At 45.2% G+C, this 288358-nt stretch overlaps 4 protein-coding genes across 13 annotated transcripts; 1 reads left to right on the top strand and 3 right to left on the bottom strand.

Annotated features, from left to right (window-relative positions):
* Positions 1-18825: 18825 nt before the first annotated feature.
* Positions 18826-39281, bottom strand: vrtn (vertebrae development associated). 2 transcript variants are annotated; one of them, XM_072568215.1, is made up of 3 exons: positions 39142-39281; positions 26501-26591; positions 18826-22526 (listed from the first exon to the last, which is right to left on the bottom strand). In XM_072568215.1, exon 3 carries the CDS (start codon positions 22522-22524, stop codon positions 20500-20502), a length of 2025 nt encoding a protein of 674 aa, XP_072424316.1. In that variant the 5' UTR covers positions 22525-22526; positions 26501-26591; positions 39142-39281; the 3' UTR covers positions 18826-20499. The 2 variants fall into 2 exon arrangements, with proteins under 2 accessions (XP_072424316.1, XP_072424315.1); XM_072568214.1 differs by lacking the exon at positions 26501-26591.
* Positions 39282-67214: 27933 nt separating this feature from the next.
* Positions 67215-117655, top strand: abcd4 (ATP-binding cassette, sub-family D (ALD), member 4). 5 transcript variants are annotated; one of them, XM_072568211.1, is made up of 19 exons: positions 67215-67335; positions 69884-70002; positions 72951-73078; positions 76684-76823; positions 77806-77922; positions 78152-78277; positions 79361-79411; positions 82573-82667; positions 83847-83968; positions 91428-91519; positions 92131-92223; positions 95670-95890; positions 97563-97654; positions 98631-98667; positions 98761-98810; positions 100996-101048; positions 102749-102825; positions 105084-105199; positions 117213-117655. In XM_072568211.1, exons 1-19 carry the CDS (start codon positions 67286-67288, stop codon positions 117273-117275), a joined length of 1842 nt encoding a protein of 613 aa, XP_072424312.1. In that variant the 5' UTR covers positions 67215-67285; the 3' UTR covers positions 117276-117655. The 5 variants fall into 5 exon arrangements, 3 of the variants coding, with proteins under 3 accessions (XP_072424312.1, XP_072424313.1, XP_072424314.1); XR_011960412.1 differs by lacking the exon at positions 100996-101048 and having other exon boundaries at positions 117213-117229; XR_011960413.1 differs by lacking the exon at positions 117213-117655 and having other exon boundaries at positions 100943-101048; positions 105084-105157.
* LOC140476113 (acetyl-coenzyme A synthetase 2-like, mitochondrial) lies at positions 67615-195849 on the bottom strand. Of its 4 annotated transcripts, none has more exons than XR_011960411.1 (15): positions 195307-195849; positions 180694-180790; positions 177900-178099; positions 173794-173969; positions 171690-171842; positions 159049-159196; positions 145072-145209; positions 141325-141417; positions 136632-136744; positions 135740-135866; positions 129095-129222; positions 127706-127769; positions 127268-127389; positions 92681-92758; positions 67615-67823 (listed from the first exon to the last, which is right to left on the bottom strand). XR_011960411.1 is itself a non-coding variant. In XM_072568208.1 (15 exons), exons 2-15 carry the CDS (start codon positions 195503-195505, stop codon positions 122096-122098), a joined length of 1935 nt encoding a protein of 644 aa, XP_072424309.1. In that variant the 5' UTR covers positions 195506-195580; positions 195749-195800; the 3' UTR covers positions 117751-122095. The 4 variants fall into 4 exon arrangements, 3 of the variants coding, with proteins under 3 accessions (XP_072424310.1, XP_072424309.1, XP_072424308.1); XM_072568208.1 differs by lacking the exons at positions 67615-67823; positions 92681-92758 and adding an exon at positions 117751-122272 and having other exon boundaries at positions 195307-195580; positions 195749-195800; XM_072568209.1 differs by lacking the exon at positions 92681-92758.
* Positions 195850-203392: 7543 nt separating this feature from the next.
* On the bottom strand, positions 203393-286816 carry vsx2 (visual system homeobox 2). 2 transcript variants are annotated; one of them, XM_072568205.1, is made up of 5 exons: positions 286298-286816; positions 259744-259828; positions 256277-256400; positions 217530-217710; positions 203393-212317 (listed from the first exon to the last, which is right to left on the bottom strand). In XM_072568205.1, the coding sequence occupies exons 1-5, from the start codon at positions 286713-286715 to the stop codon at positions 211941-211943; spliced, it is 1185 nt and encodes a 394-aa protein (XP_072424306.1). In that variant the 5' UTR covers positions 286716-286816; the 3' UTR covers positions 203393-211940. The 2 variants fall into 2 exon arrangements, with proteins under 2 accessions (XP_072424306.1, XP_072424307.1); XM_072568206.1 differs by having other exon boundaries at positions 203393-212254.
* Positions 286817-288358: the final 1542 nt, after the last annotated feature.

Raw genomic sequence — 288358 nt, 5'->3', positions numbered from 1 at the left:
GACATTGCATTACAAGAGACTGGAAATGCCTGCGATTGTGGCCACTGATCCACATGACCCCTTCATTAGGTATATCAATCTGCTTCCCATCGTTCCTGAAAAGAATTCCTGGTGTTGGATTGCATCAGGGAACTTCGCTGACATTGTCCCCTACCTTAGCTCTAGTCTCACCCCCTTCAGCTCTAAAAGGTCACAAACACAGGCCAGGAAAATCCAGGCCAGGAAAATACAGGCCAGGAAATACAGGTCAGGAAAATCTAGGCCAGGAAAATACAGGCCAGCAAAATCCAGGCCAGGAAAATCCAGGCCAGGAAACCTCATGAAATACTCGTTCTTACTTTCCTCTTTCTTTCTCTCTCTCACTCCATGCAGAATGCTGCCTGACCTACTAAATTTTTCCTGGCATCTAAAGATTTTATTTTAGATCTCTCCCATCTTCATTGTTCTGACTTTGCTGTCTGTAATCCATCACTGAAAATACAGTCTTTGTTTTTATCCAGTGAGGTGCCCAGGTCGAACCAGAATCTGGATTAACCTCCGATTCAGAACGGGGTCATTGGGAACGTCTGATGTCAATAATGTCAGAATGGGCTCTGCAGCGACAACCACTTCAGTAAAGCTCTCCACAATTTTTTTTATTAATTCACGGGATGTAGCCATTGCTGGTGAGGCGAGCACTGACTTGTCCGAATTACCCTTGAGCTGAGCTGCCTGCCAGAGCCATTTCAAGGGCCCATTAAGAGTCAGTCACATTGCTGTGTGTCTGGGGTCACGCATAGGCCAGACTGGGGGGAAATGGGAAAGTGTTCAGCAAGTGTTGTCGAAAACCCTCCTAGTCATCTGATGCGATATTCGGGTTTAGGTTCCACAGCATCAGCAGAATTGTATTTGCAGTTCTCAGTCTATGAGCAAATTTTTTTTAATGTCAATAATATACTTTATTCGTAAATATTATCTATCATTTCACACAAATGTTTGAAATTAGTCTGGACCAACTTTGTAAAGAAAAATAAAATCAACAAGACATTGGAATTCGACATTTCTTAGTGCTTCTGTACAGTTGCAAAAAGGCAAAGGCATTTTCTATTTCTGCAGGAAACTACGTTCATTGTGAGGCACCAAAAGAGTCTGAAAACTGAACAAACCCTCGTTATACTTTAGCAGCAATCCTACCGGTGTAAATCCAGTGACTTGGTGTAAATCCAGTGATTTGGTGTAAATCCAGTGACTTGGTCTAAGATGCAACACTGTTCAATCCCAATCTCTATTCTTCATCACACTAGCATGTTAATGGTTTGGACTGCTCTCTCAGCCTCTCCGATAGTGATGAGGAGCTGTGCTTGACACCATAGCCTTGCGGAAATTTTTCTTGAGGTATTTCTGTGTGAAGCATGGACTATTGCCCAAGACAATGTCTTCCCATAACCCTGCACATTCTTCCTTTCCAAACTGCTGTCTAATTCCCTTTTGAATGCTTCAATTCACAGAGCCTCCATCACATTCTCAGGCAGCATGCCCCAAGTGTTAACTGCTGGAAAACCATTGGTTGAAGAGACATTCTTTTCATTCTCTTATCACACTTCCACCTCTTGTAATGTGCAGTCAGGTAGCTTCTAACCACATGAATAATGATCCTCTGGGATCAAAAATCTAGAGTCAAAATGGAATATTATTAAAGTAGAGAAAGACTGCTGAAAGCCACGACAAAGAGGGATTTGAGAGAACGCGTTCGTGAATCACAAAAAGCTAGCATCTGAGTACAGCAGGCAACAGGGAAGTTAAATGGACTTTATTTCAAAGGGAATGGAAAATAATTGTTGGGAGGTTTTGTTAAAACAATCCCAGGCACTGGTCAGAGCACAGCTGGAAGACAGTGAACAGTTTTGGTCCCTATGTCTAAGGAATGATGTACTGGTATTGGTGGGAGTCCAAAGGACCGGCACTACATCGATACCAGATATGGAGGGACCTTCTTATCGAGAGAGGTTTCTGCAAAATTTCATCATTTACACTTCTCTCCAATTAACATTTTAAAAGGCATCTGGATGGGTAAATAAATAGGAACGGTTTAGCGGGATATGGGCCAAGTGCTGGCAAATGGGACTAGATTAATTTAGGATATCTGGTCGGCATGGATGAGTTGGACCGAAGAGCCTGTTTTCATGCTGGGTAACTCTATGACTCTATAACTTTCTATCTCTCTCTGGTACAGACCGCTCCTTTCTTTGCAATCTCTACGACATGACTGCAAACTTTGCTGTTACACCATAAATTCCCTACAATGCAGAAAGAGGCCATTTCGCCCATTGAGTCTGCACCCACCCTCCAAAGAGCATCTCACCCAGATCCTTACCCTAGTCCTGTAACCCCACATTTCCCAAGGCTAATCCACCTAGCCTGCACATCCATGGATACCACAGACAATTTAGCATAGCCAATCCACTTGCACCATGGGAGGAAACCCATGTAGGCATGGGGCGAACATGCAAACTCCATTTGGACAGTCACCTGAGGATGGAATCAAACCTGGGTCCCTGATGCTGTGAGGCAGCAGTGCCAACCACTGAGCCACTGTGCTGCCTCACCCATCATGCCCATCACTGCATCATTGCTCCACAAACCATCACAAAAGCACAGATTATCGAAATTCAAACCAAAATCACTATCAAGTTGCTGCTTCTGACCATGAATTGGCTGATGCTACTTTACAACAGCGACTATAGATCTAAAACAGAAGTAAAGTGCCTAGGAAAGTCCTGAGATTGTCATAGGCACTATAGGAATGTGCATCTTCCTTATTTTAACTATAGGCAGTGACAGGCTTGGACATGAGAGACAAAATTGCACAGACAACCATGCCGATCGAAAATCTGTTCCATTAAAAAGGGTCACTGCCGAATTTTCTCAGGACATCTACACCCAGTCGTGGTAAGTCTGATTCCCACGTATTCTAGGAGAAAGTGAAGGACTGCAGATGTTGGAGATCAAAGTCGAACACGTGGTGCTTGAAAGACACAGCAGGTCAGGCAGCTTCCGAGGAGCAGAAGAATCGATGTTTCGGGCACAAGCCCTTCATCAAGAATCCTCCTACTCCTAGGATGCATCTCTCCGACTTCGCATTAATTCTCCCTGGTGATGGCCCCTGGATGGGCCCTTCATCCAGCGCCTGTTTCTTCTGCCTTCCACCCGTGCCTCCCCCTCAGCCAACATTGCCCCACACACCGGGTCATCGGCACCAACTTCACAAGAGTGGTTCCGGGGATGGGAAGCTTCATTAAGGAAGAGAGACCAGAGAAGTCGGGAGAATTTTCTTGGGGAACGGAAGGCTGGCCATTTACTAGATCTGTCTGGAATCATGAGTAGAAGAGTAAGGAGGGAGAAACCGTTTCCCACCAGGGAAAGATTGAGAGGGCACAGACATAATGTAATTGGAAAATGAGGCAAAAACCTGAAATGAGGAAAGCCCCTTCTAAGCAGCAGGTGGTATAAGGCCTGGGGTGCACCGTGTGGTGGGGGCTCTGTGAACTGAAGTATCCAAAAGGGAATTTGACAGTTACCTGATAAGGAAGAATGCACAGAGTTATAGAGTCATAGAGATGTACAGCACGGAAACAGACCCTTTGGTCCAATCCGTCCATGCTGACCAGAATTCCCAACCCAATCTAGTCCCACCTGCCAGCGCCCGGCCTATATCCCTCCAAACCCTTCCTATTCATATACCCATCCAAATGCCTCTTAAATGTTGCAATTGTACCCACCTCCACCACTTCCTCTGTCAGCTCATTCCATACACGTACCACCCTCTGTGAGAAAAATTTGCCCCTTAGGTCTCTTTTATATCTTTCCCCTCTCACCCTAAATCTATGCCCTCTAGTTCTGGACTCCCTGACCCCAGGGAAAAGACTTTGCCTATTTACCCTATTCATGCGCCTCATAATTTTGTAAACCTCTATAAGGTCACCCCTCAGCCTTCACCGCTCCAGGGAAAACAGCCCCAGCCTGTTCAGCCTCTCCCTGTAGCTCAGATCCTCCAACCCTGGCAACATCCTTGTAAATCTTTTCTGAACCCTTTCAAGTTTCACAACATCTTTCCGATAGGAAGGAGACCAGAATTGCACGCAGTATTCCAATAGTGGCCTAACCAATGTCCTGTACAGCCGCAACATGACCTCCCAACTCCTGTATTCAATAATCTGACCAATAAAGGAAAGCATACCAAACACCTTCTTCACTATCCTATCTACCTGTGACTCCACTTTCAAGAAGCTATGAACCTGCACCTACATGGGGAGTAGACAGGACAGGACAGTGGCACAAAATGAATTGATTGCTTGAAGAGCTAGCACAGTGACAATGAGCTGGATGACCTACTGCTGTGCTGTAACAATTTTGAGAGTACAGCTAGTACCGACATGATGAGACAGTCCCTTTCTTTTGAGATCTTACGTTATAAGGAAATCGTGCAATAGCCATACCCTTTAAACTAATGGGGCTGGAATTACATTATAGCCAATACAGGTAAGGAAGGTTCCCGTTCTGCAAATAATGAGCTCAATTCTTCAATCGCGTTAAAGCTGATTCACATCGAAGAAACACGCGTTACAGCAGAACTGACTTTACGTGAACCCAGTGATAGTCACTTGGAGCATGTTCTCACTGGATATGGACAGACACTGAGAAGGGGAACAGGGGGTGAGTCGGGAGCATGATGGGCTAGAACGTGAGCGGCTGAAATTGAGAGTGAGGTAATTATGAATTGCAACCCACGGAGCTGAGAAACTGCACTGGAATCTCCACAGCTGAGCACATGAACCTTGTAGAAATCCTTGCTCTCCACTCCCTCCCCCTGCTGCCATTGCTACTCTCCATCCAGAGCAGAATTCTCACCAAAGATATAATTCCCAGCTCTCTGAAGGGAATCAGTTAGCAAACAGTGAACACAAAATTATTTAAGGGTTCAGGGGGATAATTAGTGTTTCAGCCCTTAGTCCTTTTAATTTTCAGTGTGTGGGAAGCAGGGGCTGGCCAGTGTTATTGCTCATCCCTAATTGCCCCATTGTTGTCTACCCAGAGTCATTTGGGACTGGGAGATAGTGAGGGTCTCAGAGGGTCAATGCTGGGACTGAGGGACATTGAGAGGCTTGGAGGGTCAGTGCTAGGACTGTGGGACAGTGAGGGGTCAGAGGGTCAGTGCTCGGACTGAGGGACAGTGCGGGGCTCGGAGGGTCAGTGCTGGGACTGAGGGATAGTGAGGAGGTTGGAGGGTCAGTGCTGGGGCTGAGGGACAGTGAGGGGCTCGGAGGGTCAGTGCTGGGACTGAGGGATAGTGAGGGGCTCGGAGGATCAGTGCAGGAACTGAGGGATAGTGAGGAGGTCGGAGGGTCAGTGCTGGGACCGAGGGACAGTGAGGGGTCAGAGGGTTAGTGCTGGGACTGAGGGACAGTGATGGGTCAGAGGGTCAGTGCTGGGACTGAGGGACAGTGAGGGGTCAGAGGGTTAGTGCTAGGACTGAGGGACAGTGAGGGGTCAGAGGGTCAATGCTGACCCTGAGGGACAGTGAGGGGTCAGAGGGTCAGTGCAGGGACTGAGGGACAGTGAGGGGTCAGAGGGTCAGTGCTGCGGCTGAAGGACAGTGAGAGGTCAGAGGGTCAGTGCTGAGCCTGAGGGACAGTGAGGGGTCAGAGGTTCAGTGCTGGGGCTGAGGGATAGTGAAGGGTCGGAGGTCAATGCTGGGATTGAGGAACAGAGGGGGTTCAGAGGGTCAGTGCTGGGGCTGTGGGATAGTGAGGGGTCAGAGGTCAGTGCAGGGACTGAGGGACAGTGAATGGTCAGAGGGTCAGTGTTGGGACTGAGGGACTGTGAGGGGCCAGAAGGTCAGTGCTGGGACTGAGGGACAGTGATCGGTCAGAGGGTCAGTGCTGGGACTGAGGGACAGTGAGAGGTCAAAGTGTCAGTGCTGGGGCTGCGGGACAGTGAGGCGCTCAGAGGGTCGGTGCTGGGACTGAGGGACAGTGAGAGGTCAAAGTGTCAGTGCTGGTACTGAGGGACAGTGAGAGGTCAGAGGGTCAGTGCTGGGACTGAGGGATAGTGAGGGGTCAGAGGGTCAGTGTTGGGGCTGTGGGATACTGAGGGGTCAGAAGGTCAGTGCTGGGACTGAGGGACAGTGAGGGGCTCGGCGGGTTAGTGCTGGGACTGAGGGACAGTGAGGAGTCAGAGGGTCAGTGCTGGGGCTGAGGGATAGTGAGGGCTCAGAGGGTCAGTGCTGGGACTGAGGGACAGTGAGGGGTCAGAGGGTCAGTGCTGGGGCTGAGGGATAGTGAGAGGCTCAGAGGATCAGCGCTGCGGCTGAGGGACAGTGAGGGGTCAGAGGGTTTGTGCTGAGACTGAGGGACAGTGAGGGGTCAAAGGGTCAGTGCTAGGCAACAGCAGGAGTGGACGGGGCAGAAGGGAGGTGTCGGTGTAGACAGGGCGGGGGCCGGTGTTGGGTGCAGACGGGGCGGGGGAGGCGCGGGGTCAGAGCGGAAGAGCCGGGGGTGGGAGGGGTGTGTGCGGACAGGGCGGAGGTATCATGGGGGTTGGGGTCGCGGCAGCTCCTGTACTGCGTGCTGCTGCCTAGTCTCCTGAACAGGGAGCTGACTTCACCGAAAACTCCGAGCCCCAGAGGAAATCAATTTACCAAATAATCAATTATCTGGACAAAATAGTTTGGATAATCCAGGTTCCTCTGCACTGGCAATGGAGGTGAAATAACTCAGCAGAAGCCAGTATTCTGTCATCAAAGCCACCCTTTATTTACACGTGAAGAGACGTTCCAGTTCCGGTTGGCCTGAGTGAAAACCTCACTTTGATATGCTTTGGTGATTTTCTGCCTTCATGTATAGTTGAAGATCTGAACATAGTGTGGGGCAGGATATATACATCCAGGCAGTGACAAAGTCTCTTCTCCTGATGCTGCTGTTAAAGGCAAACCTGTTATTTGTAAGATGTGGAAATGCTGCCATCCAGTGAATGAAAGGAGAGAGGCAGCCTAGTGCCAAAGGGAAACAAAGTTAGAACTTGCTGATTTTGCAGGGTCATGGTACAGCAACTACTCTTCCCAAGACTGAAAGAAACAACAGTGAGCTAGGGACCCAGCCCAGTACATTACACAGACCAACTACAGAGAGAGCTAGGGAACCAGCCCAGTCCATCGCACAGACCAACTACAGAGAGAGCTAGGGACTCAGACCAGTCCATCGCACAGACCAACTACAGAGAGAGCTAGGGACCCAGCCCAGTCCATCGCACAGACCAACTACAGAGAGAGCTAGAGACCCAGCCCAATCCATCGCACAGACCAACTACAGAGAGAGCTAGGGACTCAGACCAGTCCATCGCACAGACCAACTACAGAGAGAGCTAGGGACCCAGCCCAGTCCATCGCACAGACCAACTACAGAGAGCTAGGGACCCAGCCCAGTCCATCGCACAGACCAACTACAGAGAGCTAGGGACCCAGCCCAGTCCATCGCACAGACCAACTACAGAGAGAGCTAAGGACCCAGCCCAGTCCATCGCACAGACCAACTACAGAGAGCTAGGGACCCAGCCCAGTCCATCGCACAGACCAACTACAGAGAGAGCTAGGGACCCAGCCCAGTCCATCGCACAGACCAACTACTGAGAGAGCTAGGGACCCAGCCCAGTCCATCGCACAGACCAACTACAGAGAGAGCTAGGGACCCAGCCCAGTCCATCGCACAGACCAACTACAGAGAGAGCTAGGGACCCAGCCCAGTCCATCGCACAGACCAACAACAGAGAGAGCTAGGGACCCAGCCCAGTCCATCGCACAGACCAACTACAGAGAGAGCTAGGGACCCAGCCCAGTCCATCGCACAGACCAACCACAGAGAGCTGGGGACCCAGCCCAGTCCATCGCACAGACCAACTACAGAGAGAGCTAGGGACCCAGCCCAGTCCATCGCACAGACCAACAACAGAGAGAGCTAGGGACCCAGCCCAGTCCATTGCACAGACCAACTACAGAGAGAGCTAGGGACCCAGCCCAGTCCATCGCACAGACCAACTACAGAGAGAGCTAGGGACCCAGCCCAGTCCATCGCACAGACCAACTACAGAGAGAGCTAGGGACCCAGCCCAGTCCATCGCACAGACCAACTACAGAGAGAGCTAGGGACCCAGCCCAGTCCATCGCACAGACCAACAACAGAGAGAGCGAGGGACTCAGCCCAGTCCATCGCACAGACCAACTACAGAGAGAGCTAGGGACCCAGCCCAGTCCATCGCACAGACCAACTACAGAGAGAGCTAGGGACCCAGCCCAGTCCATCGCACAGACCAACTACAGAGAGAGCTAAGGACCCAGCCCAGTCCATCGCACAGACCAACAACAGAGAGCTAGGGACCCAGCCCAGTCCATCGCACAGACCAACTACAGAGAGCTAGGGACCCAGCCCAGTCCATCGCACAGACCAACTACAGAGAGAGCTAGGGACTCAGACCAGTCCATCGCACAGACCAACTACAGAGAGCTAGGGACCCAGCCCAGTCCATCGCACAGACCAACAACAGAGAGAGCTAGGGACCCAGCCCAGTCCATCACACAGACCAACTACAGAGAGAGCTAGGGACTCAGACCAGTCCATCACACAGACCAACTACAGAGAGCTAGGGACCCAGCCCAGTCCATCACACAGACCAACTACAGAGAGAGCTAAGGACCCAGCCCAGTCCATCGCACAGACCAACAACAGAGAGCTAGGGACCCAGCCCAGTCCATCGCACAGACCAACTACAGAGAGAGCTAGGGACCCAGCCCAGTCCATCACACAGACCAACTACAGAGAGAGCTAGGGACCCAGCCCAGTCCATCGCACAGACCAACTACAGAGAGAGCTAGGGACCCAGCCCAGTCCATCGCACAGACCAACAACAGAGAGCTAGGGACCCAGCCCAGTCCATCGCACAGACCAACTACAGAGAGCTAGGGACCCAGCCCAGTCCATCGCACAGACCAACTACAGAGAGAGCTAGGGACCCAGCCCAGTCCATCGCACAGACCAACTACAGAGAGAGCTAGGGACCCAGCCCAGTCCATCGCACAGACCAACTACAGAGAGAGCTAGGGACCCAGCCCAGTCCATCGCACAGACCAACTACAGAGAGAGCTAAGGACCCAGCCCAGTCCATCGCACAGACCAACAACAGAGAGCTAGGGACCCAGCCCAGTCCATCGCACAGACCAACTACAGAGAGAGCTAGGGACCCAGCCCAGTCCATCGCACAGACCAACTACAGAGAGAGCTAGGGACCCAGCCCAGTCCATCGCACAGACCAACTACAGAGAGAGCTAGGGACCCAGCCCAGTCCATCGCACAGACCAACAACAGAGAGAGATAGGGACCCAGCCCAGTCCATCGCACAGACCAACAACAGAGAGAGATAGGGACCCAGCCCAGTCCATCGCACTGACCAACTATAGAGAGCTAGGGACCCAGCCCAGTCCATCACACAGACCAACTACAGAGAGCTAGGGACCCAGCCCAGTCCATCGCACAGACCAACTACAGAGAGAGCTAGGGACCCAGCCCAGTCCATCACACAGACCAACTACAGAGAGAGCTAGGGACCCAGCCCAGTCCATCGCACAGACCAACTACAGAGAGAGCTAGGGACCCAGCCCAGTCCATCGCACAGACCAACTACAGAGAGCTAGGGACCCAGCCCAGTCCATCGCACAGACCAACTACAGAGAGAGCTAGGGACCCAGCCCAGTCCATCGCACAGACCAACAACAGAGAGAGATAGGGACCCAGCCCAGTCCATCGCACAGACCAACAACAGAGAGAGATAGGGACCCAGCCCAGTCCATCGCACTGACCAACTATAGAGAGGTAGGGACCCAGCCCAGTCCATCACACAGACCAACTACAGAGAGCTAGGGACCCAGCCCAGTCCATCGCACAGACCAACTACAGAGAGAGCTAGGGACCCAGCCCAGTCCATCACACAGACCAACTACAGAGAGAGCTAGGGACCCAGCCCAGTCCATCGCACAGACCAACTACAGAGAGAGCTAGGGACCCAGCCCAGTCCATCGCACAGGCCAAACTTCCATCCACTGACTCCACCTGTACTTCCCCCTGCCTCAGGAAAGCAACCAACATAATCAAAGACCCCTCATACCCCAGATATACCCCTCTTCCATTGGACAGAAGATAAAGAGGTTTGTACACAGGCACAAATAAATTGAAGCAAAGCTTCTTCACCACTGATCTTTGAATGAACGTCTTTAATGTTAATGTTGATCTCTCTCTGCACCTTCTCTGTGGCTGTGGAACCCTGTATCCTGCACTCTGTTCTGTTACCCTGATGCAGTTCTATAGTACAATCTGCCTGGAAAACACCTAAGGCAACCCTTTTCACTGTACCTCAGTATACGTGACAGTAAGGAATCAAATCAAAGACACGGAAGAAGGTGCTCAGGCCCCAAAATTATTGAACTCGATATTAAGTCCTCAAGGCTCTCGGGTCCCCAAGCGGAAAGTGAGGTGCTGTAGTAAGCTTGTAGTAAGCTTCGGTGTAGCACTGCAGCAAGCCCAAGACACAGATGTTGGCCGGGGAACACAGCCATCTGTCGAAGTGGCAGGCAGCTGGAAGCTCAGGATCTTTTCTGCACTCAGAACATAGGTATTCTGCAATGTGATCATCCAGTCTGCACTTCGAGATTAGATTTTTTTTATATTAGATTAGATTCCATTCAGTGTGGAAACAGGCCCTTCGGCTGAACAAGTCCACATCAACCCTTCGAAGAGCAACCCACCCATACCCATTCCCCTACATTTACCCCTGACTAATGCACCTAACACTACGGGCAATTTAGCATGGCCAATTCACCTAACCTGCACATCTTTGGACTGTGGGAAGAAACCGGAGCACCCGGAGGAAACCTACGCAGACACGGGGAGAATGTGCAAACTCTGCACAGACAGTTGCCTGAGGCGGGAACTGAACCCAGGCCCTTGGTGCTGTGAGGCAGCAGTGCTAACCACTGAGCCACCATGCCACCCTAAACGTACAGGAGCCCATACCGTGAGCAGCGAATACAGTAGACGAGATTGAGTGAAGTGCAGGTAAATCGCTGCTTTACCTGAAAGGTGTGTCTGAGGCCTTAGATAGTGAGGAGGGAGGAAGTGAGTGGGCAGGTGTTAGATCTTCTGTGATTGCAGGGGAATTGTGGGACTGCTGGGGGGGGGTGGGGTGGTTTGTGTTGTTGGAGTGAAGGGGGCATGGACCAGGGAGTCCCTTAAAGAACGCTCCCTGCAGAAGGCTAACAAGGGAGGGAGGGAAGAGACTATGTGTCTGGTGGTGGCGTCACGCAGGAGGTGTTGGAAATGGTAGCTCTCATCATCATTATCAAAAGATCTGCATTTTTCTAGCAATTTCTAATTTTGCTTGATTTCCAGCAGCTGCAGTTTTTTTTTATTAATTCATCCAAACAGAGCAGCCCTGGGCAGCAGCCTCTCTCTCTCACCAAGGGTAGCCCCAGATCAACTCATACCTCACTTAATAGTGAAAGAGATAGGGCTGTTCTCATCCACAATGTTGCACAGAGAGCAGGAAAGGAAATGAAACCAAAACAGAAAACTGCTGGAAAAGCTCAGCAGCATCTGTGAAGAGAAATCAAGAGTTATCTCATTGGGTCCGGAGACCCTTCCTCAGAACACGGTGTCACCGGACCTGAAATGTTACTGCTGCGATTTCTCTGCACAGACGTGCTGAGCTTTTATAACAATTTCTGCTTTGTTTCTAGAACATAGAACAATACAGCACAGAACAGGCCCTTCGGCCCACGATGTTGTGCCGAACTTCTATCCTAGATTAAGCACCCATCCATGTACCTATCCAAATGCCGCTTAAAGGTCGCCAATGAATCTGACTCTACCACTCCCACGGGCAGCGCATTCCATGCCCCCACCACTCTCTGGGTAAAGAACCCACCCCTGACATCTCCCCTATACCTTCCACCCTTCACCTTAAATTTATGTCCCCTTGTAACACTCTGTTGTACCCGGGGAAAAAGCTTCTGACTGTCTACTCTATCTATTCCTCTGATCATCTTATAAACCTCTATCAAGTCACCCCTCATCCTTCGCCGTTCCAACGAGAAAAGGCCGAGAACTCTCAACCTATCCTCGTACGACCTACTCTCCATTCCAGGCAACATCCTGGTAAATCTTCTCTGCACCCTCTCCAAAGCTTCCACATCTTTCCTAAAGTGAGGCGACCAGAACTGCACACAGTACTCCAAATGTGGCCTAACCAAAGTCCTGTACAGCTGCAACATCACCTCACGACTCTTGAATTCAATCCCTCTGCTAATGAACGATAATACTCCATAGGCCTTCTTACAAACTCTATCCACCTGAGTGGCAACCTTCAAAGATCTATGTACATAGACCCCAAGATCCCTCTGTTCCTCCACCTGACCAAGAACCCTACCATTAACCCTGTATTCCGCATTCTTATTTGTCCTTCCAAAATGGACAACCTCACACTTGGCAGGGTTGAACTCCATCTGCCACTCCTCAGCCCAGCTCTGCATCATATCTAAGTCCCTCTGCAGCCGATAACAGCCCTCCTCACTGTCCACAACTCCACCTATCTTTGTATCATCTGCAAATTTACTGACCCACCCTTCGACTCCCTCATCTAAGTCATTAATAAAAATTACAAACAGCAGAGGACCCAGAACTGATCCCTGCGGAACTCCACTTGTAACTGGACTCCATGCTGAATATTTACCATCTACCACCACTCTCTGACTTCGACCGGTTAGCCAGTTTTCTATCCAATTGGCCAAATTTCCCTCTATCCCATGCCTCCTGACTTTCCGCATAAGCCTACCATGGGGAACCTTATCAAATGCCTTACTAAAATCCATGTACACTACATCCACTGCTCTACCCTCATCCACATGCTTGGTCACCTCCTCGAAGAATTCAATAAGACTTGTAAGGCAAGACCTACCCTTCACAAATCCGTGCTGGCTGTCCCTAATCAAGCAGTGTCTTTCCAGATACTCGTAAATCCTATCCCTCAGTACCCTTTCCATTACTTTGCCTACCACAGAAGTAAGACTAACTGGCCTGTAATTCCCGGGGTTATCCCTATTCCCTTTTTTGAACAGGGGCACAATATTCGCTACTCTCCAGTCCCCTGGTACCACCCCAGTTGCCAGTGAAGACGAGAAGATCATTGCCAACGGTACTGCAATTTCCCCTCTTGCTTCCCACATAATCCTAGGATATATCCCGTCAGGCCCGGGGGACTTGTCTATCTTCAAGTTGTTCAAAATGTCCAACACATCTTCCTTCCTAACAGGTATCTCTTCTAGCTTATCAGTCCGTTTCACACTCTCCTCTTCAACAATACGGTCCCTCTCGTTCGTAAATACTGAAGAGAAGTACTTGTTCAAGACCTCTCCTATCTCTTCCGACTCAATACACAGTCTCCCACCACTGTCCTTGATCGGACCTACCCTCGTTCTCGTCATTCTCAGGTTTCTCACAGGTTTCTGATTTATAGCATCCACAATTCCTCTGGTTTTTATAGAGTTAGGAGTCATAGTGGAACAGAAGGAGTCAAAGTCTACTGTAATGAGTTAGACGCCAAGGTATTGTATGTGGGTGGGAACAGGAAGATATTGGATTCAGTAAGTGGTCATATTGTGAGTTTAATGTAGGGAAAGCTAAGGGCAACTAGTTTGAATAAAAAAAACTGTTGAATTTTTTTTTCAATGTTGGGATGTAGGCGTTGTAGGCATAGATCTTGATGCTAATGTAGTGGGCCTCTGAGGTAGTGGCATTGTGACCTTGGTGGTCACATGTTAGTGATCGGCTCTGACATTGGAATCCGTACAGCTCGATGGTCTGGATGTCACAATGAATATAGTTCAACTGTTACTAAAGAAGTCTGGACTGAGTTTCTATGATCACCCTCAATAACCCAATTTCAAACAGGTGTCATTGGCTTGGTCAGCACTTGCTGGTCAGAACTCATTGTCTTGGAGAGTGTGAGGTGAGCTGCCTTCTTGCAATCCCTTTAGGTACACTCACATTGCTGTTAGTGAGGGAGCTGCAGGAATCAGATCCAGAGATACGGAAGGAATGGCGATGTATTTCCAATTCAGGATGGTGAGTGGGTTGAATGGAGACCTGCAGATAGTGATGCTCCCATGTATCTGCTGCCCTTATTGTTCTCAGTGGTAGACATCACTGGTTTGAAAAGTCCCTTTTAAGGATATCTAGATTGCGGCTTCCATGACCACCAGGTGTTTCAAAGGGGAGACTTAATAGAGACGTACAAGATAATACATGGCTTGGAAAGGGTGGATGCTAGGAAATTGTTTCCGTTAGGTGAGGAGACTAGGACTCGTGGACACAGCCTTAGAATTAGAGGGGGTAAATTCAGAACAGAAATGCGGAGACATTTCTTCAGCCAGAGAGTGGTGGGTCTGTGGAATTCATTGCCGCAGAGTGCAGTGGAGGCCGGGACGCTAAATGTCTTCAAGGCAGAGATTGATAGATTCTTGTTGTCTCGGGGAATTAAGGGCTACGGGGAGAATGCGGGTAAGTGGAGTTGAAGTGCCCAGCAGCCATGATCGAATGGCGGAGTGGACTCGATGGGCCGAATGGCCTTACTTCCACTCCTATGTCTTATGGTCTTATGTCTTATGGAAATGATGTGGAAGTGCCAGTGTTGGACTAGAATGGACAAAGTCAAAAATCACAACAGGTTTATTTGAAACCAAGGCTTTCGGAGCCCTGCTCCTTCCTCAGGCAGCTAGTGAGAGAGTTGGAAGGCTGAGCTAAACAGATTTTTAATGAGTAATTGAACCAAGCGTTATGGAGAAAAGGCAGGAAAGTGGCATTGAGGATCACCTGACTCGCCTTGACCTCATTGCCCAGTGGAGCAGACTCAATGGGCTGAATGGCCTCTTTCTAGTCTTGTGTCTTAGTTGCAGTTTAAGAACCATAGCTGCCAATTTTGCACTCAGCCACAAAGATTAATGTGGAAATAACCAGATTATCTATTCTTGTGACATCAATTAAAGGATAAATATTAGCTGGGCTACCATTTACCTTTCCAAGTGTGCCATGGGATCTTTCTCTTCCCACTCCTCACCCTCACCCAGGCAGACAGATGGGTCTCAATCTTACTTCTCGTCCAAAAGACTGCATCCTCCAAACAGTGGGCCAGCCTTGAATTCTGCCCTCATCCCCTGCAGTCTGAATTGGACACAGAAACTGCAAATGGGAAGCACAACTAACAGGTCCATAACTGGAAGCTCAGTGAAGCTTTAAAAACCAGGGTTAGTATATTTTTATTGGGACAGGGCATCAGGTAATACACAACAAAGGTGGGAAGTTAAGGGAAAGATCAGTCATTATCTAACTGAACAGGGATAGGCTTGAAGAGCTGAATAGCCTATTCATGACTCCCTAATTGGGATCACTCATAGGACCACACTGTAGTTCAACAGTTGGCAAATTAACTGTATGATCCTCTGGCAGTCAAGCCTTTAAAAAGGATTTGAATTATTTTTTGATTCTAACGTCATGTTCAAAGAAACCTTTAATCCACTGTGCAGAGTAATTTTACACATTGTTAAATGATTTTGAAATGAGAATTCAATGTGTACTGGAATCTATTACTCTACTTTGACGTAATTTAAATAGTGTGTAATTACAACTTGTAACAGCTATTAGAATCATTCAAAGCCATGAATTACCACTGAAAGAGAAGTGACTTTAATCAGCAAACAGTCCTCATCATCCAAGGGGAGACAAATGCATGCACTAAGTGAGGCAGCCCCTCTTCCCTGGGGATGGACTGGCCCCTCTTCCCTGGGAATACGCTGTCAGTGGAGACACCATCTCATTGCTCAGTCAGGAGGTTGAGGATGTCAATGGAGGTATATTGAGCTGAGTGGCCTCTTGCTGCTCCATACCAATTCTGAGTTTCCTGCTCTATCTGTAATCCATCCAAGAATGTGAAACATAGGAGCAGACCATCTAGCACATCAAGCCTGGATCACCATTCAATACGGTCATGACTGACTGATAGTGTTGACTCTTATTTTCCCAATCAATCCCCATTTTCCTTCATTCCCTGACAAAACAGAACTCAATCCATGGATTAGAGTGGTGCTGGAAAAGCACAGTAGGTCAGGCAGCATCCAAGGAGCAGGAAAATCGACGTTTCGGGCAAAAGCCTTTCGCTAGGATGCTGCCTGACCTGCTGCGCTTTTCCAGCACCACTCTAATCCAGACTCTGATCTCCAGCATCTGCAGTCCTCACTTTCACCTAAAACTCAATCCATCGCAAGTATAAAATATGTTCAAGGATGGAGCATTCTCAATCCCCTGGGCAGAGAATTCTTTGAGTGAAAAAGTTTCCCTTTATCCCAATCCTAAATGATTGGCTTCTTATCCTGATGTTGTCCCCCTGCCTTTGGATTTGCTGACCATCAGAAACAATTTCTCAGTGTCTATCCCATCAGATCCCTTTAGGATCTTGTCTATTTCAATGAGATCACCTTTCATTCATCTAAACTCCAAGAAACAGAACTCTAATGTACTTAGTTCTGCTGAGGGAGGGCCTCAGTATCTGTGGTGATGTCTATTGGAGAAGACATTAAACAAATGCCTGCTTAAGGGGTTGGCACCTTCTCAAAAAGTTGGTGATTTCTCCCCTATATTTTGCCCCTCAACCAATATCTCTGTCTAGACACCACACACTGAAAAGAGCTTTGGCAACCGAGGACTTCTGTGCCAGTCTGTGGGAAGGTACAACATTGACTTGCCATTTGTTGGAGAAAGTGAGGACTGCAGATCAGAGCTGAAAATGTGTTGCTGGAAAAGCGCAGCAGGTCAGGCAGCATCCAAGGAACAGGAGAATCGATGTTTCGGGCATGAGCCCTTCTTCAGGAATGAGGAAAGTGTGTCCAGCAGGCTAAGATAAAAGGTAGGGATTTGTTGACCGGGGAGTCCCTTCCATTCTTGTGCTGGCCATTGGAAAGCATTGGATGCGTTTACAGCTTGATGCTTGGCCTGTTGTCCTGAGGCACCTTCCTTTGTCCATCAAGTCCTTTAATGGGACTTGAACCCAGTATTTCTAGCTCAGAGGAAAGAACACTACTTACTTCACTGAAAACTGCTCAACCAACATCATTATGAAAGGTAATGATTATGAAGTCCTTCATCTCACTGTTGCCTGTGGGAACATCCTGTGCACAGAATGATTGCTATATTTCCCATTGTCATGTTTCCTGCATAATCCTTACAAATAGAATTGGAAAGGTGTTGCTTGTTGACATTTGATGTGAACATGACAAGTGAGGCACTAAGTAATGGGGAACTGCTACAAAGTTCTCCAGGGAACTCAGGGCCCTCAACTGCTTATGTTAATTCTGCTGCATGTGTGCACAATGTTTCCTCAGTAAATTTGAGCTCATCCAAACCTCCTCTGCCTGTACAAAACAAGCAACAGGCTTCAGCTATTCACAATCGAGTTCAATGACTTGTGAATGTACAGCTACTACATTTGGTGATGATGCAAATATAGGTAGGAAAATAAATTGTGAAGAAGATCTAAAGGATATTTATTGGTTAAGTGAGTGGGTAAAGACTTGGCAAATGTGGGAAAATGTGAAATCATCCACTTTGCCAGGATTAATAACAAAGCAGCTTATTATTTAAACAGAAGGGGACTCCAAAATACTGCAATACAGAGGGATCTGGGAGTCCCAATATGAGACACATAACTCTAGTACAAAGGTAGGGCAAGTTACCAGGAAGGCAAATGGGAATGTTTCCTTGGAAAGGGAATGAAATATAAAAGTAGGGAATTTTCACTACAGTTGTTTGATGAGAGTTTATTTAAGAAAGCACATAATTATATTAGAAACAGTTGAGGGACTTGATATAGGATGAAGGAGTTTAATTATGAAGACAATTTTGACAGTGTTCACCAGGGTTTAGGATCACTGGAGGCAAGCATGTTGAAAGATTACATCCTGAGGGATCTCGACAGGGTGGAGAAGATGTTTTCCCTTGAGGATCAGGCTGGAACTAGGGAAGAGTTTAAAAATAAGGGAGTTTGTTTTTAAACCAGAGATGTGAATGTTTATCTCTCAGAGGGTGACTAATCTGTACAATTTGCTTTCCCCAGAATGTAGTAGATGCAGGATCATTGAAGATTCTTCAGACAGAGCTCAATAAGATTCTTGAGTGGGGTAGACAACAAAGTGGAGTTGAGGCAACTATCAGCTGTGATCGTATTCAGTGGAAAAGCAGGCTGAAGGGCTCTCCTTGTATGATGATGTGTGTAGTTTCACAGTAATTGCTACCTTTGTTTAAAAGTGACAGGTTAACCAGGACACACAAGTGAATCTGGAGCAGATCGCTGCAGAGCAGCTGCTTTCCTATAGGTGTCGCTGCTCAGCTAGTCTAACCCTCAAAGTTCAGTACCACCACCAGCAGAAGTTTTGAGGTTTTAGCAGACATATTACATTCATTGGAAATAAAATCAGAAAACATGTAAACCTTTGGCAAGCCTTCCAGCATCTGTCCTCGTCCTTATTAAAGCCATTAGGTTCTCTGGCAATCTAATTGTTGTTTCGGTCCTGCAAGTTCAAGAGAAGCAACTTGAACTTCTCCCTCTTCACTTGCCCCCTTTCAGATACTGACGAAGATTTTGATCGTCCTACAATGTATCTCCTCAAGTGGTTCAGTGCCAACTTTATTTCGTAATGCCTGTGTAACATCGTGCAATTTTATGACTTGCAAAGAAATGTATAAATTGTTTTTTTTGATGTTGTGGAAGCAGAATAATTCACAGCCAACATTACAATCAGTGTGCAATAATTACAATCACTCTTCAATTGGTTAATCAGACCGAGAGGATAAAGTTAGAATTAAATAACATGAGGTAGCAACACTAAAGAATTCTGAAGTTTTCAGTACAATAAAATCTAAGGTATTTTAGAAAATAACAGAGTACCGTTAAAGTATTTCAATTACTCTCTCTGTAGCACAAGAGAAATGGGCAACATCACATAGTCCCATCCTCTCATTACAGAGAGATGGCTAATAGAGTGTTTAACCTGAGGGTCACCATCACCTTTGTCTGACAGAGGAACTGAACCTGCTCTACCTGCATCACTAACCAGATAACTGAACTACCTGCAAGGGCAGAAGACAAGATGAATGGCTGTTGCAGTGAGCCAGTATTGGCATAATGGGCTGTTGTAACCATTCTATGCTAACCAGGATAATTCTACAAGTAGTGTTTGTGTGAACCCATGACTGGGCTACAAGTGTCCTGGTACCCTGAGTTATAAAAGCACTGATAAACTGCTAAACCTGAGATGGAACTGCAATTCCTGGACCAAACATAATCTTGACTTTCTCAGTAATGCTGTATGACCAGCTGTAAATTACAACTGCTGGTCATTGAGAAGTAAGTGGAAAGCTCTTGTTGAAGTGTTTAAAGCTGGAAATACTCTGCAAGTCAGACAGCAACTGTCGAGAGTCACAAAGTTCACAGTTTCGGGAGGGCAACGGTAATGCCATGGGGTTTGTAATCCAGAACCCTAGGCTAATATTTCTGTGGGGCATTCCACAATGGTGACATTGGAATTCCAACAAAAATCTGGAGGTGAAAGACATCTTCATTGTGACTATGTAAACCATCGTTGTAAAAACACATCTAGTTCACTCCTTTAGGGAAAGAAATCTGCCATCCTTACCCAGTCTGGCCTCCATGTGACTCCAATATTATTGCTCGCTTTCCCCTTCAATGAGAGATTTGCAATAAATGCTGGCCTAGGGAGCAATACCCAGAACTCATGGGAAAAGGTCAGTGACCTTTCACCAGAACTGGCCAATGATCTGAAACAGTTTAAAGTTACAGGTGCTGCCGAAAGGAGCTGTGCTTTTGAATTCATTCTCATTCCAAATCAGCACTATTCTGTTTCAATGTTGTTTCCAATGTGATGTGAACAATGTGATCTTTAATAGATTTGATCTCCAGATGCAGGTGAACCTGGCTAGACAGCATTTATTACCCATCCCTTGTAGCCCCCTGCTGTCACGATATGTGTAGGACTGGAGGTCAAATATAATGGCCAGATTCACATCACTCAATCCGCTATCTCCCATTCAAATCATCCAGCCATTGAATCTTTAGGGTTGGCATCATAATTCCTCAGCACTTAACCAAAATATCTCATGTCATTTAGCACAGTGTCCTGCAAGGACTTCAGGAATTCCGTGGAAATACCGCAGATGTTATTTGTCTCAAATTGGCAGTTCAAACAGAAAGATTCCTTGGGATTTTGATAGCTCTCCAGTGTTGTGGTGAATGGTATGTGAATGGGACCATTGCCCCCTTGGCATCAGTGGTCAACCGCTCCCCATTGACCTTTAGATCTCAGCAATCCATCAGCATCATCCCATTACTCAGCGCTCGCTTCCACATGTAATACGTTGAGCGGGGCGTCAGGGGGAAGTAGCTGCTGAACTCCCGGAATGTCGGGAAGTTCTTCGACACATAGCGGCGCTGAAGGAAGAGCTTGGCCTTGGCTTTGGAGGCTGCCCCGTGTAAGGTGCCCACGACCAGCGGGTGCTTGACCTGCTCCCGCGGTATCGCACAGTCCGAGACCGTCACGCCACCGGGACTCAGGACTCCCTCCTCCGATTGCGACTGTGCCCGCTCCAAACCCTCGTTGGTTTCGACCGAGATCCCTTCCTTCTGCGGGTGGCTGACCTTCAGCTTGGTCCTCCTGAACGCGGACGAGCTACGCCACCACAGGAAGGTCAGGGCGGATATGGATGGGTACCTCACCCGGAACGTGGACAGGGGGATCTGCCACATCTGCGCCCGCTTCTTGGCTTCCACTGGCCTCACCTTCTGCCAGTAGGAGGCCTTGCCAGCAGCCATCACCCCAGCATGGAGCGAGCTAATTCCGACCCTGCCACTGCGTTCCACCTCACCCCTGACACCGGGCACTAGACCAGACGCACCGATTTCACGACGCTGGGCGGGCAGTGCCCACTGCAGACCCGAATGGGGTAGGGGGCTGCGAGTGTCCAGGTGGCTCATTGCCTCCCTCCTCCAGTTGTAATAGCTGGACCTGGAGACCCAGGGGTAGGTCTTCTTGAAGCTTTTGTAAGGGGGGCACATGTTGAGGAGGACGCACTCCCTGAGGAAACGTTTGGCCAGCTGCTTCGAAGGTGACCGCTGGCCGTTAAAGGGGGCGAGGCCGCTGCCGCAGGCCGCTTTGGAGAGGTCCACGCTCTCACTCTGCAAGGCCTTGGGTGGCAGGGGCTTGCTGTCACCCCGCCCGAGCCCACTGCCCTGGTCAAATCCCCGCTCCCGCCCTGGCCGATGCCCCCCTCCTGGCCCAGTGCCCGCCGTCAGCATCTCGTGCTTCCAGGCATAGTAGGTGGAGCGGGAGATTTCCGGGAAGTGGCTTCGGAACTGCTGCAGGGGTAGGAAGTTGCCTCCACTGAAGGACTCCTGCAGGTAGTGCTTGGCTTCGTAGCGCGTGGCGGCTTTCCGTCGCCGCTCGCGGGATTGCTTCTTCCAGCGGTAGAAGGTACTCTTGGTGATGCTGTATTTCTCCCGGAGCATGGAGTAGGAGATGTCCGGCTCTGCGTTGAGAAGCTCCAGGGTCTTCAGGGGTAGGAGGGTCTCGCCGGCCTCTTGGCCCCTCAGCTCCTGGGCGGGGACCACTGGCGCAAAATACTGGGGCTTGAAGACTGCCTGGGAGAGTGGCTCCCCCGCCCACATGATGTGCAACGTCCGCAGCTCTGACCCAGGGGCCCGGCTCCGGGGACGGATCAGGCGGTTGAAGTAGGGGCGGATCTTCAGGTTGCTCATGGGATAGATGGAGTAAACGTCGCTCTGCAGGACCGACGCCAGGGCGTAGACGTGCCACATGTTGGCGAAGGTGCCCGGGAAGCAGGTCGCCTTGACATCAGCATCAAAGATGGCCTCCAGGATGTCCATGGGCAGGTTCATCTTCTCAGCCGACTCCTCGGTGCACAGTGAGTACCTGGCAGCCTGCAGCATCACCTTGGAATCGATCATGCCCTTCAGGTAGTACTGCTTGTGGAGGACCATCTCCACCATCGTCCTCAGCTGCAGCTCCGTGCTCAGGCTGGTGTCCCCTTTCAGCAGCATGCTGGCTGCCTCAAACAGATGGTTCCCCTCACCCACACAGGCCAACGGCACCATGCCCGCTGGGGCATCCTCAGGGTAGAGAGCTCTCGCCTTGGTGTCCAGCTCAGTTTCTGGGGGCAGCGTTCTCCTGGACAGCAGGGGCACAGGCAAGCTCGATAGCAGCTTATCCACATCCACGGTCACAGCTCGGAGGAAATCAAACTCTGCACATTCGGTGGCTTCCTGCAGTTTACAATGTAAGGCTTCTATCAATTCACTCCTTTGAGGCATTCCTGTGGAAATAAAGCAGAACTCTCACTGCAATGCTCAGTGAAACCACTAGGAGGTGATAACACAGTGGTAATGCCACTCGACCAGCAACACAGAGCCTCAGGCTTGTACTCTGAAAAATAAAGACAAAAATTGCTGGAAAAACTCGGCAGGTCTGACAGCACTGGTGGACAGAAATGTTTCGGGTCCAATGACCCTTCTTCATAACTGGACCTGAAACATTAACTCGCTTGCTACAGATGTCACCTGACCTTTAGATTAGATATGATTAGATTAGATTCCCTACAGTGTACAAACAGGCCCTTCGGCCCAACAAGTCCACACCGACCCGCCGAAGAGTATCCCACCGCAACCCCCATGACTAAAGCACCTAACAACTATGGACAATTTAGCATTGCCAATTCACCTGACCTGCTGAGCTTTTCCAGCAATTATTGCTGTGGTTCTTTACTTCTGGCATCTGCAGTTCTTTGGGGTTTTTTTTCATTTAGTACTCTTAAGAACTTGGGTTCAAATCCTGCCATAGAGATGGTGAAATTTGAGTTTGACATTTAGAAAAATACAAAAACCTGAAATTAAAAAGATAGTTTAATTGCAACCACTGTCAATTGTTGTAAAATCAACTCATCTAGTTTATTAATGTCCCTTAAGGGATGAAATCTGCCATCCTTACCTGGTCAGGCCTGTATGTGACTCCAGACCCACAGCAACGGTGACTGACTCTGAACTGTCCGCTGGGGCAAGTAGAAAATGGCAATAAATGCTGGCTAAGCCAGCGATGCCCATATTCCATGAACGAATTTTAAAAAAGGTAAAAGTTCCTGTTCACTCATTTGGTCTTCAATATATCTGGGCGGGAGAATGGATCAATAAAGAACAAAGAACAAAGAAAATTTACAGCCAGGAACAGGCTCTTTGGCCCTCCAAGCCTGAGCCGATCAAAATGTACTGTCTAAACCTGTCGGTCAATTCCTAAACATCTGTATCCCTCTGCTCCCCACCTACTCAATCATCTATCCAGACTCATCTTAATTGAATCTACCGTGCCTGCCTCTACCTCCTCTGCTGGCAACACGTTCCAAACGCCCACCATCCTCTGTGTAAAGTACTTGCCATGTGTATCCCCCCCTTAAACTTTCCACCTCTCACCTTGAAAGCATGACCTCTCGTTATTGATTCCTTCACCCTGGGGAAAAGCTTGTCTCTATCCATCCTGTCTATACCCTTCATGATTTTGTAAACCTCAATCAGGTCCCCCCTCAATCTCCCTTTTTCTAATGAAAATAAACCTACTCAACCTCTCTTCATAACTAGCACTTTCCATACCAGGCAACATCCTAGCAAACCTTCTCTGCACCCTCTCCAAAGCGTCCACATCCTTTTGGTAATGTGGTGACCAGAACTGTACACTGTAAATGCGGCCAAACCAATGTCTTGTACAATTTTAACATGACTTGCCCAGCTCTTATACACAATACCCTGTCCAATGAAGGCAAGTATACTGTATTGTGTAAACCTGAGTTCGCAGCTGGAGTCCTTCCAGTTGAATAAATGGATTTTAAGTGACTCGTTCCCTCTTAAAACTCTCCCCTAGATTTCTCACCATGATGTTCACATCTCACTAAGAGGTAGCAGCAGCAGGAGGAAAATCAGTCTCTTGAAACTACTCTTTCATTGCATGAGATCATTGCTGACCTGACTGTGGTGTCCCGGATTCATTCATCCCAGTGACCAACCAGCTCATACCCTCTATTTGTCTTTACTTATCCCCCATTCACCACCCTGCCCCCCCACCTCCCCCTTTATCTGCAGCTCCCCCTACACCCACCCTGGTGCTGAAGAAGAGTTACACTGGATACATCAACTTCTCCACCTCCTGATGCTGCCTGGCTTGTGTATTCTTCCAGCCTCCAGCCTGTCCACTTTGGATTCCAGCATTTGCAGTTTTTTCTGGTCTCTGACTGTGGCATCAGCTAACATTCCCCTCATAGAACATAGAAAGGTACAGCACAGAACAGGCCCTCAGGCCCACGATGTTGTGCCAAGATTTAATCCTAATGTCAAATATAGTAACTTACCCTACGTACCCCTCAACTCACTACTATCCATGTGCATGCCCAGCAGTCACTTAAATGTCCCCAATGACTCTGCTTCCACCACCACCGCTGGCAACGCATTCCATGCATTCACTACTCTCTGCATAAAGAACCTACCTCTGACATCTCCTTTATACCTTCCTCCCAATATCTTCAAACTATGACTTCTCGTACCAGTCAATCCTGCCCTGACTCTACCTATTCCTCTCATTATTTTGTACACCTCGATCAGGTCTCCTCTCTTCCTCCTTCTCTCCAGAGAGAAAAGTCCAAGTTTATTCAACCTTTCTTCATACGGCAAGCCCTCCAGTCCAGGCAGCATCCTGGTAAACCTTCTTTGCACCCTCTCCAAAGCCTCTGTATGTTTCCTATAGTAGGGTGACCAGAACTGGACACAATATTCCAAGTGTGGCCTCACCAAGGACTTGTAGAGCTGCAGCAAAACCTCACGGTTCTTAAACTCGATCCCACTATTGATGAAAGCCAAAACACCATATATGTGCTTTCTTAACAACCCGATCCACTTGGGTGGCAACTTTGAGGGGTCTATGTACTTGCACACCCAGATCCCTCTGTTCCTCCACACTGCCAAGAATCCTGTCATTAATCCTATATTCAGCATTCAAATTCAACCTTCCAAAATGCATCACTTCACATTTATCCAGGTTGAACTCCATCTGCCATTTCTCAGCCCTGCTCTGCATCCTGTCTATGTCGCGCTGCAGCCTGCAATAGCCCTCTATACTATCGACGACTTCTCCAACCTTTGTGTCAACTGCAAATTTACTAACCCACCCCTCAACCTCCTCATCCAAGTCATTTATAAAAACTACAAAGAGCAGAGGCCCAAGAACAGAGCCCTGCAGGACCCCACTCAACACTAACCTCCAGGCAGAATACTTTCCATCTACAACCACTCTCTGCCTTCTGTCAGCCAGCCAGTTCTGAATCCAGATAGCCAAATCTCCCTGTATCCCATACTTCCTGACTTTATGAATGAGCCTACCATGGGGAACCCTATCAAATGCCTTGCTAAAATCCATATACACACATCCACTGCTCGACCTTCGTCAACCTGTCTTGACACCTCCTCAAAGAACTCAATAAGATTTGTGAGGCATGGGGGATCTAAGATGGCGGTGATCTGAGAAGATCACACTGCAGAGCTTCGCATTCGCAGCAGGAGCAGGACGGTCTTTTAACCCACCCAACCCAGGTCATCAGGATTTCTTGGGGCGTTGGAAAGATTGTGGAGCCCCAAGAAACATTTAAAAATTGACTTACCTGTATTTTCCGCTGTCCAGAAATGCCTAAAAAGGGAGGAGGAGCATCTGAGGCCAGGCCTGCAACTCAGCCTGCAGCAGCCTCAGAGCCGATTACTCTCCAGGACCTGGTGAACCAGCTCTCAAAATCTCATGAGATGTTGGGGTATTTATTCCCTTTTTTTAATAAAAGAATTTTTAAAATTCATATTCATATTCTATGGGGTGTTTATTCTTTTTAGCTTGTGCTTGCGATGCGGCTCTAGCTGGGAGAAGTGAAGGTGGTTGAGATGGTTAGATGCCTATTTATGGGCAGTTCAGGATGGGTAGTTGCCCCCTCCGGGCAGGGGGTGAGTTCCCCTACTCAGTGCTATTGGCGCTTTATATGTTGGTTTGTTTTCTGGTTTTTGTTGTTTTTAATTTTTAATAATTTTGTATGTTTGCTAAATGTAGTGATTTTAGTTTATGTAGTTTTTATATTTGGTGGACCATGTGACACTAAGGCTCAGCAATTTGTGGTTCGGGTCCTCCTCTCTGGAATTTAAGTGTAATTGCAGAAGATTATGGCTAATGATTTGATTAAATGATGTACCTGGAATATCAAGGGAAGTCACTCACCAATTAAGAGGAAGAGGTGCTCTTGAGTCTTGGAAAGGAGAAGGTGGATATTGCTTTGTTACAGGAGACACATTTGGATGACAAGGACCACCTGAAATTACAGCAGAATGGCTTTGACTGAGTTTATTTTTCATCATTTAATACCAGAAGTAGGGGAGTGGCTATATTGGTTAGGAAAAATCTCTCATTTAAGTTGTTGGAATGTGTTAAAGACACATATGGGAGGTTTGTAATTCTTAAAGCCTTGATACATGGGGAAGAATATGGCATTTTAAATGTTTATTGTCCCCCAGCTCATCCTCTTAAATTCTTGGTGGATGATTTTTCTAAACTGATAAGTCTCAAGTCTCGGCACATCATTATTGGGGGAGATTTTAACTGCCTTATGGACGCCACAGTAGACAGGTTGCCTAAAGGTCCCTCAATACCCTCTGCACAAACTAAACAGTTATTGAGTTTGTGTGGGGAATTAGGATTGGTGGACGTCTGGAGGAGTCTCCACCCTACAGGTAGGGGTTTCACGTTTTTTTCCAATCCGCATAGATGTCACATGAGGATTGATGTTTTTCTGACCCCTGCGGTAACCCTGGATCTGGTGGCATCCTGTACGATTGGGAATATTGCCATCTCTGATCATGCTCCAGTGTACCTCATGGTTAAAATTAAGGATCTTACAGTGGATTCAAGGTACTGGCGAATGGACCCCTTTATTCTCATGGACAGCAAGTTTGTGGAGTATTTCTCTAGGGAATTTCGGGCATTCCTAGACATCAACATAGGCTCGGTTGATAGCTCATCTGTTCTCTGGGAAACTGTCAAAGCTTATGCCAGAGGGTTAGTTATTTCATATTCCACAAGTAGGAAGCAGTAGAAGGGTGACCAGCAACGTCTCCTTGAAGCACGGTTGAAGGCAGCCGAGAAGGCCTATTTTGACAGACCCTCGTTGGTCAAACTACAGAGGATTATGGCACTGTGGTCTGCACTAAATTCTCTGCTCACGCAGACAGCAAAGAAGGAGCTGGCTTTTACAAAGCAAAGGTTATACGAGCATGGTGACAAGGCAGGCAAATACTTAGCATACCTTGCCAGAAAGAGAAGTGCCCCACAAACCATTACAGCGATTAGGGAAGGGTCTGGGAACCTAACATGTGATTCTAAAAAGATTAATGTGGTGTTTCAGAGATTCTACTCTAAATTACATCAGTCCTGAGAATTGTGAGGAGGGGCAGACCAAAATGGAATCCTTTTTTAGAGATCTGAAGCTCCCAGGTGTGACTCCCGAACAACAGTCCTTTCTCAATGCCCCATTATCAGAGCAAGAAGTGCAGGAAGCTGTGAGGCAGCTTCAGAGTGGAAAGTCGCCCGGTCCTGATGGACTTCCCAGTGAATTCTATAAGGAATTTATAAGTATACTGTCAGGCCCGATCCTGAATATGTTTAATGATTCATACAGTTATGTTTGTCTCCCACCATCTCAGAGAGGCCAATATTTCACTTATCCTTAAAAAAGGGAGTGATCCAGAAGACTGTGCTTCATACAGGCCCATCTCGCTCTTAAATGTGGACTTTAAGATCCTCTCTAAGGCTCTTGCGTTAAGGCTGGAGACTGTGTTACCTTCTATTATTAAAGAGGATCAGACAGGCTTCATAAAGGGTTGCAGATCCTCCAATAACGTTAGGAGGCTGCTTAACATAATTCAAGCATGCCAACACCAGTCAATACAGGGATTGGTGATTTCTTTAGATGCAGAGAAGGCATTTGACCGAGTTGAGTGGCCGTACCTTTTCTATACTCTAGACCGGTTTGGTCTGGGCGAAGTTTACATAAGATGGGTAAAGGTTCTCTACAGTGTACCTCTCGCTGTGGTCATTACCAACGGGATACGATAAAGCAATTTTAGTATATCTAGGGGCAGCCAGCAGAGCTGTCTCCTTTCACCATTACTTTTTACGTTGGTGATTGAACTGTTGGCAAAGGCCATTCATGGGGATCTCAATATATCAGCTCCAGAAGTGGGGTCAAAATTACATAAGATCTCGCTGTATGCAGATGATGTTCTAATTTTCTTGACAAATCCAGCAGCTTCAGTGCCTTGCCTGATACAATGCATTCACGCGTTTGGCGCTTTTTCAGGGTATAAGATTAATTTTGCTAAATCAGAAGCTAAAAGCCAATTTTACTCAATTATTTGAAAAATTAAACAAGATCTCCAAAGATGGGAGGCACTTCCAGTCTCATTGTTGGGTCGGATAGCGTTTATTAAGATGAATATTCTCCCTCGTTTGCTATACCCTATACGGATGCTCCCCCTGATTTTCAATAAACAAACACTCAGGAGACTGAACAATTGGTTCAGCTCCTTTATCTGGCACCATAAACGGCCCCTCATTAAATTAGCCAAACTGCAGTTGCCTCACAGATTGGGGTGAGTGGATCTTCCTGACATTAAAAATGACCAATTAAGCTCGCTTTTGACCTATGTGAGTGATTGGGTTTGTGGGGACCCTCTTTCAATATGGCGAGATATCGAAGTCTCCCATGCAAGGTGCCCCCTTACCAGTTTGCTGTTTTTGGACAAGGTGAGGACAGTTAGGGAATATTGCCATAACCCAATAGTCATCAATACTGTTAAAGCATGGAGGGCAATTCAGCAGAGGAAAGGTAATATTGGCAAAACATCTTTGTTTACACCTTTAGTGGGTATGCCGAGTTTTCAACCAGGTATGATAGATTCAGGATTTAAATGTTGGGCAGCTAGGGGTATATCTTGCATGGGTGGTTTATTTGAGGGAGATGTAATGATGTCCTTCGATCAGTTGGTACGGAAGTACGAGTTACCTAATAGAGACCTCTTTCGTTTTTTTTCAAGTTAGGGATTTTATTCAAAAAAAGACCACACTTTTGACTGATCCCTACAAATCCGACATAGAAAGAGGGGTACTAAGGGCCAAGAGTACACTCTCTGTCAGTACTCTATATCACCAATTGGAGGTGCCACCTCAGATGAGTCTGATCAACTCTGCAAGATGTGGGAAAGAGAGCTGGGTGTTGAATTTTCTTCAGAGGCATGGGAGGATATTTGAGAGAATGCAAGGAAGATATCAATTTGCAATAGGACCCATGCTTTACAGTTGAAGATTCTCCACAGGGTCCACTTAGCCCCAGACCGTTTGTCAAAATTTAAACCAGGGGTATCTTCAGCATGTCCCAAGTGCAAGGTCTGTACGGGTACTCTTACCCATTGTCTTTGGTCTTGTGACAGGCTTCAAACATATTGGAGCGCTGTGGTGGGTGCAATGGAGAGGATTTTAGGTGTAGGGGTGGAGAAGGACCCTATTTCGCTCCTTTTGGGCCTACCCATTGTATTTCCTGCAGACCCGCAGAAGGCAAAACTTTTCAATATTCTTACATTCTGTGCAAGGAAGAATATCTTGCTAGGTTGGATATCAGAAAACCCCCCCCAGGCCTGTCGGGTTGGCGGAAGATTGTTATGGAGCATATTCCCCTGGATTTTCTCATAAATATGGTACACCACAAAACTGGGAATTTTGACAAGACATGGCAACCCTTTTTGAAATACCTGGACACAGATTTATCTGCCACACTAACAAGGGCTTTTATATAGCCGTAACGACTGTGTTTCGTGAGTCCAATATCCAGGGAGGAGGAACTGTGAATGTATGAGTGTTTTGTTTGGCTGGGCTGAGTTATTACAATTTATTTGTTTGTTATTAGGTATTTATTTAGTTAGTTAAATAGCTAGTTTAGGTTTTTTTTATTTTAGACTTCTCTATATATGTTTATACATTCGTATAGGAGGGTGGGCTGGGGAAATTTTTTTATTATTTGGGTTTAGTTTTGTACTATTTTTGTACTGTTTTGAATTGCATTGTTTTGTATTTGTTGTAATATTTAAAAATCCATTTGTTCTTAATAAAAATATATTATAAAAAAAAGATTTGTGAGGCATGACCTGCCCCTCACAAAGCCATGCTGACTACCTTTAATCACACTATGCTTTGCCAAATAGTCATAAATCCTATCCCTCAGAATTCTTTCCACAACTTTGCTGACCACAGACATAAAACTGACTGGTCTGTAATTGCCAGGGATTCCCCTATTCCTTGTTTCATGAGACAGTCTCAGACCAGAGGGTTGTCTCAGAATAAATGGATGCCAATTTAAAACTGACATGAGGAGGAATTTCTTCTCTCATAGAGGGCAGTTGGGGCAGAGTATCTGTGTGTATTTAAGACTGAGATAGATGGATTCTTGATCAGTAGGGGAATCATGTGTTACAGGGAAAGGATAGGAAAATGGACGTGAGGAACCTCAGACCAGCCACTAAACGGCAGAGCTGGCTCAAGGAGCCAAATGGCCTTCTCGTGTTCCTATTTCCTAAGTAAAACTGTAGACAGTGCTCCAGATATGGCCTTATCAATGAATCCCAAGTTTTATACACTCCATTCCCCTTGTAATAAACAACATTCCACTTGACTTCATAAGTCAATGCGCTTGCAAATTAATTTCTCTTGAATGAGCTGCCAGAGCAAGTGGTGGAGGCTGGTACAATTGCAACATTTGGATGGGTATATGAATAGGAAGGGTTTGGAGAGATATGGGCCGGGTGCTGGCAGGTGGAACTAGATTGGGTTGGGATATCTGGTCGGCATGGACGGGTTGGACCGAAGGGTCTGTTTCCGTGCTGTACATCTCTATGACTCTATGACTCTAAGTCACATACCAGGGAAATCAGATTACTCTGTACCTTAAGTTCTGCAGCTTTCTCCATTTCATAAGGGCCACCATGGTGAATTGAATTGAATTGATTTTGTGTATTGGTAATGTCACTTTACTAGCCATCTAGAGGTCTAGGCTGAAATATTTGGGACGTGAATTCAAATCTTGTGGGATTTTAGTTCAATTATCAAACCTGGATTTGAAAACTGTCTCAATAATGATCTCAGTGAACAGTTGTGACAAGTCATCTGGCTCATTAATATCCTTAGGGGAGGAAATCTGCCCTCCTCACTTATCTGGCCTATACGTGACTCCAAACCCACAGCAATGTGCCCACAAGTCAGTGATGTTTCACTGCCCTGTGAAATGTTCAAGCAAGCCAATCAGTTCAAGGGCAATTAGGGTTGTATTGCCAGTGCTGGTCTTGACAGCAGCACCCACATCCCATGAAAGAATAAAAGTGAGTAAGTTGCTGATTTTCTGTTGTTCCTGCCAAAGTTTAACTTAGATAAATGTGAGGTACTGCATTTTAGAAAGGCAAATCAAGGCAGGACGTTTACACTTAATGGCAAGATCCTGGGAAATGTTGAACAAAGAGACCTTGCAGTGCAGGTTCATAGCTCCTTGAAAGTGGAGTCTAAGGTAGACGGGATAGTGAAGAAGGTGGTTAGTATGCTTTCCTTTATTGGTTAGAGCATTGAGTACAGGAGTTGGGAGGTCATATTGCAGCTGTACAGGACATTGGTTAGGCCACTTTTGGAATACCACATGCAATTCTGGTGTCCGTGCCGTAGGAGGGATATTGTGAAACTTGAAAGGGTTCAGAAAGGATTTACAAGGATGTTGCCAGGATTGGAGGGTTTGTCCTATAGGGAGAGGCTAAATAGGTTGAGGCTGTTTTCCCTGGAGTGTTGGAGGCTGAGTGGTGACCTTATAGAGGTTTATAAAATCATGAGGGGCATGGGTAGGGTAAATAGACAAGGTCCTTTCCAAAACTAGAAGGCATAGGTTTTAGGTGAAAGGGGAAAGATTTAAAAGGGGAAACTTCTTTCTCACAGAGGGTGGTGTGTGTATGGAATGAGCAGCCAGAGGAAGTGGTGGAGACTGGTACAATTACAACATTTTTAAAAGGCACCTGGATGGGTATATGAATAGCAAGGTTTCGAGCGATATGGGCCAAATGCTGGCAAATGGGACGAGACTTATTTAGAAAAATATCTGGCTGGTATGGAAGAGTTGGATTCTGGATTAGTGGTGCTGGAAGAGCACAGCAGTTCAGGCAGCATCCGAGGAGCAGTAAAATCGATGTTTCGGGCAAAAGCCCTTCATCAGGAATACAGGCAGAGAGCCTGAAGGGTGGAGAGACAAGTGAGAGGAGGGTGGGGTGGGGAGAAAGTAGCAAGGATGCCTGCCTTGAAGAAGTTTTCCTCCTCTCACTACAAGAGGTTATCCTCCTCTCTCTACAAGAATCTCTATGCTACTTTCTCCCCACCCCACCCTCCTCTCACTTGTCTCTCCACCCTTCAGGCTCTCTGCCTGTATTCCTGATGAAGGGCTTTTGCCCGAAACATCGATTTTACTGCTCCTCGGATGCTGCCTGAACTGCTGTGCTCTTCCAGCACCACTAATCCAGAATCTGGTTTCCAGCATTTGCAGTCATTGTTTTTACCATGGAAGAGTTGGACCAAAGGGTCTGTTTCCATGCTGTACATCTCTATGACTCTATAAGTGAACAAGTTTGATATCTTCCCAGATTAGACTACACGAGGTAGCTCAGTGGTTAGCACTGCTGCCTCACGGAACCAGGGACCCAGGTTTGATTCCTGCCTTGGGTGACTGCGTGGAGTTTGCATATTCTCCTTGTGCCGATATCGGTTTCTGCAGGTGCTCTGGTTTCCTCCACAAGGCAAAGATGCAAAGTTAAATTGCCCATAGTGTCCAGGGATATGTAGGCTAGGTGGATTAGCCATGGGAAGTGCAGGGTTATAGGGGTAGGGTGGGTCTGAGTGGGATGCTCTTCACAGGGTCCATATGGACTTGATGGGCTGAATGGCTTAATTCCATGCTGTAGGGATTCGATGATCTGTCGCGTTCCCTGTGTCTCTCCACTTGTTGTAGCTTCCCAGCCAAAACAAGGCTATGCCTGAGCTCTGCTCCCAGTTAGCTAACCAATCCTCCCTCCATAATGATATGGTACCCTCCGCACTGTGAGCTCTTATTTTGTGTCGTAACCTTTGAGGTGGTACCTTGTCAAACACCTTTTGGAAATCCAAGTACACCATATACAGTATGTACATTTCCTTTAAACTATGCTAGTGTTACTTCCTCAAAGTAACTTTCGTCAACCTGTGCAATAATGGATTCCAACATTTTCCCAATCATAGATGTTAAAATAACTGGACTGTAATTTCCTGAAGGAAGAAGGATTTTACCTTCAGTGAGTGGCAATGACCTGAAAGATGCTGTCTACCATGGAGCTGGAATGGCAGATGATCAAAGATTTCACAAGGAAATTGGATTGGCACGTGGGAGAATAAAAGACATCGAGTCATAGAGATGTACAGCACGGAAACAGACCCTTTGGTCCAACTCATTAATGCCAACCAGATATTCCAACCCAATCTAGTCCCATTTGCCAGCACTTGGCCCGTATCCCTTTAAACCCTTCCTATTCATATCACCATCCTTTTTAAAAGATGCCTTTTAAATGCTACAATTGTACCAGCCTCCACCACTTCCTCTGGCTGCTCATTCCATACACACACCACCCTTTGCGTGAAAAAATTGCCCCTTAGGTCCCTTTTATGCCCACTAGTTCTGGACTCACCCACCCCAGGGAAAAGACCATGTCTATTTCGGCTCTTCAAACCTGCCCTATCATTCTATATGATAATGATTGATCATCCAACTTAGTACCCAATTCTTGCTTTCTCCCCATACCCTTTGAGCCCTTTCTCCTTAAGAACCATATCTAATTCCTTCTGAAAAACATCCAATGTTTTGGCCTTGACTGCTTTCTGTGCCAGAGAATTCCATAACTAGGAGAAAGTGACGACTGCAGATGCTGGAATGTCAGAGCCGAAAAGTGTGGTGCTGGAAAAAGCATAGCAGGTCAGGCATCATCCAAGGAACAGGAAAGTTAACATTTCGGAAAGGTGGAGATGGGAAGGGGTTAAGAGATAAATAGGGGTGTGGTAGTGGGGGGAAGATAGGTGGGAGGTAATTATGATAGGTCAGTGGGGAGGGTGGAGCGGATAGATGGAAGGAAAATGGACAGGTAGGACAGGCCAAGAGGATGGTGACGAGTTGGAGGGTTGGATCTGGGATGAAATTGGGGTGGGGGGAGAGTTGGAAACTGGTGAAGTCAAGTTGATGCCGTGTGGTTGTAGGGTCCTGAGGCGGAAGATGAGGCGTTCTTACTCCAAGGTCAACGGGTGGCTTTGATTTGATGGTAGAGGTGGTCCAGGATTTGCATGTCCTTGGGGGACTGGGAGGGGAAGTTGAAGTGGTTGGCCACAGGGCAGTGGGGTTGGTTGGTGCGTGCAGACCAGAGATGTTTCCAGAATCGCTCTGTGAGTTGGTGTCCTGTCTTCCAGACGTAGAGGAGACCACATTGAGAACAGTCAATGAGGTGGGAGGGTGTGCAGGAAAATCTCACCCCGCCCTGGGTGAAGAAATTTCTCATCTCAGTCCTACGCGAGACTCCTCCATCAAGAACATCCTTCCTGCATTTACTCTGTCTATAATCCTGTTAGAATTTTATAAGTTTCTATGAATTATAGAATTGTAGAATCACTACAGTATGGAAGCAGGCCATTCGGCCCACACAGATCCTGCAAAGAGCATCCCACTCAGACCCACCCCCTTATCCTGAAACTCTGCATTTCCCATGGCTAATCCACATAGGCTGCACTACCTTGGACACCATGTGCAATTTAGCATGGCCATTCCACCTAACCAGCACATCTTTGTAAATCTCCTCATTTGTCCTAATTCTTTCCCTAATAGTGAGCATGCAGGTCACTCACAGAAATTGGCAGAGGAGCTATGGGCTCTCTTTTGAGGTTAGTTTGCTCTGAAAATTGCATATTTATTACATTAAACAAAAGTTTGTGATGTGCATTAACTTTTTTAAAAACTGATTAGCATTTGCATTTATTTGAAAAAAAAGTGTCAAAATTAAGAGGTGAAATGGCTACAAAGAAGAAAATAAGTGAAAATGAGATTCAGGAAGGTCAAAAAGAGGTTGATTTGTTCATATTCATCCCATACATCCAGCCTGCCATGTGTTGTATATGGCATGAAAACTTTGCCAACATGAAAACATTAAATCTTGAAATGCTTTTGATGAAAAAACGTATTATCTTTGCCAAAGTTTATATCTGTTTAAATGTTTCCACACTGTAAGTAATCTAATCTAATCTAAAGAAGAAGTTGCTGGAAAAGCTCAGCAGGTCTGGCAGTACCTCTATGGAGGAAACAGAGTTTCGGGTTGAGTGACCCTTCCTCAGAACAGACCCGAAACGTTAACTCTGATTTCTCCCCAGTGGTGCTGCCAGACCTGCCGAGCTTTTCCAGCAATTTCTGTTTTTCTTTCTGATTTGCAGCACCTGCAGTTCTTTTGGTTTTTATTACATCTGTTTATTTTTCTTACTGACATGGGTATTTCCGTAACAGCACTGCGGTGTTTCAGATTTTGCTCTTATGACTGACTATTTTTTAAAACTCATTCTTATTGAGGTTGCTGACTCTTGTGTTATACTGAGACCCCCACCTTGTCAGTTCTGATGGTTCCACAGTCCCATTCTGAATCACTATCTATTCCAGACTTTCACACTTCAACTGCAGAATGCCAGCTGATAGACGTTGGGAGATAAGATCAGTGGCTGTGGAGATATTCCCCTGTACAGTCTGCTTATTCAAGCTCCTTTTTATATTAACATTCAGCAGTATGGCCAATATACAACTCCTGTACAGCCACTGACAAAATATAAGAAAACATATTTGACAGCTTCCATTGGACAGGATGACACTCCAGAGAAGTAAAAGCATCTTCTCAATGTCTACGGTTATACTTGAAGACAGGATATTTGGGTGAGGTGTTAAGGCATGCAGTTGAGCACTAATGCAATGTACATCATCACCTTCAGGAGTGGGAGGGAGAGGGAAACATCTTTCTTTACATGTATAGAAATTAAAGCTGGATTTTAAAAAAATCTGTCTTGTCTGGGTGCTGCAGCTGCTCAGTATATTATTCATTTAACCTCTGCAACTGGAGTAACAGCTCAAGCTTATCTTCCATTCCGTATAAGGTACCCCCGCTATAAAAAAAGGTACCCACTATTTAAGCCTGAATCTAATTTAAGTCCCAGTGCTAATATAGGTGGTGGCTTCTACTGGTTTTGACAAAATTCAGTGCTTGGTTACAGGGAAATCATGTAGAAACGGAGCATTTAAAATTTGTAATTCTGTTCACATACATCCTTTCAGCCCTGAACTAACTAACCAGCAGTTCCTGGGCCCTGCTACATTCCAGACTGTTTTCCCTGTAGCATCGGCGGCTGAGGGGTGACCTTATAGAGGTTTATAAAATCATAAGGAGCATGGACAGGATAAATAGAGAAAGTCTTTTCCCTGGAGTGGGCAAGTCCAGAACTAGTGGGCAGCACGGTGGCTCGGTGGTTAGCAGTGCTGCCTCACAGCACCATAGACCCGGGTTCAATTCCCGCCTCGGGCAACTGACTATGTGGAGTTTGGACATTCTCCCCGTGTCTGCGTGGGTTTACTCCGGGTGCTCTGGTTTCCTCCCACAGTCCAAAGATGTGCAGGTTAGGGGAATTGGCTAGGTTAAGTGTTAGGTGGATTAGTCAGGGGTAAATAAATGGGGTGGGTTTCTCTTTGGAGGGTTGGTGTGGAATTGTTGGGCCAAAGGGCCTGTTTCCACACTGTAGGTATCCAATCTAATCTAGTGGGCATAGGTTTAGGGTGAGGGGGAAAGATATAAAAGAGACCTAAAGGACAACTTTTTCATGTAGAGGCTTGTGTGTGTATGGAATGAGCTGCCAGAGGAAGTGGTAGAGGCTAGTACAATTACAAAATTTAAAAGGTATCTGGATGGGTTTATGAATAGGAAGGATTTATGTAGAGGGATCTGGGGCAAATACTGGCAAATGGGACTAGATTAACTGAGGATATCTGGCTGGCATGGATGAGTTGGAACGAAGGGTCTGTTTCCATTGACTCTACAACTCAACAACTCAGCTCCCTGCCACCTACATGCTCTAAGCCCAAACCACCATCACCCTGACCATATCTCAAACAACAGTATAATCCCAAAGTGGAAAGTAATCAAGACCAAAATATAAAGAGAATGGGACTCTCAAGCTTGGTTAGAGGAAGGGTTTTGAAGGGAAAAGAGAGCTGGAGATGCTGAGATTTTTAGGAAAGGCATTGTAGGTTGAAGCTTGACCATTCGTAGAGTCATAGAGATGTACTCAGGGGTGAGGTGACTGAAATAGAGGGAGTGCAAAGAGATCAGAGGGTCCTTGAAGGGTTGTGGGGACACAGAGATGGGGAAGGGACAAGGCAGTAAAGACAGTTGAATTAATTGGTGAGAATTTTGAAAACAGGACCTTGATGGAAGCAGACACTCTGCTGGGCCCCACATCATTCAAGGAGTTTTCAAGGACTTCTCTCCCTAAAGTTTGTCTCCCCATGTTTAGATCGCTTTCCCCAATTGCTGATTGTTTGAAGTTCTATCTGCTCTCTCCACCACAGAGCTTTCATAGTGGCTCAATGGTTAGTACTGCTGCCTCACAGCGCTGGGACCCAAGTTCGATCCCACCCTCAGGCGACTGTGTGGAGTTTGCACATTCTCCCCGTGTCTGCATGGGTTTCCTCCTACAGGCAAGGTGGACTGGCCATGCTAAATTGCCCATAGTGTGCAGGGATGTGTAGGTTGGTTGTGGGAAATGTAAGATTATAGGGATAGGGTGGGATGCACTTTGGAGGGTCGGTGTCGACTCGATGGGCCGAATGACCTGCTTCCACGCTGTAGGGATTCGCTGTTAGGGGTGTTATAACCTGCCTCTGGATTTAATTCCTTCGAGGAGCTGACGTAAAACACAAGATTCGCGTTTCCATTTTTATTTCCAAGCCATGGAAGATTTATAAAAATTCGTGGCAGCGTGTTGATACTAACGTGGGATGAGCTGCACAGTCCCCACAAGCTGGTCTCCCCTTCCCTCCCTGTTTTTGTTTTCTCTTCCAGCCTCAAGATTCCGGAAACGTAAGAAAGGGTTAAACCAGAAACACAAATGCAACTGCAAGTTACATTCTGCGATTCGTTAGAATCCCAGTGGCGGAACAAATCTGAATGTCGTTTACTTGTAAACTCCAGAGATGGAATGAATCAGTGAAACAGTTCATTTTGTTTTCAAATATGAAGTGGATTTATGCAATTACTTTTTCTTTGCCCCAAAACTCAAACACCGAAGCTGGGGATTGGCAGTATTACAAACCCACTCTGGGGGAAATAAATACAAATACTGCAGTCGATGAATGAAAAGGATCGGCTCCAGTTCCCCAGACACATGCACAGTGCAGTGGCTGATGTGTCTGTTTTAGACACAACCCTATTCTTAAATTAAAACATTCCAAAGCCACAGAAACCTCTCTTCTGAGATTCCGGAAAACAAGGGAACCGTATATAATGTTTGAAACAAAAAAACAACTTCGCAGGCAAGTGTTTACCAAACACTCCCACATTTTCCTCCCTTTTGTTCAGTTTAAACCAATGTTGAAACTCTCCAGGCGTTTTTCCCATCACACCACAACACTTTACCATTGTTGTTTCTCGTAGTCTTCAACAACAACAAAAAAAGTAAATAATGATGCTCACCTCAGATGAATCAACTCCCAGATAAACTTTAAACTGGATTTGGTTCCCAAAGTCCTGTGCTGTCTCTTTCTGGCTGGTTTTAAGTTTATTTGTTGACCCCCGTCAGTGCCAAATTGAGACTGAAGTGAGGAGTCCCAATTCTGGAGGCTGCCAGTTTAATGAGGGGATGAGAAAGAGATCAGAGCTGTGTCAAACCCCACCCCCTCAAGGATGTAGTCGCTCTCCCCCCCCCAACCCCTCCCCGTCCTTGGGATGAAAGGATTCCTCAGTCTGATGATAGGTCAATTCCAATGGTAGGTGATAATGAGGATTGTCACTGATGCACTAGTCAGCCAGAGACCCAAGTGCTTTCGACTGGCCCTGCTCCAGTATCCTGCAAGGACTCTTCATTAGCCTAAAGAAGGGCTGTTGGTGCCTGCATCATACCACTCAAGAAAAAGCACAGAGGATACTGCCAGACCTCACTGGCATGTTAGGAAAGAGGGCATACTGTATGTGTCTGTCTGTCAGTGGCAGGAGCAGTCAGATTGTGAGATCCATCAGTCATTTTGAGTGTCTGTTATATTTGTTTTTGGGATGTGGGTGTTGCTGCTTGGGCCAGCATTTATTACCCACCCTGAATTGCCCCTTGATCTGAGTGTCTTGATAGGGGCATCTCAGATGACAGTTAGCAATCAATTACATTGCTATGCACCTGAACCATAGAATCATTACAGAAGTGGCCATTCGACCCATCGAGTCTGCAGCGACCCTCCGCACAACATCCCTTCCATACCCATACCCCTACCCATCCCCTGCATTTGCCATGGCTAATCCACCTCACCTGCACATCCACTGGACTCTACAGGGCAATGGTCAATCCACCCTAACCTGCACATCTTTGGACAGTGGGAGGAACTGGAGCACTTGGAGGAAACCCACACAGATACGGGGAGAATGTGCAAGCTCCACACAGTCACCTGAATTGAATTGAATTGAATTGAATTTATTGTCACGTGTACCGAGGCACAGTGAAAAGCTTTGTCTTGTGAGCAATACAGGCAGATCAGAGCAATACAGAGTTAAGTAACATAGATAGTAAATAATAGGTAAACAGCGGCAAAACAAAAACACAGGTACAGGTGAATGTTAAGAGTTCATTCAGTATTCTAACAACAGTAGGGTAGAAACTGTTTCGAAACAGGTTGGTGCGTATGTTCAGGCTTCTCCCCGACGGTAGAGGTTGTAGAAAAACATTGCCAGAGTGGGATGGATCTTTGAGAATGCTGGTGGCCTTTCCTTGACAATGGGCCTGGTAGATAGACTCTATAGATGGGAGATTGGCCTTTGTGATTGTCCGGGCCGAGTACACCACTCTCTGTAACCGTCTCCGATCTTGAATGGTACAGTTACCATACCAGGTAGTGATACATTCAGACAGAATGCTCTCGATGGCGCACCTATAAAAATTGGCAAGGGTATTCGCTGTCATGCCAAATTTCCTCAGCTGCCTGAGGAAGAAGAGACATTGTTGGGCCTTTTATAATCAGTGCATCCTCATGAAAAGTCTCAGAAAGCTTGTTGTGGATGACCACTCCAAGGAGCTTGACACTCTCCACTCATTACACCTCTGTGTTGTTAATGTGTAGGGAGGCATGAGTAACATCCTGCCGAAAGTCAATAATGACTTCCTTCGTTTTGCTGGCATTGAGAGCTAGTTTTCTCAGTGCACCATTTTTCCAGGTCTTCCACCTCCCATCTGTAGTCTGCTTTGTCACCATCTGAGATTTGACCAACTATGGTGGTGTCATCAGTGAACTTGTAAATGGCATTAGTCTGGTATTTGACAACACAGTCATGGGTATACAGTGAGTACAGTAGGGGGCTGAGTACACACCCCTGGGGAGGGGGCTCCAGTGTTGAGTGTTAGTGAGGATGAAATATTGTCCCCAATCTTCACTGATTATGGCCTGTGGGTCAGGAACCTGAGGATCCAGTTGCAGAGAGTGGGGCTTAGTCTGAGATCACTAAGTTTTGTAATCAGTCTCGAGGGGATAATAGTTCTGAAGGCTGAACAGTAGTCAATGAGTAGGATTCTTAGTAGCTGTTCTTCATGTCAAGATGCTCTAGGGAGGAGTGAAGGGCAAGTCATATGGTATCTGACATGGATCTGTTGGTCTGATAGGCAAATTGGAGTGGGTCAAGAGTAGCGGGGAGGCTGGAGTTGGTTAATGCCAAGCCCGAGGTAGGAATCAAATCCGAGTGCCTCATGCTGTGAGGTAGCAGTGCTAACCATTGTGCCACCCTTCTGAGGAACTTAGCCACCCTTGATTTGGACTACATGTAGGCCAGATCAGGTCAGCACGCCAGATTTCCTTCCCTAAAGGACATTAGTGAACCTGATGATTGGGGGTTCTAGGACAATTGACAATGGGTACATGGTTGCTAACACATTGATCAGAGGACCAAAGGGCTTACTTCTGCTCCTATTTTCCATTATCTTTTCATTCTGGATTTTTATTGGAGCCAAATCTCATAATCTTCCATTAGTGGGATCAAACACATAGCTCTGAAACCTCAACCATCCAGCTCCCCTGAACACCTGTGTAATTCACTCAGATCAGCATAGCAAACACCACCTGCCCCGTGACAGTGATAGGGAGCTGTAATTCAGGCCTGTTTAGGCCCATTCAGGCCCACCAACCCTTCCATACATGTCATTTCCTGTTACTGACTCCATTAAAATCTTCATCTGAGCACCTTCCACCCCCACCTGGAGCAAAGCATGCCTGGAACCTTGGCCCTCTGCAGAATTGGCACAAGAACCATCCACTATCCATCGCAAGTCAGGCTGCATTAGAGGGGGTCATTTCAGAACGGAAATGCGGAGACATTTCTTCAGCCAGAGAGTGGTGGGCCTGTGGAATTCATTGCCATGGAGTGCAGTGGAAGCCGGGACGCTAAATGTCTTCAAGGCCGAGATTGATAGGTTCTTGTTGTCTAGAGGAATTAAGGGCTACGGGGAGAGTGCTGGCAAGTGGAGCTGAAAAGCGCATCAGCCAAGATTGAATGGCGGAGTGGACTCGATGGGCCGAATGGCCTTACTTCCACTCCTATGTCTTATGGTCTTATGGTCTGCAGCCTACCGGATTGACCATGTGTTAATCCCAAACAAAATCAGCCTCCAAAGTCAGTGCAGTACCAGTATCCGACCTGGTGGCTGCAAGTATCTTGCTTGGCAGTGATACTGATTCTCCTGCTCCTTAGACGCTGCCTGACCTGCTATATTTTTCCAGCGCCACACTTTTTTGACACTGCTCTCTGTCTTCCTCCTAGGGTTCCTGGGCTGCTGGGCAGACAGTTCTTAACTATCTGAGAGCAGAAAAGCAAGAATGAAGGATTGGGGTGATGGAGAGTGTAAGTAAAAGGTCCATGGTTACATCATGTGCAGCTTGCCATCTATCCGAAGCAGCAGGAGGTGGGATTGGAGGAGAGCATTCTCAGTGTCCACAGCAATACCCAATGCTGTGATCTGTGTTGCAGGCAGAACGATGATAGAACCATATTCTCCAGAGGGCTCAGGAGATGCAGGAAATCCTCTGCTCAGTCACACTGTTGTCCTGCTGTTGTCTACCTTACACTGCAGAAAGAGAGTGAGTGAGGAATGTCAGTGAGCATGTAGCATTGTGATTGGGTGATGTATGGTTAACTAGAGGTGGGTGTGAGGGTGTTACCACTGGAATGCGATTGAGATTGGCATTGAGCATCTGAATGCTTGTCCGCAGTCCAGAGTGTCAGGTGGTTGAGTGATGAGAGGTGTGGGGCATAGAGCAGCCTGGTGGATGTAAAGAAATATCCTTTAAAGATTCATTCATTGACCTTGATCACCCACATGGGTTCACTGAGCTCTTTCCAACTCTGTTGCCAGCCCTTCAATGACCTCCTGGATCTATTTGCTTTGGTAGGAATTAGGTAATGGTGGCCCTCATACGTAAATGTGCCCTTTCTCATCCTGACCTCGTTCAGGACCATGCTGATTACGTCCTCAGATACGAAAGCACTTCAAGTTCAAATGCAACAAGACCTGGACAATAAAAGCCAAAAGAATTGCAGATGCTGTAAATCAAAAACAGAAGTTTCTGGAAAAGCTCAGCAAAGCTGGCAGCATCTGTGAAGAGAAATCAGAGTCAAGGTTTCGGGTCCAGTGACTCTTCCTCCGTTCCAGACCAAAACTTTATTTTCTCTTCACAGATGCTGCCAGACCTGCTGAACTTTTCCAGCAAGATCTGGCCAATGCTGTCTTGGGCTGACAAGTAGGCAAAAGTGAGGACTGCAGATGCTGGAGATCAGAGTCTAGATTAGAGTGGTGCTGGAAAAGCACAGCCCGTCAGGCAGCATCCAAGGAGCAGGAAAACTGACGTTTTGGGCAAAAGCCCTTCTTGATGAAGAGCTTTTGCCCGAAATGTCGACTCTCCTGCTCCTCAGATGCTGCCTGACCTGTTGTACTTTTCAGCACCACTCTAATCTAGTCTCTTAGGCTGACAAGTGGCAAGTTATGTTCATGCCACATAAATGCCAGGCAATGACCATCTCCAGTAAGAGACAATCTAACCCCCCACCCCTTGACATTCAATGGCACTACCCCCAACTCCACTATTAATATCCCAGGTTTATCACTGACCAGAAACTCAACTGGACTTACCATATAAATCCAATGGCTACAGGAGCAGGTCAGAGTCTAGGAACACTATGGTGAGTAAATCACCTCGTGACTCCCCAGAGCCTGTCCAACATCTATAAGGCACAAGTCAGGAGTGTGATGAAACCCCACTTGCCTGGATGGGTGTAATTCCAGTAACATTCATGAACCTTGACGCTATCCAGGACAAAGCAGCCCACTTCATCGACATCACATCGATAAAGATCCACTCCCTCAACGCTCAGTAGTAGCAGTATGTACTATCTACGAGATGCACTGCAGAAATTCACCAAAGATTCTAAGACAGCACCTTGCAAACCCATGACCACTTCCATTTCAAAGGACAAGGGCAGCATATACATGGAAACACCACCACTACCTTCTCAAGAAATAGGAATTAAATGCTGACTAGCCAGCAATGCCCACGTTCCACAAATGAATTAAATAAAGTAGGTTATTTCTGTCCATACACACTAGGTAGAATATTATCATCCATATACACTTCTAGGTGAGTTCCTACTGTCTAAATACATCTCTAGGTGGGACATTACTGTCTATATACACTGCCAAGTGGGTTGTTACTCTTCATATACTCCTGCAGGTCAACCGCATCTGTCTCTTTCACTTGCATCAGGATGTTACTATCCATATTTATCTCTAGGTGGGATACTGTTATCTATGAACACGCCCAGGTAAGCTGTCATATTAATCTCCAGGTGAGAAAGCTTCTGGTGCGCTAACACCTCAGGCCTCTTGAATAACAAGCCTCCAGGCAGGTACCGTACAATGAACAGGGAGTTCATGCTTCCTATTACTTTTGTGTTTTAAGCCTCAAAGAAATGTAAAAGTGACACCAGTTTCTGTGTCTAGGCAGATGTTTTATTTAAAGTGCTTAGGTCGCTGCTAAATCCTGCAAGTAAACCCCAAAATCCATCAATTCCACTGTATCGATGGATTTCCCAGCAAAGAAAAAAACAATGCCATAGTTGATAAATTTAATCTACTCTCTATCTCATTACCAATTATCACTTTTAATGTATCGGAGCTATTTTTCATTTGTTCAAGGGATCTGGCTTCACCAGCATTTACTGCCCATCTCCAATTGGCCTGGAGAAGGTCACAGAGTCATAGTACGGAAACAGATCCTTTGGTCCAACTCATCCATGCCGACCAGATATCCTAACCTAGTCTAGTCCCATTCGCCTGCACTTGGCCCATATCCCTCTAAATCCTTCATATTCATATACCCATCCAGATGCCTTGTAAATGCTGTAGTTGTACTAGTCTCCAACACTTCCTATGGCAGCTAATTCCAAACACGCACAACTCTCTCTGTGAAAAAGCTGCCCCTTAGGTCCCTTTTATATCTTTCCCCTTTTACCATAAACCTATCCCCTCTAGTTCTGGACTCCCCCCCCCACTCCAGGGAAAAGACTTTGTATGTTTATCCTATCCATGTCCCTCATGATTTTGTAAACCTCTATAAGGTCACCACTCAGCCTCTGAAGCTCCAGGAAAAACAGCTCCAGTCTATTCAGCCTCTCGCTCTAGCTCAAATCCTCCAACCTTGGCAACATCCTTGTAAATCTTTTATGAATACTTCCAAGTTTCACAACATCTTTCCGATAAGAAGGAGACCAGAATTGCACACAACACTCCAAAAGTGGCCTAACCAATGTCCTGTACAGCCGCAACATGACCGCCCAACTCCTACACTCAATACTCTGACCAATAAAGAAAAGCAGACCAAATGCCTTCTTCACTATCCTATCTACCTGCGGCTCTACTTTTAAGGAACTATGGTCTCTTTGTTCAGTAACACTCCTCAGGACCTTACCATTATAAGTCCTGCTCTGATTTCCTTTCCCAAAATGCACCACCTTGCATTTATCTAAATGAAACTCCATTTGCCACTTTTTTCACTGTCCACTGCACCTCCAATTTTGGTGTCATCTGCAATCTTACTAACTATACCTCTTATGCTCATATATAAATAATTTATATAAATAACACAAAGTAATGGACCCAGCACCGATCCTTGTGGCTCACCGCTGGTCACAGGCCTCCAGTCTGAAAAACAACCCTCCACCACCATTTTCTGTCTTCTACCTTTGAGCCAGTTCTGTATCCAAATGGCTAGTTCTCCCTGTATTCGATTAGATCAAACCTTGCTAACCAGTCTCCCATGAGGAACCTTGTTGAACACCTTACTGAAGTCTGTATAGATCACAACTACTGCTCTGCCCTCATCAATTCTCTTTGTTACTTATGCAAAAAAATCAACCAAGTTCGTGAGACATGATTTCACAGGAACAAAGCCATGCTGACTATCCCTAATCAGTCCTTGCCTTTCCAAATGCATGCAAATCCTATCCCACAGGATTCCCTCCAACAACCTGCCCACCACTAATGTCAATGATACAGGTGGTGACTCCGGCCAGAATGACCGGCCTGGATGTAGCCAGTAACAGTGGAAACTGCTGCAGGATGGCCAACCGCTCACTCTTTCCTGCTGGGGCATACACACTAATTAGTCTCAGGGAAGCGTTTTTGTACATAACGTCTGTGACAAGGAGGCACCTGTCCACTACGTCCTTAACCTCGGAGATGGTGAAGTTGCCTCGTCACAGCAGGATACCCAGGCCGGAGGAATGGTTATCGTTGCCCCCTAACCAAACTGATGGCCCTTGGGCTTACAAGCGTGACAATCTCCTGTCGCTGCTGAGGTGCAGTACCCCATACTCCTACAGAAATAGTACATTTGCTTTAATGTTGGCTAGGAAAGCCAAAGTGGTGATGCATCACACAGAAGATTTATTGCTACACACGTTAATGCTAGCAATTTTAACTCCCAATGGTTACCAATGTCCATTCACCAACAGTCCTGTCACTGGGGCGGCTGTCTGCATCCCTGTGGTGTGGACGAACTATTGGACCCTGGCAGGGCTGTCCAGTTCCACACTGCAGCCACTTCCCTGGTCTGGTGGCATCGGGCACCAACAAGGTCAGCAGAGTCCAGTTCTGCATCTGATAGAGGGGCCGACAAAGGATTGCGGCTCTCAGTTACCTGGAGCAATGTGCAGTGGGTAGCCCTGGTTCTCACCAAGTGGGGTTGGGCTTGATCAGTCCCCTTGGATGGTCCGTTGTTTCCTGTTCGAGGGGTACTGCTCTCCACTGCCCCTGTGGTGCTCTCCCTCTTTTTCTTATGATGGCCATCTTTCTGTCCCTCTTCACCATCAGAGGAGCTGCTTGTGTCATCCTCATGTAGCTGTCTCTTGCCATCTTGCTGTGAGGCTTTAGGAGGCTGACGTGTTTTACTTTTCTTGTTGTATTTCACCGGTATCCATTGCCCAACCTCCTTAGTTTCCTTCTCTTCCATTGACTCCTTCCGTCCAGCTGGAGGTTGGGTCGGTTCTGTGCCTCCATGCTGGTTGCCATCTGTTCCACTCCAGCCTGTCCTTCTCTCTGGGTGCCTCTTGACTCAGTGCCCTTGCTCAATGGTGGTGTCTTGCTGGTCTTCGGGGGTCTACGGCTCACATTGCCACCTCCAGCCATCTGAGCATACATGGTGCTCCCCCTGTCTTGGGCAGGCCTTGTGCATGTGGCCTGCTTCTCTGCACAGGTTACAGCTTTTGCAACTATTATTATATGTATCAATCAAATCACATCATCCTTCTAAATTCTTAAGATATAAGCTCAGTCTGTTCAACACCTCCTCATAAGAAAACCAGGAATTAATCAGGTAAAACCGACTCCAATACAGTTGTATCCTTGCTTAAATAAGGTGACCTATACTGTACACTGTACTCCAGATTCAGTATCAGAAGTGCCCTGTACGATTGAAGCATAACCTTCTCAATTATGTATTTCTGATGAAGGGCTTTTGCCTGAAACGTCGATTTTCCTGCTCCATGAATGCTGGCTGACCTGCTGTGCTTTTCCAGCACCACTTTGATCTAAACTGTATTCAACTCTGCCTACTGATTGGTCACGTAAAAGTAAATGCAATACAGATATACTGCTGCGAAAAGTTTTATCTTGTGTGCTTCAGCTGCTGAGAGTCTCCCACACTATTTTTCCCTCTCTCACTGACAGTGCATTCTTGAGTTGTTGAGCTAAGTGTGAGCTGGAGATGAGAGCAAATTATCACATGGCCTGGAGCCAAAGCACAGGTTTAAGAGACTTGAGAAGGCCTAGCTGGCTGTGATGGAGGTAAAAACAATGACTGCAGATGCTGGAAACCAGATTCTGGATTAGTGGTGCTGGAAGAGCACAGCAGTTCAGGCAGCATCCAAGGAGCTTCGAAATCGACGTTTCGGGCAAAAGCCCTTCATCAGGAATAAAGGCAGTGAGCCTGAAGCGTGGAGAGATAAGCTAGAAGAGGGTGGGGGTGGGGAGAAAGTAGCATAGAGTACAATAGGTGAGTGAGGGAGGGGGTGAAGGTGATAGGTCAGGGAGGAGAGGGTGGAGTGGATAGGTGGAAAAGAAGATAGGCAGGTAGGACAAGTCCGGACAAGTCATGGGGACAGTTACTGAGTTGGAAGTTTGGAACTAGGGTGAGGTGGGGAAAGGGGAAATGAGGAAACTATTGAAGTCCACATTGATGCCCTGGGGTTGAAGTGTTCTGAGGCGGAAGATGAGGTGTTCTTCCTCCAGGGAGCAGCGGTGAAGGAGGCCCAGGATCTCCATCTCCTCCACAGAGTGGGAGGGGGAGTTGAAATGTTGGGCCATGGGGCGGTGTGGTTGATTGGTGCGGGTGTCCCGGAGATGTTACCTAAAGCGCTCTGCTAGGAGGCGCCCAGTCTCCCCAATGTAGAGGAGACTGCATCGGGAGCAAAGGATACAATAAATGATATTAGTGGATGTGCAAGTAAAACTTTGATGGATGTGGAAGGCTCCTTTAGGGCCATGGATAGAGGTGAGGGAGGAGGTGTGGGTGCAGGTTTTACAGTTCCTGCGGCGGCAGGGGAAAGTGCCAGGATGGGAGGGTGGGTTGTAGGGGGGCGTGGACCTGACCAGGTAGTCACGGAGGGAACGATCTTTGCGGAAGGCGGAAAGGGGTGGGGAGGGAAATATAATCCTAGTGGTGGGGTCTGTTTGGAGGTGGCGGAAATGTCAGCGGATGATTTGGTTTATGCGAAGGTTGGTAGGGTGGAAGGTGAGCATCGGGGCGTTCTGTCCTTGTTACGGTTGGAGGGGTGGGGTCTGAGGGCGGAGGTGCGGGATGTAGATGAGATGCGTTGGAGGGCATCTTTAACCACTTGGGAAGGGAAATTGTGGTCTCTGAAGAAGGAGGGCCATCTGGTGTGTTCTGTGGTGGAACTTGTCCTCCTGGGAGCAGATCCGGCGGAGGCGGAGGAATTGGGAATACGGGATGGCATTTTTGCAAGAGGTAGGGTAGGAAGAAGTGTAATCCAGGTAGCTGTGGGAGTCGGTGGGTTTGTAAAAAATGTCAGTGTCAAGTTGGACCCTTGTAGGAGCAAATTACTGCAGATGCTTGAATCTGTACTGAAAACAAGGAATGTTGGAGATCACAGCAGGTCAGGCAGCAAGTGATGGACCCTTTCTGTCTTCCTCTCTCTTCTACACTTTCTTCAAAATCACATTCTCTTTTTCTTTCTTCCCAGATCCTCCCCTGATGGCATTGAGTCTTTGTACTGTTTCAATTTATCAAATCCAGCCCGATAGCTATTCTTTGTTTTGTGAACTTGACGTATGTTGACAGGATTCATGACCACTGGAGGTATCACAGACAGATCCGCTAGCTGCACTATGGGCAATTTACAGAAGGAGCCAGTGAGTAACAATCAATGTTGGGAAGTCTGACTAATTCCTGCCCGGTAAACATAAGTAAAACATCATTCCTTTCAACAATTTGTGCTGTAGTGATTAGCTGATTTGAATCAGTATCCTGCCTGTTTCATCAAAATCCCAACCAAATTTTCATCCAACTTGCATTGAAACCTTAGTCTGATGGTGATCATTTGAAATTAGTTCAGAGAGAGCTGGAGTTGCCTTCACTGTTACTGTGACATCCATAAATTGAATAGTAACCAACCTATTGTCAAGCAATGCAAAGTTAGCCCCGTAGAATGCAGCTTTGGAACCAGTTGCAACATTCTTTAGCAGATTAGTGGTAGCATCAGGAAGACCATTAGAAATGTGCATAACAAAGAGTTTTTTTTTATTTGACCTTGCGCAACAGTGCACACTTCAGACAAAAAGTCCAGGCCAGAGGGTGTGGAGGAGGTTTGTTCATTCCTGAAATGTGGGCATCGCTGGCTAGACCAGCATTTATTGCCTGTGCCTAATTACCCCAGGAAAGTGGGAGTCAGCTGCCATCTCAAATAGAGGTCAAACAATTTGTGCAAACTCCCACAAAATGCAACAAATCAGGTAGCCCACTTTTGTGAATATTTTAATTCGCTGGTCAGGCCAGCATTTATTGCCCATCCCTAATTGCCCACTAAGTTGTTGAGAGTCAACCGCGTTCCTAGAATACTATATTCTGCATTAACACTACATTCTGCCGTCTGTTCTAATACCCTGATTTATTATGTAAGGTCTGATTTGTCTCGTTAACACACAAAAAAAATTGCGCTGTTTCTCAGTACGTGACAATAATAAATCAAATTGCCGTGGGATTGGAGTCACATGTAGGCCAGACCAAATAAGGATTCAGATGTCGGAGCAAATTACTGCAGATGTTGGAATCTGTATTGAAAACAAAAAATGCTGAAGATCACAGTGGGTCAGGCAGTATCCATGGAGAGAGAGCAAGCTAACATTTCATGCCAAAATGACTCTTCATCAAAATTCAGATGCCCTTCCCTAAAAGAGGTTAGTGATATTGATGAAGGGATTTTTATTGGACAGGTTGGGGAGAGTACTCCACTGTTCTATTATCACATTGGGGTGTTTTGCATGCACCTGAGTGTACAGACTGGGCATCAGTTCAATGTCACACCTGAGAAACAGTGCATTCACCACTGTAGTACTCCCATAGTGTAGTGGTGGACTGTCAGCCAAGACTTTTGGCTCAAGTATTGAAACAGGCTTTGTATCCAACATCTTATGATTGATCTTAGAGTGCAAACCAGAGACAGGGTTGGCTGACACCAAGGAAGTGAACCAGACCAAATCACTAGGCAGATCTACTCTGGTGGTGGCGAGCTGGGAGTGGGAAAGGGAATATTTTAGGGAGGGTGTTGGAAAATCCAAACACCTCAGCCTTCTTGTTTCCCATGGAATTACATTCTGTGCAGGAAGCCCCATGGTCACCTTTTCTGAGGTCCATAATTGACTGTCAAACAGCCTTGGACAGCAGCCACAGGATTATCCCAGCTACAAATAAGCCTATTGCCATGCGTCATTCCCAACAGCCGTTAACTTGTGGACACCCACCAAAATTGGAGATGTAGTGGACAGCGAAGAGGGTTACCTCAGATTACAACGGGATCTTGATCAGATGGGCCAATGGGCTAAGAGGTGCCAGATGGAGTTTAATTCAGATAAATGCGAGGTGCTGCATTTTGGGAAAGCAAATCACAGCAGGAATTATACACTTAATGTAAGGTCCTAGGGAGTTTTGCTGAACAAAGAGACCTTGGAGTACAGGTTCATAGCTTCTTGAAAGTGGAGTCGCAGGTAGATAGGATAGTGAAGAAGGCGTTTGGTATGCTTTCCTTTATTGGCCAGAGTACTGAGTGCAGGAGTTGGGAGGTCATGTTGCGGCTGTACAGGACATTGGTTAGGCCACTTTTGGAATATTGCATGCAATTCTGGTCTCCTTCTTATGAGAAAGATGTTGTGAAACTTGAAAGGGTTCGGAAAAGATTTACAAGGATGTTGTGAGGGTTGGATTATTTGAGCTATAGGGAGAGATTGAATAGGCTATGGCTGTATTCCTTGGAGCGTCGAAGGCTGAGGGGTGACCTTATAGAGCTTTATAAAATCATGAGGGGCATGGATAGAATAAACAGACAATGTATTTTCCCTGGGGTGGGGGAGCCCACAACTAGATGACATAGGTTTAGGGCGAGAGGGGAAAGATATAAAAGAGACCTAAGGGGCAACATTTTCATGCAGAGGGTGGTATGTGTATGGAACGAGCTGCCAGAGGAAGTGGTGCAGGCTGGTACAATTGCAACAGTTAAAAGGCATCTGGGTGCGTATATGAATAGGAAGGATTTGGTGGGATATGGGCCGGTGCTGGCAGGTGGGACTAGATTGGGTTGGGATATCTGGTTGGCGTGGATGAGTTAGACCCAAGGGTCTGTTTCCATGCTGTATACATCTATATGACAGCTTGTCACCTTGGAGCTGGGAAAGGCGTAAGAGGACATCATGGAGGGGGCTAGATGGCAACTTCCTTTGCTTCCTTCTGAACCTTCCTTTCCCATGACCTGAAACCAGAGAACCCTCTCTTCCTCTTCGCCCCAACTCCCAATCACGTATCTTTGATCTGCAACATCTGTGATCCTTGGAATCTGGGGGTGACCCTTCCCTCCTCTATGGCATTGCTGAACAATGGTCTCTGTTTGGCCAGCAGCTCTCAGCAGTCAGGGCTTGAGTCTCCAGTGGTTCGAAGAAGGGCTTATGCCCAAAACGTCAATTCTCCTGTTCCTTTGATGCTGCCTGACCTGCTGCGCTTTTCTAGCAACACATTTTTAGTCTCCAGTGTTTCCACAGGAAGGCTCCCCAGTGGCCTGACCACTGTCCGATTGGAATGAGATTCCATAATCCTTCCCTGGAAAAGGTCTCTCACCAGCTCTCCAGACACCTCACCATGATTCCACTTGGAAACATTTACAGCATAGAAGGATATCATTCAGTTCTGTGTCAGCTGGACAAATCCCACTCTTCCGCCTTCTGGACTTTAGACCTGTGGGCTCCAGCTTCTGAGTGTATTTCCAAGTGTTTATTTAGGTTTCTGCAGAATGCCATCCTTTTGTGCAGGAATTTCCACACCCTCGAGTTGAAAAATCAACACCTCAGCTCTCTTGTCATCCTTCCACCAGTGACTTTAAATTCGTTTTCTGCCTGATTATTAACACTCGCTTACAGGAAATAGGTACTTCATTTCATTCTGCGAAGACCTCTCATAATTAGGATCATCTCATTTGATGATCCAAATGCAAACTGCTGTGGATGCTGGAAATCTGAAATGAAGACAATGTTGAGAAAAACCTCAACAGGTCTGACAGCACCTGAGCAGACAGACAGGAACAGAGTTAATATTTTATTTTGCTGAACTTCAGCACTGATGAGCTATGTGTTATTGCATCATATTCCCCACCATTCCTCCAGGTCTTTATAAGAAAAAAACTCTCTTTTGTGTCTCCCAGTGCCCCTTGATTCCGATTCCACGAATGATGCTTCACAACATTGAGTTGGGAAGAGGGGAAAAACTGCTCCCATTCATGAAAAGATGAAGAATGAGATGGCATAAGCTTAAAGTAATTGGCAAAAAAAGCAAATGTGATATCAGCAAAAACATTTTTCACCCAGCAAGTGGTTAGGTTCTGGAAGCACTGACCGACAATGTGCTGGAGGCAGTATCCATTGAAACACCAAAAGGGAATTATTTTTTTATTTGAAAAGGAAGAATATGCAGGATTCAGGGAGAATGTAGGAGAATGGGACTAAGTCATAATTCTCATTTGAAGCTCCAGTTCAGTGGGAGGCTGTCTGGCCTCCCACTGCTTTATTACAATTCTATGATTCTTTGAACAAAAACTATGCAGCAATGTGTTGATAGTATTCTGACAGAACTTGCCAGGAGCAGCTTCAGGCGTATCAAAAAATGAGGTCCCAACCTGATGAAGCTGCAAGTACTTGCGCACAAACGAGTAGTACAGATTATTTATGAGGCAAACAGCAGAAACAGCAAGCATGACAGGGCTAGATCAGTAGTGCTGCCACATCCAGTAGTCAATGGCAGTACACAATTAAAACAGATTTAGATTAAATTTATTGTCATGTGTGTATAAACATACAGTGAAAAGTACAAAGTGTGGCCACGCTCCGGCATCATCTTGAATCAATGAATAAATTGCAAGGTATAGCTGGTCTCTTGTAACGAAATGCTGTCACCAGCCATCGGGCACTGGGGTCCACCACAGAACCCTCCACCAACACTGCCACTTCTTCTGGCACACCGGGCCTAGCTGCGGACCTGGAGCCTCAGCTCAGCCTGCGGGTCCAGGCCAACGGAATCAGTTTGGGGTCTGCTCCTCGCTCACTGGGAAACCCTTGGTCAGGATGGAGCTATGTCCACCTCGTCCTGGCTTTGCTGCCTCCTCCTTCAACTTTCACTCAGCCGCCGTCACTCGCTGGACTTGTACAGCTCATTAGAAGAGGAGGCTCCACAAATATCCCTGTCCACAATGATGGAAGAGCCCAACACATCAGTCCAAAAGTTAAGACTGAAGCATTCACAACAATCTTCAGCCAGAACAGCCATGTAGGTGATCCATCTTGACCTCCTCCCGAGGGACCCTGCATCACCAATGCCAGTCTTCTGCCAACTCAATTCACTCCACGTGATATCAAAAATTGGCTGAAGACAATGGATACAATTGAAGAGATTGGGCCCTGGCAACAGACTGGCAAAAGTACTAAGGATATGTACTCCACAACTTATCACAGCTTTAGCCATGCTCTTCTAATACAGCTACACTGGCATCTACTCAACAATGTGGAAAATTGCTTTGATAAGTCTTGTATACAATAAGCTGCATCGACTTCGAAATGACCAGCTCACTGATGTTCAGTTTGGGTTCCACCCTGGACACATTGACCGCACTGGTTCAAAAATGGACAAAAGAGCTGAAATCCTGAGATTCAAGAACTAAGGGGCAAATTCTGAGAATTAGGGTCAGATTGTTCAGGAGAGATGTTAGGAAGCACTTCTTCACATAAACAGTGGCAGACGTTTGGAACTCTCTTCCACAAATAGCAGCGGATGCAGGAATAGTTGAAAGTATTAAATCTGAAATTGATAATTGTTGTGAAACCAAGGTATTAAGGTTTTGGGCCAAAAGCGGGTGTATACAGTTAGTTCACAGATCAGGCATGATCTCATTGAATGGTGAAACTGTCTTGAGGGACCGAATAGCCTACTCTTGTTCTTATGTTCCTAATGGAGGTGAGAATGACTGACTTTGATATCAAGGCTGCATTTGATCAAGTGTGTCAGTGAGGTGCCGGAGCAAACCTGGAATCAATAAGAATGAGGGAAATTCTCTGCTTGTTGGAGCAATACCTGCACAAAGGGAGATAGTTGTGGTTGTAGGAAGTCACTCATCTCAGCTCCAGGACATTCTGCAGGAGTTCCTTAAGGTGGTTCTCAAGGCCCAACCACATTCAACTGCTTCATCAATGACCATCCACCACCAGAAGGTCAGATGTCCATGCATGATTGCACAATGTTCTGTACCATTCACAGGTACTCAGATATTGAAGCAGTCTATATTTAAGTGCACCAAGGCCTGGATAATATCAAGGTTTGGGAAGAGAAGCAGCAAGTAATAGGCAAAAGTGAGGACTGCAAACGCTGGAGATTAGACTCGAGAGTGGGGTGCTGGAAAAGCACAGTAGATCAGGCAGCATCTGAGAAGGAGAATTGATGTTTCAGGCAAAAGCCCTTCATCAAGAATGAGGCTATGAGCTGAGATGTTGGTGAGATAAATGGGAAGGGGGTGGGGCTGGGGGGAAGGTAGCTGAGAGTGCAATAGATAGATGTAGGTGGGGGTAATGGCAGTAGGTGGGAGAGGAGGGTGGAGCGCCTAAGTGGAAGATGGACAGATAGGACAGGTCATGAAGGTGGTGCCAAGTTGGAAGGTTAGAACTGGGACAAGGTGGGGGGAGGGGAAATGAGGAAACTGGTGAAATCCACATTGATGCCATGTGGTTGGACGGTCCCGAGGCAGAAGATGAGGCATTTTTCCTCCAGGGGTTGGATGGTTAGGGAGTGGCGATGGAGGACCTGCATGTTCATGGCAGAGTGGGAGGGGGAGTTGAAGTGTTCGGCCACGGGGCGGTGGGGTTGGTTGGTGTGGGTGTTCTGGAGATGTTCTCTGAAGCACTATGCAAGTAGGCGTCCTGTCTTCACAATGTAGAGGAGACCGTATTAGAAGCAAGTGGCAAGTAATAATTGTACCACACAAGAGCCAAGCAATGACCACCTTTAACAAGTGAGAATCCAACCATTGTGCAATGGCATTATTATGACAAAATCCCTGCTATCAATAGGGTTTACTGCTGGCCAGAAACTGAACTGGACAAGTTAAAGATAAGTGAAAATGCAAATTTGATAATGACTTTCAAAAGAAGATTGAATAAATTCCTGAAGAGGAAATTTATGGATAATGAGTAACACGATTGAAATTATTAGATTGTTCTATCAGGCACATGGGCCAAATGCCTTCCTTCTGTACAACATAATTCTACAATTCTATGACTAAAGCTATAGCTATGATCCGAGATCATCTTTGTGAATCTCCATTGTACATTCCTAAGTAGAACAACCAATTCCAGCTTAACTTATGTCTGACGAAGTCCTGATAAAGGATCCTGCCTGAAACACAACTCTCCTACTCCTCGGATGCTGCCTGACTGCTATGCTTTTGCTAGCGCCACACTTCTGACTCTCCAGCATCTGCAGTCCTCACTATCTTCTCAATAACGACTGGTGTGGATTTAATATTACTCTCATTATCAGTCCTGAGGCACTTGGTACTCGACACAGAATCATAGAATTGTACAGCACAGAAATAGACCCTTCAGCCCAACTCATCCATGTCAACCAGAAAAGCATAAATTAATCCAGTATCATTTGCCAGCACTTTTCCCATATCCCTCTAAACCCTCCTTATTCATGTACTCATCTAGTTGTCCTTTAAATATTATAATTGTACCAGCCTCTACTACTTCCTCATTCCGTACATGCACCACTCTATGAGTTCCTTCTTGGGCTCCCTTTTAAATCTCTCCCCTCTCACCTTAAACCTATGCCCTCTAGTTTTGGACTCGCATATCCTGGGGAAAAGACTTGGCTATTCAAAGTTAAAAATCACACAACACCAGGTTATAGTCCAACAGGTTTAATTGGAAGCACACTAGCTTTCGGAGCGACGCTCCTTCATCAGGTGGTAGTGTGCTTCCAATTAAACCTGTTGGACTATAACCTGGTGTTGTGTGATTTTTAATTTTGTACAACCCAGTCCAACACCGGCATCTCCAAATCTTGGCTACTCAACAAATCCATGCCCCTCATGATTTTATAAACCTCTATAAAGTTACCCCTCAGCCTCCAATGGACCGGGGAAAAATACCCTATACAGCTTATTCAGCCTTTTCCGATAGCTCAAACCCTCCAACCTCAGCAATATCCTTGCAAATCTTTTCTGCACCCCTTCAGGTTTAACAACATCTTTCCTACAGCAGGGAGACCAGAATTGAATGCAGTACTCCAAAAGTGGCCTAACCATCTCAAAATTATTTGTGGCATCATGTGCCCAGTCCATGTGTTTTCTTTAAACAATTTTTATTTTAGCTGATTCATTAAATACATTTTTGGCCGTTGAAAGTTCTTGTGAAAAATTCTTGCACATAGGTAACCGAGGCTTGACACTGAATGTACACTTTGGATATTCCAGAGAACAGATTTACAAAGAAGCAATGATTTTTATATAGACCTTGTCCTGGACGTGGGGAAACCGCATAGACAGTTCTGCACAGCCAGTGGATTAAACTCAGCAAGTATGAAAACGACTCACAACTGAGCTGTTAGTTCCTCGGCTGAAAGGAAATTGCAGGGCAGCCTCAGTGCCTTGAATTGATATTGCATTTCTGGAGTTGGGTCATCAATCACCTCTGGAGTGAGAGGAGAACAAAACATGCTTGAGGGGTTCAGTGGCCTAATCTATGTCTGAAAAAGAATTTAAGACTGACCGTCAGCTTTCCAAATTTTGTTCAGAACAACAAGTTTTGATTTAAAGAAAATCTTCAGTGCATTTCTGCTTGCTTTTTGTTGGTATTGTTCACATTTGCACACACACACAATCACACATTCCTCATTAATCCCTGAATCAAAGCTGTTTGGATTTTATCAGGAATTTGGGCAATTCAGCCCTTATCAAGGTTTACACCTTGGCCCCGAGTCTTCTCAATGCAGAGTCAAGATCAAAGATTTCCTGTCCTTGCATTGTCACCTAGGCATTAAATACACCGCCCCCTTCCTCATCCCTCCCCTCCTCCATCTGCAGTACACAGGACTTGGACACAAGGAGATCATTTCTGATGTGAGAGGAGGACGGGTTATAAAAGATGCAGATTGCTGGCAGGTCGGACCGGCTCCGGGAGTCTGGCTCATGGAGTGCTTCAAAGAGTAGAGGCAGGGGTTTAGAATTGAGAAAAGATCCCGGCCCCAGTGTGTTGATATGCAGCTTTGTTCATGATCTTGGCAGTGTGAGGCCTCCCTGGACAAACAGGGAGCTATTATACACTTGATGGATTTTCACAGCAGGTGTTTGCTTTTTACTTGCGCAAAAATGTTCCTTTTGTCTCTCATTACAATAGCCATTGCATCCTCCAGAAATAAAATAAGCAAAAATGTATCATTCATAGGCCCCCAACTGCTGCAGGGTGGGGTCAGGTTAGTGCCAGGGAAGGGGAATTAAGGGGGAAACTGGAATGAAGTGTTGGGAGGAGGTGGTGGTGGGGGGGAGGGATAGAAATGTTGAGGGGAAAGGAGAAAGATGAAATTTAAAGAGTGCAGAATAAGATTGAGCCTAGCCTGTTATGTCACCATTTGAAGTGCTTCCATATTGTACACACCTTAACTCACAACTCTTAAACTTTGGTTCCCAGTGCAGTAATAACTCCATTATATTGTTTCCATACAATAAAACAAAGAACTGCACATGCTGAAGACCTGAAACAAAACAGAAATAGCTGTGAAAAGTGCTTGCGAGTAAAGAAGGGTCAGTGGACAGGAAATGTTAACTTGGCTTTCTCTCCACAGATGCTGCCAGTCCTGCTGCGTTTCTCCAGCAATTTACAGTCATAGAGATGTACAGCACAGAAACAGACCCTTTGGTCCACATTTCTGTTTTTATATAAAATTTCCGTCCCTCCCTGAACTCTTTTTGTCTCTATCTGTATAACTTGCTCCAAACCCTCCCAGATCTCTGGCAGTTCTGGTCTCCTGATTTTAATCGGTCATTTGTCTGGGTTCTAAACTCAGGAATTCCCTCCCTTACCATTGCCAGCTTTTGTTCATCTGCCCTAATATCGCTTTATGTGGCTCTGTGTCGAATGGCTTTTGCTAATGTCCCTGTCAGCTCTACATAAATGCAAGTTGTTGTTGTTGTCACGAAATGTCATGCCACAGCTCCTGATACTCATGCCCTTGACCCTGCAGTATTGCCAAAGTAAACTTGGTATACAGCAATTAGGACCACCATTTACCAGACCTTAATGAATCTGTAAGGTGCATATAGTGATCACCAGCCATGCACCATAAAGACTCACACAGGAGACCTCATGAGGAAAAATAGATCCTGTCTCAGACATCTAGAAACCTTTTCTTGCCACCACCCTTATCTCCCTGTTTATTCATTCCTTCTAAATGTGGCTTCTAATTGGGTACAAATGTTCTACGCATTTCTACGGCTCAGTTGATAACATGGTCGAGAGTGTGGTGCTGGAAAAGCACAGCAGGTCAGGCAACATCCGAGGAGCAGGAAAATTGATGTTTCAGGCATAAGTCCTTCATCAGGATGCCCTCATATGCAGTCCTCACTTTCTCCTCAGTTGGTAACATACCTGCCTCTCCAGCAGCAAATTATTGTTATAATCCTATTCTAAAGACTTGAGTTCAAAGTCTAGACTGATACAGTCAAGTGTTGCACTGTCGGGAATGATATTTTTATTTGTTATATGTTAAAATGAGATCACATCAGAGTCATCTCAGGTAAACATAAATGATCCTATCCCACTGTTGTGAACAGCCAGTGTACTGGTTACTGGTTGAAACAGATTATCTAATAAAATATTATTGAGGATTGTTGGCTCTTTGTACAGTGTGCAAATTGACAATTACATTTCCTATCATTCAACAGTGATTGCACTATCATTGGGGCATCGTGGTTATCAAAGGCACCATCGACACCATTTCCCAGTCTCCTTCACTCAAACTCACAATCCTCTTTCCTCAATTCATATAAAATACATTATTCTGTTCTACTGATCTCAATTCCCACCCCTCCCATCTCTTTATCCTTCCTGACTCCCAAGCCCAATTCTCCCTGACCCATTCCCTACTTTGCTAAAATACAGCAGCTAGGAGCTTGGCCTGTTCAATCTTTCATCAAAAGTTATCCCATTCATTTCAGGAAACCTACCTGAACTGCTTCCAATGCATTTACATCCTTTCTTGAATAACACAGAAACATTGAAGATAGGAGCAGGAGGAGGCCCTTCGAGCCTGCCCCGCCTTTCATCACAATCATGGCTGATCATCCAACCCAATAGCCTAATCCTGCTTTCTCCCAATACCCTTTGATCTCATTCACCCCAAGTGCTATATCCAGCTGCTTCTTGAATACATTCAATGTTTTGGCATCAACTACTTCATGTGGTAATGAATTCCACAGGCTCACCACTCTGGGTGAAGAAATATCTCATCTCCGTCCTAAATCGTCCACTCTGAATCCTCAGGCTGTGACCCTTGATTTGGACCTGTCATCGGAAACATACTCCTTGTAACTATTTTCTCTAGTTCTGTTGCAATTTTATAAGTCTCGATGAGATCCCCCCCCCCCCCACTTGCCTGAACTCCAGTGAAAACAATCCTAACCCAGTCAATCTCTCCTCATACGTCAGTCCCACCATCCCTGGAATCAGGCTGGGAAACCCTCGCTGCACTCTCTCAAGAGCATCTTTCCTCAGAAAAGGAGACCAAAACTACACACAATATTCTCGGTGTGGCATCACCAAGGCCCAGTATAACTGCAACAACACATCCTGCTCCTGTACTCGAAACCTCAAGCAACGAAGGCCAACATACCATTTGCCTTCTTTACCACCTGCTGCGCCTGCACAAGGTGATCAGTACTGTATCCTGTTCTCCAGATGTGGTCCCATCAGTGCCTTATATAAGCACAGCAAAACCATCCTACTTTTGCATACAATTCCCCTTACAAAAAAATGACATCACTCCCAAATTCCTAGCTTTCCTAATTTCTTGCTGTACCTGCATACTAACGTTTTGTAATTCATATACTGGGAAACTCAGCTTCCTTTGCATCTCAAAGCTAGTACAGTTCAGTTTTTTTCATTCTTCCTCCCAAAATGAAGGATTACACATTGGGTTATAGACAATGTAAATAGGGAGAAACTGTCGTGGCAGTGACAGACCATGATATAGGAGTAAAATTCTGAGTCTAGATTAGAGTGGTGCTGGAAAAGCACAGCAGGTCAGGCAGCATCCGAGGAGCAGGAAAATCAATGTTTCGGGCAAAAGCCCTTCATCAGGAATGAGGCTGGGAGCCTCTGGGGTGGAGAGATAAATGGGAGGGAGGTGGGGCTGGGAAGAAAGTAGCCAAGTGTACAATAGGGAGACAGAGGTGGGGATGAAGGTAATAGGTCAGAGACGGGGGGGGGGGGGGCAGTAGGTGGGAAGATAGATTGGCAGATAGGACAGGTCATGAGGATGGTGTTGAGCAGGCAGGTTGGAACTGGGGTAAGGTGGGGGGAAGGGAAATGTGGAAACTGGTGAAGTCCACATTGATCCCCTGGGGTTGAAGTGTTGAAGGCGGAAGGTGAAGCGTTCTTCCTCCAGGCGTCAGGTGGTGAGGGAGTGGCGATGGAGGCGGCCCAGGACCTGCATGTCCTCGGCAGAGTGGGAGGGGGAGTTGAGATGTTCAGTCAAGGGGCGGTGGGGTTGATTGGTGCAGGTGTCCCGGAGAATTCCCTAAAGTGCTCTGCGAAAAGGCGTCCAGTCTCCCCAATGTAGAGGAGACTGCATCGGGAGCAACGGATACAATAAATGACATTGGTGGATGTGCAGGTGAAACTTTGATGGATGTGGAAGGCTCCTTTGGGGCCTTGGATGGAAGTGAGGGGGGAGGTGTGGGCGCAGGTTTTGCAATTCCTGCGGTGGCAGGGGAAAGTGCCAGGACGGGAGGGTGGGTTGTTGGGGGCATGGACCTGACTAGGTAGTCATGGAGGGAACGGTCTTTGTGGAAAGCAGAAAGGGGTGGGAAGGGAAATATATCTCTGGTGGTGGGGATCCATTTGGAAGTGGCGAAAGTGTCGGCGGATGATGCGGTTTATGCAAAGGTTGTTAGGGTGGAAGGCAAGGATCGGGGGGTTCTGTCCTTGTTGGGTTGGAGGGGTGGGGTTTGAGGGTGTTGGAGAGGGACGTGGATGAGATGCCTTGGAGGGCATCTTCAACCACATGGGAAGAGAAATTATGGTGTTTAAAGAAGGAGGCCATCTGGTGTGTTCTGTGGTGGAACTGGTACTCCTGGGAGCAGATACGGCAGAAGCGGAGGAATTGGGAATATGGATAGCATTTTTGCAGGAGGTAGGGTGGGAAGAGGTGTAATGCAGGTAGCTGTGGGAGTTAGTGGGTTTGTAAAGTCTGTCGTCATTGTTGGAGATGGAGAGGTCCAGGAAGGGGAGGGAGTTGTCAGAGATGGTCCAGGTGAATTTGAGATTGGGTTGGAATATGTTGGTTGAGTTGATGAACTGCTTAACCTCCTCGCGGGAGCACGAGGTGATGCCAATTCAGTCATCAATGTAGCGGAGGAAGAGGTGGGGAGTGGTGCTGGTGTAACTACGGAAGATGGACTGTTCTACGTAGCCGACAAAGCGACAGGCATAGCTGGGGCCCATATGGGTGCCCATGGCTACCCCTTTGGTCTGGAGGAAGTGGGAGGATTCGAAGGAGAAATTGTTAAGGGTGAGGACCAGTTCAGCCAAACAAATGAGTGTGTCAGTGGAAGAGTATTGGTGGGGGTGTCGGGAGAGGAAGAAACGGAAGGTTTGGAGGCCCTGGTCATGGCGGATGGAGGTGTAGAGGGATTGGATATCCATGATGAAGATGAGGCATTGGGGGCCGGGGAAACTGAAGTCTTGGAGGTGGTGGAGGGCGTGGGTGGTGTCTCAAACGTATGTGGAGAGTTTCTGGACTGGGGGGGGAATAGAACAGTATCGAGGTAGGTAGAGATGAGTTCAGTAGGGCAGGAGCAGGCTGAGACAATGGGTCGGCCAGGGTGGTCAGGCTTGTGGATCTTGGGAACGGGGTAGAAGCGGGCAGTGCAGGGTTCCCAGACTATGAAGTTAGAAGCTGTGGGTGGGAAATTTCCTGATGTGATGAGGTTGTGTATGGTCTGGGAGATGATGGTTTGGTGAGGTGATGAGGTTGTGTATGGTCTGGGAGGTGATGGTGTGGGGAGGTGATGTGGTTGTGCATTGTCTGGGATATAATGGTCCCAGGACATCAATGTGGACTTCACCAGATTCTTAATTTCCCCTCCCCCACCCTACTCCAGTTCCAACCTGCCAGCTCAGCACCATCCTCATGACCTGCGCCACCTGCCAATCTTCCTTGCCATCTATCCGCTTCACCCTCTTCTCCAACTTATCACCTCCATCCATCTATTGCACTCTCAGCTACCTTCTCCCCAACCCCACCGTCCTCCCATTTATCTCTCCACCCCATTCCTGATGAAGGACTTCTGCCCAAAACATTGATTTTCCTGCTCCTCGGATGCTGCCTGACCTGCTGTGCTTTTACAGCACCACTCTAAGCGAGACTCTGATCTCCAGCATCTGCAGTCCTCCCTTTTGCCAAGTGAAATTCTAAGTCTGTTCCACCATTTGATCATGGATATGTTTCTTAAAACCACTCTCCTGCCTCCTCCCCATAACCTTTGATTCCCTTACTAATCATAAACGTATCCATAGTCTTACATAATCTCCATGACCTAACGCCAATTCAGGGACCAGCCAACCTCAGAGCTATGGCCTCAACAGCTGCCCGCAGCCCTGGGCAGGGGGTTCGAAACACAGTCAGGGTGACTGTGAAGAAGATTGAGGATCATACACTGCTCGACCGCACCCTGTTTATTAAGAAGATACTGTCGGGATGCTGTGGGTTTTCTGCAGCGGACGTGTACTGCCTGCAGGATTTTCCTGGGGCAGGCTACTTTGATGTGACCTTCAGAAGCATTAAGCAGTGCAAACAGCTCCTGAAGGTCTTCAAGGAGAAGGAAGGGGAGCCGCTGTTTTCCATCTTGTCGGCGACCCCATTGTGTGTGCTTCCTGCACAGAGGAACCGGGTTGTTACAATCCATATGTACAACCCTTATGGTCCAGCGGCTGATGTCCTGACCTTCCTGGGAAGGTACGTCCAAGTTGAGGGAGAAGCCACTGATGTGATCGACCCCTTTGGGATCTGGACCAGTAAGCGGCAGGTCAGGGTAACTCTGAGGGCCGATGATAGTGGGAACATCCTCCACCCACCCTCGAGCTTCGCAATTGGAGGGAGCAGAGGCTACCTGACATATGCAGGGCAGCCGAAAGTGTGCCGAACCTGCGGGAAGTCGGGACACGTGGCGGCGGATTGCAAAGTGATCATCTGCAGGAACTGCAAACAGGAGGGTCACTTGACTAAGGACTGTCAGGAGGAAAAGAGCTGCAACCTGTGCAGAGAGGCGGGCCACATGTATAAGACCTGCCCAAGACGGGGGGGCCCCACTTACGCACAGATGGCTGGAGGTGGCAATGTGAGCCGTGGACCCCCAAAGACCAGTAAGGTCCACCCGGACAGCAGGGAAACGGAGTCTGGTGACACCCAGAAAGAAGAACAGGCTGGAGTGGAGGAGGCGGCAGCCAGCGGAGAGACACAGCAGCTAATCCTAGCTCTAGCCGGGCAGATGGAAGAAATGGAGGAGGAGGTAATCAATCAGGCAGAGGAGTGGATACCTGTTAAAAACAGGAAGAGGAAATCTTGCCAGGCCCCCAAAGCCTCCCAGCAAAAGGGGAAAAGACAGCTACACGAGGGCGGGACGGCCAGCTCTTCGGATGGGGAAGATGGACGCAAAGAAGGCCATCACCACCAGAAGAAGAGACAGAGTGCCGTTGGTAAAGAGGAGGGCATTTCCTCCCAACCAGGAAACAACGGACCCCCCGAAGTCCACCCTCCACCCAGTGAGAACCAGGGGGTACCCACTGCCCCACAACTACAGGCAACCGAAAGCTGTGATCCTCTGACAGTCCCATTGTCAGACACAGAACTGGACAGTGAGGACCCTTGCCTTGGCTCAATGACACCAGAGCGGGTAAATGACCCCATTGAGGAGCTGGATAGCTACCTCAGCCCAGCGAAGGTCCAGCAGTTCTTGCTTACCATGGGGATGTAGACAGCTACCCCAGAGACAGGACAGTCAAATGGACAATGGTAACCCCATAAACTGGGGGTTAAAGAAGTTTCATTTGCTTTCATATAACAGGGCACCCACTCAGTAGGTGGGTTCCGCTGAAGCCACAGCCAAATACCAAGAGACTGGATAGTTAATAAGGATAACTATAAATTTGATTGATTCAATCTGTGCTTTGTAATGTTAAGACATGCAATGTATATAACTATGAACGACATGGAAAATTGTACAAGTACCAAAGATTTATTTATATGAATAAAGTATATTTTGAAATATAAAAAAAGTGAAACATGGAAATTACTTTTTCAACAGCAAGTGGTTTGGATTTGGAACGCAATGCCGTAGAGTTAGTGTACTCGACAGATTGGATCATAGCTTTCAAAATGATCATTATCAAAAGAAAATAGCAGGCTGACAGGAAAAAAGGCAGTGCATTGGACCAATCGGCTGCTCTTACTGAGAGATGGCACTGAAAAGAGAAAAATCATACAATAACAGGTTATAGTCCAACAGGTCTATTTGGAAGCACAGCTTTCAGAGTTCTGCTCCTTCCTCAGATAGCTAGTGGGGTAGTTGACAAAGGAGCAGCGCTTTGAAAGCATGTACTTCCAATAAACCTGTCGGACTATAACCTCGTGTGGTGTGATTTTTAACTTTGTCCACCCCAATCCTGCAACAGCTCCTCCACATCACTGAAGAGAGAAGCTGAACAACCTCCTTCTGTGCTGTAACTACATAGTGCTGTACAGACTGTGAGTGAAAGTGGAAGGGGATGGAGGCCTCAGACCTTCCCTGGCAGATCCCAAGAGAGAGCAGAGTTAGTGGCCCCATAACATTAACTCTGCTTTCTCTCTCCTCTGATGTGGCCAGATCTGCTAAGTTTCTATAGCCATTTGTGTTTTTGTTTCAGATCTCCAGCATCTGCAGTTGTTTGTTTTATTTGATGAGGGAGATGGGGGGTTTGAATTCACAATTCAGTGATTGACCAGAGGGCAGTTGAGAGTCAACCACATTGCAGTGGGTCTGGAAGTTGCATGTAGATCGGACCGTGTAAGGAGGTTAGTGAACCAGACAGGTTGTTCCGACAACCAACAATGGATTCACAGTCATCAATAAAGGCCATTCTATTTTTTTTCTCTCATGGGAAGGAAACACTCAAGTGGCCAGTCACAACTCCAGGGTGTTATAAAGGCCATTCTATTCATCATTAGACCCTTAATTCCAGATTTTTAAAATTAAATTCAAATTCCACCATGCTGTGGAATGATTCAAAACAGGGTCCTAGCACATACCAGCAGGTCTTTGCCTAGCAAAGAATGGTAGGAATACGAAATGCAATGCCTGAGAAGGTGGTGGGGGCAGGTGTATTTAAGAACAGCACTTAGTGCCAATAGGCTACAGACCGAGTGCAGGCAATTGGGGGATTAGTGCAATTTGATGTTTGTTGCCATGATTTGCAGAGTCATGATGGGTCGAAGGGCCTGTTTCTATGCTGTATTGAACATTTACACCAGCTGTGAGCAAAGCGCTGTTCTCCCTCTCCCCTCCACTGAAGATGTCAGACCTGCTGTGTCTCTCGGATTTCCCACATCCGCGGTGTTGCTGCTCTCTTCGCCTCCGACGGTGGGCTTATTTGCCCGGGAAGCTCCGCGGTCGAATGTGGACAGGAGGAAGTGGAGAAGACCGTCAAGCTAACGAGGGGGCTCAGGCCCGAGGGAGGAAAGCGGGGCCTGAACCCACAGACGAGAAGAAGGGGGAGGCGGGGGGGGCTGCAGTCACGTGGCCGGCGCACAAGACGTCATCACGTTGCGGGGTTGGTCACTGCGCGACGTCATCGCGCCGCGCGGGGCGGGTGCCCGATGTCATGGCGCCCAGCGGGGAGCCCAGTGCGTGACGTCACCGCGAACCCAGGGCGTGGTGACGTCACCGCGAACCCAGGGCGTGGTGACGTCATCGCGCCCCCTCCTGACCTTGCCCAGTCTCCTGACTCCCAGCTGGTGCTGACGGCGCGATGTCAGGGTCCAGGCGGCAGGGCCGGCCCCCGGAGCCGAGAGGCAGCAGGTAGAGCCCGGGGAACCCGCAGCAAGCGAAAGGGGCGGAGTGATTAAAACCCCGCTGGCTAAAGCTGAGGTGGAGGGGAGGGGCGGGGCGCTGACATGTGCAGCCTGTGTAGATTGGCCAATAGAGGGAGCAGGGTGGGATGTTCGTCAGAGGGTTGGCACATACTTGATGGGCCGAATGGCCTGTTGCTGTACTCCAGACATTCTGTGACTTATGCAGGCTCTGCCAGTACGCCCCCACTCCCATGCTGAGGTGTACCCACACCCTCACCCTCACCCACCCATACTTTACCTGACCACCTTCCAACTGTTTTCATTTCCAACCGTGCCTTCTCCATCGCTGGCATCCCTTCACCACCCTCATGTGCCAGGGTGAAGTCCCTGGGCACCAGCGGACCGAGGGGAGGCATTGTTCCTTCGTTCTTGGATCCAGAGTGTGGTTGGGCTATTCAGCTGTGGAAGTCGTCATGGCTCAGCACCAAGGCGGTTCTGAAGCAAACAAAAGAAGCAAGGAAAGCATAGAGTTGTGCTGCACCGAAACAGGCCCTTTATCTCATCCATGCCAACTAGGTTTCCCAATTAAACTAGTCCCATTTGCCTGAGTTTGGCCCACAACCCTCTAAAGCATGCTGTACTCCTGTTTAGCCACTTGCATTACCCATTTCAGTGAGTTGTGGACTTGCATCCCAAGATCTCTCTCTCTGTATTTCAGTGCTCCGAAGGATCCTGATATTTACTGAACTCCTTTTGTACTTTACCTCCCAAAATGTCTCATCTCTCACTTGTCCAAATTAAACTCCATCTGCCTTTCTTCCACTCAGCTTTCCAACTGATCTACATCTTGCTGTATCCTTTGATGACCTTCCTCACCTTTCGCACCTCCTCCAGTTTTCATGTCATCTGCAAACCTACTAATCAGACCACGTACATTTTTATCCAAATCATTTCTAAATATTACAAAGGCCTGTTCCTTGCGGAACATCACTGTTTTCAAACCCGTGACAGGTACCATCTAGAAAGACAGATATCACCACATGCAAGTTCACCCACCATCCTGACATGGAAACATGTTGCCATTCTTTCAGTGTCACTGGATCAACATCCCTAACAACATTGAAAGTCAACTATGGCAGTTCAAGAAATCTGTTCACCATTAATTTAGACCATAAGATGAGAATTAGGCCATTCACACCCTTGAGTCTGCTCCACCATTCAATGAGATTGCAGCTGATCTGATAATCCTCAACTCTACTTTTCTGCCTTTTTCCCCAGAGCTCCTCTAATTCCTTACGAATCAAAAATATGTCAACCTCAACCCCGAATACGTTCAAAGATCCAGCAGTCCTCTGTGGTAAGACAGAAATTGCTGAAGAAACTCAGCAGGTCGAACAGCATTTGAAGAGGGAAAGCAGAGTTAACATTTCTGAAGCAACATCACTAGACTTGAACTGATAGCAGCTGGGAAAAGTTGGTATTATGGCTCCAACTGGCTAGCATATACATTAATGACTGGCAATAAGTGCCATTTTCAGTCAGGCTCAGCAGATTTGCACACGTCATTAGTCAAGTGCATTAAAAGGATTCAGGGGTCCATGGTCCCTCCCCAGCCAAGCACAATTCAGTGAGCCCTCAGCAGCCCACCACAATGTGTAGTTAAACTCTTGCCTCCTAGAAAAATGTCAACATTGGTATAAATTGATTTTTTTTTCCTGAAAAGAATATTCATTTTTGTTCCCTAAGTGATTTAGATAATCAGTCACATCTAACAGAATGCTGACAAGATGATGAAATGGTGCAAGAACAGAAATTGCTGGAAAATCTCAGCAAGTCTGGCAGCATCTGTGGAGAGAAATCAGAATTAACTTTTCGATTCCCGTGACCCTTCCACAGAAAGAAATTTAGATTACTTACAGTGTGGAAACAGGCCCTTCAGCCCAACAAGTCCACACTGATCCTCTGAAGAGCAACCCACCCAGACCCATTCCCCTAACATTTATCCCTTCACCTAACACTATAGGCAATTTAGCATAGCCAATTCACCTAACCTGCACATTTTTGGATTGTGGGAGGAAACCCACGCAGACACTGGGAGAATGTGCAAACTCCACACAGTCAGTCACCTGAGGCTGGAATTGAATCTGGGTCTCTGGTGCTGTGAGGCAGCAGTGCTAACCACTGTGCCACCGTGCCACCTAATTTCTGTCCACAGATTCTGTCAGACTTGCTGAGATTTATCAGCAATTTCTGTTTTTGTTTCAGTATTCTCAGTGCTTTCGGGTGTATTTTTTTTTGTCATGGTGATTTGGTGCTCCTCGTAACCAATTAATAGAGTTAAGTTGGTCACCTCCCATTCCCTTCCCTACCTCAGCTGTGTTGCTATGGGAAGAAAGCTGCATTAAGACCACATATCCCAGGCCAACATGTCTCCTCCCAACAAAAAAAATGGCTGCCTTGAGTGATGTTGGTCTGCAAGCTACTTCCCTCCCAGATAAAAGGAGAAAACCATATCAGTTTTGCATGACTATATGCTCATTGTTTTATACTTCCAGACCAAAGCTGGACCTTCTGTTTGTCAGACGATTCTGCCATATCCAGGCAATCCTCTTCCCATCTTGGACATCGCAGAGTGTTCTGATGTTTGCTACACTGCTGTTTGTTGTCCTCCTCGGTGAGTCTGATGTCCAGTTGCATTAAGATAGTAGCAATGAACTAACTTCCGTTTACCCTATCAGTTCGATGCAAGTGGTCAAATTGGGGGATGCATTTTGTTCTGGTTACATCCACAGATTAGGGTGATTGATGGTATAACTTTTGAAATAAAAACCTCTTTGCTTCTGTAATCCTGTTCGCAGCTGTTTTCTGCAAACTTTCCATTTAATGGTAATTCTGCAATTTTTTTCTCTCTCCTCCATGCAGTTATAGTCTCCAGTAGCTCATACTTCAATTCATGCTTGAGTTTCGATCATGAAAAATTACCTCCTTTGGTGTACGCATACTCATGCAATTCTTCTCTCTCACTTCTCATGAGTAATGATAAGGTGCAAGGATAGCTCAGCACAGTACAGGCCCTTCAGCCCTTGATGCTGTGACAGCCTTCTATTATACTCTAAGATCAGACTTAACCTACATGACCTTTATTGTGCTAACTTCCATATGCTTTCCATCCAAGAATCATTTAAATGTCCCTAATGTATCCGACTCTACTCCCACTGCTGGCAGTGCATTCCACTCACCCACCACTCTCTGTGTAAAGAACTTACCTCGGACATCTCCCAAGGCAACCAGAGCTCAACACAATATTCCAAGTGTGGGCTAACTCAGGACTGTGTAGAGCTGCAGCATAACCTTGTGCCTCTTAAACTCAATCCCCGTGCTAATGAAAGCCAACACACCATACACTTTCTTAACAACTCTATCAACCTGAGTGGCAATTTTGAGGGATCTATGGATAAGGACCCCAAGATCCCTCTGTTCCTCCACTCTGCCAAGAATCCTGCCTTTAATACTGTATTCTGTATTTAAAGTCGACCTTCCAAAATGAAGCACTTCATACTTTTCCAGGTTGAACTCCATCTGCCACTTATCAGCCCAGTTCTGCATCCAGTCAATGTCTCTTGCAACCTACAATGGTTCTCTACACTATCCACATTTCCATCAATCTTTGTGTCATTGGCAAACATACTAACCCACACTTGCACTTCCTTATCCAAGTCATTTATAAAAAACCCAAACAGCAAAGGTTCCAGAGCCAATTCCTGTGGAACAGCACTGTCATCGAGCTCCAGGTTGAATACTTTCCATCTACTACCACCCTCTGTCTTCTATGGATCAAACAATTCTATATCTAGACAGCGACATTTCCCTGTATTCCATGCCTCCTTACTTTCTGAATGATCCTACCATAGGGAAACTTATCTAACATCTTACCTAAATCCATGTACACCACATCCGCTGCTGTACCTTCATCAATATGTTTTGTCACATCCTCAAAGGATTCAAGAAGGTTTGTGAGGCATGACCTACCTCTCACAAAGCCGTGCTGACTATCACTAATCAAACTATGGATTTCCAAATAATCATAAATCCCGTCTCTCAGAATCCTCCCCAGTACTTTGCATACCACAAACATAAGACTGACTGGTCTGGAATTTCCCAGGATTATCCCAATTCCCTTTTTTGAATAAGGGAATAACATGTGCCACCTCCAATCATCAGTGGACAGTGAGGATGCAAAGATCATCACTAAAGGCGCAGCAAACCCTTCCCTTGCTACCTGTGGAAATCTAGGGTATATCCCGTCTGGCGCAGTTCAGCACATCCTCCTTCCTAACATCAACCTGTTCTAGCGTATCAGTCCATTTCACCCTGTCCTCTCAAACGCCAAGGTCCCCCTCAGTAGTGAATATTCAAGCAAAGTATTCATCAAGGACCTCTCTGAGTCCAGGCACAAGTTCCCTCCACTATCCCCGATTGGTCCTAACCTCACTCTGGCCATCCACATTTTCCTCACATAAGTATAAAACGCCTTAGGGTTTTCCTTAATCCTAACTGCTAAAGCTTTTTCATGCCCTCTTCAACCTCTCCTAACTCCATTCTTCAGTTCCTTCCTGGCTACCTTGTAACCCTCTAAAGCCCTGTCTGATCCTTTCTTCCTCAACCTTAAGTAAGCTTTTGTTTTCCTCTTGACTAGATGTACTGAGTTAAAAATCACACAACACCAAGCTATAGTCCAACAGGTTTATTTGGAAGCGCTAGCTTTCAGAGTGGTGCTCCTTCACATTTCTGATGAAGGGCTATTTCCTGAAACGTTGATTCTCCTGCTCCTTGGAATATGCCTGACCTGCTATGCTTTTCCAGCATCTCATTATCGAACCAAATCCAATATGGCCTCCCCTCTAATTGACCTATCTACATATTGCATCAGGAACCCTTCCTGGACACACCTGACAAAAACTGCTTCACCCAAACTATTTGAACTAAGTAGATTCCAATCAATATTAGGAAAGTTAAAATAAACCATGACAACAACCCTGTTACTTCTGCACCTTTCCAAAATCTACCTCCCAATTTGCTCCTCCGTGTCTCTGTTGCTCTTGGGCCTGTAGAAAACTCTCAATAAAGTGACTGCTCATTCCTGTTTCTGACCTGCACTCATACTGACTCTGTAGACAAACCCTCCTCGATAATCTCTATTTGTGCAGCTGTGATACTATCCCTGATTAGTAATGCCACTCCACCACCTCATTTACATGATGTTGTAGTCAGGAGCTATAAATATTTCCTAAGAATAGGAATAACTAAGAATATTTCCCACTGTCACATTGTGTGGTTTGGAAGAAGTGCAGATTGATAATCATGGATGTACCTTCCTTGAGTAAGGAATGTGGACTCATGGGTCCATGTGATCCTTCTCTTAATTACCTCTGTATGTACCACAAGATGTCTCAGGAGAGCCCTTGTGGTGCACTGCCGGTGTCCCTACCTCTGGGTCCAGAAACCTGATTCAAGTCCCGCCTCCTCCTGAATTGTGTCATAACATCCCAGATCTTGATTAAATATACCTGTACCCACCTATGTAATGTGATCATGTGTGACTGTGCTGGTTTCTTTTAACAGAGCAGCTGATAATCTATCAGGTAGGAATTATTCCAAGCCACTTCTTCAAGGTTCTGGGTGAGAAAGATGTTGTTGGCTTCAGACAAATCACTATTGTGGCCATCTGCCTCATTGTGGCCAACTCCCTGGTAAGTAATCAAGTTAGTACTCAATGAAAGAGAGAAATAAATGCATATACTGATATTGTGGACTCTTCCTCTTGCCTCACTGTCTAATATACATCTGTCATGAGATGGGACAGTGCAGTGCAGAAAGACCCCACATATATTACTTAAGAAACAAGGGTTAAAGATACTGAAGAGTGAGGGAACTAGGAGAGAATTTACACAGATCACGCCAAATAACAACACTGGTTAATAAAGTCATAAAAGATAAAGACAAATGCCCCAACACTTGAAGCTAATTTCAGAAGGAATAGAATTGAAAAGTTTCCTGACTTAGAAATACATTGCTATTCCTTCACTGTTGATGGGTCATAATCCTGGAAGTCCATACAGTGATTGTGAACAGCAGCAGTTCAGGAAGGCTGCTCACTACCAGGGCTTCTCCAGGGCTATTAGGAATGAGCATAAATTGGTCAGCAATCCCATGAATGAATTTAAAAATATATTGTATCTTGCTTAGATCAGTACTATGTACACTTGTGGTCTCCATGGTATTGAGTGAATGCGAGATACTAGAGAAGGTTCAAGAACATAAAAGATAGGATTTATGGACATTTAGGAGGCAAAAATTGATTAGGGCTAGTCAGCATGGTTTTGTGCAAGGAAAACAATCTGATTGAAGTCTTCAAGATATTAACAGGAAAAGACGGTAGAAAAATGTAAAGTATTTCCATTGGTTGGAGATTGCAGATCTAGGGGGCATAGTCTAAAAACTGGAGTATTCAGGACAGATGTTAGAAGTATTTCTACACACAATGGGTGTTAAATGTTTTGAACACTCCAACAAATGGCATTTTATGTTAGGTCAGTTGTCATTTTTAAATCTGAGATATTTTTGTTCAGTAAAAATATGGAGTTAGACCACAGATCATTTGAATGGCAGCACTGGCTCAAAGGGCTGAATAGCCTACTGTTCGATACAAAGTCGTGGTGAGCTGCCTTGAATACATCTCAATGTCTTGATTAAGCTGTGTTGCACAGCAGTTGAGTTGTGTGTGGCACGGTGCCTCAGTGGTTAGCACTGCTGTCTCACAGCACCAGGGTCCCAGGTTCAATTCCAGCCTTGGGTGACTGTCTGTGTGAAGTTTGCACATTCTCCCCGTCTCTGCATGGGTTTCTCCGGATGCTTCGGTTTCCTCCAACAGTCCAAAGATGTGCAAGTCAGGTAAATGGGCTATTCTAAATTGCCCATGGTGTGAGGTGCATTAGTCAGAGGGAAATGGGTTCGGGTGGGTTACTCTTCGGAGGGTCGGTGTGGATTTGTTGGGCCAAATGGCCTGTTTCCACACTGTAGAGAATCTAATCTTAAAAAAAACTTGATTGAGTTTTTTTGAGGAAATTAACAAAAAGGTTGATGTGGGCAGAACAGTAGACGTTGTTTACTTGGACTTTAGTAAAGCCTTTGACAAGGATCCACTTGGTAGACTAATTAATAAAGTTAGATCACATGGGATTCAGGATGAGTTTGCCATTGGATATATAATTGGATTAATGGCAGGAGACAGTGAGTGATGGTGGAGGGTTGCTTCTTGGACTGTCACCAGTGATATTCCACAGGGATTGTCTCTGGGTCCTCTTTTGTTTGTCATTTATACAAATGATTGGGATGAGAATATAGAAGACATGGTTAGTAAGTTTGCAGACAATATCAAAATTGGTGGTGTAATGGACAGTGAAGAAAGTTTTCTAAGATTACAAAGGAATCTTGATCAAATGGGTCAGTGGGCTGAAAAATGGCAGATGGAGTTCAATCTGGATAACTACGAGGTATTGTATTTTGATACAACAAACAAGAGTAGGATTTATACAATTAATGGTAGCCGTGATGTGGAGGTGCCAATGTTGGACTGGGCTGGATAAGGTCAAAAGTCACACGACACCAGGTTATAATCCGAACAGGGCTTGAAGCGCTTATGCCTGAAACGTCGAGTCTCCTGCTCCTCATATGCTGCCTGACCTGCTGTGCTTTTCGAGCATCACACTTTTTGACTATAGTCCTACAGGTTTATTTGAAATCCCAAGCTCTCGGAGCACTGCTCCTTCATCAGGTGAAGTGAAGAGACAACCCAGGCATAGACTTTATCATCAGAGAGATCAAAAGATCATACGTATTTATGGTGTCAGTGGAGTGTCAACAGGCCGAATAATAGGTCTCTGCAGGTGATCAAGAGTGTCAGACAGAGTGAGTAAAGTGTCAACAGCTGAATAATAAGTGAAGGGATGACTATAATCTGAAATGGTAGGGTCTAGGATAGTTTAGTAGAACAGAGGGACCTAGGGGTTCAGGTACATTGTTCTTTGAAGTTTACATCACATATAGACAGGATGGTTAAAAAGGCATTTGGCACGGTTGCCTTCATTGCTCAGTCCTTTGATTTAGAAGTTGGGAAGTCATGTTGAGGTTGTCCAGGTCATTGGTGAGGCTTCTTATGGAATACTGTGTCCAGTTCTGGCCGCCTTGTTATAGGAAGGATATTATTAAGCTGGAGAGGGTTCAGAAGAACTTTACCAGGATGTTGCCGGGCATGGAAGGTTTGAGTTATAAAGAAAAGCTGGAACCTTTTTCACTGGAACCTGGGAAGTTGAGAGGTGATCTTCTAGAAGTTTATAAAAGAATGAGAGGTATTGATAGATGGTAGTTGTCTTTTCCTTAGGATGGGGGATTTTGAAGACATGGGGGGACATCTTTAAGGTGAGAGAAGAAAGATTTTAAAAAAGACGCAAGGGGCAAATCTTTTATGCAGAGGGTGGTTCATGTATAGAATGAACCTCCTGAGGAAGTGGTGGACGCAGGTACAATTACAATATTTCAAAGATATTTGGATAAGTACATGAAAGGTTTGGAGGGATATGGGCTAGGTGCAGGCCCATAGTGGAGGTTTGGAGGGATATGGGCTAGGTGCAGGCCATAGGTGGGACTAGTTCAGTTTGGGATTATGTTCAGCATGGACTGGTTGGACCAAAGAATCTCTTTCTGTGCTGTACAACTCTGTAGCATTCATAAGGATAATGCAAGAAATGCAAGGCCAATACATGAGAGAGAAGGAGAAGCACACAGAAAGGCTGCAGATTGACTTAATCGAACTGTTACCTTCTCTATCAAAACCTTAAAAAAAAGTGTAAGAATGAAAGTGTTTCCTCTTGTGGGGAAGAGCAAACCAAGAGACCATCAATATAAAATAGTCAGCAAGTGATCTAGTTGAGAATTCAAAAGAAACTTCTTGACCTAAAGAATGGTGTGAATGTGGAACAAGGGTGCACTTGAAACAAGTAGTGTCGGGGAAACGAGACAAGCCAATACGGCAAAGGGGAATAGTGGGTCCCTATGTTAGATTTAAGTGAATAAAGGTGGGAGGAGGCTCTGTAGAACACGGACAGCAGCATAGACCTATTGGGTCCTGCTTCAGTTCCTTTTGTTTTGAGGGAAAACTCAAGAGTGGACAGCAACCTTGGGAGGAAAAGGAAGTTGTGAGGATAATGATTCCTTGACTACACATCATGTGGTGACACAGTGAACGCTGCCAGTCTGTTTTGTTTTCTTACCCCGTGCGTTGGGTTTTCTCTTTCAGTTGAAAAGTTTCGACCAGTTCATCTCAAGTTTGATGTATGTACATTGGAGACAGACTCTGACCATGGACCTCCACAAGGCCTACTTCAAGAAGAAAGTCTACTACACCCTTAACGTACTCCATGCTGAGTTGGATAATCCGTACGTGGAGACTGAGTGGGACTTGTTTTTCCCAATTTATAAAAAAAATCATAAAATGGAAGGAGGGCAGTGAGTGAGAAATGGGGCTCTCCAATTGGATAAAGCAGTGAGTAACTAAGCAGTGCAAACCAGGAATATTCTAGAATCAACCAGCAACAAAATGGAGTTATTGCCGTGGCAAATCCAGTAGTAGCTGAGATGGGAAGAGGATTACTTTCCCTGGTTTCTCACTTTCGAGCAACCTTGCCGGAAAGCTGAGGACAGGATCAGGTTTGACTGTTGTTCCTCCCTTGAGCAAGTAGTTGGTCTGCAGACCTTAGGAAGGGCATGGAGTAAAAAGAGCAAGGAGAAGATGCTAACCTTGTATAAGGCACTGGTTAGACTTCAGCTGGAGTGTAAAGTTCTGGGTTCCAAATTTTAGAATGGATGTGAACTCATTGAGAGACCTTCTCCCAGAGATGAGAAACCTCAATTATGAGGACAAATTGGAAAAGTTGAGGCTTTGTCTTGAAGAGAAATCTAAGAGGAGATTTGGTAGAAGTTTTTCAAATGATGAGAGGTCTGTTTCGGGAGATGGGGAGAAACTGTTCCTGCTCATAAGAAGATCAAAAACTAGAGGGTGCAGACTCAGTTTATAGAAGAAACAAATGTAACATGAGAATTAACTTTTTTTCCACAGTGAAATGCCTGAAATTTGGAGGGAACAGGTAAAGCAAGGCATCTAGAAGGACAGTACATGATTATTTAAATAGAGACATGTGCAGGGAAAAGGGTAGGAGATGGCACTAAGTCATAATACCCATTCAGAGACCCAGTACAGGCACAATGGGTCAAAGGGCCTCCTTCTGATCTGTAATTCTGTGGTACAAACTGGAATGTAATCAAGGTGCTTGTGACCTGTGGGTTTGAGCACGCCTCTGAACTTGAGTGCTGGATTATAAACTGAGCCGGCAGACTCTCAAACTATCTGTGTATTTTACAGGGACCAGCGTATCAGCCAAGATGTGGAGAGGTTTTGCAAAGGGATGAGCAAAATGGCCAGCAACCTCATCATCTCCCCATTCACCCTGGTTTATTACACCTACCAATGCTTTTACAGGTAATGCAGAAAGAGAGATTGGAGGGGTGGGGCAGGGTCAGTGATGGTGCTGAATGATGGAGTCAAATCTTGACCCTTGCCGGATGCAGCTTACAAACCAATCTCCCTCTAAGGGAAGAAGCCTTAAATGATTTTTTTTCACCCACTGTGTGCTATTTGTGGATGGAGTGTCAGATCCTATTGATAAAGTAGTTTCACTATCATTACCCAAAATTTCATTTGTTTTCAGTACAGGCTGGCTGGGTCCAATCAGCATCTTCATTTACTTCTTCATCGGTTCAGTGGCCAATAAAATTCTAATGGAGCCAATTGTCTCAACCCTGGTCCAGCAGGAGAAGCTGGAGGGAGACTTCAGGTGAGAATGGTTCCTTTTTTTTTCATGCTTCATCCGGGTTCTTACACCCTACTCAACTCCCCCCTAACTCCAAACACTGGACCCCCATTGCCCCGACTTCATTATCCCCGAATCCCACCCTCCTACCCTCACCCCACCCCCCCATGACTCACATCCCAAATCCCAGGCCATTCAGCCCAACTACTCGGTGTTGGTCATTAGAAACTATCCGAGCCTCTTCCTAATTGATCTACTTGATCTCAGCCCTTCAATTCCCTTTTCCCTCAGTTTGTCATCTAGTTTATTTCTGAAAGCATCTAATCATTTTGCCTCAACCATGTACAGTAGCAACAAATTCACCACCTCTATTAAGTAAAGACATGAGTCCTTAAGGATGTGAGTTCGATCACTGAGCTGGAAGGTTTGTTGTCAGACTTTTTGTCACCATTCTAGATGACATCATCAGTGAGCCTCTGGAGCTCACTGATGATGTTACTTAGTATGGTGACGAAATGTCTGAAAATGAACTTTCCAGCTCAATGAGCAAAACTTACATCCAGAACCTCAACCTGAGCTACAAATCTTCTCAAAACACGCTAATGTGTCCTTATATTCTAATTGGATTTATTTCATAACTACCTTAGACTTAGGATTCCTAATTCTGGATCCCTTCCAGAGCTCTTCCTAGCCAACCCCATCATACAGTAATTCCTCTAGCTTTAATCTGTCAGTTCTGACACCGTCCTTGTTTATATATAAGAAAATTTGACTGCTATAGTGTACAGACTATGTGCAACTATGTACTTTTAAATGCAACCTGACCAGGGTCCTCTGTAAATGTATTATAGCATCACTAACACAGAATGTTCTCTGACTTTATGGGGGCAGTTGACAGAATGTTCATGCCCTTAAACATTCCTCCAAGACGGGCAGGAACCGGGGAGCTAACCCACCCATCATTCTACTTGTAAGAGGTCATGGCAAACAAAACATGTTTTTTTTCCTCATTTACCTGTTCGATGTCTCTATTTGAGGTGGGGTTGGGGGGAATGTTGCCTCTGGGCACCAATGGAGAATTAACCCCTTGCTTCCCCTCTTGAGCAGGTTCAAGCACATGCAGATCCGTGTTAATGCCGAGTCAGCTGCATTCTACAGGTAACTAGTGAACCAGCGAGTTTCTGTCAGTCCATGTACAATAATCATCAGTAAAAGGACATTATCATTTCTGCTTGCCGAGCTGTTGAGTTTTTTGATGTTGCTTTGAAAACACAAACTGTTAGAACTATTTGCATTTGTGTAGCACCTCAGGAATCCAGAAGTACTTTACAGCCAATGAAGTGACAATTTGTACACAATGAGATCCTACAAGTCACAACTGAGAATAGAATGAAAGTGGGATTAATATAGATAGGTGACAGGTTTTGGTTTTGGTCGCTGCATACCCAGTAGGTTGAAGAGCCTCTTCTGGAGTGCACAATTTAGGACCACATAATTTGGATTCAATGACATTGGGTGAGGTCCAGGTCACCAGGAACAACTCTGCACTTCCAGTTGGTGCTACAGAATATTTGCCATATATCTGAACGACTATTAAGGGCTTCTGTTTAATGACTCCAATGTGATGAAGCTGCAGGCTGAAAAACCCCTGGATCCTGATGGACATCATCCAAGGGTCTTAAAAAAGGTTCCTAATCAGCTAATATATACAATGGTGTTAATTTTCTAAAATTTGCTGGGTTCAGGAAAGGTTCTATCAGACTGGAAAGTTGCAGATATAACCCCTGTAGGGAGGGAAGAGGAGAATGATAGTGAGGAAGGTGTTACAATCAATCGTTCAGGAGGCTAGTACTGGACACTGAGAAAAACGACATCATCAGGATGAGGCAGCATGTGAAATAAAAGATGTTTGGCCAAATGATTGGACTTGCTTCAAGGGATGAGATGCAGTGTGGATGAAGGGGAACCTGTAGACTTATTGTACTTGGATTTTCAGAAGGCATTTGACAAGGTCTCACATAAAAGGTTATTGTGGGAAATAGCTCATGGTTTAGGGGCTAAGGTATTGGCATGGATTGGCTGGCTTAAAAACAAGTCTACTTAGATGGGTCTTTTTCTGTCTGGCATGATAATGGAGTCCTGAAGGGGGTGTGTGCTGCACCTTTGGTTTCTTGCGATTCATGTCAATGACTTAGGTGGGGAGAGCAGAAGCATGGGAACTAAATTTGCAGATGACTAAGCTTGGTAAGAGTAGTTTGTCTAAAGGATATATGGAGGTTTCAAACAGTTAGAGATGGGCAAAAATCTGGCAGATGGTGTGTAATGTGGGAAATTGTGAAGTTGTTCACTTTGGCAGGAAGAATGGAAAAGCAACATAGGTTAATGATTTTGGAGATGGAGACCAAATGTAATATTTCCGAATTTGCACATGATACAAAACTAAGTGGGAATGTGTATCAGGACAAAAATGTAAAGCCTATTCCGGAGGATTGGGCCAGGCTTAATGATTAGGCAAGAACACGGCAGATGGAATATGATGTGGAAAATATGAAATCCAATTTGATAAGAGAAACAAATATACAGAGTATTTCTTAAATGATAAGCGCTGCAAAGTGTAGAAAGTGTCCAAAGGGACCTAAACCTCCTTGTTCAGAAGTCACTGAAGGCTAACATTGCAGGTCCAGTAAGCTACTTGGAAGGTTTATTTGTCCTGACAGGTGGACGTAGAAAATCCCATGATAGTATTTGTAAGCAGAGCAGGAGGGTTATCCCTGAAGCTGTGGCTAATATTGATCCCTCAAAAAAAAACTCCAAGAAAGAGGCAGCACAATGGCTCAGTGGTTATCAATGCTGCCTCACAGCACCAGGGACTCTTTCCCGATGAAGGGCTTTTGCCTGAAACGTCGATTTTCCCGCTCCTCGGATGCTGCCTGAACTGCTGTGCTTTTCCAGCACCACTCTAATCCAGAATCTGGTTTCCAGCATCTGCAGTCATTGTTTTTACCTTTACTCTGGTTCAATTCCAGCCTTGGGCATTGGCCTGCATGGAATTTGCACATTCTCCCTGTGTCTGCGTGGGTTTCCTCCCATAGTCCAAAGATATGCAGGTTAAGGGAACTGGCCGTGCTAAATTGCCCACAGTGTCCAAGAATGTGTAGGTGAAGTGGGTTAGCCAGGGAACTTCAGGGTTACAGGGAATAGGGTGTGATGCTCCTCGGAGAGTCGCTGCAGATGCACTGGATCTTATGGTCTCTTTTAAAAATTCTCTGATTCTGTGAAATGAATTACTTGGTCATGATCACATTGCTGTTTGGTGAGAGATTGTGTTTCTTATGTGGAAAGAAAGGACATTATTGGCTCGGAAATGCATTTGGGGTGGGGGGGGCGGTCGCGATCCTGAGGTCATTGAAAGACTCTGCTGTGTCTTCAGGTTTCCCTTCTTTGCATTGGTCAGCATGAAACTGAGGCGACACATCGGGAAAATGAGACTTTGTGCCTGGTCAAGTTTGTTGGGGTTTTCTGAATTCGTGCTCTAACTTGACCCAGTTCTATCCTGAGATTCCAGGGTTTCAATGGAATATTTTCCATATGGGAGTTGACAGGGAGTTATGGCAGATCTGACCAGGAGCATTGGTGTCGGATCTGACCAATTCCTTCTGTCAGGTAGATGCTGCAGCCGCCCCTACAATATCCAGTCCCCATTCTCATCCAGCGATTCGAGAGCATTTGTCTCAGGATATGAAAGCCAGGAAACTTAACCCCTGCCTCAAAAGTTATGAATACTAGGTCAATCGATATTCTCGAGGCTGATTTTTGACGGGTTAGACTAACTCGAGGAGCAAAGGAGGAGACATGGTGCTGAGGTGTGATCTGCTTGATTGGATGACGAGATTCGGGGAGGTGCATAGTCCCCTCGTGTTCCAATGTCTGTGCCCTCAGCAGGGAGGTCGGCTGGCAGTACTGCCTGATCAGGACAGGAGCTTTCACGGCCTGAAAGCCTCGATGCTACACACTGACTGTCCTATTGACTCTGGGGAGCAGGGATTCTGCTCCTTTTCTCCTGGTGAGTACGTAACGACAGAGGGTGACCAAGGGCAGGGGTAACTGCAGCTGGAAGCATTTATCCTGGAGGAATCATGAGGAAAAAGTTGATGGGACAAGGGGTAACAGGGCATGTCAGAGCACAGTATAGGAGGGATGGTCGGGGGGGCAGTGTGCAAGACGGTAATGAGATGGGAGACCTGAAGCTTGATTGCAAACTCTGTCCATGTGAGAGGGCTCCTTAATGTGAACTGAATTATTTTGATGCTGGATTACAGAGCAGGAAGAGTGGAGCACATGAGGACAAACTGGAAACTGCAGGACCTACTGCAAACACAGAGAGAGCTGATGAAGAGGGAGCTGTGGCTGTACAGTGAGTACGTGGGGACAGCGATTAGCCAGGAGCAGTGAGTTAATGTAGACTGCATGTGAGGAGAGTAGGTGGGAACAGTGTATGTACTGAGTGTATAGATGTATATCAGCAAATGTGTGAGCAATGGGTCTGTGGGGATTGTGTGTGTACAGAATTTACAGGGGGAATGTGTGCATACATAAAACATGTGGAGACGACCCATTGAGTGTTTGGGGAGGTGACGGTTTACAATGAATGCTGTACCACTATTGAACTGTCTCATCATTGTTACTTTCCAAACAGCAAGTGGGTTTGGGCAATAGACAGGGCATAGAACAGGGTAAAAACAATGACTGCAGATGCTGAAAACCAAATACTGGATTAGTGGTGCTGGAAGAGCACAGCAGTTCAGGCAGCATCCAACGAGCAGCGAAATCAACGTTTCGGGCAAAAGCCCTTCATCAGGAGGTACAGCACAGGAAAAGGCCGTTTGGCACACAGTGTTGTGCTGACCATGACCCCATGTTAAACTAATCCTTTCTGTCTGTCCATGGTCCATATTGCTCCATTCCTTGCTTATTTATGTGCTTATCTAAAAGCTCCTTAATGCCCCAGTTTTTTTTTGCCTCCACCACCACCCCTGGCAGTGTGTTCCAGACTCCTGCCATTCTCTGTGTAAAAGAAACTTGCCCCTCACATCATCTTTGACCTTTCCCCCTCTCACCTTAAAAGCATGCCCCCTAGTATTAGACTTTTCAACTCTGGGAAAAACGATTCTGACTGTCGACCCCATCTATGCATTTCATAATTTTACAAACTTCTATTCAGTCTCCCCTTGGCCTCCTTCACTCCAGAGAAAGCAACCCTAGTTTGTCTAGCCTCATACCCTCTAATCCAGGCAGCATTCTGGTAAACCTCATCTGCACCCTGTCCAAAGCCTTCACATCCTTCCTGTAATGTGGCGACCAGTATTGAATGCAATATTCCAATGTAGCCTAACCAAACTTTTATAAAGCTGCAGCATTACTTCCTGATGTGGGTTGTATGACTCAGTTGGGCTGAATGGCCTGTTTCTGTTCCGTGAGCCATGTATAATCTAATCTGTAACATGCCAGGAATAAGCAAGTTCACAACTAATGACCTGATTCCCTTTCGACTGTAGGTTAATGTGTTTCTCTCTCTTGCTTTCTCTTCCATCAGTCGGTGTGAACATTTTTGATTACCTGGGCAGTATCATCAGTTACATCATCATAGCTATCCCCATTTTTAGTGGACGGTACAATGGTCTTGCTCCTGCAGCCCTTATCGAGCTGGTCAGTAAGGTATGGTCCGGGACTTTGTCTCAAAGTTCACTTGACAATCTTTGGATGTCTCTGTAATTTATATGTGGATCACTCTCCCTAACTTTACCACGTTCTTGCTCATGACCTACAAAGCTCCAGCACTTGTGAGAGCGATAGCTGACTGGGAGATGTCTTGCTTTTTGATCTAATCCCTGCCGCATTTCTGATCCTGTACCTTAAGCCTTTGGCACTTTTTGTTTCCTTCTTTCTCTGATTACTCCTCCACCTATTCATAGAAGCACCCCCCACCCCCGCGTATAGCAATGAGTGCTACATCATAGAGTATGTGTTAATTAAAGATAGTCAATTAACTTCTGTGCATTGTTGTTAATCTATGTGAATCAGATAGAAAAGCAGAATTAGACCATTCGGCCCATCGAGTGTGCTCTGCCATTCGACCATGATTGATATGTTTCTTAAACCCCATTATCCTGCCTTCTCCCTGTAACTTTTGATCCTCTGATAATCAAGAACCCATCAATTTGTGTCTTAAATACACTTAATGACTTGGACTCCACAGCTTTTTGTAGCAACACGTTCCACAGATTCACCACCCTCTGGCTGAAGAATATCCCATACCATACCAGCTGAATGGTCAATCAAAGATAGTTATAACATGTTAATTCTACTTTATAGAATCATAAAAGATCCATGGCACAGAAAAAGGCCCTTCAGCCTATCGGGCCTGCACCAGTCATAGTCATAGAGATGTGCAGCACAGAACCAGACCCTTTGGTCCAACCCATCCATGCTGACCAGATATCCTAAATTAACCTAGTCCCATTTGCCAGCACTTAGCCCTTATCCCTCTGTGAAAAGATCGCCCCCTTAGGTCCCTTTTAAAGTTTAGCCCTCTCACCCTAAATCTATGCCCTCTAGTCCCCCCCCAGGGAAAACACCATGTTTATTTATCCTATCTATGCCCCTCATGATTTTGTCAACCTCTATAAGGTCACCCTTCAAACTCTGACGCTCCAGAGAAAACAGCCCCAACTTATTCACCTTCTCCCTGTGTCTCAAACCCTCCAACCCTGGCAACATTCTTGTAAATCTTTTCTGAACCCTTTCACGTTTCACAACATCCTTCCGAGAGGAGGGAGACCAGAATTGCACGCAGTATTCCAAAAGTGGCCGAACCAATGTCCTATCCAGCCAAAACAAGACCTCCCAACTCCTGTACTCAATGCACTAACCAATAAAGGAAAGCATACCAAACACCACCGTCGCTATCCTATCTACCTGCAGCTCCACTTTAAAGGAACTATGAACCTGCACTCCAAGGCCTCTTTGTTCAGCAACACTCCTCAGGACCTTACCATTAAGTGTATAAATCCTACACTGATTTGCCTTTCCAAAATGTAGCACCTCACATTTATCTAAATTAATCTCCCTGTAGCCACGCAGGAACAGGATAGGGAGCCACACCTCACCCCATCTGATCAAGATTCCATTGTACTCTGAGGTAACCTTCGTCGCTGTCCACTACACCTCCAATTTTGGTGTCAATTGCAAACTTACTAACTATACCTCCCTTAATCACATCCATATCATTTATATAAATGACGAAAAGCAGTGGACCCAGCACCAGTCCTTGTGGTATACTGCTGGTAACAAGTGTCAAGACTGAAAAGCAACCCTTCACCACCACCCTCTGTCTTCAATCTTTCAAGCCAATTCTGTACCCAACTGGCAAGTTCTCCCTGTATTCATGTGATTTAACCTATTAAACAGTCCACCTTGAAGAACCTTATCGAATACCTTACTGAGGTCAAAAACAATAATGGTTCTATTCTAATCCCATTTTCCAGCACATTTAAATACATCTTCAATATGATGAGGGTCTCTGGCTGTACCTTACAGGCAGTGCGCTCCAGATTCCCACTACCCTCTGGGTGAGAAAGCTTTTCCTCTAACCCTCCTGCCCTAATTTTAAACCTTTGCCCTCTGGTCATTGATCCCTCCATCAAAGGGCAACATTCCTTCCTGTCTACTCTGTCTATACTCTTCATAATTTTATGCATCTCAATCATTTCCCTTCTGCTTTAAGGAAAAAAAAATTAGTCTATCCGATCTCTCTTCATAGCTAAAGCTCACGGGCGGCACGGTGGCACAGTGGTTAGCACTGCTGCCTCACAGCGCCAGAGATCCGGGTTCAATTCCCGCCTCAGGCGACTGACTGTGTGGAGTTTGCACGTTCTCCCTGTGTCTGCGTGGGTTTCCTCTGGGTGCTCCGGTTTCCTCCCACAATCCAAAGATGTGCAGGTCAGGTGAATTGGCCATGCTAAATTGCCCGTAGTGTTAGGTAAGGGTATGGGTGGGTTGCGCTTCGGCGGAGCGGTGTGGACTTGTTGGGCCGAAGGGCCTGTTTCCACACTGTAAGTAATCTAATCTCACATAGGATCCGTACAGTGTGGAAAAAGACCATTCAGCCAATCGAATGTGCACCGACACCCCCAAAGAACATCCCACTGACATCTAGCCCCCTATCCTGTTCCTGCGTGGCTAACCCCAGCACATGATGGGGCAATTTAGCATGGCCAGTCCACCTAACTTGCACATCTTTGCACTATGGGAGGAAACTGTTGCACCCGGAGTAAACCGGCAGGGAGAACATGCAAACTCCACACAGACAACGACCCAAGGCTGGAATTGAACCCGGGTCTCTGGCGCTGTGAGGCAGCAGTGCTAACCACTGAGCCACCTCTCCAGCCAAGACAATGCCCTGATAAATCTCTCCTGCACCCTCTCCTGTGTAATCACATCCCTTCCAAAATGTGGATTCTAGAGCTGTACACAGCACTCCAGCTGTGGCCTAACTAACGTTTTATACAGTTGCAGCACAACCTCTTGCTCTTAAATACTCTCCACAACTTTCAAGTCTATCTTAAAAAAAATGAATGTTCAAACAAAACCTTATCAAGCAGATTAGAAGCTCAGTCCAGTGTAATTTCTTTACGAGGCTGAGGCCTCTTTGACTCAATCTTGCTTTAAGATAGAGGAAACCTTTTTGCCGATCTCATCAGTTCTCTGTGTACTGCAGCTGTCCTGAAATGTGTGTATACTAATTGTATTTCATTCTGAGAAATGTACCCTTGTCTCTGTTGTCCCACAATAAGGCTGTTGTTTTTTTACTGTTAAATCATATGAAGGACAGACAGTGGAGGATTCAGTGATGATAAGGCTATCAAAAGGAGATGGTTAGATTGTCTCTTATTGCAATGGTCATTGCCTGGCAATTGGTGTGTCTTAAAAAAGCACATCCCATCCCAAATCTCCAAATTGATCAGCAATTAGTGTTAGATTTAAATCAGAATCTAAGCAATATGAGAATCTGAAAGTTTGCCAGGAGCAGGCATTGCGCACAGTGGGGGATGTGAATAACCTTGCACCTATCAACAACCTGGAGGTTACCATTGACCAGAAACTCAACTGGACTATACAGTGGCCACACCAGCAGATCAGATGCTGGCAATTCTACAGCAAGTAACTGACCCTCTGACTCCTCAAAGCCTGTCAACCATCGACAAGGCAAAGTGTGATCGGATGCTCCCCAACTGCCTGGATGAGTACAATTATCAACACTGACAAGCCTTAACATCATCCAAGTTGAATCAATCTGTTTGACTGGCACCACATGAAAATCCACCAGCTTGAACATTTAATCCCTGCACTACTGTCACAGTGTGTACCATCTACAAGATGCACTGCGGCAGCTTACCAGGCAATTCAACAGCACTTCCCTTACTCCCAACACCTAGAAGGACAGGCCAGCAGAAACATGGGAACACCATCACATCCAAGTTCCCCTCCACGTCACACACTATTCCTGACTTGGAATTATATCTCTGCTCCTTCACAGTTACTGGGTCGGAATTCTTGAACTCGCTCCCCAATAAGCACTGTGGATGCAGCTACAGTCCATAGACTCCAGTAGTTGAAGAAGACAGCTCACAACCACCACCTTCTCCAGAACAATACAGATGGATCATATATGTTGTCCTTATCAGTGACATTGCAATCTGTGGAAAACTAAAACAAAAGCTGAAAAAAGGAAAGCAACTCAAATAAGGCCACAGCAGAAGCAGCAATTGACCATTTGGATCGATACGTGATCAGATGGAAGGGTCTTATTAGATTCCCTACAGTGTGGATACAGGTCCTTTGGCCCAACAAGTCTATATCGACCCTCCGAAGAGTAACCCACCCAGATCCATTTCCCTCTGACTAATGCATCTAACACTATTGGCATGGCCAATTCACCTGGCCTGCACATCTTTGGATTGTGGGAGGAAACCAGAACAAACCCATACAGACACCGGGAGAATATGCAAACTCGACACATTCACCCGAGGCTGCAATTGAACCTGGATCCCTGGTGCTGTGAGGCAGCAGTGCTTACCACTGAGCCACCATACCATCAGTCTTGTGGTATAATGTGGTCTGTATTCAGGTTGTGAGCTGACATGTGCAGAGTATACCACTGGGTGGCAGTGCAAGACACAGTTATGCTGAATCCTGATTGATCCCAAGCCCTGCACTCTGTGGATCATTTAAACCTGTAATATAATCCTATTTGCTGGGAAGTTAAGGGCCCAGATCATTCACGTTTTTTTTTCAAAAATGTTTTGCCATTTCTTTTCCGTTATCCAGGCAAACAAATTTTCAGTGGGGGCAGATTAATCAGACTAGGGTTCCCACCTCCATTTGGACATTTTCCTGGAGATTTTACCATCGGATTTCCCACCTGGGGAAACTAGGTGATTTTCTCATCTGTTCTCCAACATGCATATAACGTACAGATGGCTTTAGAACAGATGAGGAGAATTTCTTCAGCCAGAAGGTGGTGACTCTGTGGAACTCATTATCACAGAGGGCTTTGGAAGCCAGGCCATAGAGATGTACAGCACCGAAGCAGACCCTTCAGTCCAACTTGTCCATGACGACCAGATCTGCTAACCTAAGTTAGTCCCATTTGCCAGCACCTGGCCCATATCCCGCTAAACCCTTCCTATTCATATACCCATCCAGATACCTTTTAAATGTTGTAATTGTACCAGCCTCCACCACTTCTTCTGGCAGCTCATTCCATACACGTACCACCCTCTGTGTGTGAAAAAGTTGCCCCTTAGGTCCCTTTTAAGTTTTTACCCCCTCACCCTAAACCTATAATCTTTAGTTCTGGAGACCCCCCACCCCAGGAATAGACCTTGCCTGTTTACCCTTTTCCATGCCCCTCACAATTTTATAAACCTCTATAAGGTCACCTCTCAGCCTCCGACGCTCCAGGGAAAACAGCCCCATTCTATTCAGCCTCTTCCTATAGCTCAAACCTTCCAACCCTGGCAATCTCCTTGTAAATATTTTATGAATGCTTTCAAGTTTCACAACTTCCTTCCAATAGGAGGGAGACCAGAATTGCATACAATATGCCAAAAGTGGCCTAACTAATGTCTTGTACTCAATACTCTGACCAGTAAAGGAAAGCATACCAAACGCCTTCTTCACTATCCTATCTATCTGAAAGTCCACTTTCAAGGAATTATGAACCTGTACTCCAAGGTATCTTTGTTCAGCAACACTCCCTAGGACCTTACCATTAAGTGTATAAATCCTACCCTGATTTGCCTTTACAAAATGCAGCACCTCACATTTATCTAAATTAAACATCATCCTCCACTTCTCAGCCCATTGGCCCATCTGATCAAGATCCTGTTGTAATCTGAGATAACCTTCATAGCTGTCCACCACACCTCCAATTTTGGTGCCATCTGCAAACTTACTAACTATACCTCCTATGTTTACATCCAAATCATTTATGTACATAATGAAAAGCAATGGACCCCACACCAATCCTTGTGGCACTCCACTGGTCACAGGCCTCCAGTCTGAAAGGAAACCCTCCACCACCACCCTGTATTCTACCTTCGAGCCAGTTCTGTATCCAAATGGCTAGTTCTCTCTGTATTCCATGAGCTCTAACCTTGCTAATCAGTCTCCTGTGAGGAACCTTGTCTTACGCCTTACTGAAGTCCATATAGATCATGATCCCACTCTTCCCTCATCAATCCTCTTTGTTACTCCTTCAAAAAAAACTCAATCAAGTTTGTGAGACATGATTTTCCATGCATAAAGCCATGCTGACTCTCTCTAATCAGTCCTTGCCTTTCCAAATACATGTAAGTCTTGTCCCTCGGGATTCACTGCAACAACTTGCCCACCACCGAGGTCAGGCTCACCGGTCTATAGTTCCCTGGCTTGTCCTTACCACCCTTCTTAAACAGTGGCACCACATTAGCCAACCTCCAGTCTTCCGGCACCTCACCTGTGACTATCGATGATACAAATCTCTCAGCAAGAGGCCCAGCAGTCACTTCCCTAACTTCCCACAGAGTTCTAGGCTACACCTGATCTGGTCTTGGGGATCTGCCCACCATTATGCGTTTTAAGACATCTAGCACCTTCTTCTCTGTAATATGGACATTTTTCAAGATGTCACCATCTATTTCCCTACATTCTATATCTTCCATGTCCTTCTCCACAGTAAACACTGATGCAAGATACTAGTATCTCTTCCATCTCCTGCGGTTCCACACATAGACTGCCTTGCTGATTTTGAGGGGCCCTATTCTCTCCCTAGTTACCCTTTTGTCCGTAGTGTATTTATAGAATCTCTTTCGATTCTCCTTAACCATATTTGCCATAGCTATCTCATGTCTCCTTTTTGTCCTCCTGATTTCCCTCTTAAGTATACTCCTACCTTCTTTATACTCTTCTAAGGATTCAATCGATCTCTGCTGTCTATACCTGACATATGCTTCCTTCTTTTTCTTCACTAAAACCTCAACTTCTCTAGTCATCCAGCATTCCCTACACTGACCAGCCTTACCTTTCTCCCTAACAGGAATATACTGTTTCTGGGCTCACGTTATCTCATTTTTGAAGGCTTCCCACTTTCCAGCTGTCCGTTTACCTGCGAACATCCACCTTCAACCAACCTCATTGAGTGTATTTACGACAGAAATAGATAGCTTCCTGGTTAGTGAAGGGACCAAGGGTTACGGGGAGAAAACAGGAGAATGGGATTGACAAACACATCGGCCATGATCGAATGGTGGAATCAGTGGGCTGAATGACCTTATTCTACTTGTATATTTTATAGCCAAAAGTGAAGAGAAACTTGCCAGTTACCAGACAATAAAGGTTTAATTCCTGAGATCTCCAGAGTAATGCTGGAAAGTTCAGAACTTTTTTCCTCTCTCTCTTTCTCTTCCACATCCCCCCCCCCCCCCTCCCCCCCCCCGCCCCCACTCCCAAGTCATGGTTCAGTTCGGAGAGTTCAATTGCAGGAACCATTCTCATTCCGGGATGTCCAAAACGAGGTCTGTCCATTTTCGATTTGTGACCTTTGCACTGCACACTGCTTTTTATTTTTTTGCAGAATGCCTTTGTGTCCATGTATCTGATACACTGCTTCAGCCAACTCATTGACCTCTCGACAACTGTGTCTGACCTTGCAGGCTACACACACAGGTTGGAAAGGCTGAGCGAGGGAGGGTGGGCAAGGAGCGGTAGCTGTGGGATGGGGTGGAGGGGGAGAGGACGGGGTGTAAGTGGGGGAGTGGGGGGAGGGGGAGATGGATAGAATGGCGGGAGAAAAGCTGTGGGATGGGGGGTAGAAGCCCTATGCTGTGAAAACAAGCCATTTGGCTCATTGAGTCCACACCGGACCTCATAGGCAGTGAGCCAGAGTCTGTCTAGACAGAAGGCAATGGAGTCAGACCATGGTCTGCCTGCAGCGGCTGCTGAAGTAAACTGGGGCCTTGAGTTGTCCTCCTATCCATTGCTCCTGGATACACGCACCACTGGATAAGGAATCCAGACCCAGAGTGTCTGTATATGCTGTGACTCGTCCTTAGCCCTGTAATAAAGGGCGACTTGATGACTCATTTTGGTGTGAGATTTTTACAGTGATGGCTCGTGATGTCGATTAGCAACGATCTGGCTCACTGCTGCTGCTGCACAGAGAGGATGTTAAGCCTCGGGAGCAAACGTAAACCATCGGCTGGTTTAATCTGCTCCTCCATTCACCAAGATCATGGCTGACATTCAGTGGCTGTTTCTCTGTTCTCTATCACTGACAGAATTGGAGAGCTGCAAGAGATGGTCCTCAAACTCTGCAAATCACATCGTAAGAGCAGACAGCCATCATGCAAGGAATTGTCAGGTTTTGACAAGTAAGTTTTACTGAGGATGCGTGGTAGTAACCCTTTCTCATTGTCACCTAAAGCACCAATTAACTTTAACCACAGAATGTGCCAGATTCCTGTTGGTTTTCCTCCGATCTGATTCACCATCAGAGATTGATGTTTCCTTCCAATGAAAGGTTTCTCATTGCTTCTCTTTCCAGCGTCACCACTCATTCAGTCATATGTTGTAAATGCACCAAGGTCTAGAATTCTCTCCTGAAACACCCGTCTCTTCCTTTATGATTCTTCTTTAAACTTACCTTTTTTCCCAAGCTGTCGATCTCACTAAATCTTTCCCTGACTCCCCACCAAACCCAGCCCTGTCTCAACCCCTTACCTTTCTCTGGTTTCTCCCCAAACTTTCTGCGTGTCTTCTCCACATTTTACCATCTCCTGTTTCCTTAACTCTGTTCCCACTAAATTGCTGAACGCCCAGTCTCCCTACCTGCTTTCCACGTTGGCTAGTACTGATGGTTCTCTGTCTTCAGATTCTCCTTCAAATCTGCTACTTTGTGCACTTCTCCTGAAAAGAAAAAGCGACCATTTACTCGACCATCCTTGCAGACTCCCATTTCCTGCCATGCCATTCCTCTCCAACTCCCAAATCCCAGCTTATCTTTCCCAGAGCTCCACGTTTGAGACCATGCGCTCGGGTTTCTGCCTCTGCTGTAGGACCAAACGGTTCCTGTCCAAGTCAGAAATGGCGACGTGCGTGACTGTGACAGGGGAGAACTCTCCTTTCTCATCCTTCTCGAATGGCCCACAGCCCCATCCTCCTCCAACACCTCTCCACCGCTGTCTAGTCAGGTGAGACTGCTCTCACCTGGATCCATTCCTAGAAGAATGAGGGGGGAGTCTCATAGAAAGGTGTAAAATCCCGATGGGCTGGGTCAGGCTAGATGCAGGAAAAATGTTCCCAATGTTGGGGAAGTCCAGAACTAGGGGTCACAGTCGAAGAATAAGGGGGTAAGCCATTCAGGACTGAGATGAGGAAAGATTTCTTCACTCAGAGAACCGGTGGAATCCTCTACCACTGTTGGGGCCAGTTGGTTAGATATATTCAAGGGGGAGCTGGACGTGGCCCTTAACGGCTAAAGGGATCAAAGGGTATGGGGAGAAAGCGGGAATGGGATACTGAGATTGCATGACCCACCATGATTGTATTGAATGGTAGTGCAGGATCGAAGGGTCAAATGGCCTACTCCTGCACCTATTTTCTGTTTACCTATGGAATCATATTGAGCGTATCACTTGCAATGCCCCCTGTTCCTGGCTCCCACACCATTGCCTGTTGTCCCCTGTCCTCCTGGTCCCTGATATATCTAAAAGCTGCCCCTTGGTGACAAGAGCCAACCTAAGGCATCAGTTTCCCTACAAATGTGAGTGACATCTAGTGTTACCTCATCACCATCTCTCTCAGTCCCCTCCACTGTCCCAAACTATCTTTTGATCTTTTCACGGGACGTGGGGTATCATTGGCTGGGCAGCGTGTAGTGCTCACTCCTAACTGCCCTGTGGTAAATGGCAGTGAGCTGTCTCCCATTCCGTTTGGTGTAGGTACACTCCCAGTGCTGTTGGGAAGGATTTTGACCCAGTGACAGGAAAGGAACAGTGATATAGTTCCGATTCACCTCTTAAGTAAAATGGAGCACCGACAGAAAATCAACCCCTTAGGGGAAAATAGGAAAATAAATTAGAATTAGAATCCTGGCCCAATCTCCTAGTGGAGAAAGTGATGACTGCAGATTCTGGAGAGCAGAGATGAGAGTGTGGAGCTGGAAAAGCACAGCAGGTCAGGCAGCATCCGAGGAGCAGGAGAAACGAGGTTCTGGGCATAAGCCCTTCATTAGGAATCCTCTCCTCTGTCCCAGCAATAAGGAAAGGGCTGTATCCATCCTGTGTAAGATGATTAAGGACTATTGTATCATAGACAGTCTGAAATGATACCCTGTTTAACACCGCTCATGGGAATATGTGAAATTGGCTGCTTTATGTTGAAAACCTTTGCAGCAACCTCAAACTTAACCTGTCACATGATCCTGATGACAAAGAGCACTGGAGGCTTTCAGTCAAGCTGTGCCAACCAGACACTGAGACCACATGATATAGGAGCAGAATTAGGCAATTTTCTATTCACTCAGGAGTCTCTGGCTAGGCCAGCATATATTGTCCATCCCTAATTGCCTGGAGAGCAGTTAAGATTCAGCCACATTGCTCTGTGTCTGGTGTTACATGTGGGCCAGAACAGGTAAGGATGACAGATTTCCTTTCCTGAAGGACATTAGTGAACCAGATGGGATTTTCCAACAATTGACAATGATTTCACGATCATCGTTAGACCCTTAATTCTGGATTCTTTCTTGAATTAAAATTCAGCCATCTGCCATGGTAGGATTTGAACGCAGGTTCCCAGAACATTAGCTGAGTTTCTGGATTATTAGTCAAGCGATAATACCACTAGATCATTCAGGGTAAAAACAATGACTGCAGATGCTAGATCATTCAGCCTATCAAGTCTGCTCCTCTGCTTGATCATGGCTGATATGTTTCTCAACCCCATTCTCCTGTCTTCTCCCAATATCCTTTGATCCCCTTACTAATCAAGAACCTATCTATCATTGTCTTAAGTGACAGCCTCCACAGCTTCCTGTGGAAATGAGTTCCACAGTTTTACCACCCTCTGTCTGAAGAAATGTCTCCTCATCTCAGTTCTGAGGGGTCACCCCTTCACTTTGAGGCAGTGCCCTCAGATCTTAGTCTCTCCTACTCATGGAAACATCTTCTCCACATCCACTATATCCACTTTTATTTCTGTAACTTCTTTCAGATCTCAAAGCACTTCCCAGCTGTCAATGTATAGTCACAATTGGAATGTAAAATATGTGGCGGACAGTTTGCCCATAGTAAGCTCCCACAAACAGTAATATGATAAACTGTTCATAATATTATTCAAAGGGTAAATATTAGCCAGGACGTTGTGAAGATTTTGTTCACTTCTAATTACAATATTACCAACCACCCGGGGGGGCCAAACAAGACCTTTGTGTAACGTCTTGAGTAAAAGGTGGCATTCTCCGACCTGGTGCTACAGTGGAATCACAGATGAGTTTTTGTGTTTAAGTCTCTGGAGTGGGACTTGAACTCACAGCACTGAGCCAAGGCTAACACCTGTAAGTGAGATGCTGTTGGCTGCTATTAAGCAATATATTTCACCCCCCCCAAATAATATATCCCTAACCAGGTGCACTCTCACAAACGCATACACACTCTCATTCTCCGTGTCCCCCACACTCTCTCTCTCTCTCTCGCTTTTACTCACTCACAATGTCTCTCAATGTCTACTGCATGCTGTTTGTAGACCCATTACGCAGTGTTGGAGGCTATCAGCGTCACAAAGTACAATAGGCTCACACTGTCATTATGGTGTTCTCCAGGGACAGTTTAGATTCAGAAGAGGAGGACGAGGAAGAGTCTGGTGATGTGGCCTTTATCCTGGAGCAGGTCTCCTTTACTGCACTGTCCTCCAAGGAGGTGCTAGTGAAAAACCTAACCCTGACCGTCATCGCGGGGCACAACCTCTTGGTAACGGGCAACACTGGCTCTGGAAAGACCACTCTGTTACGGGTCCTGAATAGACTATGGGAGACAGCTCACGGTAAGATTTGACCAATGTTGTGAAACCATTCCAACCAGGCAATCCCATGATCCTCTGTGCTATTGCTCTTCTCTCACTGGGCATTAATCGCCAACTCTGCAGTACAGAGGGATCTGGGTGTCCTGGTATATAGATCACAAGATGTTAGTCAGTTGGTACTGCATGTAATTAGGAAGGTGAATAGAATGTTATCATTCATTGCAAGATTGAATGGAGTATTATAATGGAAATGTTTGTTAGAGTTGAAGAGGCCATTGGTGAATGAACACCGAGAGTCTGTGTGTAATTTTGGTCACCTTTATTGAGAAAGGACATAATTGCAGATGAGAGTGTTGGGTTCTCATATGAGGAAAGGTTGGACTTGTATCCATTAGTAAAGCAGACTCATGGCAGTGGTGATGTTGAGTTTGGGCCAGTGTGGTGCATGGTGGTATCTGTGGTGTCTGCATTGGCGAGGTCCAATGAGGACTCATAGTGGCAAGGGGGTTTGTGGAGGCGAGATAGCGCTGATGTGTGGTAAAGGGCAGGGTATTTAAGGAGAAGGGCTGTAAAGTTGGGCACTCTCTCTTGCTTTCATTTTTCTGCCTTTACATTCTACATTTTGGTTTATTTTTAAGATGGCACCAAAGAGTGGCAACACTGTCCAACACTTTACACTGTATTTTGTAACGATATACCCATGACAATAAATCAAACCAAATCATTGAAATTTAGAGGCATGAGAACATCCTAAAGGGACTTAATATGCAGCAGCAATGAAAGAATGTTTCCCGTTGTGTGAAAGTCAAGAGCTAGGGAACGTCGTGTAAAAATAAAAAGTCTCCTATTTAGAAAAGAGATGAGAAAATTTTTTTCTCTCAAATGGTCTTCGGTCTGTGGTACTCTGTTTCCCCAGAGAGCAGTAGAGGTTGGCTGATTGAATACTTTTGGGGCAGAGGTAGACAGATTCTTGATTGATAAGGAGTCAAAGGCTATTGAGAAAAAACAGAGGAAGATGGATTTAGGGCCACAGTCACATAGGCCACGATCCTGTTGAGTGACTGAGCACGGTCAAGGGTCCGATGGCCTACTCCTGCTCTTAATACACGTGCTCGCGTTGTTACTGTTAACTCAGATTCTCTCTCCACAGCTGCTTCCTGACCTGCTGAACGTTTCCAGCATCATCTTGATTTTGTTTCGGGGCTGAGTGTCTGAGAAACCACAGTGAGGAAGAGGTCAGAATCCTTAGCTCTCTGTGGAGTACACTTGTGTTTCACAGTGTGAGAGCGTCATCCATGGGCAGAGTGAGGAGAGGAGCCACATCCCCATTTCCCACCCCCCTGCCCGCCCCCCCCCCCCCCCCCCCCCCCAAACACCTCGGTTTGGTTGATGGCTGTAATAGCTGTGCCGGAGAATGATGTCACTGATTCCTCCAAGGCTTGACTTTCTCTGCTGTACCCCCCCCCACCTCCCAATCACGCACAGTCACACACGCGCACACTGACACACGCACACACACACACTTCCACAGAGGCAAAGAGATGTAGTATAGCTGAACCCAATCAGCAGGTCATTTTTTTGGCCTTGCAGCTACATTTTTAGAACGTTATTCAAGTCATTGTTTCTTGAATTACGTGCATCATAATTGAATTGAAAAGGCGAGTTGTTGAAAGGCTGTACTCTTTACTTGCAGGGTCTGTCCACATGCTGACTTCCTTTGGGCCCCGTGGAGTTATGTTTTTTCCCCAGAAGCCATACTTCACTGATGGAACACTGCGAGAACAGGTAAAAACAATGGGTTTGATTCATCCACATGGATGCCACTTATGCATTTATTGCCCATCCCTAATTGCCCCAGAGAAGGTAGTTCCTCTTGAATTGTCGCAGTCCTTGGTGTTCAGGGACACCCACAGTGCTGTTCAGAAGAGAATCTGGATTTTGACCCAGTGACAATGGAGGAAAGCTAGGCTAGGCTGGTGTGTGGCTGGTGTGTGGCATGGAGGAGAACTTGCAGATGATTGTGTTGCCATACATCTATTACCTTGTAGATGGTAGAGGTCAGGGGTTTGGAATGTGCTTCTGGAGGAGCCTTGTTGAGTTACAGCAGTGCATCTAGTACTTGGTGCACAGTACTGTCACGGTGTCAGGGGGGGTGCCAGTCATGCCAGGCTCTTTGTCTTGAATGAATGTCAGGTGTTAGGGCAGCAGGAAGTTGGAAGGGAGGAAATTGGAGTTGGAGGTTTAAGAAACTCGGTGGACGTGTCAGAGCTGGAGCCTCAGGGTGGAAAAGGCCTCTTGCATGCAGGCTGCCTATAGGAATATCCTAATCACTGTCACCGGCCTCTTTTGTTTTACTTCCACCCCTGCTTACTTCCGTGAACTTCACAGACTGCATACACAGTGATGTTACAGAGAGGAAACAGGCCATTCGGCCCAACTGGTCTGTATTGGTATTCACCATTCTCAGCTCAAAGTCCTCCTTAGCCTTAAATCACTCCCATATGTTCATTGAGCTATCTAATCAGAAAGGTGGGAGAGTCCTTGGACAGGGAGAGTACGGGGACCATGAAAGAGGAAATTCGAGCTCTCGGGAAGGAAGGGCAGAGTTGTGGAATGAAAGAATTCCGGGGAGAAAATGGAAAGAGCTAGACACTGTAATGTTCTCAAGGCAGAGTGATTGGGAGGGCTGTGTTTAAATGAGCTGCTTGAAAACCAATTTATAAAAATGTTTCCGATTTTGTCTGTCTTTTTTTGAAAACAGGTAATTTATCCATTGAAGGAAATCTACCCAGTTACAGGTATACAGCATCATGTGCCAAGCCAACTATTCACAGCAGCAGTTTGTTGACTGAAGTACAGAGGTGACTCTTTTGATGCGTTATTTCCCTCAGGTTTACCAGATGACGAGAGAATCATCCGCTTCTTAACATTGACCGGATTGGTGAGTCATTGATAACTCATTCCTTTTACCGGCACCAGGGCAGAGTTTACACGGTTCAGCGTTTACAACACACGCACTTCACACACTTAATGCAAGAATAGCTAAACTTGATTGAACGTGTGTAAGAGTTGCCCTCAGCCCCACACATCTCCCACTCATCCCTCTAGTCTTACTCATCTGCCATTGCCCATTGGCCTACATGTGCCTCACATTTAGAAATCCCCACTTGCTCAGATCCCTGCACAGCGCTGCCTCCTCCATCTCTGTGCTTCAATGTTTGTATTGTTCTGGTGTTAATACCATCTGCTGTTCGGGGCTGGTTCGCAATCCAGAGGAGCGCCAACAGTACAGGTTCAGTTTCTGCTTCAGCTGAGGTTACCATGAAGGGCTCTCCTCTTCAACTTCTCCCCTCATCGAGGCATGGTGACCTTCAGGTTCAACCAAGACCAGTCATTTCTCTCGAGTGAGTGAGCATTCCTACTTTTTACCATTTGCTCTATTTTCAATGTGTTCATTGTAGGAATGAAATTAGGTGACCAAGAACTCTTTTAAAAAAAAAAATAAAATTTTTGTCTGAATTGCACACACTCCAGGGCAATTAGGGATGCGCAGTAAATGCTGACCTACAGAGTGGCATCCACGTGGATGAATCAAACCCATTGTTTTTACCTGTTCTCGCAGGGTTTCATCAGTGAAGTACATTTTCTGGGGAAAAAACATAACTCCATGGGACTCAAAGAAAATCAGCATGTGGACAGACCCTACAGTGCATTGCACACATGATGCAGGAGAGTCGGGCTTTGATACTGAAGGACAGGCAGAATAGAATTAACTGCAGGAAGGGATATGGGATATACAGAGAAAATTATTTCTGAAATGGATGCAGTTATGAGGGACCTGGATTAATAGTTAACAAAACAGTTCAGTACGAGGAAGGGCAGCTTGTGGTTGTTGTTTAAACTTTAGATCTTAATGGTGTCTTCTGGTAAAGTGTGTTTCAGTATCTACAACAAGCAGTATTCTTCCACAGGTAACAGGAGTGAAGATTGAAGTGTGACTCTCTCTGAGTACCTATTTAAACTCCTTTCATCCTGAGCAGTTTTAGGAGGGGTTCAGATGGTTTAAATATAAAGTAATGGATACTCAGGAGTGATTACAGATGGAATCGGTAAGGGCCTCAAATGTTTTAGCTATGGAATGATGGATACTTGAGAATAATTTACAGATTAGAATACATGCAAAAGATTCAGTTTGCTTCAAATATATGAAAAGGATAGCCGACAGTGAGTTACAAACTGCAGTCTAATTGTAGGACTCCAGTGGTTCATATAAGGGCTAATGGACACCTGCCTCATGTATGGTTTAATGGATACCTGGTTTAAATTTTAGAATAATTTATACCTTGTTTATGTGTAAGGCACCAAACCTCTGGCTATTACATATGGAATAATGAGTACCTGGTTTATGCATTGGATAACAGGTACCTGGTTTTTGCATAAGCTAATGGATAATAATTAGCTATAGGATAATGAGTACAAGTTGTAATGATGGATAATAAATATGGGGTCTATTAATTATAGAATAAGAGATACCTGGAAGTGACTGGCTGGAACCAAATCAAGGTGATTGGATGGCATATTAAACTGTATGTTGGGTTGATGTTTCAACTGGTTTTCTAACTGTGTATTTACATGTGTTATACCCTAGTGTCAAGTGATGTGTTGAAATTTCTTTCTTGTTAGTTAACGGAGTGTACTTTCTGTGTGTTCTCTGCCTTTAAAGAATGGTGCAGCAAATAAGGTGGCTATTTGGCCCATTGTATCTTGCTGACTCCTAAATATCCAATTCATCCCCTATTCCTTCCACGTACAGGCCAGCTCATAAATATACATGTAAAACACAAGCTACTTGACTCCATGAGAGATGCAGTGCTAATATTTCATGTTGAAGACTCCACTGATGCTGCGTGATGTGCTGAGTATTTCCAGTAGCTTCTGTCTTTGGCTCCCTTATGAAGCTGGAAGATAATTGGCTCTCCCGGCTGGTACTAAGAGGCAGATTCTGAGCTCGATCTGATCAAGCAACTCCGCAAGGCTGATATAGACTCTAATCCTTATCTCCTTGGTCAACAGCTTGGAACCGCAGAGAGTTACAGTCTAACTGATTTAGCTATTCTTGCATTAAGGGGTCACTCCTGAAGAGGACTGATGGTCTGGATGAGAGAGTGGATTGGAACTGGTGAGACTGACTTTTATTTAGACTTTACATCTGAGTTTCTGACTTTCAAACTTGACACATTTTTGTGCAGATTTTCACTCTTATTGACAACAGACACTGTTCCCATTGTGTCTGAAATTAAGAAGCAAACTGTGCACGATTTTAGTCACTGAAGTCTCAGTGGCTAGTGGATTGTTTAAACTAACTCTGATCACAGGATGAGTCAGCACTCCTTTTTAAAGACTGAATTGGCAAACCATTCCTCTACGTATTAGATAACTGACAGTAGTGAACATTGTCACCTGGGATGACAGGTCATTTGTACCTTGATGATGTCTTCTGGTATTGGATATTCTTCAGTATTATTTCTCTCTGTCTGAACTTCTTTTGATATTTTCAGATTCCTTACAGAATTATTTTGTCAGCCAACCACAGATTTTACACACGCAGATCATTTTTCTCTGTAGCAGTCCTCTTTTAGAAAAAAAAAAGTGTTTTCGAATTGAGGGCTAAAAACACACATAGTATTTTAGGGTTCAAACTCATTGTCATAACAATTACATCGCGATGCAGATCAGTACAGGATTGCAAAATCTGCCCCAGTTGTTCCAGATTTGGAGGTGCCGGTGTTGGACTGGGGTACACAAAGTTATAAATCACACAACACCAAATTATAGTCCAAAATGTTTATTTGGAAGCACTACCTTACGGAGCACTGCTCCTTCATCAGGTGGACTATAACCTGGTCTTGTGTGATTTTTAACTTTATCCAGTTGTTCAAGTTGACTATGGGGAATCCACTTAAAAGAATTAGATTTATTGTCACTTGGAGGGCACACAGCCCCTTGTCAGGGTAAGTGCCAGTTAGCCAGGCATTGTCCAGTGCCATATAACCATTATTAATGTATTAGATTAGGTTCCTGACAGTATGGAAACAGGCCTTTCGGCCTAACAAATCCACACCGACCATCCGAAGAGTAATCCATCCAGACCCATTCCCCATCCCTATATTTGCCCCTGACTAATGCAGGCAATTTAACATGGCCAGTTCACCTGACCTGCATATCTTTGAATTGTGAGAGGAAACTGGAGCACCTGGAGGAAATCTATGCAGATACAGGGAGAACATGCAAACTCGCCTGGGTTCCTGGTGCTGTCAGGCAGTAATGCTAACCACTGAGCCACCGTGCCGCTGACATGACATTCTGTTACAATGAGTGTCAGCAAGCATGCAGCCAGTGAGTTTCACACTGTCACCTTCACAGCACCCAGTGGATATTGTCCCAGGATCCTGAGGTTAATTATAGCAGCCCCACAATCAACTAACTCAGCATGAAGCAAGGGCTTTGGTTTGCTCTCTCATTCAGTGGGAAAGATGTGTAGTGACTTCGTAACAGTGGTGACATTTTGGGAAGTAATATATCCCATGTAATGCTGCTGATTAGAGTTGAATTGTGGCATTTGTGTAATTTGAGGGGTGTGGTGGATTGGTTTTGCTCAATTACTTTGCAAAAGCACAAAGACATTTCAGAAAGATTTCCCCACCTTGGGTGATTTGCTGTGGATCATTGGCTGTTTGAGAAGGGATTAGGTCAGTTTCTCAGTGGGTTAAATGGAATCGTGGAACAGTTTGGTTCAGAGATCTGTTCTATTCATGCTTTCTTCTCTGACATGTCATGAAGGAGTGTTCAAGATCTGATTGGCCTCTTGTTGCTCACCAGGTACGATGTGCTGTCTCCTGGAGAAATGCAGAGACTGTGCTTTGCTCGACTCTTCTATCACCAGCCCAAATATGCAGGTTAGTGTTGATCAGCCCTAAGCCACACCACAGGCCAGCCTAGCTTGGCAGGCTGGTTAACGCTGGTTGGGTCTCAGGGAACATCCTCATCAGCTGGTTAAGGCAAAGGGAACAGAGTTGAAGAGTTGAGGCCAATGGAGCTAGTTCCTGTTTTGAGCTATATTATAAGGGAAACACATTGGGTGAAGGCTGCTCTGAAAAAGTTGTCTCAGGCCCGCCCAAGCTGGGCAGGTCATTACAGTCTGTCCCCCATGTGGTGCAGCATGAAGATGAATGAATATGAGGACCAACTGATGACCTGTTTTATAGCCCATTGGAGTTTCCCTGGACTGTACTGCTCCCAAGATAACACACTGACCAAGCCATTTACTGTGTATTATCCGCTGGATGGTCTGAGAGATGGGTCTTTCTGCTTGTGAATCTTCAAGGTGTTTTATTTCTTAGACCTCATTAAAGAAGGGCCATGGAGTCAAAAGTTACCTCTGTTTTCTCTTCACATTTTTTTGTTGATTCTCTGTGGTATGTCGGTGTCCCTGGCTGGGCAGCATTTATTGACCGCCCCTAGTTGCCCTTGGCAAATCCATGTGCTGGAGGTAGACAGTTAGGGAGGGAATTCTAGAATTTTGACCCAGCGACAGTGAAAGAACGGCGATATATTTCCGAGTCTGGATGGTGAGTGGCTTGGCGGGGAACTTGCAAGTGATGGTGTGCCCATGTGCCTGCTAAACCTTAACCTTCCAAATGGAAGTGGTCATGGGTTTGGAAGGTGCTGTCTAAGGATCTTTGGTGAATTTCTGCAGGGCATTCTGTAGATAGTACACACTGCTGTTACTGAGTGTCGCTGACTGAGGGAGTGGATGTTTGTGGGTGAGATGCCAAACAAGTGGGCTAATTTGTTCTGGATGGTGTCGAGCTTCTTGAGTATTGTTGGAGTTGCACCCATGGAAGCAAGTAAGGAGTTTCCATCACACTCCTGACTTGTGCCTTGTAAATAGTGGAGAGACCAGGAGAGTCAAGAGGTGAGGTACACATGCTTGATTCCTAGCCTCTGACATGGTCTTGTTGCCATTGTGTTTATGTGGCAAGTCCAGTTGAGTTTCTGATCAATGGTACCCCTTAGGATGTTAATGGTGGGATATTCAGTGATGGTAACGCCATTGAATGTCAAGAAGTGGTGGATACATTGTCTTTTATTGGAGATGGTCATTGCCTGACTTGTGTGGGCCTCAAACTATCTGACAGCCCAAACTATGGTCCATATCTTGGTGCATTTGAAGGTGGACTGCTTCAGTATCTGAGGAGTCGTGAACTGTGCTGAACGTTGTGTAACAATCTGTGAATGTCCCCTCTTCCGACCTTCTGATGGAGAGAAGATCTGCTGAATTTCTCCAGCAATATCTTTTTTTTTTGTATTTTATTCCTAATTTGTTTCTGTCATATTGATAATAACGCTGTGAAATTTGGATAATGTATTGGATCAGGACAGTACATCTCCATTTTTTTAAAAAAGAACTTGGCTTAATTTCATCCCAGTGTAATGGCATGAATATCACGTGTTGTAAGGGTGATACCTGGTCAGTGCTGAAAATGTGTTGCTGGAAAAGCGCAGCAGGTCAGGCAGCATCCAAGGAGCAGGAGAATCGCTGTTTCGGGCCTGAGCCCTTCTTCAGGATCTCCAGCATCTGCAGTCCTCACTTTCTCCTCGAAGATGATACCTGGACAGTCCCAAACCTGTTCACCAGTGAATGTAACATGAATGCCAGTTATCACGTGGACTAGACAAGGCAGAGCTTGCTTACCACATGGAGTCATGGAGGTGAATAGTGTAGGTGCCTTTAACAGGGAAAATTACATGGCGGAGAAAGGGATGGAGGATTATATCAAACACATTTGGCTTTGAGGGGGTTCATGTAGAGCTACAGTACTGGCATCGAACTATCAGCTGAGAATTCACAGCCTCAGGATTAGATTCACAGCCCTATTGGTTCAAAATGTCTCCCAATATCAGTCAAACATGGCCAGCCCTTTATCTTGAGGTTCTGACTCCTGCCCAACCCTTGACAAGTTCTTGGATCTGCAACCAGAGGAAAAGCTCCATTCCTACCCCGACAAGCCCTTGAAGGATTTTATACATTCCAAAGGGATCAACCCCTTGTTCTTTCGAGCACCATCCAGCCCAACCTTGTCCTTCCAGGTATCCCACTTTGACTGGAATTTGCAAGCTTCTGATTCTTAAGCAGTCCTCCTTCTCTTCCCAGTGTTAGATGAAGCTACAAGTGCACTGACAGAGGAGACAGAAGGAGAGCTGTACCACACCTGCAAGCAGCTGGGCATGACTGTCATCAGTGTGGGTCACCGCAGCAGCTTGGAGAAGGTAGGAGACCATTAACTCGACCTCAGGGAGAAACTTCTAACCCTTTCACTGAGTGTCAGTGGATGCAAAGGCTACACAGTGCAGGGCTTCACAGGCTGTAGGTTGTGAGGCTGGTGGAGTTTAGATTTAGATTAGATTAGATTCCCTACAGTGTGGAAACAGGCCCTTCGGCTGAACAAGTCCACATCGGCTCTCCAAAGAGTAACCCACCCAGTCCCATTTCCCTCTGACTGATGCATCTAACACTATGGGCAATTTTCCATGGCCAATTCACCTGACCGGCACATCTTTGGACTGTGGGAGGAAACCGGAGCACCCGGAGGAAACCCACGCAGACACAGGGAGAATGTGCAAACTCCACACAAACAGTGGAATCGAACCTGGGACCCTGATGCTGTGAGGCAGCAGTGCTAACCACTGAGCCACCATGCTCCAGTACAGAGTCTTCTAAATGTTTTAATAGTGACATAGCCTTCCTGCTTGCTTTTGCATTAAATAAATCACAAACGGTATGGTTGGTACATTTTAATTTAAAAATCTTGAGGATTAGAAAGCTTTACAGTCCTCTGCCCTCCCCGACATCCTGCTCTTTCCCTCATTTCTTTCCTGACTATCTCGGTTGTTCCTCTCCTCTCTCCGTCGTTCCTCTCCTCGCTCTCTCCGTCGTTCCTCTCCTCGCTCTCTCCGTCGTTCCTCTCCTCGCTCTCTCCGTCGTTCCTTTCCTCTCTCCGTCGTTCCTCTCCTCGCTCTCTCCGTCGTTCCTCTCCTCGCTCTCTCCGTCGTTCCTCTCCTCGCTCTCTCCGTCGTTCCTTTCCTCTCTCCGTCGTTCCTCTCCTCGCTCTCTCCGTCGTTCCTCTCCTCGCTCTCTCCGTCGTTCCTCTCCTCGCTCTCTCCGTCGTTCCTCTCCTCGCTCTCTCCGTCGTTCCTCTCCTCTCTCTCTCCGTCGTTCCTCCCCTCTCTCTGTCGTTCCTCTCCTCGCTCTCTCTGTCGTTCCTCTCCTCGCTCTCTCCGTCGTTCCTCTCCTCTCTCTCTCCGTCGTTCCTCTCCTCTCTCTCTCCGTCGTTCCTCTCCTCGCTCTCTCCGTCGTTCCTCTCATTGCTCTCTCCGTCGTTCCTCTCCTCGCTCTCTCCGTCGTTCCTCTCCTCGCTCTCTCCGTCGTTCCTCTCCTCGCTCTCTCCGTCGTTCCTCTCCTCGCTCTCTCCGTCGTTCCTCTCCTCTCTCTCTCCGTCGTTCCTCTCCTCTCTCTCTCCGTCGTTCCTCTCCTCTGCTCGCTCCGTCGTTCCTCTCCTCGCTCTCTCCGTCGTTCCTCTCCTCGCTCTCTCCGTCGTTCCTCTCCTCTCTCTCTCCGTCGTTCCTCTCCTCGCTCGCTCCGTCGTTCCTCTCCTCTCTCCGTCATTCCTCTCCTCTCTCTCTCCGTCGTTCCTCTCCTCGCTCTCTCCGTCGTTCCTCTCCTCTCTCTCTCCGTCGTTCCTCTCCTCGCTCTCTCCGTCGTTCCTCTCCTCGCTCTCTCCGTCGTTCCTCTCCTCGCTCTCTCCGTCATTCCTCTCCTCGCTCTCTCCGTCGTTCCGCTCCTCTCTCTCTCCGTCGTTCCTCTCCTCGCTCTCTCCGTCGTTCCTCTCCTCGCTCTCTCCGTCGTTCCTCTCCTCGCTCTCTCCGTCGTTCCTCTCCTCGCTCTCTCCTTCATTCCTCTCCTCTCTCCGTCGTTCCTCTCCTCGCTCTCTCCGTCGTTCCTCTCCTCGCTCTCTCCGTCCTTCCTCTCCTCGCTCTCTCCTTCATTCCTCTCCTCTCTCCGTCGTTCCTCTCCTCTCTCTCTCCGTCGTTCCTCTCCTCGCTCTCTCTATCGTTCCTCTCCTCGCTCGCTCCGTCGTTCCTCTCCTCTCTCCGTCGTTCCTCTCCTCGCTCTCTCCGTCGTTCCTCTCCTCGCTCTCTCCGTCGTTCCTCTCCTCGCTCTCTCCGTCGTTCCTCTCCTCGCTCTCTCCGTCGTTCCTCTCCTCGCTCTCTCCGTCGTTCCTCTCCTCGCTCTCTCCGTCGTTCCTCTCCTCGCTCTCTCCGTCGTTCCTCTCCTCGCTCTCTCCGTCGTTCCTCTCCTCTCCTCTCTCCGTCGTTCCTCTCCTCTCCTCTCTCCGTCGTTCCTCTCCTCTCTCCGTCGTTCCTCTCCTCGCTCTCTCCGTCGTTCCTCTCCTCTCCTCTCTCCGTCGTTCCTCTCCTCTCTCTCTCCGTCATTCCTCTCCTCGCTCTCTCCGTCGTTCCTCCGCTCTCTCCGTCGTTCCTCTCCTCTCTCCGTCGTTCCTCTCCTCGCTCTCTCCGTCGTTCCTCTCCTCTCTCCGTCGTTCCTCTCCTCGCTCTCTCCGTCGTTCCTCTCCTCGCTCTCTCCGTCGTTCCTTTCCTCTCTCCGTCGTTCCTCTCCTCGCTCTCTCTGTCGTTCCTCTCCTCTCTCTCTCCGTCGTTCCTCTCCTCGCTCTCTCCGTCGTTCCTCTCCTCTCCTCTCTCCGTCGTTCCTCTCCTCTGCTCGCTCCGTCGTTCCTCTCCTCTCTCTCTCCGTCGTTCCTCTCCTCTCTCTCTCCGTCGTTCCTCTCCTCGCTCGCTCCGTCGTTCCTCTCCTCTCTCCGTCGTTCCTCTCCTCTCTCTCTCCGTCGTTCCTCTCCTCGCTCTCTCCGTCGTTCCTCTCCTCGCTCTCTCCGTCGTTCCTCTCCTCTCCTCTCTCCGTCGTTCCTCTCCTCTCCTCTCTCCGTCGTTCCTCTCCTCTCTCTCTCCGTCGTTCCTCTCCTCGCTCTCTCCGTCGTTCCTCCCCTCGCTCTCTCCGTCGTTCCTCTCCTCTCCTCTATCCGTCGTTCCTCTCCTCTCTCCGTCGTTCCTCTCCTCGCTCTCTCCGTCGTTCCTCTCCTCTCCTCTCTCCGTCGTTCCTCTCCTCTCTCTCTCCGTCATTCCTCTCCTCGCTCTCTCCGTCGTTCCTCTCCTCTCTCCGTCGTTCCTCTCCTCTCTCCGTCGTTCCTCTCCTCGCTCTCTCCGTCGTTCCTCTCCTCTCTCCGTCGTTCCTCTCCTCGCTCTCTCCGTCGTGCCTCTCCTCGCTCTCTCCGTCGTTCCTTTCCTCTCTCCGTCGTTCGTCTCCTCGCTCTCTCTGTCGATCCTCTCCTCTCTCTCTCCGTCGTTCCTCTCCTCGCTCTCTCCGTCGTTCCTCTCCTCTCCTCTCTCCGTCGTTCCTCTCCTCTCCTCTCTCCGTCGTTCCTCTCCTCTCTCTCTCTGTCGTTCCTCTCCTCTCCTCTCTCCGTCGTTCCTCTCCTCTCTCTCTCCGTCGTTCCTCTCCTCGCTCTCTCCGTCGTTCCTCTCCTCGCTCTCTCCGTCGTTCCTCTCCTCGCTCTCTCCGTCGTTCCTCTCCTCTCCTCTCTCCGTCGTTCCTCTCCTCTCTCTCTCCGTCGTTCCTCTCCTCGCTCTCTCCGTCGTTCCTCTCCTCGCTCTCTCCGTCGTTCCTCTCCTCTCCTCTATCCGTCGTTCCTCTCCTCTCTCCGTCGTTCCTCTCCTCGCTCTCTCCGTCGTTCCTCTCCTCTCCTCTCTCCGTCGTTCCTCTCCTCGCTCTCTCCGTCGTTCCTCTCCTCTCTCCGTCGTTCCTCTCCTCTCTCCGTCGTTCCTCTCCTCTCTCCGTCGTTCCTCTCCTCTCTCCGTCGTTCCTCTCCTCGCTCTCTCCGTCGTTCCTCTCCTCTCTCCGTCGTTCCTCTCCTCGCTCTCTCCGTCGTTCCTCTCCTCGCTCTCTCCGTCGTTCCTTTCCTCTCTCCGTCGTTCCTCTCCTCGCTCTCTCTGTCGATCCTCTCCTCTCTCTCTCCGTCGTTCCTCTCCTCGCTCTCTCCGTCGTTCCTCTCCTCTCCTCTCTCCGTCGTTCCTCTCCTCTCCTCTCTCCGTCGTTCCTCTCCTCTCCTCTCTCCGTCGTTCCTCTCCTCTCCTCTCTCCGTCGTTCCTCTCCTCTCTCTCTCCGTCGTTCCTCTCCTCTCCTCTCTCCGTCGTTCCTCTCCTCTCTCTCTCCGTCGTTCCTCTCCTCTCTCTCTCCGTCGTTCCTCTCCTCGCTCGCTCCGTCGTTCCTCTCCTCTCTCCGTCGTTCCTCTCCTCGCTCTCTCCGTCGTTCCTCTCCTCGCTCTCTCCGTCGTTCCTCTCCTCGCTCTCTCCGTCGTTCCTCTCCTCTCCTCTCTCCGTCGTTCCTCTCCTCTCTCTCTCCGTCGTTCCTCTCCTCGCTCTCTCCGTCGTTCCTCTCCTCTCTCTCTCCGTCGTTCCTCTCCTCGCTCGCTCCGTCGTTCCTCTCCTCTCTCCGTCGTTCCTCTCCTCTCTCTCTCCGTCGTTCCTCTCCTCGCTCTCTCCGTCGTTCCTCTCCTCGCTCTCTCCGTCGTTCCTCTCCTCGCTCTCTCCGTCGTTCCTCTCCTCGCTCGCTCCGTCGTTCCTCTCCTCTCTCCGTCGTTCCTCTCCTCTCTCCGTCGTTCCTCTCCTCTCTCCGTCGTTCCTCTCCTCGCTCTCTCCGTCGTTCCTCTCCTCTCCTCTGTCCGTCGTTCCTCTCCTCGCTCTCTCCGTCGTTCCTCTCCTCGCTCTCTCCGTCGTTCCTCTCCTCGCTCTCTCCGTCGTTCCTTTCCTCTCTCCGTCGTTTCTCTCCTCGCTCTCTCTGTCGTTCCTCTCCTCTCTCTCTCTCCGTCGTTCCTCTCCTCGCTCTCTCCGTCGTTCCTCTCCTCTCCTCTCTCCGTCGTTCCTCTCCTCTCCTCTCTCCGTCGTTCCTCTCCTCTCTCTCTCCGTCGTTCCTCTCCTCTCCTCTCTCCGTCGTTCCTCTCCTCTTTCTCTCCGTCGTTCCTCTCCTCTTTCTCTCCGTCGTTCCTCTCCTCTTTCTCTCCGTCGTTCCTCTCCTCTTTCTCTCCGTCGTTCCTCTCCTCTCTCTCTCCGTCGTTCCTCTCCTCTCTCTCTCCGTCGTTCCTCTCCTCGCTCTCTCCGTCGTTCCTCTCCTCGCTCTCTCCGTCGTTCCTCTCCTCGCTCTCTCCGTCGTTCCTCTCCTCTCTCTCTCCGTCGTTCCTCTCCTCTCTCGCTCCGTCGTTCCTCTCCTCTCTCCGTCGTTCCTCTCCTCTCTCTCTCCGTCGTTCCTCTCCTCGCTCTCTCCGTCGTTCCTCTCCTCGCTCTCTCCGTCGTTCCTCTCCTCGCTCTCTCCGTCGTTCCTCTCCTCGCTCGCTCCGTCGTTCCTCTCCTCGCTCGCTCCGTCGTTCCTCTCCTCTCTCCGTCGTTCCTCTCCTCGCTCTCTCCGTCGTTCCTCTCCTCGCTCGCTCCGTCGTTCCTCTCCTCGCTCGCTCCGTCGTTCCTCTCCTCTCTCCGTCGTTCCTCTCCTCGCTCTCTCCGTCGTTCCTCTCCTCGCTCGCTCCGTCGTTCCTCTCCTCTCTCCGTCGTTCCTCTCCTCTCTCTCTCTGTCGTTCCTCTCCTCTCTCCGTCGTTCCTCTCCTCGCTCTCTCCGTCGTTCCTCTCCTCTCTCTCTCCGTCGTTCCTCTCCTCGCTCTCACCGGCGTTCCTCTCCTCGCTCTCTCCGCCGTTCTTCTCCTCGCTCTCTCCGTCGTTCTTCTCCTCGCTCTCTCCGTCGTTCTTCTCCTCGCTCTCTCCGTCGTTCCTCTCCTCGCTCTCTCCGTCGTTCCTCTCCTCTCTCTCTCCGTCGTTCCTCTCCTCTCCTCTCTCCGTCGTTCCTCTCCTCTCTCTCTCCATCGTTCCTCTCCTCTCTCTCTCCGTCGTTCCTCTCCTCTCTCTCTCCGTCGTTCCTCTCCTCGCTCTCTCCGTCGTTCCTCTCCTCTCTCTCTCCGTCGTTCCTCTCCTCTCTCTCCGTCGTTCCTCTCCTCGCTCTCTCCGTCGTTCCTCTCCTCGCTCTCTCCGTCGTTCCTCTCCTCGCTCTCTCCGTCGTTCCTCTCCTCGCTCTCTCCGTCGTTCCTCTCCTCTCTCTCTCCGTCGTTCCTCTCCTCGCTCGCTCCGTCGTTCCTCTCCTCTCTCTCTCCGTCGTTCCTCTCCTCGCTCGCTCCGTCGTTCCTCTCCTCTCTCCGTCGTTCCTCTCCTCGCTCTCTCCGTCGTTCCTCTCCTCGCTCTCTCCGTCGTTCCTCTCCTCGCTCGCTCCGTCGTTCCTCTCCTCGCTCTCTCCGTCGTTCCTCTCCTCGCTCTCTCCGTCGTTCCTCTCCTCTCTCTCTCCGTCGTTCCTCTCCTCTCCTCTCTCCGTCGTTCCTCTCCTCGCTCTCTCCGTCGTTCCTCTCCTCGCTCTCTCCGTCGATCCTCTCCTCTCTCTCTCCGTCGTTCCTCTCCTCGCTCTCTCCGTCGTTCCTCTCCTCGCTCTCTCCGTCGTTCCTCTCCTCGCTCGCTCCGTCGTTCCTCTCCTCTCTCCGTCGTTCCTCTCCTCTCTCTCTCTGTCGTTCCTCTCCTCTCCTCTCTCCGTCGTTCCTCTCCTCTCCTCTCTCCGTCGTTCCTCTCCTCGCTCTCTCCGTCGTTCCTCTCCTCTCTCTCTCCGTCGTTCCTCTCCTCGCTCTCTCCGTCGTTCCTCTCCTCGCTCTCTCCTTCGTTCCTCTCCTCGCTCTCTCTGTCGTTCCTCTCCTCTCTCGCTCCGTCGTTCCTCTCCTCTCTCTCTCCGTCGTTCCTCTCCTCTCCTCTCTCCGTCGTTCCTCTCCTCTCCTCTCTCCGTCGTTCCTCTCCTCTCTCTCTCCGTCGTTCCTCTCCTCTCTCTCTCCGTCGTTCCTCTCCTCTCTCTCTCCGTCGTTCCTCTCCTCGCTCGCTCCGTCGTTCCTCTCCTCTCTCCGTCGTTCCTCTCCTCGCTCTCTCCGTCGTTCCTCTCCTCGCTCTCTCCGTCGTTCCTCTCCTCTCCTCTCTCCGTCGTTCCTCTCCTCTCTCTCTCTGTCGTTCCTCTCCTCGCTCTCTCCGTCGTTCCTCTCCTCTCTCTCTCCGTCGTTCCTCTCCTCGCTCGCTCCGTCGTTCCTCTCCTCTCTCCGTCGTTCCTCTCCTCTCTCTCTCCGTCGTTCCTCTCCTCGCTCTCTCCGTCGTTCCTCTCCTCGCTCTCTCCGTCGTTCCTCTCCTCGCTCTCTCCGTCGTTCCTCTCCTCGCTCGCTCCGTCGTTCCTCTCCTCTCTCCGTCGTTCCTCTCCTCTCTCCGTCGTTCCTCTCCTCTCTCCGTCGTTCCTCTCCTCGCTCTCTCCGTCGTTCCTCTCCTCGCTCTCTCCGTCGTTCCTCTCCTCTCCTCTGTCCGTCGTTCCTCTCCTCGCTCTCTCCGTCGTTCCTCTCCTCGCTCTCTCCGTCGTTCCTTTCCTCTCTCCGTCGTTTCTCTCCTCGCTCTCTCTGTCGTTCCTCTCCTCTCTCTCTCTCCGTCGTTCCTCTCCTCGCTCTCTCCGTCGTTCCTCTCCTCTCCTCTCTCCGTCGTTCCTCTCCTCGCTCGCTCCGTCGTTCCGCTCCTCGCTCTCTCCGTCGTTCCTCTCCTCTCTCTCTCCGTCGTTCCTCTCCTCTCCTCTCTCCGTCGTTCCTCTCCTCTTTCTCTCCGTCGTTCCTCTCCTCTCTCTCTCCGTCGTTCCTCTCCTCTCTCTCTCCGTCGTTCCTCTCCTCTCTCTCTCCGTCGTTCCTCTCCTCTCTCTCTCCGTCGTTCCTCTCCTCTCTCTCTCCGTCGTTCCTCTCCTCGCTCGCTCCGTCGTTCCTCTCCTCGTTCTCTCCGTCGTTCCTCTCCTCTCTCTCTCCGTCGTTCCTCTCCTCTCTCGCTCCGTCGTTCCTCTCCTCTCTCCGTCGTTCCTCTCCTCTCTCTCTCCATCGTTCCTCTCCTCTCTCTCTCCGTCGTTCCTCTACTCGCTCTCTCCGTCGTTCCTCTCCTCGCTCTCTCCGTCGTTCCTCTCCTCGCTCTCTCCGTCGTTCCTCTCCTCGCTCTCTCCGTCGTTCCTCTCCTCTCTCTCTCCGTCGTTCCTCTCCTCGCTCGCTCCGTCGTTCCTCTCCTCTCTCCGTCGTTCCTCTCCTCGCTCTCTCCGTCGTTCCTCTCCTCTCTCGCTCCGTCGTTCCTCTCCTCGCTCGCTCCGTCGTTCCTCTCCTCGCTCTCTCCGTCGTTCCTCTCCTCGCTCGCTCCGTCGTTCCTCTCCTCTCTCCGTCGTTCCTCTCCTCTCTCTCTCTGTCGTTCCTCTCCTCTCTCCGTCGTTCCTCTCCTCGCTCTCTCCGTCGTTCCTCTCCTCTCTCTCTCCGTCGTTCCTCTCCTCGCTCTCACCGTCGTTCCTCTCCTCGCTCTCTCCGCCGTTCTTCTCCTCGCTCTCTCCGTCGTTCCTCTCCTCGCTCTCTCCGTCGTTCCTCTCCTCTCTCTCTCCGTCGTTCCTCTCCTCTCCTCTCTCCGTCGTTCCTCTCCTCTCCTCTCTCCGTCGTTCCTCTCCTCTCTCTCTCCATCGTTCCTCTCCTCTCTCTCTCCGTCGTTCCTCTCCTCTCTCTCTCCGTCGTTCCTCTCCTCTCTCTCTCCGTCGTTCCTCTCCTCGCTCTCTCCGTCGTTCCTCTCCTCTCTCTCTCCGTCGTTCCTCTCCTGTCTCTCCGTCGTTCCTCTCCTCTCTCTCTCCGTCGTTCCTCTCCTCGCTCTCTCCGTCGTTCCTCTCCTCGCTCTCTCCGTCGTTCCTCTCCTCGCTCTCTCCGTCGTTCCTCTCCTCGCTCTCTCCGTCGTTCCTCTCCTCGCTCTCTCCGTCGTTCCTCTCCTCGCTCTCTCCGTCGTTCCTCTCCTCGCTCGCTCCGTCGTTCCTCTCCTCTCTCGGTCGTTCCTCTCCTCTCTCTCTCTGTCGTTCCTCTCCTCTCCTCTCTCCGTCGTTCCTCTCCTCGCTCTCTCCGTCGTTCCTCTCCTCTCTCTCTCCGTCGTTCCTCTCCTCGCTCTCTCCGTCGTTCCTCTCCTCGCTCTCTCCGTCGTTCCTCTCCTCGCTCTCTCCGTCGTTCCTCCCCTCGCTCTCTCCGTCGTTCCTCTCCTCGCTCTCTCCGTCGTTCCTCTCCTCGCTCGCTCCGTCGTTCCTCTCCTCTCTCCGTCGTTCCTCTCCTCGCTCTCTCCGTCGTTCCTCTCCTCGCTCGCTCCGTCGTTCCTCTCCTCTCTCCGTCGTTCCTCTCCTCTCTCTCTCTCTGTCGTTCCTCTCCTCTCCTCTCTCCGTCGTTCCTCTCCTCGCTCTCTCCGTCGTTCCTCTCCTCTCTCTCTCCGTCGTTCCTCTCCTCGCTCTCTCCGTCGTTCCTCTCCTCGCTCTCTCCGTCGTTCCTCTCCTCGCTCTCTCCGTCGTTCCTCTCCTCGCTCTCTCCGTCGTTCCTCTCCTCTCTCTCTCCGTCGTTCCTCTCCTCTCTCTCTCCGTCGTTCCTCTCCTCTCTCTCTCCGTCGTTCCTCTCCTCTCTCTCTCCGTCGTTCCTCTCCTCGCTCTCTCCGTCGTTCCTCTCCTCTCTCTCTCCGTCGTTCCTCTCCTCTCCTCTCTCCGTCGTTCCTCTCCTCTCCTCTCTCCGTCGTTCCTCTCCTCTCTCTCTCCGTCGTTCCTCTCCTCTCTCTCTCCGTCGTTCCTCTCCTCTCTCTCTCCGTCGTTCCTCTCCTCTCTCTCTCCGTCGTTCCTCTCCTCGCTCTCTCCGTCGTTCCTCTCCTCGCTCTCTCCGTCGTTCCTCTCCTCGCTCTCTCCGTCGTTCCTCTCCTCGCTCTCTCCGTCGTTCCTCTCCTCGCTCTCTCCGTCGTTCCTCTCCTCGCTCTCTCCGTCGTTCCTCTCCTCGCTCTCTCCGTCGTTCCTCTCCTCGCTCTCTCCGTCGTTCCTCTCTTTGTGCTCTCTCCGTCGTTCCTCTCCTCGCTCTCTCTGTCGTTCCTCTCCTCTCTCTCTCCGTCGTTCCTCTCCTCGCTCTCTCTGTCGTTCCTCTCTTTGTGCTCTCTCCGTCGTTCCTCTCCTCTCTCCGTCGTTCCTCTCCTCGCTCTCTCCGTCATTCCTCTCCTCGCTCTCTCCGTCGTTCCTCTCTTTGTGCTCTCTCCGTCGTTCCTCTCTTTGTGCTCTCTCCGTCGTTCCTCTCCTCGCTCTCTCCGTCGTTCCTCTCCTCGCTCTCTCTGTCGTTCCTCTCCTCTCTCTCTCCGTCGTTCCTCTCCTCGCTCTCTCTGTCGTTCCTCTGTTTGTGCTCTCTCCGTCGTTCCTCTCCTCTCTCCGTCGTTCCTCTCCTCGCTCTCTCCGTCGTTCCTCTCCTCGCTCTCTCCGTCGTTCCTCTCCTCGCTCTGTCCGTCGTTCCTCTCCTCGCTCTCTCCGTCGTTCCTCTCCTCGCTCTCTCCGTCGTTCCTCTCCTCGCTCTCTCTGTCGTTCCTCTCCTCTCTCTCTCCGTCGTTCCTCTCCTCGCTCTCTCTGTCGTTCCTCTCTTTGTGCTCTCTCCGTCGTTCCTCTCCTCTCTCCGTCGTTCCTCTCCTCTCTCCGTCGTTCCTCTCCTCTCTCCGTCGTTCCTCTCCTCTCTCCGTCGTTCCTCTCCTCGCTCTCTCCGTCGTTCCTCTCCTCGCTCTCTCCGTCGTTCCTCTCCTCGCTCTCTCCGTCGTTCCTCTCCTCGCTCTCTCCGTCGTTCCTCTCCTCGCTCTCTCTGTCGTTCCTCTCCTCGCTCTCTCCGTCGTTCCTCTCCTCGCTCTCTCTGTCGTTCCTCTCCTTGCTCTCTCCGTCGTTCCTCTCCTCGCTCTCTCTGTTGTTCCTCTCCTCGCTCTCTCCCTCGTTCCTCTCCTCGCTCTCTCCCTCGTTCCTCTCCTCGCTCTCTCCGTCGTTCCTCTCCCCGCTCTCTCCCTCGTTCCTCTCCCCACTCTCATATGTCTGGGGTCTTCCCAGCAGCAAAATGAGGGTCACAATGTAAAAATGTTTGGGAAGCCCTGCTATTGTAGTTCTGCGTCTCAATCAAAGCTATTGGGGAGAAGTTACTGTGGCTTTATGTTAAAGATATCCAGCAAGACAAGGCAGGAAGGGTTACCATGGTCCCTCAGTGGTTGGCACAAGTTCCTCACCGTGCCAAGGACCTAAGTTCGATTCCAGCCTTGGGTAATTGTGAGTTTACACATTCTCCCCGTCTCTGCATGCCCCCTCTCCCCCCTCTCTCCCCCACCCCAGCAGTCCAAAGATATGCAGGTTAGGTAAATTGGCCATGCTGTATCGCCCCATAATGTCCAGGGATGCTTAGGCTGGGTTACTATGGGATTACGGGGATAGGATGGGAAGTTGGGTCTGGAGAGTTGGTGCAGACTTGATAGGTGAAATGCCATCTTCCTGCACTGTGGGGATTCAGTGATTCTCAGGATGGATGTTCCAGACATGAGCATGTTTAATTCAGACCTAGCTCAGGGTCCTGCTCAGGAAATCCTCTTTAGCAATCCTCCTTCTTCCCAACTCTCTTTGATGTTTAAACTTCTCACACTAAAATGTTCTCCGACCCCTCCAGGGAAAAAACAGGGAGTGACTGGTTCAGGAGAGAGTGTTCAGTCTCTCGGGTTCACTGGTAGGTCCCGAGTTTAGACCAGTCGTGAGTACGCTACAGTTAGTGTCAGCCCTACCATTCTGTGCTGGTGGGGAGTATTGACTAAATTGCGGTGCTTAGCTTGTGGTATCCCACTGGAAACAGGCTAATAAATGGCCCAGATTAGAGTGGTGCTGGAAAAGCACAGCAGTTTAGGCAGCATCCGAGGAGCAGTAAAATCGACGTTTCGGGCAAAAGCCCTTCATGAGGAATAGAGGCAGAGAGCCTGAAGGGTGGAGAGATAAATGAGAGGAGGGTGGGGGTGGGGAGAAAGTATAAATAGCCCAGCCATTTTTCTGATTTTGAATACACTGGTGAAGTGGGGGTGAGTTGGTGTCTCCTGAGTCACCTGTTGTACGTCAACAGTTTGAGGAGTCAGGGTGGAGTGGGGAAATTGCTGGGAGGTAGAGGAATGATTTTAATTAACAAGAATCATTCTTTAATTTTCCATTTCCTGGCAGTGCACATTCTGAGAGCAAGGAAATGATCCACTTAAGTTTCAATGTATCAATCAATGTTTATTTCTCTGCCCCTCTCTCTCTCTCTCTGGGCAGCACCATGACTCCATGTTATTCCTGTTTGGAGATGGGAAATGGGAGCTGACTAAAATCCACTAAACACGGGTGAAAGATAACAAGGCCGTGCTGACACTGATTCCAGCTGCTGTTCGTATGTCCCCAAGCTGGGCCAAGAAGACAAGCAAGTGTCCGCAGCGTGGCTGGACTCTTCAACTCTACCTCATGTTTCCCTCTCCTCATGTTTTCCTGGAGGAAGCTTTTTAATAATTGTGTCGTTTTGATAATTTTAGAGCCAAAGCAATGTATGAGTATCTACAGAAGAGTGAGTGCACCTTTGGGATGGGACTCCACAACATTCCCCAAGCCGAGGGTTGTGTAGCTTGAGTTTACGGTTGATAGTACGTCCACAGATAATGATTCTATCCCAGCTGCTCAAGACCGAAGAATGCTATTTAAAAATAAAAACCGTAACCACTCCATATTTTTCAATACAAATCTTTACAAACTGCTGGAAAATTTTTTTTTTGTTTTAAAACTGGTGACCTATCTCTCTCGCTGTGCGATCTCAATTAGGATCAGCCAGACTAAGTAATCAAACCGGGGACTTCTGGCTTGTGTCATTGTCTTTCTCCAACTAGGCAAGTGGGCAGGAGGGTGGACACTACTTCGTAGTCTGTCGCTGAGTCATTGTAGAAGATACAAACACCTGAACCCTGGTGCTCTAAACTTCATTAGCTTTCTTCAAAATGAATTTTCTCTCAAATGCAGCCAGCTGCAGTATCAACCCAATATAATGGAGCTACTGGCATGTAGTCAGCAAGATGGAGCATCCAGTACAACTGAGCATCAGAATCTTCTCCAGATGCTGGTTTTTCTGCCACTGTATTCTCTGTACTCCAAGCTTTAATGCTGTCTGTTGGACTGGTTCTCTTGGGGGTGGCTCCAAGGATTAGATAACCAGGCACTGGCTTTGGCAAAACACAGCACCATTTGAGAGATCAGTCTGTAGTTTGGACAAGGGTAGGTGACATGCTTAATCCATGGTTTTGGATATGGGGAAATATTCTATCAACCCACGAGGCCCTAATGTGAGGCCTACTGAATTACACTAAGTATAGAGGGAATGGGTCTGTGAGGGAACACTGGAGAAAGCTGAGCACCACATTCCATGATGCAGAGGTGCTGGTGTTGGATTGAGGAGACAAAACGCCAGATTATATTCCAACAGGTCTATTTGAAATCACAAGCTTTCATAGCACTGCTTCTTCGTCAGGTGAAGATTCAATATCAGGATCTCCTGATCTTCCATCCTTCACATGATGAAGGATCAGCGCTTGTGATTTCAAATAAACCTGTTGGACTATAACCTGGTGCCATGTGACTTCTGACTACTTCCACAGACATTCAATGGGACCTCAATGAAGCAGAGAATCTTAATGGGTGCAGATAAGGTGATCCTGAAATATTACCCTTTGTTAGACTAGAAGGATCAGAAGGCATTAGTTTAAAGTAAATCTAAAACACAGTTTAGTAAAGATGTCTTCACTGGCTGAATCATTATCTTTCAGAACATAGTAAAGATTAAATATTCAGGGCCATTTAAAGCAAAGCACGGTGCTCGAGGGACTCATACATGTGGGAGCAATAGGCCTCCCTAATCCCTGTAACAGTTTCACACTGGACTCAAAACGTAAACTCTGTTTCTCTCTACAGATGCTACTAGATCTGCTAGATCAAACATGTCCCATTTCTTCAGCACTTCCAGTTTTTATTTCAGATTTCCGGTAACTGCAGTATTGTACTTTTATAACCTAATCCTTGACCTGTGTGAATGCTGGGGACAGAGAAATGAGAAGCAGTTCTAAAAGCAGCTGGAAATTGAGAGCAGAGTAATTATTGGAATATAATATTTAGAGTAGTGTCATCTATTCTAATTCTTTAATGTTCTAATGAATCAGAGCATCCGCAATTTTGCTGAGCATCTGAATTTCTCAAGATGAGACATGTCTTTGTTTGATAATGAAATACCTTTACTACTTTCCCTTCCCTGGGACACTGATTAAATGTCAAGTAAAGGTCCCTATGCTCAGCCAATAATGTGCATTAATTACCTCCCACAGTCAGAACAATATAAAACTGAAAGTGTTGGACAAACTCAGCAGGTCCAGCAGCATTTGGGGAAAGAAAAACAGTTAACATTTTGAAGAAGAGTTATGGACATCAAAACATTTTCTGTTCCTCTCTCGCTCTCTCTCTTTCTCTCTCGACAGAAGGTGCCAGACCTGCTGAGTTCCTCTGGCAGTTTGTTTTTCTTTACAGATCTCCAACATCCACAGTATTTTGCGTTTGTCAGAATGACATAGCCTGCTCGGTCATGAATATTGACATATCTCAATGACTGTGTTCAATGTCTAATTTAGTGAAGGTTCTTCTAAAGTGTAACTCTGATTTTGTGAGTTTATTGAGTATTGGATGTGTGCCACAAAAGAGGGTCTCTTATGCACAGTGAATATCCTCTGAAGTTCTGGGTTCGTGTCCCAGACAGAACTCAGTGTCCAAGGGTGGTATATTTACAATACAACTGTGCTGGCTAAGTATCGACTTGCAAATCCTTCCCAACATCCATTGTTAAGATCAGGAGTGATTCCTGATCACCAGTATGGAGGAAGGGACATTGGATCTACCACTCCAGCCAACAACATACATGTCAATGTCTATGTTGCCCAAGCAACTTGCACTCCCAGTGAATTCTAACATATGATGGTGATATGTGTCACAAACAACTGAGAGGCAGTAGGTCGGAGGAGCAGTTTGTGAGTTAGCCCACTGCCTCAGTGGGTGGTGTGATCACCAATGCAGAAGAGCACGACCTCATTATGAGCTTGGAACTTTGCAAAGGTAGCCTGACCTCAGCTCAGGCTGAGCCTGCGATTGGACACAGCATCTAGCCAGGTTTTCCTGTCCAGCCATCATTAGTCTCCTGACCCTCTCCAGTGACCAGTGCTGTAAAATGCACTACTCTTTCTCCAATGAGGAATGATTTATGTATATCTGTTGACATTCACAGTGCAGACTCATTGCTAGTCAGTGATAACCAAGGGTGAACCTTTTTGAGTCTCTGTCTTCAGAGGAAGAGATTGGATAGGAAGATATGAGATGAAGAAAGTAGAGGTTGCCAGCATTCCAGTTTTGACAACAGTGTTAGAGTATATAATATGACGTCTTCTGTCTGTCACTGTGCTTGATACTGAATCCCCTAATCATGTTATAAGCTTTAAATAATTAATAAAATACACAAATATTAGCCTTGTTCTGCATATCTTTGAAAAATTTTTTATGCATTTACAAAAGATTCACTTTTTAAAAAGACAATTAATTCAAAGCAAGGGAATCCTGGTTAAGTTGATTTCAGATGTAGGAAAATCCTGGGGGAGGGGGGAGAGAAAAGGAACATAGCATTTGGAAGTAAAAGTAGGCCATTTGGCCCTTCAAGCTCATTCTGCCATACATTAAGCTCATGGTTCATCCGATTATAGTTTAAACCCCACTTGCCTGAGTCACCTTTTCCCCTGCCCCTTGACTCCTTGTGAAGCTCACATTTAGTACACTCCCATTCAAGGGAGATGGGAGCAGCTACCCCAGTCTGCAACAGTCCAACCGAGGTGAGAGCACATTGGAAAGGAAAGTCTGGGCATGACCCTCCATTAACAACAAATCCCAGAGGCAGCATGTATAATCAGCTGCTGGAAACAGGAACATTTGTACTTGCCTGGGCTACAGTGACCCCATTCTGGATTAGTGCTGCTGGAACAGCACAGCAGTTCAGGCAGCATCCAAGTGACCCTATTCCCCCAGCCTCAATTACTATAGTTTGCTCCAGAGGACGCTTTGTCAATGAAGCTGAAAACAAACATCCAAAAGAAAAGTCAGTTTAAGTGAACCATGTTTCTCAGTTCGCAGATATTCAAGGTTAGGTTTGAGATTTATTTCCAGTAAAAATGGTGTATTGGATCAATCATGTTGGCCACTATTCAAGGAGTTGCGTGTTTAATAAGTCCAGAGGTCACTGAGGCAACCATGGCAACATTCAGCTTGCAAATTTCCATTGGTGCTAATCATTACATTGGACATTTAATGATGATCTGCTTTTAAAAATCAAAGTTCCTGCAGTCTTGTATTTTCTACGTAACGAGCTAACCAAGAGAACCTGAACTATTGAGGTTGAAGTTGTTCTCTGCCTTCTGTCAGTGAAGCGTACCTGAGTTTTAATCACGGCATGCAGCTCTTGTATTCAAAAACAAACAAGCAGGTTTGAAAAATAAATAATGCTTTGGCAAGGATCATGTTGTGACTGTAGAGGAGCACTGAAGTCACTTTTTTTCTCTCTCTCATTCTTTCTCTCGAAATCCACAAGAGTTGGCGAGAGGGACCACCTCAAAAATCTGGCCTTCTGATCCTCCCAATATTTTCCAGAGATGAAGCAGTTTATCTGCAGTTTTGACAGAAATACTTAGCAGATACTGTCAGAATGGTCAGACTGGATCATCGTACTGCTCCTTACCTGGGCACAGTGTATTGTCAATGTTAAATGTGAACCTCGGCTATTCACAGTCCCAAAGCATCAGCCATTGCACATTTCCCCCAGTTTGTTCCACACTTTCTCTCCTGTAGTTGTTGGATAGCCACAGTTCCTGCCATAGAGTGGTTGCCCTGTGAACTGTGATGGAGAGAGCACTGCTGGGTAATTCAAATACAGGGGCATTATAATAAAGAAACAGAGTTCCATTCCAGATTACACATCTCCACAATGAGGGCTGTCAGGAGTTAGGTCATTTTGGTCGTAATATGTTGCATTGAATATAATCTTATAAAAATAAAACCGGTGTGTATTTAAAATCCCTGGCACGATGTCTTCCCAGTTAATATTTAGCTTCCTTTTTCAGAACCTGCTTATGGCCGTCGATAATTTCCTGCACAGCTGTGTGATCATCCAGGGTAGTAAGGTCACCGAGCTCATCGATTTTATTTTCCACAATCTTCCTCAGAACTCGACGCATTATCTTTCCTGAGCGGGTTTTAGGAAGTCTGTGCACAATCTAGAAGGCAAGAAAGGGTCGGGTTTAAAGTTTCCTAGTGTTTGAGTCCATTGATGATGGGAGTGTGAAAACCACAGGGTAATCTACAGGTCGAAGGCTGAATTCAAATCCCCAGCTGGTTGCTTTTTCTTAATTAATTAAGAGGATGTGGGGGTCACTAGTCAGCCTGGCTTTATTAACCTTCCCTAATTGCCTAGATGGTAATTAAGTGTTTTCCACGTTGCTGTGGTCTGCAGTCGCATGTAGGCCAGACCAGGTAAGGATGACAATTTCCTGCCTAAAGGATATCCGTGAACCAACAATTGGCAATGTTGTTCTTGGTCATCGTTAGTTCCTGGTTCCCAGATATTTATTGAATTCAAACTCCCAACACCTGCCGTGACAGGATTTGAACCCAGGTCTCTGGGTTAACAGTATTGTAATAAAAGACATTCAGTAATCACCTCCCCTTAAAGGTGCAGCTGCAGAACTTCATTTAATTAAATAAATAAATACCTGTATTATTTTAAATAAGTGTTAGTCATGGTAATCTTAAATGTGAAGCTACTGGATTGTAAAAAGCCTATATGTGATTCCAGCCTCACTGCAATGTGGTTGATTTTTAATGTCTCTCTGAAATAGCTGAGCAATCAACTCAGCTGCATTCAAGAAGCCAGCTCTCACCTTCTCTAGGGCAATTCAGCATGCACCCTTGGATAAAATAAAATGTGAGACTTTTACAGAGCACTGTGGAATTGGTACAAGAAAATTACAAAATCAGAAACCAAGAAGTTACATTAGTCTCAAATTCAGTCTGATACTCCTGTCAAGTGCTTTTGGATGATTTACAATTTTAAAGGTACGACAAAAACACATTGTTGTCTTGGTTTGAGATTCTTTGAAATGTTTATTGGGGCACTGTTTTACCTGCTATGCACTTGTCATGTTTATTTCACTTAGAGTGGATCCATTCTCATAGGGCTTACCCCTCAGGGTGACAGTGGTGTCATGGTAATGTCACTAGATTAGTGTTACTTGAGGCTTTTGGACATGTGTCACACTGCAATTTGAATGCATTAATAATCTGGAATTGAAAGCTAATTTCAGTAATGGTGACTATGATGCTATCATCAATTGTTGTAAAATCCTATCTGGTTCACAAATATCCTTTAGGGAAGCCTATCAGCTGTCCTTGCCTATATATGCTTCCAGATATTTATCAATATGACTGACTCATAAATGCCTTTCTGAAATGGTCTATAAACTATTCCAGTTAGGCAGTGCCACTAAATACTGGCCTTGTCATTAATGTCTATCTATTGTAACAATACAAGAAATGGTGAACTTAACGGTGACTTAATTCAAAGTTTGTGAGAAGATTTGTAGCTCGGGTGCTCGTCGTTGTGGTTCTGTTCACCGAGCCGGGAATTTGTGTTGCAGATGTTTCGTCCCCTGTCTAGGTGACATCCTCAGTGCTTGGGAGCCTCCTGTGAAGCGCTTCTGTGCTGTTTCCTCCAGCATTTGTAGTGGTCTGAATCTGCCGCTTCCGGTTGTCAGCTCGAGCTGTCCGTTGCAGTGGTCGGTATATTGGGTACAGGTCGATGTGCTTGTTGATAGAGTCTGTGGATGAGTGCCTTGCCTCTAGGAATTCCCTGGCTGTTCTCTGTTTGGCTTGTCCTATAATAGTAGTGTTGTCCCAGTCAAACTCATGTTGCTTGTCATCTGCGTGTTTGGCTACTAAGGATAGCTGGTCGTGTCATTTCGTGGCTAGTTGGTGTTCATGGATGCAGACCGTTAGCTGTCTTCCTGTTTGTCCTATGTAGTGTTTTGTACAGTCCTTGCATGGGATTTTGTACACTACATTGGTTTTGCTCATGCTGGGTATCGGGTCCTTCGTCCTGGTGAGTTGTTGTCTGAGAGTGGCTGTTGGTTTGTGTGCTGTTATGAGTCCAATTTCATCAACAGATGCCTAAGGGAAAGACAACGGAACGAGGACATGCCGCAACCCAAAGGACTAGCCACACTACCATACATCAAGAGCATTTCCGAACTGACAGCCAGACTACTGACCACTAGGACTCATAACAGCACACAAACCAACAGCCACTCTCAGACAACAACTGACCAGAACGAAGGACCCGATACCCAGCATGAGCAAAACCAATGTAGTGTACAAAATCCCATGCAAGGACTGTACAAAACACTACATAGGACAAACAGGAAGACAGCTAACGATCCGCATCCATGAACACCAACTAGCCACAAAACGACACGACCAGCTATCCTTAGCAGCCACACACGCAGATGACAAGCAACATGAATTCGACTGGGACAACACTACTATTATAGGACAAGCCAAACAGAGAACAGCCAGGGAATTCCTAGAGACATGGCACTCATCCACAGATTCAATCAACAAGCACATCGACCTGGACCCAATATACCGACCACTGCAACGGACAGCTGGAACTGACAACCGGAAGCGGCAGATTCAGACCACTACAAATGCCGGAGGAAAGATCACAGAAGCATTTCACAAGAGGCTCCCAAGCACTGAGGATGTCACCTAGACAGGGGACGAAACGTCTGCAACACAAATTCCCGGCTTAGCGAACAGAACTACAGCGGTGACTTAATTACTTACAAAACACTGGGTTGAAATCATTGCACCCACATCTGTACTGAAGGGACTGGGAATACACCATACTCCACACTCTATCATTATTGATGATCATGCTTCCCCTGGTACGATTCAGACTCTGGGCAACTTGTTCTGTGATTCAGGCCATACCTCAGCAATGTGTTCCCTCACCTGTTTGATTTTCTCCCTTTCCTAATCTTCTCCAGGGAGTAAGGCTGGTATCTGATGGAGACCAACTCTCCAGTAACCTTTCTTCATCTAGAAACCTAGGTGTTGAGAATAGGGAAGGAAATTGACGACCAAGCGTCAGGGGTATCCTCTTTTCCCCATGATAACAACATAATTCCTAATTAGGACGGTTTGTGGTCTAGAGGGAAACTTGCAGATGGAGAGATTGTCTTGTCCATCTCGGTGGTTGAGGTCCCAGGTTTGCAAAGTGCTGTCAGACCGTACGGCATAGAAGCAAGAATAGGTCATTCAGTCATAGAGCTGCACAGACCCTTCGGTTCAACCCATTCATGCCGACCAGATTTCCCATATAAATCTAGCCCCATTTGACCATTATTCCTCTAAACCCTTGCCATTCATATACCCATCCAGATGCCTTTTAAATGTAATTGTACCAACCTCCACCACTTCCTCTGGCAGCCCATTCCAAACACACACCACCTTCTGTGTGAAAACGTTGCCCCTTTAGGTCCCTTTTATTTCTTTGCCCTCTCACCTTAAACCTATGCCCTTTAGTTTTGGACTCCCCCACCCCAGGGAAAAGACCTGGTCTATCCACCCTATCCATTGTCTCTCATGATCCATCAAGTTACTCCACCATTCAATGAGCTCATTCCCATCTCCATTTTCTTCTTCCTTTTCCCCCAGAACCTTTAATTCCCTTGCTGATAATATCAATAAACTCCCCAATGTGGAATTGAATTCCAATGTCCTTTACTGACCAAGGTGGGAGAATGCTAACTACTATACTAACCAGGATATGATAAGGTGTAGGAATCTTGGCGAGTTGCTGCAATACATCTTGAAGATAGTACACACAACAGTGACTGTGCATCAGTAATGAAGGGAATGAATACTGAAGGTGATGCTGATCAAGATGGCTGCCGCTTTGTAGATGTACTTAATCAGGGGGTTGTCAAGGGATTAAACAGCCTTTTAACATGGAAGGGCAAAATGTGTCGGCACAGGCTTGGAGGGCCGAAGGGCCTGTTTCTGTGCTGTACTGTCCATTGTTCTTTGTAAATATCATTACTTTTAAAAGAAGCCAAAACTTTTAAGAACAGTACTTCTCACTCAGCCCATAACAGCTTGTTAGTGATGAACTGCATAAAATATTCCAAAAATAAAACCTGTGGTCTACCAAGCCAGGGTTCACTCTGGGATCTGACTGGCCAGTATTACCATTCACCAGGATCATAACAAAGATGCTGAGCTTCTTAGTGTTGTTGGAGTTGCACTAATCTAGGCGTGCAAAGTATTCCATTATACTCTTAATTTTTATAGGTGGAGAACCAGCAGGACTAACTCTGCCTCGTGTCTAGGCTGGCTCTGCCTCACTGTCTGAATCCCTCACTGCATCATGGCCTGAGTCAGTTCTGCCCCAGTGCGGAGATTGATTCTGTACCTTCACTGTCTAGACTGGCTTACACTGCTCTCACTGGCTCACTACAGCATTGCCAGCCTCTGACCTGTTCTTCTGGCCTGTGGTTGATTCAGTTTATGGTCGATGGTAGCCAAAGATTAACCTCACTCTAGACGTTTCCATGATGATAATACGGCAAGTTAGTTAGATTCTTTCCTGTTAGAGATGGTCATTGCCTGGCACCTTAGTGGACGAATGTCCCAAACCTGGATGTTTTCCGGGTCTTTCTGTGTGTGAACATCAATTGCTTCACTATCTGAGGAATTCTGAATGGAACTGAACACTAATCATCCTCAGTTCTGACCTTCGGCTCGAGGGAAGGTCACTGATGAAGAAGCTGAAGATCGTTGGGCCTAGGATACAGTCCTGGGGAACCCCTGCAGAGCTGTCCTGGAGCTGAGATCACTGACAAAAGGTAATTTCATCAACTCCAAAGTACAAACCTTTAAACCATTGTATCTGTCTGTGTGCCATGACCGTGATATAATCTCTACCTGCAGGGAACAAAAGTACCAACTTACACCCCCATACTCCATGGTACAAAGCACTAGACAGCCAGTGCATGATCCTATCAGACTGCTGAGCTCCTGTTGTTCAAGCCCATGGTGTTATAAATGGACAGCCCCATAGATTATGAACATTTTGAGTATACTGGAGTTAGTCTCAATCCTGTCCACTCTGCACAACATACACAAGAAAGCAGGGATTGACGTCAGATCACTACCTGGATTTGATCAGGAGCAGCATATTTGGCTATCTTTTGGGAGACAATGTCTTTGAGTTCCTTATCGAAGACATCCTCAGCAATGACCATCCCATCCTTCAGAACAATGAAGACATAAGACCCTGAGAAAAGAAACAGGAGTTTTTGGTTTTTCACTTTTACCCCAAGCACTGATCTTGCCCACAGTGAAACGCTCAAAATCTAAATCTGATCCACCCGCGATTGAAGGGATATGAATTTGAGTAAGGGAACCATTGGCTGGGTCACTTGCTCCTTGTTTGTCTCATTAGTATCTCCTCTCCCTGAGGACAGGGGCTTCAGACCTGAGTCAGATGTGAACTTTGGCAGCAAGGGTGCCTGCAGCCATCACTCAGTTTCACTCTTTATCCTGCCTCTGATTCTCCATAGAAACCAGAATGCTCTCAGTGCTGTCCTTACCTTCCCCTTTGATCTCGTGGGCACATCCAATGGCTGCAGACTCGGCCACAGCTTGGTGTTGGTTCTGAAAGTTCAAAGAAACCTTGCGGTCAGTGACTTAATTTGTTTGGGAGATTAAAAGCAGGCTTCTGGCCCAGGCACAGAGAAAGTGAGGACTGCCCTTTCCTGATGAATGGTTTATGCCCAAAATCTCGATTCTCCTGCTCCTCAGATGCTGCCTGACCTGCTGTGCTTTTCCAGTGGCACACACTCTCGCTTTTGGCTCAGGCAGCTCGGGCCCAGATGTCAATCAGAGATGGTTATTGCAAGCACCAACTCGGCTGAAGAAGTTCAGTAATCCTGCTCTGAAACAGGCACAGGAGCCAGAGTTCACTTTTAAAATGAGGCTTCTGCTCCTTTCAGGCAGTCCCTGCAGCCACCCATGAAAAGGACCCGATCTAGCAACGACTGGACAGCCAGCACTGATTGAGTCCAGGCCTCTTCTCTGCAAAAGTGGTAAGCAAACAGTCAACTCTAGGCCCATCAACTGGGCCCAATTATGTTAAATGTAGGAGCCTCTGTTTAGGAAAAATTGAAGAGACTTTTGCTCTGGGGGTGGTGTGTAATGCTTCCAGCCTGGATATCAGCAATAGCAACACAGGAGCAGGAGTAGGCTATTCAGCCCTTCAATTGTGCTGCACCATTCAGTATGATCATGGCTGAACCTCTAACTCAATGACATATTCCTGCCTTCTACCCTCTACCCTTTGATTTGTTCAATATCTAAACACTTGCCTGAAAGATTTACATAATTCCACCAATGAAACTCCAGAAAGGATGGAAGTGTGTCACCAGCTCATAGTGAAATGTAGAGCTTATGAAACAAATTCTACCACAACCAATTTTAAAATCATAGAATCATAGAATCCCTACACTGGGGAAACAGGCCATTTGGCCCCACAAGTCCACACTGACCCTCCGAAGAGAATCCCACCCGGACCCATTCCCCTACCCTATTACTCTACATTTCCCCTGACTAATGCATCTAGCCAACACATCCCTGAACAGTATGGGCAATTTAGCACAGCCAATTCACCTAACCTGCTAATCTTTGAATGGAGGTGGCAATAAGAAAAAGGTAGCAATAAACATGACTGTGGAATGTTGTAAAAACTCGACTGGTTCACCTATTTCCCTGACCCAGTTTCTATAAGAGTTACTGACTCTCATCAATCAATGTGGGTTAACTCTCAAACTCCCTTGAAGTGGTCAAATAAGCTAATATCAAATAAGCTCATCATCATCATCAGAGCACCCATAGATATTGAAATGATGGCCTCAGTAGGGCACACTTCCTGATGATTAAAACAAATTCTACAGTAATAGCTTTAATTCTTTCATTTCACTTACCACTGCACCTTCAATTTCAGCAGTGCCCAGCCTATGACCACTGATGTTGATAACATCATCCAACCTTCCTGTGATCTGGTAATGTCCCTCTTCAGATCTGTATGCTCCATCTCCAGTGAAGAAATGGTCTGCAAAAAACAGAAGAAGGAACTGCATTAGAAATCTTTTTTTATATTTTTGGTCAGACTGATTGCTTCTTCTCTCAGGCAATGCGGGATTGGTTCAACATAGAGCCATAGTGTCACAGAGATATACAACATGGAAAGTCATTGCCTGAACTCAATTCAGTCCAACCCGTCCACGCCGACCAGATATCCCAACCCAATCTAGTCCCACCTGCCAGCACTTGGCTGTTATCCCTCCAAACCCTTCCTATTCATATACCCATCCAAATGCCTTTTAAATGTTGCAATTGTACCAGCCTCCAACACATCCTCTGGCAGCTCATTCCATACACGTACCACCCTCTGTGTGAAAAAGTTGCCCCTTAGGTGTTTTTTATATCTTTCCCCTCTCACCCTAAACCTATGCCCTCTAGTTCTGGACTCCCCAACCCCAGGGAAAAGGCTTTGTCTATTTACCCTATCCAAGCCCCTCATAATTTTGTAAACCTCTATAAGGTCACCCCACAGCCTCCAATGCTGTAGGGAAAACAGCCCAGCCTGTTCAGCCTCTCCCTATAGCTCAAATCCTCCAACCCTTGCAACATCCTTGAGTCATACTTCATAGAGACATAGAGATGTACAGCATAGAAACAGACCCTTCAGTCCAACTTGTCCATGCCGACTAGATATCCTGAACGAGTCTAGTCCCATTTGCCAGCACTTGGCTGTTATCCCTCTAAACCCTTCCTATTCATGTACCCACATCACTGACTGTCCTCCAGACACCCCATACAATCTCTTAACTGGGAATAAAAACCAAAAGAACTGCGGATGCTGTAAATCAACAAACAAAAACAGAAGTTGCTGAAAAAGCACAACAGGTCAAGCAGCATGTGAGGAGCAGGAGAGTCAGCACTTCAGACGTAAGCCAGTCATCATGATTATTGCGGGGGGGGGGCGGGGGTGAGAGCTGAGAAATAAATACGAGGGTGGGTCGGGGTGAGGGTGGGGTGAGGAAGGTAGGTGGGAAGGCAATAGGTGGGTGCAGGTGGAGGTTGATGGTGATAGGTCGGTGGGGAGCACTGAGCGAATAGGTGAGAAGGAAGATGAACAAGACAGGCCAAGAAGGCGGTGCCGAGTTGGAGGGTTGGATCTGGGATGGGGTGAGGGGAGGCCAGATTTGGAAACTGGTGAAGTCAGCATTGATGCCGTGTAGTTGTAGGATCCTGAGGCAGGAGATGAGGTGTTCCTCCTCCAGTTGACTTTCATCTGTGAAAAGAAATCAAAGTTAGTGTTTCGGGTCCAGTCACCGGATCCAAAACATTAACTTTGATTTCCCTGCACAGATGCTGCCAGACCTGCTGAGCTTTTCCAGCAACTTTTGTTTTTGTTTCTTATCTGGGAAGACTGTTTGTGCAAGGAACCTTCAATTGAGTTCAGGCAATGACTTTGTGTTAAAACTCTCATGCTTGTTTTCAAACCTCTCCCTAGCCGTGTCCCTCCCTTTCTTTGAAGCTACATCAGATTTTCCAACCCTTGTCTTATTTTAGCCCTCTGCAGCATTCCCAATCTTCACTGTCCCACCATTGGCAGTGATGGCCTAAGCCACTGAAGTTCTTTTACTTAGATTTCTGCTTCTCTATCCCCTTTGAAGCCGTTCCCTGAGTTCCTCTTATTGGTTATTGGTCATCTGATAGCTACGTATCTGGCTCATTGTCAAATCTTGTTTGCTAATAGGCAGGCAAAACACATTGGAACCTTCTGCCATGTCAAAGGCACTACATAAATGCAAAAAGGTTAGCCACAGCTCAGTGGTTAGCACTGTTGCTGCTGATTTTTAAATGTCATGAGTTCAAACCTTACTCTGAAAATTAAAGGGATCCTGTTTGTAGTGGTTATATCCCTACAGCTACACTAGAAGGCCTTGATTTAATTCCCACCTGCTGTAGACAGGTGACATACATGATGTAAAGAATAAACATTGGGCTCTTGTGGTGAAATGGTAGTGTCCCTATCTCTGAGCCAGTAAACCTGAGGTGTATCACAATACATCTAAAATGGCTGGTTAACATTGTGTATAAATTCAAGGAGTTGTTATAGAGGAGGATACTGTGAATTTTCTTTTAGTTCTTTCATGGGATGTGGGCTTTGCTGGCTAGGCCAGCGTTTGTTGCGCATCCCTCAGAAAGCAGTTAAGAGTTAACCATATTGGTGGCAGTCTGGAGTCACGTGTAGGCCAGATAAAGATGGCAGAATTCCTTTCCTGAAATTGCTGAACCAGATGGATTTTAAACATGATTGGTGATAGTTCCCCCAGGATGGGGGGAGTCCAAAACTAGAGGGCATAGGTTTAAGGTGAGAGGGTAAAGATATAAAATGAACCTCAGGGGCAACTTTTTCACTCAGAGGGTGGGGCATGTATGGAATGAGCTGCCAGAGGAGGAGGTGGAGACTGGTACAATTACAACATTTAAAAGGCATCTGGATGGGTAGGAGAATAGAATGGGTTTAGAGGCTATGGGCTAAATGCTGGCAAATGGGACTCAATTAATTAAGGATCTCTGGTTGGCGTGGATAAGCTGGACCGAAGGGTCTGTTTCCATGCAGTACATTTCTATGATTCTATGACTTTATGACACCAGCTTTAATCTCTAGGGTTTAACAAACTGAACTTAAATTCCACAAAATGCCATTGTAGGATTGGAACCCACTGCCCCAGAACATTAACCTGGGTCTCTAGATTGCTGAAGCAGTGACCATACATCCAACCCACTATCTCCCCTAAACATATCCCCTTCCCTTAAGGAGATGTCCACAGACACATGCCTGGAACTCTTGCTGTGACTGTTCAGCAGCTCAGCTAAGGTTCAGCATCATTGTTGAGAACTCGGCCAATGTACCAGCGATATTACAGTGCGGGATTTGGGAGGCTATACAAAATGCAGGGCTCTGCTGTCCAGCAGGAGGGAGTGGTTCAGGCTCACGATGGGGACCCTGAATTGATTTTTATCCTTTCCCCCGTCCAAAGGTTCATCCATCTCATATCTTTACTGTGAACCAGAAACCCAGTATGTGTCAGGAATCAAACAGTGGGAACACACCAATCAATACTACAAACCAATGGCTCATGTGGTCAGTTCATCCAACAGGATCCACCTGGGTTTAATCACTTCCTGACAAACGCACTCTTTCTATCCCACTTTATCAGAAACTTTAAGGTTAGAATCGAATTTGAAACTGTTCAAAGGAATTTTGTTTCCAAAACGTGAACAGCAACGACGGACCCAAACCATAAATCCTCTTTCTTCAAATGGTCAGGGTCTGCAATGCACTAGGGTGGAGGAAGCAGATTCAATAGTGACATTCAAAAGGGATTTGTATAGTCATGTGAAGGTTATGGGGTAGGAGCAGGGGGAGTAGGGATAACAGGACTGCTCTTGGAAAGAGCTAGCACTAATTTGATGGGCTGATTGGCCTGCTGGCATGCTGTACCAGCTGCTGATCCTAACGATTGGAAGTGCAAAACCAACACCAGTGGCTGTCCTGTTCAACTTAGTCAGAAGACGATCCGACATGAATGTAATTCTGACGCTTTTCGATAAATCAGACAACGACTAACACACATGAGCTTTGGAGACAGACAGCTGGCCTTGAGAGGAAAATATTAACAACATCAAATGACAGCTTCACTTTGTCAAATGGGCTTGTCATCTTCCAGCTTGTCCGACATGATCCATCGAGACAAAGTACTCTGTCCAAATCCCACAGTTCAATTGTGGCTGACCCTTCACTGACACAGAGAAGGATCAAGAGGTCACAAATCTGGATAAATCATTCTGAAGCAAGTTGTTTAGACATCAGCTCACTGGATTGCCACAGGAGATGTGGGTGTGTTTATCGATCTTCAATATCATGTGCAGTTCCTTCTGCCTCTCCCTTCCAGCTCCTAAGGACAGCCATCTTCAGGATCTAACAGATAGCAGGCAGTACTGCACTCTGTCACATCCTGTGTCACAACCTTTCTCTATTTTGTTTGCCCTGACTGGGTCATTGCTCCTTTCTCATTCCCCCAATGTTCTCATCTCTCAAACTTAACACAGGCAAGCTTTGGAACAATTCACCAGCAGCCAAGCCATACGTCATGGGGTTTATTGTGTAACCAGTAAAAGCTTTTTATTTATTCACTTATGGGATGTTGGCTGGGCTAACATTTATTGCCCATCCCTAGTTGCCTTTGAGAAGGTGGTGGTGAGCTGCCTTCTTGAACCGCTGCAGTCCATTCTCTGTAGGTTAGCCCACAACGCCCTTACAGAGGGAATTCTAAGATTTTGACCCAACAACAGTGAAGGAACGGGGATGCCTTTCCAAGTCAGGATGGTGAGTCACTTGGGGGGGAACTTGCAGGCGGTGGTGTTCCCATGTATCTGCAGCTCTTGTTCTTCAAGATGGGTTTGGAAGATGCTGTCTAAGGAGCCTTGATAAATATGTGCAGTGAACCTTGAAGATGGTATCTTTATACTAATATCTGGAATGGGCAGGATGTCTTGTGAGGAAAGATTGGACAGGCCAGCTTTGTACCTGCTGGAGCTTCAAACAGTAAGTGCCAACTTGATTGAAACATAAGTGTAGATGTGGAGAAGATGTATTGTCTTGTGGGAGTATCTGTGACTAGGGGTCACTGTTTAAAAATAAGGGGTCACATATTTAAAACTGAGGTGAGGTGAAATCCTTTTTCTCTGAGGGCCATGAGTCTTTGGAACTCTTTTCCTTGCTGAACGCTGGCAGGTGGGACTAGATTGGGTTGGGATATCTGGTTGGCATGGACGGGTTGGATCGAAGGGTCTGTTTCCATGCTGTACAGCTCTATGACTCTAAGTGCAGTCTTTGAATATTTTTAAGAGGTGGATATATTCTTGGTAAGAAAGGTTATCAGGAATAGGAGGGAATAACGAATAGTCATATCAGCCACCATCTTACTGAAAGACGAAGCAGGTTTGAGGGGTTAAGTGGCCTACTCGTGCTCCTAATCTATATCTTAATAATTTACAAAACAGAAGGTGGCCGTTTGGCCCATTGTGCTGTGTATTTGAAAGATTTATCCAATGAGTTAGCAATGCTGCCTCACAGCACGAGGGGCCCGGGTTTGATCCCACCCTCGCTGCAACTGTCTGTACGGAGTTTACACATTCTCCCCAAGTCTGTGCAGGTTCCCTCCCACAGTCCAATGTGCAGGTTAGGTGGATTGGCCATGCCAAATGCCATAGTGTGCAGGTTAGATGGATTAGCCATGGGATATAGTAGAGGGTTACAGGAATAGGGTAGGGGCTGGGTCAGGATGGGATACTTTTCAGAGGGTCAGTGTGGACTTGATGGATCAAATGGCCTGCTTCCAAACTGGCGGGATTCTATGAGTCTCATTCCACATTTTACTGCAAATCGTGCCTTTTTCAGTTCAACATTCAACTCCTTACTATCAAATTTGACTCTATCACCTGTTCATTCAGTTAAAAATCACACAACACCAGGCTATAGTCCAACAAGTTTAATTGGAAGCACTAGCTTTCAGAGCACTGCTCCTTCATCAGGTGGTTGTGACCTGACGAAGGAGCAAATCTCCAAAATCTAATGTTTCCAATTAAACCTGTTGGACTATAACCTGGTGTTGTGTGCCTTTTCATGCAGCGACATTAGAACTCATAAACTTCCCTCAGAAATTAAGCCCCCCTCCCCCACCAACCTCACTGGATTCCTCTATCAATTTATCTTTAAAGCTGTTTCCACTGAGTACTGATCATCCCCCTTCCCCACCAGCAGATAAAGTCTCTCTTATCAAAGCTTTACTCTATCAAATCCCTTCACTTGGTGATAGTTTCTCTATCAAATCCCTTCACTGTGATAGTTATTCTATCAAATCCCTTCATCATTCAGAAGGCCTCCATTAATTCTCCCTCGAATATTCTCACACTAAGCAGAAAGATCCTGGTTTCTTCAGTCCCATCAGACATAGCTGAAGGCCCCTCCATCCACACGGCCATTTTAGTAAGTTAAAGAAGAAGATACAAACACTGGAGGTCATTTGGAAATGGTTCGCCCAGCTGATTCCTGGGATGAAGGGCGTGTCATATGAGGAAAGGTTGAGCAGGTTGGGCCTACACTCACTAGTGTTTAGAAGAATTAGCTATGACGTTTTTGAAACATGTAAGATTCTGACATGGTAGATCTTTAGAGGATGGTTCTGCTCCTGGGGAAGGGGACACTGTTTAAGAATCAGGAGCTTAACATAATAACGAGGAGGAATTCCATCCCAGAGGATGGTTCGTGTTTTGGAATTTCTTGTGAGCAATGGAGACTAGGTCCCTGAATATATTCAAGGTAGAGATAGGCAGGTTGTTGACTGACAAGGGAGTCAAAGACAAGCAAATAGAACTGAGGCCACATCAGATCAGTCATGATCATACTGAATGGTGGGGCAGGCTGGAGGGACTGAATGTTCTACTCTCTCTCCCAGTCCTCTTGGAATCAGTACAACACATCCACTTACTGGGGTAGGCTTTAAAATAGGTGTTCACAAATCGGTTGTGGTCATTGTAGATAGTCCGAGCCATCCCTGGCCATGGCTGTGCGATGCAGAGTGATCCGGAGATTGCGTTCCCCGTTAATCTCTGACCCTGGAACAGGCACAAAGCAGACGTCAATAGAATTCTGAAACCTAATCCAAGGTCTGAGATTGAAACTACCGAGAGTGGCTGTGGAGAGCGATCAGAGATGAATTAGTCCTCCGATTCAAGAATGGGGACACAGATGTATCTGGATGAGAATGTGAAAGAATGGGGAACTGGAAGATCTGCTAAAACATCACTGAGGCAGAGATGTACTGGGGTAGCTCATATCGGGTTTAAGCAGCAATACAGATTGTTTCAGCTGAAAGGCCTGTTTCTGTGCTGTGTATCCCAGATAATTCTCCATTGTGTAACTAATGGACTCCACTGGACCTTTAGCCATTGGGATGTGGATGGAGCTGCCCCATTATCTATTGATGAGTGAAAAACATGGTATTCTCAGGGATAACTCACAGGCATGCTATTCCCACACTCTACCCTTGACCCGAACTGAAAAGGAAAATACTATGGCAGTTACACATCAAGTATCCCATATATTCCCATTGAATCCCAGCCAGATCCAACAGGTTAAAGTCTCATTCCAAAGAGACTCTATTTCCAGCACAGAAAGAGGCCCTTCAGCCCAACTCGTCCATGCTGACCAGCTTTCCTAACCTGAACGAGTCCCATGTGCCTGCGTTTGGCCCATATCCCTCTAAACCTTTCCTATGCTGGAGAAGGCACCCCCACCTCAGGCAAATCTTGCTACTTACTTCTCTCCACAGATAAAGATGAGGTGAAGTAAAGGGAAAAATATCAAGATTTTCTAATTACATGCTCGTTCATGAGTACTGGGTCGATTCCGAAGAAGGGTCTCATTGCCATAGCTGGGAGTATCTTGGCATCTCTATCTGCAGGCCGAGGAGCGATACAGATACCGCCAGTCTCTGAAACAAAAAAACAACACAAACTCTCCTCATCAGTCAACTCACTATTCTGACTGGGAAATATATTGACATTCCTTCAGTGTCACTGCATCAAAATCCTGGAACTCCCACCACAGTGGCATTGTGGGTCCACCTACAGCACATGGACAGCAGCGGTTCAAGATGGCAACTTATCAACACCTTCTCATGGGCAACTAGGGACAGGCAATAAATGCTGGCCCAGCCAGAGATGCCTACATCCCATGAATTAATTTTAAGAAATGGATGGAGGGTCATTTCAGAATGGTAGGAAGTCTTTGTGGTACTCTAAAATGGTGCGAACCTTCGACATGCACCGTATCAGAACATATATCAGATAAGCTTTGATGTTGGCAAAGAAATGTTTCTCCATAGGAACTCACCATTTCCAGGGTACATGGACTTTAACCAACAGTTCCTCATCCCATTAAGCCAATCTCATTAGCTCTCCAGCTTCAGAATTCTCACAGTGGGCCCTAAGGGTGTGGCTTGAGTTTAGGTGTAGATAGAAGTCTGAATAAGTGGGTGGAGGAGTGTTATGTAAAGAAGGGGCTTTGCTTCATGGGGCATTGGTGCCACTATTGGGGAAAGAGGCAACAGTTCCACTGGGGTGGACTTCACTTAAACCGGGCTGGGGCCAGCTTCTTGGTGAATCAAACACCAAGGGCAGATGACCGGACTTTAAAGAAAAGCTGGGTGAATTCAATAAAAGGTAAATTCAAAGGCAGCAAGGGAAATGTTGAGCACAGCAACATTTTTGGGTGTAAAATATAGACTAGGAAGGAGAAAGGAGAGCAACTACCAATCAGATGAAATCATTTTCATTTCATACGCACGATGAAGTTGTTGACTTGAGAGAACAAGACTGAACCTTAGGTAAAGCAGATACTTGGGCAAAGAGAATGGGACATTAGTGAATACAGTGAGATCAGGAGAAATTGGAAAAGTAGGGAGAGCTAAAATACATGACATTAGGTGACTGGCACATTTCATCAACACGAATTGGCTTTAATGCGATTGAAGAATTTAGATCGTTATTTGTAGAACGCAAACGTTCCTTACCTGTTTTGGCTATCAATCGATTGGTTTAAATGGTGCTGCTATTACCCGATTTTCTAATAACGCGGGATCAAACAGGAACGGAACTATCGCGTTATAGAAGAACAGACTAGCAGTTACAGAGACATGGTTACAGTATTCCAGGATACTTAACTTTCAGAAGAAATGGGCAAAATGGAAATGGAGATGAGGTAACTCTGATCAGAAAGAAGGGGAGAAAGACAATAGAAAGAAAGGATCTCAGCTCAGGAAATCATGAATTAAAATCAAGTCTTTTTTTTTAGATTACCTACAGTGTGGAAACAGGCCCTTTGGCCCAACAAGTCCACACCGACCCTCCGAACAGCAATCCACCCAGACCCATTCCCCTACACCTAACACTACAGGCAATTTAGCATGGCCAATTCACCTAACCTACACGTTTTTGGACTGTGGGAGGAAACCCACGCAGACACGGGGAGAATGTGCAAACTCCACACAGACAGTTGCCTGAGGTGGGAATTGAACCCATATCTCTGGCGTTGTGAGGCAGCAGTGCTAACCACTGTGCCACCATACTGCCCGTTTGGTTGGAGCTAAGAAATGGGAAATTGATGCAAGTTTTTTGTTGGCCCCCTAGCAGTGTGTAGAACAGAGTATAAATCAGCAAATCCAGTATGTCTGTAATAAGGTTTATACAGTAATCATGGGAGGTTTTAATAAACCAAAAATCCAAATTGACAGTAATAGTGTGGCAGATGGGTATATGGAATACAGCCATGTATAAAATTGTTTTCTGAATCAGTATGTCAAGGAAAGTCATTTTAGATCAAACACTGTGTGATAAGAAAGAATTAATGCATAGCTTTATACTAAAGAGATTCTAAGGGAAGAGTGACCATAATATATTGTAGACATTTTTCTGGGTATATAGTATGATTAGAGGCAGAGACAGGTGAAATTATGATGGGTGTAAGAAAATGCAAGAGACACATCAATTATTTTGTGTCTGTTTTCACAGTTGAAGTTTAAGAAATATTCTGGAAATAATGTGAAACCAAGGGTCCACCAAAAGCGAGGAACTTAAAGGGATTGGTATAAGTACTGGACAAACTACTTGAACTGAGTGCTAACAAGATGGATATGATATACTAGGACAGTATTTAATGGTTCTGGGGAGTCAGGAACAGGCCCAGGGAGACTAAGGGCTAAACCAGAGGACTTTCTGGGATCAAGAGGACAGCTTCTGTGGTCAATCTATTGCATAACAGCGCCACTGGGAAGGTAGTGGCTACTGCTGGTATGACTCCCATTTGAGATCCCGGAGCAAAATTGGATCCCATGCCTACAAGCGAAGGTGCTGTGTGGAACTGGGGGTGAGGAGGAGATTATGGAAGAGGGGAGAGGGCCGAGAGTGCTTCACAACCAGCTACCCACTTCCTGATGCCGAAGTGTTCTGAAGAAGGGTTACTAGATCTGAAATATTAACTCTGCTTTCTCTCCAGAGATGCTGCTAGACTCCTGAGTTTTTCCAGCAATTTCCGTTTTTCTTCCTGGGTCCCCTTTGAAATCTTTTGAGTGAGGGGGTGTCCCCGGTGTGCTTGCCAGCAAACAATAACTTCCACCTAGAAGAACAGGAGCAGCAATACACAGGAACACCACCATCTGCAAATTTCTCTCTGAGCCACTCTCTGATCCGACTTGGAAATATACCACCGTTCCTTCACTGTCACTGGGTCAAAATCCTGGAATAACATTGCTGCTGATGTCCCAACATGGGTCTGCACAGTTTCAAAATGGAAGCTCAACTCCACCATCTGGAGTTGCCCCGAATAAGAAAGCAAATGAAAACCCACACGGATTTGCTTGTTGTGCTCCCCACTTTAGGCAGTTAGTACCATTTCTCAGACCCTTCTTCTTCCAAGAAACCTGTCAGACAATTTTCCTCAAGGGCAATGCCCCTTTAAGGCAAGTGGCTTCAGTGACAGGGACAGCTGCTTGGGACAGCTGCTGTGGTTTCTGATCTCAGCACAGAACCCCCCCACCCCCCCCCCCCACTCCTTACCCTGTGACCGACTGCAGCATTTTATAGCAATGTTTGTGTATCTCTCGATGCAGTCAGGTTTTCCGTTCAATGTTCCCAGATATCGTGCCAAGCTGAAAGATCCTCATAATTATTTATTGGGCAAACAGCCTCAGGACAGTTCCCATCACTGCTTGAGTATTATTAATACATGAATAGTTCCCCCTGCCTAATAGTCATGCAATTGAACAGAAACCCTGCCTAACAGTCACACAATTGAACAGAAACCCAGACACGGAATTCACACACACACACTGACGTGATGAAGGAGCAGCACTCAAAATGCAATTCTTTTTTTCATTCTAAGGCTGTGCCCTTAGCCAAGCTGTTCCAGTACAGCTGTAACACTTACATCTACCCAACAATGTGGCAAATTGCCCACGTATGCCCAGGAAGGACAAATCCAACCTGGCCAATTACCACCCCATCAGTCTACTCTTAATCATCAGTAAAGTTGGCATCAACAGTGCTATCAAGCAACACCAGCTCAGCAATACCCTGCTCAGTGATGCCCAGTTTGGGTTCTGCCAGGGCCACTCAGCTCCTGACCTCATTACAGCCTTGGTTAAAACACGGACAGAAGAGCTGAATTCCAGAAGGTGAGGTGAGAGTGACAGCCCTTAATACAAGACAGTATTTGACCGAGTGTGACATCAAGAAGCCCTCGCAAGGCTGGAATCAATGGGCATCAGGGGGAAAACTCTCTGCTGGTTAGAGACATACCTGGCACATAGAAACATGTTATCACTATTAGAGGTCAATCATCTCAGCTCCAGGACATCTCTGCAAGAGTTCCTCAGGGTAGTGTCCTAGGCCGAATCATCTTCAGCTGCTTCATCAATGACCTTCCTTCCATCATAAAGTCAGAGGTGGGGATGTTCACCGATAATTGCACCATGTTCAGCACCTTTAGCCACTCCTCAGACAATGAAACAGTCCATTTCAAATGCAACAAGATCTGGACAACATTGAGGTTTGGCCGACAGTCAGGCCTCAATGTTAAACAACGTATGTACTGGACAATGGGTATCACTTGGTAACTATGCCGACAGACTGGCTTTGTCTGCAGTGTTTATTTTCTTTCATGGGGGTGTAGCCATCCCTGACAAGCCAGCATTCATTGTCTATCGTGAATTATCGTTGAACTAAGTGGCTTGACAGGCCGTTTCAGGGTGGGCAGGAGTCACATGTAAGCCAGACTGGGGAGGGACGGCAGATTTCCTTCTCTAAAAGATAGTAGTGAACCAGATGAATTTTTGCCAACAGTCAATGATACTTTCATGGTCACCGTGACACAGACCAGCTACGTATTCCAGATTTGAGAAAGTGAATTTAAATTCTACCAGCTGCCATAGTGGAATTTGAACCCGTGATCCCAGAATTTTAGCGTGGCCCACTGGATTACCCATCCAGTGACAGGACCAGTACGTAACTGTCTTACCTGTCTGCCACCAAGTATCCACCACTGGGCATTTGCCATCCCCAACAACTCTATAATACCAGTCCCATGCCTCAGGGTTGATGGGCTCTCCAACTGAAAAATCAAAAGTCAGACAGAATGAGATAGTTAATTTTATTCACTCCCAAATTAATATAATCACAGAATCCCCACAGCGTAGAAGCAGGTCATTCGGCCCATTGAGTCAACAACGACACTTCAAATACCATCCCCCCCTGCCCTATCCCTGTAACCCTGCATTCCCCATGGTTAACCCAGCTAGCCCATACATCCCTGGTCACTATGGGGCAATTTAGCATGGCCACTCCAGCTAACCTGCATATCTTTGGACTGTGGGAGGAAACTGGAGCATGCAGAGGGAGCCCATAGAGACACAGGGAGAGTGTGCAAGTTCCACACAGACAGTAGCTTGAGGGTGGAATTGAATCTGGGTCCCTGGTGCTGTGAGGCAGCAGTGGTAACCACTGAGGCACCGTGCCACCTGACATCTTAACCAAGAGCCTGAACGTAGAACACTGGTTAGGCCTCAGCCGGAATATTGTGCCCAGTTCTGTCCCTTAGGCTTTAGAAAGGATGGAGAGGTCTTGAAGGGGTTCTGAAGGAGACTTACTAGTTTGTAACCAGGGGTGAAGGACTTCAGTTGTCTGATGAGACGTTAGAATCTGCAGTTTGTCTCCATTAAGCAGAGATCGTTTGGGGAGACCATCATGGAGGCCGTCTTTGTGTGGATCCACAGGAAATGGGTGAGATGCTAAACAAATATTTTGTGTCAGTATTTACTGCGGAGAAGAATATGGAAGCTAGGGACCATGGGGAAATAAACAGTGAAGGCTTGAAAAGTGTCTATATCACAGGGCAGGGGGTACTAAAATCCCCAGAATCTGATCAAATGTTTCCTAGAAGCTAGGGAAGAGATTGCTGAGCCCCTTGCTGAAATATTTGCATCATTGACAGCTAGGGGTGAGGTGTCAGAAGGCTAGAGGGTGCCTAGTGTGGTGCCATTATTTAAGGAAGGTGGTAAGGAAAAGCCAGGGAACTCTAGACCAGTGAGCCTGACATCAGTGATGGGTAAGTTGTTGGAGGGGATCCTGACGGACAGGATTAACATGCATTTGGAAAGGCACGAACTGATTAGGGATAGACAACATGGCTTTGTGTGTGGAAAATTATGTCTCACTAACTTGATTGAGTTTTTTGAAGAAGTATCAAAGAACATGGATGAAGGCAGAATGGACTTCAGCAAAGCGTTTAATAGGGTTCCGCATGGTAGACTGGATGGCAAGGTTAGATCACATGGGATCCAGGGAAACTAGTCATTGGGATACAAAATTGGCTTGAATATCGAAGACAGGGTGTGGTGGTACAGGGTGGTTTTTCAGACTGGAGGCCTGTGACCAGTGGTGTGCCGCAAAGATCAGTGCTGGGCCCGCTGCTTTGGATACGAATTTCAGAGGTATCATTACTGAATTTGCAGATGACACTAAAATTGAACAACGAAGAAGGTTACCTCAGAGTTAAATGGGACCTTAATCAGATGGGCCAACGGGCTGAGGAGTGGCAGATAGAGATTAATTTAGATAAATGTGAGGTGCTGCATTTTGGTAAGGCAAACCTGGGCAGGATTTACACAGTTCATGGTAGGGCAGTGGGCAGTGTTGCTGAACAGGACCCATGGGTACAAGTTCTTAGTTCTGTGAACATGGAGTCACAGGCAGACATGGTGGTGAAGAAGGCATTTGGCATGCTTGCCTTTATTCATCAGTACATTGGGTATAGAAGTTGGGATGCCATATTGCGATTGTACAAGACATTGGTTAGGCCACTTTTAGAATACTGTGTTCAATTCTGGTCTCCATGCTACAGGAAAGGTGTTATTAAACTTGAAAGGGTTCAGAAAAGATTTACAAGGATGTTGCTGGGGTTGGAGAGTTTGAGCTGCAGGGAGTGGGTGAATAAGCTGGGGTTGTTTTCTCTAGAGCATCAGAGGCTGAGGGGTGACCTTACAGAGGTTTATAAAATCCTAAGGGTCATGGATGGGGCGAATAGCCAAGGTCTTTTCCCTGGGGTGGGGGAGGGCATGGGTTTAAGGTGAGAGGAGAAAGTTTTAAGAGGGACATGAGGGGCAACTTTTTCTTGCAGAGGGGGGAATGAGCTGTCGGAGGAAGTGGTGGAGGCTGGTACAATTGAAACATTTAAAAGGCATCTGGATGGGTAGCTGAATAGGAAGGGTTTGGAGGGATATGGGCTAAATGCTGCTAAATGAGACTAGATCAGTTAAAGTTATCTGGCTGGCATGGACAAAGGGTCTGTTTCCATGCTGTAGAACTCGATGACTCGACGAGGGAGGTTTTGATTAAGTAAGAAATGAGAAACGGTTGCCATTGTCAGTTCCAGTAACCAGAGGATACAAAGATTTAGAGCAATAGGGTTGGAGGATTTGAGCTATAGGGAGAGGCTGAACAGGCTGGGGCTGTTTTCCCTGGAGCGTCGGAGGCTGAGGGGTGACCTTATAGAGGTTTACAAAATTATGAGGGGCATGGATAGGGCAAATAGGCAAAGCCTTTTCCCTGGGGTCGGGGAGTCCAGAACTAGAGGGCATAGGTTTAGGGTGAGAGGGGAAAGATATAAAAGAGACCTATGGGGCAACATTTTCACACAGAGGGTGGTACGTGTATGGAATGAGCTGCCAGAGGATGTGCTGGAGGCTGGTACAATTGCAACATTTAAAAGGCATCTGGATGGGTATATGAATAGGAAGGATTTGGAGGAATATGGGCTGGGTGCTGGCAGATGGGACTAGATTGGGTTGGGATATCTGGTTGGCATGGACAGGTTGGACCGAAGGGTCTGTTTCCATGCTCTACATCTCTATGACTCTAATTGTCAAAGTAGCCAAGAGAGGATAGAATATAGGAACACAGGAGCAGAGCTTGGCCATTCAGCTCTGCCAATGGCTGTTCATCCAACTCAACACCTTTGTCCCACATTATCAACGTATCCCTTTGATGTCATTAAGAAATAGAGATTTATCAATCTCCATTTTAAACATACTCATGACTGAGTTTCCACACCGTTCTAGGTTAGAGAATTCTGAAGATAAGCAGCCTCACAATGAAGAGTGTTGATGGTTGATACAGTGAGTTGTTGTGATGTGTTGCTGACTAAAAGACTACTGGAATCGATGGCAACTTTTAAGAGTATTGGAATGGAAGATTGAAATGGAAGAAAAATCTGTAAGATCTTGGGAATTAGCAGGGGAGGAGGACTGATCTGGAATGCTTTCAAAGACCTAGCACAGGGAAAATGGGCCAAATTGCCTCCTTCTATGCTATGTTATTCTTTGGCTCATTGTCCAATTGGGGATCAGCTTCCTAGAAGGTGCTATAGCCCTCAGTCATAATGTCAATGCCTGAGCTCACCACCATACTGAGTGAGGGAGTGACTGACATTTTGCCAATAATTCTAGTCAGGGTACGGGAGAGAGCACAGTTATCTCCTGCCATGTCAAATGATCTTCTATCCATCTGCACGTATCCAGAGGGACAGGACTAACAAAGTAATCCACCAGCAGACAGCTCCTCTGCCGATGAGCTATGTGTGAGACCAGCTGAATGGGGAAAGGCATGTGTTGGCGTCTTGGCCTCTTTTCAGAGCAGGGTAGTATTCACCAGCCAGGGCTCCAATGACCAGGCACAGCCTTCTCTCACACAGCACATGTTGTGTACTGACCTGTGCCCAGCGTTTTCAGAGAAGACCGGTCATGTGACTTCACCCAGGTATCTCCATACTTCAGCAGGAGTCGAATTGCAGTGGGCGCTCCATAGAACTGGTTGACCTTTAACCTTTCAACCATCTCCCAGTAACGACCTACACAGGGGACAGGTGCAGAGCAAAAGAACCAAGCCTCATTTGTATGTCTTGACAGTGAATGCTTTTCAGGCTGTTCAACTATGGGAGGATCACAATCAAACTACCTACTGAATGGAAATCTTTACTGCTTTGTGAAGGACTTTGGAAATATTTTTTAACTTTGAAGAAACTACAGGAATATAAGTTGTCATTGGTTACTGTTCTGGATTATGCACTGAGACAAGAGAATGTCAAGACCTCTCTACAGCTGCCCCATGACAATACAACTAACTCCACATGACACAGGAAGTGTGTCTAAAACATTCTGGTGGATGTATTCTTTTGTTTTACTTTTGCCCCTGTGAAGCATCCTGGAAGTTATGTAAAAGGTGCTATTTGATTTGGAGATGCCGGTGTTGGACTGGGCTGTACAAAGTTAAAAATCACACGACACCAGGTTACAGTCCAACATTTGTAAGACACAGAATTTATAGCAAAAGTTTACGGTATGATGTAGCTGAAATTATACATTGAAAAATACCTTGATTGTTTGTTGAGTCTCTCATCTGTTAAAATGACCGTGATAGCTTCACCTCTTTCATATGTTAATCACAAAACTTTTTTTTAAAAGTTACATTCTCAGGTTAACCTGAGAATGAAAAAAGTGAAACTAACATGGTCATTCTAACAGATGAGAGACTTAACAAACAATCTAGGTATTTTTCAATGTATAATTTCAGCTACATCACACTGTAAACTTTTGCTGTATCTTACAATTGTCTCCTCCACAACCACCTGATGAAGGAGCGTCGCTCCGAAAGCTAGTGAGCTTCCAATGAAACCTGTTGGACTATAACCTGGTGTTGTGTGATTTTAAACTTGGTGCGATCTGAATGTTGTGTTGGGGGTCAGTTACACATCTGACAGATGCAGTGCAGGGCCGGTTTGAAGTTATTTAGTGCACAGATAGCGAGATGAGGGTAAGAGAAGACAGCTAGAAACCACTGGCAGCATTTGGAGCAAATGTCCCAAATGCCAATCAGCAGAAGACTGATTCCCTCAAGCAATGACCTGTACAATAATAACTGGATTAGTGGTGCTGGAAGAGCACAGCAGTTCAGGCAGCATCCAACGAGCAGCGAAATCAACGTTTCGGGCAAAAGCCCTTCAAAAGCCTTTATTCCTGATGAAGGGCTTTTGCCCGAAACATCGATTTTGCTGCTCGTTGGATGCTGCCTGAACTGCTGCGCTCTTCCAGCACCACTAATCCAGTATTTGATTTTCAGCATCTGCAGTCATTGTTTTTACCTCAATAATAACTGGGGCCCAGCCAGCAACAGAGTGTAGGGATCACGAAATAATAAAAGGCTAAAATCCACCTAGTTCACCTCTCAGTATCCTGCTGTTTACATTAAATTATTGAATTATTGTAGCAATTCATTTCTATCAATTCGAACCGAATGGGGAGATTTAGGAGCCATAGCCATTCCCTTCTAAGCAATGCTAAGCTATGCAAGTGTTCTGAATTAATCATAAACGACATCTCTAACTAGTCAAATAAAAACCGAAAGAACTGCAGATGCTGTAAATCAGAAAGAAAATTGCTGGAAAAGCTCAGCAGGTCAGGCAGCTCTCCAAACGCTAGTGCTTCCAATTAAACCTGTTGGACTATAACCTGGTGATGTGTGATTTTTAACTTTGTCCACCTCAGTCCATCACTGGCACCTCCACATCATTAAATGGGTAATCCCGTCTTCTGAGATGGCACCCTCTGGTGCTAGACTGTCCTACAAGGGAAAACAACTCTGCTGTATCCAACGTATCCAGCATTGACCTCCCACAGATTCCCCAGAGTACCAAAGCATCTCTTCAGAATCAGGAGGTCCCTTGGTTCTAATGTTCAGCACACGAGGAGAAACAGTAATTCGTGGTTGCCAAGGTTGGAGGATTTGAGCTGTAGGGAGAGGCTGACCAGGCTGGGGCTGTTTTCCCCAGAGCATCGGGGGCAGAGGGGAGACCTTATAGAGGTTTATAAAATCATGAGGGGCGTGGATAGAGTCAATGGAGAAAGTCTTTTCCCTGGAGTCGGGGAGTCCAGAACTAGAGGGCATAGGTTTAGGGTGAGAGGGGAAAGATATAAAAGAGACCTCTGGGGCAACATTTTCACACTGAGGGTTGTGCGTGTAAGGAGTGAGCTGCCAGAGGAAGTAGTGGAGGCTGGTACAATTGCAGCGTTTAAAACACATTTGGATGGGTATATGAATAGGAAGTTTAGAGGGATATGGGCCAAGTGCTAGCAAATGGGACCAAATTAGGTTGGGATATCTGGTCAGCATGGACGAATTGGACAAAAGGGTCTATTTCCATGCTGTACATCTCTATGACTCTATGAACTAGTTGTTAACCTGATGAATTACACTTTGACAAGCAAGGAATTAAAGGTGAACTGGAAAGTGATATTGGGCCCATGCCCTTATAAAGACTAGGTCTGAAAACACAGGTCCCAACAACAGGAAGATCCTAGCAGTTCCTAGGTGAAAGAGAATGGAAACCTCTGCTATAGTTTCTAACAAAACACTATTGTCTTGAAAGTCTGCCATTTTCAGTAATCGATCTTGTGAACCATATCTAGCTATTTAGCTTACTCCCGAAACGATTCATTTTTAAAAATACTTGTTCGTGGGATTGGGCATCGAGGGATAGCCCAATATTTGATGCCGTGGAGAAATGTAACATTTTTCGATGTTATTTTAACTGAAATGTTAACTTGTGTTGAAAGAGTGGACAGAATGATAACTAAGAGCACAAGAGGTCATTCCTAGACCCTAGAAAGGTACAGACGCAAAAGTCAATGAACACGTTTATAATTATGTTAATCAATTACCACAATGTACATAATATTGTGATTCTTGGTCCAGCTCAGAGAACCTGAATTTTGTTCCACTAATAAACAAGATAGTGATTGGAACACAAATTACTCCCCTGCAACTTCCTCTTGATTTATGAATAACCCCTCATGCTATGGTCACACTCCCTGACTTCCGAATCACTGACTCCATTCAGACTACCCTCCACACCCAGCACAAGTAGATTTATTGTTCACCTGGAACTGAGGTGTTTCCTCACTCAAGTCAGAAGCTACAGCGAGAAACATCTACATAAAGGAAAATGAACTGTTTCAACATGCCAGAGAGTGAGCCAAACAGGGGTAGGCTGCCTGATCCCTCAAGATCGCTCCCCCCATTCAAGACCTGGAGAGGAGGCTGGTACAGGGAAGCAAGTCCTGGAGAAAATGTATCTTGGAGCAGCTGAGAGCCAGTGCTGGAGGCTTAGAGCAGAGTGGGGAGTGTTGTTGGACTGGGATCTGGTGAGGGCAGTTAGACCACATGTGGAAGACCCTGCACTCAGCTACTGCAATGCAATGTTTATGTGCAATTGTTTATCCAACTGTATTGTCTATCCTTTTAACTATGTCTTATTTCTAACTTATTCTTTGAACACTGTAAAGTAATGCAACTACCTTGCCTTTTTATTCCTCTTTTGTATCTAAAGTTTGTAACTAGGTACTGTACCTAAGATGGCGCCATAAGAAGTGACATTGTAAAACTTTTCACTGTACGCCTGTACTTGTGTACATGTGACAATAAAGAATATTCTATATTCAATAGATCATGGCTAATCTGATTACTCCATATTCCCACCTACAGACAATAACCTTTGACCTTTACTTGTCAATAGTCTGCCTTAGCTGAAAATGTGTAGTTGGAAAAGCGCAGCAGGTCAGTTCTGTGGCTGAAGAACAGTAAAGGTCCTTTGCAAGTCTGTGAGAGTCTGCCTTAATAATACCAAAAGACTCTGTTGCCACTTCCTCTTGAGGCAAAAGAGTCTTGACCCTCTGAGAAAAACATTTCTCCTCATCACTGTCTTAAATGGATGGCCATTTTATTTTTAAACTGTGACGGCCTAGTTCTAGGTTCTTCCAGAAGGGGAAGACCTCCTCTCCATATCCACCCAGTCATGACCCCCTCGGGAGGTTCATGCTTCTAACTCTTCTAAACTCCAGAGGGTGTAAACCCAGCTCCCCAACCTTTCCTCATGAGGCAACTGGCCCCTCCCTTTCCAGCTTTTCGTCTGGAACTACTTCCAACACAATTACATCCTTCCCTAAAGATGGAGAGCAAACGTGTCAAAAGAAAATCACCAGTCTGTGCAGCTCCAATACAAACAGTGAGTGTACAGTTCCTGAATGCCTGATACGAAATTGGTTTCTCAACCGTTCGGGTTCTATGTTCATTACGTTGTGATGGTTGAACTGATAAGACTGCCATCAACTACTCTCTTCCATTAATGCTTATGGAGACTGGTGAAAAGTATGACTGAGTCACATAGAACTTGACTCTGGGCCATCAACTTATACACTTAATAGTAAGGTCCTAGAGAGTGTTGCTGAACAAAGAGACCTTGGAGTGCAGGTTCATAGCTCTTTGAAAGTGGAGTCGCAGGTAGATAGGATAGTGAAGAAGGCGTTTGGTATGCTTTCCTTTATTGGTCATAGTATTGAGTACAGGAGTTGGGAGGTCATGTTGCGGCTGTACAGGACATTGGTTAGGCCACTGTTGGAATATTGCATGCAATTCTGGTCTCCTTCCTATCGGAAAGATGTTGTGAAACTTGAAAGGGTTCAGAAAAGGTTTACAAGGATGTTGCCAGGATTGGAGGATCTGAGCTACAGGGAGAGGCTGAACAAGCTGGGGCTGTTTTCCCTGGAGCGTCGGAGGTTTACAAAATTATGAGGGGCAGAGATAGGATAAATAGAGAAAGTCTTTTCCCTGGGGTGGGGGAGTCCAGAACTAGATGGCATAGGTTTAGGGTGAGAGGGGAACGAGACCTAAGGGGCAGCTTTTTCACGCAGAGGGTGGTACGTGTATGGAATGAGTTGCCAGAGGATGTGGTGGAGGCTGGTACAATTGCAAACTTTAAGAGGCATTTGGATGGGCATATGAATAGGAAGGGTTTGGAGGGATATAGGCTGGGTGCTGGCAGGTGGGACTAGATTGGGTTGGGATATCTGGTCAGCATGGACAGGTTGAACCGAAGGGTCTGTTTCCATGCTGTACATCCCTATGACTCTATGACTCTAAGAAAATTGGCCTCCATTCACCTCAACACTTCTGTAGCCACTGCGCAGTTGGACTGCACCCTTGCCTCAACCTCACAGTCTCCACTAAACCATTCCTCTCTATCTCTCAGCCCAGCTATTTGCACCAGTCAGTATGGCCCTTATCTCCTCTCCTCCAAATCAGAGGGACTGGAAAGGTGGACAATTGGTTTAGCTATTCACTGCCAGATCTAACTGGACCAAATAAAGCACAACTGGGTCCATTTTCTCGTCTGCTCAACAGCTTCTTTCCTCTAACACAGACCCCTCTCCCTGGCATGTTCAGACAGAATGGTAAGTGTAAGGAGCTCACAGACCTCTGAATCATTGGCATCAAGACCATCCAACTAACTGACCCAGCCACACACCTCCCTTCCTCAGACTGCTGAATGAAATTACCTCCAATGACAACCCTTACCTACTATTAATCTCTTGTTTCCCTCCTATCTTCTGGCATGCAACCCCACACCCCCCACCACCCCTGAGCTTACATTGTCCATACAACCCATCTATTGCTTCCTGTACCCTATTTCCACGAGAATTCTGACCAGCAGGCTTCCCCCCTGGCCCGTATATTATAGCGGGTCTCCCTCAACTCTCCCCCCATTTCTCCAAAGATCCCTAACCCTTAGCTGCACCTTCAGTGCAAATACCCATCCCATCTCCAAGTTCCACCTCCTCTTCAAAGTGCTTGAAGATGTCACCTCCCGAATGTGTACCCATCATTCCCGAAAGTCCATTTTGAATGCGTCCAATCAGGTTTCCATCCTCTTACAAGCTAAAGTGTCCAACGTCACTGTGCCAAAAGCATATTTTCCCTTCTTACCCTTCTCGACCTCTGTCTGCAGCCATGAACATGGTCAACTACAGCATTTCCCTCTCCTGCCTCACCATTGTCGCACAACTGGATAGGTCTGCATTCGCCTGTGTCCCTCATTTAACATTTATCCTTTCATGGGATGAGGGCATCACGGACAGAGCCAGAACTTGTTCCCCTTTCCTAACTGCCTTTGCACTTAGACTTGCTGGGCCACTTTCAGAAGGCAGTTTAGAGTCAACCATATTGCTGTGGGTTTGGAGTCACATGTAGGCCAGACCCAGTGAGGATTTCCTTCCCAAAAGGACAGGAGGGTTTTGACAACAGTCAACAATGGTTTCATGCCTACCATTAGGCCACATGGAAGGGTTAAATTGGCCGGATGACTGCTTTGTAATGGCAACAGCCATGGGTTCGAATCTCACTCCGGTTGAAGTTACCATGAAGGATTCTCCTCAATCTCTCCCCTCACCTGAGGCATGGTGACCCTCAGGTTAAACCTTCACCAGTTATCTCTCTCTCTCTAATGAGAGGGCAGCTCTGTGATCTGGTAAGACTATGGCAGCTTTACCATTGGACTACAGGTAACTCCAGACCAACAGTTAGATTAGGTTCCTACAGTATGGAAACAGGCCCTTCAGCCGAACAAGTTCACACTGACCCTTCGAAGAGTAAGCCACCCAAATCCATTTCCCTCTGACTAATGCACCTAATACTATGGGAAATTTATTATCACTAATTCACCTGACCTGAACCTCTTTGGAGTCTGGGAGAAAACTGGAGTACCCAGAGGAAACCCACACAGACATGAGGAGAATGTGCAAACTCCACACAGACAGACGTCCAAGGTTGGAATCGAACCCGAGGCCCTGGTGCTGTGAGGCAGCAGTGCTAACAACTGAGCCACTGTGCCACCCCAAAGTTGGACTGCCAAGTAGTTTTTCTCTACCGCATACAACCAAGGTTAGATCCCTACCAGAGAATGGGAGCAGCAAATCTGCCTTCCAGTCAGCAACAGTACGGAGAGCTTCCACAACCTGATACACAGTTAGAATGATTACTCATGAAATACTTTTAGACCTTTCATCACGCAAGTACTTCATGGAGACTTCGACAGCAGCTTAAAGACGGTCATGTATCATTTCCAAACCTGTAAGCAGTTATCAGCTCAGTACTTCGGTGATTTGCCAGTCCCAGAGGAATATATAAATATAAAGATATATGTAGTTTAAGGCCCGGCCATGTCTCAGTCTGAAACATCAGCTGGTGTCAATGTCACGATGGGAGAAAAGAAGGAAACGCTGGATGAGAAAGTCACTCAAGCCTCATGACTTTAGCAGCCTAAACCCTACCCTGGCCACATCCATGTATAGCTGAAAATATGTGCTGGAAAAGCGCAGCAGGTCAGGCAGCATCCAAGGAACAGGAGAACTGAAGAAGGGCTTATGCCCGAAACGTCGATTCTCCTGTTCCTTGGATGCTGCAAGGGCTTATGCCCGAAACGTCAATTCTCCTGTTCCTTGGATGCTGCCTGACCTGCTGCGCTTTTCCAGCAACACATTTTCAGCTCTGATCTCCAGCATCTGCAGTCTTTACTTTCTCCACTTCCATGTGTAGGGCTCCTGTCCTTCCCTGTGCATGTGGATTGCTGACGTGATGGGGCACACTCCTGCCTGGAGAAAGTGAGGACTGCAGATGCTGGAGATCAGAGCTGAAAAATGTGTTGCTGGAAAAGCGCAGCAGGTCAGGCAGCATCCAAGGAGCAGGAGAATCGACATTATGCCCGAAATGTCAATTCTCCTGCTCCTTGGATGCTGCCTGATCTGCTGCACTTTTCCAGCAACACATTTTTCAGCTCACACTCCTGAGCAGGTGCCTGGTCTCTGCCAGTGGCCAGAGGGGAGCTGGGGGCTTTTCCTCCTGAGCCAACACTGGAACTGCCGCTGTGTGGTGCCCACCAGACTGCGCTCCCACGCTCCGGGAGCCTGACATTCCCACTGAGGTGCCATTATCCGGGGAGAGGGGTGGGGTGGGGGGAGGGTGCAGGAGGTAGCCTTGCCGATGATTCGTCTGAGGCGTTTGTACTTGCCTGAGAGGGTTTCTGGGGCATCAGGCTGTTTCTCTGCTGGGCCCAGACACAAGGGAGAGAAAGTGTGGCAGCCAGTGGTTAGAAATGCATGCAATGAATGAAACTTGAGAGCGGGGTTACTGTGAGAGTCGCAGTGTAATGGTGAGTATTTATTAGTAGGACACAGATGATCCCTGTCGGACTTCTCTTGTGTAGGCCTGGATTCTTTCCTCGTGGGAAGGGGTGAGGGGACTGATGTGAGGCACCCCTTCACCCACACAGACCCTTTCTCCCCTATCTTCAGGAAACAGAGAAAGTGAAGGATCGAGTAAGATACAGTCATATATCACAGACCCTTAGACCCAATTCATTCATGTCAACCAAGGATACTAAACTGAGCTAGGAGAAAGTGAGGGCTGCAGATGCTGGTGATCAGAGCTGAAAAATGTGTTGCTGGAAAAGCGCAGCAGGTCAGGCAGCATCCAAGGAGCAGGAGAATCGACGTTTCAGGCATAAGCCCTTCTTCAGGATTGAAGCCTCATTCCTGAAGAAAGGCTTATGCCTGAAACATCGATTCTCCTGCTCCTTGGAGGCTGCCTGACCTGCTGCACTTTTCCAGCAATACATTTCTAAACTGAGCTAGTCCCATTTGCTTGCGTTTGGTCTGTATCCCTCTAAAGCTTTCCTCTCCATGTATCTGTCCAAATACCTTTTAAATGCTGTAATTGTACCCATCTCCACCACCTCCTCTGGCAGCTCATTCCATACACACACCACTCAGATCTCTCAGGTCCCTTTTAAATCTTTCCCCTCTCACCTTAAACCTATGCCTTCTTGTTCTGGACTCCCTTAGGCCAGCTATTGGTACTGGTGCAGGTGGGAGGAAGGTGGGGAGGTGTTCTGAGTGAGTGAGTAGGCAGCAATAGGGGAGGCAATGACCTACTGGTATTATCACTTGACTGTTAATCCAGAGACGCAGATGCTGTAATGTGAATTCAGTTAAAATCTAGAAGTAAGAGTCTAATGATGAACGTGAATTGATTACTGGGGAAAAACTCATCTGGTTCACTAAATTCTTTTTTGGAAGGAATCTGCCATCCCTATCCCGTCTGGCCTACATGCTCCAAACCCATAGCAATGTGGTTGACTCTTAACTGCCCTCTGGGCAATAAACACTGGCCCAGCCAACGATGCCCTCATGAATGAATTTTAAAGAGGTTAGGGATTGGGTGAGGGGTGTAGAAGATTGAGGGGGAACAAGTGAGGGAAGGTAGTGGTGAAGGTGGTGGGTGGTAGGTGCAGTAGCAGATGTACAGTGAGGTAGCAGACAGAAGAGTCACCAGCTTTTGTGTGTTAAAAATCACTCAACACCAGGTAATAGTCCAACAGGTTGCAACCATCTCCACCACCTCCTCGGGCAGCTCATTCCATACACACACCACTCTCTGTGTGGAAAAGTTGTCCCTCAGGTCCCTTTTAAATCTTTCCCCTTTCACCTGAAACCGATGCCCTCTAGTTCTGGAGTTGGAAGAGCTAGCTTTCAGAGTGCCGCTGATGAAGGAGCATCACTCCAAAAGCTTGTACTGCCAAATAAACCTGTTGGACTATAACCTGGTGCTGTGTGATTTTTAACTTTGTACACCCCAGTCCAACACCGGCACCTCCACATCACAGCTTTCTTATGGCACCGCCTGCCATTCCTGAGGCCTGTGGAGACTGTCCTATCCCTGGGTCTGGGTGGGGTGGCCTCCTCCAGAAAGAGGTCTTCCTGGACTTTCTGTCGGAGAAGCGCTGGCACCGTTTCCCCTTCTCCGATGCCTTCTGAATAAACATCCCTCACTGAGCAGGACAGCTTTACAATGCCAGTGCTCGCGGCAGCCTGTTCGAAAGGCACGGTTACCCGGGACACTGGTCTTTCAGCAGGTAGCTGGTGAGGGATGAGTTGATCCAGGAATGGCGCATGGTTAGATGGGGCTGGAATGGAGCAAGAAGGAACTTTTGGGGGTGGGGGAGTGGGAGTTAATGGGTTTGCTAAGGTACAGTGAGAAATCTCACTAAGCCCCGTGGAGACAATCACTCCAAAAACCCAGAGAAACTGACACTTGGAAATTAAAGAGTAAGATTCAGGCCATCATTGTGAAAACTTCACAACTTCCAAGCACAAATTGTCACCCCAAACAGAGGAACCACATATGTCCCACTCTCTCCAGTTACCTCTAACTCAATTTCTGGGAAGCAACATGCATCTGATATGTTCATATCATTTTACGAACGTTCCCTTTCACTTTCAATTGCAGCTGCACCCCTCCCTCAGAATGAAAACGTAGTTTATACATTTCAAAGGAGCCTTATCAGGCAAAAGCCGTTTGAGTTATATATCCAGCACAAGCAGCTTATCTCTGCCTTTATCAGTTGCAAAGAATCTGCCCTGACGTGATTTAGCAGCCATCAATCTGGCTATAATGCTTACATGTCATCTGTTTGTTATGTTGTAATTCAGGAGCTGGTCAGTTTGCCCAAACCACCCTGTACTGTTCCATGTCCAATTTGCACCATCCCCAGCAGCTCATGTTTACCGCTGGGGTGGGTAGGGGGGGAGAGTATGTGAAGGGGCAACCCACATAGCCCGACATCCAAAAGGTTCAGCACAAAGTTTGAAAAGTTTTTAAAAGCCATAGACGATGTGAAGGCTTCTTGAAGCAACAACAATAACCTACATTCAAAGACAGGCAGCAGTGAAAAGTGGCCGAGCAGAGGCTGATAGCTAAGTTCCATGTGCCTCAACCGGGATCTTGGGTTCATGTCACACTACAGGTGACCACCATTGCACTATATACACACACAGACACTCCTACACACACACACACGGACACACATGCACACACGCACGCGCGTGCATACATACACACACACACCCTCTCAGAGACTTAGACCACTCTACACTCACACACACACACATATACACTCTCTCTCACACTCACAACCCCCCAACCCAGACACACACACACACACACACACACACATATACATATGTGGGGTGAATTTATACTTGCAGAGTTACATTGTACTTTGTTCAAAAACTGCATGAATTCATGTAAACTGTTATCTCACTTTTTAGATTAGAATCAATCTAAACATTATGGCACAGACAGAGAACACAGGGGGCTAACACCTTCAACATATTGTCTAGCTAACACCAATTGTTACAGTTAACCTGAGAATGCAACTTTTTAAAAAACGCTTTGTGATTTACACATGAAAGAAGTGAAACTATCATGGTATTCGAACAGATGAAAGACTCAACAAACAATCAAGGTATTTTTCAATGTATAATTTCATTTACAATGCACTGTAAACTTTTGCTATAAATTCTGTGCCTTACAAACTAGTGCTTCCAATTAAACCTGTTGGACTATAACCTGGTGTTGTGTGATTTTTAACTTTATACACCCCAGTCCAACACCGGCATTTCCAAATCATGACTACATTTATATAGCACCTTTGAAGTAATGAAACATCCCAAAAGGGGTTCACAGGTAAGTCATAAAATGAAATGTGACAGCCAGATCAGATCAGACCACACGCTTTAAGGAGGTCACACATTCCAGGCAAGTACTACCCTCAGTGTCAAAAAACCTACATCTCACATCTCCTTTTAACTTACTCCCCTTTATCTTAAACCTCAGTCCCCTAGTAATTGACATTTCTACCCTAAGGATACTAGTAATAGTGAGTCACACCAACTAGCCACCAAAAGACATGATCTACTATCACTAGTATCCTTACGTACAGATGAAGAAGGACACTACCTCAACTGGGACAACACATCCATCCTGGGGCAGGCTAAACAGAGACACGCACGGGAATTCCCAGAGGCCTGACATTCAAACCAGAACTGCATCAATAAACACATGGAATTGGTCCTGATTTACCAACCTCTGAGAAAAAGAACCATAAATGATATCATCCACCTTAAGAGACCAAGACACATAGATAGAAAAAGGGACAGAATACTAGCGCTTCACTGGAGGCTCACTGATGACGTTACCTAGTATGGTGACGAAACATCTGAGAAACAAACCTTCTAGCTCAGCGAACTAATTTAACAACCTGAACCTCAACCCGAACTACAAATCCTCTCAAAAATTGCAAGCCTCTTGTAATTTCGTAAACTTCTATCAGGTCACCTCTCACCTTTCAATGCTCAAGTGAAAACAAACCAAGTTGGTCCAGTCTCTCCTTGTAGCTAATACTCTCCAAGCCTGGCAACATCCTGGTAAACCATTTGTGTACTCTCTCCAAAGCTTCCACATCCTTCTGGTAGTGTGACGACCAAAACTGCACACATTATTCCAAGTGTGGCCTAACTAAACTTGTATAAAGCTGTAACATGGCTTACCAATTTTTATAACCTATGCCTCAACTGATGAAGGTAAGAATGTTTTTTGCCTCTTTGACCACCTAATGTTGCCACTTCCTGGGAACTGTGGATCTGTACACCGAGATCCCTCTGTATGTTGATGCTTCTCAGGTTTCTGCCATTGGCTTTATACTTGCCTCCTGCATTAGACCTTGCAAAATGCATCACCTTGCATTTGTCCAGATCAAACTCCATTGGTCATTTCTCCATCCAAGACTCCAATCTATCTGTTTCCTGCTGTATCCTCTGGCAATCCTCCTTAATATCCACAGCTTCCCCAATCCTTGTGTGAAACTTACTTATCAGGCTATCTACTTTCTCCTACAAATCATACATATTACAAACCCTGCTGGGGGAGGGGGGGGGGGGGGTGGGGTGGGGGGAGGTGCGGGGCCCAGTGCTGATCCCTGCAGAACACCACTGGTCACAGGTTTCCAGTCAGAAAAACACCCTTCCACTGCTACTCTCTGTCTTCTACGACCAATCCAGTTCAGCATCTATCTTAGCAGCTCACTGCTGATCCCATGTGACTTTAACTTCTCCATCAGCCTGCCATTAGGTTCCTTGACATAGAACTTGCTAAAGCCCACTTGGACAACATCTACTGCCCTGCATTCGTCAGTCATTTTTTTGTCATTTCCTCAAAAAACTCAAATCATCTTTGTGATTCACGACCTCCCCTATACAAAGCCATTCTGCTAGTCGCTAATAAGTCAATTTTTTAAAAATGTGATAAACGCTGCCCCTAAAAATCTTCTCCACTAATTTCCCTCCCACTGATGTAAGAGTCACCAGCCTGTAATTTCTTGATTATCCCTGGTGCCCTTCATAAACAAAGGAACAACATTTCTCCAGTCCTCTGGGACCTCTCCTGTGACTGAAGTGGATACAAAGATTTCATACAAGGCCCCAGCAATGTCCTCATTCACCTTGTTGAGCATTCCAGGACAGATCCCATCAACTCCCGTGGACTTGTCTACTTTACTGTTTTTCAAAACACCCAGAACCATCTTTTTTAAAAAATATTGACATGCCCTAGTTTATCAACATACCCCTCTCCAGACCACCATTCACCATTTGTGAATATCCATGCGAAAGGATTTGCCAAGGACCTCACTCACTTCGTCTAGCTCCAAGCATAAATTCCCTCTATTGTTCTTCAGTATACCTACCCGCTCCCTAGCTATCCTCTTGCTCCTTATATACATATAAAAAGCCTTGGGATTTTACTTAATCCTGTTTGCCAAGGTCATTTCTATGCCCGTTTCAGACCTCCTCACTCTTTAAGTTCTTTCCTGTTTCCTCTATATTCTTCAAGAGCTCTGTCTGTCTGTCAGCGAGATGTGGACATGTGAGGGGTGTGACTGCCATAGTTGAACCTTCACTGGTGTTACCTGGATTCGGGTAGACTGGAGTACTCTCAAACAGCACGGTGGTTCCTCCATTGCACAGAGGTCCATACACCACATAGCTGTGCCCAGTGATCCAACCAACATCCGCAACACAGCCAAACACATCACCATCGTGGTAATCAAACACATACTAGAGAGAGAGAGAGAGAGAAACAAACTAAAGTCATATTACAATCACAGATAGCTACATTGCAGATGTGCTGAAAATTGACCAGACTTAAAAACAATCTCCCAGTCAAGATTTTTGTTTTAGGTTGGTTCTGAACAGGTTAGTTAATCCATGAAATCTCCTAAAACATTTGCGGTTTTGAGAAACTGATGGGTGTCAGTTGCACACACTATTGTAATTTGGAGATACTCCAAACTCCTTTAATCTCTTTTGTGATGTACAGTGAGGTTGTATGTGGAGTACTGTGTGAAGGTTTGGCCTTGCTATCTCAGGAAAGATATCACGACCATAGAGGGACGGCAATGAGTATTCACCAGTCTTGTTCCCAAGAGAGGATTGTCCTATGAAGAGAGATTGGGTAAAGTGGGCTAGAGATTATAAGAGTTATGAGATGATCTCTTTGGAATGTAAAAAATACTTAATTGGATAAATGGGATTGATGCTTTATCCCAGGGGACTGTGGAAGCTCTGTCTTTGAATATATTTAAGGTAGAGAGATTCCCTTCAGGCAGATCAATAGATTTTTGATTATTAGTGATGTAGAGGGTTATGAGATGCTAATCAATGGTGGGGTGGACCTGATTAGCTGAAAGTTCCTGCTCCTATGTTCCGACATTGGTTATCTTTATTGTATTTTGCTACCTTGATTAGTCATTGCCCTGTAATTTACTCAAACTTCACAAACGTGATTTCTTCTTTCCTCTGTTTCATTTAAAGCCGTCTCCAATTCCCTCGTTATATGACTCAGTAGGAAACCAGTCTCAGCAAGGTTCTGGTGTAGATGCCCCAATGGTACAACATTCACTTTCTCAAGTCCTGCTACCAGTGCCCATAAACATGAATCCATTCTCTTACACCAGCCTCAGAGCCATTCATCTCTCTGCTTCTGATTTACCTGATGCCCACTTGCAGATGACTCAGGTAATAATCCCAAAGATTATTACATTTGAGGCTCTGCTTTGTGATTTAGTGCCTAGTTCTGTCATACCCCCGATTCAAACAGAACCCCTTTCCTAGTCTTACCTTGGTCAATGGAACCTACATAGACCATGACTCCAGGATCCACCCCCTCCCATGACATTTTCTTTTCCAGCCATGTGAAGAAATCTAGAACCCTGGCACCTGAAAGGCAATACGGCTGGGAGAAGATTGTCCATCTCCCTTACTATACTGTTCCCTACTACCACTGTATTTCTTTTAACTCCTCCACTCCCATTGTTCCTTATACCATGATATTATGGTCAGTCTGTGTTTTGTCCACACAAACGGCAAGAATCTCAAATTCGGTGGACAATTGCAAGGTCTGACGTTCCTGCACTCCCATGTTCTCATTCCCCTTACACCCTCCAGTCCCTGACCACTGACCACATCAGATTGTACTAACATAAGGGGAATGACCGCCTTTTGGAACATAGTAGACAGGCAGGAGGCTGGAAGAACACAGGAAGCCAGACAACATCAGGAGGTGGAGAAATCAACATTTCGGGTTTGATCCTTCTTCAGGACTTCAGGAACAAAAGTGGCCAGGTAATGCTCCCCATCCCTGATCTGTCACAACTCAATGACACTGAGCTGAAAGTCCTCAAGCTTTCGACGTTTATCACAGCCAGGGTTGCCGGAGTATGCAGGTCTTCCCACATGCTGTAGCACCCACATTGCCACCTTTATTGTGTCAGGCAGATTTATTTAGTTTTCATCAAATGATTTAAACACCAATAAGAAGTGAAGCTTCTCATTTTGCAATCATGAACCAATGTGGAAGAAACAGACATGAAAAAGATCCATGTCCTAGTTCTGATGAGTGCAAGTAAAAAAGCTTCACCTTGTTGGCTCCTTTTACAATGTAACATTAAGTAATTAATTCACTTACAGTTCAGTACAACAGTCACTCACCCAACCCCTGGCATGCCACACTCAAGCAGCATTGAAAATCCCTCGTATTTATGCTTATGGAGAAACAATACGCCAGCAGATAACAATCTGCTAATACAGATAAACCAGCTAAAGCCAGTCAGCTTATGAACTTGTTTAAGAACTCCTGTTTAAGCATGGAAGAAACTTAGAACATTGAACAATTCAGCACAGTACAGGCCCTTTGGCCCATGATGTTGTGCCGAGCATTTAACTTAATCTAAGATCAACCTTAACTACACGCCCCTCAATTTACTGCCGTCCATGTGCTTGTCCAGTAATTGTTTAAATGTCCCTCATGTTTCTGACTCTACTACCACTGCTGGCAGTGCATTCCACGCACCCATCACTCTCTGCATAAATAACCTACCTCTGACATCTCCCTTATACCTTCCTGCAATCACCTTAAAATTATGACCCCTCATGATAGCCATTGTTGCTCTGGGGGAAAGAAACTTAACTCACTCCTTTTAACCAGCAACCTAACAAAAATTTTAGCTTTAATTTTCTAAAAATTCATTTGTGGGATGTGGGCGTCGCTGGCTGGCCCAGCATTTATGTCCCATTCTTTGTTGTCCCATGAGAAGGTGGTGGTGAGCTGCTTTCTTGAAACACTGCAGCCCACCTGCTGTGGGTTGACCCACCAGAGAGGGATTTCCAGGATTTTGAACAGTAGCAACAGTGAATGAACGGCAATATATTTCCAAGTCAGGATAGTGAAAGACTTGGAGGGGAACTTGAAGGAGGTGGTGTTCCCACATATCTGCTTTTCTGGTCCTTCCAGATGGAAGTGTTCGTGAGTTTGGAAGATGCTGGAATCACAAGCTTTTCGAGCACTGCTCCTTCGTCAGGTGACTTCGCTCCGAAAGCTTGTGATTTCAAATAAACCTGTTGGACTATAACCTGGTATAGTGAGACTTCTGACCTTGTGCACCCCAGTCTAACACCAGCACCTCCTTATCAAGACGTATCGGCCAGACCAGGTAAGGATGGCAGTTTCCCTTCCCCAAAGGACATTCATGAAGCAGATGGTTTTTTTCTAGACGATCAACAATGGATTCATGATCATCATTAAACTATTAGATTAGATTCCCTACAGTATGGAAACAGGCCCTTCGGCCCAACAAGTTCACACCGACCCTCCGAAGAGTAACCCATCTCCCTATGACTAACACCTAACCTATGGGCAATTTAGCATGGCCAATTCACCTGACCTGCACATCTTTGGATTGTGGGAGGAAACCGGCGCACCCGGAGGAAACCCACGCAGACAAAGGGAGAATGTACAAACTCCATACAGTTGCCTGAGGCTGGAATCAAACCTGGGATCTTGGTGTTGTGAGGCAGCAGTGCTAACCACTGAGCCACCGTGCCACCCCAAACTCTTATATTCAAATTATATTTTAAAATTGAACTCAGATTCTACCATTTGCTGTTGAGGAATTCAAACCCAGGTTCCCAGAATGTTACCTGAATTGCTGGTTAACAGGCCACTGATAATACCACTAGGCCATCACCTCCCATAAATGATTGAAATTATGCAACTGAGTGCTATCCAGCTGGTACACAATGGAGATTGCTGGTGGAGGATGGTGTATGGGGCGCAATGTGCTGTTGGACAATGGAGATTGTTGGTGGAGAATGGTGTATGGAGCGCAATGTACTGGTAGACAATGGAGATTGCTGGTGGAGGATGGTGTTTGGGGGCCAATGTGCTGTTGGACAATGGAGATTGTTGGTGGAGAATGGTGTATGGAGCGCAATGTACTGGTACACAATGGAGATTGCTGGTGGAGGATGGTGTATGGGGCGCAATGTGCTGTTGGACAATGGAGATTGTTGGTGGAGAATGGTGTATGGAGCGCAATGTACTGGTAGACAATGGAGATTGCTGGTGGAGGATGGTGTTTGGGGGCCAATGTGCTGTTGGACAATGGAGATTGTTGGTGGAGAATGGTGTATGGAGCGCAATGTACTGGTAGACAATGGAGATTGCTGGTGGAGGATGGTGTTTGGGGGCCAATGTCTTTTTGGACAATGGAGATTGCTGGTGGAGGATAGTGTATGGGACCAAATGTGCTCATAGACAAGGGGAGTTTGCTGGTGGAGGATGGTGTATGGGACCCAATGAGCTTTTGGACAATGGAGATTGTTGGTGGATGATGGTGTATGGAGCCCAATGTGCTGTTGGACAATGGAGATTACTGGTGTAGGATGGTGCATGGGACCCAATGTGGTGGTAGACAATGGAGATTGCTAGTCGAGGATGGTGTTTGGGGCCCAATGTCTTTTTGGACAATGGACATTGCTGGTGGAGGATGGTGAATTGGACCCAATGTGCTGTTGGACAATGGAGATTGCTGGTGGAGGATGGTGTATGGGACCAAATGTGCTCGTAATCAAAGGGAGATTGCTGGTGGAGGATGGTGTATGGGGCCCAATGAGCTTTTGGACAATGGAGATTGCTGGTGTAGGATGGTGTATGGGGCCCAATGTACTGTTGGACAATGGAGATTGCTGGTGGAGGATGGTGTATGGGACCCAATGTGCTGTTGGACAATGAAGATTGCTGGTGGATGATGGTGTATGGGGCCCAATGTGCTTGTAGACAATGGAAATTGCTGGTCGAGGATGGTGTATAGAGCCCAATGTACTGTTGGACAATGGAGACTTCCGATGGTGGATGGTGTATGTGACCCAATGTGCTGTTGGACAATGGAAATTGCTGGTGGTGGATTGCAAATGGGGCCCAATGTGCTGTTGGACAAGTGTGATTGCTGGTGGAATTTGGTGTATGGGGCCCAATGTGCTGGTAGACAATGAAAATTTCTGGTGGAGGATGGTGTATGGGGCCCAATGTGCTGTTGGACAATGGAAATTGCTGGTGGTGGATTGCAAATGGGGCCCAATGTGCTGTTGGACAAGTGTGATTGCTGGTGGAATTTGGTGTATGGGGCCCAATGTGCTGGTAGACAATGAAAATTTCTGGTGGAGGATGGTGTATGGGGCCCAATGTGCTGTTGGACAATGGAGATTGTTGGTGGAGAATGGTGTATGGAGCGCAATGTACTGGTAGACAATGGACATTGCTGGTGGAGGATGGTGAATTGGACCCAATGTGCTGTTGGACAATGGAGATTGCTGGTGGAGGATGGTGTATGGGACCAAATGTGCTCGTAATCAAAGGGAGATTGCTGGTGGAGGATGGTGTATGGGGCCCAATGAGCTTTTGGACAATGGAGATTGCTGGTGTAGGATGGTGTATGGGGCCCAATGTACTGTTGGACAATGGAGATTGCTGGTGGAGGATGGTGTATGGGACCCAATGTGCTGTTGGACAATGAAGATTGCTGGTGGATGATGGTGTATGGGGCCCAATGTGCTTGTAGACAATGGAAATTGCTGGTCGAGGATGGTGTATAGAGCCCAATGTACTGTTGGACAATGGAGACTTCCGATGGTGGATGGTGTATGTGACCCAATGTGCTGTTGGACAATGGAAATTGCTGGTGGTGGATTGCAAATGGGGCCCAATGTGCTGTTGGACAAGTGTGATTGCTGGTGGAATTTGGTGTATGGGGCCCAATGTGCTGGTAGACAATGAAAATTTCTGGTGGAGGATGGTGTATGGGGCCCAATGTGCTGTTGGACAATGGAGATTGTTGGTGGATGATGGTGTATGGGCCCAATGTGCTGGTAGACAATGGAGATTGCTGGTGGATGATGGTGTATGGGCCCAATGTGCTGGTAGACAATGGAGATTGCTGGTGGAGGATGGTGTATGGGCCCAATGCACTGACAGGTCAAGAAAGAAAAAGAGGAAATTTTGCTTTTGTCACTGGTGATAGTGGAGGTGATTTCTCACATCGACAAGAGCAGTTTCATGGCTGTGTGAAGGGTGGATATTGGACTAGGAATTCAAATCTGGAATTTTGGAAAAGGTCTACATTTTTCAGCCAGCGCCCAGTACGTACTCACAATGTCCCACCAAACGATTCTGCAAAGAACATGATCACACATGAGAGGATTGCACTTGTCAACTCTCAGTGCGGAGGCAAAGTAAATTACAGCTCATTATGGCCAAAATACTCAACTGCTGGCAGACAGTCTTTCATTAGCTGCATATCAGACAACACACAGTAACAAAGGAATTGGGAGCAGGAGAGGGCCCTGTAGAGCTTGCGCAACTATTCAATAAGATAATAGCTGGTTATGTTTGTAGCTTCAAATCCCCACTCTCCTGTCTGCCCACATCCCCATAACCCTCAATCCCTCGTCGATTAACCCAGCCTTGAAGATATTCAATGGTCCAGCTTCCACCATCTTCTGGGAAAGTAAATTCTGCACCAATAACCCTCTGGGAGAGAAAAAAATCCCCTTCATCTCAGTCTTAAAACCTCTTAATTATAAACTGTGTCTATTAATCATTGCTTATCCTCATGACTTTTATAAAAAATAATTATTTCAAGGGATGAGGTTGTCACTGGCTGGGCCAGTATTTAATGCCCTTGAGAAGGTGGTGCTGAGCTGTAGACCACATGTGTAGGTAGACCCACAATGCCATTGGGGAGGGAATTCCAGGATTTTGACCCAGCGACAGTGAAGGAACAGTGATATTTTTCCAAGTCAGGATGGTGAGGGGCTTGGAAGGGAACTTTCAGGCGGTGGTGCTCCCATGAATCTGCTGCCCATGTCCTGCCAGAGTGATTTGGGTGAGATTGGAAGGTGCTGTTGGAAAAGGCTGGTGAATCTTTGCAGTATATTGTGTAAGTGGCAGACACAGCTGCTGATGTGTGCCTCTGGCAGTTGGAGGGTGTGCTGAAGGCGGTGGATGGAATGTTGAGCTGACAGTTTCAAGCGTCTTGAGTATTGTTGGAGCTGCAGTTAGGTGAGAAGTAATCTATCACACTCCTGACTTGTGCCTTATAAACATGGCCTTTGGGGTGTGAGTTACTATAGGATTCCTATCCTCTACATATTTGGCTAGTCCAATTCAATTTGGTCAATGCTAACCCCCAGGATGTTGATAATGGGATTCAGTGATGATAATGTTATCGACTGGCAATGGATGATACTTCAATCCTTTCTTGTTGAAATCTGATGCTTCACCAGATTGACCATTTTTGGATGGAACCTGAACTGCAGAGCTTAGACTTCCCTGCATCCTGGTACAGGAGGCTTCCTCATCTTGGTTAGACCCCATCTTGAGTCCAGTTTTATCTCTCCAAAGGCTCAGTATGTCTTCATGTCCATTAGATTAGATTAGATTACTTACAGTGTGGAAACAGGCCCTTCGGCCCAACAAGTCGACACCGACCCGCCGAAGCGCAACCCACCCATACCCCTACATTTGCCCCTTACCTAACACTATGGGCAATTTAGCACATTAACCTGCACATTTTTGGACTGTGGGAGGAAACCGGAGCACCCGGAGGAAACCCACGCAGACACGGGGAGAATGTGCAAACTCCACACAGTCAGTTGCCTGAGGCGGGAATTGAACCCGGGTCTCCGGCACTGTGAGCCAGCAGTGCTAACCACTGTGCCACCGTGCCACCCACATTTGGGTCCATCTTCAGTTTTTAGGTCTTTTTGTTTTTTACACATACAAATAAAGGATACTGGCCAGCAGCTGTTTTCTTAAAGATGTTCCTAAAACCTTTCAAGCTTAGAATAGGAGCAGATACAACAGCAACATCTAATCGACATCTTGACAGATACATGGCTGGGCAGGGAATAGTGGGATACAGACTGTATACAGGCAAAAAGCCCCTTAGAAAGACATCACGTGTCAGCACAGGCTTAGTGGGCTGAACGGCCTGTTCCTGTGATGTACTGTTCTTTGGTCTAAATGCAGCACTTCCATTTGATGAGCAGTAAATGTTTTCTTTTATTTCCAAACCGTTCGTTAGTCATAAGTTATCTATAAGTAAACAGAACAAGTACAAAACTGTTCTGTACAGACTTTGCAGGAAATACAGTGCATTATGACATTACTCATTACAGCTTCAATCCAAATGCAACAAAAAACTTGAAAGGGTACTATTTATACTCCCATTAAGGTTACAAGGATATCTCAACGATAGACCCTGGTCATATTTTGGCAGAAAGACCTTTGAGGAATATTACATTCAGTATCATTCAAATGGAGAAAGACCCATGTTTTCTAATCCAATCGAACTCACTAACATAAGAAGGGTTCCTCATACAATCAACGTCACATCATGGTAGTCTTTGTCAGCATAATCCATTTTAGCACTCAATAGTTCACCAGAGAGGAGAAATAATTACCTGACCTTTGTGTAAAGACATTGCAGAGTGATGTACAGGATGAATAGATTAGCAGTGGTTAGCACTGCTGCTTCACAGCACCAGGGTCCCAAGTTCAATTCCAGCCTCAGGAGACTGTCTGTGTGGAGTTTGCACATTCTCCCTGTCTCTGCGTGGGTTTCCTCTGGTTGCTCCAGTTTCCTCCCACAGTCCAAAGATGTGTAACTCAGGTGAATTGGCCATGCTGAATTGCCCATAGTGTTAGGTGCATTAGTCAGAGGGAAATGGGTCTGGGTGGGTTCCTCTTCAGATGGTCGGTGTGGACTGGTTGGGCCGAAAGGCCTGTTTCCACACTGTAAGGAATCTAATCTAATTAAGGAGCACCCTGTGACTGCTATAAATGTGTTCTATAAGTCATTTTCTGCCTCCAAACTTCAAACAGAACTTGGGGCTGGCACAGTGACTCGGAGATTAGTACTGCTGCCTCACAGCACCAGGGACCCAGGTTAGATACCAGCCTCGGGCGATTTTCTGTGTTCTCCCTGTGTCTGTGTGGATTTCTACCCACAGTCCAAAGATGTGCAGGTTGGGTGGATTGCCCATTGCGTCCAGGACATGCAGGCTAGGTGGGTTAGACAGAGTAAACGCAGGGTCACAAGGATGGGATAGGGTGGTGGGTCTGGGTGGAATGCTCTTCAGAGGGTGGGTGTGCACTCAATGGATCAAATAGCCTGTTCCACACCGTAGGGATTCTAACTTTTCTCATTTCCCATGATCACTACAAGATAATCAGAGGATTAGATAGGGTGGACAGGGAGAGCCTTTTTCCAAGTATAGGGATGGCAAACACGAGGGGAAGCAACTTTAAAGTGAGGGGAGATAAGTATAAGACAGATGTCAGAGGTAGTTTCTTTACTCAGAGAGTAGTAAGGGTATGGAATGCTTTGCCTGCAACGGTAGTAGATTCACCATGTTTAAGTGCATTTAAGTCATCATTGGACAGGCAAATGGACGTACAAGGAATAGTGTAGGTGGGATGGGCTTCAGATTAGTATGACAGGGTGGCACAACATCGAGGGCCGAAGGGTCTATACTGCGCTGTAATGTTCTATGTTCTATGCTCTATGTTTCTGGATTTATCCAGGTAATTCTTAACCTTCAGGCATCCATTGTACTTTGATCATAGTAAATGTTAAACATCTGACAATCCACATTTTATTGCAGCAAACTGGCTACACCAGCCTGTTTACCAATGAAGAATTAATTGGGTCAAACTCCAGGGAATTCATTCCTGTTGATCGAATTACCATACACGTGCAAACACCTCGCGAATTATTAACGTGAGGTGACTTGAGAAGTGGATGCCTTTCATAACTTTACTCAAATTTCAACATCATCTTATCCAAAAAATATGAAGTATTTCTACAATGACTCTACCAGGCATATTGACGCAGAGGCATTACACCAGGAGAGACACCTACACAAAACTACAGAGCATGCTGGAAATCTGAACACCATTCTGCAGAGTTATAATAGAAACACCAATCTCTTTCTCTTGCAACAGATGTTGTCAGAGCTGTTGAGTTTCTCCAGGACTATGTCTATTTTATCTCTGATTTCCGGAATCTACAATACTTCATTTTCATAAAATAAACAGACATGGGCTTAAAAGCAATGAAACATGGACAAAATTATGGCTGTTAGCTCAAGCAATTTCTCCTTCCTTTAAACAACCTTCCAGTCGCGGCTGTTCCAGTAAAAGAAGCTGAAACCTCAATCATCTTGTGCAGCTCAGTTACTTATTAACTCTGGAAAGTGCATCAGCTTTTGGCCCAGTGGTAGAATTCTCAGTTACAAGGCAGAAAATAGTGAGCTCAAGTCCCAGTGCAGGGAGAACTGAGCAGGAAATGCAAGCTGACACTCTCTGTGTGTAGCTGTCAGCAAAAAGTGCACTGTTGGAGATGCAGCCTTTTGGATGTGACATCAGACGAAGGATTTGTCTTTTTCTCTTGGATATTTTATTTTCATGGGTTATGGGCACCACTGGCAAGGCCACCATTTGTTGCCCGTCCCTAATTGCATTTGAACTGGGTGGGTCATGAAAGCGATGATGAAGAGCCAACTCCATTCTGCTATAGGTCCGGAGACTCATGGTGGTGGGAGTGGTAATGAGGGGCGGGGGGAGGAGGAGGGGATGCCCTTCCCTAAAGAAAATTCATGAACCACACAATAATCATTGATGGATGAATTTAGGGTCACAGTTACTGAGACTAGTTTTCAATTACAGACGTAGCTTTTTTAAAAATTGAATTTAAATTCCACCAGTTGAAATAGCAGACAAGGCTGGAAAGTGGGGATAGCATAGGTAGATGCTTGATGGCCATTGCAGACATGATGGGCTGAGTGGCCTTTATCCATGTTGCAAAAGCTCTATGAAACACTAACAAAAAGGAGTCGGCCATTCAGCCCTTCGAGACTGCTCCGCCATTCAATATGATCAATGATGTGGAGGTGTCAGTGTTGGACTGGGATAGACAAAGTTAAAAATCACACAACACCAGATTATCGTCCAGTCCAGTGCTTCCAAATAAATTTAATTTATTTGTCACCTTCCAGGTGTTAGCTCATTTCTCCTGTAGACCCTGTCTCAACCCCAAATCCAACTTCAGTCTACACTGCAGATAATTCCAAATGCTCAAAGTCACAAAAGACATCCTCGTAGACTTTATTCCACCCTGTGCTCCTCAACCACTCTACGGGGGAGGCTGTGATGCTGTAATGATTAGGAATCCAGAGCGCCTGCTAAATTTCTGGGGACACAGGTTCAAATCCCACCAAGGCAGATGGTGACACTTGAATGCAATGAAGATGTGGAGGATAATGCTAGCCTAATGGGAAATGTAACCACCTTCATGGCTGTACAGAAAAAAGTCCTCTAAGGATGGGAAATGTGCCGTCCTTACCCAGGCCAAACTCCATGTGACTCCAGACCCAAGGCAAGTTGGTAAACTCTTGGTTGAGCTATTGGGAAAGGTCAATAAATGCTGACCGAGCCAGTGATGCTCACATTCTGTGACTGAAAAACCTTCCACACCAACTCTGCGATCGCTCATCTGTTCTCAGCAATTGATGAGACCGGAAGATTGTCAAGATGGAGATGTTCTTTATTCCAGCTCCACCCCAGCCCAAACACTGCCCTCCAACCCCATGCCCCCAAACACCCTCTCATACCTCCCTAACCCCTGCCCCAAACAAACTCCCTCCCTCCACCCACCACCAATGCAATCCATTGCACAGCTAAATCAGAGAGAGAAACTGAGTAAGAGCAAACAGCAGAGAAGGGGAGAGAGAAAAGGACTGAGAGATCAGAGAGGTGGAGTAGAGAAGGTTGAGAGAAAGTGCAAAGAGCAGCACGAGGAGCAGACAACAGAGCACCGAGACAGGGGAGAGACAGGGGAGAGACAGGGGAGAGACAGGGGAGAGACAGGGAATCAGCAGTCCACTCTTAGGAATCTCAGGCTGTACAGAACTTACTTCATCATGGAAATGACCGTGGGTCCATAAATCCAGAAAGAATGTAGGAAATTTTCCAGGATTTATGTTTTGGCTGTTGGATAACTACTCCCAAAGGCAACTCTCTCTCCCCACCCCCAATCTCTCATCTTGTATTTCACATGATTGAGACCAGATGGTTGTAAATTCATTAATTGTACTTTCTTGTTTTACAGATTATCACAGAAACCTTCACACCCACCCTGCGCTGCACACCCTACTCCCATTCATCTCACACCATATTCCCATTCCATTCCACACCCCACTCCCATTCTATCCCACCTACCATTCTATCCCAAACCCCACTACCATTCCATCGCAGACCCCATTCCCATTTCTCTCCACAACCCAATCCCATTCCTCTCCACAACCCACTCCCATTCCAGCCTACGCCTCATTCCCATTCCATTCCATCTCCCCATTCCCATTCCATCCCACTTCCCATTCCCATTCCATCCCAAACCCCATTCCCATTCCCCTCCACACCCACTCCCATTCCACCCTATACTCTGCTCCCTTTCGACCAAATATTTATAGGAGGCATTGAAATGCTAACTAGGCTGAATGGCCATGAATGCTTCTTTTTCCAATGTCAAGGATCCACCTTTTAAACATGAAGTTTTCTCATACGTCCTAACTGACCTCAGCATATGTTTCCGGCATTTTGTGTCACGGTTTCAGATTTCCCACATTAGCAGCCATCTTCTCGGCCCTTACTCACCCTATGTGTGAGAGCCGCGTACAGCAGGAAACCTGCCTGTGTGTGTACCACACCCTTCGGCTTCCCTGTGCTCCCTGACGTGTACAATAGGAACAACATGTCCTCACTCTCCATGGCAACGGGTTCACAGGCTGCCTCTTCTTTCATCATTTCCTGGAAAATAAGCCATTCTTTAGCCGTGCAATATATAAAATCAACAGAGCCATAAAGGTACCGGGATAAAAACTATCTGAAACTTCTGACTTTCACAGAAGTGATCTATCGCTTTAGCACCGTCTCCATTAGGGGTCTCGGCCCGCCCACCCAGCGAGCAAAATATGGCTGTCGCTATCAGCAGAAGGGGAAGGGGAGGGGGAGGAGAAGGGTTGATGGTAACCCTGTGTGATCAGCCAAAGCGTGTTTGCAAACGAAAGAAAGCCAGACACAGCAGCTCGACTGAAAAAATGATTAAACTGTCTGACTCTGTAAGGGGCTGACGGTTACACCAGCCTGAAAAATGGCAGTGATAATCAAACACTCTGTCAGATCCTGTGGTCTGAGATCGTGGGAGTAAATCCACAGAACACAGTGTAGCCTGTTGTTGAGGGTTGCTGCCTGAACCGGAACCTTCCGGCTCAGTTCCTTTCCCAAGTACAGAATCAATAACGGGGCAGACTGAGCCCATTTTCTAGATGAAAGTGAGGACTGCAGATGCTGGAGATCAGAGTTGAGAGCGTGGTGCTGGAAAAGCACAGCAAGTCAGGCAGCATCCGAGGAGCAGGAGAATCAACGTTTCAGGCCTCGTTCCTGATGAAGGGCTCTTGCCCGAAACGTTGATTCTCCTGCTCCTCGGATGCTTCCTGATCTGCTGTGCATTTCTACCATCACGCTCTCAACACCCATTTTCTAGATGCCAAGATGCTCAAGTGGACATTTAACCCTTTACATATTCATGGGCCTTACTGCAGGCCTCCACGCTTTCCTGTCACCAGGGCCTGACTTAAACATTGCTCTAATGAAAACAGTCTGCTCCAGGGATTGTAGCACATACCAGACACTTGCTCAAGTGAGAGTGTGCTGCTCCGTTGGAGGTGCCATCTTGTTAGATGAATCATTATACTGAGGTCTTGCCCATCCTCTCAAACAGATGTAGAGGCCGATGGTAGGCAAGCGGTAATGTTTCCAGACCGGTAACCTAGAGACCCAAACCAATGCTTTGGAGGTAAGGGTTCAAATCCCACCATGGAATCTTAGGAAAATCTCAACGTAATGAAATGTGGAATAAAATGTTGATTATGGTGACAGTGAGACTATAGGTTTGCTGCTTAAAAATCAATCTGGAACATAATGCCCTTCTGGTGACTCAGTGGTTAGCACTGCTGCCTCACAGTGCCAGGAACCTGGGTTCGATTCCACCCTTGGGCGACTGTATGTGTTGAGTTTGCACATTCTCCCCGTGACTGTGTGGCTTTGCTCTGGTTTCCTCCCACAGTCCAAAGATGTGCAGGTCAGGTGGATTGGCCCTGGTAAATACAGAGTTACAGGGATAGGTGGGTGTTTGGGTCTGGGTGAGATGTTGTATGGAGGGTCAGTGTAGACTCAATGAGCTGAATGGCTTCCATGTAGGGATTCTACGATCTAAGTCTTCAGGCTGGGTGGCCATGGTAAGCTGAGTGGTCTACTACTGCCACTGGGTCTTATGGATTCCACATCACTTTCCTTCTGAAATGATTTAGCAACCCACTCAGTTATAACAAATCACTGGGGCAGTGTTTGCACCACGTGCAGATCTTCAAGATGGCAGCTCACCACCTAACCTAAAAAACATAGGCCCTGCCAGTAATGCTCATATCTCCAGGAGGAAAGATTTTCTATTTCTAAATTAGAACATGCAAGGAGGAAGGATTGTTACTGTTAAACCTGACATAAACAACACCTAAAACCTGATCATTATCACAAGCCGCTCTGTACACAAACTGCTGCATTGTGATGGCGACTACACAGCCTGAGAGCGTAATTGGGTCTTTGGCTTGAGGTGCAGGGATGCATGTGAATATTTCATGATCTGTGACAAGGAAATAGAAAGTGCCAGCTAGTTGTTTTTTTTTGTATCCCAGCCACCTACCTCCTCGAGGGGAATGTCAATATCCGACATTGGGACCTTGTTCTCTGTTCTTGTTGCGATAAACACTCGCTTGACTGAAGGACATTGTTTCACTGCTTGATCCACAGTTTTCTTCAACTTGATGATCCGTCCACCCCTCAGAGCCTGGTTGGCAGTGATCACGATCTCACACTGTGCTTTGAGAATGAGAACCCAATCATTACAGGATTACAGTATTCAGTAAAAGCGGCTTATGGTTTATATATTATTCCCGCTGGCCAGAGCCAAACAGCATGAGGATAAATCCCAAAGAAAGCTTGGAACCAGGACAGAAAGTGCTGGAGAAACGCAGCTGGTCTGGCAGCATCAGCAGAGAAACAGCATTAACATTTTGAGTCTGGTGATCCTTCTTCGCTGTTAAATTCCAGACACCCCACTGCACTCTGGGCGAAAACGTTTCTCTGGATGTTCCCTCTAAACCTTCTGCCAATCACCTTAAGTAATTGGGGGAAAACAGATCTTTCCTGTCCACTTTATCCAAGCCCTCTCATTAGTTTGTCTACCTCAATTAAGTCACCCCACACTCTTCTATGGAAAACAACCCTAATCTATCCAATCTTTCCTCAGAGCTGCAATCTTCAAGCCCTGGCAACATTCTCATAACTCTCCTCTGTATTCTCTCCAGAGAAATGATGTCCTTCCTGAAAAGCAAAGACCAGAATTGCTCACTAAACTGATAGCTGCGGCCTAGACAGTGTCTTATATAGTCAGTGTTAGTGCTTTTCCAGCATTATGTACCCACTCTTATATTCAACATCTCACACGATGTAGAAAAGCGTCCCACGTGGTCTTCCTTACCACCTTATCTACTTGCCCTGCCACCTTCCAGGAGCTGCGAACATGCACTCCAAAGTTTCACTATCCCTCTCAATACTCTTCTGTTTACAGTATTCCCTTGTTTAGTCTGCTCTTCACGAACACATAACCTTGCATTTCTCTGGACTGAACTCCATTTGTTCCTTTTCCTCCCGTTCAACCAAACCATTGATATCATCCTACAGTTGACAGCCATCCTCTATCAACTCTTTGGCCAAGTTTTGGGTGATCTGTAAATTTTCCAATCAGTTCCAAACAGAACAAGGGACCCATGACAATCCTAGTGGAATTCCACTGGAATCCATTCTCCATTTGCAAACACAGCCAATGGACCATTACCCATTATTTCCTGTCACTGAGCTAATTTTGGATCCAACTTGCCACATTCCCATTCTTCCATTGGCTTTAACTTTTCTGATGAGTCTGCCATGTGGAAATTTGTCAAAAGACTTAGTAAAATCCATGGTGACAGCAACAGCCACTACTGTCCTCATCCATCCTCCTTGTTAGTTCCTCAAAAAAACAATTAAGTGAGCAAGACATGACATTCCCCTTTTTCTAAAAACATTTTTACAGCATGGAGGCCCTCTGGCCCAAACTGGCCCATGCTGACTAAAATGTCTGTCCACACTAACCCCATTTCCTGTACTTGGCCCATATCTTTCTAATCCTTTCCTACCCATGTATTTGTCCAAATGCGTTTTAAATGTTGTTCATGTACCTGCCTCAACCACTTCCGCTGGCAGCTCATTCCATATGCGTACCACCTTCTGTGTAAAAACGCTGCCCTTAAGGTTCCCTTTTATTCTTTCCCCTCTCATTTTAAACCAATGTCCTCTAGTCTTCGATTCCCAAACCCTGTGAAAAAGACTGAGTGCATTCATCTGCTTCATGCCTCTCATGATCTTACACAATTCTATAACATGCCCCCTCAGTCTCCTACTCTCTGAAGAAAGATGTTCTAGCTTAGAGTCATAGAGTCATAGAGATGTATAGCATGGTCAACCTGTCCACGCCAACCAGATATCCCAACCCAATCTAGTCCCACCTGCCAGCACTCGGCCCATATCCCTCCAAACCCTTCCTATTCATATACCCATCCAAATGCTTCTTAAATGTTGCAATTGTACTAGCCTCCACCTCTTCCCCTGGCAGCTCATTCCACACACTCACCACTCTCTGTGTGAAAAGATTGCCCCATAGGTCTCTTTTATATCTTTCCCCTCTCACCCAAACCCCTCTAGTTCTGGACCCCCCCACACACCAGGGTAAATGCTTTGTCTATTTACCCTATCCATGCCCCTCATGATTTTATAAACCTCTATAAGATCACCCCTCAACGCTCCAGGGAAAACAGCCCCAGCCTATTCAACCTCTCCCTATAGCTCAAATCCTCCAAACCTGGCAACGTCCTTGTAAATCTTTTCTGAACCCTTTCAAGTTTCACAACATCCTTCCGATAGGAAGGAGACCAGGATTACACGTAATATTCCAAAGGTGGTCTGACCAATGTCCTGTACAGCCGCAACATGACCTCCCAACTCCTGTACTCAATAATCTGACCAATAAAGGAAAGCATACGAAACACCTTCTTCACTATCCTATCTACCTGCGACTCTACTTTCAAGGAGCTATGAACCTGTACTCCAAGGTTTCTTTGTTCAGCAATACTCCCTAGGCCCTTATCATTAAATGTATAAGCCCTGCTAAGATTTGCTTCCCAAAATGCACCACTTCGCATTTATCTAAATTAAACTCCATCTGCCACTCCTCAGCCCATTGGCCCATCTGATCAAGATCCCGATGTTGTACTCTGAGGTAACTTTCTTCATTGTCTACTACACCTCCAATTTTGGTGTCATCTGTAAACTTACTAACTATACCTCTTAAGCTTGTTGAACCTCTTCCTGGAACTCAGACCAGTGAGTCCTGACAATATTCTTGTAAATTTCTTCTGCACTCTTTCCAGTTTAATAATATCCTTCCTATAGCAAGGTGACCAAACCTGAACACAATACTCCAAGTGCGGCCTCACCAACATCCTGTACAACTGCAACATAACTTGCCACCTTCTATTCTCAATGCCCTGACTGACGAAGGCCAGGATGCCAAAAGCCTTCTTCACTGCCCTATCTACCTGTGATTCCATATTCAGAGAACCGTGCACCTGAATTCCAAAGTCCCTCTGTTCCACTACACTCCTTAAGGCCCTAACATTCACCATGAAACCCCTACCTTGACGACTTTTCAAAATGCAAGAACTCACAGTGTTTATAGCAAAAGATCACATCATCATGTAGCTGAAATTGACTGTAGGTTGCACATTTTTTGAGCACACAAATAGGTTTATGGGATGATTTTGTACCTGCAAAATTATATTTGCAAATAAATTCTAGTTTGCTCAAAAAAGGCATAACCTACAGTCAATCCACGTAATATTCTATAAATCCCATTTTAGAAATAGAACCAGTCTGACTCAAGATTGGGACGGAGATAAACTTGAACCTCACACCGTTGATGCATTGTCTGAGCTGAGGTGGCACCTACTGTTAGAAAACCTCAAGTTATCTTGAGAATGTCATTTAAAAGCAGTTCTGGGATTTACATATTAAAGAATGAAATGAGTAAACCCATTGTAAAAGATGAAAGACTTAATCTAGGTTTATCAGTTCAGCTGCATGATGCTGTAATTTCTTGCTACAAATTCTGTGTCTTATGATCCTGTACTCCACAACCACCTGTTGAAGGAGCAGAATTCCAAAAGCTAGTACTTCTAAATAAACCTGTTGGACTATAACCTGGTGCTGTGTGTATTTTTAACTCTGTGGAGAGAAATACAGTTAACCTTTTTAGGTCAATGGCCTTTCCAGACGTTAAAAGCTGCATTGAGTTTGTCTATTCCTATTGGACATAAGGCCCTATGCATGTTCATTCACCTCTGACTCAGAGTTGACAAGACTAACCATCTGAGATTGACCCTGCCCCTTTTAACAGCTGGAAGAAGTCAGAATACTCTCTTGTGTCCACCCCTATATAATCGCCCGGAGATACCACAACAATTTGCGCTGAATTCTGTAGCTGCTTCCCAATTACAGCTTCGTATTTTCCAATGTGAGACACTGGCAAAACGTAGCAAAAGGTCCTGGACAGTTATCTTTAAATAAAAGGGGTGGAGTTTTAAAAACTTAAACCGACTGAACTTGTAAAGAAAGTGAGAAAAAGAAAGAGAAATATAAGGGATGGTTTCTCACCATCTCGAATCCTATCAGCCAAAGCCTCTGCACTGAATCCCGCAAACACCACAGTGTGTACGGCTCCAATACGGGCACAGGCCAACATCGACGCCACTGCGATTGGTGAGGCTGGTATGTAGATGACCACCCGATCTCCTTTGCGGACACCATGCCTTTTCAGAGTGTTGGCCAGACGACAGGTCACCTCCAGGAGCTGCCTGGATATACAGAATAAGAGGTGAGTGCAGCACATTCAGATGACCTGTGAGCCACCCATCATCTTCGTAAGGACAGCCAGCAGGTCTCTCTGTAGCCGAAGACTGATGATCTGACAATCTCTTGCCTGTCGTTCATGTACAACAATTGCAATGGCCAAAATGATGCTAGTCTTTCTCACTCCCAGGACGAAACTGAAGTTGCCAAGATTGTTGCCATGTCTGTGGCTGCTCAGCAACTTCATTTGGACAAGTACAATCACTACAATCATCAGGGAGCGCTCTCAGACCTGAGTCAGAAAGTGCTGGTTTCAATCTGCAGTCCAGTGACTAGGCTGGCATTACAGTGCAGTACTGAGTGAGTGCTACATTGTTGGAGATATCATCAGCCAGAAGGGAATAGACCAAAAACTCTGAGCTTCCAGCTGCCTGCTACTTTAACATCCCACCCTGTTCCCTGGCCAGCATCTCTGTCTCAGGCTTGCTGCAGTGCTCCAGCAAAGCTCAGCAGAAACTGGAAGAACAACAACTCATGTTCCACTTGGGGACCTTGGAGCCTTTCGGGCTCAATAGCTAGTTCAATAACTTTAGGGCTTGAGCTCTCCTATGTTCTTATCCCAACCCCTACACATCAAGCCTTGTTATCACATAATCTGCTATTACACACAACCCATTGTTAGCCACTAACAGTGCCCATTAATAGCTACTCCCCCTCCGAGCCAAATAACTATCCACTCCTTTGTCTGTCCAACTGTCCCTCTCTCTCTCTGGGCTCAATCTTTTACCCCTCACCCCCTCCTCCCACCCTATCTTCTGCATATAAACGGACATCTTCCTAGCTACCATCAGTTCTGAGGACAGGTCACTCAACCCGAAATGTTAACTCTGCTTTCTCACTACAGGTGCTGCCAGACCTGCTGAGCTTCTTCACCAATTTCTGGTTTTGAGAACGAACCAAGAGCTAGTTTGCTTTGTCAGGGTGGACGTGTTGCAATACTCAAAAGAGTCCTAGCTAACATCCTGCCGCAGTAGTCAACCAACATCAGTCAACCAACATCACTGAGAAGCACAACTTCTCTGGCCACTATCTCACTACTATTTGTGGGAGCTTGCGGTGTACAAATTGCTTGGTTCCTTTCCTCCAACAATGATTGCACTTTCAACGTGCTGCATGAGTTATAATAGTTATGAAAGATGCTAAAGAAATAAAAATACCTTTTCTTGTCTTTTCCTTTTTCAGATCATAAGAGATAATAGCAGGAGTAGGCCATTTGGCCCATTGAGTCTGCTCTGCCATTCAATACACTCATGGGCAACACCTCCCCGTCTCAGTCCTAAAGCACCAGCCCTACCCTATCAAGCCCCTGGTGTGTGCCTCAGTGAGATTGCCTCATATCCTTCCAAACTCCTGGAGAATATCAGCTCCAATTTATTTGGCCATTCAACACAGGAAACCCTCTCGGGCTGAGTTCTAACAGGTGTCAGCTGAGTGTCATTTTTGCTGGGGTATACGGAGGGTTTCCTCTCCATGAGCCCAAGCGAGTTTCCTCGCATTCTCTGCCCAAGCTCACCCCTTCACTGTGTCCCTGTGATGCCCCATTCACTGGACTTTCCCAAGAACTACAGGCAAAAGTATTTGCTACTGTCAGGACCTCCCGGAGGTGGTGTCAACTCTGAACTACATGTGGACAAGTTCTGGTCATCTGCTGCTGCCCTTGTCATTTGCCTCAAATTGGCACCCTACCCTGGAGGTCATGGCAGATGTGGAGAGAGTGCAGTCAGTGCTCATGGAGCATGCCCTGAGCTATTGGTCCTCAGTATCCAAGGTGGAGGTCCGAAGGAGCAAGCAGCAAACCAGAATTTCATTCTGAGCCAGAAAACGTTCAACCTGGGCACATTATACCAGCTAACCCAGTGAACCCTTGCTGTACCTTCTCCAAGGCGAGTGGACCCTTCTACAAAGATAGAGAACAAATCTGCAGAGTGCTCCAAATGGGGCCTCACAAAAGCCCTGGGAGAAAGGGGATTAGTGGTATTATCGTTGGACCACACGTCGAGAGATCCAAGTAACATTCTGGGAACCTGGGCTCGAATCACACCTTGGAAGGCAGTGGAATTTGAATTCAATAGATATTTGGAATTAAGAATCCAATGATGACCATGAGTCAATTGTCAGGAAAAACCCATATTGTTCACTAATGTCCTTTATGGAAGGAAATCTGTCAGCTTTACCCGGTGACTCTAGACCCACAGCAATGTGGTTGACACTTAACTGCTTTCTAGGTTGTTTGGGCTGGATAATAAATGTTAGCCGAGCTAGTGACATCCAGATACCACAAATGATTTTAAAAAATGTAATAAGGCTTCTTTATTCATTTATTCCAATCCCTGTGCAATAAAGGCCAATATTCCATTTGCCTTCCTAATTGCTTGCTGCTCCTGTCTACTAACTTTCTGCATACCTTGTGCACAGCAAACTCTCTGAACATTAACATTTTGTAACCTAGCCGCCATTTTAAAAAAAAATACTCTGCTTTTCAATTCTCCGGGTTTGTTATCAAGTCTAATAATCTGCACATACTGCTCTTTGAACTGACCTGTAGGTAATCTTCACTTGAGCACCAGGCTCATCTCTCTCCCAGATTAAAGCCACTTTGTCTGGAGAGGTGTGGACATGGCGGTCAATGCAGTTCACTGTTTGTGCGAAATCAGAAAGGAAAGGGTTAATCCTTGTCAGAACAAGTAGCTGATTGTTTTGCAGGTGTCACCTAACAGGAAGGTAAAGAGGATTTCAAAAAAAGGAGCCTGTCAGTGTCATGGTCCCAAATGATGGTAAGTCAAATTCCACAATCAAAGTTGGCTTGTTACCCCATTAGTTTTACTTTTGCAATTTAGTTACAAGTTATTGGTAGCCACGTGAGGTAAGGAAAAAACATAAGCTTATTACACTAAAGAATAAAAACCAAAGAATTTTTATGACAATTTTGGAAAATCTTATCATAAACAGCAAAACAAATTCAACAATTTTCCCAGCAACATCCTTTGCAGACACTCAACCACCTACATTGAGATATCACTGACATCTTCGCTTTAAAATTTCTTACTCAGTTACATAATAGGAGCAGAAGTAGACCATTTGGATCCTCGATAGATAGGGCTGCAAGTGATGTCTTTTTAAGGAATTCCTGCACTCCATTCATCAGACGTGATTTCCCCCATCTGAAATTCTGAAGGAGGGTCACTGGACTTTAAACAAGCTTTCTCTCCACAGATGCGGTCAGACCAGCTGAATCTCTCCAGCAATTTCTGTTTTTGTTTCAGCGTTCCAGTATCCATAATTCTTAATTGTATTTTAGTGATTTCCTCAATTACTGTTTCTCCCTGAGACCCAGGCTAACTCATTATTTTTTTCTCTCCAACCTTGATCATTTTGAGACTGCTGAAAGGGGGCTTAAGATTTTTTTTAACCACTCTGATGACTTTATGATTTCCACAAACGAAAAATTTGACTGTCAATGGGATTTTGACAGTCTGTACTAACAGGTTGTCATCAATACAACAGTAAAATCTAGAGCATAGAATCAAAGGTAAAGTCACCATCATCTGGCCAGACTGAAATGATATATTGAACAACAATCCAGGTTTCTACAGTGTATCATTTCAGTTGCATGACACTGCAATCTTTTGCTATAAATTCTGTGTCTTATGATCTTATTCTCCACAACCACCCAATGAAGGAGCAGCACTCCAAAAGCTAGTGCTTCCAAATAAACCTGTTGGACTATAACCTGGTGTTGTGTGATTTTTAACTACTCCCCCATGAGATTCACTGGTGGTGGTGAGAAGGAAGCAAGTATTGGTATTTGCTGCCATTAGGTCGAAGTGGGTATTGCAGATGCTGGAGATCAGAGTCAAGATTAGAGTGGTGCTGGAAAAGCACAGCAGATCAGGCAGCATCCGAGGAGCAGGAAAAATTGAAATTTCGGGCAAAAAGCCCTTCATCAGGAATGGCTATCATTAGCCCACTGAAACTGTCAGTTTCGAAAGTCTGTATTTATTGCCCATTGCTAATTGCCTTTGGTGAAGAGCTCCCTTCCTGAATGGTGTGCTGTGAACTGGGAAACTTGGAGGTAGTGGTGGTGCTCCCAGATACCTGATATCCTTTGAGCTGACATGTACCCTTCAATGGTCTGTGTATTTGTAAATCAGAGATTCTCTATCCCACTTATAATCTTACCTGGTAAAACGTTGTTTCCCTATTCATACAGCTTTTTATTCCTTTATATTTATGGAAGTGGTCCTCTGAAAAAAAAGTGATGTCATTGATTTGGAGAGTTTGATGAGCTAGGCATTGGGATTAAGCTGAATAAGTGCTCATGTGGTAGAAATTGTATGATTGTACAGTTTTATCTGTGAATTATAAATTATTTAGTCTACTAACTTCAATCTTATAGGTTGAAACTCTGATCAGGTAAATGTTCCAGTGAGGGAGCACTGCAGTATTGAGACACCCTTCGGGCAAGATGCTAAACCCAGGTCTTACTGTTTCTTGTTGCTGTTAACTACTACAAGGAGCTGCTCAAAGATGCTAATCTCAATCCCCTTTCTTCCCTCACCCATCATCACTAACCCACACCAAAGGCAAAATTCTGGAGATGATCCTGAAGGCAGAAATTTCCAGAAACACTCTGCAGCTTTCAGATGGGGGAAATCATGTCTTGTGAATGTGCAGGAAATCTTCAAAAGGGCAGGACATGGAAGATATAGAATTTTGGGAAATAGTTGGTAACATCTTGAAAAATGTCCATATTATGGAGGAGGACGTGCTGGATGTTTTGAAATGCATAAAGGTGGATAAATCCCCAGGGCCTGAACAGGTGTATCCTAGAACTCTGTGGGAAGCTAGAGAACTGATTGTTGGGCCCCTAACTGTGATATTTCTATAATTGATAGTCACACATGAGGCGCCGAAGGCTGGAGGTTGTCTAACATGGTACCACTGTTTAAGAAAGGTGGTAAGGACAAGCCAGGGAACTATAGAATGTTGAGCCTGATGTCAGTGGTGGGCAGGTTGTTGGAGGCAATCCTGAGGGACAGGATGTACATATATTAGAAAAGGCAAAGACTGATTAGGGATAGTCAACATGGCTTTGTGTGTGGGAAATCATGTCTCACAAACTTGATTGAGTTTTTTGAAGAAGTAACGAAGGGGATTAATGAGGGAAGAGCGGTTGACGTGATCTATATGGACTTCAATAAGGCATTCAACAAGGTCCCCTATGGGAGACTGGTTAGCAAGGTTAGATCTCATTGAATTGAGGGAGAACTAGCCAGGGAGAATTAGAAAGGTCCTAGGGAGTGTTGCTGAACAACGAGACCTTGGAGTGCAGGTTCATAGCTTCTTGAAAGTACAGTCGCGGGTAGATAAGATAGTGGAGAAAGCGTTTGGTATGCTTTCCTTTATTGGTCAGCATATTGAGTACAGGAGTTGGGAGGTCATGTTGCTGCTGTACAGGACATTGATTAGGCCACTTTTGGATTTTTGCATGCATTTCTGGTCTCCTTCCTATCGGAAGGTTGTTGTGAAACTTGAAAGAGTTCAGAAAAGATTCACAAGGATGTTGCCAGGGTTGGAGGATTTGAGCTACAGGGAGAGGCTGAACTGGCTGGGGCTGTTTTCCCTGCCCCTTAGGTCTCTTTTATATCTTTCCCCTCTCATCCTAAACCTATGCCCTCTAGTTCTGGAGTCCCTCACCCCAGGAAAAAGACTTTGTCTATTTATCCTATCAATGCCCCTCATAATTTTGTAAGCCTCTATAAGGTCACCCCTCAGTCTATATAGTGATAAGTGCGATATAAGAAAAGACTTTTTCACTCAATAAATAGTTCAAGTATGGAATGTGCTGTCAGGTTTCACTGAAACATTCAAGAGGGGACTGGTTAATCAGATAAAAAGACAAACCAAAAAAACTGCGGATGCTGGAAATCAGAAACAAAAAAAACAGGAATTGCTGGAAAAGCTCAGCAGGTCTGGAAGCATCTGTGGAGAGGAATCAGAGTTAATAATGTCCCAGCGTGAGTGACCCTTTCTCAGAACTCCGATTTTGTTCTTCAGTTCTGAGGAAGGGACACTCGACCCAAAACGCGAACTGTGATTTTTCTCCACAGGGGCTGCCTGACGCACTGAGCTTTTTCAGCAATTTCTGTTCTTGGATCAGATGAAAACAGAGAATGGGGTGAAAGCAGGGTATTGAATTGAATTGAAATGAATTTATTGTCACGTGTACCGAAACACAGTGAAAAGCTTTGTCTTGCGAGTAATACAGACAGATCACAGAGTTAAGTAACATAGATAGTGAATAATAGGTAAAAAGCAGCAGAACCAAAAACACAAGTACAAGTGAATGTTAAGAGTTTGTGAGTCCATTCAGTATTCTAACAACAGTAGGGTTGAAACTGTTATGAAACCAGCATGTGTTCAGGCTTCTGTACCTTCCCCTTGATGGTAGAAGTTGTAGAAAAATATTGCCAGGGTGGGCTGGGTCTTTGAGAATGCTGGTGGCCTTTCCTTGACAGTGGGCCTGGTAGATGGATTCTATAGATGGGAGGTTGACCTTTGTGATTGTCTGGGCTGAGTTCACCACTCTCTGAAACCGTCTCCGATCTTGAATGGTACAGTTGCCATACCAGGTAGTGATACGTCCAGACAGAATGCTCTCGATGGCGCACCTATAAAAGTTGGGAACAGTATTCACCGTCATGTCAAATTTCCTCAGCTGCTTGAGGAAGAAGAGACATTGTTGGGCCTTTGTAACCAGTGCATCCACATGAAGGGTCCAAGAAAGCTTGTTGTGGATGACCACTCCAAGGAGCTTGACACTCTCCACTCGTTCCACCTCTGTGCTGTTAATGTCTAGGGGAGCATGAATAACATCCCGCCAAATGTCAATAATGACTTCCTTGGTTTTGCCAGCATTGAGAGCTCGGTTGTTCTCAGTGCACCGTTTTTCCAGGTCTTCCACCTCCCATCTGTAGTCTGTTTCATCGCCATCTGAGATTTGACCGACTATGGTGGTGTCATCAGCGAATTTGTAAATGGCATCAGTCTGGTATTTGGCGACACAGTCATGGGTATACAGTGAGTACAGTAGGGGGCTGAGTACACACCCCTAGGGGGGGCTCCAGTGTTGAGTATTAGTGAGGATGAAATATTGTCTCAATGTTCACTGATTGTGGCCTGTAGGTCAGGAAACTGAGGTCACAGAGAGTGGGGCTTAGTCCGAGATCACTAAGTTTAATAATCAGTCTCAAGGGGATAATAGTGTTGCAGGGTGAACTGTAGTCAATGAGTAGGATTCTTACATAGCTGTTCTTGGTGTCAAGATGTTCTAGGGAGGAGTGAAGGGTAAGTGATGGCACTAGGTAATGATACTCACTTGAAGAGCTGGTGGAGGTATGATGGGCCAAGTGGCCTCCTGCATCACAAAATTTCTGTGACTCTTTCCATCAGCAATAGATGGAGGAACTGGCTGAGACTATTATAGTCTTCTCTAATGATCCTGTGTCTTCCTAATTGCTTGCTGTACCCACAAACAGGGTGTATATGGTACAAGCTGCCAGAGGAAGTGGTAGAGGTTGATTAAAATTGCAACATTTAAAAGACATTTGGACAGGTACAAATTGGAAAGGTTTAGAGGGATATGAGTCAAACACAAGGACTTAGGACTAGTTCAGTTTAGAAAACAAAGTCAGCGCAGATGAGTTGGACCGAAAGGCCTGTCTCTGTGCTGTATGACTCTCTGACTCTATAAACTAACTTCCTGACTTGCTTGTTTCAATACATGCAAGTCCCTTTGAACATAAAAGTTACAAGTTTTGCACTATTTAATAATGTGCTGAAACTGCTGATAAGAATTTACCACGTAGCTCTCTCTTTATCTGTCGATCTACAGCCTGCACAGACAAGGGTCATTTGACCTTTCGAACCAAGTTGTTTGTTTGCATAAATGACTACAGAGGCAACAGATAATGGTTACATCTACATGTTTAGTATGTAGATCTCAAGCTGCCAGTTCAAACAGACCCAACAGTCATCGGGAGTTGCTTGATTGCATGTGTGAAACCTCACTCCAGATAGTGGGTAAACTGAAATCTCCTACACTACCCTTCTGCTGGAGGTGAGGGGAGAGGGGAGGTAGTGGGAGTGAGGAGGGTGATATTTTACCATTTCTTAGTAAATTGGAAGCGTACTGGGAGTGTATCAGTCTCCTGGTGACTGCCTATCCTGGGTATACCAATGCCCCAAATCAGACACAGGTCGAAGCATCAGTTTGAGTATTGGTGCCATTAATTTCCCTGTTATTAGAAAGCTTTATATTAGTCCCCGGAGCTATGAAAACATCTGTAGGTGTATTCTTGCAATGGAGTGCCAAAGACATCGAGGATCTGGAGCCAACATTGTTACAGTTCAAACCCACAACTAACCAGTGACTGAAAATAAAATATTCCAATAACTAAAGGGGGCACAATGGCTCAGCGGTTAGCACTGCAACCTCACAGCACCAGGGACCCAGGTTCGATTCCAGCCTCGGGCGACTGTCTGTGTGGAGTTTGCACATTCTCCCCAGGTCCGCGTGGGTTTCCTCCGGGTGTTCCGGCTTCTTCCCACAGTCCAAAGATGTGCAATCTAGGTGGATTGGCCATGCTAAATTGCCCATAGTGTTCAGGGACGTGTAGGTTAAGTGTATTAGTCAGAAGCAAATGTTGAGTAATAGGGTAGGGGAATGGGTCTGGGTGGGTTACTCTTTGGAGGGTCAGTGTGGACTTGTTGGGCTGAAGGGCCTGTTTCCACATGGCAGGGATTCTCTGACAGTAAATGCCCAGGTCATTGCAAGCAGTTAATGGGTGCAATTCAGCACATGAAACATACAAAAGGATCACTTGTTAGAAGGGTGGTTTCACATGATTTCCAAGTACAATTGTCAGTTCTTTCACTTTCCAGTTCGGTACAGCCTCGTGCATCTTTCAGTCTAGAAGCTGGGACAGACTTTTGTCAGGCGGGTGGGGTGGTTCAGCAGTGTTACACACTGGCCAAAACTCTACTCGCCATTCCCTTCAGAGGAGAATCAGTTCACAATTCAGTGACGACCCCGCCTCACCAGATTTCCACGAGAGTTTGGTTCAAATTGCCCCCGTTGGAACCGTACTCACAGCTCAAGCATATTACTAACAACAACTTAGATTTATATTGCAACTTTCTCACAATAAAACGTAGTCAGCAGTCGCACGAGACCAGGTTATAGTCCAACAGGTTTATTTGAAACCACACAAACCACACAAAGGAGTGCTGCTCCTTTGTCGGGTGAAGCTTCATTTGTACTATTTTTTGACACTATTGATTACCTGGAATTATCTTGCAATGATCTCTCCACCAATAAATTCTGTGCTTTTGCACTTCCCTCCACTTCTCCTGATGAAGGGGCAGCATTCTGAAAGCTTGTGATTTCAAATAAACCTATTGGACTATAACCTGGTGTCATGCAACTTCTGACTCTGAGCATTATAGAAATTGGACCATTTAGGATCATTTGGCCCATTGACCTAGTTTCACCACTGAAAGAGATCATGGTTAATGTGTCCTAACACCCACCTTTATCAGATATCTTTGGGTAGACAAGAATCTGAGATTTAAAATTAACAATGAGCTCAGAACCAATTTCCATTTGTGGAAGAATATTTCAAACTTCATTCCCCTTGTTGTGAAGTTATTTTGCATTTCATTGTCTTTTAACACACTACTGCTGCCACTGACATAATCGGGAAGAACTGTGCAGGTTCATGCCCAGTCTGTTTGGCCAGTCTCGGAAAGCACCTCCTGTGGCCATCAGGTCCTGGGATGGGATTTGAACATGGAGATTCTGGCTCTGACACAGAAATGTTGAACCCTATTTTGTCAGTAGACCTCCTCAGCATGAGTCATAGAATTATACAACACAGAAGAGCCCCTCAACAAAATTAACATTAGGATTAACAAAATTACGATTAATTCTCAGCACAATATCGTGGGCCAAAGGGCCTGTTCGTGCTGTACTTTTCTCTGTTCTATGTTCTATAAAATGACTCCAAGTCTACACTAGTCCCACTTTCCAGCACTTGAATTATAGCCTTGAACTTATGACATTTCAAGTGCTCATCCAAGTACTTTTTAAAGGTTTCCCATCTCTTCTACCCTCAGACAGTGCACACCAGACTTCTCCTTCTTTGTATTCTGATCATTTAGATATGAAGCCCAGCAAGACACTCACCTTTTCTGATTGTTTTCTGTTCTTACAACCTCTGCAGCTGAAAATCTAATATGAACACACAAACAATGAACAAGAGAAGGCCAATACTGAATGGCCTGGAGAGAGTGGATATTGGGAAGTTGTTCATTGGTAGGAGAGACCAGGACCTGAGGGCACAGCTTTAGAGTAAAGGGAACACCTTTGAGACAGAAATAAGGAGACACTTCTTCAGCCAGAGAGTGGTCAATCTATGGAATTCACTACCACTAAAGGTTGTGGAGGCCAGGTCATTTAGTATGTTCAAGATGGAGATAGATAGGTTCTTGATTGTAAAGGGGATCAAGGGTTATGGGGAGAAAGTAGGAGAATGGGGTTGATAAACTTATCAGCCATGATTGAATGGCAGAGCAGACTCGATGGGCTGAATGGCCTAATTTCTGCTCCTTTGTCTTATGGTCACTGAGCCCTTCAAGCCTGCTCCACTATTCAATAAGATTGTGACCGATCTGAATTTAGCCTCAACTCTACATCCCTATATATCCTCAATAATCTTTCATCCCCTTGGTAATCAAGCCTCTCCTCTGCCTTAAAGACATTGAAAGACCCTGTATTCACTGCCTTTTCATTGCTCTCTGGACATGCGATGTTTCAAAATTTCTACCATTTACTTTATTTTATCTTTGTTTAGGTCCAAAGTGGATAAGCTCATGTTTGCTTACATTGAAATGCAGTTTTGCCAACTCATTAACATTTTAATATCACTTTGTTTCCATTCACATTGCTTAATTTACAATACCCTTGTGTCATCAGCAGTCATGGCTTTCTATTCCATTACCGACAACAGTAATGGATACAATAAATATTTGAGGCTCCAACACAGATCTTACAGGCACTGCTATTCACTTTTTTGTCCATTACAGTACCTTCACATTGTCCCCATCTCTGTTTACTTCTAAACAGCCAGTTTCGTAACCAAGTCAATAACCTGACACAATTCCTTCAACTTCAACCTTGCTGTTAGTCTCTTATAAGAAACTTTATCAAATTTCTTCTGGAAGTTTGTGGGAACAACATTCATAGATATTTCCCGGTCTACTACTTCAATAACCTCCATACAAAATCAATTTATGTTCACTGTGATTAAGCCACCCTTTCCAAATAGCTGAAAATTTTTTATGTGTTTCCTACTCCATCCTCAATCACAAACTACAGCAATGCCCTCAGAACAGATGTTGGGTTGATTGGACAATAAAGGTGGTACGTGTATGGAATGAGCTGCCAGAGGATGTGATGGAGGCTGGTACAATTGCAACATTTAAGAGGCATTTGGATGGGTATTTGAATAGGAAGGGTTTGGAGGGATATGGGCCGGGTGCTCACAAGTGGGACTAGATTGGGTTGGGATATCTGATCGGCATGGACGAGTTGGACCGAAGGGTCTGTTTCCGTGCTGTACATCTCTATGACTCTATAACTGTCTTAAACAGCAGAGTGGCATCTCAAATTTCCAATCTAAAAGAACAGTTCTTAAACGAAGAGAATTTTGGTAGCTATGGCCTCTTCAATGCTCCTGTAAAATCTGAGGATGGGCACTTTCTGAACCTAGGGAGTTTTGTCAGTCTCTAATCCCATTAACTTCTTCATTACTGTTATTTTGTTTCTGTTAATGTTGGTGAAGCCCTGTCCCTGATTCAAAATTAGTTTTCTTTGTATGCACAGCATGTGGACCTTCTCCGGTAAATACCGAGGCAAGCCCATTATTCAATGTCACAAACACAAACAGAAATTGCTGGAAAAGCTCAGCAGGACCGGCAGCATCTGTGGAGAGAAATCAGAGTTAACGTTTCTCAGAGTTCATTATTCTGTGTGTCAAGCATATCCTTATTTGCCTGATTGCTACATCGAATATGAGGTCATGAAAAGCATTGTATAAAGCTCAGTTGTCTTTCCTTTGACACAGTGGGGGCAAATACTGTAGGATAATGGAAGATTTCCCACAGAATAAATAGTGAATATATCAGCTCAGCCACATTAAATAATACTCAAATCACTCCTTCCATTATCTGACTGTGCTGATTTCAACTGAGTTGCTGAGTTAGTAGTTATATTAACATCCATGGGATTGAGACAAAAATCAATTCGAAATCTTCCCATTTCTGTGCACTAAATCTTCATGGGCATGTATGTGAGAGTACACACACATGCTATCTTGTGTTTACGCCTGTCTGTGTACCTGGATATCTATTTGTAGGAGGGAAAGGAGTACAGGGGGCTGAGGCAGGAGAGGTGGAGAGCAGAAGAGTGGGGAGAGGAGGAAATTAGATGCCGGGAAAGTAAAATAAAGGCAAGGAGAGGGAAAGGAAATTGTTACTATTCCAGCTGATGTATCACTGTACAATCCAGATTTCAGAGTGAGACCTGGCTTCATAAAGCACAAGTTTTATTTTTGACAGCTGTTCACTCTAGTGGTTAACCAGGGAACACATTCACAAGAGACTGTCAGTGTACTTTCAACAAAATATCAAAGTTCATTACACACAAAAGGAACAAAGCCACAAACTATTTCACAATATACAAGAACCTCATAAAATAGGCTTTTTTCAAATATTCGAAATAAAAATTCAACCCTTTTATCCTGAACATCAACCTTACAGATACTCAAACCTCAATGAAGGCTCAGTTTTATGAGGGCTCCATATTTAGTCACAATTTACTGCACAATCTTTACAAGCTGGTATTTGAAGTCATGTCTCTTTGCTCATTAACACTTTTTCTTTCAAATGATGACACACAGATATTGGTGCTGATACAATTTCTGAGTAGGCAGACTGATAAAAAACCTCTCAACTCAGGATCTATCTGTAACATTCTTATCAAAGAAGATGAGCTAACCATGTCAGCCTCAGTCTTATATACATCCCCTACTTTACTTAATCGTTAAGAAAAATTTCAGTAACCAAATTTTCATTTCATTCCCTTTTGTGCACTCTTCCTCCTCCTGTCTAATTCTATGTGCCTGAGATCAAGTCACAACAGTCAGTAAACAATCCGGGATGCTGATCATATAGTTACTTTTATATCCACTAGCTGTTCCATCACCTTCAGTAAGGTCAATAATCTTGAACCAGCAAGATCATTCCCCAAGATAAGATCAATTCCATCCATAAGGATTTGTTGCACTGCTCTAACGACAGCTTCTCTGTTTACTATATCACTCCTTCAACTAACTCTGTATAATGGCACTGGTTTGTAACCTTAGTGTATACTTCCAATTAATATTTCTACTTCATTATCCTCCGGTAGACAAATTATATCAGCACATAACATTAATAACTGACTTACTCCAGTGTCTCTCAATTTTTTGGGGGTTGTCTGCTCAATTAGAAGAATCAGGAAGTACCCTACTTTTGACATAAAATATTCAGAACCTCCAGTGGTTTGACCCTCTTCATCAACAGTCTAGGAACAACTTGGTTAATAATCGAGAGCCATCTCCCCCTTCCTAATAGATCCTGAGGGAACACATTCCATTTGTCCTTTACTTTATCTTCATTTATTTGCTCATTTTGTCAGTTTAATAATAGAGAAAGATTTCAAATAATTCTCTGTCACATTTTCCACTCCCAAAAAAAGTATCTGCAACATTCAGAACCATTTTGAAATTCCAAATGCAGTAACAAACTTCATAATATCGTTCTTGTTTTATGATCACTATCTCCATGAGGAAAATCACACAACACAACGTTATAGTCCAACAGGTTTAACTGGAAGCAGTAGCTTTCAGAGAGCTGCTCCTTCATCATTTTTAGAGTTTCTTAGATCATTCTTAAATTCAAATAATCTCTATCTCTGATGAGGCCTCACTTTGTTACCATCAGAGCTGATGTTAAAACTGGACAAGGCAAATTCCAGTGAACAAGAGGCTGGCAATTTACTTTTAAAAGAACACCAAGGTTTATTACACTCAGAAAGAACACAACAACAAACTATTTTACTTGAGTATCTAAATAATACAGTCATATTTCAAATATCAGCAATAAAAATTCAACCCTTTTACTTTCAACAACAGCCTAACAGATATCCAACTTTCAGTGAAGGTCACTCCTTTTCCACATTAAAGATCCTTGTTCAATTGGCATAGAAATATTCACTTGATGCTATATTCTTTAGGTAATGTTTCGTCCTGAGACTGTTAAACAAATTGCTAACACAGCTCACTTATTTCATAACACTAGGGAGTGTTGCTGAACAAAGAGACCTTGGAGTGCAGGTTCATAGCTCCTTGAAAATGGAGTCGGAGATAGATAGGATAGTGAGGAAGGCATTTGGTATGCTTTCCTTTATTGGTCAGAGTATTGAGTACAGGAGTTGGGAGGTCATGTTGCGGCTGTACAGGACATTGGTTAGGACACTGTTGGAATATTGCATGCAATTCCGGTCTCCTTCTATCGGAAAGATGTTGTGAAACTTGAAAGGGTTCAGAAAGGATTTACAAGGATGTTGCCAGGATTGGAGGATCTGAGCTACAGGGAGAGGCTGAACAGGCCGGGGCTGTTTTCCCTGGAGCATCGGAGGCTGAGGGGTGACCTTATAGAGGTTTACAAAATTATGAGGGTCATGGATAGGATAAATAGGCAAAGTCTTTTCCCTGGGGTCGGGGAATCCAGAACTAGAGGGCATAGTTTTAGGGTGAGAGAGGAAAGATATAAAACAGATCTAAGGGGCAACTTTTTCACGCAGAGGGTGGTACGTGTATGGAATGAGCTGCCAGAGAATGTGGTGGAGACTGGTACAATTGCAACATGTAAGAGGCATTTGGATGGGTATATGAAGAGGAAGGATTTGGAGGGATATGGGCCGGGTGCTGGCAGGTGGGACTAGATTGGGTTGGGATATCTGGTCGGCATGGACAGGTTGGACCAAAGGGTCTGTTTCCATGCTGTACATCTCTATGATTCTATGTGTTGCTTAAATTAATAAATTCAACAACCTTATAGGATGTCTTCCTCTCTGACATCATAACATTATCTGAAACTTTTCTCCCACTAACTCTGAGCCACTCACGACTTCTTTTCTTCTGCCCTGACTGTTTTAGAGACTAAACAGCATCCGAGGAGCAGGAAAATCCGACGGTTCGGGCAAAAGCCCTTCATCAGGAATTCTGGTGAGGGGCTTTTGCCTGCAACCTCGACTCTCCTGCTCCTCGGATGCTGCCTGACCTGCTGTGCTTTTCCAGCACCACACTCTCTCGGCTCTGATCTCCAGCATCTGCAGTCCTCACTTTCGCCTGTTTTAGAGACTGCTGAACTGTACTGCTGATGTTACAAGCTTTATTTTCTTTGAGTGACCTGCTTCTCCCTAGTGGAAACCTGCCCACCACCCATGCATTAACTTTCTAGATGATTCTGTCTTTTTGAAATTACTTTTTTTTTGTCTCCATCTCGCTGTGCAACAGCCCAGTTCCACTTTCTACTCTGTTTTGTAAAACAGCGAGCTATTCACCTCAAGTTTTTTAAAGCCTCATTTAAATGCATGTAAACAATTTCCCAAACAATCCTGGAGCATTCATATTTTGTTTAATTTCTGACTTATGATAGTGGTACAGGGTTACCTGTAAATTAAAGACCTTAAAGTGGCAGGAAACGGGCAGATGAAGAGAGATAGGAAATGGGAGAGGTAGAGGAAGGGAAGAGGGATGATGAGAAGAGGTAGAGGAGACAGCAGAGGGGGGAGAATGAGTGTAAGGGGGGGGAAAGGTGTGGAAGAGGGGATGAAGATAGAGAGAGAGAGGGAATATGCACATAGGGAGGAAAGGAAGAAGACATGAAGACCACAGCAGAATGATATCGAAGTGGAGGGAGGGGGAGAAATGGCAGGGAGGAAAGGGAATTGAAGTGGGGAGGTGGCAAGAAAGTGGGGGGGGGGACGGAGAGGAAGTAGAGGGGAGAGAGAAAGTGGGGGGGAGGGATGGGAAAGTGGAAGGGGAGGCGAGGACGTGGAAGGGGAGAGGTGGAAGGGGAACATTTGGAGGGAGAGATGAAAGGGGAAGGTGATGGAGGGAGAGTGGAAGAGCAAAGTGAGGGAGGGAGAGTTGGAAGAGGAAAGTGAGGGAGGGAGAGGTGGAAGGGGAAAGTGAGGGAGGGAGAGTTGGAAGGGGAAAGTGATGGAGGGAGAGTGGAAGAGCAAAGTGAGGGAGGGAGAGGTGGAAGAGGAAACTGAGGGATGGAGAGGTAGAACGGGAAAGTGAGGGAGGGAGAGTGGAAGAGGAAACTGAGGGAGAGAGAGGTGGAAGAGGAAACTGAGGGAGGGAGAGGTGGAAGGGGAAAGTAAGGGAGGGAGAGTTGAAAGGAGAGTGAGGGAGGGAGAAGTGGAAGAGGAAACTGAGGGAGGGAGAGGTGGAAGGGGAAAGTGATGGAGGGAGAAGTGGAAGAGGAAACTGAGGGAGGGAGAGGTGGAAGGAGAGAGGGAGGGAGGGAGAAGTGGAAGGAGAGAGTGAGGGAGGGAAAGGTGGAAGAGGAAACTGAGGGAGGGAGTTGTGGAAGGGGAGAGTGAGGGAGGGAGAGGTGGAAGGGGAAAGTAAGGAGGGAGAGGTGGAAGGAGAGAGTGAGGGAGGGAGAGGTGGAAGGGGAAAGTAAGGAGGGAGAGGTGGAAGGGGAAAGTAAGGGAGGGAGAGGTGGAAGGGGAGAGTGAGGGAGGGAGAGGTGGAAGGGGAAAGTCAGGGAGGGAGATGTGGAAGGAGAGAGTGAGGGAGGGAAAGGTGGAAGGAGAGTGAAGAAGGGAGGGAGAGGTGGAAGGGGAAAGTAAGGGAGGGAGAGGTGGAAGGAGAGAGTGAGGGAGGGAGAGGTGGAAGGAGAGAGTGAGGAAGGGAGGGAGAGGTGGAAGGGGAAAGTTTGAAGGCGGTGAGAAGTGCCGGTGGGTGCCACTTACCTGAGACATTGAGGCGTCCTCCCTGGAACCAGCGGATGGTGCCCTGGCTCAGGTCGCAGTCGCTGACCGTGTGGAACGGGCTGATCCAGGACAGTCTGCCCTGGGCTAGGGCTCCCCAGAAACTGTCGGGCTGTTGCACCGAGTAATCGCGGAGCCCCGGGTAATCCCGGACCCCGGGGAAAGCTGCCGCTTCGGGCATGTAGGCAGTGACATTGAAAGTGCAACAAGCCCGGAGCCGGGGGGTGTGAGCAGAGCCTTGGGCAGGGATCAGGAGCTGGAGGGAAGAGCAAGCAGCTCTGAGCAACTTCATAGTGGGGAGAGCAGGGAGGGAACTCTATCCGGCCAATTCCGCAAACACACACAGAGACACACACAGAGACAGACAGACACACAACAGACACAGGCGCAGACACACAGAGATAGAGACACACAGAAGCAAAACCTTTTGGTACTTGCTGCAGATCCCAGTGTGGGTGGGCGGGGAAACTGAAATCTGCCTGAGAGCTAACTCTTGGAAGAGCCCAGCAACATCTGCACTCAGTATCAGACACAGCCGCAGACTCCCAAAGTTGTAAGTAATGTGTATATATATTCTCACAGCAGCTACAGGAGGATTTCAGTATTACTGCCCATTGGAACTGGGAGCCAGCTTGTGGTGGAGAGTTCACTATGGGTCACAGAGTTGCTATTATGAAGAGGGTGTTTGGGAGAATTTGTTACCCATACCCATGATGGGGAGGGGGGAGGTAGTGATCAAATAATCTAGAGGTTTATTTAGTCTCTATCAGAGTCTTGTAGAGCCGTGGGAGTAAACTCAGATGGGTATCAGATCTATATTTGGAAAGTTTCAAAGTTACAAATCACACACCAGGTTATAGTCCAACAGGTTTAATTGGAAGCACTAGCTTTTGGAGCACTGCTCCTTCAGGTGATTGTGGATGAAGGAGCAGTGCTCTGAAAGCTAGTGCTTCCTATTAAACCTGTTGAACTATAACCTGGTGTTGTGTGATTTGTAACTTTGTACACCCCAGTCCAACACCGGCATCTCCAAATCATGGAAAGTTTCAGGCTGCACACGGGGACCTGTGTTTTTAAAAAGGAGGCCATTCAGCCTTCTATGTCCATGCTGGGCCAGGCTGAAGGAGCCATTCTCTTGGTGTCAGTTCTCGGCCCTTTCCTTTGAACCCTGTATTTTTGTTCCCTTTCAGATACTGATCCAGACCCCTCTGAGGAAGGGTCACCGAACCCCAAAATGTTGACTCTGATTTCTCTTCTCAGACACTGCCAGACCTGCTGAGCTTTTCCAGCAACTTCTGTTTTTGCCTCCATTTACCCTACCTCCACCACACCCTGGAGCAGTGCTATCCCACCCACCTTGTTATTGCCCTCGGCAGCATTTGACCAATTAGCTTACATCTGTGCCCCCTGACTCTTGATCCTTCTACCAATATAGGACTTGTTTATCCCACCCTTATTATCAACCTCCCCTCCCCCCACCCCATGTCAACATTCTCTCCAAGAAGAACAACCTAAATGTTTTCACCCTTGGAACTAACTGAAGCTCCTCCTTCCTGAGATCACTACATTGAGAGTATTCCAGCTCCTCACATTCTTAATATATTCCCAAACAATTGCAGTCATCTTTCTCAGAGTGAAATTGTTGTTTAAACCATAATCTCATCTCTTCTCCCATGACCTTATTCAAGTATTCTTCATTCTCTCCCCCTCAATCCTCCTCATTCCTCCCAATTTTTGAAGCTACCACCTCCCACTCATTGCTGTTTCAGCACTGAGGTAATAGAATACTCTAAGGCTCACAATCACACATAAACCTTACCTTAATTTTCACCAAAGTAACTTCTAGCCTTCCAGTGGGAAACATGAAGTGTGAGTGATGGAGGTCATTCAGATTACAAAAGGGTTTGATAGAGTAGATACAGATTTATAGAGTAATAGAGATGTACAGACAGAAACAGACCCTTTGGCCCAACTCATCCATGCCGAAGTAGAAGAGTAAAGTTTAATCTAGTCCCATTTCCCAGCACTTGGTCCATATCCCTCTAAACTCTTCCTATTCATGTACCCACCCAGATGCCTTTTAAATGTTGAAATTCTACCAGCCTCCACCACTTCCTCTGGCAGGTCATTCCATACACGTACCACCCTCTGCATGAATAAATTGCCCTTAAATCTTTCCCCTCACGCCTTAAACCTATGCCCTCTAGTTTTGGACTCTCCTATTCTGAGGAAAATACTTTGTCTATTTATCCTATCCATGTCTCGCATGATTTTATAAACCTCTAAAAGGTCACTCCTCATCCTCCAGCGCTCCAGGGAAAACAGCCCCAGCCTGTTCAGCCCCTGCCTATAGCTCAAGCCCGCCAACCCTGGCAACATCCTTGTAAATCTTCTCTGAACACTTTCAAGTTTCACAACATCCTTCCTATAGCAGGGAGACCAAAATTGCACGCAATATTCCAAAGGTGGCCTAACCAATGAAGTAGATGTTTCCTTCCTCTTGTTGGGGAAGATAAAACTAGAACTAGGGGCCTTAGATGAAATGAATAACAAATACAAAGAAGGAATTCAGGCAGAACATTTTCATCCAGGTAGTGGTGAGAATGTGGATTTCAATACCACTGGATATAGTTGGTAAAGTTGATCTGGTCAAGGGAAAGAGGTGTGCATAAGAAAGGATTAAAACAACAACTCATTAGGTAGACAAAAGGAGTTGGGAGGAGACTTGTATAGAGACTGAAATAGCCAGTAGTCTGAATGATTTAATTCTGTGCTGATTGTCATATATGATACTAAGAGCAGAAGCATACTCTTTGGTGTTTTCTATAAAGCAAATTTATTTGATTATTTTTCTCATCTCATCTTCTGGATTCTCACGAGTGCAAATGTATAGTTGTGTTTCCTGAATCACATCAGTTATAATCTTTCAAAGGTACTTTGTTAGCTATGCAGCCATTTCGGACATCCGGTCAGGAAAAGGACGACATAATTGCAATATCTTTTGTTTGTTATTGTTTTATACAAAGCAGCAAAACCAAAGAGTGACCCACTTGCCTAGATGGGTGCAGCTCCAACAACACTGAAGGAGCTCGACACCATCCAGGACAAAGCAGCTTATTTGATTTGGCCCCAATCCCCCACTTTAAGCATTCATTCTCACCACTGCTAATGCAGAGTGGCAGCAGTGTAGGCACTATCTGCCAGCCAAGGCTCCTTTGACAACATCTTCCAAATCTATGATCTCTACTACCCAGAAGGACACGGGCAGCAGATACATAGGTGATCTAACGGTACTATAGTCCTACAGGAACAAAAGATTGTCCTGGCACTAGAGACGAACAGCTGGTTTAACCTGAAGGTCGCCATACCTCAGGTGAGGGGAGAGGTTGTCAAGGAGAATCCTCCATGGTAACCTCAGCTGGGGCACAAATTGAACATACACTGTTGGACTCACAACAGTGAATGCAAATCAGCCATCCAGCCAACTGAGCTAAACCAGTCCCACTGCCATCTGCATGTCACTCTCCAAATCACTTACCATCCTGACTTCCTCCACTGTCGCTAGGTTTGAATCCTGGAGCTCTCTTCCTAACAGCACTCTGGGTGTCCCTGTAGCACATGGATGGTAGCAGTTTATGAATGTTGCTCACTATCGCCTTCTCCAGGGCAATGAGGGATGGGCAATAAATGTTGGCTGACCCAGTGACATCCACATCTGGTGAATGACTATTAAAAAGAGAACCTTTTTCTGGATATTCATCTTTAAATACTGACAACATGATTTCACCTGTGCTGGTGAATGGGTTTTGAGTGAATTAAATCTGAGTGCTTGCTTCAGTGTGTTGTCTGGCAACAATCAGTGACCCTCTCATTACCTGTTGCTTCAGCGGACTTTTATAATTTAGAACAATGTATGTCATTCAGTTTCCTCAGATCTTCTCTCATTGTACTGGTGAGACATCCTGACAACTCATCCCTGAAGTGGTCATTGTGGCTTGACTAGAAATGGGTGCCCCCTGGTGGAATCTTTCAGAAACTGCCATCTGGAATCTTGTGTCAGAATAAAGGAACAAATGATATTCATATCATGAACTTGCATAACCTCCAGGCACGACAAAACATGTCTACAGCCCAATGATCTGCTGTCCAAGTACATCCACTCTTATCATTGTTGGAAATAGGGCAACCATGTCATGCGCAGCAAGATCCCAACCACAGCAATGTGTGTGCTGCAACTGAGACAACGTAGGACGTGCTTGGATTCCATAGGAAACAGCTTATTGTCAGTCCCAACATGGTGGAAGCCTGTTCCATTCAGGTTGTGTCTCTATGGGATTTTTCCCTCGCACCCAAGTATGAAGGTTCCAGTCCCTTTTCACAACACTGAGAGGGGGTGCAGCACTGTCGGAGTGGCTTCTTTCTGGTGAAGGAAAAGATCTCCTGTCACTTCTTTGGAGAAGGCCAGTTGTTCTGTCCAGTGTCCTGCTCAATATGTATCCCTCAACCAACATTTCCAAGCAACGGCTGACTATTAGTTCACTTTTGTTAGTGGGAGCTTGCTGTACTCAAACTAGCTGCTGCAATTTCTACAACACAATAGTGACCACATTTCATTGCTTCGGGCTGTCTTGTGGTGATTAAACAATGCTGTTGATATGTGCAAGCTTTTCTTTACAATTATTCACTTTCATCATCCGGCCTTTTGAGCAGTAATAATTTACCTTTAAGGTGGGCTCCAATACACTAACAGGGAGAAAGTGCGGACTGCAGATGCGGGAGATCAGAGTTGCGGGTGCAGTGCTGGAAAAGCACAGCAGTTCAGGCAGCATCCGAGGAGCAGGAAAATTGACGTTTCGGACAAGGGGCAAGATGCTTCATCAGAAAGGGGTCTCACCCGAATCGTTGATTCTCCTACTCCTCAGAGGCTGCCTGACCTGCTGTGCTTTTCTAGCACCGCACTCTCGACTCCAATACACTAACAGACCAGCTCCAGTATTGCAATCAGATTTTGCTGTTCTCTAGTGAACAGTTACCCAGTAGCTGTGAGAATAAAGCCACATTGAACACTAAAGCCTGACTGATAGTATTTTTCCCTCCACTGCTTGCTCCATTCCATTCACACATTTATAACCACCCCCTCTGCGTCGCCAACTAGTATTTTGTGAGAAACGTTTTTGGGTTAGGCAACCAGTTGCCTAATTCCAAGAAGCAAGGGGCCAGGAGAGAGTAATGATTTGAGGGTGATCAGTGCATCACTCACTAAAACTTGTACCTATCACAGGATTGTTACAGCATAGAAGGTGGTCATTGAGCCCATTGTGATTGCACTGGCTCTCTGCAGGAGTGCACCTAGTGTCACTCCTGCACCTTCTGCCCATTGCCATGCATATTCTTTAGTTTAAGACAATCAGCTCTCTTTTGAAGTCTCAAGTAGACATGCCTCCAACTCTCTGGCCATGTATTCCAGACCTAACCACTTGTTGCATGAAAAAAAGTGTCCTTCATGTCACCAGAGGTTCATTTTCTAAATGCCTTAAACCTCTACACTGTTGTTTACAATCCTCCCACCGAAGGGGATAGTTTGTCCCTACCTACCTATGCTGTCCAGGATTTTCATAGTTACAAATATTTTCAGCAAATTCTCTGCTAACCTGCTCTTCAAATTCCAGCTTCTACAGTTTATCCACATAACAGGCGTTTTCCATCTTTGGGACATTCCCGTGAGATTTTTATAAAGACCATAAGACAGAAGAGCAGAAATTAGGCCACTGATCCCATCAGGTCTAATCCGCCATTCAATCATGGCTGAAAGGTTTCTCAACCCCATTCTACTGCATTTTCCCCATAACCTGCCAAGTGATGGTTGTCCCATGTATCTGCTGCTTTTCTCCTTCTAGATGGAAGTGGTCATGGGTTTGGAAGGTGTTGTCTCAGGATCTTTGGTGAATTTCTGCAGTGCATCTTGTAGATAGTACACACTGCTGCTGCTGAGCGTCAGTGGTAGAGGGAGTGGTTGCTTGTGGATGTGGAATGAATCAAGCAGAGTTGCTTTGTCCCGGATGGTGTCAAGCTTCTTGAGTGTTGTTAGACCATAAGACCATAAGGTCATAAGACATAGGAGCAGAAGTTAGGCCGTTCAGCCCATTGAGTCTGCTCCTCCATCCAATCATGACTGATACATTTCTCATCCCCATTCTCCCGCCTTCTCCCCATAACCTTTGATCCCCTTGACAATTAAGAACCTATCTATCTCTGTCTTAAATATATTCAATGACCTGGCCACCACACCCTTCTGTGGCAATGAATTGCATAGATTTGCCATTCTCTGGCTGAAGAAGTTTCTCCTTATCTTTGTTCTAAAGGTCTTCTCCAAGGCTGTGGGATTGGGTCCTAGTCTCTCCTACCAATGCAGTAACTGTTGGCACCTTCCCAATGTCCATTCTATTCAGGCCGTACAGTATTCTGTAAGTTTCAATCAGATACCCCCTCATCCTTCTAAACTCCATCGGGTATGGGCACAGAGTCCTCAAACATTCCTTATATGTTAAGCCTTTCATTCATGAGACCATTCTTGTGAACCTCTTCTGGACCCACTCAAGGGCCAGTACACTGACCCTTGCGGAATACCACTTGTCACTGGCTGCCATCCTGAGAAAGACCCTTTTATTCCCACTCTCTTTTCTTTCTGCCAGACAGCTAAGCTTCTATCAATGCTAGTACCTTGTCTCTAACACCATGGGCCCTTGTCTTACTCTGCAGCCTCCTGTGCAGCACCTTGTCAAAGGCCTTCTTGAACTACAGGTAGATAACATCCATTGGTTCTCCTTGGTCTAACCTGCTCATTACTTCCTCAAAGAATTCTAACAGATTTGTCAGGCATGACCTCCACTTGATGAAACCATGCTAACTTTGCCCTGTTTTACCATGCACCTCCAAGTATTCAGAAATCACATCCTTCACAATGGACTCCAAAGACTTACCAACGACCAAGGTCAGGCTAATCAGTCTGTAATTTCCCATCTTTTCCTTACTTCCTTCTTAGAAAGGGGGATTACATTAGAGATATTCCAGTCCTCTGGGACCCTCCCTGACTCCAGTAATTCCTGAACGATCACCACTAACATCTCCACTATCTCTTCAGATATCTCCTTCAGAACTCCAGGCTGAGGTCCATCTGGTCTGTGCTCTCTCCAATGCCTTCACATCCTGAAGAGGAGTACCCAGAACTGGACACAACGATTCCATTGAAAGTGAACCTCACTATACACATGTTTAGGTATTGCAGCTCAATGACAGATGTTGGGATGATCTTAATTTTGGACTTAAATCTCTGCAAGGGGTCTGATTTTCTGACATTTATTGTTGAGTCCCTACTCCCCAATCTCTACCTACATCATAAGTGTATCAATGGGTCCTCCTATGATTTGATCTCGATACTTATGTCCACTCATTGCTGTGTACAAATCCCTCATTGGTCTTGCTCCTCACTATTTTTGTAATGACCATCGAATTCTCACCAATTGGTTTGAAACTGGACCAAAGGAAAGCTTCACCCTCCATCAATAGACCTCTTGAATTGATGGAATATTGTGCCAAAAAAGGCAATGGGATCTCAATGTGTAATGTAGGGGTTAAGGCTGGGCAAGCAGCAAATGTTCTGCTCGATTTATCTTTGAATTAGTGCTTCAATCTGTTCAGAATATTTCCCCTGAAGGTTTTATGGTTGGGATGGAGGAATGGAGTGGTTTGCATTGTTTAAATGAGAGAAAGGACTGGACTTGATGGGCCAAATGGTCTTTCCTGATGGGATGTTTACACAACACTCTCACATGCGTGTGTGCATGCGCACACACACACACAAAATGTGATACTTGAATGAAGTTAGGGTTTCACAGAGGGATTGGGATCTTCCTCTGTGTTGCTACTTTCAGCCATGTGAGGCAAGTTGCCTCTTGTAACTAATTGTGCTCCAGTGATGCTTGGAGGGATCTACTGCCCTAGAGGACTTTCGTTGATTGTCAGACCATAAATTCCAAAATAAAATCCAAGTTTTGATCTTCAGCAAATGCTCATTGCACCACTTATTTATTTTTCTGATGTGACCGCGATCTTCTGTCTTTTTTTATACAGAAATTCAAACAAGAAACACATAATTTTAATAGCTACAATTTGATATATATCAATATTCAGGATACCCCAGCAGAGTGTGGGCCACAGTATGTACAAGATTTACAAAGGTTTTACATTCCAAGACTTTCCAGCTCCATTCAACTGATATCAGACATCAGAGAATGCATTTAGCAAACAATGAGATAATGAGAGCATGAGATTTTCATACTTTAGAAATTGCAATGAGCTGAGGGAGAAGTGGTGACACCCTAGAGACCCACCATCCATTGTGTTGTTGTCCAATAGCCTTCCTGCTCAAACCTAAGGTTTGATTGTTTCTTAAGCAATTGCCCAAACCTCCATTCTGTCTTTATCAGGTTATGGGTTTTTATCTGTCCCTTTGCCTTACAATGCACTATGAAGCACAGACAAAAAAATGGTTTATCTGGATTAGGTTTAGACCTGGGACACAAGCAGGCTCACGTTCACAATATTTCAAGCCTCCAAAACAAAGAGCATGCCTTTAGCTGATCTGTCTTCCATGCGATCCACACCCAGTGGAGGCATATTCTTCCTAGACAAGAGCCTTCTTTCGAATTTCCTGTCTCTGACATGGATATGAACTTAGGCTCAACCTATGGTTGTTCACCATTCGAGATACTTGAATAACCAATCTATTCACAGGGTCTTTCGGTGAAAGCTAAATGGCCTACTGAACTGTACTACATTTATACTCAGTGTATACCATACGAGCATAGACCATGAGAAATGGGAACAAGAGTAGGCCAACTGGACCTTGAGCCTGCTCCACCATTCACTTTCCTGCCCTTTCCCTGTAACCCTTGATTCTCTTACTGATCAGGAATCTATCTGAACCTTAAATATACTCGCAAGGACACTGCCCCCACAGCTCTCTGCGGAAGTGAGTTCCAAAGGCTCCACCTTACTTCAGTCTTAAGCTGGTGCCCCTTTGTCCTAAGACCATACCCTCTGGTTCTAGACTCTCCCACGTGGATTAGCGTCCCCATCAGTATTTACCCTGTCAAGCCTCTTAGGAATCCTGCCTGTTTCGATGAGGTCACCTCTCATTCTCCTAAATTAAAATCTGTAAGGTCATGCTTCTCTTCGGCAAAGTAGTTCTCGTTTTCAGACTTAGAAAGTCATTTCGCTCTCAGGGAAAGATTGTCCAGATGCCACTGCAACTCAAATGATGAGTAATGTATGGGAATGATCAGTGATCCAATAACCTGTTCTATTGGGAAGAAACTTTCAGGTTACAATCCTGCTGTTTATGTTTCAATCTTGTGGATCTTCAAGTTCTTATTAAATCAACCTGTGGAATGTGTCCATTTCTTTGAGTGTAGCCCATTCTCCCATCAATTGATCATTAAAGATCTGCCTGGACTTCCCTCCCTTTCTGAATGGGATTGATAAGTTATCACCGACTGATTCTGGTTCAGTTCTTTTGTTCCAAAAGATACGCATTTTATGCTGTTTTCAAAAAAAAAATGTCACTTTTGGAAAATCTCCAACAACAATTAAAGTCTGAAATAATGAGATTACACAATCGTCATTGTTCATTTTTCAGTGCTAGAGGTGTTACTTGGTAGGAATCAATGTTTAACACTTCATTAAAATGGATGAGAGAGAAATGGAAAATTGGCTTCGCCTGAGGCCCACTGAAGATGTCACCTAGTAAGGTAACAAAACGCCTGGAAATGAACCTTTCAGCTCAGCGAGCAAACCTACTTCCAGAAATGGAAAATGCTGAACTCACTTTGTGAATTTGAATGTATCTACTGTGTAAATACAGCAGCTTCACCCCAGACGATGTGTTGAATGGTGAGACGGGCAGCGAATTGCCATTTTGGAAAAATTCACCATAGAGTGAGCCATTTCTGGATGCTTGAGTTTAACGTTTACCTCTGGCAGGGAAGTTGCTGCAGCATTGGTGCATTAAAAATGGTAAGATTCATAAGTCTGGCCATGACTTTAGCAGCTAATTGTGGTCAATTATTTGTCAAACAAGGTGTCTTTAGGCTTACTTTGAAATCAAGTTGTCGGATTTGTGTAGTATCTCTGGACCCATGTGACACAAGAGGAAGGAGTCATTGATTTCTCCTACGATGTGAGGAGGAAGAATTGGCTGGTGATTGCAGCAATTTCTACAGCCTGTTATAGGTAGGGTGTAAACTTAATAAAGGGCTGTGCAAAGAAGATACAGATGTGTGGACAGAATCGACGAGGATTATCCCATGCCGAGCCTGATAATAAAGGTTGCATTTTTCCACATACCAACCCCAGCTACAAATGAAGAAACGCCAGAAACTCATTTGCACACGGTTCTGCACTCACATTCAAACAGATCATTCCCCCCCTATTGAACACAAGCAAGACTGATAAACATTGCTCCTTGGAGGGTCGGTGTGGACTGGTTGGGCCGAAGGGCCTGTTTCCACACTGTGGGCAATCTAATCTAATCTAATCTAATCTCACGCATACAGAATATCTAAGGATTAAAACATAGTAATCACCCCGAAAAAAGCAGTACCTCACCTACAATTCAACTGTGCACAAATAATGTGCTTTTAAAAAATTATTCATTCGCAGAGTGTAGGTGTCATTGGCTAGGTGACACTGGCTAGTATGACCAATATTCATTATCAGATCTGCTTGTGGCTCAGATAAAAGTTGCCTTACTTCTGGATAACAACTTTTGGGATTCAAGTCCCTCTCCACAGTGATAGCCCAAGGCCGACACTCCATGCAGTACTGAGGGAGTACAGCAATGCTAGGGACGCCATCTTTCAAAAGAACCATTATCTGTTTGCTCAGATGCATTTACAAGCTGTCACCATTTTGAAAGAGACTAGAGGATTTCTCCCTGGTGCCCTGGTCAACATCTAGTTCTCAATATTGCAAACAAAATAACAAACTATCTGGACATTATCACATTACTTGTTATAATTCTAAGGGACAATTGACTGTTGTGTTACAGAACAGAATGTCATTGGTCCTTTGAGACCTCCAGAGGTTGTGAAAAGCACTATATAAATGCAAGTCTTTCATTGCTGCTCTTGGAATAGGGTGTTAAGTGATTGGGACAAGGAGTATAGACCAAAGTAAACTTGCCATAGTCCTGCTATCTCATTAGAGGCAGAGAGCAGGAGGTGGTTTAACTTGAGAGTCACCAGACCTCAGGAAAGGGGGAGGTTGAGAAGGAGATTCTTTATGACTGAGAGACTCAGCCAGTGCAGAAATTGAACCTACATTGTTGGCATTAACTCTGCATCACCAATCAGCTATCCAGCCAACTGAGCTAAACTGACCCACACAAGCGGATGGATACAAGCCTGTACGAGGGTTGGTTTTACCATTATAACAGATAACATCAGTGACCCAATAGAATCAGGGTCCAGTCACACCAGCCTAATGTGGAGACATTGGCCTCTCAGGGTGGATGTGCCTTTCTGCCCCTTTCTGACAGCCCATAGCTCGGCTGCCCAAGTATCCAAAGATGATGAAATATAACTACTACAAGGGTATGGTTGGGTTGGGGTATCATTGCATCTGGAGAGGGAGTGTGGTCTATTGAGGAACATATCAACAGCCTTAACCTCTCAGACCTCTGTCCCCTGTGCTAGCCCCTCAGAGGAGCATCAGACAAGGAGAAAGATTTAGAGTCTACACGGCAGCAGCACCACAGTGGCCAAGGGCATCGGTCAGCTACCTGCAACACATCATGGCACAGCTGAAAAATGTGGTGCTGGAAAAACACAGCAGGCCAGGCAGCATCCGAGGAGCAGGAGAATCGACGTTTCGGGCATAAGCCCTTCTTCAGGAATGAGACTGGTGTGCCAAGCGGGCTGAGATAAAAGGTAGGGGGGAGGGAATTTGGGGGAGGGGCGCTGGGAATACAATAGGTGGAAGGAGGTTAAGGTGAGGGTGATAGGCCGGAGAGGGGGTGGGGGCGGAAAGGTCGGGAAGGAGATTGCAGGTCAAGAGGGCGGTTCTGAATCCGGGGGTTGGGACTGAGATAAGGTGGGGGGAGGGGAAATGAGGAAGCTGGAGAAAACTACATTCATCCCGTGTGGTTGGAGGGTTTCTAGGCAGAAGATGAGGCGCTCTTCCTCCAGGCGTCGTGTGGTCAGGGTCTGGCGATGGAGGAGGCCAAGGACTTGCATGTCCTTGGTGGAGTGGGAGGGGGAGTTAAAGTGTTCAGCCACAGGGCGGTTGGGTTGGTTGGTGCGGGTGTCCCAGAGATGTTCCCTGGCACAGGGCACAGGTTAGCGTTATGATTGTGCTAAAATTGTCAGACATGTGGGCATTGTATCTGGTCGGGACTGGAGGCAATTTTAAACCAGTGCCGTTTAAGGAGGTTGAAGTTGGGCTGAAGTTGAGCTGGGAATCAACCTCCCTGCTCTGGTATTGCTGTCAGACCTGAGCTCACTTGGCTTTGTTCAACTCACTCCCCAGGCCTTTAATGGCCATTAGAATGCAAGCTGGTTGAATGGCCTTCTGCATTGCGCCACCACCACACCCCCACCCCCACTATCAAAGAGGATGCCTGGTCTTTGGAATCAACCAAACAAACAGCTAACATTTCCCTTGCTTCAGCAGCGCCCACAGGGAAGGGTGGCAACGTCTGGGATAGCAGCCAGTCCTCAACACGGAGGAGTCTGTGGAGACCAGTACCAAAGTCGAGTAAGGAGGGTGGAGACGAGGATCGACAGGGCAAGTGGAGGAAGGAGGGCTCCAATGGGAGTAGGCTGGGGCTAATCTCCCCCTTGCTGATGTTGATACAGCTAGGTGTCACCTGGAGGCTGGGCTGGTCCGATGTGGGAAACATCTCGGAGGCAGAAGAGGAAAGGTATACCGGGGCCTTGGACAGATGGGCTATCCAATATCTTCTCTATGCTCAGTTGGGCATTTATACGGGGGGTTGGGAGTTGGGGGGAGCAGTTCTAGATTGGAGAACATAAATCTGGCCAATATTGCTGGTGTAAAGTGGAAGAGGTTTGTGGAATACCTTCTATCTTAGCAATGGGCCTAATGTAGCAGGAAAACCTTAATGATTGGCCCATTTAAGCCTTTCTCCCAGAAACCATGGACATTCATTGAGCATGAGATGATTCACACGAAACATTAATGGCACAATAATGCTTCATTTAAATATACCCTGGTCACATCTGCCTGTCACTAATCTCTACCCATTTATAGTATTCCATAGGTAGTGCCATCATTTCGGAGGGATGTCAAGCTAGCTGTGGTACTATGATATTTTAGCAAAACATTGAAGAATCATCAATAGCCAAACAATGTCATTTTACACACAATTGACTTTAAAATTGGGATGCAGGGCAGGCCCAGTTGAGACCATTTCCCGTTTCGGAGATTGGCTTGACCCCCCCCGCCCCCAGTGACCCTTAAACCCTGGGAGGTTGGAAAAGAAAATTTTAACAAGGGCCGAGAATTCAGATCTGTAGCACAGCTCTGTTGGAAGTCCAGTGCAGGCATAGTGGACCGAATAGCCTCCTTCTACACTGTAACAACATTAGGATTCTGTGATTCCAGCCCATTTACATTGGGAACATAATCTTCAGTGAGGCATTGAGTGTCAGATGGGGTTTGGGCATAGGTCTATGGGCAAATCCTAAAAGGCCACTTTCACCCCATGTCAAATGGGAAATATCCCAGGGAGTCTCCTTGGAAAGTCTGAACATATTACACCATGGAGCCACCCACTCAGTGCAGAATGGGCCAGGGACTCTCTGGGACAGACACTCCAAATCAGTCCAAGGGCGATGGCCATTGTGAACAACAGAGTGAAGGGCTGTACCAGGGAAATTCTTCAGTGAGCCTCTGCAATGTTGGGGGTGGTATTTGGGTGTTTCGGCACGAGAGCTGACCACTCCAGAACCACACTTACTGCAGATAACCTTGCAGTGGCAATGCCCCCTGACGCCAATCATCTCAAGCTGGGGAGTTGCTGTCTCTGTCTTGGAGACCTGTGTCAGATGAACGTTCTGATATCCCCCAGAAACCAGAGGCACTGTGAGCTCCCTTCAATTCATCTGCTTCCTTCCACATCAAGTTTAGGAATTTCTCAAACCTAAGAGGTGACAGAGGGGCAGACTTAGTAAGATAATCCACTCAAAACGACTAAAAGTTTTTGCTACCACAGACTTTGAGCACTATTTGCCTGTTTTTAATCCCCATCTCATTAACACAGTGTGCAGAATAATTACTGAATCATGGAAATCGGATCATTCTGGTCCATCAAATCTCCTTAGATTCAGGTGATTTATATGCTGAATAAAAGGTATCTGGGAGCGAGTTAGATGCCAGATTCTAATTGAGAGGTGGAGGTGATTTATATGTAGAAAGTAGAGACCCTGGGAATTATCAGTTGGACCAATAAAACAGGAATAGAAACAGGCCATTCAGCCCATCAAGTCTGCTTTGTGATTCAGTGATCTGATAAGCCTCAGCTCCTTTCCTGCTTTCTTTCCCAATACCTCAAATCCTTCACAGATTAAAATAGGGCTAGGTTGATAGTTCATGGAGTCACACAGGACAAAAACAGGCTCTTCAGCCCAACTTATCCATGCCAGCCAGGTTTCCTAAACTCAACGAGCCCCATTTACTTGCGTTTGGCCAATATTGCTCTAAACCATTCCTGTCCATGTAACTGTCCAAATGTCTTTTAAATGTTGTAATTGTACTTGCCCCTACATGCACTACCCTCTGAGTGAAAAGGTTGACTCTCCAATTCCTTTTAAATCTTAAAATCCTCTCACCTTAAACCTTTGCCCTCTAGTTTTGGACTTCCCTACCCTGGGAGAAAAGTGAAAAATCACACAACACCAGGTTATAGTCCAACAGGTTTAATTGGAAGTACACACTTTTGAAGTGCTGCTCTTTCATCAGGTAGCTAGTGGGGCAGGATCATAGGACACAGAATTTATAGCAAAAAATCAAAGTGTCATACAACTGATGCGATGTATTGAATAAGCCTAGATTGCTGTTAAGTCTTTAATCACTTAGAATGGAGATGCAGGTTTCAATTCATTAATATGTAAATCTCAGAACTTCTTTCAAGTCACAGTCTGATAAGCTTGTACTTCCAAATAAACCTGTTAGACGATAACCCGGTGTTGTGTGATTTTTAACTTTGTCCACCCCAGTCCAACACGGGCACTTCCACATCATATCCTGGGGTAAAGACTTTGGCTATTCATCCTATCCATGCACCTCATAATTTTATATACCTCTGTAAGGTCACCCCTCAGCCTCCAACGCTCCAGGAAAGAAAGTCTCAGCCTGTCCAATCTCTCTGTGTATCTCAAACCTTCCAGTTTTGGTAACATCCCTATAAGTCTTTTTTTGCACCTTTTCCCACTTAAATGGCATACTTCCTGTAGCAGGGTGACCAGAATTGTACACAGTAGTCCAAGTGTGGCCTTACCAATGTCTAAGAAATATGGCAGGAAGGTTAGCAAATCATTGAAGAAAGTAGAAGGTTATCAGCACCTGTGGAACTCCCATTTTGGGAGTGGAGGGCAACATCATCTTTCAGAAAAATAGAGGTGAGGTGAGCAAACTGGGAATAAATGAGAAAAACCAATGCATTGTGAAAATATTGCTTATGTGACATTAAAAAGTTCCGCTCTTGTGAACGCATCTCACACCCAGAGCCTGCAAACTGAAACCTTCCATTGTTTTATGTCAGGCCGATCACTAGTTACTGTTGCTATGGTAACATGTGCCAGCTAAGATGGCTGCCATGACACAAGTGTCAAATGAACCAGGAAGCATGAATGAATGTATTTCAATTGAATTAAACTCAAATCGACAGCAACTGCTTCATACTTAAGTTGGAATTATGGATTTAGGTGCTGCTTTACTCAGTAATGTGAACTCTGCTGACATTTTATGAAAAGAAATGACCATTTCTAATTGCAGAGAATGTGGAGAAAAGATGAGATTCTGAATTGGGCCTACACATGGATCACTGATGAGCTGGGAGGGTTGAATGTCCTTGTGTGTGTTTTATTCTGATCATAAGGTGTCGTTTGTAAGTCTGGTTTATGAACAATGAATCAATGGTTAGAGGATGGAGGATTTAACGAGGATGCTGCAACCAAGACTAATTCTGGAACATCCAAGTACATTTTTGAACACAATTGAAAAAATAAAGAACAGAAAGAAAAATAAAACTACCAAAATCCACCAGTGATCACTTTGGCGCAACTCCAAATGAATAATTATAGGTTATAGTTACATTACAAGTCAATATAACAACAACAAATTGTTAAAAAAAACACACACGCACACACACATATCCATCAAGAGTAACCTGATTAAAAATAAAACGGGGAGAGAGGCCTGACAGTTAAGTCAGAGCCAACATCATGTTGCTTCTGTTGCTGTGAAATAGTCTTGAAGAGTACTGCATCATAAAAGACTGCAGCGATATAAAGAGCTAACAGTTTTTTGTATAAAGTTTAGAACTTTTCTGTCGACAGCTCATCAGGCATTGCCTTAGACTGCTCGCTCTTCATTTCCTCGGGTCTTTCCTCCTCCGCCATCTTGCTCTGCCCATCACTGGACACCGTTCCTAACACTTTAGCACTGTGCTCCTGTGCTTTCGCCCTGAGGGCTGCTATGCTGCTCTCCCGCAGTTCCTCTTTGGAAATGGCCGCCTTGGAATCCTTGCCCTTGACTTCACGCTCCGGGTCCTCCTGGCTGGCCTGACTGCCGTGCTCGGCTTCCACTTTCCTCACCACCTCAGATGCCTCGAGGGACTTTTTGTGCATTCCTAGAAAGAATTGTTGGTACTCGGTTTTAGAAAAGCGTCTGGTCATTGGTAAGCCATCTTGAACTGAAAACAGTAAAGCAAAGAAAGATGCCAAGATTAAACTGTAGCAGGAACCTGGGAGCTAAAGGCTTCATTTAACACAGACACTACAGGTCAGGTCAGGTCAGATCATTAAGACACAAAGGTTTCATCGGAGAATAAACTCACTCATAATAAGGGTGCATGATCCCCAAGGCCACATCCAAATTTAGGTGGTATGCACCAGAGTTTGGTGGACATATAAATGCCAACTTTGAAGATTGTCCAAATTAAGCGTCTTACTCTAACCAAGGCTACGTTGAGAATTCACTAATGGTTAATCATTTAAACAGGGTTTTAAACAGGTGAACCTACTAACTGCAGACATGAATATATTGGGTTTAGGTCTAGATTGATAAGCCCAATGTCACTGGAAAAAGATTTGTTATTAGAGCTTTTTGTCTTGTGCTCAAATGCAAGAATACCAAATTTCAAACAAGCACACCAATTGACCACTACACCTGAAGAAAGTAAAGTTCTATGTAATATAAAATTTAAAATTCAAAGGAGTAAATGATATTTAATTTGTAAAGGGAAATGATATTTAATTCCTAAAGTTAGTCAGATTTCATTCATGGTCATCATGCTCAGCAATCCTCACTATTGGGACAAGTTAGAATGTCTGCTCTCAATCCATTAAAAATTGGCAAATCCTTGTGGTTAAGAGCGCTAACCTCCTCAGAAAGGTGATTTGGGTGAAGTCTGATGGTTTCTAAAGGAGCAGGAAGGAGGGGGTGGGTTAATGGCAGTGCAGAGGAAGCTAAGAAAATCAGAAATGGAATGTCATGCTTTTGGAATGAACGCATTTGTAAAACTCTCTCATTCCTAATTGTTCAACATTCACAACAAGCAAACAAGATACACGGCAATTTTTATCATTGCAGGAAGTAGAGAAGAATTCTGTCTCCATCAAGCTGAGGGATCAGAGAGGAGCATTTGTTTGGATTGCACCCAACATCAGTACAACCACGATGTTGCCGGGAATAGAGGGGTTGGTTGAGTTGTAAAGAGAGGCTGGATAGGCTGGGATCTATTTCACTGGTGCATAAGAAGTTGAAAGGTGATCTTATAGAAGTTCATAAATTCATGAGGGGTATAGATAAGGTGAATAGCAGATGGCTTTTCCTGAGAGTGGGGGATTTCAAGACTAAGGGGTACGTTTTTAAGGTGAGAGGAGAAAGATTTAAGAAAGACATGAAAGGCAATTTTTGTTTTACACAGGGGGTTGTTTGTGTGGAATGAACTTCCAGAGGAAGTGGTGGATGCAGCACAGTTACATTTAAAAGACATTTAGAGAAATACATGAATAAGAAAGGTTTGAAGGGATATGGGCCAAGCGCAGGCAGGTGGGACTAGATTAGTTTGGGATTATGGTCAGCATGGACTGGTTGGACCGAAGGGTCTGTTTCTGTGCTGTATGACTCTATGACTATGACTTTATGAGTAGTTCCTGGTCCCTCTGTCCCAATCAGATTCACACAACCCCACCTTAAAACATTATGAGAGGATGGGTTGGAGGGTGATGGAAATGAATGGAGAGGACAGGGCAAGGGGAACAGTTTGGGAGCTCCTGATGAGGGACTGCACTTGTCATATCAGACCCTTGAGGATGGCACTTTCCCCCCTTCCAGTCCAGCCCATGGCCTAGTAAAGGATGAGTTGCTGGATGTGTCCCCTTCCCCTGAATTCCTCAGAACTGAGGCTTGGGAGAAATGGTGGTGGTGGGGTCAGAATGCGAGGAGGGGGTCGGAATGTGGCCCTAAAGTAGGCAATGAACGTCTACTTAAAGGCCTACACTGGGGATGAGAGTGATGGGGATGGGGCAGGCAGGAGGTTAATGGGAAGGACGCTCAGGGAATTTTACAGGCGAACCCACTGGTGCAGGACTGTTAAGGAATTTTCCATCAAGCACTGAATCAGTTTGTCCCAATCTGACAGAGTCCATCTAATTAGGACTTGGATTCCATTCCTCACTGGACCTGACAGAGGACTTTGCATTTTATCCATTCAGATTGAATTGAAAACTCATTGGAAGTTCAGTATTTTAAGCAATTCTCCAGCCCAGTTGATAGAAGGTTATTATTTCTGACATGGAGGGGATGTTATCCCTTGTGGAGGAGCCTTTAACAAGGCAGCAAATCTTTAATGACATTTTTATACTGAGAGGAGAAGAATATTTTACCCCTCAAAGGGACACGAATCGGAACTCTGTTCTATACAGAGTAGTGGAGGCTGGGTTATTAAATATGTTCAGATAGAATCAGGACATCATTTGCTTGGTAAGAGAGTCAACAGTTAGAGGAGGGGCAGACAGTAAAGTGAACTGCACAGACACAATTCAGATCAGGCATGACCTTATTGAATGGCTGAACACAGTTGAGGGACCAAATAGTCTACTCCTGCTATGAATTTTCTAACTGTTGTGTTCCCAACCTGAGATGTTTGACTTCAGTAGAGCTAAGAACGTGATAGTAGAAAGTGTTATTTACCTCCATGCGATAGTGTACTGGTGTTCACCAGTGAGAGAGGAAGGACATTATATATTCTCCTTTCTGGCAAACTGCCCGGGGCTAGTAGAGCATGGTTGGTTACAGAATAATACATTCTCAACCTTAATTCCACTTTACAGCACAAAACGAGGCCATTCAGACCCTGCTTTCTGTACAGCAATCCAGTCAGCTTCAGTCCACTGATCCATCCTCAGAGCCCTGCAAGTTCAATTCCCTCAGGTCTCCAATTTCCATTTGAAATTATTAATGAGCTCTACCTCGGAACAGTTAACCTTGTGCCTTGTGTCTCTTACAGTGAAAAAGCCAGGTACCGAGGACAATGCAATTCTACATCCTGTGTCCATACAGAATTCTCAAAATAAGTTGAACACTGAATTCTTTCAGAATCTTGAACTGGATTCAGAAGTGCTTGAGGCCAAAATATATAACCTTCTGTTACCCAGAGAATGGTCGTTGCAAAAACATGAGAGTCATTTTCACATTCAAAGCAAAAGTAGACATCAACTGGATGTAGATTTGCTCGCTGAACTGGAAGGTTCATTTTCAGACGTTTAGTCACCCTACTAGGTAACATCTTCAGTAGGCCCCCGGGCGAAGCACTGCTGATAATTCCTACTTTCTATTTATATGTCTGCGTTTCTTTGGGTTGGTGATGTCATTTCCTGTGGTGATGCCATTTCCGGTTCCTTTTACTCAGGGGTGGTAGATGGGGTCTAACTCGATGTGTTTACCCCAACCAGAACTCTATCAACAAACACATCGAGTTAGACCCCATCTACCACCCCTGAGTAAAAGAACAGGAAATGACTTCACTACATGAAATGACATCACCACAGGAAATGACATCACCAACCCAAAGAAACCCAAACATATAAATAGCAGGAATTATCAGCAGTGCTTCGCCCAGAGAACCACCGAAGATGTTACCTAGTAAGGTGACTAAATGTCTGGAAATGAACCTTCTAGCTCAGTGAGCAGCCTACATCCAGAACCTCAACATGAGCTACAAATCTTCTCAAAACTTGCATAGACATCAACATCATGCTCTGTTCTGTAAATATCGGGCTGTATGCAGAGTTATAATAAAATAAGGAGAAACAGTTTCTAGAATCAGGAGGGTCAGTAACCAAAAGACAGTGTTTCATTCATGGGTTATGAGCATTGCCCATCTCCAATTGCTCACAATTGAACTATGGCCATCCTTGGGTGTAAGGATATCCACAATGTTGTTCCAGAATTTTGACCCAGTGACACTGAAGGAACAGTGATATACCTCCAAGAGAGGATGGTGAGGGGTTTGGAAGGGAACTTGCAGGTGATGGTGTTACCAATTTTCTGCCACCCTAGTCCTTCTAGATGGTAAAGATCGCAGGTTTGGAAGGTGCTATTGGAGGGGCCTTAGTGAATTTCTGAAGTGTATCTTGTACATAGTACACCCTACTGCCACTGTAACTTGGTGATAAAGAGAATGAATCTTGATGTTGGTGGAGGGATGCCAATCAAGTCAGCTGCTTGGTCCTGGATAGTGTCAAGCTTTCTTGAGTGTTGTTGGAGCTACACTCATCCAAGCAAGTGGGGGTATTCCATCACACTCTTGACTGCTGCATTCGAGATGGTGGATAGGCTTTGGGGAGTCAGGAAGTGAGCTGGCTGCCCCACAGAATTTCTAGCCTCTGCCCTGTTCTTGGTGTATTTATATGGCTGGTGTTGTTTAAGTTGCTGGTCAATGGTAACCCCCAGAATGTTGATGGCCTCAACGTTAATGCTATTGAACATCAAGGAGGGATGTTTAGATTCTCTCTTGTTGGAGCTGGCCATTTGTTATTTGTTACTTGTCAGCCAAGCCAGATCTTGTGCGTGGACACAAGCTGCTTCAGTATCTGAGGGGGTACAGATGGTGCTGAACACTGTGCAATTACCAGATGCAAGGAATGTGGAACGTGCTACCAAGGAAAGTGGTTGAAGTCAAAACATTGAATGTTTTCAAAGAGCTAGATATAGTTCTTAGGGCTAACAAGATCAAAGGGTATGCGCACTGAGTTGGATAACTAGCCATGATCATATTGAACAATGCAGCAGGTTCAAAGGGCTGAATGGCCTACTCCTGCTCCTATTTTACTGGTTCTGTGAGACGCCATTGTCTAAGCGACTGAAGACTTAGCACATTATCCTGGGGAACCCCTGCAGAGGTGTCCTAGAGCTGAGATAACTGACCTCCAACAATCACAACCATCTCCCTACATGCCAGGTATGACTAACCAGAGGAGAGCTTCCTCCAAATCCCCCAACCCTCACTTCCTGGCTTGCTGGGGGTCACAGATGTCACATTCAGCCACTTTGATGTCGAATAATAATTGGGAAAAGAATCAGAGGGGGAGAGACTTTAGTACACAATGAGTTAGGAAGATCTGAGAGTCACTGCCTGAAACGAAGGTGGAAGCAAATTTAATAGTGACCTCCAAAAGGGAATTGAAGAGGGAAGAGCGGGGGAGACAGACTGACAGGACAGCTGTTTCCAAGAGCTAGCACAGAAGTAATGGGCTAAATGGTCTCTTTTTGCATTATCTGCTGTAGCCAAATCCACCAGTCAACACATGAAGCCCAGTCCCCCCAACATATGGAATTTTTTTTAACTCTCTAGTTCTGTACTGGCATTGTTGCTGTGATGCAGGCAAGTAAATAATTACCAAGAAGCCACGGAGCGCAGGATTCCATGATGCCATCCTTTGCGGACTTCAGGATGGATTCCGGCAGTGGGATGGAGTGCCGCACCATCGCACCATACAGCCCGTACTCGGCCATGACACTACTGCGGCCCCAGCATTTCTCCCGCTTTCTCCACTTGGCTCTGCGGTTCTGGAACCAGACCTGTAGGAGGGGGTGGGGGAGGGAGAGCAGTGAGAGACGGGGTTAAACAGTAACGTCAGCCAGCCATAAGCGCAAACTACCTGCCTGAGGCTCACAACAATAGTGTGCAATTATCCAATGCCCTTAACATAGCAAAACAGTCCTTGTTGACTATTTCTTTACAGGCAACATTTTCATTCAGAACCACTGCAGGAGATATTAGGACAGGATCCAAAAGATGCACCAAAGAGAGGCGACTTAAAAAGTGGAGAAACACTTTGATTCAGGCTGGTATGAGATGAGGTGCAAGGCTATTCACTTCAATAGAAACTACAGTAAGGCAGAAGACTTAGAGTGGCGAGAGGTTGGGAGGCAAAGGTTTCCAAAGAGATTTGTTCTTGTTGAAGAATCACTAAAAGTGTGTGACAATGCTGTGGCATTAAGAGGTTATTTTGTCCTTTGTTTATGAGAGGTTTTAAGACAGAGGTTATGAGCTGGCTAGTGAAAACCCATAAAGTAAACAGCTTGGGAAGCTTTGGATTTTTGTAAAAGTTGAAACAATAGAAGCAGCCTGACTGGGTGTGGCCAGCTCTGTTAACAGGATTTCCAGTATTTAGGTTTAGCTTTAAGCAGTTGCTGTTAGAGTCTGAACAGGGCAGAAGCTGCTGAAGCTTTGAAGAAGTAGGAACTATCTTTTTCCTCTCTCAGTTACAGCTAGAAGCCAGGGTTTCTCTCTGCTGCTCGGTTACCTATGAGACAAATCAATTATTCTGAATTTACCTTTTTGCCAAGGGATGTGTTTATGGGAGTTAATATACTAGAACAGTCGATTAGTAGTAATAATTACTATATCTATCATTCTGTTAAGTTTTCCAGTAGAGTTAAGTCATTCTAAGTTCTTCCTCCTTTTGTTGCATTTTAACTGTAGTATTTAAATAAATTGTGTTTTACATAACATCAAGTAGTTTGACCAAGTGAATTGCACCTGGAACACATGTCCTGACATTTACCTTAAGAATAAGAAAAGGTTAGGGTCTAGGCTGCCTTCAAAAAAGATTTTGAGGGAGTCTGGTCTGATCTGGTCTATAACATGTGCACATGTGCAGCAAGCAATTAGAAAAGCAATCAGTAACTTGATCTTCATCACAAGAGGATTTGAGCACAGGAGTGAAGATATCTTGTTGCATTTGTACATAGCTATGGTGAGACCACACCTGGAGTATAGTGAACAGTTGTGGTCTCCTTACCTAAGGAAGAATACACTTGTCATTGAGGAAGCCCCACAGAGCTTCACCAGATTAATCACCTGAGATGGTGGGATTGACGTGAGCAGAAACTGAGGAAACTGGGCCTGTCATCCCTTGGGCTTTGAGGAATGGTGGGGTGGCTAACCTCAGTGAACTTATAGAAAATTCTTATAGGGTGGATGGTGACAAGATGGTTCCCGTGGCTGGTGAGTCTAAAACCAGGGGACGGAATCTCAGACTAAGTGGTAGGCCATTTCAAGCAGAGATCATCAGGACTCTTCTTCACCCAGAGGGTGGTGAATCTTTGGAATTACCGACCCCAAAGGCCTGTGAAGATTCAATGGTTGAGTAGGTTCAAGACAGAAATGGGTAGTTTTCTAAAAACCAAAGACAACAAAGGATGGGAGCGTGGTGCAGGCATGGAGCGCTGAGGTAAATAATCAACTGTGAATTGACATAGAACAAACCTGACTGTCCAAATGGACTACCCTGTTCCTTGTTCCTATCTCGTATGTTGCTAGGTACTAGCATTTTCACTGCATCTCAGGTTATAATTTCATATTTAAATTTAACAATTGACATTGTGTTCATTACAATAACATTCAATACATTCCTGTTCCATATAGCAGCTCCTCAACATACCCAACATTAAGCTAAAGATTCCACATTTATTTGCAAGGAATTCATTATCGCAGTGATTTCCTATTTTCCCAGCTCTTGGTTAGCTAATTATTCCTTTGTTAGTAGATTTAAAAACCTTCACTTTATTTTTTGTGCAGCCTCTCTCCTCCTTCCAATTTCCTTCCCACTTCCTCCCACATGCAATCTTTTTCATTCTCTCTCTAATTCACCTTTGCTACTTCCTTCCCATTCCCCACTCATAGAGTCATAGAAATGTACAACACAGAAACAGACCTTTCAGTCCAACTCATCCATGGCGACCAAATATCCCAACCCAATCTAGTCCAATTTGCCAACACCCGGCCCATATCCCTCCAAACCCTTCCTATTCATATACCCATCCAGATGCCTTTTAAATGTTGCAATCATACTAGCCTCCATCACTTCCTCTGCCAGCTTATTCCATACACATACCACCCTCTGCATGAAAAAGTTGCCCCTTAGGTCTCTTTTATATCTTTCCCCTCTCACCCTAAACCTATGCCCTTTAGTTCTGGACTCCCAGACCCCAGGGAAAAGACTTTGCCTATTTGCCCTATCTATGCCCCTCATAATGTTGTAAACCTCTATAAGGTCACCCCTCAGCTTCCAACGCTCCAGAGAAAACAATCTTACCTATTCAGCCTCTCTCTGTAGCTCAAATCCTCCAACCATGGCAACATCTGAGTAAATCTTTTCAGAATCTGTTCAAGTTTCACAACATCTTTCCAATAGGAAGGAAATCAGAATTGCATGCAATATTCCAAAACTGTCTTAATGAATGTCCTGTACAGCCACAACATGACCTCCCAACTCCTATACTCAATGCTCTGACCAATAAAGGAAAGCGTACCAAATGCTTTCCCCACTATCCTATCTACCTGCGACTCCACTTTCAAGGAGCTATGAACCTGCACTCCAAGGTCTCTTTGTTCAGCAACAATCCCTAGGACCTTACCATTAAGTGTATAAGTCCTGCTAAGATTTGCTTTCCCAAAATGCAGCACCTCGCATTTATCTGAATTAAACTCCATCTACCACTTCTCAGCCCATTGGCCCATCTGATCAAGATCCTGTTGTAATCTGAGATAACTTTCTTTGCTGTCCACTGCACCTCCAACTTTGGTGTCATCTGCAAACTTACTAACTGTACCTCCTACGTTCATATCCAAATCATTTATATAAATGACAAAAAGTTGTGGACCCAGCACTGATCCTTGTGGCACTCCGCTGGTCACCGGCCTCCAGTCTGAAAAACAACCTTCCACCACCACTCCTTGTGGCTTCTTCCCATTCCCCTCTCCTTGCAATTTTGCCATGCCCTCAATCTGCCTTTCCCCTTGCAGCTTTCTGACTACCTTCAGTCTCCCTCTTTTCCACTTGGCAGCCTCCGTACCTCTCTCTTATGGACACCAAACAGCCTGTAACCATACTCTCACTCACACTCTTTCAGCACCAAGGCCAGCAACCCATTCTGTTCAACCCTAGCCTGGCTTCTTCAGCCCTGGCACTGCCAACCCACACCCCTCAGGTGCATTGCCACCTCACTATGTACCATGCTCCTAACGCACATTTGGTGGTGATAAGTTCAACAAGCAGGAGAGTGGGAACCAGTCTGTGAATGACCGTGGAACTCCTTAGAGATCAGTCCGTAAGTTGTATACACCCCTACCGCCATACTTGAAAATTCCCAGGATTTCTGAGGGAAGATTTGCCCTCTGTCTGCATGTGTTTTGATTTGCTACTACATAGCCAACTTGAGGGGATTTGAGCATTTTGTGACTTTGGAACACTGTGATGGTAGCAGAGGTGAAGCCACTGAATATTTTTAATGCAAATGTAGATAAATTCTTGTTAGGCAAAGGATTCAATAGTGGGCAGGGATGGAATAGATGGAACTGTGGAGTTTGACAAATAAGCTGATCATTTATAATGTTAGTGAATAGCCAAGCAGACTTGAAGGGTTGAATGGCTTAATTCTCGAGGAAATGGGCCCCAGCTATTAACACCACATACACTCCCACTCCGCCCCCTTTCCCTATACCTTGCAACCTCCTTCCCTTGCATTCATTCTGCACCCACTTCATAATGTCCCTGAACAAGCAGCCAGTGCTGTATTGCCAACTGAGATTAAATCTGTTCCTGGAAGACCTGAAGCAAACTTTTCTTTAATGTCTCTTTCTTCTCCAGGGATGCACACAGAAGTGACCTAAAGACTGATCTTCACCAAGGCTTCTTCAACAGCATCTTCCAAACCCATGAATACTTTCATCTAGAAGGACAAAGGCAGCAGATACATGGGAACACCGCCCCTGCAAGTTCCCCTCCAAGCAACTCAACACCCTGTCTTGAAAATACATCGCTGTTCCTTCACTGTCAATGGGTCAAAATCCTAGAATCCCCTTTCTAAGTTCAAAGTTTGTGAGAAGATTTGTAGCTCAGGTGCTCGTTGTTGTGGTTCTGTTCGCCGAGCTGGGAATTTGTGTTGCAGACATTTCGTCCCCTGTCTAGGTGACATCCTCAGTGCTTGGGAGCCTCCTGTGAAGCGCTTCTGTGATCTTTCCTCCGGCATTTATAGTGATTTGTATCTGCCGCTTCCGGTTGTACGTTCCAGCTGTCCGCTGCATTGGCCGGTATATTGGGTCCAGGTCGATATGCTTATTGATTGAATCAGTGAATGAGTGCCATGCCTCTAGGAATTGCCTGGCTGTTCTCTGTTTGGCTTGTCCTATAATAGTTGTGTTGTCCCAGTCGAACTCGTGTTGCTTGTCATCTGAGTGTGTGGCTACTAAGGATAGCTGGTCATGTCGTTTCATGGCTAGTTGGTGTTCATGGATGCGGATCATTAGATGTCTTCCTGTTTGTCCTATGTAGTGTTTTGTGCAGTCCTTGCATGGGATTTTGTACACTACGTTGGTTTTGTTCATGCTGGGTATCGGGTCCTTCGTCCTGGTGAGTTGTTGTCTGAGAGTGGCTGTTGGTTTGTGTGCTGTTATGAGTCCTAGTGGTCGCAGTAGTCTGGCTGTCAGTTCAGAAATGCTCTTGATGTATGATAGCTACCATACATCAAGAGCATTTCCGAACTGACAGCCAGAATACTACGACCACTCAGACTCATAACAGCACACAAACCAACAGCCACTCTCAGACAACAACTCACCAGGACGAAGGACCTGATACTCAGCATGAACAAAACCAATGTAGTGTACAAAATCCCATGCAAGGACTGCACAAAATACTACATAGGACAAACAGGAAAACATCTAATGATCCGCATCCATGAACACCAACTAGCCATGAAACGACACGACCAGCTATCCTGGCATCCACACACTCAGATGACAAGCAACATGAGTTCAACTGGGACAACACTACTATTATGGGACAAGCCAAACAGAGAACAGCCAGGGAATTCCTAGAGGCATGGCACTCATCCACAGATTCAATCAATAAGCACATCGACCTGGACCCAATATACGGGCCACTGCAGCGGACAGCTGGAACGTACAACCGGAAGCGGCAGATTCAAACCACTATAAATGCCGGGGGAAACATCACAGGAGGCTCCCAAGCACTGAGGATGTCACCTAGACAGGGGACGAAATGTCTGCAACACAAATTCCCAGCTCCCTTTCTAAGTGCATTGTGGGTCTATGTACAGCACATTGACTGCAGAGCTTCAAGAAAGCTAGGGACAGGCAATAAACAGTAGCCGAGTCAGCAATGTCCATGTGCCACATGTGAATTAAAAAAACAAACTGGTGGAGACTCCAGGCCAAACCTGGATGTTTGGTGATCATATCAGCCGCTCTTGAAGGTAACTTACCTCCAGCTGCTACAGGCTCCTGGTGGTCACAATGGACCGAGAGAACTACTCGAATGAGCTCATGTCAAATTGTCAAATGAAACCAGCACAGTACATGGAATGCCTGAATAAACACAGGCACAGAGTAAACATGGAATGCCTGTCCCTAGTTGCCCTTGAGAAAATGCCTTTCTTGAAGCTCTGCAGTCCATGTGCTGTACATAGACCCACAATGCACTTAGAAAGGGAGCTGGGAATTTGTGTTGCAGACGTTTCATCCCCTGTCTAGGTGACATCCTCAGTGCTTGGGAGCCTCTTGTGATGTTTCCTCCAGCATTTATAGTGATTTGTATCTGTCGCTTCCGGTTGTCAGTTCCAGCTATCCGCTGCAGTGGCCGGTATATTGGGTCCAGGTCGAACATACAAACCTATATATAAGGTTAAAGAAATAGGCCATTCAACCCTTCACGCCTGATCTGCTCTTCAGTAAGCTTATAGCTCATCTGTTTATTTGTCAAATTCCACATGTCCATTTATCAGCCTCATTACCTTTGACTCCATTCCCTAACAAGAATCTATCTCCATCTTAAAAATATTCAGTGACTTAACTTCTGTCAACTTCTAAGACAGCGTTCTAATGTCTAAAAAGGCCCCAAAAGTTTTCCCCTCATCTCTGTCCAGAAAACAATTTCTCCAGTTCCAGACTGACCCATAACAGGAGGCATCCTTTCCATGTCCACCTTGTCAAGACCATTCAGGATCTTGTACAATTTAATTAAATCACTGCTCAAGCCTTATACTCCAGTGAAAAGCAAGCCCAGCCTGTGCAACGTTTCCTCACAAGACAACCCACTCATTCTATGTGACAATCTAGAATGTCTCCTCTGCCAATGCATTTACATCCCTCCTTAAGTACTGACACAAAACTGCACACAATATCAAGGATATGGCTTCACTAATGCCTATATAAATGAAGCATAATATTTTATTTTTATGCTGTCTCCATGCTGTACACCTCTATGACTCCTTGACTCTATGTTCAATTCCTCTCTATTAGCCTTCTTAATCAATTGATATTTTTGAGACTCATTATGAGAACACCTAGGTCCCTCAGCACCTCAGAGGACTGCAGTTGTTCTCTGTTCAAATAACACTTCTCTTTTCTTCCTGCCAAAATAAACAACTTCATATTTTTTCCAGATTATATTCTATCTGCCAGATATTTCTCCCTTCAGTCGACATACACCTACATCCTGGTTAGGTCATTGTCACCTCATCAAAGTCATTGATATAAATTGGAAAAAGTACAGGGCCCAACACGGTTTCCTGCAAGATTCTACTTGTGACATCCTGTCAATCTAAAAAAGACCAATTCATGCATACTTTGTTTTTCTACCAGTCAGCCAATCTTCTATCCATGCCAGTTTGTTACACCCAATACCACAAACTCCTATTTTGCTCGATTACCTTTCATGTAGAATCTTGCCAAATCTCTTTTGGAAATCCAAGAATTGTACATCGACGAGTTCCCTGTTATCCAAAGCGCACATTACTCCTTCAAAGGATTCTAGCGGATTTGGAAATTGTGTTTAAGCATTTCACAAAGCCATGGTGACTCTTCCCAATTGCCTCAAGTTTATCTAAGGGCTTGGTTATAACCTCCTTAATAACCAATTCTCCCGCTGCTACAGGTTCCTGGTGGTCAAACATGAAGCTAACTGCCTTTTAGTTTTCTGTTTTCTGTCACCTTCCCTTCTTGAATTACTATTTTCCAGTCAGATAGAATCTAACAAATTTTGGAAAGTTAACACCAACATTAGCCCCTTCATTTCAGAGCCTAGGATGAAGTTCATCAGGACCCGGAAACTATTGAGGACCTTCAGCTCCATCAGTTCGCTTGGTATTGCTTCCCTAATGATATAATTTTACTCAGCTCTTTCCTCTAATTCCTAGTAGAGTCATTGTGTCATACAGATGTACAGCATGGAAACAGACCCTTCGGTTCAACCTGTCCATGCCGACCAGATATCCCAACCCAGCCTCGTCCCACCTGCCAGCACCCGGCCCATATCCCTCCAAACCCTTCCTATTCATATACCCCTCCAAATGCCTCTTAAATGTTGCAATTGTACCAGCCTCCACCACATCCTCTGGCAGCTCATTCCATACACGTACCACCCTCTGCGTGAAAATCATTTTCCCCCAAACATTTTCTTAAAGTTCTAGTCCAGTGACATCATCATTATACCACTGTCTCCCCAACTGCAATTGTCAAATACATTTTGATGGGGAGATCAAGATGGAAATTAAAATGGTATTGTTGGAATAGACTGATTAGGGATAGTCAACATGGCTTTGTGCATGGGAAATCATGTCTCACAAACTTGATTGAGTTTTTTGAAGAAGTAACAAAGAAGATTGATGAGGGCAGAGCAGTAGATATGATCTATATGGACTTCAGTAAGGCATTCGACAAGGTTCCCCATGGGAGACTGATTAGCAAGGTTAGCTCTCATGGAATACAGGGAGAACTGGCCATTTGGATATAGAACTGGCGCAAAGGAAGAAGGCAGAGGGTGGTCGCCCCTTAGGTCCCTTTTCTATCTTTCCCCTCTCACCCTAAACCTATGCCCTCTAGTTCTGGACTCCCCAACCCCAGGGAAAAGACTTTGTCTATTTATCCTATCCATGACCCTCATAATTTTGTAAACCTCTATAAGGTCACCCCTCAGCCTCCAATGCTCCAGGGAAAATAGCCCCAGCCTGTTCAGTCTCTCCCTGTAGCTCAAATCCTCCAACACTGGCAATATTCTTGTAAATCTTTTCTGAACCCTTTCAAGTTTCACAACATCTTTCCGATAGGAAGGAGACTAGAATTGCACGCAATATTCCAACAGTGGCCTAACCAATGTCCTGTACAGCTGCAACACGACCTCCCAACACATATACTCAATACTCTGACCAATAAAGGAAAGCATACCAAATGCTGCCTTCACTATCCTATCTACCTGTGACTCCACTTTCAAGGAGCTATGAACCTGCACTCCAAGGTCTCTTTGTTCAGCAACAATCCCTAGGACCTTACCATTAAGTGTATAAGTCCTGCTAAGATTTGCTTTCCCAAAATGCAGCACCTCGCATTTATTTGAATTAAACTCCATCTACCACTTCTCAGCCCATTGGCCCATCTGGTCCAGATCCTGTTGTAATCTGAGGTAACCCTCTTCGCTGTCCACTACACCTCCAATTTTGGTGTCATCTGCAAACTTACTGACAAAAAGTAGAGGGCCCAGCATCGATCCTTGTGGCACTCCACTGGTCACAGGCCTCCAGTCTGAAAAACAACCTTTCACCACCACCCTCTGCCTTCTACCTTTGAGCCAGTTCTGTATCCAAATGGCTAGTTCTCCCTGTATTCCATGAGATCTAACCTTGCTAACCAATCTCCCATGGGGAACCTTGTCGAATGCCTTACTGAAGTCCATATAGATCACATCTACTGCTCTGCCCTCAACAATCTTCTTTGTTACTTCTTCAAAAAACTCAATCAAGTTTGTGAGACATGATTTCCCATGCACAAAGCCATGTTGACAATCCCTAATCGGTCTATTCCAACAATACTATTTTAATTTCCATCTTGATCTCCCCATCAAAATGTATTTGACGATTGCAATTGGGGAGACAAAACAAAGCCAAGAAAAGGTATAGTAAAAAGAAGGAAAAATTTAAAGAAATGCAAGTGCTATATAAAACTAAGAGACAGTACTTAGCAAGAACCCTAATGGGGGCCCCAGTTAGGAGTGAATGTACCCTGAGTAAGGAAGAGTTAGAAGATTATTTTAAAAAGAGATTAACAAATTTGAATGATAAAGGCGAGGGATCCTTAGGTGATATTCTGACTGGTCCTGTGACGGTGGAAGACGTGGATCTAGGCGTAAAGGCGATGGACATGAAAACCGCTTCAGGGCCGGATAGGGTAATGCTGAGGGAAATAGTCAAGATATTTAATAAAGATAATTCATTACTTCCTAGACTATATACCATTTGGATAAAAACTGGTAAAATACCAGATCAGTTAAAAATAAGAAGAACGGTATTGATTCCTAAAGTGAGCAAAGAAGAAGAAGAGTTAAAGGAAATAAATAATTGGAGGCCAATTACTATAGGGTCAATTATGCTCAGGTGGAGACAGTGGTATAATGATGATATCACTGGCCTAGGAGTTCAAGAAAATGTTTAGGGGGAAATGGTTTCAAGACTCAAAATGGCAGATTGTGAAATTTGAATTCAGTTAAAATTCTGGAATTAAAAAGCTAGCATAATAGCAACCATGTAATCATTAGTGATCATTGCCAAAAATCATACCTAGTTCACGAAATGTTCTGTGGGGAAAGGAAATCTGTCATCCTAACCTAGTTTGGCCTACATGTGACTCCAGACCTACAGCACTGTGGTTGACTCCCTACTGCCCTCTGGAATTAAAAAAGGGTAATAAATACTCACCTAGCCAGTGACCACCCATAACCCATGAATGAATTAAAGAAATATTCAGCAAGTTCATTGTCCAAACATGATTGGATTAATCCCAGGAATGATCTACCCAGTTAGCACAAGGTTGAATCTCAGCTGGCAGGATGAGAAGCCAGGGATGAGGTCACAGGGTCAGGGACTTGTACTTTCAACAGCAAAATCGATAAGAACTACAGCTTTTCTGCCAGATGTATTAGTTTTATTTTCCGAGCACTGCAGCTATAATCTACTGCATATACTCACAGTTCGGAGAAGCGAAATAATATAATCAAATGGGTGCCAAATTGTCCTAACCTACGATAACACCATCAAAACAGTTAATGAATCTTAACAGGATGTTGAGATTGAACTGAATTTGCACTTTGAATTTTGTGCCAATCATAATTCATAACTTTGAGCCAAGTGTTGCTCAAAATGCAAGACATAGCTGAAAGGAGAATTGCCCTATTTATCATCTTCGCCCACTTTGACACTTTATAAAATTAAATAGAACCATATTTATAAAGCATATCATATTTAAACAGGCCCATTGTACTGAAGTAGCCCACTGTATCTAAATAGCATACAATCAATTCAAATATCTTAGTTGCTGGTCAATATAGCTTTTTGAGCAAATGAGGATTTAGATTAACAGTAAATGTAATATTTTATGAATAGCAGAATACAAACTTCTGCAAGCACTTCTTGCCATTCTGAGAGTCATTACAGCAAAGAAAGAGGTCATTTGGCTCATGCAGAACAATCCAGTCAGCTCCATTTCCCCCTCTCTATTCCCCCTGTAGTTTATTTCCCTCAAAGACTCAAGTTCCTTTTGAAATCATTGCTCAGCTCCACTGAGAACGCCTGCATGGATAGCATTTAGAAACAAGACCTCCTTACATTCTTCCTTCTATCTCTTGCAATCTTACACCAGTTTCCCTGCACCATGAGCTGATGGGAACACAGTTTTCCCTTCCCTATCTTACCTAAACCTGTCAGAAGCTTTCGTGTCTCCATTCAACCTCTCCTCAAGCTCCTTTGCTTGAAGAGAAATCTCAGTTTCTCCAAACTAATGCTGTAGATAAACTCCCCCATCTCTGGGACCATTCTGGTTAAAAAAAACATTGCATACTATCCAAGATCAACACATACTTTGTGTGGTGTGGTAACTCGACAGAAGTGGACCACAACATTTTATTTTTGGATTAACCAGACCTGTATAAAGGTTTAGCATAAATTTGCTGCTTTTCTACTCATTTTTAAAGATTAATTCACAGGATGTGGACATCACTGACTAGGCCAGCATTTATTGTCCATCCCTAATTGGCCAGAAGGTGGTTAAGAGTCAACCACATTGCTGTGGGTATGGAGTCACATGTAAGCCAGACCAGTAAGGATGGCAGTTTCCTTCCCTAAAGGACATTAGTGCATCAGATGGGGTTTTCTGACAATCAGCAATGGATTCATGGTCATCATTAAACCCCCAATTCTTCCTTGTTATTGAATTCAACTTCTAACAGCTGCTATGGCAGGATTTGATCCTAAGACATTACCTGGGTCTCTGGATTGATAGTCTAGCAACAATATGACCAGTCCATTACCTAGCATCTTTATTTATGAAGCCCAAAAGCCTCTCTACTTTGCTAACTGCTCCCAGGTCCCTCTATCCAGAGACATTCTTGAACTGTGCCATTAAGACTACATTGTCTCTATCACCTCTGCCATTATACGTCCCCTTGTTATATATTCTCTGCATTAAGTTCCATTCACTGCTTGTCTGCCCATACGGCTAGCCTTGCTTCATTCTGTTGCAGTCAACTGGTGTCACCCTCACTACATTGATACCATTGGCAAACTTGTTCTCTGCATTCCAATATCCAAGACATCTATACATGTAGAAACGTCATTTGTCCTAGCATGGACCTAATTCTAACACCTATCATCACACTTTATCCATTTCATCAGTAGAAGCAGAAAAGGATTTCCTCACTCACCATGAACCAAATTATTTTAATACCAATTAAAGCCTTGTGCTGGGTATTATAGGCAAAATTATATTGTACTGTGGCAGCTTTAAACTGGATTTGCATTGCAACCTCAGGACATTCCAGTAGACTTTACAACCTTAAAAAAGGTAGTGTCAGTATTGCTGTGATATAGGGCAAGCACCAGAGATTTCTGCACACAGTATGCTGCTACATTCAATAAACTCTTGGATTCGGGTGCAGGATTTCAGCCAAGGCACCAGTCAAACTTTGCCAGCTCAGCTTCTTGAAAAAATAGTGCTATAGCACCCAACTGGAAAAGCAGACAGCACCTCAGTTTAACTTCTCATCCAGAAGGTGGCACCTTTGATAGTGCAGCACTCCCTCAGTACTGCACGTGGACTGCCATTGGATCTTACTCTCAATGATCTGGCGTGGAAATTAAACCTTCCAGCTCAGAGTTCGCGGCGGTTTTTAACAGAGTATGTTTAATGAAATATAGACATCACACCATTTGCTGCCTGTCCTTAATTGACCTTGAACTGCATGACTTGCTAGGGCCATTTCAGAGGGGATCAAGAGTTATTGTTCATTGCTGTGGGTCTGGAGTCATGTATAGGCCAGATCGGGTAAGTACGGCAGATTTAATTCTCTAAAGGAGATGAGTGAACCAAATGGTTTGTTTTTAAAACAGCAATAATTGAGACTTGCTTTCAATTCCGACTGACATGAAACTCGATGGGCCAAATGGCCTGTGCCCACACTACAGGGATTGTACGATGGGCTGGGGTAAGGAATTCTATTAGGCTCCAATTTTAAAAAGAAAACACCATAATTAAGTTTTTAAACAGGCGAAATTAATTTTAATAAAATCTATCCCCCGAGGTAGTTTTAACAGGAGATCAAGATGAAGCTGTCTAATCTGCTGTTGTTAAAGTGCCAGAGATTCTGCTCCTGCCAGAGACACCTCCACCCGTGGCATCTTCCTCTGATATTCCGGTTAAATGCCTGCCAATGAAGTGCTGTCTGGTTAAGCTGTTGTTGCTGATGATGCGGGAGAAGGTGGACGGGAGGCGGTTGGCGGGGGGAGGATAAAAAAAATTGTCAAAATCATTCAAGGGTCTTTTGTAATTCATGACGGCTCCTCTCCCCATCAAAGACAGCCGCTGATGAAAAATCGCTTCAGTTGCAAAAGAGGCAGGCAAGTGGCGACCCAGGGGGCAGCCAGGATCTGATTGAAAAATAAGTTAATTTCTGCATCAATCGATGGGACAGCTTAGCGACAGCCGCTCAAATATCACGGGAAATTAAACTAGCCTGACTCGAGGGAGAGGATGCATTGACCCGTCCTAATTACAGCCATGTAGTTATCATTTTCATCTTAACTGATCCCACCTCGCAGCCTCCCGGGGGAGAGCTACATCTTCTGATTTAACTAATTAAAATGGGAAAATTGGGTGTTAATTTTGTGGTGGAAATTTTCAGAATTACCCTGTAATGGAAATGAAATTAAATCGCTGGCAGATTGATGGCATGGGTCAGGACATAATCTTCTCTTCCTGATTGCCTGATTAAGGCTGTTATCATTTTAGAAATCATCTCATGTGCTCAACTCCTTGATATGTTGGATGTGGAATCGTTTGGTATAATTTATTGCATCTCTCTCTCTCTCTCTCTCTCTCCTTTTCCTCTTGCTTGTATTTTAATCAGATATGCCGCTGAGCTTGGGGAAGGGAGATATTGACACCTGTTTATTGAGGGTCATCTGGAGGTTCTCCTTCACGTAGTGGTTCTGAGACCGCTGTGAGAGCATTACCTTCCTCAGGTCAAACACAGCAGGCTGAAGGGATCATTATCACTCAGTATCTCACACTAGCAATATTTTGACTTTTCACTATCAAAGCTTTGTGTGGAGAGGTTGAGTACATTGGACCTGTCCTCGTTACATGAGAAGTGACCTTATTGAAACATTGAAGGTTCCAAGAGGCCTTGCTAAGTTAAATACAGTAAGTGCAATGTTTCACCTTGTGGCAGTGTTGAGGACCAGAGAGGATGATGTCTGAATAAGGGGTCACATGTTTAAGATGGAGATGAGGAATTATTTTTATTTTTGGGTCATGAATCAGTGGAGTTCTTTCACGCAGAGGGCTGTGGAGGCTGGATTTTTAAGTATTCTTAAGGCTATTATCGACAATTTTTTATTCAGCAAGGGATTCAAGGGTTATGGGGAAAAGGCAGGAAAGTGGAGTTAAGGATTGTCAAATCTGCCATGATCCCATGGAATGAATGATCAGACTCAATGGGCTGAATGACCAACTTCTAATCTTACATCTTATAGTCTCATAGAGTACAACATGGAAACAGACCCTTCGGTCCAACTAGTCCATGCCAACCAGATATCCCAACCCAATCTAGTCCCATTTGCCAGCACTTGGCCCATATCCCTCTAAACCCTTCCTGTTCACATACCCATCCAGGTGCCTTTTAAATGTTGCAATTGTACCAGCCTCCACCACTTCCTCTGGCAGCTCATTCCATACAAGCACCACCCTCTGTGTGGAAAAGTTGCACCTTACGTGTCTTTTATATCTTTCCCCTTTCACCCTAAACCTATGCCCTCTAGTTCTGGACTCCCTCACCCCAGGGAAAAGACCTTGTATATTTATCCTATCCATGCCCCTCATAATTTTGTAAACCTCTATAAGGTCACCCCTCAGCCTCCAATACTCCAGGGTAAACAGCCCCAACCTGTTCAGCCTCTCCCTATAGCTCAAATCCTCTAACCCTGGCAACATCCTTGTAAATCTTTTCTGAACCCTTTCAAGTTTCACAACATATCTTCGGATAGGAAGGAGACCAGAATTGCACACAATATTCCAAAAGTGGCCCAATCAATGTCCTGTACAGCTGCAACATGACTTCCAAACTCTTATACTCAATGCTCTGACCAATAAAGAAAAGCATACCAAATGCCCTCTTCACTATTCTACCTACTCACGACTCCACTTTCAAAGAGCTATGAACCTGCACTCCAAGGTCTCTTTGTTCAGCAACACTCCCCAGGACCTTACTATTAAATGTATTAGTCCTGCTAAGATTTGCTTTTCCAAAATATAGTACCTCGCACTTATCTTAAACATAACTAAACATTTTTTCCCAACACCAAATCACTCATGATATATTTTTCATCTATTATCCACCCCCATGAATTTGTCTGTGTTTTCCACTCCTCAGCCCATTGGCCCATCTGATCAAGATCCTGTTGTACTCTGAGGTAACCTTCTTCACTGTCCACTACACCTCCAATTTTGGTGTCATTTGCAAACTATGCCTCCTATGTTCACATCCAAATCATTTATGTAAATGTTGAAAAGCAATGGACTCAGCACTGATCCTTATGGCACTCCACTGGTCACAGGCCTCCATCTGTCTGAAAAACAACCCTCCACCATCACTCTCTGTCTCCTACCTTTGAGCTGGTTCTGTATCCAGACGGTTAGTTCTCCCTGTATTCCATGCGAGCTAACCCTGCCAACTAATCTTCCATGTGGAACGTCGTTGAACACCTTACTGGAGTCCATATAGATCATGTCCATCTCTCAGCCCTCATCAATCCGCTTCATTACTTCTTCCAAAATTGTGTGGGTAAGGGTTATCCATTTTGGTAGGCAGAACAGAGGTGAACAGCATTTCTTAAATGTTGAGAGATTGGAAAGCCTTGATGTGCAAAGGAACCTAGGTATCCGTGTTCATTAGTCACGGCCTGCTACCATGGTGATGCAGCAAGCAATTCGGAAGGAAAGTCCTATGAAAGTATTGATTTGAGTACATGAGCAAAGCCTTGCTTCAATTGCACAGACTACTGGCTAACCTATACCTGTGGTAATGTTTGCAGTCCTGGCCTGTTACCTCAGTGTAGAGAGAGTGCAGCGGATGTTCACCAGATGTTTATGCAGATATGAACTCAGAAACCATTGCCTAAGGCAGTAAAAAGGTCTCTCCATGTATGAGCATTGTCATTTCGCCTGTACAAAAGAAACTTGAAACAACTTTGACAATAAGTTCTCTGGGCACTGTGTGCTCTCTGTGGCTACTAATCAACGTAATTCCACAAATAGACTCTTAGATATCATGGACTTTCAAATCAGCAATGGTTACCTTTCAACTGGGTCTCGGAACTGAAAGAACAACATGGAAACATGTCTTTTAGAAAATCAATTCATAATCTCTTCCTAAAGATGGCAGGCCGAGAAGACAGTGTGCTTCTGTCCAATGTAACAATTGATGTGCAAGTCAGGGGAATTGGCCATGCTATATTGCCCGTAGTGTTGGGTGCATTAGTCAGGGATAAGTATAGGGTCGGGGAATGGGTCTGAGTGGGCTACTTTTCGGAAGGTGGGTGTGGACTTGTTGGATCAAAGGGCCTGTTTCCATACTGTAGGAAATCTAATTCTGGCCTCCAATGTTACTTCGATGTTACTTCTCCAATTGATAGTCCTTTAAGGTGCTCCAATGGCAGTATGTTGTCCACTGGTCACAGAGTGTAAGTCCTTAACACAGATTGCATTGATCTTCAGAACGGAGTGTATTGGCCCTCCAAATTGAGTGTGACTAATTGAGCAGTACAGAATGAGCCATCTCATGCAAAAGCTCTCTGAATAAGTGCCATGACTTGGTGCTATCCTTCCAGCTTTTCCCTGTACATTATTTATATTTAAATAGTCATCAAATTACCCTCTTGAATGCCTCAATTAAACTTGCCTCCACTACACTTCCAGGCAGTGCATTCTAGAGCTGATCCACTTAATGTGTGCAAATGTTTCTTCTCACATCATATTGACTTCTTTTAAAAATCATTTTAAACCTGTGCCTTTTTACTCTTCATCTGTTTATGATTGGGAACGATTTCTCACTGTCTCCTCTTTGTCGAGTCTCACGATTTTGAAAATTTTAATTCAATCACCTTTTAACCTCCTTCTCTCCGAGGTGAACAGTCCTAACTTCTCTGATCCATCCTCAGAAATAAAGTGTCTCATTCCGGGAATCATTCTCATAAACTTCTTCTGCACTGTCCGAAATGGATTCACATCCTTCCAGAAGTTTGACACCCAGAACTATACGCAGTGTTCCATCTAAGATCTAACTATTGTCTTGCATAGGTTTAGCTTAGCCTCCTTTATCTTGTGTTCAAAGTCCCCATTAATGGAAAGAGAAATAGCTTCATCCTCTGTTTGAATGTAAGTAGGAATGCCCTTCTTTAACGATTAATGAAGTGATGGGTTGCACACACTGAATCAGTTTCATACCTTGCTCAGCCACGGACTGAGAACATAGCCAGGAACAGACTATCTAATCAATCACTGTGATGGGTGTGTAAGTGAAAAACTGAGAGACAGGGAGAAGTCAAGTGGAATGGACACAATAGTTCAGAGTTGGAAGTCTAATACCTAAAAATATGAGCATGGTCAAACATAAGTTTGATTCTCTATATACTTTAAACTGAACCACACACTGTAGGTCTAAGCAAGTGGGGAAATTTATACAGTGCATCAAACTAAACAATTACAAACAAAAACAGAAGTTGCTGGAAAGGCTCAGCGTGTACAGCAGCATGTGTGGAGGGAAATCAGAGTTAACCTTTCGGGTCAAGGATCCTTCCTCAAACTAAACAATTACTAATACATCCTCATGCCTGGCCACTGGGAGCACAGATAATTTAGATTGAAAAATTACTTTATTTTATAAAGTGGAGAGGAAAGGTCTCTCTGATTCCTACATTGGAAGTTATTCATCTCACTGGTGTGATTGCGGAGAAGCAGAGTGAGATCAAGAGGCCTAAGGCACTGACTCATCTGGAATTGCTGTCCAAAAGACCATAGACCACAAGAAATAGGAATGGAGTAGGCTGTTCGGCCCCTCGAGCCTGCTGTACTGATCAAGAGGATCATGGCTGATCCAACACTCCTCACATCCACTTTGCAAGAATCTATCTATCTAGTTCAACATCTACAAATTGACAATGAATAAGTTTACTTTCTGGCTTTGGAGTTCAGAATATAATTTTTCATTTTTCTCACCAAAATTGGTCCAAGTGTTTTACTCTCTCCCAGCCCCTCAGAAAATTAAAGAGGATGAAATTTAGGTTTCATGTGAAACTTGTATCTTTGTATTATGACATCCAGAAAGGACTGACTAGATGGACCAGTTGAACCACATCTTGTATTTGTGGGTTTTTTTAATGTGTGGCAGGAATTGGAGAATGCAGTGTGATACATTCTTATTGGAAATGCACATCAATATTCAAATACCACCATTTGATTTTAGTACCTGAGATTTATGTGGATTAAAAGTGGACACCATTGGCCTAAAATGGCTGTAGTGATCACCTGACAAGCCCTAGCAACCAACATGGAAAACATATAATCAGAAACAAAAAAAGTTGTTGGAAAAGCTCAGCATGGCATGCAGCATCCATGAAGATAAATAAGAGTTAACGCTTCAGGTCCAGCGACCCTTCCTCAGAAACATCCTCAGAAGTTGCTCAGACCTGCTGAGCTTTTCCAGCAACTTCTGTTTTTGTTTCTGTTTTACAACATCCTTGGTTGTTATTAAATATAGAGCCAGGTTGCCTCAGAATTATCGTTTTAATCAAGAAGCCTTGAAACTCAGTTTCAAGAAAAGTATTTCTCTTCTTTTGCCCACAATTGTATGATATCTTGAAATATTGAAGATGAAAATATATCAGTAGAGTGTTCAGTTAGAAAAAGACAATGGAGCCAGATTTGGAATATAAAAATGAGCCATATTTCAGCAGCTTGCTTTGAGCACACAAAGAAGCAAAAAGGCAATATGGACTGATAACAGAAAAAGCATGGAAAGCACCTCTCTCTCTCTCTATCACTCTCTCTCTCATTTAAATTGAAGCAGAAATTGAAAGAATTTCATCTTCGACTCATCAGGATGTTTCACAAGAATATAAATTTGATATTTATACTGCATAAAATGAGATTACAGAACGATTGGCAAATGGACACTGGTTGATAGAAGGATTGTCATGGAGAATGCATCTAATAACACTGACAGATAACGGCCAAGCTTTGTTTATTTTTCAACTCAACAAAATAGGTGACAGTCATTCACTGTTCTATTCCTTAGGGCAATCCCTTGACCAATCAAAGTCAACTTGCGTGGTTTAAAATTTAATGATGTGAGTGATGTAGCTGGGGACTAAGTGAGAGTGCACTGAGAGAGCAAGTGTACGGCCCAGCAGTGCAGCTTGATCCAATCCATCAGCTGGGTACCTGGTCCTATTTGCAAAGTTTCACTGCTGAAGCTTTTCAATACTAGCTGCCACAATGCAGCCCATAATGTTAGTCTGTGCTTCCTGAGATTCTTACACTGCTATTGGGGAGTGAGGTGCCATGATGGTCATGAGGGATTGGCAAATGTCAGATGCCAATGTCTGTCAGCAAGGATGTGTGCGGTGGGTACCTGAGGATCATGTCCTGAGATGCGGTTCGATCATATACAACATGGAGGTCACTGGGAGCAAGCAGTGAGCTGAACCTACCAGGTGCCTGCTCTCGTTAGCACAGTGTGTTTTCCTGAGATCTGACGTTTTGGTGGGTTTAGTAGGACAGACCACAGAATATTAATTAGGCCATAAATAAGGCAGGCAATCATTCCCAGACAGAGAAACCTATAAAAAGTGTAAAAGGTGGAGCCAACATTAAGATAGGCTTCACTAGATTTCACATTTGATTCTGCCATGTCACTTGGACCCCTACGAGGTTCCACCCGATGTGTTAATGGTTCAATTCAGCTCTTGCCTCCAACATTGGATGCAACTTTAGTGAATGAGGGGTATGCTTCCATTTCAAATAGATTGGAAATGCTGTCCACATCAACTTCCTCAATCCAGGTTCTGCTAACTCAGTCCGTCTCCGCACACCTGGAGTGGAGTGTACCAAGTAATGGAATGGATAAATCCCTTCACAAAACATAAACTAAAGGAATGAGTAACCAATTATAACATGCAGGCTGGGCTAAAGTTAGCAATTGGGAAACAATAGCTGTATTGGAGCATCCAACCTCTCAAAGTGACTACTGAGGGAACTGTGTTGCCCCTTCCACTTTCTATAGTTTTGATGAATTGCTATTCATTTTTATGAATCTTCTATACAAAAAAATCTTTGCTCGTTGTAGGGACTCAGTTCTTGATAGCAAGAGAAGGATCTGTAATTATATGGCACGTTTCACATTAAAGGTAAGAGGTGAGTTAACATAGTCTTATATTGCTCTCCCATTACAACTGGTAGGCAGCTTATCCTGAGGTCCACCATGCCTTAGGCCAGACTGAGAAGACAGGACCTTCATGGTAACTCCAGCTGGTGTAGGAATTGAACTTGCACTGTTGGTATCACGCTGCACTACAAGCCACCTGCCAAGCCAATGGGCCTAAGCCAACCTTTCAGGATTTCCAAAGCCTTTTATAGCCAGGAAATATATTTTTTGAAGGGTACAATACAATATTTTGTGAGAAAGGCAGCAACCAATTTGCACACAGCAAGCTCATTCAAACCGCTCTGAAATAACCTCTCAATCAGCTGCTTCAGATGTTGTTCAAAACACCAGGGAAACATACCCTGAGATTCTTTGAAATTGAGCAATGAAGGGATATGGACCAAATAATGGCAAATGGGATTAGGTTAATTCAGGATATCTGGTTGGCGTGGATGAATTAGTCCAAGCGGTCAGTTTGCATGCTATACAACTCTATCACTCCGTGACTCACTTGAAGGGACAAACAGGACCTCGGTTTAATGTTTCTACTCAATTCTCTGAAGTGGAACTTAATCTCACAACCTTGTGACTCAGAAGTGACAGCACTACTTACTCGGGGAAGGTGGTGGTGTATTGGTAATGTTTAGGTCAGAGTGGTGCTGCAAAAGCACAGCAGGTCAGGCAGCATCCAAGGAGCAGGAAAATCGACGTTTCGGGCAAAAGCCCTGTAATAGGAATAGAGGCAGGGAGCCTCCAGGGTGGAAAGATAAATGGGAGTGGAGGGGTGGGGGGAATGGGGCTAGGGAGAAGGTAGCAAAGAGTACAATGGGTGAATGGGGGGTGGGGATGGAGGTGATAGGTCAGAGGGGAGGGTGGGGGAAGGTAGCAAAGAGTACAATGGGTGAATGGGGGGTGGGGATGGAGGTGATAGGTCAGAGGGGAGGGTGGGGGAAGGTAGCAAAGAGTACAATGGGTGAATGGGGGTGGGGATGGAGGTGAAAGGTCAGCGGGGAGGGTGGGGGAAGGTAACAAAGAGTACAATGGGTGAATGGGGGTGGGGATGGAGGTGATAGGTCAGAGGGGAGGGTGGAGTGGATAGGTGGGAAGTGGGATTGGCAGGTAGGACAAGTCATGGGGACGGTGCTGAGCTGGAAGTTTGGACCTGGGGTAAGCTCTCTCTGGCAAAGTCCCTTAGGATTTGATACATTTCAAACAAGTCACTTCACATTCTTTAAATTCCAATGAATACAAGACTAACCTAGATAAACTTGCCTCATAAGACAATTCCCAACACTCATTCCAGATATGACTCCAGCTCTGAACTGTGAACTGCCTCCAATGCATTTTCATCCTTCATTAAATAGAAACCTGAATATTGTACATACAGTCTCACCCTTGTCTAACTGAGACACAACCTCCCTACTTCTGTATTCAGTTCTCCTCATGATAACTGATAACGTTCTATTAGCTTTCCTAATTACTTGCTGTACCTGAAAACTAACCTTTCAGGATTTCATGCATGAGGACACTCGGACTCCTGTGGATCTCAGAGGAAAATCAATTATACCATCCGAGCCCAAGGACGCGAGGTAGACAAACTCCAGAGACATATCTATTCTCTTGCCTGTGCCACCCCTCTTCCTGTTAACCTGCTTTGCAAAGGTGATGTATTAACAAGATTCAAAAGAAATCTGTACCAGATTAAACATAAAGGCAATGTGAACTGCCATTATGTCTTGGATGGGAAAATAAGGTGATCAGCAAATGCCTCAAAGTCTAAGTACAAAATTACACATCTGTCTGCTAATCACAGACTGCCAGGTGATATAGGTGTAAGGGGAGCATTAAAGATGAGAGAAATCATGATCATTTATTAGCAGTAGATTCAGGAAGTGCACTTACAATTAACCAGTTATATCCAAGAAACTTTACCAACCCGAAACTTCAGCTCAATTGAGAATGGAGCAGGAATGACTTCTGCCATGGCTAGGGTCAGAGGTGGGAATTATAACTCCGAGCATTAGCCAGCGAGTCTTCCTGAAATATGTGTAGGCATCAATGTTGGGTGAAGCACTGAATCAACTTCATTGTGTCCTTTGGTTGAATAGTCTGCAACAGTGTCTGTAGCGAAGGCTTCAGGTGTGTGTCAGCTTTTTACTGCAATAGTGGTATCATGACTGGAACTGTTAATTCAGCATGACCAGCTATCTCCATCAGGGAATTATCTCATCACATTTAAATGATGGTGAGGGTGTTACTCACTCACATTTAAACCCAATTGCATTAATGGCCTGAAATGCCAATTTAGCTTGGTGATAGCAGTATTCCTGTAATCAAAAAAGTTTAAGGTACAAGCTGCAATAAAACCATTCAATCTTTAAGACTCATTGCATATCATTGGTTTTAGAACTCTCAAGAGTCCCAAACAGTTGTGCAGCCAATTAAGCTCTTTTTGAAATGCAGGACTGGACTGTCCCAGTTCAGAAAATAATCTTGGTGGCGGGGTTCGTTGTGTCTGATTGTCTGCCCCTACCACATGATTATGTCCGTGCTCAGGTCTCCATTGAAAGGGAGTATGGAGTATCCACCTGCACAGTGGAGGTCTTTATGACCGGCAGGCACCATGGGCTTGGCAGCACCATTGCCTGCAATAACGATGTTTTGATTTCATTGCGATAAGTTTCCTTTGTAGTTTTGTTCTTTTGATTGTTTGGTTTGTTTTGTTACAGGTGGCTTCCTACGTTTTAGATTAAGGTAATCGAGAGGTGGACTACCTCTTGGTTGTGACTCCCTCTCCAGCCTTCATTTCACCACCACATGGTGCCCGCTGGCTTCACCTTACAGAACAATTAGTCAGCCACCTTCGCATTCACCATCCTATGGGAGGGTGTGGGTGGGAAACCCCAGGTATGCGGGTGGCTCAGATGGAGTGCCTGACAGAGTGAAGGGTGACCAGCAGAGCCAGCCTGAAGACACTGTGATCCAGGGCTGAATGAGGAAGGGAGTGCAGCACAAGGTGGAAGCACTAGGCGGATGCTGGGATCTGCAGCTGATCCTCTCAGACCCAGTGGTTCCATCTGCATGTGGATCACATGCATTTGCAGGCGGATGCCCTCAGCATTGCTGGTTTGGTCCTTCAAAGTGAATATCACACATGGGTCTCGTGAGGTTCCAAGTACCTTCTGCACCCTCAGGTCCTCTGAGGTGCTGCTGACAAAGATGGAATCCCATAAACCTCTGACAAGATTCCAATTCCTTCCGAAATCTGGTGTATATCTGCCCAGTTAGCTCCTTCATTTGCTCCCTGCTTGTTCCACGCAATGATTTTAACAAGCTCTGCCTCTATACAGAATACAACTGCATCAGAGGTCACAACACTGCTGCAGCTTACAGGCTACATGTGCACTTCTCCAAATACGCCACAGCTGGATTAATAGCCAGCATTCCACTGAAGCCCCCCACCAGGAAATGTACAAGGTGACAAGAACACATTTGGTGAGGAGTGGGGGGATGTTCTGATAAGCGTGCTCTAAATTTTCCAATGCCCTCTACATCCATGTTCTTCAGTCATCGTCTCCCCAAACCCTGCCTCCAGAAGTTGTCTCCACTCAGCCCAATCACTGTCAGAGAATATGAAATAAAAGCCAAGCTCCCATGGACAGCAATGCGATTATGAAAGGACCAACCTGTTTGCGCACTGATGTTCATTGAGGACATAAGTAATTTTCCGATGCTTCTCTTCGAAATACTGCCTTGGAATCTTCCATATTTGTGTAAAGGGACTTTAAAATCTCAGCCAAGAAGTGGCAACTCTGACAGTGCTGTCTTCCCCCAGTACTGCACTGGAGCATCAGCACAAGCCATTTTTGGGGATTTCCCTCTGAAACATGTTGACCCAATGCCAAGAGTTCTACCAACTGAACCACAGCAACCTTTCAGTATTGGACAGAGGCAGAACTGCCCTGCTCAATTTCAGATCAGGGGTTCAGCTAAAGTCTTGTCTCCTTGTTCAGGAAGACACAGCGGTCACATTTTCAAAGAGGCGAGAGTTCTGCTGGTACCCTGGTCACAACCAAACCAACAACAAAGTAAAGGTCGTCTATCTCACACCCCTCTATGGGATCGGCCTGACTTAAACTGATTCTGCTTTAAGGTGACTTTATTATCTATGAAGCTACTTGGAGCATTCTGGGGATATCCATTGCACTATATAAGTGAAAGTTCTCCCTTGCTTCCTTTAGTCTCTGGGTATCCTGTATTCTAGAATAAAGTTTTATTCACTCTTGGAATGAGGATGTCGCTAGCTGGGCTAACATTTAGGCACATCCCTAGTTGCCCTTGAGAAGGCAGTGGTGAGCTGTCTATATGCTGTAGATAGAATCAGAATGCCATGAGGAAGAGAATTCCAGGATTTTGACCCAGTGACACTGAGGGAATGGTGATATATTTCCAAGTCAAGATGGTGTGAAATTTGAAGGGTAACTTGCAAGTGATGGTTGTCCCATGTATCTGCTGCTTTTCTCCTTCTAGATGGAAGCGGTCATGGATTTGGAAGGTGTTGTCTCAGGATCTTTGGTGAATTTCTGCAGTGCATCTTGTAGATAGTACACACTGCTGCTGCTGAGCGTCAGTGGTAGAGGGAGTGGTTGCTTGTGGATGTGGAACGAATCAAACGGAGTTGCTTTGTCCTGAATGGTGTCAAGCTTCTTGAGTGTTGTTAGATCATAAGACCATAAAGTCATAAGACATAGGAGCAGAAGTTAGGCCATTCAGCCCATTGAGTCTGCTCCTCCATCCAATCATGGCTGATATGTTTCTCCCGTCTTCTCCCCATAACCCTTATTCCCATTAACAATCAAGAACCTATCTATCTTAATCTTAAATACACTCAAAGACCTGGCCTCCACAGCCTTCTGTGGCAGTGAATTCCATAGGTTGATCACTCTCTGGCTGAAGAAGTTTCTCCTTATCTCTGTTCTAAGGTGTTCCCTTTACTCTAAGGCTGTGCCCTCAGGGCCTAGTCTCTCCTACCAATGGAAACATCTTCCCACCATCTACTCAGTCCAGGCCTTACAGTGTCCTGTAAGTTTCAGTTAGATCGCCCTTCATCCTTCTAAACTCCATTGAGTATGAACCCAGAGTCCTCAAGCATCCCTCACATGTTAAGCTTTTCATTCTTGGGACCATTCTCATGAACCTCCTCTGAACACGCTCCAGGACCAGTACATCCTTCCTGAGATATCGGGCCCAAAACTGCACACAATACTCGAAATGTGGTCTGACCAGAGCAGATTAGACCCCCAGGAGTACATCCCTGCTTTTATATTCAAGTCCTCTCAAAATAAATACCATCATTACATTTGCCTTCCTAACTACTTTCTCAACCTGCAAGTTTACCTTGAGATAATCCTGGACTATAACTCTCAAGTCTCTTTGCACTTCAGAATTCTGCATTTTCTCCCCATTTAGACAATAGTCCATGCCTCTATTCTTCCAACCATGACCTCACACTTTCCCACGTTGTACTCCATCTGCCACTTCTTTGCCCACTCTCCTAACCTGTCCAAATCCCTCTGCAGCCTCCCTGCCTCCTCAATGCTACCTGTCCCTCTGCCTATCTTTGTATTGTCTGCAAACTTAGCCAGAACACCTCAGTTCCTTCATCAGATTGTTAACGTATAAAGTAAGAAGTTGTGGTCCCAACACTGATCCTTGCGGAACACCACTTGTCACCAGCTGCCATCCTGAGAAGGTCCCTTTTATCCCCCACTGTCTGCTTTCTGCCAGTCAGCCAAGCTTCTATCCATGCTAGCACCTTGCCTCTAACACCATGGTGGGAGTTGGACTTGAAATGAAATCCAGAATCTACCCTAAAGAAAATAAAAAAAACAAAGTTTCTTAGCAATGCCAAATAAATCTCAAACCAAGTATGTACATTTATTCGCTTTGTCTTCTACTCACCAAGTGTCAGTGCTATAATTTTGTCTGCACATTATCTGCCAGTGCCAATGAAGTCTGGTTTGTAGTTTGAGACTGCTAGGTATTATACAGACCACTCAAATAGCAGTCTATGAGAAGGGTGTGAGACTTGGATTTGAATATCTTTATTTGGATGAACACTGTCTCAGAGATATGTGCGGTCAAGGTAAGCTTTCACTTTAAATACAAAGTGGGTACTTTTTTCAGTTAGGAAAAAAGGAGGACTGCAGATGCTGGAAATCAGAGTCTAGATTAGATGAAGGGCTTTTGCCTGAAACGTCGATTTTCCTGCTCCTTGGATGCTGCCTGACTTGCTGTGCTTTTCCAGCACCACACTAATCTAGACATTTTTCTGTTTACAGTTCCAAAAATTTGTGTCTGTTGTTCAGATTTCCATCTCAATATCATTCTGCATTGTACTTATCTCCATTTTAACTCCACTGTTTTGTAAAGCAAACACCTGACGGATTTGCGATAGACTTGATGATATTTTTCGATCACATCTAAATCCTGAAATCATTTGTTGAATTCCTCAGTTAACTTCTTCAAGTGTGCACAGATTTCTGGGTGGAACTATTTTTCTTTGTTTTTGATTTTTTTTTTCCCTAGCGTTTTCTCCAGATTCAGAAAGAGTTGTAACATTATAAAATCATAGAATCGTAGAATCCTTACAGTGTGGAATCAGGCCATTCAGCCCATTGAGTTCACACCACCCTCTGAAGAGCATCCCACCCAGTCACGCACCTGTCCATCCCCCCACCCCCACCCTATCCCTCTAACCCTGCATTCCTTGTGTTAATCCAACGAGCCTACACATCCCTAGACACTATTGGCAATTTAGTATGACCAATCTGCCTAACCTGCACATCTCTCATTATATTTCTATTAAATTATATTATAATACTTTTTACATTTTTTAATTGGGAGAACTATAGACCCAGTTTCAATTTGAGTGCCTAGCCAGCACTGATCATATGAACTAAATCTCTGTCCTTTCCCTGCAGTTCACAATTCAGCTCGTTTGGTTTTGACATTATATCTGTAAAGAAGCTAAAGTCAGGCAACCACACATCGCCTAACAGCTCACTGCACATTTCACTTCTTAATCTAAGAAAAGTGACAATTTCGGTATCAGATCTAAAAATCTATGCAGGACCTTCTTTCAACTTAAAAACTCACTTCAGCATGGAGGATTAGTTCAGCACAGGCAATGTCAAGATAATCCAGTCCGGATCAACAGTACTTGAAGGGCTCTTGCAAGTATCCAGTGAACAATAACTTGTATTACATGAGAAAATTCCATACCTTTTCTTGCTGGTGGAATATAAAGTGGTAACTAACAAAACGGGAAATCAGGCTTACTTCTGCAAAACGCAACAAAACCGGCGTTTGCACCAAGCATGGCTGATGTACCATCAGTTGTGATGAAAGCCACTTTCTTAAATGGAATGTTTATCTCAAGCATAAACCTTTTGAATTTGCTGTAGATATCCTCAACTCTTGTTCCCTCTTTAAGGGAGAAAAGGGTGAGAAGATCCTGTTTAGCTGTATGTCTTTGAAAACCATGTGCACAAAAACAATTAGCTGGGCTGTGTTGGTCATGATGATGGATTCGTTGAGCTGCAGTAAGAAGCATTCACAATCCTTCAGGACCTGCTGTAGTTGCTGAAGGATTCTACTCAGTTTTGCTTCTCTGGAAGTACCAAGTACTGGATTGCTGTTGTTATTTCTTTTTTTGTTCTTAAAGTCTTTAGAATAAAGGGTTAGCAGCCATAGGTATTGCTTCTTCAATTATTTGGCCATCTGTGAATGATTTGTGTTTGGTTAGAAGATGGCAAGTGTGAAATGATGTTTAAGTGCAGTCCTTACCTTTCACTGTTCATTTTCAAAACAAAAATCTGTTTTCAAATCAGCCTCCAGCTCATCAACATTTTGTCTGAAGCATGCTGTTCAAGGGAAAACTATTCTCAAAGTGACTGAGCATTGTTGTGTGGCATTGTAATAATTCCTCTTTTTACTTTGGTGACATACACGGCAAATGCTCTTATCATTTGCAGTTGTAAACAAGAATGCATTTAGCCATTTTATATTAAACTTTCTTTTTAGATGGGCCAAGTTCTCTCATAGTTTTTGCTTCATTTGGAAGTGCATGATGTCACTCTGAATCTATGCCTCTAGAACATCCGCTGCTTTCAAGGGTGCAGGCATGGAAGGTCACTCCTGAGGTCATGATTTGTCTCTGAGGAGCCCAGTCAACTTGCATTGCTCAGATATCAGCTGTGAGACAGGGCAGCATTCACAGTGCGTTTTATTCATCCCGCACTGACTTATTATGTAAGCAGCCCAGCCAAAGGAAAAATTACTGCATGTCCACAGAGATTGGGTAGAAGAATGGGACTGCCCTGCAGAGAGCCTGTATGGACACAATGTTTCTGGTATAGTGATATATATGGGCTTCACACATCAGTCCCTAGGTTATTGCTTATTCACTTGTTTGCATTGCCACCATACAACGTATTTTAGGTGACCGTGACAGTCCATCTGGACCAAACTGAAACATGGTGCCAAAGCCTGTAAGAGAATGCATGGAAATAGGGGTCTGATGACAAGCGTGCGCATGGCGAGTGAACGAAGACAGACAGTGAGATCAATTGTCAGTCTCTGTGATCAACTACAGAATCACGATCCACATGTTGGAGATCACAGATATAAACCATCTGAATCCCTCAATTTGATTCCAGTCTATAACTCATTCCCAATTATCCATTATTCTATGTATAAGCCATCCGAGCCCCTCAAGTAGATTCCAGTCTGGAACGTATTTCTGGGTATCCACTGTTCTCCATCTAAATCATCTGAATTTTTCAATTAGATTTCAAACTGTAAAAAGCTCCCAGTGTCCATTATTCTCTATATAATCTATCTGAATTTCTCAATTAGATTCCAGTTCATAACTTTTCTGGGTATCCATTATTCTCTATATAATCTATCTGAATTTCTCAATTAGATTCCAGTTCATAACTTTTCTGGGTATCCATTATTCTCTATATAAACCATCTGAATCCCTGAATTAGATTTCAGTCTATAAAAAGCTCCTGGTATCTATTATTCTCTCTATAAATTATCTGAATCCCTTGATTAGATTCCAGCCTGTAACTCATTTCTGGATATACATTATTCTATATATTAACCACCTGAAACTTGTATTCCCTTATATGACCCCTTATATTCTCTCTGTCAACAATGTATGATACCAATAATAGATTGAGTTTGGTCATTAGATAAAATGTAATGCTTTGTCTCTTTAATTAAATATTAACTTTATTTACCAGATTTAATTTGGAATTTGTTAAGTGACAAAAATTGCTTATCTCTGTCAAGTGTGTATCTATTTAGCTGTAATGTATCTATCCCTATATTGATCCCTAGTCTATCCATTATCAGTAATGCCATCTGTTGTGGTGGATCTATTCACCAGGGTTATTTAAATTTGCATCATAAACAGAAGTGAAACTTTCTTAATAAGCATGCCTCCAACACAAAGACAATACCCATCCATCGACTTCTCTGGAAGACTTTCAGCTCATCTCACCCTTTGTGCATTCTTAATGACCCTGAAACTCATTTATTAAAAAAGAACGAGTCAGGTTATCTTCTCCAAGCACATTACTAGCTCTTGTTTCTTGTTCCATCCTCTGTGCAGGTGCATTGTTCTTCATGTTCATTAACCTTACTGTAAGGCAAGGGGGCATTAACAGGGGAGATTGTGCCTCAGTGGCATTGTCGATGGATTAGCAATCCTGAGACCCAGGCTAATGTTCTTGGGAATGGGGGTTCAAATCCCATCACAGCAGTTAGTGGAATTTAAATTCCAGGAATAAATAAGTCTGAATTTGAAAGCTAGTCTTGAGTAATGAAGGCAGTAAAATTGTTGTTAAAAATTTGTCCAGTTCACAAATGTCTTTGGGGAGGGACATCTGCTGTACCAACTCCTGACATGTGACTCCAGACTCATAGCAATTTAGGATTGACTCATAACTACCCTCTGAAGTGGCATTTCAAGGGCAATTAGGAATGGGCAACAAATTATGATCTTGCCAGCGAAAGAATAAAAAACATTCTTCCTGTAGTTCCCACTAATACTGTTGTCCTTCATTTGTAACTGTGTTGCTAAATATTGCATGTGGCAAACAAGCTCACTTGGATGTGATTCATTCAAACCTTTCATAATTTTAATCACTTCTATCTTATCTTGTCTCGTTTTGCAAGAGAGAAAATACTCAAAACAGTCAATCTTTCCTCAGAAGTCATTTCCTAAGGTTCTAGGATCAAATGTTTGTTGTGCCTTGTATCTGATCCACAAATTAAGATAGCAAGATGAACACTGTCCATGGTACTCATCGCGATATGCATTCCAACAGTCCGTTGTGTTTGTAACAATCTGGGAAAACCATGTTCTTGGTTTTTATGACCTAATCTAAGCATAGAGCTGTACAGCGCGAAAACAGACCCTTCAGTCCAACTCGTCCACGACAACCAGATATCCTAAATTAATCCAGTCCCAATTGCCTGCATTTGGCCCAAATCCATCTAAACCCATTTCATGTACCCATTCAGATGCTGTTTAAATAGTGTAATTGTACCAGCTTCCACCATTTCCTCAGGTAGCTCATTCCATACACGCACCCACCGACCCACTGCTCGAAAATGTTGCCCCTCATGTCCCTTTCAAATCTTTCCCTTCTCACCTTAAAGCTATGCCCTCTAGTTTTGGACTTCCACACTCAGGGAAAAAGATCTTGTCTATTTACCCTATCTATGCCCCTCATAATTTTATAAACCTCTATAAGGGCACTTTTCAGACTCCGACGCTCCAGGGACAAATGCCCCAGCCTATTCAGCTCAAACGCTCAAATCCTAGCAACAGTCTTGCAATTCCTTTCTCAACCCTTTCAACCGTAACAAGATATTTCTTACAGCAGGGAGACCAGAATTGAATGCAGTATTCCAAAAGTGGCCTAATCAAAGTCCTGTACAGCCACAACATGACCTCCTAACTCCTATAATCAATGCACTAACCAATGAAGGCAAGAGTGTCAAATGCCTTCTTCATCACCCTGTGTACCTGCAATTCCACTTTCTAAGAAATTATGAACCTGCACTCCCAGATCACTTTGTTCAGCAACACTCCCCAGGACCTTACCATGAAGTGTATAAGTCCTGCTAAGATTTGCTTCCCAAAATACAGCACCTCACATTTATATAAATTAAACTCCATCTGCCACTCCTCAGCCCATTGGCCCATCTGATCACGATCCCGTTGTAACGCAATGCAACCTTCTTCATTGTCCACTATGCTTCCAATTTTGGTGTCATCTGCAAACTTACTAACCATACCTCCTATGTTCATATCCAAATCATTGGTGGCTCAGTGGTTAGCACTGTTGCCTCAGAGCACCAGGGTCCCAGGTTTGATTCCAGCCTTGGGTGACTGTTTCTGTGGAGTTTAATCATTCTTCCTGTGTCTGCGTGGGTTTTCCTCCCTCAGTCACAAAGATGTGTGGGTCAGGTGAATTGGCCATGCTAAATTGCCCATAGTGTTAGGTACATTAGTTAGAAGGAGATGGGTCTGAGTGGGTTACTCTTCGGAGGGTTGGTATGGACTGGTTGGGCCGAAGGGCCTGTTTCCACGCTGCAGGGAATCTAGCCTAGCCTAAATGACGAAAAGCAGCAGACTCAGCATCGATCCTTGTGGCACACGACTGGTCACAGGCTTCCAGTCCGATAAACAACCCTATACCATCACCCTGTGTCTTCCACCTTCAAGCCAATTTGTATCCAATTGGCTAGCTCCCCCTGTATGCCAGGTGATCTAACATTACTAACCAGTCTCCCATAGCTTGTCGAACACCTTACTGAAGTCCATATAGACAACATCCATCGCTCTGCTCTCATCGATCCTCTTCATTATTTCTTCAAATTATTGTCAAGTTCATGAGATATGATTTCCTGTGCTCAAAGCCATATTGACTAGCCCTAATTAGTCCTTGCCCTTCCAAATGCATGTAAATCCTGTCCCTCAGAATCCCCTTCAACAACTTGCCTACCACCAACATCAAGCTCACCAGTCTATAGTTCCCTTGGCTTTTCCTTTCCGCCTTTAGTGGCACCATATTAGCCAACCTCCAGACTTCCGGCATCTTACCTGTGACTGTTGATGATACAGATATTTCAGCAAGGAGCCCAGCAATCACTTCTCTAGCTTCTCGTGGAGTTCTAGGATACACCTGATCAGGTCCTGGGGATTTATCCACCTTTATGTGTTTGAAGACTTCCAGGACTCCTTCTTCTGTAATATGGATACTTTTCAACAGATCTCTATTTATTGCCCCAAGTTCTCTAGCTTCCATATCCTTCTCCACAGTAAATACTGAAGTGAAATATTCCTTTAGTACCTCACCCATCTCCTGTGGTTCCACACGTAGACTGCCTTGTTGATCTATTCTCTGCCTAGGTATTTTTTCAACTTAATGTATTTGTAGAATGTCTTCAGATTCTCCTTAACCCTATTTGCCAAAGATATCTCATGACCCATTTTTTGCCCTCCTGATTTCCCTCTTAAGTGTACTCCTACTGCCCTTATAGTCCTCTTGGGATTCACTCGATCCCAGCTGTCTATACCTCACATGTGCCTCCTTCTTTTTCTTGACCAGAGCTTCAATTTCTCATGTCACCTAGCATTCCTACACCAATACGTCTTGATCTTCACACTTAAAGGAACAAACTGTCTCTGAACTCATGTTATCTCACTTTTAAAGGCCTCCCACTTTCCAACTGTCCCTTTACAACAGCTTATGAATAGCCTCTCCCAACAACTTTTGTCTTATACTCCTATCTAATACCGTCAAAATTGGCCTTACTCCCATTTAGAACTTTAACTTTTAGATCAGCTCTATCCTTTTCCATAACTATTTTAAAACTTGAAAGAAGTTCTGAGATTTACATATTAATGAATTGAAACCTGCAACCCATTCCAAAAGGTGAAAGATTTAACAGCAATCTAGATTTGTTCAATATATCGCATCATTGTTTGACACTGATCTTTTATTATAAATTCTGTGTCCTATGATCCTGCCCCACTAGCTACCTGACAAAGGAGCAGCGCTTTGAAAGCTTGTACTTCCAAATAAACCTATTGGACTATAACCTGGTGTTGTGTGACTTTTAACTTTATTTTAATAGTACTATGATCACTGGCCCCAAGGTGCTCCCCACTGACAGGTCAGTCACTTGCCCAGCCTTATTTCCAAAGAGTAGGTCAAGTATTGCTCTTCCTCTAGTAGGTACATCACAAACTGAATAAGAAACTTTTCTTGTACACACTTAACAAATTCCTCTCCATCCAAGCCCTTAACGCCATGGCAGTCCCAGTCTATGTTTGGAAATTTTAAATCCCCTGCCATTACAATTCTATTATTCTTACAAATGTCTGCGATCTCCTTACATATTTGCTTCTCAATTTCCCGCTGATTACTGGGAGGCCGTTAGTGCAATCCAAATAAGGTGATCATTCCTTTCTTATTTCTCAGTTCCACCCATATAACTTCAGTGGACGTTCTCCCAGGAACATCCTCCTGAAGTACAGGCAGCACAGTGGCTCAGTGATTAGCACTGCTGCCTTACAGCTCCAGGGACCCAGGTTTGATTCCAGCCTCGGGCAACTGTCTGTGTGGAATTTTCACATTCTCCCCGTGTCTGCGTGGGTGTCCTCCGGGTGCTCCGGTTTCCTCCCACAGTCCAAAGATGTGCAGGTTAGGTGAACTGGCCATGCTAAATTGCCCATAGTGTAAGGTGCATTAGTGAGAGGGAAATGGGTCTGGGTGGGTTACTCTTTGGAGGGTTGGTGTGGGCTTGTTGGACTGAAGGGCTGTTTCCACACTGTAGGGGAATCTAATGTTATCATTAACCAAAAATGCCCCCAACCTCTCTTGTCCCCTTTTCTATCCTTCTTATAGCATCTATACCTTGGAACATTAAGTTGCCAGTTCTGTACCTCCATGAGGGCATATTTGTTTGCGAGGAGGACAGCCACAGGAGATTCCTTCACGATCTGCCTCCCTCTCCTACCTTTCCTCGAGGTCACCCATCTACCTGACAGTTTCTATGGTTTTCCTACCTTCTTGAAACTGCCAACCATTACACCCCCAGTACCTGTAAATTCTTCACTGCCTCTAACTCGCTTCAACCAATCCAATACACACAATCTCCAGGAACGTTGAAATTCTCCCTAATCGCCCACATCCCACAGGACCATCACATCACTCTATCAAAAACCATATCTGCACCTTAAACAAGCTACAATTGAGAGAATATACCCAAACAACAATCGGAACACACTTTCTCAAAACCTCAGGGTTAGCAACCTTACCGCTCAAAAACACTTCCCAAGGATAACTTAATACTGATCTTTTATGTTAAAGGTGTAATCAAGAGTTAGATCTCAGTAAAGCATTAAAAAAAACCTCACTCCACTCGCTATTATAGATTTTCAAAAATAACAGATTAAAATTTACAAGTTTTATAAGTCTTAAAGTCAAACACTTAGGCATTGAAATGACTAACCCCTCCTAGCTACTGTAATGTGAAGTCCCCCATGGTCAGCTGTGAAACTGCACTGCACTGTTTGTTTAACGTTGACCTATCTCCAGAGACTCTTGCAATTTCACAGTCAGTCGGTTGTGAAAGCTCATTGCTCGATTCTTTTGATGTAATCTTGTTGATCTCGTGAGCCATTCTCCAACCTCTCCATGTGGTCACTCTCCCGAAACTCTGAATCCTGCTCTCTCTTTCCACCTGCTTAAAGTATCGTTGTTTTTGATCTTCCAAAAATAATGCAAAACTTATAAAAAGCGGTAATTACTGTTCCAAGGAAGTGAGGAAATCAGCTCCATCATGGAAAAATCCTCAAAGGAAAAGGAGCAGCATGTACAGACAGATCCAGTGAATCTACAAGAATCTACACAAATCAGGGGTCTGATGGGATATTCTCCCATTCCTGGTTGAGTGCCACGCCAACAATACTGAAGAATCTCTGCACCAGTAACATTAAAGAATCTCTGCACCAGTAATATTGAAGAATCTCTGCACTATCTCAAACCAAGTGTGGTTGGCATTCCATCTAATACCTTCAGCATCCACTCCCTCCAACACCGATGCACAGTGGTAGCAATGTGTACCGACTGCAACACCAAGGCAACACAACAGCATCTTCCAAACACATGATCTCTACCACGTAGAAAGGACAAGGGCAGTAGATCAATGGAAACAGCACCATCTGCAAGTTCCTCTACAAAATCATCACCATCCTGACTTGGAAATGTATTGCCGTTCCTTCAGAGTCGCTGGGTCAAAATCCTGACTGCATTGTGGATGTCCCTACATGGTTCAAGTAAGTAGCTCACCACCATCTTCTCCAGAGCAATTATAGAGGGGCAACAATTGCTGGCCTTCTAATCTATCCCTGGTATAGAATAAAAAACAGGCAATGGGGGAGGATGACAATATCATCGATTTCATTACAGGTTCATCACCTCATAGAGCCAAGCTGGCATTTTACCAAAATAGACTTGCTCGGGAAAGCTGGCAGCAGGTCTGTCTTTCACTGTGCAGGTTTTCTATTGGTTCATAAACTCAGCATTGGCATTAACATCCCCTCTCCAGTTTTGTCAACCCCTCACGGAGTGTGGGAGCGATGATTCAGACTCTGACAAGGCCTGGATTTCTATTTAAACTGGGGCCGGAGAACCTGAACTTGACATTGCTACCAGAGGCTTTAGTAACCACAGGAATGGAGAGGCCCTGGACGTCCCATTATTCCCAGGAGGCCCCAGGCAGCTTCAGAAGGAAGTGCAGTTCCCAGTGGATGGGAGGAAGAGGCCAACTTCTCCAACCAAGGCTGAGGCAATGGGCAGCAAGTGTGCTTCGCCCAGCCTGGAATTAGTGTGACCAATGACCTGATATGGGCAGGAAAGGTAAGAGCCATCCACATACAGACTCCAAACCCCACACTCTGAATTCTCATACACAAGGAGAGAGAAACAGGGCCCTCTCCACTGTCCTTCAATGGTAATGCTTGACCATCCGGTCCACGGTTAAGGAAGTCTTATTCCCTAAGGCTGTAGACGTCAGGAACATCACCCTCACACAAGCCTGACCCTCGTGAGGCACCGGTTCTCAGAGATATAGAGAGGGCTGACCCTCTCTGTTTGGAAGTCCCTGCAGTGAGCTATCACCTCCTTAGAGTTGTTTCCTGGTGTCCATCTCCCCTGACCTGTGGGCAAAGGGGAGACAGCTTTGGCAGCTGGTGATGATGGTGTTGCTGATCCTTTTGTTCCTCACCAGAAACGGAGATTGCAGAAGCTTTCCCCGTACTGCAGTGAAAGTCAGATCGAGGTGTGTAAACTCCAAGGTAGGTGTACCCAACTCCAAAAGGTCAGATATTGCTCGTGAGGCAGTGAAATTACGCACTCACAACCACTTCTGGAGCACAAACCTTTCACATAGGCAACACAGTAGCTGTGCAGTCTCAATGTTTGAGGCTTTTCAGCCTAATAACCACTTCTTAAATTCGTTTGTGGGCCCTGGGCCTCGCTGGCTCACCAGAACTCATTACCCATCTCTAGTTGCCTTTGAGAAGATGATGGTGAACTGCCTTCTTGAACCACTACAGTCCACCTGCTAGAGGTTGACCCATAATGCCCTGAGGGAGTGAATTCCAGGAACTTCCCCTGTACTCACCTTGTTGACCCAAATAAGTTTCATACAGTTTTGAAAACCTATGAACTCCCAAATACGGCTAGAATCCTGGATTTAACTCACAACTAATTGACTCTTTAAATCTTTAAACCATTTACCCAAGAGCTTCACAATTTCGAAACACAACCCGGTAATATCAGAATGACAGCATCATTTTCAAGTTCGTGACCTATGCATTTGAGACTTCCACCTCCCACCACTCCCAATCCCTGTAATACCAGTTAAACTTCCACCTCTTGTGTGCGAGATTCTCCTTCTGCATTGATTTTGAATCAGTACCTTCCCCAATGCTGAGCCCTACTCCTCTTGTGCAATTGATAGGAGCCATACTTCCCAGCTGTTTTCAACTCCGAGTGTCTGAATAATGAAATGGACAAAGGGAGCCAGACTCCCATTCAATCACTGCAAGAAAACCACCTGCTTCACAAGTAATGTTTAAAGAAATCAATTGATTGCAAGAGTTTTAGTTCAAGATATTTATGCCTAGAGACTTTATTCTCTTATAGAGTCATAGAGATGTACAGCATGGAAACAGACCCTTCGGTCCAACTCGTCCATGCCAACCAGATATCCCAACCCAATCTAGTCCCACCTGCCAAACCTGCCATATCCCTCCAAACCCTTCCTATTCATATACCCATCCAAATACCTCTTAAATGTTGCAATTGTACCAGCCTCCACCACATCCTCTGGCAGCTCATTCCACACACATACCACCCTCTGCGTGAAAAAGTTGCCCCTTAGGTCTCTTTTATATCTTTTCCCTCTCACCCTAAACTTATGCCCTCTAGTTCTGGACTCCCCAACCCCAGAGAAAAGTCTTTGCCTATTTATCCTATCCATGCCCCTCATAATTTTGTAAACCTCTATAAGGTCACCTTTAAACTCCCTTAATTTCTATAATACTCATTGCTATATATGTGATTTATATTCACTTCCCTGATATACCTCTTTGTTCATTTCTCATGTCTCTCTGAAGTTTTCTGTGAACCTCTCCTCTTTCTCTGTTTGTCTTATTTTTCTCTTTTCCTGTGTCTTTTTCTGAGTTACTCTCTTTCCAAGTCTGACTCTATTGCTACTTCTCTCAGTCTCTGTTGCTTTGTGTCTATTCGTCTGACTCTAATACTGTGACACTCCACAACTATTATGCTTTCTCTCTCTCTCTCTCTCTCTCCATCTTTGATTGTCTCTCCTTCTTTCCTTCTCCATTTCTCTCTCGCACTCAGACCTCCATTGCTTTATCTCTCGATCATTCTTTCTCATTTTGTGTGTAATTCCGTCTACATCTTTCTATTTTGATTTACCTGAATCCTGTCTTCTGGTAACTCTGTTTTCATGGCCAACATTTCCCGTGCATATACATCTGGATAGTGAGCTTCATTAAATGCCTTTTCCAGTTCCTCCAACTGGTAAGAAGTGAAAATAGTCCTTAAATTGGGAGAGAAAAGAGAATTAGGAACACACAACTGAATCCACAGCAGCTCTCAAAAAGCCCTTCCAGATACTATAAGCAGTGAAACACGCACAATATTTAGTTTGGAAAAAGTTGCACCAATGATATAGATTTTAACTTAGTCTGTTTAACATATAGCATTAGTGTCTAAAAGCAGATGTCACAACATGGCTAGCTTTTTTTAGGACCGACTGCAGTTTATTCCCCTTTTTCATCCTATAACTCCCCCTCTCCCCCATCATCCAGTGAAGATGATTGCGAACATTACTATAAATATCTTGAATCTTTCTATTGTGTCCTTAGACTGCCCCCTATCGCCTCTAACCTAACCCTGCAGAGTCACATGCTATCATAGGTCTGTTCACCACACTTCAGGAATGATGGGAGAATCCATGACAGGGTGCAGAGGAGATTTACGAGGTTTCCAGGAAATCAGGGGAATTTAGCTACAAGGATAGGTTAGGGAAGCTAGGAAGACATAAACAACTGGAAACCAGCAAGGATGGATGAATACAACACTGATAGGGGAATACGGCTGGAATGTGGGACAAATAGGCATTGAGTTGGAATACAGCATCGATATAGCACTGTTTGGTGAACAGCTGGAATAGGGCAAAAGGTCATAAGATATAGGAGCAGAATATAGCCCACTGATTCTGCTCTGCCATTCGATCGTGGCTGATGTGTTTCTCAACCCCATTCTCCTGCCTTCTCCCTGTAACCTTTGATCCTTTAATAATTTAAAAAGTATCTATCTTTGTCTTAAAGACACTCAATGACTTGTCTCCAAAGCTTCTGTGGCAATGATTTCCATAGATTCACCATCCTCTCACTAAAGAAATTCCCCCTCGTCTCAGTTCTAAAGGGTCGTCCCTTCACTCTGAGGCTGTGCCCTTGGGTCCTACTCTCTCCTACTAGTGGAACCATCTTCTGCATGTCCATTCTAAACGCCATTGAATACAAACCCAGAATCCTCGACCGCTCCACGTATTTCAAGCCCTTCATCCCTGGAGTCATTCTTGTAAACCTCCTCTGGACTCCCCGCAACACCAGCACATTCTTCCTTAAATATGAGGCCCAAAACTGATCACAAAATTCCAAACGCGGTCTGACCAGAGCCTTACAGCACCTCAGCAGTACATCCCTGCTCTTGTCTTCTAGTCCTCCAGAGATGAATGCTAACATTGCATTTGTTTTCCAAACTGCCAACTGAAGTTGCATGTTAACCTTAAGAGAATCCTGAGCCAGGACTCCCAAGTCCCTTTGTGCTTTAGGTTTCCAAAGCCTTTTCCCTGTTTAGAAAATAGGCTATGTGTCTATTCTTTCTACCAAACTGCATAATCTCACACTTTCCCACATTGGGTTCCATCTGGCATGTGCAGAGTATTGCAGCTGAAATTCAGCAGGTAGAGGTACATTCTGATGTATGACACAGGTAGGTAAAATCCAACGATGAACAGTATGGGGTGGTGAACATCTAGAGGAAATGGCAAATGGCTCTCCCACAATCACGGTGGCACAGTGGGCAGCACGGTGGCACAGTGATTAGCACTGCTGCCTCACAGTGCCAGAGACCCGGGTTTAATTCCTACGTCAGGCAACTGTCTGTGTGGAGTTTGCACATTCTCCCTGTGTCTGCATGGGTTTCCTCTGGGTGCTCCTGTTTCCTCCCACAGTCCAAAAATGTGCAGGTTAGGTGAATTGGCCATGCTAAATTGCCTGTAGTGTTAGGTGAAGGGGTAAATGTAGGGGAATGGGTCTGGGTGGGTTGCGCTTCGGCGGCTCGGTGTGGACTTGTTGAGCCGAAGGGCCTGTTTCCACACTGTAAGTAATCTAATCAGCTAGAAGGACAAGTGCAACAGACAGAGTCATAGATTCATAGTCACACAGCACAGAAACAGACCCTTCAGTCAAACCAGTCCATGCCAACCATAATCCCAAATTACACCAATCCCACCTGCTACACTTGTCCCATATTCCTCTAAATATTTCTTATTCATGTATTTATCTAAACGGCTTTAACCCCTCTCTGTGTAAAGAAATTGTTGCTCATGCCTTTTTAAAATCCTTCTCCTCTCACTTATGCCCCCTAGTCTTTAAATTCTCCCACCCTAGCGATAAGACCCTTGCCATTCACTTTATCCAGACCCCTCATTATTTTATAAACCTCTATAAGGTCACCTTTCAACACTCAGTGAAAAAAGTCCCAGCCTACCCTTTTGTCTCAAACCCTCCATTCCCAGCAACATCCTGGTAAGTCTCTTCTGAACCTGCTCCAGCTTAATAAATCCTTCCTGTAACTGGGGAACCAGAACTGGAGACAGTACTGGGAAAACCACCAAGGTCAGTTTAGATTAGATTAGATTGCTTACAGTGTGGAAACAGGCCCTTCGGCCCAACAAGTCCACACCGACCCACCAAAGCGCAACCCACCCAGACCCATTCCCCTACATTTACCCCTTCACCTAACACTATGGGCAATTTAGCATGGCCAATTCACCTAACCTGCACATCTTTGGACTGTGGGAGGAAACCGGAGCACCCGGAGGAAACCCACACAGACACGGGGAGAATGTGCAAACTCCACACAAACAGTTGCCTGAGGCGGGAATTGAACCTGGGTCTCTGGCGCTGTGAGGCAGCACTGTGCCACCATGCCGGCCACAAGTCCTGATTTAGAAATATAGCAGTGTTCCTTCATTGTTGCTGGGTCAAAATCCTAATAGCACTGTAGGTCTACCTACACCACATGGACTACAGCGGTTCAAGAAGACATCTCTCATGGTTAATTAGGAATGGGCAACAAAGCTGGTCTACACAGGTATGCTGACATCCTAGGTACAAGTTTTAACATAAAGGTGGCTTATACCATGGATTGGTGAGCAGGCCATAAATAGGCAAAGCAGTTCAGGCAGCATCCACGAAGCTCCTTGGATGCTGCCTGAACTGCTGTGCTCTTCCAGCACCACTAATCCAGAATCTGGTTTCCAGCATCTGCAGTCATTGTTTTTACCTCATAAATAGGCAAAGACAAACTATGAGCACATTGCAATGATGCAGAATGAGTAGAGATATTGTTAAAACAGACACAGTGCTGGAAAATGTAGCCAGTCAGGCAGCATCCAAGGAGCAGGAGATTCAACGTTTCGAGCAAAAGGCGTTCATCAGGATTCCTGTCCCATGGATACTGCCTGACCAACTGTGCTTTTCCAGCGCCACACTTTTCATCTCTGACTCTCCAGCATCTGCAGTCCTCACTTTCTCCTCGTTAAAACAGACACATCTGACTACAAACAAACCGTGCACATAAATTCTTACCTGTGACGTCTTTTCTTTCTCTTTTTTGTTTGGCTCAGATTGGATTTGGAAAGCTTTCTGTCACTTGACGAAATGTCTTCAGAATCTGAATTAAAACAGAGAGTGTTTTCATACGTAAAATGTATTTGGAAAGATCAATTCCAAGGTGTGTAACAGTACACTATTCGGCTGTACATGATCTGCGATGGAGCAGGATAAAACACACTGCAATATGATGTTGGCTTGCCATCTCAAATGTACCCAAATCAGGAATTTGATGTGCACTGCTTTCCCTATTGATTGAATTTGATCATCCGATTAATTAATTAATTAATAAAAAGTGGCATAAATTCTAAAAGAAATGCAGAAACAGTGAGACCTGTGGGTTTAGGTGTTCCCTTCAAATTTAACATTAACAATGTGTCAGAAACTGGGAATGATTTGAGTTATTGATTTGATGCCATTTCTAATTGTTAAAGATATTTATGGCATTGAGTGTGGCCATCCAAACCATACTGGTGCCCCAAAGAGCAATCTTCTCTCAGAGTGTATTGAATCTGGGGAATTCTTTGCCACAGAGATCTATTGATGGTGGGTCATTAATTATACTCAAGGTTGAAATGAGAAAGGTTTTTAAAATGTAAGGGAATCAAGGGTTACCAGGAAAAGGCAGGAAAGTGGAGTTGGGGATTATCAGATCACCTTGACTCCATTGAATGGTGAAGCAGATTCAATGGGCTGAATGACCTGCTTCTGTTCCTGCAATACATGGCTTAAATGTGTCAGTCCCACTGTCACACACAAAAAAAATCAGTTGCCCTGGGTGAGGCTTGAATTCACAACCTTGTTGCTTTATAATAACCAACTGTTCCTCAAGAATGTGGGCATTTGGAGCTGGGGGAGGAGGTTCGGGGTCATGTGGATGTAAACAATCCTGCAGAACTATTCAGGATTCTTTACTTTATAAATAGAGATTGTGGTGAAACTTTATAAAATGGCTGCCTTTCCAGTCTACACAACTGCAGGGGGCGCTCTCACCACCCATGTTCGCAGTTGCCAACAGAGATTGCAGCAGGTAGATGGGAGCATTGACCAATTAAAACCCACTTTAACGACTGCAGATCAAAACAAGTTCTCTTGCAAACATTTCCCTGATGTGCAGAATCGTAACTGTTGTGTGATCTTACTCTGCCTAGACTTACAAAGCCGAGCAGTGACAGGGAGACAAGCAGGGCAGCGAGTGGGGTTGTGAGCAGGGTAAGGCGACTGCAGAGTGAGGCTGTCAGCACAACAATGCATTAGCTGCAACGTGCACATGTGGAGTGGGAGCAGGCCTCTAGTTCCAGGCTTTAGCATCACTGACTCCCTGCACCAGGTTATAAAACAACTGAAGCAGTTGCATCCAATTCTGGGCATTGCACTTCAGGAAGAGTCAATAAGGTTTGGAGAAAGTGCAGGAAAGATTTCTGAGGATAGTTCCAGGGATGAGGAACATCAGTTACGTGGTTCGAAGTAATGTAGAGAGGAGATTTGGTAAAAGGCTCAAAATCACGAGGAGGCTAGACAGAGCAGAGAGTGAAAAACACCCTTTGGTGGAAAGGTTATGATCTAGAGGATATTTAAGGCAATTAACAGAAGAAGCAACTGCAACATAAAGAAATACTCCTTTTTATGCAGCGAGTTGTTAGGATCTGGAGGCATTGAACCTGGTGGCTTTGAAAAGGGACCTGGCTGCATATGTGCATAGATCACTGAAAACAGAAGGACAGATAGACCGGGCAGTAAGTAAAGCATCCTCTTTCCCTCTACTAATAAAGTCAGGTTTTATTAATAGAGGTTCAGAGTACAACAGCCAGGAGGTGATGTTGAACTTTATCAGATACTTGTTGGACCTCAGCTTGAATATTGCGCACAGTTCCGAGCACCACATTATAGGAATGATGTGAACATCCTGGTGAATGTGCAGAAGTGGTTTGGAAGAGTGGTTCCAGGGACAAAGAGCTCCAGTTACCAGGAGAAATTGAAGAAGTTGGGACTGTTCTCCTTGGAGAGAAGCAAACTAAGAGGAGATCTGATAAAGGTTTCCATAATCATCAGCACGCAGGATAGAGTTTGTTTTATTCTTCCATGGAATGAGGGGGTCACTGGCTAGGCCAGCATTTATTGCCCATCCCTAATTTAAGAGTCATGCACATTGCTGTGGGTCTGGACTCACATGTAGGCCAAACCAGATTAGAATGGGTTTTTCCAATAATCGATTTATTGGTCACCATTCGACTCTTCATTCCAGATATTTATTGAATTCAAATTCACCATGTGCTGTGGCAGGAATTCAGCCCAGGTCCCCCAGAACATTACCTGGGTCCCTGGATTAACAGTCCAGTGATTATACTACTAGGCCACTGCCTCCCCAAACAGGGGAATGGACAGGGAGAAATTGTCCCTGCTCATGAAAGGAACAAGAATGAGAGGGCTAGATTGAAAGACATCCGCAAAAGAAGCAAGGGTGGAGTTAGGAAAATCTAGTTCACACAGCAAGTATTTAGGGCATGAAAAGCACTGCCTGGAAAGGTGATAGAGGCAGGTTCAAGTGAGGCATTCAAAAAGGCACTGGATGGATTATTTGGAGAAAAATAATGGGCATGAGTATGGGGCAAAAGCAGGAGACTGGCATTAGGTAACGATGCTCATTGAATGGTCCTGTGCTGTAGGGGCGGCACAGTGGCACAGTGGTTAGCACTGCTGCCTCACAGTGCCAGAGACCCGGGTTCAATTCCCATCTCAGGCGACTAACTGTGTGGAGTTTAAACGTTCTCCCCGTGTCTGCGTGGGTTTCCTCTGGGTGCTCCAGTTTCCTCTCACAGTCCAAAATGTGCAGGTCATGAGAATTGGCCATGAATTGGCGTAGTATTAGGTGTAGGGGAATGGGTCTGGGTGGATGGCGAGTCGGTGTGGACTTGTTGGGCCGAAGGGCCTGTTTCCACACTGTAAGTATTCTAGTCATTCTGGGATTTTGTGGAAAGGGATTTGCTAAGTAGCAGATTAAAATTTTGGGCTCAAAGTAACACAGGAGTGAGGATTGTGAGTAGATGCTCCGTCCTTATAGCAGCATGAACACAGTGGGCTGAATGGCCTTCTTCTATGCTGTTTGGTTCCATAATTCTTAATCATTCAGAAATAAAACGAAGTGATCACTCATTTTGTCTTTAATTTTTTAAAAGTCCAGCACTGACACAAAAAATAAACATAGCCTCACATGTTTATGATGTAAGGTAAAATCAGTAGCTTCTAACTAACCCAGCACGGTGGCCCAGTGGTTAGCACTGCAGCTTCACAGCACCCCGGACCTGGGTTCAATTCCAGCCTTGGGTGACTGTCTGGGTGGAGTTTGTGCATTCTCCCTGCGCGTGCGTGGGTGTGCTCTGGTTTCCTCCCACAGTCCGGAGATGTGGATTGGCCATGCTAAATTACCTATAGTGTAAGGTGCATTTGTTTGAGGGGAAATGGGTCTGGATGGGTTACCCTTCTAGAATCTAATCTAATCATAGAATCCCTACATTGTAGAAACTGACCCTCCGAAGAGTAACTCAGCCTGACCTGTTTCCCCTACCCTATTATCCTATATTTACCCCTGACTATGCACTATGAGCAACTTAGCATGTCCAATTCACCTAAATCGCACATCTTTGGATTGTGGGAGGAAACCAGAGCACCTAGAGGGAACCCACGCAAACACAGGGAGAATGTGCAAACTCCACACAGACAGTCGCCAAGGCTGGAATTGAATCCAGGTCCCTGGCGCTGTGAAGTAGCAATGCTATCTACTGAGCTACAGTGCTGCCCCAATACATCATGCCAACTACTCAAATTAATATGCAAAACTAAATCATTGTTAAAAATTGTACTTTACAACCAACATTGGGAAAACAAAATCATTTTACAGTACAGAATAGCTCTTCAAAAATAAGAAATGAGCGGAGGCACAACAGGAATGAGAATCTACAGAAGTATCTCATGGACCCCAGCCCGGGTCCACCCCACAAAGCGGTGCCAACACTGTCTCTCCCAATCCTGGTCACCTCAAGTATCTTCACCCCAATTCATCTCATCTGACCTGAACACCCTTCACTCACACAGAAACAAAGCTGGTGTCCAGGTGTTAACACTGTGGAAAACTGACTTCCAAAATGGAGGGGTTACACAATGGGGATTCCTATCCCTTTTTTTAAACAAGGAACTCCACACAAGACAACCAAAAGACTTTTAAATCTCAGTTAAATTAAATGTTTTACTCTTGAATAAAATATTGACTGACTCGTGGCATTGACTAACTTCCATAAGCCATTCCTTTTAAATATCTTCTCTAAATGCCTCCAAATCTCCCTCAAACCCTTCCACCATGACAGTTTAATATCTCCTTTAACCCTCTCCTAAACCCATTTTAAAAATTATGGTCTGTTATCTCCTTTAAACCAATAGGTTAAAGGAAAGACTTATTAGAAACTGTTATCTTACAATTATAATAACATAACTTTATCCTATGAAATCTTATTTCAAAAACAAACCACACTTTGTGTTGCTTCAACCATCATTCAGTTTGTATCAGTTTCAGACCCGACCCGTGTTCACAGGGAGGCTATAGACATTTTGTGTAACAACATCAGGTATAAACACATGGACTGTTTCTGATTTTGTAACACACCATGACCAGAGCAATTCCTCTCCTTTTTGTATTCTCCAGTACTTTCAATTAAGATGGTCACTGTCAATTGTAAAATGGTAACTATATTGCTGGAGAAATTAGGAGAATAAAACAAGTGGAAAGATTTATTTTTGAAAGATATATATGTATAAATCTATTGGTGCCTTTGTAATTCCTTATTGCTGAACACCCCGTAGGATCATTCTCTTTAAACTGAAGGGTGAAACTGGGACAGTTGTAGGGCTTGTTAAGACAGATGTTTTCAGACTGAATGTCTGTGAGTGAATCCTCTTGATTTCATATTTGTGTTATTCGATTTTTATTGAGCCAGCAGCATTGTTTTATCAGCATAACGCAATGGACGTATATTTACAATGATACTATCTTTGGATACCTTAATGCCTCTTGAAGTTAAAATCCATTTGCACTGTGAATGTTTGTCTCTGAGTGTCTGTGAGTTGTGTCTGTGTGTGTATGAGAGTGAGGGAGAGAGAGAGAGAGAGAGAGAGAGAGAGCAACTCCCAGATTACGTGGTGGCAAAACGTTGAGAGTGCCAGTATTTGCTGATGATTTCTAGGTGTCTGTCTACATATTTGAGTGTGTACACCAGTATCTAGAGAAGTTATCTAACAGTGTTTAAATATGTGCAGCACAACTCTGATCATCCTTAATTTTCTATCATATATTCCAAAATGATCTGTCCATAACAGAGTTTATTATAAAATGGAGCTGATCCATTTTGTTTGTCGGTATCCTACCCTCCGTGAAATATTCCTAGATCTTTCAATGTACTGGTGCTGAATGAAGATCCAAGACTGATGGCACCCAGTGAGGTACAGTAGATCTTTATTCACACCCACATTTTAATATGTGAAAAAGTTTGCAGTTAGCCATTACAACTTATTAATTTTATTCATTTGGAAGCAGTTAGCATGACTCCTTTGGAATTCAACATTGCCAGATGTAATCTTGTCAATCCAGTGATTCTAGAATCATCCAAATGTAATAAGTACGGCATCTGCATTTACGAATAGGTAAACCACAAATACATGAACCACACAGTTAAATTGGTTCAGTATACAAGCAAGCCCACTCAAAATGCATCTGTAAACCCAGCTAACTGCATCCCAATCCTAGAACCTGCAGTCCAAAGATGTGCAAGTTAGGTGGATTGGCCGTGCTAAATTACCCATAGCGTTTAGGGATGTGTAGGTTAGATGCATTAGCCATGGAAAATGCAGAATTATAGGGAAAAGATACGGGGATGTATCTGGATGGGACTTGTTAGGCGAAATCGCCTGTTTCCTTGCTGTATGGATTTATGGAACAAATCCCCTATCTATAATTTATTCACGGGATGTGGGTGTCACTGTCCGTGTGAATGTTTAATGCCCAGAGGGCAGTTAAGAGGCAATCACATTGCTGTGGGTCCAGAGTCACATGTAGGCCAGACCAGGTAAGGATGGCAGATTTCATTCTCTAAAGAGCATTAGTGAACTGGGTGGGTTTTGACAACAATTGGCAATGGTTCCATGGTCGCCATGAAGCTAACCTTTTCTTCCACTACAAATGTTGTTATCTGTCATAGTGAGATTTGAACCCAGATCCCCAGACCATTAGCATGGGGGGTTCATGGATTACTAGCTCAGTGATATCACTGCTATGCCATTGGCCCCCTTAAGCCACATCCAATGCATTAGACTATTTCAATACTTCAGTTCTATAAAAAAAGATTGTCCTGAAAACCCTCACAAAATGCTACAGCCACCCTACCCATATGTGCCATCAAACCTATTTTGACATTCCCACATTGTTGTCATCACTATTGTCTTACCAGACCATAGAGGCTGCTCATTCATTAGAGAGAGAGAAGCAACTGGTGGTGATTTAACCTGAGGGCCACCATACCTCAGGTGAGGGAAGAGGAGAGTCCTTTATGGTAACCTCAAACCAGTGATGGGAATTGAACCTGCACTGTTGGTATCACACTGCGCTGTAAACCAACAATCCAGCCAATTGAGCTAAACCAATTCCCACTTTCCCACAAATGTAACCATATACTGTAGCATTCTCAAAATCTGCCCAATAGCATGTCAGCAAACCAATTTATAATGTTCCTCCAGATCCAACGAGAACTGAAAAATGCACCAGGAGACCAAACCTAAATTTCTAATGCCCTCAAATACAGTACACCACTGTGCATCAATCATAATATTTTTTCTCTATATTCATTTATTAGATGTGAGCATCACCAGCATTTATTGTCCATCCCTAGTTACCCTTGAGAAGGTGGTGGTGAGCTGCCTTCTTGAACCACTGCAGTGTACCTTCCCTAATGGAGGGAATTCCAGGATTTTGACCCAGTGACAGTGAAGGAATAGCAGGATGGTGAGTGACTTGGAGGGGAACCTGAAGTTAGTGGTGTTCCCATGCATCTGGTGCCCTTGTCCTTCTAGAGGGACGTGGTCATGGGTTTGGAAGGTGCTATCTGAGGATCATTGGTGAACTTCTACAGTGCATCTTGTAGATAGTAGACACTGCTGCTGCTGAGTGTCAGTGCTGGAGGGAGTGGATGCATGTGTTTATATATTCTTGAAAGGAATGTACTTGCATGGCTTATTGGTCAGTTCTTTCAAAGAGCTGAAACAGCTACAATGGTCTAAATGTCCCCCAGTTATACTGCTTTACTTAATGATTTTATGCATTAGTCAAATTTATCCAATGCCATCGTCACACCTATCTGCGTACACTAAATACAGCAGTAAACGGACTCAAAATACTCAAGGAAGGACACCAAAATAATCCTACAGATCTAGATAATTGACCAGAAAGCAAAATATGTGTCCACGTATGTGACAAAATGGAGTACTGTGAACCACTTAGGTTCTCTTATGTAAGGAAGGATATCCGGCCATTGGAGAAGGTTCCCAACGCTGATTCTGAGGATGGAGAGATTTTCTTATGAGGAAAGGCTCAGTACTTCAGGCCTGTACCCAGTGGGAGGTGACCTTGTTGAATATATAAAATTCTTAAAGGCTTTGACAGGGTTGAAGCAGACAGGTTGTTTCCCCTTGTAGAAGAGCCTAGAATAACAGGAGATAATCTCAGAGTAAGGGATCACCCAGTCAGGACAGAGATGAGGAGGAATTTCTTCTCTCAAAGAGTAGTGAATCTATGGAGTTGTTTAATGCATAGTGATGGCCATTAAGTATATTCAAGGCTGAGACAGACAGATTTTTAATCAGTGAGAGATTCAAGGGTTATAAGGAAAAGGCGGAAAGTGGGGATTATCGGATCAGCCATGATCTCATTGAATGGCAGAGCAGTCTTGATGAAATGAGTGGCCTACTTCAGCTCCTATGTTTTATGGACTTAAAACACCAGCTGATACACTGTCACATTTAGCCAACCAATTCCAACATGCACTGAATTTAATCAAATTAACCCATTGAGACCATTAGATTCAAAATATGAAGCAAAATCCACAAAATATGTCAAATCAGACAAAAACATCAACATTTGGGAGTAAAGCAGCTGTAAATCTAGACAAAATACCTACAAAATCCACATATATACCTATGATGTCCACTTGAATGAGTTGACCAATAATAAAGCCCACTTAATTTGCGCCATCAATTCCATATTACCACATACTTCATTAACCCACTCAATTTTCCAATCAATCTACACAATGACCCTTCGCAATTAATTCACCTAACCCGGCCTGAATCCAAAAAAAGGTGTCAATCTCAATCGAATATAACATCAATGTCAAGGAATTGACTCAACGTTATCAACAGCCAAACCCATTCAAACATTCTAACTCCTGTTTACATTCAGCACGAAACTCAACCCAAATGCAAGATCAAAGCCCACCCAATGCAAACAGTCACCTGATCCACTCATCCCAGCATTGGTGTGAAAATAAAATGCAATGAATCATTACAAAACATAGAAAGCTCACCAAAATATGCCAAATACACCTAGTTATCCAATATTTAGCTAAATACTCTATTGGTTCAGCTAAATACACGTGGAACAAGTTCAAGGGCTGAGTGGGGTGTTTCTGTGTTCCTTCGAACAATGAATCAATGTGGAGAAATATTCAACAACTTTGTGCATGGTCTTGGAACCATTAGAGTGTGACTTCATACTGTTGCTGAACTAGCATAAAAATTAAAACTTCTGCACGCCTTTCCGAACTGCCAGATACATTTGTTTCATAAAATCTAATCTAATTTGGAAATGCGCACATTCTTGAGAATTTTACTGGCAGCATTCAAGTCACCCAAGGCTTCAGTGTTCTGAAGGTGCACAGGATCCAGAAAGCCATGTAATAAAATCACTGCAATGTCGCTGTTCTCCGTCCAGCTTTAAAAGCCTTGTTTACAAATCCCTTCAAGACCACATCACTCGCTATCACCACAATCTGCTCCACCCCTACAACAGTGGGATGCAGTCCTTTTAATCTGGACCCATGTGCATCTTCCATTTTAATCATTCCATAGAACTGTGGAAATCTGAAACAAAACAGAATGTGTTGGGGAAACACAGCAGGTGATCCTTAAGACACACCACTGGTCACAGGCCTCCAGTCTGAAAAGCAATCCTCCACCATCACTCTACTTCTGTTGTTACACACTTTTATTCCCAAAGCAGTGTTGAGCTTTTAAATTATTTGAACTCATAAGAGATATCCCCCTTCCAATATTTTGACTGTAGGATTTTCATATTGACCAGATCTGACCAGTTGAGTAAACATTATTTTGTCATTATAAGTGTAGGTAAAGGTACTATAGTCCCAGTCTCTCATCAGAAAATAGACAACTGATTGTTGAGAGGTATAGGGAAGGAATTTTGGAGTTTAAGGACCAGGTAACCGAAGGCAAGACCTCCCAATGATGAAATGATTACGAAAACCAGTACAGGAGAAACCCAGGTCTGGCATCTGTGAAGAGTAAAACAAAGTCAAAGCTTTGAGTCCAGTGACTCTTAGTCAGCACTCAACAGATGGTGCCAGACCTGCTGGGTTTCTCCTGGACTGGTTTTCTTAATCATTTCATCATTGGGAGGTCTTACCTTCAGTTACCTGGTCCTTAAACTCCAAAATTCCTTCCCTATACCTCTCAACAATCAGTTGTCTCTTTCTGATGAGAGACTGGGACTATAGTACCTTTACCTACACTTATAATGACAAAATTATGTTTACTCAACTGGTCAGATCTGGTCAATATGAAAATCCTACAGTCAAAATATTGGAAGGGGGATATCTCTTATGAGTTCAAATAATTTAAAAGCTCAACACTGCTTTGGGAATAAAAGTGTGTAATAACAGAAGTAGAGTGGTGGTGGAGGATTGCTTTTCAGACTGGAGGCCTGTGACCAGTGGTGTGCCATAAGGATCATATAAATGATTTGGATGTGAATATAGTAGGCATGGTTAGTAAGTTTGCAGATGATACCAAAATTGGTGATGTAGTGGATAGCGAAAACGATTACCTCAGTGTACACAGGATCTTGATCAGATGAGCTGATGGGCTCAAGAGTGGCAGCTGGAGCTTAATTTAGATAAAGAAAGGCAAATCAGGTCAGGGCTTATACACTTAATGGTAAGGACCTGGGGAGTGTCACTGAACATAGACACCTTGGAGTACAAGTTGGTATCTCCTTGGATAGTGGAAAAGACATATAGTGTGCTTGCCTTTACTGGGCAGTACATTGAGTGTAGGAGTTGGGGGGGTAATGTTGCAACTGTACACTATTGGAATACTGCAAGCAATTCTGGTCTCTCTGATTTGAGTTACAGGGAGAGGTTGCATAGGCTGGGGCTATTTTCCCTGGATTGCCAAAGACTGAGGGGTGACCTTATAGAGGTTTATAAGATCATGAGGAGTATATATAAGGAGAATAGATAAGGTCTTTTCGCCAGGGTGAGGGAGTCCAAACTAGAAGCCAAAGGTTTAAGTTGAGAGGGGAAAGCTTTAAAAGGTATTTAAGGGGCAACCTTTTTGTGCAGAGGATGGTGCGTACGTGGAATGAGCTGCCAGACGAAGTGACGGAGGCTGGTACAACTGTAGCATTCAAAAGGCATCTGGTGTATGAATAGTAGGGTTTAGAGGGATATGGGCTAAATGCTGGCAAATGGGACTAGATTAATTTAGGATATCTGGTCAGCATGGATGAGTTGGACAGAAGGGTATGTTTCTGTGCTGTACATCTCTATGACTCTATGTAAATAGAACTTGAAGGCAAATTAATACTTTATCAACATACTGTTCAATTATACACAGTATTACATTACTTTTGAATAACCAAATTGAAAACTATTTCTCAGTAAACTTGTCCTTATTTTTCAGTATGATAGTTAATCATAGCATGCAACCACTGCATGAAGTGCATTGTCAAATGTTTCACCAAATTAGTACCATTGAATAGTACCTAAATGAATGGATGTTGTTAGCAAAGACTATAATCCAATGAGTGTTAAAAGAATATGAGATGCTTAACAGTCTAGGTAATAACAAAACATATATTCTAGATTGATGTTAGAGCTGTGTCTAATACTAGAGCTTCCCAAATAGGTCTGAAATTCTATGCTTTATTCTCAATATCATGTGTATTCCATTTTTAGATTCCAGTCTATAACTCAGTTGCAAATATTTATCATTCTGTATATAATCTATGAAATTTCCTTGACTAGGTTCCAGGCTGTTACTCGTTCCCAAGTCTCCATTATTCTATATGTAGAATGTGTTTTACAGATAGCTCTATAGAATTACTGCTAATTGATAACTTCGTAAAAATCTGTTTCTCAGATAAACTATTTTGTTAGCCTAATACGTTATTGCAATAGCCATTCTGAACTGCTAAGCACTCATTCAGTGCCAAATCAAAATTGTTTAAATGATCAAGTCAAGGTATCTAATGGGAAGATGTAAAAAGGGCTAACTATCCCCAGGAAACCCATTTTAAAACATTTGACTAAAAATGAACGAACAGCTGCATTCTCTTTGACAGATAGTAATGTGGACCAATTCATGCATGATCACTTAAAAATCAAAAGTAAGCTATTTGTATTGTCGTCAATAATATTGAACCTTTCTCTTCCTCTGTCCACCATCTCGGCTGACTGGCCCTATATCTTCCTTCACTATTAATGCTTCGGTGTGTACCAGTATTGAACCTGCATTTTCTGTGATGACCAGTCTCGCCTGGGGAAAGGGGTGAGGAAATAATTGTGCAGAAGTATTTCAACATTGTAACTTAGTAAACCCATGGTATTTCCAGTGAATGATTGAAATGAGTGATTCAGGTTGCTACATTATATCTAAAAAAACTTTCATTTATGCAATCCCTTTCACAACCTCAGAATATCCAAAATACTTCACATGAAATGTAGTTCTGGGGAGTGTCGGCTCTGGCGTGATGTTAGAATGTATGAATCAGGGGTCACACTCTCAGGATGCAGGTCGACCATTTGAGACTGAGATGAGGAGAAATATCTTCACCCAGAGAGCAGTGAGACTGTGGAATTCTCTGCCACAGTTTGAGACCAAAACATTGAATGTTATCAAAAAGGAGTTAAACATAGTTCTTAGGGCTAAAGGAATCAAAGAGTTTGGAGAGAAAGCAGAGACCTGGTATTGAGTTGGATGATCAGTCATGATCACATTGAATGGTGGAGCAGACTCAAGAGGCTGAATGGCCTACTCCTGCTCTTCCTTCTATGTTTCTTTTTTTATGGCAGCACGCTACCACAAATGATCTATCTTTTTGTGATGTTTCTGACGGATGATCCTCCTGTTTTGCTTTGAAGTAGTGCCTGGGAACATTTACATCCTCCTGAATGAGCAGACAGGGCCTCTGTTTAATAGCACACCCAAAGGCAGCATCTCAATTCAGTACTACACTTCCTCAGCACTGCACTAGAGTTCAGTTCTTGGTTTTCGTCCTCAAGCCCTGGAGTGGACATGTACTGAAATCTTCTGACTCAGAGCCACAGGTGTCATTATATATCTATGATCTGTGCAAAATCAAATTTGTGGGAGGCATTAAATAAAAGTAGACAAATGGACACAGGTTCTGCATAATAGTGACATTCTGTTCACTTCAAAGAAACCTAGTTCAAGAAGAAAGTTTTGGAATAGACTACTAGAATTGGGCAGCACGATGGCACAGTGGTTAGCACTACTGCCTCACAGCGCCAGAGACCCAGGTTCAATTCCCACCTCAGGCAACTGACTGTGTGGAGTTTGCACGTTTTCCCCGTGTCTGCGTGGGTTTCCTCCGGGTGCTCCAGTTTCCTCCCACAGTCCAAAAATGTGCAGGTCAGGTGAATTGGCCATGCTAAATTGCCCATAGTGTTAGGTAGGGGGTATGGGTGGGTTGTGCTTCAGCAGGTCGGTGTGGACTTGTTGGGCCGAAGGGCCTGTTTCCACACTGTAATGTAATCTAATCTAATCTAATTGAAATTAGCCTAACAGCAGAATCTCCCATTGAGGATGTCTTAATGCACTGAGAAAATCAATGCATCAGATGAAGTCTGTTTTATGAAAGGGAAATTTGTGTTTGACAATAGAGTTTTGCAAGAAAAGGTAAAAGGAAAGCCAATAACTGCAGCATACTTGAATTTCCAAAAGGCATTTGATAAGTTGCCAACAGAAAAGGTTCACACACAAGATAAGGGTGCATAAATTGCTGGTATTATGTTAGATCAAAGATTGGTTAATGGGAAAAGAACAGAGAATAGGGACAAGGGGCATTTGCAACATGACAACGAGTAATTAGGAAGACAAATGGCATGTTAACTTTTATTACAAGGGACTGGAAGACCGAAATAAGAAAGTCTAGCTACAATTCCACTGGGCTATGGTCAGGCCATCTTGAAATATCAAGTGCAATTTTGGTCTCTACGGTGAAGGAAGGATACATCATACTTGGATTTGAGGCAGGGCAGAAAAGGTTTACTAGATACCTAGGAAGAGGCTTTTCCTACGATGGGAGTCTCAGTAAATTGCACTTTAGATTCTCGTGCATTTAGATTAGATTACTTACAGTGTGGAAACAGGCCCTTCGGCCCAAAAAGGCCATACCGACCCGCCGAAGCGCAACCCACCCAGACCCATTCCCCTACATTTACCCCTTCAACTAACACTATGGGCAATTTAGCATGGCCAATTCACCTAACCTGCACATTTTTGGATTGTGGGAGGAAACGGGAGCAAACCTACAGACATGGGGAGAATGTGCAAACTCCAAACAGAGAGTCGCTTGAGACGGGAATTGAACCGAGCGCTATGAACCACTGTGCCACCATACCGCCCATAGAAAGTTGAGAGGAAGTTATACTGGAACATTCAAGATACTGAATGCACACAGTGGGGAGGTTATTTTTCACCGGTTGGAGCGTCTGTTCATTGCGGACAAAGGCTCAGGATAAGGGACCAATCATGTATGGCTGAGATGAGAAGTTTCTTCACTCAAAGCCTTGTGAATCTTTGCAAATTCACTATCCCAAATGCTTTATCTTTAAATACACTTAAGGCTGAGAGAGTTGGAAAATTGAGGAATTTGAGAAATGGGTGACAAAGTGCAGTTGAGGCTGTTGATCAGCTGTAATTGTATTGAATGATGGAGCAGGCTTGAGCAGCTGAATAGTTGGCTTGTGCTCCTATTTTTAACCCTATGTGAAGATACTTAAATTTTGAATGCATTTACACAGCAATTTCTATGCTCAGAACTTCTCACCACCAGCTGATGTAATGGAGGAGAATGGCTTCCTTCTGACTGGAATCCATGCCACAGAATTATAGGTCATACAGCAAGCAAACAGACCTTCGGTCCAACCAGTGCCCATATCCCTCCAAACTTTTCCTATTCATGTACTTATCCAAATGTTTGTTAAACGTTGTAACTGTCCCCATATCCATGACTTCTTCAGGAAGTTCATTCTATTTACAAACGACCCTGTGTAAAACTTTGTACCACTCATGATCTTTTCAAAATCTCTCTCCTGTCATCTTAAAACTTTGCCCCCTAGTCTTTGACCCGCCCCCATCCCAGGGAAGAGATACCTACCATTAACCCTATCTACACCGCTCTGAATTTATAAACTTCTATAAGATCACCTCTCAACCTCCAATGCTCCAGTGAAAAAAAATCCCAGTCTATGCAGCTATTCTTTATAATGCAAACCTTCCATACCCAGCAACATCCGAACCCTCTCCAACTTAATAATACAGGAAGTCCCCGGGTTGCAAGTGCCCAACTTACAAACGTCCCGTACTTGCGAACTGACCTGACAATGTTTTGTCCTAACGAATGGGTGGACTAATTAGCCCATATCTGTTCCAACTTACGTACAAATTCAGCTTATGAATAGCTTTAAAAACGGGACTCATTTGTAACCTGGAGACTTCTTGTATCCTTCCTATAACTGGGCAACCAGAGTTTCAATCCTTTCTAAGGTTTCTATAACTTGGACCCTAATCCACTTAGCCACCACACGTTATTAATACACTTCATCTCTGCTCCCCTTAACTGTAGCAAGGCTTGACTCTGTGAAGCTTTGTGCCTTGGATTTTCACGATTAGAAGAAGAAAATTCCAGAGGATCCAACAGAATAAAAATTGTGCACCCACATGGATGGCAGTGTCAATAGCTCAAGACCAGACCTGCAGTCTCTCTGCAAAAGCTCATAGGATTCAACTTGGTCTCATAATCTGAGCCTATCTCAAGATCTACTAAGCCAGTTTTTAAAATGTGATGAGAATGCTTTGACAGAAGGTAGACACCCTTGTTAATGTATATTTTGCATATGCCATTATGAATTACCTCACAGATAAACACAATTCATAAGAATGCATCGGCACCCGGGAGGAGGTGCAGAGGTGGTTCACTAGGTTGATTGCGCAGTTGAGAGGATTGGCTTATGAGGAGGGATTGAGTAGACGGGGATTATATTCATTGAAATTTTGAGGAATGGGGGGATTTTATAGAAACATATAAAATTTTGAAGGGAATAGACAAAACAGAAGCGGTGAAACTAGAACAAAAGTAAGTAAGAGCAGATTTAGGACTGAGTTGAGGAGGAACTTCTTCAATCAAAGAGTTGTGAATCTGTGGGAACTCCCTGCCCAGTGAAGCAGTTGAGGCTATCCTGTTGAAAGTGTTTAAGGCAAAGACAGATATATTTTTGAACAGTAAAGGAATTGAGGGTTATGGCAAGATGTGGTTAAGTGGAGCTGAGTCTACGAGAAGGTCAGTCACGACCTTATTGAATGGTGGAGCAGGCTTGAGGGGTCAGACAGCCTACTCTTATTTCTTATGTTCTTATAAGGCCTGATGTCTCTCCTTGTGCTCTCTGCTTAACTCCCTTGCGCGATGATTTATTCAGCGTCAGGCATAATTGCTTCAGTTGGTAAACCTAAGAGTCATACTCAGGATCAGGGCCGTATTCCTCACTGGATGGTGCTATACTTTGTGCTAGAATGCACATTCTTCTTTATCATTAAATGAATCATTTTTAAATCACAGAATATTCAGCAAGGAGGAATTTCTTCTCACAGAGGGGGAACTTAATTTTTTTTAACCAAAGAGGGTTGCCGAGGCTGAGTCATCTGGGAGAGGCAGGTTTTTAATCGGTACAGGAATCAAGGGTTCTGTGGAAAAGGCAGGAAAATGGAGTTGAGGATTATCAGATCAGCAATGATTGTATTGAATGGCAAAAGCAGAACCAATGAGCTGAATGGTCTATTTCTGCTTCTATGTTCTTAATTTCAGTTCTCAAAACAGATGGCCAAAAGTGAGTTTAGCCTGAAGTTTTATTTATGCATTTGAAATTGCTGTATGTCTGTGTTTGTCTATCCTCTTTCAAGGAAAGGGAGCATCATCATCAAAACCAGCGTTTGATGCTCTTCTGTTAAACTGAAAGGCTTACTAGGCCTTTTCAGAGGGCAATTGAGAGTCAAGTGCACTGCTGCGTTCTGGAGTCACATGTCAGGAGCAGGTAGGGAAAGCAGATTTCCTTCAGTTTCACGGCCACCCTTACGAATTTCAATTCCAGATTTATTAATTGAATTTATATTCCATCAGCTGCCATCCCCGGGGCATTAGCCTGGCTTCTGGATTACTAGTCCAGTAACATTATGGCTAGGCCATCTGTCTGTGTCTATATCTCAATGTGTACATATGTGTCTCTGTCTGCATTTGATGAGCTGTCTGTTGAGTTTGTGTGTGGCTCCTGATGTGATTGTAGGTGTATCTGTGTCTGTGCGGTTATGTATCTGTGTGTGCATGTGCCTATGTTTTTGTCTATGCTTATGTGTGTATGTGTCTGTCTCTATCTGTCTGCATGGTTATGTGACTGTACATGATTATGTGCCTGTGTGTGCATGCATGTGTGCCTAGTGTGGTTATGTTCCTTTGTGTGTCTGTGTAGTCATTTGCATGTATTTGTCTGTGTGTGGTTATGTGTCTGGGTTGTTGCATGTGTTTTTTTTCATCTCATTGGGATTTGAATTTATTGCAATTTGCTGGAAATTGGTTTTGATTGGAAGTTGGAATCAAATTCAGCAAAAAAAACCCAACTCAATTTATTCCAGTCTGCTGAAAAGATGATGAGTTTTATTTTCAAACGATGTTTGTTGAGGGAGCGAACCCAGTTTGATTCACCCCACTGTCTACACGGCTGAAGAAGTTAGGAATGCGCAGTAACCTGGAAAATTCCTCTCGGGAGGAGATCAGCTGGAGAAAGGGGGATCAGGCTGTGTGGCCTTTTCGTTTCACTCTGAATTGGTGAAAAGAAGACGAAAGTGGGAGGATCCCCGATGAGACGTGAACATCAGAAACTGGGCAGAATGAGGAATGTTTTGCCATGGACACTTCCTTCTGTACAATTTAATCCAGTGCAAATACCAGGGAAGTGTTCAGTTCTGCTAAGATGGCTTGAATGTATCTGCGGGTCAGAATTCAAATTTACCCCATAACATGCAAAACAGGAATAGAAGCAAACCATTCGTTCTCTAGTCTGCACCACTATTCAATTTGATCACGGCTCTGTTGGTGTTTCGAATTCCACATTCCCAACCATCTCCGATAACCTTTAATGGTCTTGCCTAACGAAAAAAGGCGGGGGGGGAGGGTGGTGGGGGGACTAATTCAATTGCTCTTCCCAAGGGCAGAGATGTAATGCCCTGGAGATCCTGATTCTGTAATATCCGTTTCATTCCTGACACGTCTTATCTGCCAGTTTTTTAAAAAAAATATATACGATTTGGAAAACGATTTAACCTTAAACAAATTCTCACTAAAGCCGCTGATAGATTCTGTACCGAAGGTCTTTTTAAATGGGTATAAATTCCATTCTCAAACTTTCTACTGAAACAAGTCATGTTTACAAAGAACATTCCCAGATGGCTGTATTCAGGATGATGTAACCTGGAACTGGATTTCCCACAGAGAGAAATATATTGACATTGTAAATAGGAGATTATTGAGTACCATTTTGTCAGTTATTATCCTTAGGCGTATAATGTTTAAGATAACAACGAGCCAGATATTACTCAGCCTTTACTGTGAAGATGAAAACCGACAGAAGGATGGCTCTACCACGTCTATTCTCGCCTCAATTAAGATCAATTTACGGGGTTTTTTTCCCCAAAAGAAGCATTTAACGACTTAAAGTGCATCCCGTCCAAAAACGTTCCGGTTAGCAGAATGATTCTGTGGCTGAGTCGGCGAGTAAGCGTTTAGGAATTCACACCAATTCTTGCTAGACTGGGGGGGTTTGTTGAATTTGAAAACTTTCACTTCACAAAAAAAATTCAAAACTGGATTAGCTCAGCATCGCCTATGGGAATGAGCCGCGATCTATTTGGAAAGTCAAAATGATGTATTATTTACTCATTCGAGCGATTTAATGGAAATTACTGGATGTTTGGAAAGTCATCTTAGTCACCTCCTATTACAGTTTCAGACAACAGCCGAGTTGCTGACTCATAAAACTCCTGTTTCTGGGAGAGACAGACAAGAGGTCAGGGTCTCCAGTTCTAGAGAGAGAGCTGCATGAAATATAGTTCCAAGTTACCTGGTCTTCCATTGCTCTGACCACACACCTTGTCTCGTATAATGCATCCCCAAAGTAAGTTTTCCATTAATAACTGCACCATCTGTTTACTTCATCTGGACTGTTTTCTAATCAATCTGTTCAGCGATAATATGACATAGTAGGCGAAAGTGAGGACTGCAGATGCTGGGGATTAGAGAGTGTGATGCTGGAAAAGCACAGCCGGTCAGGCAGCACCCGAGGAGCAGGAGAGTCGACGTTTTGGGCATAAGCCCTTTTATCAGTTGATGCCCTCCTTAGGAAGGGCTTTTGCCCGAAACGTCGATTCACCTGCTCCTCGGATGTTGCCTGCCCTGCTGTGCTTTTCCAGCACCACACTCTCGACTATGACATGATATACCTCTGGAGCGGGAGCCCGGGCCTCCTGGCTCAGAGGAACTTGCACTACCACTACACAAGATCCCCTTCAGTGCAGTTAACTCCGGGTAGGCTAAATGATAGGTTTATACATCCAGCAGACAGAACAAGGGCGATGTAGAATTATTTCTGAGCAAACACGCTCCTTGGAAAGGGACAGAAGATGTCTCTCTTTCCACCCCCTAATGAACATAATAATAGTATTCACATGGACACTGATGGAGCAGCTGAATTATCCACATCCTTGGTGCTATTGCTAATAACACAAACCGACCACTGGCCGGCCATTGAAAATCATGTTCCAAGTCAGTGTGATTCTCCCCAGTCTCACATTAATTGGGATGGCGGAACTTACTTAGCTCGAGATTTTCCTCTGTCTTTCTCTCCAGCGGCAGGAGGAGTCAAATAGCTACAAGGGGACAGAAAGTTAGCTTCTGAACTCCCGTCCGAACAATGTCCAGAGCCGAACTATTAACCCATTGTTACCCAAAACACAACCTTCTTTAACCGGGATCCCGCTCAGACCCCGCTGTGCAAATGTAACGAGACATATGCTCTCCGGCCCTCTCTCTCGCCCTAGTCAGAATTTATAGCGGCCTATTCAAATTTCTAGCTAACTTCACCACCACATTAAGGTAGGAGCTCCAAAACATTATTATTGAGATTTGGACAGCGGAGATTGAACGAATATTACGGGGAGGGGAGATGAGGATTCCCATCATTGGTTGGTTGGGAAGTCCGTTAAAGGCTGCTTTGAGCATGAGGGTGCACCGCTTCATAAACATACGTTAAATTGGGGCCCGCTGTTGTGTACAATGTCCCCTCCCAGGGATTCTGGCTGTTAACATTGCTAACAGTACGGCTCCAGGCAATTCCGAGAGAACTGGCAAAATCCCACCACTCCGGTTTGTTGCTGGAGCATAGGGCAGCTGTACTAGTCATTGCCAAACAGCCTTGCCTCTCTCCAGCAACCTTGTCACAAAATTTACATCTAATTTATTTCTGTTGTTCCCAAAAAGGAGCTACTTTCCTGTCAAACTATGATTGCTTCCCAATTTACCAACATAACTCTATCACTTCAATCTAATTCTGTTATTCGTGTTACCGCGTTCTCTTAGTTTTTAAAAAAAATTGAATCTATCACGAGGTGCCCGTTGGACTGAATGGAAAGGACAGTGAAGGCAAAACAGTGGGCCTGGAGTCACAAGGAAGAGGAGCAGCCCGGTTCCTTCAACAGCACACTCCTTTCTACAAAATGACATGGCGAGCTAACAATTAATGATTGGTTTTAAAACGAACTGCGGGTGTTGGAAATCTGAAAGAAGGATAGAAAATTGCTGGAGAAACTCAGCAGGTCTGGCAGCATCTGCGGAGAGAGAAACAGAGTTAACACTTGGAGACCCAGCTCGACAGCTGTTTCTGTCAGTGATTAGTTTTCACGGCCCCTAGATTTATTAATTGAGTTTATAATTCACTCGGGTGCTGTGGTTGGATTTGAACCCACAGACCTTGAAGTTACCAGCCCAGGCACACTCCAACTCCAGGGTGTACCTCCCGCTCAACGCCCGTTACTTTTACAGGTGACTCTGCCCGGGTCACTCTGTCTGGTTTGAACTTATTAAGAAGAGCAGTACTCATTGTGACATTGTACACGTTGAAGACAGGGTAAAAACAATAACTGCAGATGCTGGAAACTAGATTTTGGATCGATGTTTCGGGCGAAAGCCCTTCATCAGGAATAAAGATGCTTTATTCCTGAAACGTCGATTTTGCTGTTCCTCGGATGCTGCCTGAACTGCTATGATCTTCCAGCACCACTAATCCAAAAACACGTTGAAGACAGCCGTGTTCATCCCCCGGGTACTGGACGTCATCCCCACTTTTAAATGCTCAACTTCAGCACCAAATAACACACCGACTCGCAACAAGCAATTCGGGCGGAATCAGAGCAGTGAGCAGCTCCCAATATAAATCCTCCGCCCGTTCCCAATACAAACCGCTCGCTTAATCTCTGGGCGCCCGGGAATAAGGGAGCTCAGACCGCCTGGAGCGCGGGGCAACGGTAGTAGACAGGATACCGCTGATTTACTGATATTCCCTGTCAGATTCACACAGAGTTGGACTGCTCACCTCCTCGTTTGTTCAAACATTAAAATGCTAAAGTGCTAATTAAAACATTAAAAGCTAATTTGAACAAGTGTTATGTTCATGGTTAGCTACCAGCGGTGTCGATATACAGAGGTGGATAATTATTTCAACATTTTTCACCGTCCTTAAACACCCGCTATCCTACTCAACGGGTGCCCCCCAGAAGCTCAAAGCCTCAGATTCTCATAGAACCCCCTATAGACCATCATATAGACTTTTTTATAAACATCAGTTTTATGGTCCTAACTAACCCGCGGCCTCCATATATCTCCACACTCAGTCCAATTCAGATAAGGTGCATCTTATACATTCCAAACTGCTCCTATTCTTGTGTAGGAAAAAACGCACAAAATGTTTTTACTTCTATGTAGGATGTTGGACTATGCAGATCAGTAAAAGTCAAGTCTCTCTGATCTGTGTCCTTTTCAATATGAAGTCTCGTTCATTTATTATCTCGGTCTATAGTTTATATTGTTTGGTTCGTGCCTCGGTGACACTCAATACAAAATTGGCCTGTTCTGTTACACCTCCCTCCCATTCTCTCTCTGCCTCTGTCTGCTCCTCCTGCCTCTCGGCTCCAACTTAACACTCGCTGTCATTTCATGTCAACATTATCCAAGTGTGTGAGAATGAGTGAGTGCGTGTGTAAGTTTGCGTGTGTCAATGAGTGCGCTAGTTATGTGAGAGTCTGCGAGAATGAATGTGTGAGACAGTGAGAAAGTGTGTGTGTGTGTGAGAGAGAGACAATGATAGTGCGTGAGAGAGATAAAGTATGTGAGAGAGATAGTGTGTACAAAACGAAAGATCTGCGGATGCTGCAATTCAGAAACAAAAACAGAAATTGCTGGAAAAGCTCAGCAGTTCTGAAAGCATCTGTAGAGAGGAATCAGAGTTAACGTTTCGGGTCGAGAGATAGTGTGTGCATGGAAGAGAAAGTGTGTGTGTGTGAGAGAGAGAGACAGGGTGTGACAAAGTGAGGGATAGTGTTTGCGAGTCAAAAAGTGTGAGAAAGACTGTGTGAGACAATGAGAGATAGTGTATGTGTGAGTGAGATTGTGTAAGAGTGTGTGCGCGAGAAAGTGAGAAATAGTGTGTGTGAGTGAGACAGTGATAGTGTGTGAGAGAGGAAGTGTGTGTGAGAGAGACAGTGATAGTGTGTGAGAGAGGAAGTGTGTGTGAGAGAGACAGTGAGAGATAGTGTGTATGAGAAAGACACTGAGATTGCGTGAGTGAGAGATCGTGTGAGAGACAGTAAGAAATAGTGCGTGTGAGAGATAATATGTGTGACAGAGACAGTGAGAGATAGTGTGTGAGAAAGTGTGTGTTAGAGAGAGAGAGAGATAGTGTGTGTGAGAGAGGGAGACAGTGAGAGTGTGTGTGAGAGACAGTGAAAGTGTGTGAGAGACAGTGGGAGAAAGTGTGTGTGTATATCCCTGTCATTCTGCTCTAGTTAACTCCCTAGCAGTCTCTCCAAACTCCCCCACATGCAGTGTAGCTACAAAACACGCCTCCTGCATTGCATCTCTGATTAGCTCGTCTCGTCTTCCCCTTCATCCCGAGTTCAGTTTCCCATCCTCGCAAGTTCGAGATCTTTCGCCATGTTAACGAACGTTATTTAATCTTGGCATTCCAACAAGCAACTCGGCCAACTCTTAACAACCAGTATTCTATGTAAACAAGTAGACAGGACACCTGACCGAACCCTCCACATTCATCATCTCATACAATGCAAACAGTAGTTTGCTTATACCACCTCCTTGTCGCCTCACACCACACGAGCCCTCTATCATCCACAAGACATCAGCTCCGCGCCATAGAATCCAGGGACCCTGGTTCTGATCTCGCGTGCAATTGGAGACATCTTTTCCACGATGCGAGCTTATCAAACTTGGTCCTAACCTTGAAGACCTAGCCTAGACAATTACATGCTCTACATGCAGCCCATGTGCCTGCCGACGGGCATCGTGTTGATACAGAATCCTAGAGCTGTCATCATGGTGTACAGGCGGCAATTTTATAAATCTGACTGGCAAACATCACAACATGCAAGTGGACATCATTATCCTTGTTTTCGTCTCAAACCTGGGTTCTTTTGTCTCTACGCCCTGGAACTGCCGTTAAATCTGCGCGATACTGTGTACCTCCCATACAATCCTGTATAATTTTGGAAGTCCTCAGAACTGCGTACACTTAACAGTACATTCTACTTCCTATACTACCGTTAAGCCTGTACACCCAATATCTACACTCTCTTGTTCTTATATGATCCCATATATCCGGCATCACCTGACAGGCAAAAATAACATACAATTCCAAAGTTTACATTCCTACAGTCCTTGGGCTATATCTAGTTATGCCTCAATCCCAGTATAACCACGTACACTCAGCACCCAACATAACTTTGCTAAATACCCCGTCCTAGACTTTCATCCTGTACTCACGATCTAACAGCAGGTATATCAGACAGCCCACACAATCGAATGCATCGAACACTGGACAATGGAAGCATTTTGTATTTAATGCGGTTTATGTGGCACGTGTTAGCGCTGCATACAATCATCCAGTATCTTATTGATCATTCTACAAATAATGCAGACCTCCAACTCTGTGCATTTTCTGTTTTTACGGAATCAGGCACAACGTGACTGCCGTGCATCACATATGTTACCGCAAAACCCACATCATATACAGTCCAAATCTAATCCCCTCTTACGTCCAGTTTTATCTACACTGTTATCAGCAAATCACTCAATGTGTGTGGTTCATCTTGAAGCTAAGCAGCTCATGTTTCGCCCTGTGCATTCTGTTGTTAATGCAGTTTATACACAGCGCGTCGATGCAATATTGTACGGTCAGCTTCCTGTATAATCCGATAGTCCTTTGGTATAGTTATGGTATCATTGTACGCCATCCCTGCGATTTGTCCACAAGTTCACAAAGCCAGCACCCTGTACAAAGTGGAAGATCCATTAGACTCGAGTGGTTAACTCTGTTTTTCTCTCTCCACAGATTTGTTTCTCCAGCAATCTCTGTTTTGCTTTACTTATATAGTACATTGGATATGTACAAACTCTACAAGAAAATACATACAACTACTCAACCACATGGCACAGTGGGCTAGCACTACTGCCTCGCAGCACCAGGCACCCCGATCCAATTCCAGCCTCGGGCGATGTGTGTGTGTGGAGTTTGTCTGCATGGATGCTCCCGTTACCTCCCAGAGTCCAAATATGTGCAAGCTTGGTGCACTGGCAATGTTAAATTGTCCATAGTGTTCAGGGATGTCGAGATTAGGGGCATTAGTCATGGGATAGTTCTGGCTAGGACGCCCTTCAGAGGGTAGGTGTAGACTTGTTAGGCCGAATGGCCTTTTCCCACAGGATTCTAGTCTATTCTTCTAGATATCTTAGATGCTATATCCTATATCCTTTACTAGAGCATTATATACAACCCAGCGATTCCTGGACAAGGAGGAATCCCATCTGCAAACGCAATCGGAAATCAATGGAAAATATGAGAAAGGGAGAAGCCTGAAAGCGCAATTCATACTTTGTAAATATTTGTTTGCTGACAGTTTCTCCCTGTCAGCTATTGAGAGGGGAATCCATGGTATACAGTACATTAAACAGCGGGAAAGATTTCTGCCCCAGCAATCATTGGATTGTTCACAAATCTGGAATGTCTAGATACCCACTACACAGAATACAGACAGTAACACCAGGGACTACGACACCAACAGACTCTAACTTCAGATGAATTAGCCAATATCGTCCGACTTTTAATCAAATAGTTACAGCAGCACCGAGCTCCACGCTATTAATTAGACCCGGGGCCAACGTATATCCACGCTCTGGAAACGCCAACATTAAACATCTCGAACCACATTAAACCCAGGACACATCCAGTCCACTATGGATTGAGACAATAAGATCATTTATAACATCCATCCAATACCCTTAGTGCAATTTTCTTTTAACTGTCCGGAGATTTAAGAAACGTGTATTTGATACAGTGCATATCTGACAAGTAAATTAAGAGAAAAACACTTCCTTTTTTGAATGTTCACTGATCACCCTGTGAATTAGATGTATATTATTTGATACAAGTGTGTCGTGATTCTGTTTATATATATAGAAACGTTTTACATAGAGATATGAAACATAAATGTATTTATATTAGACAAGATCATCAAGTATTAATTATATTTTTACTCTTCGATAACAACTGATTGGAAACTGAGTGTCCGCTCAACCCCAGCAATGCGCCAGGATCCCTCTCAGTCCAGACCTTGGGTATTACCCCGCACAAAGCTGCACGCTGATGTTTCCTTTTCAGATTTCAGCCGCATTTATAACCAGAACAGAACGAACGAGCAGAAAACTCTCCCATTTGGCCAGATACATTTATACTTTCCGATTCAGACAGGGGTCTAAAATACAGGTCTAAAATCTAAAAAAAATACATTTTCAAATACTTACCCGCGGTTTGGAATGAAAGTTGACCGATTTAAAACGAGATATTCTGAGTTCAAACTTACAAAGTATTCGAATTTACATCTTTTTCAAAGGCAAACCTTTCCTGATTATACTAAATCTATAATCTTTATCATTTGTACCGGGCATGTACCAATAGCAGAGCTGCACACACGACACAGAAGGACTGAGACCGTGCATTGGAGCCGTGTGGGACTGCAACATAATATTTGATAAAAATCGAATCTACAATGTGTGCTGGTGTCACCAGACTAAAAGCAAACGAACATTTATTAACATTTCTGATTTTATAGTTAGCCTGGCTTATTATGGTGTCAGTATCCCAGACAATAATTCAAATAGTAGTCATTTCACTGGCTCTGCAATGTATCTATTATCATATTGTTTCTTGTTGGAACAAAGGCACTAGGGTAAAAATAGATGTTTCCTTTTTGAAAAGAAAACACGAGAATATAAATCGGTTGTTTCCTTTTTGAAAGGAAAGCGCCTGAGATAGAATTTAAATATTAAGATCGCTTGAGTTTCCAGCTTAATGGTTGTGGTGAAACCTAAAAGAGTTGCTTAACATCACTCTGAATTGTTTACATTGCTGGACAATCCCTGCATATTCGACATATTTCAAAATGAGACCTTGTTGAAATTAATATTTGGCTCCATAGAGATTCTTCTTTTGCTTCAAGTTGGATCTATTTTAGTAAATGGGCACGGTTAGTCCAGTAAAACTGAACTGTCTCTCTCTCTCTGTCTCACCTGAACTGACTTCCTGACAGGTCTCCAGGTGGATTGCGCCCCGGCGTGGAGGCTGCAGGTGAGCGGGAGGAGCTGCGTGGATTCCCGGGTGTTCGGACAGCACATCCAGGAAGGCCGACTGCCCGTAGAAAGCCGGCAGAGCGGCCGCGCCGACCAACCCAACCCCGGCGGGAGTCAGCACGCTCCGAGCCGCCACCAGGTGAGCCGCGGCCGGCAGGGAATCGGAGATGATCCGCGTGGAGGCGGGCGGCTCTTTATTCAGTCCGAGAATCTCCTGGATCCCAAAGCCGGTGCACCGCGACGGATTCCCGGAGCCGGGCAGGCCTTTCGACCGCTCGTTGCTTGTCAGGTTTGGAGAAATCGAGACCGTTTTGGACTTGTTAAAATTCTCGGAGACCATTTCCTCTTTACCTGTCATGCTGGCGGATTGTTCAGCCTTTGGGAGGGGGGTGTGGTGTTTAACACTCTCAATTTCCCCCCTTCCCCACCCCCCCCTCCCCACTGGTCCCTAGTGCACTGTGCAATGTGCAATGCTGCGATCCCTTTAGAAATTCCCTATTTATTTAACGGGACAAACCCATCGGGGCAACAACATCGGCGTCCAATCAGCAGCACGGGATCAATTAGGAACCTCGGTTCACACTCCCTCTCTCCCTCCCTCTCTCCCTCCCTCCAGGAATTAAACCCGCTCTCGCTGATTGCGGTTTAATCTCCCCTATAGATTCGACCGAGCGGGCTCTCGCCTCAGTTCATATTTCGACAACAACATCATAACTCCTAAGCAACAAGTTCCCCCCTCCCCAAACAACGTTTCTCCCACCCCCCTCCTCAAGTTCCCAGTTCAACTGGTGCTGAGATTTTGTGTTTTTTTTAAAAAGTCGTACCGCCCTGATCGATATTTCAAGCCTGTTTATTTTGTTCAGAGTCTGACAAGTGTGTGTTGGAGAGGGAGAGTGGGCGATGATTGTTTATGTCGGCCCAGGTAACTGCAAAGCAAACATTTGACCTTTTTCGAACGAATGGAAACGAGACCGTTCACAAAGTTGTTCCTTTACACCCCAATGAAATTATTGATGTTTACACCTGACCAGTTGCCAAAATATTGATATTTTCACAAGTGTTTATCTTTGTTAATACTAATTCAACGCGTTATTTCGACTCCCTGGCTTCCCGACAAAACTTCACGCTTTAAAAAAAAAATTGTAAACAACATTATTTTTCTTTCCAACAAACACCTGGCTCCTCCAGTTCAACTCGGGTCACTTTTCCTCTTTCTGGGTCTGTACCCGAACGGGTCCAGTCTTACCCCACCGTCTTAATAATCATTTCTAACCTGCCACCGCCTCCCCCCTCCCCAAAACAAAATTGCATCCGAGACGAGCACGCAAGGGGACAAATATCGTGGCGCCGCAACAATCTCTCAAATGAATTGGAAGTGATTCGATGAAGAGCTGGAAATGAAATGGAAAAACTCGGTTGCAAGCGGAATTAAAGCCGTAAATATTTACACACACACACACACACACACACACATATGCATGTGTATAACACAGAGATGAAGAGAGCTCTTTAGCAGAGAGTAAACATAATTACACCAGAACATCTCTCTCTCTCCCGCACTCGGGAGATTCTCCAAAGATTCTCGCACACTCACTTTATCATAGCGCACGCCAGATCCAATGAAATACACACGCGCACACACATGTTCACACATTCATTGCAATGTGTCAGGGACCCGTCATCACCTTTACAAAATTCGATTTCTATTGTACCCGGAGTCCTGTACTCGGGAGGCTACTGTAGCAGATAAACTGTGCCCTGCGCAAAATTTTGTCTTAAATTGAGCTGGAGTCTTTCTGGGCTACCGTCCAGTCGCTCTATTTGAATTCATTAGCCGATCTATCCGTATTATTTGGTTGAGGAGGTATTCTCTTCGACCTTTTTCCGCCTTGATTCACATTCCACGGGGAAACGGCACCGGGTTAAGTCGGTCATAACGACATCAGCAATTTCTGGCGCTCTCTAGTTCAGGGAGTGGTTTGTGCAAAAGGCGAGTGATAG

The sequence above is a fragment of the Chiloscyllium punctatum genome, chromosome 4 (genome assembly GCF_047496795.1).
Source record: "Chiloscyllium punctatum isolate Juve2018m chromosome 4, sChiPun1.3, whole genome shotgun sequence".
Taxonomy (NCBI): Eukaryota; Metazoa; Chordata; class Chondrichthyes; order Orectolobiformes; family Hemiscylliidae; genus Chiloscyllium; species Chiloscyllium punctatum.
Note: the sequence above shows the minus strand (reverse complement) of the source record. Positions and strands in the feature narration are given on the sequence as shown.

Excerpts from the sequence above, each read along its gene's own strand:
- abcd4 (XM_072568211.1), top strand. The coding sequence starts at position 67,286 with ATGTCAGGGTCCAGGCGGCAGGGCCGGCCCCCGGAGCCGAGAGGCAGC. Across the intron at positions 82,668-83,846 it reads GAGGGAGCTGTGGCTGTACA|TCGGTGTGAACATTTTTGAT; the intron begins GTGAGTACGTGG and ends CTCTTCCATCAG. Across the intron at positions 98,668-98,760 it reads GGAAATCTACCCAGTTACAG|GTTTACCAGATGACGAGAGA; the intron begins GTATACAGCATC and ends TATTTCCCTCAG.
- LOC140476113 (XM_072568207.1), bottom strand. The coding sequence starts at position 195,616 with ATGAAGTTGCTCAGAGCTGCTTGCTCTTCCCTCCAGCTCCTGATCCCT. Across the intron at positions 129,223-135,739 it reads CTATTTTAAAGCCTACCCCA|ACCATTTCTTCACTGGAGAT; the intron begins GTAAGTGGATGT and ends TGTTTTTTGCAG. Across the intron at positions 127,770-129,094 it reads CTGAAATTGAAGGTGCAGTG|AACCAACACCAAGCTGTGGC; the intron begins GTAAGTGAAATG and ends TTGAACTTTCAG.
- vsx2 (XM_072568205.1), bottom strand. The coding sequence starts at position 286,715 with ATGACAGGTAAAGAGGAAATGGTCTCCGAGAATTTTAACAAGTCCAAA. Across the intron at positions 259,829-286,297 it reads CTGTCAGGAAGTCAGTTCAG|ATTCTGAAGACATTTCGTCA; the intron begins GTGAGACAGAGA and ends GTTTTAATTCAG. Across the intron at positions 212,318-217,529 it reads CTGCGCTCCGTGGCTTCTTG|TTCAAGATGGCTTACCAATG; the intron begins GTAATTATTTAC and ends TACTGTTTTCAG.
- vrtn (XM_072568215.1), bottom strand. The coding sequence starts at position 22,524 with ATGCCTCAAAGGAGTGAATTGATAGAAGCCTTACATTGTAAACTGCAG.